The 288,358-nt window shown below is 42.1% G+C and overlaps 3 protein-coding genes across 11 annotated transcripts; 2 read left to right on the top strand and 1 right to left on the bottom strand.

Annotated features, from left to right (window-relative positions):
* Window positions 1-55,502: 55,502 nt before the first annotated feature.
* Window positions 55,503-181,562, top strand: LOC132871721 (myomegalin-like). Of its 7 annotated transcripts, XM_060906169.1 has the most exons (47): window positions 55,503-55,599; window positions 55,699-55,917; window positions 84,257-84,333; window positions 91,777-91,900; window positions 92,006-92,166; window positions 93,928-94,081; window positions 96,423-96,476; window positions 119,474-119,611; window positions 121,349-121,468; window positions 124,987-125,079; window positions 125,196-125,399; window positions 125,568-125,726; window positions 126,023-126,127; window positions 126,253-126,390; window positions 126,507-126,686; window positions 127,052-127,246; window positions 128,723-128,923; window positions 129,051-129,108; window positions 129,192-129,277; window positions 129,354-129,422; window positions 129,670-129,776; window positions 130,179-130,318; window positions 133,170-133,297; window positions 135,712-135,875; window positions 135,990-136,383; window positions 137,789-137,987; window positions 140,399-140,515; window positions 141,628-141,857; window positions 142,941-143,152; window positions 143,467-143,702; window positions 143,964-144,018; window positions 144,572-144,813; window positions 145,132-145,209; window positions 145,310-145,465; window positions 150,623-150,844; window positions 150,981-151,112; window positions 154,441-154,557; window positions 156,434-156,623; window positions 156,760-156,884; window positions 159,859-160,104; window positions 162,888-162,989; window positions 163,568-163,773; window positions 164,965-165,108; window positions 165,216-165,354; window positions 169,768-169,814; window positions 169,984-170,038; window positions 179,371-181,562. In XM_060906169.1, exons 2-47 carry the CDS (start codon window positions 55,777-55,779, stop codon window positions 179,490-179,492), a joined length of 6,762 nt encoding a protein of 2,253 aa, XP_060762152.1. In that variant the 5' UTR covers window positions 55,503-55,599; window positions 55,699-55,776; the 3' UTR covers window positions 179,493-181,562. The 7 variants fall into 7 exon arrangements, with proteins under 7 accessions (XP_060762152.1, XP_060762147.1, XP_060762146.1 ...); XM_060906164.1 differs by lacking the exons at window positions 55,503-55,599; window positions 55,699-55,917; window positions 84,257-84,333; ... (2 more) ...; window positions 93,928-94,081; window positions 96,423-96,476 and adding an exon at window positions 115,128-117,008 and having other exon boundaries at window positions 141,628-141,797; XM_060906163.1 differs by lacking the exons at window positions 55,503-55,599; window positions 55,699-55,917; window positions 84,257-84,333; ... (2 more) ...; window positions 93,928-94,081; window positions 96,423-96,476 and adding an exon at window positions 115,128-117,008.
* Window positions 181,563-183,657: 2,095 nt separating this feature from the next.
* Window positions 183,658-221,259, bottom strand: prkab2 (protein kinase, AMP-activated, beta 2 non-catalytic subunit). 3 transcript variants are annotated; one of them, XM_060906162.1, is made up of 9 exons: window positions 221,173-221,258; window positions 213,666-213,870; window positions 190,187-190,363; window positions 189,654-189,811; window positions 189,459-189,552; window positions 189,118-189,232; window positions 188,738-188,871; window positions 188,586-188,654; window positions 183,658-185,039 (listed from the first exon to the last, which is right to left on the bottom strand). In XM_060906162.1, the coding sequence occupies exons 3-9, from the start codon at window positions 190,337-190,339 to the stop codon at window positions 184,962-184,964; spliced, it is 801 nt and encodes a 266-aa protein (XP_060762145.1). In that variant the 5' UTR covers window positions 190,340-190,363; window positions 213,666-213,870; window positions 221,173-221,258; the 3' UTR covers window positions 183,658-184,961. The 3 variants fall into 3 exon arrangements, with proteins under 3 accessions (XP_060762145.1, XP_060762143.1, XP_060762144.1); XM_060906160.1 differs by lacking the exon at window positions 221,173-221,258 and adding an exon at window positions 215,049-215,137; XM_060906161.1 differs by lacking the exon at window positions 213,666-213,870 and having other exon boundaries at window positions 221,173-221,259.
* Window positions 221,260-230,880: 9,621 nt separating this feature from the next.
* On the top strand, window positions 230,881-266,312 carry cactin. The gene is made up of 10 exons (XM_060906158.1): window positions 230,881-231,177; window positions 242,349-242,964; window positions 246,424-246,519; window positions 246,632-246,777; window positions 255,725-255,887; window positions 257,760-257,874; window positions 264,278-264,470; window positions 264,563-264,685; window positions 264,794-265,170; window positions 265,587-266,312. Exons 1-10 carry the CDS (start codon window positions 230,906-230,908, stop codon window positions 266,075-266,077), a joined length of 2,592 nt encoding a protein of 863 aa, XP_060762141.1. The 5' UTR covers window positions 230,881-230,905; the 3' UTR covers window positions 266,078-266,312.
* Window positions 266,313-288,358: the final 22,046 nt, after the last annotated feature.

Genomic DNA, 288,358 nt, shown 5'->3' with positions numbered 1-288,358 from the left:
TGAACCAAAGGGCCAGATGCGGCCCACGAGCCGTAAAATGCCCAGGTCTGAACTAATCCATATATTCATCAGCCTGTTTTTAAACCCACTGATACGCCTAAGATAACGAGATGAACGTGACACAATTTATCACCAACAATGACTTTATGGGTGCATTTTACTTTTTATTATGTGTTTCCTTTTTTATTTAGTTTTAGATGTAACACAACATGCCACGGGCGGCACGGTGGTGTAGTGGTTAGCGCTGTCGTCTCACAGCAAGAAGGTCCGGGTTCGAGCCCTGTGGCTGGCGAGGGCCTTTCTGTGCGGAGTTTGCATGTTCTCCCCGTGTCCGCGTGGGTTTCCTCTGGGTGCTCCGGTTTCCCCCACAGTCCAACGACATGCAGGTTAGGTTAACTGGTGACTCTAAATTGACCGTAGGTGTGAATGTGAGTGTGAATGGTTGTCTGTGTCTATGTGTCAGCCCTGTGATAACCTGGCGACTTGTCCAGGGTGTACCCTGCCTTTCGCCCGTAGTCAGCTGGGATAGGCTCCAGCTTGCCTGCGACCCTGCAGAATAGGATAAAGCGGCTAGAGATAATGAGATGAAATGACAACATGCCACTGTGCCAAGCAATAGTGACACTCAACTGTATGTTTAAAAATAAGAATATTCATAATTTCACACAATGAACAGGCATGACATGGCATCATGCAAACTTCATAACACAAAATCACACTGTGTCAAGCAACGGTGACGCATAAAAAATAACTTCACACAATGGACAGGTGCAATTTTGTTAACCACCAACAGTGACTTTAGTGGGTGCGTTTTACTTTTTTCCGATTTAGTGATGCTCATAACAAAAATGACATGGCATCATGCAGTCTTCATAACACAAAATTACACTGTGTCAAGCAATGACACGTAAAAGAAAACTTCACACAATGACCAAGTGCAGTTTTGTCAACCTACATGCAATGGTGGTACTGCAGTAACATTTACAGATTAGTATAACAAATAGATTTATTGATATAACTCCTTCTTACATTGGTGCCACCACAATTTCTACCACTTCATAACTTTTATCCCCCTTTCCTTCACAATCCACCTGGAATAACATCCATCTCTCTCCTTTGCTTTCCTTTCTACTATTCCTTCCCCATACACTGATTTCCCATGTTACTTTCCAGAAAACAGGCAAAGACCAGGCAAAACAAGTTCTTCAAATCACAACAGGGAATCAATAAATATCATCAGAGCAGACTTGACCTCATTCTTGGCATTACAGTAAGGCAGGCCTACTGGGTTTGAATTAAATGATAGCTAACATGAAGCTAGCTGATACATCTACTAACATTGACTAATCAGCTAACTGCACTAACATTTCCATTGGGACAAAAAAAACCTGTCCTGTGGGGAAATTTTGACTTGCTTTCCGCTTCTTTGTAAAGAAGTTCCTTATGTCCATCGTGTCTGGGGAGGGAGCAAATACTGCAAACAATTCATCATCAACCAAGAATACCCCATTAGGCTAAGCTTATTTCATTGTTTAGTTGAACATTAATTTAACGTGGCCTAGGGTTAATTTTGAGGGCATATAACAAAAGAATAAGGTTTTAGCAAAAGCTAGACATTGTGAGGTGGCAATGGGGCTGACGTTACTTCCTCCACTTTCGAGCAGCCTGCACCTTGCACCAAAATTTCTCTGCTTGCACTGAGATTCACTTCACTTACGTGAGGTGAGTTGTTGTAGGTAACGCCCGGAAAACCCGGAGTGGATTTTCAGTGGTATGTGTATTCTCTTATCGATCAAGTGGAATGGATTCTTTCACGAAGCAATAGAAACGGCGCTGGGTGAACTAATATTTTATGTTAAATGTGGGGGGGTCAAACCAAGAATTGTGAAATGCGAAGGGGACACATCCCTTTCACATTCAATAGTGGCGATGCCCGTGGAGATTAGATAAAACTTTATTGATCCCTTTGGGAGGGTTCCCTCAGGGAAATTAAGATTCCAGCAGCATCATTACAGATAAACAGAGAAAAGAAATGGAGAAAAACTTCTAGATAAATTAAAATAAATTAAGTATTTACATATACAAATATAAAAGAATAAGATAAGGGGGAAGGGGGGAAAGGGTTAGGGTGTGTGTGTGTGTGTGTGTGTGTGTGTGTGTGCGTGCGCGGGGAAGCAGGAAAGATATTGCACTTTATATTGCACATTGTCCGGTATTGCTTATTGTTAGGCTAGGCTAAGCTACTGCTCCTTCCCGTCCTGTCCTCCTGTTACCCCTCCTCCCCCCCAGAGAGGAGTTATATAGTCTGATGGTGTGAGGGACAAAGGAGTTTTTGAGTCTGTTCATCCTGCACTTGGGAAGGAGCATTCGGTCACTGAACAGGCTCCTCTGGTTGCTGATGACGGTGTGCAGAGGGTGACTGGCATCGTTCATGATGTTCAATAGTTTGTCCATAGACCTATTCTCTGCCACCGTCACCAGAGAGTCCAGCTTCATGCCGACCACAGAGCCGGCCCGCCTGATCAGTTTGTCCAGCCTGGATGTGTCCTTCTTGGATGTGCTGCCCCCCCCAGCACACCACGGTGTAAAACAGGACACTGGCGACCACAGACTGATAGAACATCCACAGGAGTTTCCTGCAGATGTTAAAGAACCACAGCCTCCTAAGGAAGTACTGTATAGCCTGCTCTGTCCCTTCCTGTATAAGTGATTGGTGTTACAAGTCCAGTCCAGCTTGCTGTCCAGCCACAGCCCGAGGTACTTGTAGGAATCCACAGCCTCCACCTTGACTCCCTCGATCAGAACTGGTCGTGATCTTGGTCTGGACCTCCCAAAGTCAATGACCAGCTCCTTGGTCTTGGAGGTGTTGAGCTGCAGATGGTTCCTGTTGCAACACACAGCAGAGTCCCTCACCAGGCTCCTATACTCCTCCTCTCTGTCATCACTGATACACCCAACGATGGCTGTGTTATCGGCAAACTTCTGAATGTGATGCAGCTCCGAGTTGTAGCAGAAGTCCGCGGTGTACAGGGTGAAGAGAAGATGGGCCAGCACCGGTGCTGCTAATCACAGTGTCAGACGTGATGTCTTTCAGCCTGATGTACTGCAGCCTGTCAGTGAGGTAGCTGGAGATCCAGGTGACCAGGCAGGGGTCCACTCGCATCCTATTCAGTTTGTCCTGAAGCAGTAGGGGCTGGATGGTGTTGAAGGCACTCGAGAAGTCCAAGAAGAGGATCATCACTATGCCATTTCCCTTATCCAGATGCGAGTGGGCTCGGTGTAGCAGGTAGAGGATGGCGTCTTCCACACCAACACCTGCCCAGTACGCAAACTGCAGACAATCCTGGGCATGTTGTACCTGGGGTCTGAGGAGGCTGAGGAAGAGCCGCTCCAACGTCTTCATCAGATGTGAAGTGAGTGCCACCGGTCGGAAGTCGTTCAGCTTGCTGGGCCGATTTTTTTTTTTTTGGGAACTGGAACGATACGTGATGTCTTCCAGAGGGTTGGCACTCTCCCCAGCTGCAGGCTGAGGTTGAAGATGCGTTGGAGTGGTTCAGCCAGTTCAGCAGCGCAGGTCTTCAGTAGTCGTGGACACACCTTGTCTGGGCCTGCTGCTTTCCTGGGGTGAAGCTTCCTCAGTTGACCTCTGACCTGGTCTGCAGTAATGCATAGAGGAGTCTGTGTTGAGGTGGGGGAGGAGGGGGCTGCTGTGATGACTGGGGGGAGGTGTGTTGAGGGAAGAAGGAGAGATGGCTGCAGTGAGGGAGAGGGTTCGGGGGACGTGGGCTGGTTGAACCGATTGAAGAAGTCATTCAACTCGTTTGCCCTCTCCACTGTCCCCTCAACAACTCTGGTCTTTGTATTGTGGCCTGTGATGGTTTTCGCACCTTCCCAGACCTCCCTCATGCTGTTCTCCTTCAGCTTCTGCTCCACCTTTCTCCTGTAGCTGTCCTTAGCTTCCCACATGCAGCGTTTCACCTCCTGCTGTGCTGCTTTCATTGCCTCCCTATCCCTGCTTCTGAAGGCGGCCTTCTTCCTGTTGAGGACAGCTTTGACTTCCTGCGCTACCCATGGCTTGTTAGGGTAACACCGTACAGTCTTAGCGGGGGAGACCACGTCTACACAGAAGTTGAGGTAATCTGTCAGACAGTGTGTCAGCCCCTCTATGTCCTCACAGTGTGGGCTAAGCAACACATCCCAGTCCGTGATGTCATAGCAGTCTCTGAGGGCATCTTCCATTTCAGGGGACCACCTCCTGATGGAGCTAGTTGTTGCAGGCTGCCTTTGGACCAGGGGGGTGTACTTCGGCTGTAGACGAACCAGGTTGTGGTCAGACTTCCCTAGTGGGGGGAGGGGTGTGACTCTGTATGCATCCCTCACATTAGCATACAGCAAGTCAATTGTCCTGTTGTTCCTTGTTGGACAATCCACAGCCTGGTAAAAAGCAGCCAAAGTAGAGTCCAAAATAGCATGATTAAAGTCCCCAGAAATGATTATAAATGCCTCACGGTGCTGTGTCTGCAGCCTTGCTGTGACAGAGTGAATCCTCTCACATGCAGCGGCTGCATCTGCCTTCGGAGGGATGTAAACACAGATGGTGATCACGTGACTGAACTCCCTTGGCAGATAATATGGCCGCAGGCTAACGGCTAGCAGCTCCAAGTCCGGGCAACATAAAACTGTCTTTACGGAGATATGTCCCGGGTTACACCAGCAGTTGTTGACATAAATGATGAGTCCCCCACCTTTGCTTTTCCCGCATGTATTAGTGTCTCTGTCGGCTCTCACAGCAGTGAATCCCCGCAGGTCCACGTTAGCATCCGGTACAAGGTGTGTTAGCCATGTCTCTGTAAAGATAAATAAGGATAGATAGATCGATAAAACTTTATTGATCCCTTTGGGAGGGTTCCCTCAGGGAAATTAAGATTCCAGCAGCATCATTACAGAATAAACAGAGAATAGAAAATAGAGAAAACTTCTAGATAAATTAAGTATTAACATATACAAATAAGAGGTATCGCACATTAATGTAACTATGAGATTATTTTCTCATAATTATGAATTTCTATCTCATAATAATGATATGGTGGTGTAGTGGTTAGCCGACGAGGACCTTTCTGTGTGGAGTTTGCATGTTCTCCCCATGTCTGTATGGGTTTCCTCTGGGTGCTCTGGCTTCCCCCACAGTCCAAAGACATCCATCCATCCATCCATCCATCCATCCATTATCCTGTTCTACAGGGTCACAGGCAAGCTGGAGCCTATCCCAGCTGACTATGGGCGAGACAGGGCGGGGTACACCCTGGACAAGCCGCCAGGTTATCGCAGGGCTGGCACAGAGACAAACAACCATTCCCACTCACATTCACACCTACAGTGGTGCTTGAAAGTTTGTGAACCCTTTAGAATTTTCTATATTTCTGCATAAATATGACCTAAAACATCATCAGATTTTCACACAAGTCCTAAAAGTAGATAAAGAGAACCCAATTAAACAAAAGAGACAGAAATATTATACTTGGTCATTTATTTATTGAGGAAAATGATCCAATATTACATATCTGTGAGTGGCAAAAGTATGTGAACCTTTGCTTTCAGTATCTGGTGTGACCCCCTTGTGCAGCAATAACTGCAACTAAACGTTTCCAGTAACTGTTGATCAGTCCTGCACACCGGCTTGGAGGAGTTTTAGCCCATTCCTCCGTACAGAACAGCTTCAACTCTGGGATGTTGGTGGGTTTCCTCACATTAACTGCTCGCTTCAGGTCCTTCCACAACATTTTGATTGGATTAAGGTCAGGACTTTGACTTGGCCATTCCAAAACATTAACTTTATTATTCTTTAACCATTCTTTGGTAGAACCACTTGTGTGCTTAGGGTCGTTGTCTTGCTGCATGACCCACCTTCTCTTGAGATTCAGTTCACGGACAGATGTCCTGACATTTTCCTTTAGAATTCGCTGGTATAATTCCGAATTCATTGTTCCATCAATGATGGCAAGCTGTCCTGGCCCAGATGCAGCAAAACAGGCCCAACCCATGATACTACCACCACCATGTTTCACAGATGGGATAAGGTTCTTATGCTGAAATGCAGTGTTTTCCTTTCTCCAAACATAATGCTTCTTATTTAAACCAAAAAGTTCTATTTTGGTCTCATCCGTCCACAAAACATTTGTCCAATAGCCTTCTGGCTTGTCCACATGATCGTTAGCAAACTGCAGATGAGCAGCAATGTTCTTTTTGGAAAGCAGTGGCTTTCTCCTTGCAACCCTGCCATGCACACCATTGTTGTTCAGTGTTCTCCTGATGGTGGACTCATGAACATTAACATTAGCCAATGTGAGAGAGGCTTTCAGTTGCTTAGAAGTTACCCTGGGGTCCTTTGTGACCTCGCCGACTATTACACACCTTGCTCTTGGAGTGATCTTTGTTGGTCGACCACTCCTGGTGAGGGTAACAATGGTCTTGAATTTCCTCCATTTGTACACAATCTGTCTGACTGTGGATTGTCTGACTGTGGAGTCCAAACTCTTTAGAGATGGTTTTGTATCCTTTTCCAGCCTGATGAGCATCAACAATGCTTTTTCTGAGGTCCTCAGAAATCTCCCTTGTTCATGCCATGATACGCTTCCACAAACATGTGTTGTGAAGATCAGACTTTGATAGATCCCTGTTCTTTAAATAAAACAGGGTGCCCACTCACACCTGATTGTCATCCCATTGATTGAAAACACCTGACTCTAATTTCACCTTCAAATTAACTGCTAATCTTTGAGGTTCATATACTTTTGCCACTCACAGATATGTAACATTGGATCATTTTCATCAATAAATAAATGACCAAGTATAATATTTCTGTCTCATTTGTTTAACTGGGTTCTCTTTATCTACTTTCAGGACGTGTATGAAAATCTGATGATGTTTTAGGTCATATTTATGTAGAAATATAGAAAATTCGAAAGGGTTCACAAACTTTCAAGCACCACTGTACGGTCAATTTAGAGACACCAATTAACCTAACCTGCATGTCTTTGGACTGTTGGGGAAACCCACGCAGACACGGGGAGAACATGCAAACTCCACACAGAAAGGCCCTTGCTGGCCGCTGGGCTCAAAGCCAGGACCTTCTTGCTGTGAGGCGACGGTGCTAACCACTACACTACTGTGCTGCCCCCAAAGACACTTTAGGACTGCAGTTGTCATGAACAGTTTTGCACTCAATTTTCCATTAATGAAGAGTTATAACATCAATGAAACTGACTTCATGTTAAAACTGTTAACGTTATGTTGTCTGTTTGTTGCCCAAATGAGGATGGGTTCCCTTTTGAGTCTGGTTCCTCTCGAGGTTTCTTCCTCATGTCATCTGAGGGAGTTTTTCCTTGCCACCGTCGCCACAGGCTTGCTCATTGGGGATAGATTAGGGATAAAATTAGCTCATGTTTTAAGTTGTTCAAATTCTGTAAAGCTGCTTTGCGACAATGTTTATTGTTAAAAGCGCTATACAAATAAACTTGACTTGACATGTAGGTTAGGCTAATTGGTGGCTCTAAATTGACCATAGGTGTGAATGTGATTGTGAATGGTTGTTTGTCTCTATGTGTCAGCTGTGTGATGACCTGGTGACTTGTCCAGGGTGTACCCCGCCTCTTGCCCATAGTCAGCTGGAATAGGTTCCAGCTTGCCCACGACCCTACGCAGTTTAAGCAGTTACGGATAATGGATGGATAATAATGATATCCTCTTCCTATGAAATCGTATCTCATTTTGACTGTCTCATAAATATGACTCAGCTGAGTATTGGCACAAAGTGCCCCAATTTGATTCTGATTCACAAGCTAACAATTTGATTCAATCAGATATGATTTGATTTTGATTCAGTTCAATAGTAATGAGATATGAAATTGTCATCGTCATCACTGCTGAACCTGATCCAGGCTTGAAGCAAACTGTTTGGTTGACTTGGTCAGATTTGTAGCAGTAGGGTGGCCAGTTCCTTTCTGTGCACTCACATTCACACCTATGAGCAATATAGTCCTTTCCACGCCATGCCCTGTCCTTCCCAGGCAGTCTCCCGTCCCAGTACTAACCAGACCCTTAAGGCGCACTGGGTGACCCTGATCTCTGTTTCCGTTGCCTCTTGCCTATACAGCTAGGGTTACAGTGGGGGGGCTAGTCCTCTGGTAGCCGCGAGAATTTTACTCCCCACTCGCATCTGTATTGCAGGATGCCTTGCCTGATGGCAGTAGGTACCATTTTTATGATGTTCTTTGGTATGACCCAACCAGGAGTAAACCTCATGATCTCTTGATCGAGAAGTGGACACGCTAACCACTAGGCCAGCTCGTGGTATATGGGCAATTTAGAGTCGCCAGTTAACCTAACCGCATGTCTTTGGACTGTGGGGGAAACCGGCGCACCCAGAGGAAACCCACACAAACAAGGGGAGAACATACAAACTCCACACAGAAAGGCCCCTGTCAGCCACTGGGCTCAAGCCCAGAATCTTCTTGCTGTGAGGTGACCGTGCTAATCACTGCATCACTGTGCCACCCGAGATGTGAAATACTGTATTGCAGTATAGAGGGGACTAGTACTACTTTTAATAGTAGTCTGAGCTTGTCTGTTTATTTCTCTGGTTATGTTTAATCATGGTGGGAATGAACCTAGAAAATGGTCCCCCCCCCCCCCCACCCCCCAAAAAAAAGCATATTAGCCTGAAAGATCAATATCAAATTGGACAAAAAAAAAGATTAATCACAAAAATATTTATTATTTATGACGTAATACCTCATAATCATGGGATATTAAGTCATAAATTTGAGATACAATCTCATTATTATGACATACTATGTAACTTAATTTTGTTTTTGTTTTTTTAAAGTGGTGGAAACGGGCTTCCAAAAATAGCTTATTCACATGTGAGCTTTTTTTTTAAATACGTTTTTGATACATTTGTTAGAAATGTGTGCTATTTCACGTGTAGCTGGCAATAGTGTACACCTGCCACTGTTTTAACAACTGTCTGAGATGGACTCTGCTTACAGCTGTTTAAACATGACTGTATGGGTTCACACAGAAGCCCAGGTGAGTTCAGATATACTGGGACGGGATGGTTTTTAAAGTTGCATCTTGTCTAAGCGTTCTTTCCATGAATAAAATTCATACCTCAAGCACATTTCTGAAATCCTCAAGGTGTTCACTAAATACATGTCAGGGAAAATCAGAGTCAGATTTTTTTTTTTTTTTATTCACCAAGTACAGGGTGTAGAAGGAATTCATTTTGGTGCAGTGTCTCACAGACTACAGGACAGCGCATTGAAGAAAGAGTACAATATGTGGAGGATATCACATGGTTGCACGAAGATATGAAGTTTGTCTGCGAGTGGTGAATGAATGTATCAAGAGTGAGTGAAGCGAACAAGTGATATATTTTTCAGCATGAGAAGATAAACTTCATATCTTTGCGCCACCGTGTAATGTTCTTTATATTATACGGACACATCCACAAAAAATAAATATGCAAGCTAATGAAAATAATTTAAATTTTGAATAAGTTCGCTATTTTGACAATGCATGTCGAGTCAGTGGGAAAAAATATGGGAGTGACATCATCGGAGTGAAATATTGGAAAATATTTCACTCAGCTCCGTGATGTGATTCTTATGAAAAATGCGAGTTTTTCAACACGAGAAGATAAACTACATATCTTCAAGCCAACATGTGATTTTCTTTTTATTATATAGACACATTCACAAAGAAAAAGCACCCAAATTTATCAAAACAATTTATCGATTTCCTTACGGGCGACATATAGAGATTTGTCATGGTTTTGGTTCTCCATGTCCCGGATGTAGCTTGTATGAAAAATACTAGTGGTGTATTTCCTAGTAAAATACTCGTGTCTGTATAATATAATACAATACATACTGCGATACGCTACACTGCAATACAATACAATATGATACAACACAATACAGTGCAATGCAGTATGATACAAGACACTATTATATATTTCTCTTCAGGAAGACCGTACAAATGTTCATACTTGTAACGAGTCGGGGCCCATTGAAAAGGATCCCCAATTATTTTGCCTCATCTATTCTATTAGAATCTAATAATCTACTGTAAAGTGTAATTAATGGGATGCAACATCACTCCCCATTACAGATGGGAGTCCAGGAATTAAATAAATGCAATAAAAACAAACTTTTGTATTATAGGTATTGTACTTAAAACTGTATGGATGTGCCAGAAGCCAATATAAAACCATGCATGCAGGGTATTCTCAGTCAAAAGGGATTAATGATCCAAAAGTGGAGTCTGGTCCATTAACACAAGAACTTATTGCCATGTTTGTGTACAGAAAACAAGCACATTATTAAAACCAAGAAATACACTCAAAAAAAGTGAATATAGAACCCACTCAATGGGATTAGATCCTTGCATGCTAACAAAGAAAGATTTTTACTATGAGTTGGAAAATTATCCATCCGTTGAGTTCCCCGACATCTCAAACTACCTGGTGCTGCATACATCGTTCTACACAGACACACAGATGAAAACCTGGGACAGCATGAAGGAGAACAACTTTTTATATGTGGCTGGGTTAAAGATCTGGGGATCGGGACACTACGAGATAGACGGCGGTAGACGGATCTAAGTGCAGAAAGAGTGTTTATTAGCAAGTGTCATATTTACAAAACCGAAAGCAGAATCATAAAGCTGAATATTTAACCAGTATTATAAACATGGCTAGAAACAAACGTGATGATGATGATACTTCACAAAGCCTCTATGAAAACAGCATCCGTATCTGTGCATGCTGATTGCGCTCAAATCAGTATCAGGTGTTTCCCATAATGACTGGGTCCCAAGCGTGCGCACAACGTGCTCCGTGAGCGCACATGGCCATTTGAGCTGCGCCAGGCTCAAGTGCGCAAAGTTGTGACAGTTACGTGTTCACCTGCTGTATGACCACAATTTTTAGCTCACGTGTATATCATCATCAAAATGCCTCATTTTCACTGATAACCCATCGCAAACTGTAGTGTGACTATAGCTTAATGAGGCGGACATGATGTCAGATGCAGCCCAGCAATTGTACCCTATTACGAGTAAAAATTAGCTTCAACTTGGGGGGGGGGGATTTCTGACCCACTAGATGACGCTTGAGAAACTCCTGTTCTAAATAAGCATGGCTTACTTTTTTTGACTGAATCATCATCATCATCATCTTCTTTTGGCTGCTCCCGATTAGGGGTCGCCACAGCGGATCTTTCGTCTCCATTGCTCCCCGTCTTCCGCATCCTTCTCTACCACACCTGCCACTTTCATGTCCTCTCTCACCACATCCATGTATCTTCTCTTTGGCCTTCCTCGTTTTTGTTTGCCTGGTAGCTCCATCCTCAACATTCTCCTTCCCACATGCTCTGCATCTCTTCTCAGGATGTGCCCATACCATCTCAGTCTCGTCTCTCTTAGCTTAATTCCCAAGCTCTCCACATGTGCTGTCCCTCTGATGTGCTCATTCCTTATCCTGTCCAACCTCGTCACTCCCATCGCAAGCCTTAACATCCTCAACTCCGCCACCTCCAACTTTGCCTCCTGTCTTTTCGTTAAGGGTACAGTCTCCAATCCATACATCACAGCTGGTCTCACTACTGTCTTATACATCTTACCTTTCACTTTTGCTGGGACTTTCCTATCACAAATGACTCCCGAAATCCTTCTCCAACTGCTCCACCCTGCCTGCACTCTCTTCCTCACCTCACTATCGCAGCCCCCATTTTCCTGCACAGTTGACCCCAGGTACTTGAATTCACCAACTTTTTTTACGTCTACTCCTTGCATCTTCACTACACTCTCATCCCCATTCTCAGTGATGCACATGTATTCTGTTTTGCTACTGCTCACCTTCATTCCTCTTCGTTCCAATGCATACCTCCATCTCTCCAAACCCAAGTCAACCTCCTTTCTACTTTCACCACATATCACAATATCATCTGCAAACATCATGTTCCATGGTGACTCTTGCCTCACTTCGTCTGTCAAGCTATCCATCACTATGGCAAACAAAAAAGGACTCAAATCAGATCCTTGATGGAGTCCCACCTCCACCTTGAACCATTCAGTCATTCCAACTGCACACCTCACTGCTGTTTCACTGTTCTCATACATGTCTTGCACCACTCTAATATACTTCTCATTCACTCCACTCTTTCTCATACAGTACCATAACTCATCTCTTGGCACTCTATCGTATGCCTTCTCCAGGTCTACAAACACACAATGTAGCTTTCTCTGGCCTTCTCTGTACTTCTCCATCAGGGGCAATTTCTCAGAGACAACAAGGGAAGCCGAGCTTCCCCTAAAATTCTCTCCCCAAACTGCGGCGTCTACGATGTTGAATTCTCATTAAAACAATAACTTGCATAACATAATATATGCCCAAGATTGTATTTATGTTCATAACTATCCTGTAACTTATTTGAGTGATGTCTGACGAACTTGCAGTTCGCTACGAGAATCACCTTTGCTGCCAGGCTGTAACCTTTCTTATTTCAATGGGCTCTATGGACTGGGCGGTTTTAAGTGCATTTTGGCGGGTTTTGAACATATTTTGGGATGGAAAACGTCAGCAGTATCTGGCAACACTGACTGGCAGCCGGGTATCCGTTGCAGTCTACGAGACGGCTCTGAACAGCCAATTTCGGCTAGTTGTTATTGGTTAAAATCAACAAAATCGTCACTTCCAGGGAAGTCGGGCTTCTCTGGGACTAAATGAGACAGTGGGAGGGACAAGAAGCCGGGCTGATAAAGGATTATTGGAGGTAGTGTTTGAAAGACATGAGGAGGGCGGTACTTCGGCGAGGAACACGGAAGTATGATCAGTCAGTCCCTAGCGGATGTCGAGAAAGTGTAGTCGTGTACCAAAGTGCTGTCCGAATTTCTTTTCATATAAACGTTTCTTCTCATTGATGTCTCTGTACATTACTCTGTAAATAAATGTAAATATTACTCGTTGTGCTCTGTTAACTTTCATCCATTCTATCAGTTTGATCATTCGTGAATTCACTCGTTTATTTCATTTGTAGTTCAATCTGGTTGTAGGCTAGCTTGAGCCTTATTGGGATCTGCAGTGCTAGCTGCTAACAGAAATTGGTAAAGTCTCTGGAAAGCACAACCAGCTGGTATGACAGGGTCACAGACCATTTTCTGGAAAAGGAGCGGAGGGCAGAATTTGTGTATAAATAGTGTTCATGTTCATGAATCTGAAGTGTGTATATTGTTCAGTAATGTTAAGAGAATGGTGGGCTCTGTGTTATAGGTTATACCTGGGTATAATATTCAAGGTTCTGTGTGTTGCATAGCCTACCTGGTTATGAATTTCCAGACTGTGTTGCAGAAGATGTTCAAGGATGTGTTGCACAGCTGGGTGTTGTGTTAAAGACTCTGTGTTGCATATCAGGGTATGATGTTCAAGGCTCTTCGTTGAATAGCCAGTGATTTTTGGATGTTTGATATTTTTGATTAAGGATATGAGGCACTAGCCTGGCAAGCCAGACTATAACATGAAATGTACAAGCAAAAATACTTTCTGCCACTAGGTAGGGTTGTCTAGTTCACTATGCTAATGGGGCACACCTTTCTATGCTTTGATATCCAGCCTACAGGTTTTACGATGAATGCGTAAAATGGGCTTCCCCGTTTTAAAAACCAGCAGCCGCCACTGTTCTCCATTAACATTCTTAAAGCAAAAATTGCATCCGATGTGCTCTTCCTTGGCATAAACCCGTACTGCTGTTCACAGATTGCTACCTCTCTTCTCAATCTCTCCTCCAATACCCTTTCCCATAGCTTCATGGTGTGGCTCATCAATTTTATTCCTCTGTAATTACTGCAGCTCTGTACATCTCCCTTATTCTTGTATATTGGCACTAGCGCACTCTCCATTCATTTGGCGTTTTCTCATACTCTAGGATCTTATTAAACAATCTCGTTAGGAACTCTACAGCCGTCTCACCCAAACATCTCCAAGCCTCAATTGGGATACCATCTGGTCTGACTGCTTTCCCAGTCTTCATTCTTTTCATGGCTGCCCTCACCTCATCCTTACTAACCAACTCTGCTTCCTGATTTGCTGTCTCCAACGAATCTGACCTTTTCTCTCTTGGATTCTCCTCATTTAATAAATCCTCAAAGTACTCTTTCCACCTTCTTAATACACTCTTTGTCAGCACATTTCCATTTACATCTTTTATCACTCTTACTTGCTGTACATCCCTTGCTTCCCTGTTTCTCTGCCTAGCTAGTCTGTACAGGTCTTTCTCTCCTTCTTTGGTCTCCAGTCTTTCGTACAACTCCTGGTATGCATCTGCTTTTGCCTTTGCTACCGCTCTTTTTGCCTTCTGTCTCATCTCTCTGCCTGCTTTCCTCGTCTCTCTGATCGTCCCAATTCTTCTTTGCTAGCCTCTTCTCTTTTATAATTTCCTGCACTTCTTTGTTCCACCACCATGTCTCCTTGTCTTCCTTCCTCCTTCCCGATGACCACCCTAGCACCTTCCTTGCTGCCTCTCTTACTAGTACAGCAGTAGTATTCCAATCTTCTGGCAGACTTTCATGACCACTCAATGCTTGTCTCATTTCTTCCCTAAACTCCTTCTGTTGTTCAACCTCTTTTAGTTTCCACCACTTAATCTTCGGCTCCACTATTTCACGCTTCCTCTTTTTCACTTTCAAGCTCATCCTGCACACGACCACTTGATGTTGTCTAGCTACTGTACACTCTCCCCTGCCATCACTTTACAGTCTCCAATCTCCTTCAGGTTACCCTTTCTGCAGAGTATGTAGTCCACCTGTGTAGCTCTTCCTCCATTCTTAAACGTCACCCTGCGCTGCTCTTTCTTCTCGAAGTATGTATTGACTATTGCCAAATTCACCCTCTTTGAAAAATCAACCACCATTTGCCCTTCCACATTTCTCTCTCTTACACCATATCTGCCCATCACGTCCTCATCTCCTCTGCTTCCCTCGCCAACATGTCCGTTGAAATCTGCTCCTATCAGCACACGCTCCTCCCTCGGTATACTTTCTACTACTTCATCCATCTTTTCCCAGAAAGACTCTTCTCTTCATTCTCACATCCAACCTGTGGGGCGTACGCACACAACATTGATTACCACTCCTTGAATCTCCAACTTCATGCCTATCACTCTGACACCCTCTTCACATCAATCACACTGTTGACCAACTCTCCCCTCAAAACAATACCAACACCATTTCTCTTTCCATCGACTCCATAATAAAACAACTTGCATCCATCTCCAATGTTCTTGGCCTTGCTTCCTTTCCACCTCGTCTCCTGCACACACAAAATGTCCAACTTCCTTCTTTCCTTCATAGCTGCTAACTCTCTCGCTCTGCCAGTCAATGTTCCCACATTCAGTGTTCCTACCCTCAATTCTAAGCTCCTTCCCTTCCATCTTTCACGCTCTCTCCTAACATGCCTCTCCCATCTCTTTCTCCTTCTCCGTTTTGGCGCAACAGTAGCACACTTTCCACCGGCACCCTGTTGACCAACAGTACCAGAGGCAGTAGTTGTTAACCCGGGCCCTGACCAATCTGGTATGGCATTTCTCTTTTCATTCCGCATGTTAGATTTGGTGGCGGCACGGTGGTGTAGTGGTTAGTGCTGTCGCCTCACAGCAAGAAGGTCCTGGGTTCGAGCCCCGGGGCCGGCGAGGGCCTTTCTGTGTGGAGTTTGCATGTTCTCCCCGTGTCCGCGTGGGTTTCCTCCGGGTGCTCCGGTTTCCCCCACAGTCCAAAGACATGCAGGTTAGGTTAACTGGTGACTCTAAATTGACCGTAGGTGTGAATGTGAGTGTGAATGGTTGTCTGTGTCTATGTGTCAGCCCTGTGATGACCTGGCGACTTGTCCAGGGTGTACCCCGCCTTTCGCCCGTAGTCAGCTGGGATAGGCTCCAGCTTGCCTGCGACCCTGTAGAAGGATAAAGCGGCTAGAGATAATGAGATGAGATGAGATGTTAGATTTGGCACAGTTTTACGCCGGATGCCCTTCCTGACGCAACTCTCTCCAATTTATCCGGGCTTGGGACCAGCACCAAGAATACGCTTATGCACCCCCAGTGGCTGGATTACTTTTTTTGACTGAATGAAAACTTTTTTTTTTTTAATGTGTTTTGATAATATGAGAAGTGGGACACTTTTTTTTTATCAGTTGCAGGTTTTACTTTCATCCTCAGTGATGTTTAAAATGATATTTGTTTGTAGTCTACTTATTCGTGACTTCAGTAAATTGAATTATGGTGACAGGACTTGAAAAATTCTCCAAAATCACTATCATCGTATTCTAACATTGAACAATAGAAGAAGTAAAATGACTAAGGCTACGTTTACATTAGACCGTATCTGTCTCGTTTTCTTCGCGGATGCACTGTCCGTTTACATTAAACCGCCTGGAAACGCCGGGAAACGGGAATCCGCCAGCGTCCACGTATTCAATCCAGATCGTGTCAGCTCCGGTGCTGTGTAAACATTCAGAATACGCGGATACGCTGTGCTGAGCTCTAGCTGGCATCTCATTGGACAACGTCACTGTGACATCCACCTTCCTGATTCGCTGGCGTTGGTCATGTGACGCGACTGCTGAAAAACGGCGCGGACTTCCGCCTTGTATCACCTTTCATTAAAGAGTATAAAAGTATGAAAATACTGCAAATACTGATGCAAATACTGCCCATTGTGTAGTTATGATTGTCTTTAGGCTTGCCATCCTTCCACTTGCAAGTGGTAGCGCTGGGATCACACACACAGCGGCTCAGGCCCGAATCACAGCTTGTTCACTTCACTCGCGTGCTCTGTGAGCTGCGCAAGGCCGGAGTGCGCACCCTCCAGAGGGCACTCGCTGTTCAGGGCGGAGTGATTTGGAGCGCTGTTCAGGGCGGAGTGATTTGGATGCCTGCGGAGCTGAGCGTATCCGTGTATTGGTATTGCTGTGTGCACGCCAATCATGTATTGGTGTTGCTGTGTGCACACTAATCATTTTAAAAACGTTAATCTGATGATCCGCTGATACGGTCTAATGTAAACATGGGCTAAATACTAAGATATTGTTCTGAGTAATATTTTATAATTCATTTCTAACAGAAGAAGGAACAGTAACAGGGTTTAGGAAATCTTCAATGTTTACTGGAACACAGTCGACTAAGTAAAAAATCTCTGTATGTGAAGTAGTAGAGCTTAATAATGTTGTTGTATATTTTCCCAGGCGAACTTAATCCCCTGTTGATGAAGAGGAGACATAAAATCCACCCATGTATCATTTACTCACAGTTGTGAGGTGTTTCACGCATTCCTTATATGCACCTTGGGGCGGCATGGTGGTGTAGTGGTTAGCACAGTCGCCTCACAGCAAGAAGGTTCCGGGTTCGAACCCAGTGGCCGGCGAGGGCCTTTCTGTGTGGAGTTTGCATGTTCTCCCTGTGTCTGCGTGGGTTTCCTCTGGGTGCTCCGGTTTCCCCCGCAATCCAAAGACATGCAGTTAGGTTAACGTGGGGCAGCCTGGGGCTGAGGTGCCCTTGAGCAAGGTACCGAACCCCTGATTGCTCCCTGGGCGCTCTGGTGTGGCTGCCCACTGCTCTGAGTGTGTGTGCATGTGTTCACTGCTCCAGATGGGTTAAATGCAGAGGATGAATTTCACTGTAAAGTGACGAATAAAGGTTTCTTCTTATATCTCTTCACTCACTGTAGTATTTTAAGTCTGTCCCAGTGAACCTGAACCATGCTGTCCCAAATTATTAAACCATATTTTCTTGAAAATGATTAAACTGTTAGCATGATTTGACCTAATGTTATGCTTATTTTGTTACAGCAGTGCAGTGTGTGTACTCTGTGTTATAAATACATGGAATTAGTCACAACAGTTTTATAACCTTATGACAAAAAATTAGCCATACATCACACATCCTCAAGTTTTGTACCTCAAGTTTGAGGTCAAGTTCCTGTTTGATAATGACCCCTTCACTTAATTCATATGATGTCACAGTGGTGCTGGAAAGTTTGTGAACCCTTCTGAATTTTCGACACTTCTGCATAAACATGACCCAAAACAACATCAGATTTTCTCACAAGTCCTGAAAGTAGATAAAGAGAACCTAGTTAAACAAATGAGACAAAAATATTATACTTGGCCATTTATTTATTGAGGAAAACGATCCAATGTTACAGCAGCAAACGTATGTGAATCTCTAGGATTAGCAGGTAATTTGAAGGTGAAATTAGAGTCGTGTGTTTTTGATTAACAGGGTGACAATCAGGTGTGAGTGTGCGCCCTGTTTTATTTACAGAACAGGGATCTATCAAAGTCTGATCTTCACAACAGGTTTGTGGGAGTGTATTATTGTACAAACAAAGGAGAGTTCTGAGGACCTCAGAAAAAGAGTTGCTGAGCCTCATCAGGCTGGAAAAGGTTACAAAAGCAAACCATCTCGAAGGAGTTTGGACTCCAACAATCCACAGTCAGAGAGATGGAGGAAATTAAAGACCATGGAAATTCTAAAGTGTTCACAAACCTTCAAGCACCACTGTACAGGACTGTACAAAAGTCTTAGGCACATGTAAAGAAATGCTGTCGACCAAAAGTGGCTTAAAAATGAATGAAATAAAATGTTTCAACATTTAAAAAATACTGTAAACAGCATTAAGCCATAATAAATGAAACAGTCAATATTTGGTGTGAGACGACCCTTTACTTTAAAAAAAATAGTAGTCTGAGGTACAATGAGTGCAGTTTTATAAGGAAATGAGCTGTAGGGTTTACTGAGCATCTTACAGAACCAGCCACAGTTCTTTTGGACACTTTGACTGTCACACTCGCTTCTTCATTTTGCAACAAAACCCAGTAGACTTCATTATGCTTTCTTTTTTAATCTGAAAAGTGCTCTCTTATGTAATACACTGCTCAGATACAAACTTTTTTTTTCTGTAACATTTAATTTTGTGCTGGAAAACGAATGTTTGGACTCTAAAATTTTGTACTGACTCGATCATGTACTATAGAAGTCATCAAATAGAAATCTATAACAAAGTTTGTATGAAAAAAATAGGGTGCTTAAGACTTTTGTATCGGACTTGTATATAAAATACCTCTGTCCATCCATTATCTGTAACGGCTTATCTTGTGCAGGGTCGCAGGCAAGCTGGAGCCTATCCCAGCTGACTATGGGCGAGAGGCGGGGTACACCCTGGACAAGTCACCAGATCATCGCAGGGCTGATCTGAGACAAACAACCATTCACACTCGCATTCACACCTACGGTCGATTTAGGTGGGGTTTACATTAGACCGTATCAGCGGATCATCAGGTTAACGTTTTTAAAACGGTTAGCGTGCACACAGCAACACCAATACACGATTCGCGTGTACACAGCAACACCAATACACGGATACGCTCGGCTCCGCAGGCATCCTGCGCTCCAAATCACTCCGCCCTGAACAGCGAGTGCCCTCTGGAGGGTGCGCACTCCGGCCCTGCACAGCTCACAGAGCGCGCGAGTTTAGCGCACGAGCAGTGATTCGGGACTGAGCTGCTGTGTGTGTGATCCTAGTGCATATCACTTACCACTTGCAAGTGGAAGGATGGCAAGCCTAAAGACAATCATAACTACACAATGGGCAGTATTTGCATCAGTATTTGCAGTATTTTCATACTTTTATACTCTTTAATGAAAGGTGATACAAGGCGGAAGTCCGCGCCGTTTTTCAGCAGTCGCGTCACATGACCAACGCCAGCGAATCAGGAAGGTGGATGTCACAGTGACGTTGTCCAATGACGACGCCAGCTAGAGCTCAGCACAGCGGATCCGCGTATTCTCAATGTTTACACAGCACCGGACCAGACACGATCTGGATTGAATACGTGGACCCTGGCGGATTCCCGTTTCCCGGCGTTTCCAGGCGTTTTAATGTAAATGGACAGTGCATCCGCGAAGAAAACGAGACAGATACGGTCTAATGTAAACTTGGCCTTAGAGCCACCAATCAGCCTAACCTGCATGTCTTTGGACTGTGGGGGAAACCGGAGCACCCGGAGGAAACCCACGCAGACACGGGGAGAACATGCAAACTCCGCACAGAAAGGCCCTCGTCGGCTGCTGGGCTCGAACCCGGACCTTCTTGCTGTGAGGCGACAGCGCTAACCACTACACCACTGTGCTGCCTGTATATACAGGGTGTTTCAAAAAATTTGATAGAATTTCACAATCTAATAACTTTGCCAATTCTCGTTCAATTGACCTCAAATTTTAACAGCATGTGTGGAAACAGGCCGAAATTTTCTGTTTAATGTGTTTATCTTTTTAGGTATAGAAATGCCATTCACTGGAAAAGAAAAGTAATTTTGTGTGTTAGAGTACGCTCGAACACAGTTGAGCAAGACTTCGAATTATGAGAGAATTCTCTAAAAATGCACTGTTACCAGAAAAGACGGTTACCAAAGACACGCTGCAGTGTGTTTGGCAGGAACTGGACTACCGACTTGACGTGTGCCATGTCTCAGGTGGTGCACATGTTGAAAATTTGTGAAATCGTTCATGGAATCCACATACCTTTTGAATTTCTCATTCAAATTTTGAGGACTAAATCTTGTATTGCTCAACATTAAGCCTGTTCAGTTTCATTTGCCTAGACTATGCAGTTTCTGGGATATTTACATCTCAAATAATGTCACATTTTTTTGGAACACCCTGTGCGTGTGTGTGTATTAAAGTGGCATTATTGATGTAGCTTGTCTCCATTTTGAGATATAACTCCAACCATTCAGTCAGATAAAGATGCCTGTGGAAGAGGTTAACATTTCAAAGCACTAGGCTTTGTAACAAAATGCGGCACTTTGCGAGCTATGGATTGTTATCTTCACTTTTTTAGTTGTCAGAACAATTGAATTAACTGTTAATGTGGAGCCCAGCACCTCCCCCCCCACACACAAACTTTTCAGTAGCTTTTTTTTTATTCACACTAGTATGTGGGCAATCATTGCTTTTCTGTTAAACAGCATCCCACTGGTTTCACACTGCTATGTCACAATGCAGGTCTCAGACTGAGATAATCAGCTGAAATGTGATGCAGTGCAGTGCATCGGATGCCATTTACTTAAAATTCCGTTTCCTCTCATTTAATCCGTTTGTTTTGCAGCTTCTTTTAGATGGCTGTGTCAGTTTAAAACGTTATGACTAAAGCAGTCAATGATGCTTGAGTGTGTTTGCTAATCGTTGTGTCTGGATGCATTCTTGTATTTGGAGTGCGACATGGTAATGATATTAGAAGCCTCCCTCTATAATGCAGAGTCGAGCGCTTCCCCACGCTGACCTCATTCATCTACCCTACTTTTCTGTTCAAAGTCCCACATGCATTGTTATAAACCTAAAGAAAATCCATCAGACTCTTTCTTTCTTTCAATTCAATTTTTAGTACTTTTTTCACGAGACAGCCCATATGAACTATTGCCGCTTTTCCACTACCAACGCGGCTGAGTTGGGCTGAGCTGTGCCGAGCTGAGTGGGGCTGTTGGAGTTGCATTTCGACTACAACCGCGCTGAACCGTGCTGGCTGGAAGTGGGTGGACGCATTGGGTGGAGTTAGCGAAAGTGGGTGGACGTCACGTGATGTCGTTAGGCGGCGCAAACAGTGACATCAGTGACCTTTTAAGCGGTAGTCTCATGACTCGGATAGTAAACAATAAATATGGAGGACATGGAGTCGTTAGTGTTGCTGGTCTTGGTGCTGTGGCTTGTTGTCACCGACAACGCCAACAGATACTGGCAAGAGCGTATAGATGAGGCGAGGCACATAAGGCTTCAGAAATTCTCGTAATTCATAATTCTTCTTCTTCTGGGTTTACGGTGTTTACAGATCCCAGCGTGCTCGCGGGGCGTGTGTGGGCATGTGAGGACACTCCTCCTCACCAATCAGTGCACAGGGGAGTGTCTCCTCACGCCCCTAGCCCCACTCGGCTGGGTTTGGCTCGCTTCAGCCCTACTCCAAAACCGTGCGAGTTTTGGGTGCTGAGTAGGGCTGAAGCGAGCTGAGTCGTGCTGCTCTGAGGTAGTCGAAACGCGAGCCGTGTCGGGCTGAAGTGAGCTGAAGCGAGCTGAAAAAGGGTAGTGGAAAAGGGCCATATGATGTAAATTACTGTAAATCAGCCCCAGACGTCTCACACCTATGTACAGTCTGATGTGTATTGTACTCAAACATTATTGTCTTAGCCTCACACCCTGCTGATGTCTCTAGATTCTAGACCATACTGTTTTCAGGTTGTTGTAGACCGTTTGTATTTGTCGAACTACCATTTGCACAATTGCAAAAACAATGACCCATGACTGTTCAATTACAATGCCAGACAAGTGATCTCTTCTTGTAAAAGGAGGCGGTTCTTGGACATGTTATGGAACAAAAGCAGATTGTTTTGTGAGTTTATGACCCAGCATGCTTTGCATGATGTAATAAAACAGGTCTTTCTTAATTACTCGGGGATGTATGAGGTTTTGTTGGATAATTCTGTGATATTAAGGTATTCTGTATAACACATATTTAGCCAAAAATGCAGATAGAAGCTTATAAATGCAAGAATTTATATTGTTGTTGATGACCAAAACAATATTGTAGCGTTTCAATTGGTGTTGTAGTACTCGAGTCCAGTCTCAAGGCCGGCTTTTTGAAGGTTTTAGTCTCGTCTTGAAATCGACCGCGTTTTTACTCGGTTTTGTCTCAATCTCAGACATCAAGGACTCGGGATTTTATTTCAAGATCACAACTGTGGGGATTTTACTAAATTGCCTGTGAATTGTCGGATTTATTTGTTAACATCGTTACTGTGATTTAGATGTAAAATTTCCTGCTTCAAATGTGACCAATAGTGTGACTTGTTGCTAATTTGAATTGTTCTTCCTGTTAACAGCTGTCACTACTCCCTGCCCCCCCCTTCACACACACACTGGTCTGGTCCTGGTTTTGACTCGGTCTCGCTCTGCCTTGGTCTTGACTTGATCTCAACCCCTCAAAGTCTTGGTCTAGTCTCTGTCTCGATACACTTTGGTCTTGGTCATGACTTGGTCTCGGTTTAGTTGGTCTAGACCAGGGGTCACCAAACTTTTTTTTTCTCTGGGGGCCACATTGTCGTTCCTGACTGTGATGGGGGGCCGGGGTCGGGTCAGCTATATAACATAGAATTGTATGACCCAGACAAAAATGACCACCAGCAGGCCTCATTGTGTAGTAGAGATCACTAGCCTGGCACAGCCATCCCCACCACTATATCCCCACTACTATATCCCCACCGCTATATCCCCACCGCTATATCCCCACTGCTATATCCCCACTACTATATCCACACTTGATTCCTGGCACATATTTGTTTATCTTTACTAGTGGTTTGCAAAAGTAGTAATCGAGTCTTCACACTGTGTTTTAATTTGAAATACCACAGATATTCCATTTATTTATTTTCTAATAAAAATAACATCAAAGCTGTCAAGGTAAGAAACATCTGCCTAGTTGAGGTGATTGACACTGGCAAAGGTGAGTGGAAAATTATAAATTGTAGGTAGGCCTGTTATTAATAATATTAATAATTGTGTGTAGCACTTAATAAAGGTCAAATAAATGGGCATATAAAATAAATACATTAAGGGTGTATTCAGACCAGGATAGTTCGATAGTTCACTTGCTTTGGTCCGAACCAAATGTTTTTTTTATTTTTTCATTTTGGTGCGGTTCGCTTTCACACTGTACATTTTAGTAAGCTGACCAAAATCTGTCAACAAAGCCACGCGCCCTGAGGTCATTCAGCTATTGGTCAGAGACGACACGCGCACAAAGCGTTAAGTTCAAAAGTAGTCATGGAGGCTTTCCGTGCTGTTATTCTTTTTAATGTCATCAAAGCTATATGTTTTTTCCAGTTTTTACTGTTTTCACAATTGTGCGATTACTATGCTGTTGTACAAGTAATTTATCAACGACGACGACAAAGGGCAAGGCGGCTACGAAGGATAGCGCTGATGAGCGCACATCATGTTGTGACAGTTCTGGCTCTTCACGCAATAGATGAATTTCTTTTTTGCGTCACTAGTACTGCCACTTTTTGAAAGAATGTCCCTGATTTTAATGTAGGTCTGACGGAGTTTCTTCACTTTTAGCCGACATTGTTCTGGGGAGCGCGTGAACCCCTTCTCCTTCATTTTCTCACTGAATACAGCAAACACGTCAGCATTTTTGTGTGTTCTCTCCAAAAGCTCAGATATGTGGACATCTGCCCATATATCCACAAGGGTGCGCGTTTCTTCCTCGGCCCACGTTTGCCCCCTACTCATTTTTTGTACTCGCCTACCACTGGTGACTGAACGACCCTTGACACCCGAAACAGTGTTTGCACTTTGCGGTGGAGTGTCAAGACTCTGTTTCCCATAATGCTCGACAAATGACGGAAGCTCCCGAGGTACAAAAAAGCAAAACTGTCAGATTAGGTCCGGTCTGTTTTCACACCTCCAAAAGATCTGCACCAGGGTTCCTTTGGTCCGGACCGAGTCCGACCTTGCAGCTCGGTCTCAGTCCGCTTGTTTGGTCCGGACCAGAGTTCGGTGGTTTGTATTCAGACCAACTCAAAAGGTCCAGACCAAGGGAAGTTTGGTCGTTTGGTCCGGACCAAACAACGTAGGTGTGAATATGCCCTTAAAAAAACAGTGAAATTATAATACGAGCAATAGATCAATAGATCACAGCAGTTGTGCTGTGTCCTGCACGTCATTGCTCTCATCCATGGCCAAAGCAAAAAACTCGAATTCTGACGCTTTCTCATTCAGCTGGTCATACGCGTTGTCCCCCAAATCTTCGGTTCGCCTGGTCATAGTAGGTGCGGAGAGACTCACCGCGTTGAGCGCATCCTTCTTGTCGGGACACACCTCCTCGGCCACAGCAAGCATGCATACTTTAACAAAGTCCCCATCAGTAAACGGCTTTCTATGGGTAGCTAGTAGGTGAGCTACCTTATAGCTAGCTCGGACAGCAGCCTGGTTGATCTGGGTTTGGTGAAGGAATACGTTCTGTTGTGCAGCCAGTCCGCATTTCATCCTCCGAATCCTGTCTTCTCTTGTTTGCCATCGCAAACTAGCATACTCTTTGTGGCGGTTTTCGTAGTGACGACGCAGATTATATTCTTTGAAAACCGACACACTTTCTTTACATACAATACAAACTGCACGGTCCTTACACTGAACGAAAAAATAATCGGTGGTCCACTGTTCTTTAAAAACTCTGCACTCTCTGTCAACTTTTCGCTTACCACTAGCCATTTTGCTGTCCTGAACACTGACAGTTCTCTGCGCGTGCGCTGCCTGTCACTGCTTGATCGCGAGCATATGACGAAAATTCGGAAAATATGAATAGTTCGTTTTATAACTAAATATTAATTTTAATTGATAAAATCAACAAAATACAAGATGCAGACATGTTATTATTTGCCAAAAAGCAATTTAAAAAAATAGGCCATGACCACTTTTCGGGATTGCCTCATAGGGCCGTTTCAAGTGGTGAGGGGCTGGGGGGCCGGAGTCGGCCCGCGGGCCATAGTTTGATGACCCCTGGTCTAGACTACAGCATGAATTTCCATTCTTGTGTTCTAATCCTAACTTGATGTTTATAAACCGGTTATAACTAAATGAAAAAAAAAAGACTATGTAGGTGCAATATAAGAGTATGTTTGGAAAGCTATTAGACCTGGCAGCTGTGTTTGTATTGATGAGGACGTGTTCACATACACGTGTACACACATGCATGCATGCACACATGCATGCATGCACACGCTATGGAATTTGACAATTTGTGCTCTATAACTTAAATAATAAGTTATCAAAGGCTGTTATTATAAAAATAAGTCCAAATGCAATGTTCTACACTGTCAACAAATTTAGCAAATTTCCCAATTAAAATACAGACACATGCTAGCTGGTTAAAGACCATATCCTAATCTAGGTTAGTTAACTAATCTGTGTTTCTCTCATGGTCATGTCTACAATGCAAGAGCAAACAGGTTTTGTTAAGTGTTTAATCCACAGAGCTGTCGTCAAGACCACCTTTGTCGAGTCCAAGACCAGGACTAGTCAAGACGGAGTCCAAATGAGAGAGACAGATAAAAAAAGAGTCCTCTTCAAGACCACTTACTTGGACTTCTAATTAATTAAACCGATACCCATTTTCTGCTCACTTCATCAATAATGTAGTTTTGGTCAAAGTCCCTCCTACACCAGGACCTGATCTTCCCAGACAGTTTCCCATCCCAGTACTAACCAGGCCCTTAAAGGTGTCATTCCACGACAAACCGTTTAATACTTGCTCTTTTTGAAATACCATAGGTCACTCCGAGTTGCATATGCATGCTGCACGTGAAAATGTTCTTCCACCCCCATTCCCTGTATTAGCCTATGAAAGAAAATAGACAGAAAAACGAGCGAATCAGAAAAAGCCCTACGAACTTGCGTCACTTCGAAAATTAGTAGTCATGGCCTCGACCATAACCCACTGGAGGGATTGTCTCAGGCTACGTTTACATTACGTCGAATCAGCGGATCATCAGATTAACGTTCTTAAAACGATTCACGTTTACACTAAAACTGTTAGCCGTGCACACAGCAACGCCAATACGCGGATACGCTCGGCTCCGCAGGCATCCTGCGCTCCAAATCACTCCGCCCTGAACAGCGAGTGCCCTCTGGAGGGTGCGCACTCCGGCCCTGCGCAGCTCACACAGCGCGCGAGTGAAGTGCACAAGCCACGATTCGGGACTGAGCCGCTGTGTGTGTGATCCCAGCGCATATCACTTACTACTTGCAAGTGGAAGGATGGCAAGCCTAAAGACAATCATAACTACACAATGGGCAGTATTTGCATCAGTATTTGCAGTATTTTCATACTTTTATACTCTTTAATGAAAGGTGATACAAGGCAGAAGTCCGCGCCATTTTTCAGCAGTCGCGTCACATGACCAATGCCAGCGAATCAGGAAGGTGGATGTCACAGTGACGTTGTCCAATGAGACGCCAGCTAGAGCTCAGCACAGCGTATCCGCGTATTTTGAATGTTTACACAGCACCGGAGCTGACACGATCTGGATTGAATACGTGGACGCTGGCGGATTCCCGTTTCCAGGCGTTTCCAGGCAGTTTAATGTAAACGGACAGTGCATCCACGAAGAAAACGAGACAGATACAGTCTAGTGTAAACGTAGCCTCAGTGCTGTTAGCCAATCAGAAGTGCTATGTTTATGTCATGAATATTCATGAGTAAGAGCTGAAATCCTGTCGTTCTCTCTCCACCCACTCCTCCACCAAACTAGAATAGCCTGAAACAGGAGCACCACAGCGTTTTTTTCACCAAAACCGGCTCACAGGGCATTCATTCATACTAGAGACCACTGCACAATTAATGGAAAAACGATGCAATGACACCTTTAAGGCAGATTGGGCAGTGCCGATCTCCATTTCTATGGCCCTTGGCCTCTCGCCTATTACATAGCTAGGGTTACAGTGGGGGGCTGGTCCTCTGGTAACTGCAAGAGTTTGACTCCCTACTTGCATCTGTATTACAGCAGCTCGCCAGATGGCAGTAGGTACCATTTTGATAATGGGCTTTGGTATGACCCGACCGCAAGTAGAACTCGTGATCTCCCGGTTGAGAGGCGGACACACTAACCACTAGGCCAGCTCACAGTAATTTAGTTTTGAAGGAGGATTTAATTGAGAGATTTTTTTAAAGGCAGTTGGACTCTGTTGAGACCAACTAGAATATCTGGCGAGACCAATGGCCAAGATTAAGACAAGTTCGAGTACAAATACCAATGAGTCCAAGACAGTAGAAAAAAATGTCTTGAGTCCGGACTCCAGCCCTGCTAATGGATACAGTAGCATAATGAAGTTTTATGTTAAGAAAATGTTTACTGTAATTTCTATTTACCTTTTCTTTACTTCTTAACTAATGTAATGTAACAATATAGCCTGTGCTTCCAGTTATATATTGAACGAAAACATGCCAGACATGATCTCGATCCAAAAACATTTGGGAGTTGGAAGTTCAGTCATAAATAATAAGCTATTCAGCTAGCTGGAGTGGAATGAAAAAATAACATTATGAACTGGTAAAAAAGATTTCAGATTAATGATCCCACCCCCATTTTTCTCCCTAATTTTGCAATTTTCACCTACTCTATCATACGACAGATGCTAACCAGGGAGGGTTAAGGCTGACATGTGCTTCCTCCAAGACACGTGATGTCAGTCAAACTTCGGGCAGCAGAACACACTCGCAGGGAAGGCGTGACTAAATCCAATTAATCATCGTTTGTTTTTTACCAGTGCTTTTGGTCTGTTTCTGTTCTTCTGCTTTTTTCTTTTTTTCTTTTTCCATCCCAGATAGATATGATCACTTCATGATTGCTGCTTCTTTGTGATCTTGTGACGTTAGTTACATTAGTTGCCTAATAGTCATGTAAATTGCAGTTCCTGTTATTTTCACACTACAAAGGAACCCCCTGTGCCTGCACCTTTTCACCAAATGATACTAAATTGTGCTTTTTTTTTTTGCATGTCTATTTTAAAATCACAATGCCCTCAGATGGTCCTACTTATAGCAATAGATGGCTCTGCTCAGACAAAAGAGCTATCTGCCCTCTTCCACATACATGAGCTCACAGACACCCATGATTGTGTCATGTCACTGACGATAGGATGAACGCTTTTCTGTTGCACCAGATTAAAATTTTTGTTCAGTTAAGGACAGGCTTGTAGTACTTGAGTCCAGGAATCGGACTCGAGTCCGACTCATGTCCTAATTTTAAGGACTTGTGACTCGACTTGGACTTGAGCACTGATGACTTGGACTCGGGCTTGTGCACTAACTGCATTTGGACTCATAAATTGAAGACGAGGACTCTGATTTTTTTCTTTATTATTTGTAACATGCCATAATAATTTGGCATATTTATATCTACATTAATTTTTGTACTAATTTCGTGCAAGAGTGTCACACCTGCGCACCTTGGCGCATGCATCAGGTAGACTCTCAGGCGCACTCCGGACAGTGCGCATGCCAAGTGGACTCTCACGCACGCGTCGTAAATGACTCGCACCTGCACAGGATTAAGGTGCAATCAGTGCGTCTATATAAAAACTGTGAAAACACACTTACTTTGCGAAGTATTGAGTTGTGTTGCTGACATATTACCGAGCCTTAGTTCCTTGTTTGGTTTCCTCATCCCTGATTTCCTGTTTCTCGTCTTTGATTTTGCAGCAGTGGCGTCTGGTAGTCTTTCAAACAAGGGAGGCTGGTCGGTTACGATATTTCCAGATTTTAAAAGAAAAAACACATCAATTTTGCCCATACTCTTGCCTCTGATCTGGCTGATTGTTGGCAGGGTCACAAACTGTGAAATAACAGGTTCTTTTGGCCCATTAGCCTACTGTCCAATATACATGATGGTGGTGTTGGGGGGGGGTTATATTTTAACATTTTATATTTTAAAATTGTGGCATGTTGTTTAAAAATTGACCTCGGCTGTGTTTTTGTTTAAAAATGTTTTCCAAATTGTAGCTGTGTTTAATTCATATCCAGAAAAACATATATTCCAATATAATATACTCAGCATAAACATTTTAAATAGATTCTATATTTTTGGTCCATCCATGACATATTACTAAAGTAGCACATTTACTCTTGTTGATGTGGGTCACTTGCTGTTAGCCAATTCACTTTCTCGTACCAGGAGAGCTGAAAGGAACGAGTATTATTCCCTACCTTTTTCACCAAGTCAATTTGAGGCATCGGTCTACCCTGCTCTTTAATTTTAATTTTTTCCTCAAAAGGAAGACTGGCAAATGGCTTCGCCAAAATTAAATCAGCAATGCTTGGCATCCGTGTGCAGCTTTCTTGCTAGCTGACTAGCCCCCTCAAGTTCAAGTTCAGTCACTCAAATAAATGAAATTTCTGGAACTAAGATAGCAAACTTGACAACACTATATTTACACTTTATTTACAATGAAAATATATACAAACTAAAAAAGCTGGTAGAAACCGTATGTAATGAATGAAATCGAAATGTAAGCCGATCTCTTACAATACACCACAGCACTTGCGAATCTGCATGGGACTGAACTGATGTTGCCAGATAATGCTGACGTTATCCAGCCCAAAATATGTTCAAAACCCGCCAAAATGCACTTAAAACCGCCCAATTGGGCGGGAAACCACCCAATCTGGCAACACTGTCCGCTGCCTGTCTATAGTTGAAACGAGCTGTCAATCAAAGAAAATATCCGGCCGCTTTCACCAATCACCAGTCTCCTCGCGGAAACTGCCATGTCCCTCCCATGTGAGGCTGGGAGTCCGTAGGTGGGCATTTTCGCAGTATTTGTCCAATAACCATCTTGCATTTTGAGATTGAAAAGCGCATAGCTCCGAAATGCCGTTGAAGTCCATTGAGGCTGGGAGTCCGTGAGACTCCGTGGGCGGGCATTTTCGCACTATTTGTCCAATAATCGTCTTGCATTTTGAGATTGACAAGCACATAGCTCCCAATCCACTGAGGCTGGGCTGCATCGCGCTGTCACGAGGGGGGAAAACTCACGCACACATTAGGCGAACTGGGGAAAGTTATAAGGGAATGATTTCGCACTGTAGTGGGTTGAGCACATATATTTCTATGATTCTGGATCTGAAATAGCAATGTTATAAGGTCGGCTATAACATAAGCCTAGCGCAATTCATCCTACACGATGTTCGTCATTTTTAGAGGAGGCTGAGCCTCCCTCGTTGTCTTAGAGCAATCGCCCGTGTTTTGCAGAGTCTACGATAGCCTGTTTGTGCCTCACTGGACCTATTGCCCATTTCATCGCTTTATGACTTTGCCTGCCGTTCTGGATTGTTTACCTGTCTTCACTTGTATTAGTAAACACACCTTCTGCACTTACATCCGTCTCTCAACCATCTTTGACAGAATACTTCGCTCTCCCTGATAAAGAGAAGCACATTCACCTGTTCATACGTCATGTTCAGGAACAAACTAATGTTAATGGCGCTAAAACAGCCACCGTCAAATGGTGCGGTTGGAGTCTTGTTCTCAGACCCAACTCGGATCAATAGTGGACTTGACTCGGACTTGAACACTGGGGACTCGAGACTGGACTCGGACTCGAGGTTTAGTGACTCGACTACAACACTGGTTAAGGATGTATATGGCTTTGGTTGTGTTTTAGTTCCTCCAAAATACAGATTGAAGCTTTCTGAATGAGTATACTTCATGCTTGAATTGATTCCGAATTATTAGGTAGATATTTACTTTTGCTTATTTACCACCTCTTCTTAGTGATGTGGGAAATACCTGTTTTCTACAGTTGTGTGTGTGTATTGCTGATCTGCTGTTATATGTTTTCAGGGAATGCACTGTCGACCAACAGGGCAATGTGTGCAGGAATACGGGTCACGTGACTGGTAAGAAACATTCGAGTATCAAAGAAAATAATACGCAAGATTATTATGAGGGTTTTTTTTCCCTCCTTTTTGACTCAACCTCTCCATATCAGACATATTGTTTTGTACACTTTTTTGGCCGCAAGCTTCAGAATCTTGAAGGTCGCAGTTTGATTATTCACATTAATTATGCACCATTATCCAGAGGGAAAACAAATTTTTAATTGTTTTGGAGAAAGTTATAGCTGCAGGGTTGAGAAAAGTGCACAAAATCCAGTTTTAAGAATTTATCAGACAGATTCATTTGAAACAATTAGTGACAAGTGAAAACTCTCACCTCCTATTTGTTCCTGATGTGTGTATTTTTATTACCTGCCTGCTAATTTTTTTTTCTTTTTCAGATTATTTGAGCGATGACACGGAAAAAGCACCGCCACTTCAAGCTCACACGCTGAGAGAATTTGAACAGGTGAGCCTCCTAAAACTTTTAAGTGCTTTTTTTAAAATTAAGAAATATTAAAACTAAAATGAAACCCTGTTCCCTAAAGGCACGACTGTGGTAGTTTTTAGTCTGGATGTTTAAACACACTATGACGAGAGGCAACTTTTCTGAATATAGATTATTTAAAAAATAGCTAGATTGAAAAGGTGTACAGGAGAGTGCAAAAGTTTGCATCCCCCACCCACATCTTCTGGGGGAGTGAAAGGAAACCGTATCCCTATTTTACAGTTTATTAAAAAAATAAAAAACTAAGAATGAAACATTCTGTCGGAGAACAACAATACAAAAAAAAAAAACAGAAAAAGAACCAAAAGTGAAGAAATCAAGTGAAGCACGTTTTAACCATATATCTGACTAATTTTTTTCCTGGATCCATGAATCCTAGCACATTACGGTGCCCAAACTTTTGCACTGAATGTTGTCATTTGTTGAAGGAAACCAATGGAAATTTTGGGTTTGTTATTGGGTTTGTTTATTTTTTGAGAACGTTTTGGGTTGCTGCCACCCTGTGGACGTGTGTGAGAATGTATTTCACTTCAAGTCTGGTGCAAATGTACAGCAGAGTTGATTATCCTGCTTTTATTAGATCAAACAGGCTGAAATTGTACAGAGTGTATTATTTTACACGGTAAATGTCTCATATCTATATTCTTGTTTGGGGGGAAAAAATCTTTTGTATAATCAGCAGAATCACATGTTTGTAGGTAGATCTCTGAAGCAGTATGATCAGTCAGTTAAAAGTATAATCTTAAATATGAAATACTTAATTATGAATTACATCAGCTCGAATGATTTTCTGACTTTTTTTTTTACAGGCGGGAATCTTACGCTTTTATTCCACCTCGTGTTCTGTATAAAACATTCAAATGCAGAATGGGGGTTTGTGGTGTTCCGCCTCTGAGTTAGAACGATCGTTAGTAACGGAGCCGGAATTGACGTCTCTGTAAAAGGTACAGTGGGAATGGTGGGACAGGGGTGTGAAGATTTTGACCTTGACATTCTACTTTCCGAGACCAGTGCAAATTCAAATGTCTCCGTCTGTGGCGTTGAAGGTCTGTGCGCCTTTCTGCCTCAAATCGCTTCCTACATCTCTTCACTTACTCCTTAAAGGGGAACAGAGGGCAGTATATAGAGTAAATATAACAATAAAACACACATTAACGAACCTTATTCAAGACTTACAAAAGTTTTTTGTTCTAAGGTTGGAAAGTTATAGTATTTTGAAAGTAGCTCGAGCAAACTATTTCCGCAGTTTGAACAGCCCGCCATGATATTAATTTTATCCAATCAGAATGCACATTCACTTTCTCTGCGTAACACTCATGACGTATGTATGTGCCCAGTTGTGTTGGCTCATTGAGGTTGGGAATAGCACGTGTGAATCGGAAAGTAGGATGAATTGTAAGTGATCGGCTACACAATGCCACAGTGTGTTGCTTTCGGGTGTAATAACAGGACCGATGGAAAGCATAACGATCCTCCAGACGTGTCTTTTCACTCGTTTCCGCTGAAAAACACCAAGCGAGTTCGAGCTTTCTTCTCTTCTTTCGTCATCACCGGAGTCGAGAGTACCTCTCCTAGGTTCAAACTGGTACCCTTCTAAGCCATAGCCTGCTTGCAGTGTGTCTTGCGGGATCTCTTTGTATGATTCGACAGAGCTGTCGCTTTCACTTGATGCGCCCGACGCCATGATTACACGCTTCTCTCCTAGTGCAGTGGGTAGGGCTGACGTCACGGTCTTTTAAAAATGGCGACTCTTGTGCCGTTTAGCGTACCGACTATTATATTTACAATTACCAAGATATTTCGTTGTTTTCTAGTATATAAATTTGATAGAATACTTAAGAATATGTTACTTTGTCACATCAGCAACTGTATATACTATATTTGGTACCCCTTTAACATATTTCTGATCACACAAACATGTTGCTTGCATGAATCTCTCCACTCCTCTCTTCCTCCTTACCTCTCCTTCGTTTTTCCAGAAACTGGCTGGGTTTGTGCTCTAAAGGACACAAACCTGTTCTACAGTCCCCTCCAAAAGTATTGGAACGGCAAGGTTAATTCCTTTGGGGTTTTTTTTGTACACTGAAGACATTTGGGTTTCAGATCAAAAGATGAATATGAGACAAAAGTTCAGAATTCCAGCTTTTATTTCATGGTATTTACATCTAGATGTGTTAAACAACTCAGGACAGAGCACCTTTTCTTTGAACCCACCCACTTTTCAAGTGAGCAAAAGTATTGGAACAGACATTATTAAATTAAGTTAAAGTGAATAACATTTAATATTTGGTGGCATAACCCTTACTTGCAATAACTGCATTGAGCCTGTGACCCATTGACTTCACCAGGCTGTTGCATTCTTCATTTGAAATGCTGTTCCAGGCCTTTACTGCAGCCTCTTTCAGTTGTTGTTTGTTTCTGGGGGTTTCTCCCTTCAGTCTCCTCTTCAGGAGGTAAAATGCATGCTCTATTGGGTTAAGGTCCGGTGATTGACTTGGCCAGTCCCAGACCTTCCACTTTTTCCCCCGATGAAGTCCTTTGTTGTGTTGGCAGTGTGTTTTGGGTCATTGTCTTGTTGCATGATGAAGCTTCTCCCAATTAGTTTGGATGCATTTTTCTGTAAATTGCCAGACAAAATGGTTTTGTAGACTTCAGAATTCATTCTGCTGCTACCATCATGAGTTACATTATCAATAAAGACTAGTGAGCCCGTTCCAGAAGCAGCCATGCAAGCCGAAGCCATGACATTACCTCCACCATGCTTCACAGATGAGCTTGTATGTTTTGGATCATAAGCAGATCCTTTCTTTCTCCATACTTTGGTAGAGGTTAATCTTGATCTCATCAGTCCATAAAACTTTGTCTCAAAACTTTTGTGGCTGATCTCTGTACTTCTTTGCAAAATCCAATCTAGCCTTCTGATTCTTTTTGCTGATGAGTGGTTTGCATCTTGTGGTAAGGCCTCTATATTTCTTCTCTCAAAGTCTTCTTCGAACAGTGGATTGTGATACCTTCACCCCTGCCCTGTGGAGTTTGGCAGTGATGTCACTGACTGTTGTCTTTGGGTGTTTCTTCACAGCTCTCACAATGTTTCTGTCATCAACTGCTGTTGTTACCCTTGGCCGACCTGTTCGATGTTTGTTGCTCAGTACACCAGTACTTTCTTTCTTTTTCAGTACATTCCAAATTGTTGTACTAGCTATGCCCAATGTTTGTGCAATAGCTCTGATCGATTTTCCCTCTTCTCTCAGCTTCAAAATGGTTTGCTTTTCTCCCATTGACAGCTCTCTGGTCTTCATGTTTGCTTAGCAGCAAATACAGTTTTCACAGGTGAAACCCAAAGCCAAAAACAAGAACTATTTAAAGTTTCAGCAATCAATCTAAAAGGCAACACCTGAGCAACTAGAAACACCCATCAGTCACATGCTCCAATACTTTTGCTCACTTGAAAAGTGGGTGGGTTCAAAGAAAAGGTGCTCTGTCCTGAGTTGTTTAACACATCTAGATGTAAATACCATGAAATAAAAGCTGGAATTCTGAACTTTTGTCTCATATTCATCTTTTGATCTGAAACCCAAATGTCTTCAGTGTACAAAAAAAAACAAAGGACTTGACCTTGCCATTCCAATACTTTTGGAGGGGACTGTATATATTGAGGCTGTTACTTCCCTTAAACATGAATTATTTAACAGACGTGATTACATGTTGTATATGATGCTCAGCAACTTTGCTTGTGTTTGAAGTGTGCACCTCAATACTCCGTTAACCCACCGTTGTTTTGAAAGCAGCACTGGTATGCTTGGAGTATTCATATTTCCGACGTGTAGATGCATCACCTTCAACGCCGATGCTTTGCTTTGTTGTGACACGTCACGCCTCTGGTTACAAAACGTCAGCTTGCAACGTAAAAACACACACTGGTGCAGCTTTATGCCGCCTTTATTTGGTTCAGTGTAAACAACCAAAACTGGAATATTGAGCACGGGTTTTTCTGGAAAAATTTAGTATGAGAGCGCTCACCATGGCGGCAGGGGGGATGGTTCCGCCGTGCGAAGCCTTTGAAAAATTGAGGCTACAATGGGACATTCTGAGGCTATCTGAGAGGGAAATTGTAACAAATTGTTTATTTGTCAACATTGAAAAAGAAAACAAAACTTTGTCACAAACAACACTTAATTCAAATTCTAATACCTCATTCAAATTACACATAATACTAATTCCTCATGATTCAAATTGAAATTTATAATTCAAATGAATCAAACTTAAAGTATTAAACATTCACCAGAGAAATCTGTTGTTTTCTTATACTAGAATAAGGTAGAGTTAGTTGCTCAAAATGGAAAAAAAAATTCCAGAGAAAAATTACTTTCTTTAAAAGGAAACTAAAAAAGTAAACATTGTAAAGTTGGAATCCGACCCAAATCACAAAGTTTGAAACCATGCAAAAAATGTAAGCACGCTTAAAAACAAACAAACAAACAAAAAAACTTACTTGAACTTTTCCAAGAACTCGGCCTTTTTCTCATTTTGCTTTTCCACTGAACACTCGGTGCCTTCATCAGAGCAAGACATCTGGTCTTTGTTCATCATGGATTCCACGACACTGCTGTCACAGTGCTTGGTTGGCGCTTCCTTCAGTGAGGGCACGGAACGATCCCTCGATTGTCACGATCTTGCCATCGGAAACATCTTTATCCGCTTTTTGACAGAAAAAAGAAGTCATATTCTGTCCTGGACAGTCTTTGGCTTTCTTCTGTTTCGTGCCGCTGGATGACATCTTTAAATGCCCAAGTGTCAACAAAAACAACTCGCGAACAACTTCTGTCAAAAGCTCCCGTGCCGGTGGGTGAAAGGTCATTCAGTCTCGAGAAATCTCGCTCAACAAGCCAGCTGACCTTGTATGTAACCTATGTCAAATCTCACGAGAGCAGCTGCGACAGGTAAACAACTAAACAACATGGCGCCTAGGTCTGGCAAACACCAATTCGGATCGTTTTTGCACCGTCTGACGGTGCAAAAACCCACAAACAACCCCACCGCACTGCACCACCACGAATCCATAATACAGCACAGGTTCAGTAATAATTGTACATAATTAAAAAAAAAAAGGAAAGAAAACAAACAAAATCTCACACACACACACAAAGGAGGGGTTACAGCTACACATTTAAGATGTCTGAGGCATCTATCTTTTCAACATGATCTAAAACTGGTTGCCATATAGTATAGAAATTGAGGGCACAGCCTCTTGTGGCATAGCGGATTTTTTCTAAAGTCAGATGGTGCAGAAGGTCTCTGATCCACTGATTGAAGGTTGGAGGAGATTTCTCTTTCCATTTCAGCAATACGAGTCTTCTAGCCAGTAGCATAGCAAAGGCTATCATGTTTTTGCCATGTCGAGTGGGGCAGAAATCCTGCGGTACTACACCAAAAATTGCTGTTATGGCAAGAGGTTCCATGGGTATTCCTAGTAGGTCAGAAAAGAATTTGAATATAGATTGCCAGAACTCTGTTAATTTTGGGCAGATCCAGAACATGTGTGATAAAGTGGCTGTTGCTGCTCCACAGCGGTCACAGTTAGGGTCAATATTTGGTGTCAACTTTGCCAGTCTCACTTTAGACCAGTGTAACCTATGTACAATCTTGAACTGTATTACTTTATGTCTTAAGCAAGTTGAAGATGAATGTATCCCATGTAATGTGGAATCTCACATATCCTCAGTAATTTCTATGCCTAACTCTTCTTCCCATTGGTTTTTTTAAACGTGTCAAGGGTTCTAAGTCATAAGAAATGAGTGACGTGTAAATTTTTCCGATAAGCACTTTATGGTTGGAGCTAAGCTCTAAAAGAGAGAGCTGGGCGGCATAGATGGAAATTGAACCAATTCTGAGGAAACAAAGTTGCGAAGTTGCAGGTACTTGAAGAAGTGTGTGTTGGGAATTTCATATTTTAATCTCAATTGCTCAAATGATGCAAAATTCTTATCAGTATAGAAGTTTTTTAAAGTAGCTAATCCATTCCTGGTCCAGATATCAAAGGATCCTTCTGTGATGGAAGGTTTAAACATATTGTTTCTTGATATAGGGGCATTAATTAACAAGTTATTAAGTGAAAATGCTCGTCTGAACTGTGCCCATATCTTCAAGGAGTGCTTAACAACTGGATTTATAGAATATCTGGATATAGGTTCTGGTCGTGGGAGCTTAGAGCAAAGTAAAGCATGTAAAGAGGCAGGTTCACATGTCGACTTTCCCAGCCGCAACCACTTTGGGTCACTATCTTGTGATGGGTTAAGCCAATGTAGCATAGCGTGTATGTTAGCCGACCAGTAATAATATTGTAAGTCGGGTAAAGATAGTCCTCCATGTTCACAGTGCCGCTGTAAAATGTTCTTTTGTATTTGTGGAATTTTTTTATTCCAGATGAATGAGGATAACAGTTTATCAATAAGCAAAAAAAAGGATTTTGTCAAGAATATAGGAATACACTGGAACAGAGGTAGCACAATCATTTTAATAGTGTTAATTCTGCCTCCTAATGATAACGGTAATAGGTTCCAGCGATCAAGATCATTTTTCATAGATTCGACAAGTGGGGGGAAATTGGCTTTGTAGAGATGCTTAAAATTATGTGCAACCCAGATACCTAAATATTTAAATTTATCTTTACTTATTTTAAAGGGCAGTGAATTAAGCACAGTCTGTTCGGCAGCAAGATTTATAGGCATAAGCTCATTTTTTGGTGTTTATTTTGTAACCAGATATTTTCCCCAAATGTATCTAACAGGGCAAGTGTTAATGGTAGGCTGCTTAGTGGTTCAGATTAGAGCCCTGCACTCCCGCGGGACCCGATGCAAAGTAGTGCGGCGCGGGACAAATTTTGAAAGCTCATTGCGGGCGCGGGCGGGAGGGGGAGTGCGCAATGCAGGAGTGGGCGGGAGAGGTGATAAGCTGCAGTCCCGTTAACTAAAAACGTGTTTAAAATAAAATTTATAAATTATTCATTTATGTCTATCATATATAATTTGTGCTGGATATTTTATTTGGCATTAATAAAAACATTTTAAGATGCCTAAATTTGCGGATGTGGTCTAATCTCGCGTACGTTTCCGATTCCTTTCCGCTCTTCCGTGTTTGAGATCTCCGATCATGGCAGGAGAGCAGAGTTCCTCTAGTGAAGCTCACAGTGCTTCAGAAGTAAGTGCTGCTTTAAAAAGAGGTACATTTACCGTTAAAAAGTCAAGAGTCCTGAAATCAGACTGTGGCAGCGGGGGCATGGCCAAGCGCCGGTCTGTGACAGGAGGGCGGAGTCAGGGAAGGTAAGTGGCAGAATCACTACACCTGTTGTCAATTAACCTGTGTTTGTGTGTGTCTTCCCAGTGACCGCGCCCTATTTAAAGAGGGAGAGCAGAGAGCTCATCCCGGAACCAGACGCCGGTTGTGTGTTGGTGTGTGTCTGAGTTCGAATTTGTTCACTGAAAAGTGTGGCAATAAAAAAATCATATTCTCAAACCTGATCTCTGTCCTGCCGTCCTCTGTGCTCCACCCCTTCCGTTCTGACGAAGGGGTGGAGCACAGAGGACGGCAGGACAGAGATCAGGTTTGAGAATATGATTTTTTATTGCCACACTTTTCAGTGAACAAATTCAAACCCAGACACACGCCAACACACAACCGGCGTCTGGTTCCGGGATGAGCTCTCTGCTCTCCCTCTTTAAATAGGGCGCGGTCACTGGGAAGACACACACAAACACAGGTTAATTGACAACAGGTGTAGTGATTCTGCCACTTACCTTCCCTGACTCCGCCCTCCTGTCACAGACCGGCGCTTGGCCACGCCCCCGCTGCCACACAGACATTTGGAAGTCGTTCTCACTCGTGTACGATGCAGAGGGAAATCAGCTGCCCTTTGCTTATTGTGATAAGTGCCAAAAGGTTCTGACATACAACGGCCATAAATCAGGTACATCAGGCCTAAATCGCCATGTATGTACTGTCTTAAAAGGACAATAATTGTTGGAGTTCAGAGGGAACAACGCAAAAGTGACAGATGCGTTGAAGGCAAAGACTGTGGAGAAATGCATTGATTTTGTTGCTGCGGACCTCCGCCCGTATGACAGCATCGCTGGTCGGGGATTAGTTCAGTTAGCCCCACACTTAGTTGATACGGCAGCCACAATAGGCAAATTCGATGTGCGAGATATTCTGCCCCATCCAACAACTGTGCCACGTCATGTAGATGATAGGGCACTCAAATTTAGAAGAGCTGTTGTTGATGACATGAACAATGACAAGAACTTTCGTGAGAAATAACGCGAACGTCTGCATCATGCGGGATTTGCGGGCAGAAGCGGGACAAAATATGGCGGGAGCGGGACTGAAAATCATAATTCTTTGTGGGAGCGGGCGGGAGCGGGACTGCACAATGCGGGAGCGGGCAGGAGCGGGACTGAAAATTCTGTCCCGTGCAGACGTCTAGTTCAGATAAGTACAAAAGCATATCGTCCGCGTAAAGGGATACCTTATGTTCAGTGTTATTCCTCTGTATGCCTTTGATTAAGTTATTGTCACGTAGGGCAATCACTAGAGGTTCAATCGCCAGAGCGAATAGGAGTGGCGATAGAGGGCAGCCTTGCCTGGTCCCACGGCGCAATGGGAAGAACGAGGACAAGTTATTGTTTGTACGAATCGCTGCTAATGTGAGAGAGTAGAGAACATGAATCCAAGATACAAACTTTGCACTAAAGCCAAATTTTTTTAGAGTGTAAAAGAGGTAATCCCACTCCACCCGATCAAACGCTTTCTCAGCATCGAGTGATAAAAGCACCTCAGGAGTGTCTTGTGGAGTGGGATTATAAAGGATATTCATTAATCTGCGTATATTAAAAAATGACTGACGATTTTTAATAAAACCAGTCTGATCATCGGAAACCACAGAGGGTAGAACATTTTCTAAGCGGAGGGCTAACATTTTGGCTAACAATTTACTGTCAACGTTCAATAAAGAGATTGGTCGAAAAGAGCTGCATTCTAGTTTGTTTCTACCTTTTTTATGGATTAATGATATAACAGCTTGTCTCGTAGTTTCAGGTAGTGAGCCAGAGTCAAATGATTCTTCATAGACTAGAAATAGGATTGGAGCAAGTTCATTGGCAAATTTTTTAAAGAATTCGCTCGGATATCCATCCGGTCCAGGGGATTTCCCATTTTGCATGGACCTGGCTGCAGTAATAAATTCTTCCCTGAAAAATGGAGACTCTAAGTTGGTGGCAATTTCTTCGTCAATTTTGGGAATGTTAAGGTTGCTAAAAAAAAAAAAAGAGTCAAACAGAGATTCATCATTACTAGATTCTGTGGTATAGAGCCTTGAGTAATACCTATGGAAACATTGGTTAATCTCGAAAGGATCTGTAATTTTAGCTCCCACCTCGTTGTTTATCATAGTTATAGCTTGACTAGCATTTTCTTGACGTAGCTGATGAGCCAGAATCTTGCCGGTCTTTTCACCATATTCGTATGTCTTATGCTTTGATTTATTTATAAGATTTGTATGGAATCAATTTTGTGCCAAAATATTCATACAATACTTTTGAAATATCAAACAAAAACGACAAATCAAAATACAAAAAAAGAACAAAAAGTCAATTTTTTTAGACTGGCAAACAAATTATTCATGTAATCGTGCAAAATATCAGTCTATTACTCTTCAGAAACCTTTTATTTTTGTTCCGCGTCTTTCTCAGTTTTGTTTGACGTAATTTATTTTGGTTGCGATTCCAGCTTTCTCGTTTGCGCTCCCTGACTTTTTGCTTGCAGTTTTGGCACAAACTTCACGTGTGGGGGTGGGCTGTTCAGGAATGCATTCCCATTGGCTAACTTGTGTTTGACTGACAGCTACGCTCAGCCATTCCCTACTCGGATTCTGGCGGACTGTTTGACGAGTGACCGATCCATTGACGGTAAACAAGGATCGAGTGGACTTCAGTGGCGACTATGATATTGAATTTACTTCAGTATCATAGTCGCCACTGAAGTCCACTCGATCCTTGTTTACCGTCAATGGATCGGTCGCTCGTCAAACAGTCCACCAGAATCCGAGTAGGGAATGGCTGAGCGTAGCTGTCAGTCAAACACAAGTTAGCCAATGGGAATGCATTCCTGGACAGCCCACCCACACGTGAAGTTTGTGCCAAAACTGCAAGCAAAAAGTCAGGGAGCGCGAACGAGAAAGCTGCAATCGCAACCAAAATAAATGACGTCAAACAAAACTGAGAAAGACGCGGAACAAAAATAAAAGGTTTCTGAAGAGTAATAGACTGATATTTTGCACGATTACTTGAATAATTTGTTTGCCAGTTTAAAAAAATTGACTTTTTGTTCTTTTTTGTATTTTGATTTGTTGTTTTTGTTTGATATTTCAAAAGTATTGTATGAACATTTTGGCACAAAATTGCTTCCATAGATTTTCAGCATGCCTTGTAGACAAGAGATTAAATTCAGTTTGAAGGGTTAATCGTTGCTTAAACAAATCAGGTGATGGAGAGTGGGCCAATGCTTCATCAAGTTGGAGGATATCTTTGCTTAGTTTTTCAAGGCGTTGATTCAGGGTTTTTTTAATATGGGCACCATATGATATGATTTGTCCCCTAAGATATGCTTTCATCGATTCCCAAATGATAGAAGAGGGCATTCCTGGAGTTTGATTACGCGCTAGATATTCAGTTCTCATTTGAAACAAACTTGACAAATCTGGTATCAGAAAGAAGTAATGTATTTAAACGTCATGGGCGAAAACTGGCGTGTGTAGTTGGTATGCATAAAGTCATCAATAGTGGGGCATGATCTGATATTACTATGGCCTGATATTCACATTCTCTGACTAACGGAAGTAATTTACTGTCTAGAAAAAAATAATCTATGCGTGAATATGTTTTGTGTACTGGTGAGTAAAAAGAATAGCTTCTGCGTGTAGGGTTTCGGAAGCGCCAAGCGTCAGCCATGTTGCATGAGTCAAGAAATAGTTTAATTGCCTGTGCTGCTTTAGATGGAGTTGTAGTTCTAGGTAAGCTGCGATCTAGAGTGGATGATAACGCACAGTTCATATCTCCTCCTAATATGAGGTAATGTGTGTCTATATTAGGAAGACGGGAAAAAAAACTAGTAAAAAAAATGCTGTCGTCCCAATTTGGTGCATACAGATTTGCCAGTATGATGGGGTGCTATTTAATTTGCCTACCACTATTATATAGCGACCTGCAGAATCTGCCTCTACAATGGACATAACAAATGGGACGTTTTTATTAATGAGAGTGGCAGTTCCTCTAGATTTGGAATGAAAGTTTGAATGGTAAAGTTGACCCACCCACCCCCCTCTTGGTCTAAAATGATCAAAGGTGGTCAAGTGGGTTTCTTGGAGGAAGGCAATCCCTGCATTAAGCTGATTCAGATGTGAAATTACTTTTTTACGTTTTACTGGGGTGGCACGGTGGTGTAGTGGTTAGCGCTGTCGCCTCACAGCAAGAAGGTCCGGGTTCGAGCCCCGGGGCCGGCGAGGGCCTTTCTGTGCGGAGTTTGCATGTTCTCCCCGTGTCCGCGTGGGTTTCCTCCGGGTGCTCCGGTTTCCCCCACAGTCCAAATACATGCAGGTTAGGTTAACTGGTGACTCTAAATTGACCGTAGGTGTGAATGTGAGTGTGAATGGTTGTCTGTGTCTATGTGTCAGCCCTGTGATGACCTGGCGACTTGTCCAGGGTGTACCCCGCCTTTCGCCCGTAGTCAGCTGGGATAGGCTCCAGCTTGCCTGCGACCCTGTTGAAGGATAAAGCGGCTAGAGATAATGAGATGAGATGAGAAGTATCCGGCATTGTGGCACGGTAATTTTTGAATATTTCGGCAAAAAAAAAAAATGAAAGTCAGTGTCGGAAAGGCGGCGGAAATATGGCGCTTGACCGCCAAGATGGCGTTTGTCTACAATCTGGAGCGGATGTGACGTCACATGCAAGTGCTCCATAGACCCCTTCGCATGTTTGTAAACAAACCGACCATTGCCAGGATGCGCGCACACCCTGGACTCAGAAACAATGGTGCTGCCCATAGACCGGCATTATGAGCTGTCAGATTATGCAAAACAATTGTCGTTACACGATCGAGAATGCTACATAAATAAGTTAACTCTAACAAGTGGACATCGCCTACCGGATCCGTATTTAATTAAAGAGTGGACGGACGATGTTAGTAAGTTCCCTCCTCATTCTCCTCTGATACCTGAAGGCAGCCATACTATTTACAAAAAAATGTCAAACTAAAAAAAAAAAAAAAATCCTATTTACAAAAGTAGCCTGCCATCAACATTCTGGTTACAGCGAGACTACAACTTGATTAACAATGGGACATTCATATTCATTTTGTTTTAATCAAATTATGCCAGTGATGCGATGGCAATGTGGCTTTAGCTACAACAGCAAATACCAACACTAAACAGCAATTTGCAGGAGGTAATGGCATGAAAGGAATGATAGTGTAAAGAGTGCAGCTAAGAGAAATCAGAGCTGCGTAAAAAGCGAGAGGCGGAGAGCAGAAATGAAACTGAACGGGGCGGGAGCTAGGTTAGAGCAGTCAACGTAAGTTGGCATTTAGAGTGAGGGCACACAATTTTACCTTTCCATCCTTGCTTTAAAATTGTGATTTTCGGCATACACAAATAATGATGGCACAAAATCTGGACTGCTTGAGTCAAGCGAGACCTCTCCTACAAACAAAATTGCATGCAAAGCTAAGTTAACATGCTAACAATATTCATTACATTGTGTAACTATGACCCAGCTAATCAGACAAACGTTACCAAAGTATTTTGCTACATCAATAAACGAAGACTAGAAAGAATAAAAAAGAAAGATTTTAATAAATAGCCTGATCTTACCTGTGATGAAGTGGGCGCTGCAAACCCGTGCATTTTTGATGGTGCTTTCATCCCAGTCTACACGTTTGATGGCTTGTAGCCATAGACGTCGGCGATTTTTTTGGAATGGGTGAGATCCTGCTGGAATTCTGTACATTTTAACCCCATCACTGCTACGATTCTGACACCCGACAACACGACAACTAGGCATTTCTTCCAAATATTTCTTCTCGTCTCTACCGTCGCTGAGTCTTTTTTGGGTCCAGGCTGCGCGCGCAATTTACTCTTGCATATGAATGACGTTTACTGCGAAGGGGTCTATATAATTTCAACAAGTAATTTTAAGGTTGTGACATTTTTTAATAAAAAAAATAAAGGTGGCGCCTATTAAACAACAATCAAGCACCCCCTGGGATTTCTTAATCATTCTGTGTCCCTGAGTACAATTATATAACAAAAATGACTAATGATTCAAATGGTTAATTTGACAAATTATTGGCTGTGGTCATCAGCATCAGGTGGTGATTACACTCATCTCCCCAGATAGTCCAAATATTGTTTCCATGTCCATATATGCAATATATAATGACTAATCAAATGAGTCATGAAGACTAATAGAAAAATAAAAAATGGAAATAATAAAAATAATAAAGAGAGGGGAGGACCAGTTCACTAAACATATACGCGTAAAGCAAGTTTCAGGTCTTTACATAATTCACAGAAAACAGACCCTTATCCAGAAAATAAGAAAACATAGAAGAAAGAACAAAAATCCAACCTCTCTGGGCATTTCTTGGTCATTCTACATTCTTGAGGAAATAAAACGAAGGTGACCTATGATTTAAATGTTAGTGTTTTAGCTATGGTCATCAGCAATCAAAGCTGGTTCTGGTTATCCCCTCTGGATAGTCCATATCCTGTTGCTCCCACTTGGAGTAATTATAAGGTATTTGATGGTCAGACACATTGTCACGTGGTGTCGCTGGGATGTTTTCACGGAGAAAAGATCATTTTGAGAAAGATTGCATGTTGTGCAGTAGCATATAAGTGCATGGCCTAAGTGTGACTTGGGGTTCAATCGGCATTTCGGTAAGGGGGCGCACTCTGAGAGTAAGGGCGTATTCACACCTACGTTGTTTGGTCCGGACCAAACGACCAAACGAACCAAATTTCCCTTGGTCCGGACCTTTTGGGTTGGTCTGAATACAAACCACCGAACTCTGGTCCGGACCAAACAAGCGGACCGAGACCGAGCTGCAAGGTCGGACTCGGTCCGGACCAAAGGAACTCTTGTGCGGACCTTTTGGAGGTGTGAAAGCAGACCGGACCTAATCCGACAGTTTTGCTTTTTTGTACCTCGGGAGCTTCCGTAGTTTGTCGAGCATTATGGGAAACAGAGTCTTGACACTCCACCGCAAAGTGCAAACACTGTTTCGGTTGTCAAGGGAACCTTACAACAGTCGTTCAGTCATTCAGACCAGTGGTAGGCTAGACTACAGAGTACAAAAAATGAGTAGGGGGCAAACGTGGGCCTAGGAAGAAACGCGTACTCTTGTGGATATATGGGCAGATGTCCACATATCTGAGCTTTTGGAGAGAGAACACACAAAAATGCCGACGTGTTTGCTGTATTCAGTGAGAAAATGAAGGAGAAGGGGTTCACGCACTCCCCAGAACAGCGCTTTGTGCGCGTGTCGTCTCTGACCAATAGCTGAACGACCTCAGGGCGCGTGGCTTTGTTGACAGATTTTGGTCCGCTTACTAAAATGTACAGTGTGAAAGCGAACCGCACCAAAATGAAAAAATTTTTAAAAAATTTGGTTCGGACCAAAGCAAGTGAACTATCGAACTATCCTGGTCTGAATACACCCTAAGAGGGCGCAGCGCCCCTGTTCCCCGGTTTAGACGAAAGCATGTTAAGGTGTCTTCTTTACACCAATATCTATGTAGCAACATCTTATGACGGCTGGTTGGGACTCTTACATGCTCTTGGCAGCATAATTTCAAAGTCATGAGGCTGCTGGATAAGCTGATATGATTTTGGAATTTTGTCCTTTCTTGTAGAAAAATCCTCTTGCAAGCAACTTCTGGAAGAACGTTTTTAACACTGGTTGCATTACATCCTTCTCCAATGCACAGATTAATCTATATTGTGAGAAGTCAGTACACATTCAGAGAATTCAATGGCGCTTTAAAAAAAAACCTAACCAATAATGCACACTAAGTAGTATGCCTAAATAGTAATGACACCAGTAATAATCCTGACTGATTCTGAGGACAATTTCCTCAGTATTACAGAAACATTATGAGAGTACAAAACTTGTCGTGCATGTCAGCGTGACTTGTTCCTGTCCCAAGTGTCCCGAGTGAAAGGGCAAAACCTCTCGGGTGCCCTGTTCTAGCTCAGCACCATGCTTACTGTCTAGTTTGATATTGAAAACACAGCTTGGCGAATAAAATGATTACCTCTGGTTGCTTCTGATGTGTATTTTTATTACCTGATCTGTGTGTATTTTATTACCTATTCTGTGCATTTTATTCTTCAAACTTTTAAAAAGGATGACTAACTAGGTAGAGACTGTGACTAAAGTCACAGTAATTTGTGCTAGCTGACCTTTTGTCAGTTGAAGGTCATTTTGCTGAACGAAATAAAAAACATCGATTGAAAAATAATAATAAAAATCGATAGAGTTATAAGTGATTGAAAAAAACCCCCCGTTTTTCATGGATCATTCCAGTTTGGTGATCCAGATCAGCACCAAAAGTCATAACAATGTAATTCAGTCCAGAGGTATTCTTCATGTGAATACCACAGTCCAAAGACATGCAGGTTAGGCTAACTGGTGACTCTAAATTGACCGTAGGTGTGAATGGTTGTTTGTCTCTACGTGTCAGCTCTGCGATGACCTGGCGACTTGTCCAGGGTGTACCCTGCCTCTCGCCCATAGTCAGCTGGGATAGGCTCCAGCTTGTCTGCGACCCTGTCTGAATCATAAACAATGCAAAACAGTGTGCCTTTTTGTTTGTATGAACCTAAATAAATAAAAAATGTGCAGAACAGAGGTTAACTATCATAAAGAAAATGTGCTACAGATTCACCATATCTACCAAATAACTACATTTTTAAATTCTCATCCAATTTTGATCAAATAAACAAAGTGTCTGCTCTGGGACCTTGATCAGTTGAAAGATATTGAGCTCCATGGCAGAAAAAGAGCTCGAAAGTCAGCTAAAATTATGTTTTCATGGCCTCTGGTGTTGTTTGAAAGCTACTAAAGCTACTAAAGAACTCTTTTGATGTGTTATAATGTGGAAAGAACACAATTGTGCTGTCTATATATTTTAACTCGGTGGGTTACGCATATAGTTTGGGATCTCTGGCGTTTGAACAGTGCAACTGCGTTACGTGCATAATTAATAGAATGCTGATTTTGACAATGTGGACCGTGCATTTCCACAATCAATATCATCGCACATTTTTACATTATGATGCATGGTGTCACAGTATATTGTTACACCCCTAGTTCTTACAAGTGGATAATGATACAAATTCTACAATGAGGATGAATTGGGTAACTGTCTCATAGCTATAGCTTTTCACCAAAATATAGAACAAATAAATGACCTGCGTCTTCAACAAAAATGCTATCAGCCAATTTTCTTCTTATAGTATTATACTGTATTGACTCTGACTCCCATTCATTTACACTCTCACTCTCTGTCACGCTTTCTCTCCAATTGGCTTTGGCCCTTGTCTGACACCCTACGATCAGATTTCTTTTAAGCCGAAAGCTTAGGTTTGAAATATATTTGATGTATCTGAGCTGGCATATGACGTACAAATGTGCACAAACAAGATATGTACAACTTTCCTGCCAATTCCAACCCAACCCCCCTGACACAGCACTGTAAATTACTATTAGAGGATCAGGATTGTCATAGCATCTTATTCTAGAGTAGGTTTTTGTCACCATCTTAGTATAAACTAATCTCATCTCATCTTATTATCTCTAGCCGCTTTATCCTGTTCTGCAGGGTCGCAGGCAAGCTGGAGCCTATCCCAGCTGACTACGGGCGAGAGGCGGGGTACACCCTGGACAAGTCGCCAGGTCATCACAGGGCTGACACACAGACAACCATTCACACTCACATTCACACCTACGGTCAATTTAGAGTCACCAGTTAACCTAACCTGCATGTCTTTGGACTGTGGGGGAAACCGGAGCACCCAGAGGAAACCCACGCGGACACGGGGAGAACATGCAAACTCCGCACAGAAAGGCCCTCGCCGGCCACAGGGCTCGAACCCGGACCTTCTTGCTGTGAGGCGACAGCGCTAACCACTACACCACCGTGCCGCCAGTATAAACTAATATTATTTTCTTTTTAAAATTAAAGCTGGGGTAGAGGGTGAGTTAATGGATGGAGAACACATTGTTGTTTAACTGAGGTGTTCTAGATGTTCCCTCAAGCTAGACCAGATGAGGTCATTTTCTCCATGGTGGTAATAGTCTTAACCCAGCCCTGATCAATTATTTAGACCTTGGTACATGAGAACAGACTGGATGATGTCATGCTAAATGGCCCGTTTTTTTGCACAGCATTCTCTTAAAGCTTGTCTTAATTGTCCACATTTAAAAATTTGGACACCGTTAACAATGATGTATATCATCAAAGCATGGAGACTGTTTCTTGAAGCTATTGTTTAACAGGATTTATTGGTCAAATGTCACGTATGCTGTATATTTGTCTGGATCACTTTAATGCACCTTATAATGGGTAGTTCTTCAGTAATGGAATTACATTCACCACAAAATGTGGTAACTTTTTTTTAGTTGCAGTATTCAAGATAATTAAATAAAATAAATCCATCCATCCATTATCTGTAGCCGCTTATACTGTGCAGGGTCACAGGCAAGCTGGAGCCTATCCTAGCTGATTATGGGCGAGAGGTGGGGTACACTCTGGATAGTTTGCCAGATCATTGCAGGGCTGGCACACATACCCCTTTTCCACCAAATCAGTTCCAGGGCTGGTTCGGGGCCAGTGCTGGTGCTGGTTCACAACTCGTTCAACTTGCGAGCCAGCTGAGAACCAGTTTGCTTTTCCATCGCTCGCAGTGCTAAGAGAAGACACGTCATTACGTCGTTGTATACGTCATTACGTCGCTGTATACGTCAGTTATGTCGCTACGTTTGCATAAACCTTGGCGCGAATATCGAAGCAAAAACAACACGGAAGCAGCAGCAACAACAACAATAATAATAATGGATGACTTCGCGTTTGTACAGCTGCTGCTTCTCGTCGCTTAAAAATGGCGATCTTTCGCGGTCTTGTTATTGTTGTTGGTCTTAACAACTCCGCCCCCCCGCTGACGTAAGCGGTTCTTTCCTCTGGCCCAGCAGAGAGTTGGTGCTAGCCTCAAACCAGTTTTTCTGGCCCCAGAGCCAGTTCTTTGTCAGTGGAAACAGAAAACCCGGTTCCAAACTCAGCACTGGCCCCAAACCAGCCCTGGAACTGCTTTGGTGGAAAAGGGGCAATAGAGACAAACAACCATTCACATTCACACCTACGGTCAATTTGGAGCCACCAATTAGCTTTACCTGCATGTCTTTGGACTGTGGGGGAAACCGGAGTACCCCCACGCAGACATGGGGAGAACATGCAAACTCCACACAGAAAGGCCCTCGTCAGCCGCTGGGCTCGAATCCAGAACCTTCTTGCTGTGAGGCGACAGCGCTAACTACTACGCCACCATGCCGCCCCCTAAATAAAATAAATATTAAATAAAATATTTTTAAAAAGTATTAAAGGTGGACTGCCTTTCAGATTTTTCAAGTGTAGGTCATAAAAAGAATTTTCCCTGACACCCAATTATTTTTGTTTAGTGGACCGAAAGCTACTGAATTTGAATCACAGACTTCCAATTTTATTATTATTTTTTAAACAAATAGAACAATTAATGAATTTAGGGCCATGTGGCCCTAAATTCTCCGTTTTTTTTCCCCCCTGCTTCATCATGACCCAATTCAAGATACTACGCCATGCATCACGTGGTGGGCTTTCCCCGTTCACGCAAGGCATTGTGGGATACAAATTTGAAACCAGAGAAAAATGGAGGACGTGAGTGTGCGAATGAAATGTGAACGAATGACTACAGTGCAAGGAAATGCACGACCAAACTAATAAATATCGGCGGTGAGCGAGCACCTCAGTGTGATCAGCTGTTTGTTTAGCGACAGAATGATGTAACTGTCAGTGCACGGTCAAAGGTAAACCTATAGATGGCAGTAATGCAACACTGGATGCCAGCTGCCGTAAAACCCAAAAGAAGCAGGTAAACCTGCGCATGCGCACACGGACTTCCTCTGTCTGCTTGACTGTGCGAAGTGAGCGATTTCATGCACATTATTTGCTCGGGAATCCCCTCAAATTAAATAATTTCCCAGCCAAAGAACGGCCTATTTTTTAGATATTGCAGAAATAAACATATCACAATGACCAAATTTCAGAGGGAACTAAATTTCACAGATTTTCTGAAATCGAAAGGCCGTCCAGCTTTAAATAAAAATTTCACACTGTATGGGGTATCTTTTGACCCTCAAAAAAAGCACAGAAAAATTGGCTATGTTTGACTCTGAACGCAGAATCTTTTATGGGGGAAGAAGTCTCATCTCATCTCATCTCATTATCTCTAGCCGCTTTATCCTTCTACAGGGTCGCAGGCAAGCTGGAGCCTATCCCAGCTGACTATGGGCGAAAGGCGGGGTACACCCTGGACAAGTCGCCAGGTCATCACAGGGCTGACACATAGACACAGACAACCATTCACACTCACATTCACACCTACGGTCAATTTAGAGTCACCAGTTAACCTAACCTGCATGTCTTTGGACTGTGGGGGAAACCGGAGCACCCGGAGGAAACCCATGCCGACACGGGGAGAACATGCAAACTCCGCACAGAAAGGCCCTCGCCGGCCACGGGGCTCGAACCCAGGACCTTCTTACTGTGACGTGATGGCGCTAACCACTACACCACCGTGCCACCGGGGAAGAAGTCACTAAAGGAATTACATCAGGAAAAACTGAACTTTAATTTTTTAAAAAAATTCAAACCAAGATTTTTCTGAAGCGATATTGCTATAATTGGGGTGATTTTTAAATATAGTTTTCAGTACATTTTGCCTTGGATTCCATACTTTTGCAATATCACTGAGCTGACAAGGCAGTTTTAATAATTTCATAATTTTGGCCTGTCTGCTGAAGAGTTGCCCTGATACATAGTTATCTAAAACAAAAGTAGTACGCGGGTGGATGATACAAACTAGTGTAAATACAAATTTATGATATTTTCCAAAATTCAGACAATATTATTATAGTAGTTCACACAATATCCAATTATTTATGTTTCAATGATATGTTATATTTAAATTGTATATACCCCCATAAATTAACAATAATTGTGCAAGATGTTTTTCTGTTGCAATTTGCGCCTGATAGATTAGATTAGAGATCAGAGGTATTTTTAGTGGTATTCTAGCCTTATACAAGTATACAGCGGAATGGGGCGGCACGGTGGTGTAGTGGTTAGCACAGTCGCCTCACAGCAAGAAGGTTCCGGGTTCGAACCCAGCACCTGGCGAGGGCCTTTCTATGTGGAGTTTACATGTTCTCCCTGTGTCTGCGTGGGTTTCCTCCGGGTGCTCCGGTTTCCCCCACAATCCAAAGACATGTAGTTAGGTTAACGTGGGGCGGCCTTGGGCTGAGGTGCCCTTGAGCAAGGTACCTGATCCCTGACTGCTCCCTGGGTGCTCTGGTGTGGCTGCCCACTGCTGTGTGTATGCGCGCATATGTTCACTGCTTCAGATGGGTTAAATGCAAAGGATGAATTTCACTGTGCTTGAAGTATGCATGTGACAAATAAAAAGGTTTCTTCTTTTTTCTTCTTCTAAAATCGTGTTCTCCTAGCCTGGGCCCGCCCATCCTAAGCGTGACGCAACACGAGGGCCTGTTGCGAGCTTAGTCTGGCCAGGCAGGCTATCTCCAGCTCTTCCAAGCTCCGGAAAAATCGGGAACCAATCAACTTTGAGCATCTCCAACGGCCCTGGATAGAGGCGTGTTCAAGGCATGACGTAGTAGAACTGCGACCGGAAGCCATAGATTGTTTACAGAATCATGCTGTATTGAAAGCATTCAACGGGAAGGTCTCATTGAAAACGGAGCAAAGAGCAGCCCTGGAGGTATTTATTGAAAGGAAGGACGTTTTCGCCTTGCTCCCGACCGGCTTCGGTAAGAGTTTAATCTACCAGTTAGCCCCGCTAGTAGCCAAATCAATGGGGCTCAGCGAGAATCCTATCGTCGTGTCGCATACGTCAGAGGAAAGAGTGATGTGATTGGTTTAAGCTTCGTCACAGCCTTTTCTGGCTTCGACCAGTAGCAAACTGAGGCATTTCAGGGAGGCGGGTCAACCACGGGCTCTGGGAAACGGTTGGGCTTAATATCTTGGCCAGACCAATAGCTCGGAGAGCTTTGAAGTCGCATTAGCCAGACTAGTGTTCTCCAAGGTCTTCATGTTTGACACCAAGTAGTGCAAAATGTTTTTTTTCCCAGTAGAGGGCAGCAAAATGGTGAAATGGAAGCCCACCCATCTCCATTGCAAAGTTCCCTGTCAACTGTAAATTGTTGTGTAAATGTTTCAATTGTGTGTCATTATTTTTTTGAGTGTATATTAATTATTTGAGGTTAGAAGTTTATTTCTGTAGGCAGGATTGTTTGTGGTTTGCCATTTTTAGGGTTTTTAATAAAATCTACAGGACATTGTTACACCTGTATCCAACAAACTACTATTAGTTAAAAGGTTTTGTACACTTTTCTGGACACAAGCTTCAGAATCTTGCAATCTGATTTGGCTCTGGTTTCCGACAGGACAACAAATATTTAAAGCTCGGGAAAATATGGTTTATTTGAAAGAGATACTGGCAAGTAAATGCAAAAATCTTGTTTGCTGTTGTTTACCAGTGGGCTATGGGAAAAGGTCTGTAGCCGGTCATCTGCAGTTCCAGTCACATGACCTGTTTATGTGAAAGTAAGCAGGTCTTGACCATATTTACTGACAAAAGGTACCACGTTCCAGTTAGAGCTCGGATGTCTGGGTAGCAAGATCTCAATTTTATACCAGTGACTGGAATTAAAATTCAGACTGGAAAAGCGGACAAAATTAAACACTTATAGTCTACAGGATTCGAACAATATAATGTTTATCGACTTGTTTGCTGCAGGTTTGAGGTGCCAAAGCCTCATGTGTCAGTCGAGGCTTTTACCTCAGTCTGATGTGTTACGCTCAGGGAGTATCAGTCTACAGCGCTGATGCTGTCTACTGAAAATGGCTCCATTAGTCTCTCAATAAACGGTAGATAACGCAAAGACATGCTCCTCCAAGATCAATGATTGAGAGTCAGGGATTGATCAACCAGAATCTTCCAGCTGTGCCCACCATTCATAAGATGTAAGAAGAGAAGAAGCCCATTATGATTTCCATTCATTTATATGTTTGTCTGTAAGAAATGTCCTGTATCTAGATACCACTAGCTGTTTGCTGTAGTGAATCTTCTGTACGTGTTCATAAGAGTAACAAGAGGACGCGCCAGGAGATCTGTTGCACCTGCTCTGAAATAGCAGAGCAGCCGCTGGCTCTCTTGTGTGATTAGATTCAGACTCTCTGCTTCAGAGGGCCTGGTTACAATCATCATTACACACTCACCACCTGGCAGATGGGTTAAACGAGTGCCTCTTAATTTGGCTGACCTTCACCATGTTCTCTGTCTTTATGGTTATGTATTGCTTAATCCAGTATAGCACAGTGCTGGCATCACTGCCACTGCTGTCAAGTCAATACCATTTCAATGATATCAACTTTCTTGAAAAAAATCCCCTTGGAAAAATCCTCCTTGTTGAAATGTTCCACATGTTGGCTGCTATTAAGAGGGAACACTCTGGACTCTGTGTGTGACCTAGACTGTGTAAACAGGAGAAAAAAATTCAAAAGATTTGGACCACCAACAATCAACCATTCAAGACACAGAGTTCAATCATTTTGCCAGTCAATTTAGCAACCTCCATTTTCTTGCACTAGTTTTGACGCGTTTTCGACATGTTTTGTTTTGACGGAGTGTCAAAATAGCTAGCTTTAGCTACTTTCCAAAATAGATGAATAAAGCTGTATTCTGAAGTGGCAGTTATTGTAGGTATATAATTATAAAAAAAAATAGATTATCAGATCATGAAGGAAATAAAATGGGAAAGGAGAGTGTTTGATCTTTTGTGTTTGGTGTGATTTTAGCATGTTTCTTGAACTGCACCATCTGTCTTCCTTCCTTCTCTTTTACTGTGTACGTATCTCTCTCTCTCTCTCTCTCTCTCTCTCTCTCTCTCTCATGGTGATCAATTTACATATTGCTGGTGCCTGTGATCTCGTAGGCTAGTCCTTCAGCTAGGCACAGATTCCTGGGATACCTCCCCCTGAGTAAAAAAAGCCCCAATCCTCCCCTCCCTGCCCCAGAGCACATTATGACCGCACAATGGACACAGCTCTGAGACTTAGGGCCTTCTCTCTGGCCCTTTAGCAGCCGCCTTTTGTGTGCGTTTGGGTGCTTTTCTTACCAAATGTATGTGCGTATCGATTAAATATGGGGTTATAAATTCCAATCGTGCCATAGTTTTCTTTAATTCATACAGGGTGTCTTTTTTTTTTTTTTCATATTTAGTGCGTGTCGCGATGCTGTCGAGTTGAGAGTGACGGGGGGGGCACGCGATGCCCCCCAAGGTGAACACACACACCGGACATGTCTAACAGTTACCGCACTCTCTCACAGCATCTCAATGACCTGAAGAAGGAGAACTTCAGCCTCAAGCTACGCATTTACTTCCTGGAAGAGAGGATCCAGCAGAAGTATGAGAACAACAGTGATGATGTCTACCGAACGGTGAGTGGCCTAAAGTTGGATGTGGGAATTTATTTGTGGTTTTCTGTTAATTTGCGATAGTGACCCAGGTCTAGTTAACAGTGGTTTGTTTTTGGGTTTTTTCCCCGCATGTTTTTATATAATGATGCAAGAAGTATGGATAAATTCTGAGCTTATAGATGATGTCTACTGAGTCGGAGTCAGTCAGTGAAGCTCTCGCTCATTATATCAGGATGTCCTAGAAATCTAAAATGTGCTAACGTTCTTGACAGCTTGTCTTTTAAGAACATGTCTTTAGCTTTATCGCAGATCAACATTCACCCTTTTTCCATTGGCATGACATCAATAAATCAGCACAGATTTTACCAGCAGCTCATTATGCCATCCGGACATGATAGCAGCAGGATGGTGATTTTGTTTGGCTGTGATTTTTTTTTTTTTCTTATCCATACAATATGAATATCCAACATGACTAATCACATCAGATGTAAGCCATTAAGAGCCTTTAAGGATAGGTTCTTGTGTTCACTTCAGAACTAGAACAAAAACAGCATATCAGCTTGAATATTTGTGAAATATTTCCATATTGGAGTAATTAATCTACCTAAAATTTGTTGTAACAGGTTTATTTTTTCCCCCTTGAAAAAAGACCTAATGCAGGAATTGAACTGTTGTTCTTCATAGGTGCTTCAGAGAATTATTAATTAATTAGTAATCAAAATATAATATGATTGGATGGCATCCAGGTTCAGTGCATGTTAGTGTGGTGACATTCCTCAAACGAGCATGTGCTTTTCAGAGTAGCAGATATTATTCCAGGAATGCTCTTGGAATACCGTGATCAATTTACGGAATTTGATGTGTATTGTATGATGTGATTTGACTGGATGTTTAGGTTAAAAACATGCTTTGGTGCTTGATGCTAGGACATTATAAACCCAGTCAACTCTTGTGCAACGTTCTTAACCTTCAGCTGTCAGCGTGTGGCGTCCTAAGAAAACCTTTAATATGTTGAAATTTTCAGTTTTTATATAGTACTGGAAGGGTCTCCTTTGCCTGTATCTCAAACACAGGTCTGCTTAGCCGTCAATGCGAAAAGGAAGAAAATTGCATTTAAAGGCTGCAATGCAGGAGCATCACGGTCACACTGGCAGCTGGTATCTGATTACCAGAGGTGGACGGTAATGAAGTACATTTACTTGAGTACTGTATTTAAGTACACTTTTTGAGTATGTGTACTTTACTTGAGTATTATTTTTTTTTTTGGAAACTTATGACTTTAACTTCACTACATTTGAAAGACAAATATCGTACTTTTCACTCCACTACATTTCTATCAAGGTCCTTGTTACTATGAAGCAGCTTTGAAAGTGGATGTCTTTTCTTTTCTAAAACGTGATTGGTTTTTCGCAGGTGACAGTGGGACAGCCGATCAGTAATCACTAGGGTCACATAACGTCCATAAACTGTATAAAATCAAGTTCAGTGATTTCTCAACAGCATTATTAAACATGATCAGTTGATGGCAGAATGGAAGGAGGCGGTTCTTCTGGGGAATGCACACACCCATGGCCATACCTAGAACCCATGTTTCAGTTTTCTGAAAGGATTAAAGATTAATTTCGTTTTAAATGTTTGCTGAAAACGAACCACATCACAGCCTACAAAAACTCGCCATCCAACCTGCGGAAGCATATTGAGGTATATAAACATTTTATTCCAAGAGAAAGCTTGCAGCAAAGTTGTCTTTGCTTTTAGAGCTAGCGATAACGTTGCAATAGCCATGCAGTCTGGTTAGTCAAATGACTTTCTATGGATTTGCCCGCCGAGTTGCCGTAGCCTTGTCCACGGCTAACATTTACACATAGCTAGTTAACTTGGACACTGTTAGTTAGCATGTAAAAACGGAGTTATGCTAACATGAATAATGTTAACTTATCTGAAGTCCTTTCAGAAATGTTTGAGCATAATCTTGCCAAATAAACAGAATGTAGAAATCTTTCTTTTCTAGTAGTGTTAGCTACCCAATATGATTTCGAGTTTGAAAAGAGTTTGCTAGCATGTCAGGTGGAGTTTCACTGACTAGCTAGCTTAACATTAAACCACCATGATGGCACAGCATGCGTTCATTTTCTGAATTCACATTTCTGTCTTTGATAACGGTATTAGGTTTTGTAAGTGTTGTGGCAATAATACAACGATGCGTTGACAGAAAATGTAGTTTTAATACTTAAGGATTTTTAAAAGCAAGTACTTCAGTACGTTAAGTAAAACTTTGACTGTACAACTTTCACTTGTATCGGAGTAACATTTGACCAGTGGGATCTGTAGTTTGGCTAAAGTAATGAAGTTGGGTACTTTGTCAACCTCTGCTGATTACAAACTGAATTGATTAGGATTATGCCGTTTTCACTACAGCACATATCGATCCAAAGATTTGCTCACACATTCAGTGTGCGTGGAAATCACACTTGCATGTAGACAGGCCAAGTACTTTTTATCACCGTGTTTGTTAAACCGAGGCGTCGCAGACAAAGCAATGTTTTTTGACTGTTTAACAGAATTCAGCTGCAGAATTCACACAAGCCATGTGTTTTCCCAGACCATCACACACATGAACCTTACTTGTACATCAGATGGTACACAGAGTACACAGTAACTGAGCTTTTAAAGCTTAAAATGGGCTTTAGCTTTGCTGGTCTTAGATTGCATGAAGCCTAAGTTTATAGATTACATTTAAAGAGCATTTACGTACAGTATCTATGAATATGGTTGACGTGTGATATAACTACTGTTTGTGCTCATGTAAAGGCGTCTGAGCTGTTTTTAAACGTTCCTCTCGTGATGTGATATGATATCAGAGGCTATTTAATACCCAGTGCAGTGTTTAGGAACACCTTCTCCTATCCAGCGTCTCCTTTGCTTTTCCAAACTTTGGGTCGTAATGTTTTCTTTCTTTCTTTCTTTCTTTCTTTCTTTCTTTCTTTCTTTCTTTCTTTCTTTCTTTCTTTCTTTCTTTCTTTCTTTCTTTCAAAACTTGTAAATCTCCGTACGATGTATTGTATTATATCGTATCGTATGATGCCCTGAGTATCAAACAATACAGTCGACAGACTTCATAATAAAGTAGGTTTTTTTTTTTTACTGTAAAATATTACTTACAGTGGATATAAAATACATACATACCCCATTAAAATGGTAGGTTTTTCTGATGTAAAAAAAATGAGACCACGATAAATCACTTCAAAACTTTTCCCACCTTTAATGTGACCTATAACCTGGACAATTCAATTGAAAAACAAACGAATCTGTTCCGGGGGAAAAACACAAAAAATAAAAAACGTACAATAAGCTGGTTGCATAAGTGTGCACACCCTTAAACTAATACTTTTTTGAAGCACCTTTTGATTTCATTACAGCATTCACACCTGCCATCAATTAAAATGACACTGATTAACCCCAAATAAAGTTCAGACATTTACTCAGTTGCATCCTCCAGCAAAAGCCAGGGTTCACAGAGAGCTTACAAAGCATCAAAGGGATCTCATTGTTGAAAGGGATCAGTCAGGAGAAGGGTACAAAAACATTTCCATGGCATTAGATATACCATGGAGCACAGTGAGGACAGTTGTCAAGAAGTGGAGAAAATATGGGACAACAGTGACATTACCGAGAACTGGACGTCCCTCCAAAATTGAATAGACAAGACGAAAACTGGTCAGGGAGGCTGCCGAGAGGCCTACAGCAACACTGAAGGAGCTGCAGGAATTTCTGGCAAGTACTGGCTGTGCACTACATGTGACGACAATCTCCCGTATTCTCCATATGCCTGGACTATGAGGTAGGGTAAAAAAAAACCATCCAGGCCCGGCTAAATTTCGCAAAAAAATACATCAACTCTCCCAAAAGCATGTGGGAAAATGTTATGGTCTGATGAAACCAAGGTTGAACTTTTTGGCCACAATTCCAAAAGGCATGTTTAGCGCAAAAACAACACTGCGCATCACCAAAAGAACACCATACCCACGATGAAGCATGGTGGTGGCAGCATCATGTTTTGGGGTTGTTTTTCTTCAGCTGGAACAGTTTTAAATACCAGTCAATTTTGGCCCAAAACCTTCAGGTGTCTGCTAGAAAGCTGAAGAGGAATTTCATCTTTCAGCATGACAGTGACTACGTTTACATGCACATCCAAATCGAGCTGCTGTCGGTAATCGAGCTGAAGGTCCCAGCAGGGTGCCAGAGAAATCCAATCCTACATGCACACAATGAAATCGGGCTATTGTGTGAGGTGCATTGTGCACCCGAGCCACAGATGGCGCAACATGCCCCATCGTGTTGGTACACTTCCGGTTGTCGTCATGAGAAGAGCTATTCAAGAGTGTAAACAAAGTTATCAGTTCCGTGTTCTCCATTGCGCGTTTTTCTCCCGTCCATGAATTTTAATATATTCAACTCCTTAAGCTGAATGAGCATGAACTCTGTCTCCTCATTGCTCCAGAAGTGCACGTTTCTGCTTGCCTGTGGCAGTGGGGGCGTGGTCAAGCGCCGGTCTGTGACAGGAGGGCGGAGCCAGGGAAGGTGAGTGGCAGAATCACTTCACCTGACGGTAATTAACCTGTGTTTGTGTGTCTTCCCAGTAACCGCGCGCTATTTAAGGAGGCAGAGGGAGAGCAGAGAGGACAGCTCATCCCGGGACTAGAACACAGCGCGCGTGTGTGTGTGTGTGTGTGTGTCAAGAATAAAAGTAGGCTGTTAAACTGAAAAGTCTGACAATAAAAAGCCTATTAGTACCAGAAGCTTTGTCCTGCCGTCCTCTGTGCTCCACCCACACTTCAGAGAGCTCTACATCGCCATTTTCTCTTCTTCGTTTGTTCCTCCTGACCTCTTCTGCTGCTCGCTACTACTGTTGTCATGCCGACCGAGGCTGTTGTGTTTCCCGCTTGTGGTCTCGTCACTCGTCACTTCCGGAAGTAGCTCGACAACTAGCTCGATAGGGTATACATGCACAAAGTAGCTCGGCAGAAATCGCATAAACTAGGTCGTGTAGCTCGATTCCGAGAAATCAAGTTCGGTTCAATTTCAGCCGAATTAAGGTGTATACATGGCATTTTGAACTTCGATTTCAGTTGAGCAACGGCAGAAATTCGATTCTCTCTATGTGCATGTAAACGTAGTGAGTGACCCCAAAAAGGTTTTGGAACGGCCCAGCCAGAGCCCAGGCCTAAATCCAATTGAAAATCTGTGGGGTGACCTGAAGAGGGCTCTGCACAAGAGATTCCCTTGCAATCTGACATATTTGGAGCGCTTTTGCAAAGAAGAGTGGGCAAATATTGCGAAGTCTAGATGTGGTAGGCTGACAGACTCCTACCCAAAAAGACTGAATGCTGTAATTAAATCAAAAGGTGCTTCAACAAAGTTAGTTTAATGGTGTGCACACTTATGCAACCAGCTTATTGTACGTTTTTTTAATTTTTTTGTGTTTTTCCCCCCGAACAGATTTGTTTGTTTTTCAGTTGAATTGTACAGGTTATAGGTCACATTAAAGGTGGGAAAAGTTTTGAAATTATTTATCGTGGTCTCATTTTTTTTACATCAGAAAAACCTCTCATTTTAAAGGGGTGTGTACACTTTTTATATTCACTGTGCATTAGGTGAAGTGTAACAAAATCTTCAACTTAATCAAGCGTACACTTCATTCTTTGAACAAATACAAAATTTCCACATTGTCTTGAACCAGTACAGGCTACAGGGATACACACCAGGTACACACCAGAATTCATTATTGGCTCTCTGACATGTCACTAAAAGTCACGAGATTGTGTGATTGACGTCGCATGAGGTAATGTATAATTTGCACGTGTCATGTAGCAGAACGGCTTCCTGTTCTCCATGTTCTTGCAGGTCAATCATTACTTTTATAAACATGGGCAATGATGGGGAACGAGGAAAAACAAATGTTACGTCATTCATAAATCAGTGAAACGTGATTTTTGGTGTGGCTCAACAACGAGAATGGAGGTTGCCAAAGTTGTGAGAAGTCACCAAATTTGTTGCTAGTCGATGAGATTTTCAGTTGCTAGGGAAGGTCAAAAAGTTGCTAAATCGAGCCATTAAGTCACTAAATTGGCAGCACTGACAGCCAAACTGGAAGATTCTCCCAAATCCTTTAGGTCTGGAGAATGAAAGCACTTAGGTTAAAGAATTTCGGCTTAAGAAATGTTAGAGCAGAGATGCCAACATACACGAATTGGGCGTAGCAGCTACGGATTTGAAGCAAAATTACGGTGCTACGCTTAGACCTGAAAATATGTTTTTCAACCAGTTTTGCCTGTGTATTGATCTAATAATAGATATTTTCGGCATTCGGACTGTTCACGTGTCATTGTTAACACTGATTCAGGTAATTCCAGGAATTTCCGTATCCTTATGTTCGCTGTGTCGTTATTGGCTGAGAGGTGACCTGATTCATGTTGTCAGCCAATCACAGCGCGCATTAAATGTAGTGCTCAGAAATGCACAGTAGTGATGCGTAGTCGTCTTCCTGGAAGCAAACTGTCTTTGTCAGGTTGCGTTCCAGAACTGAAACTTTCAATTTCTCTCACAAACTAGTGCCATGTGTGAAGTAAAGACAGACCATGGACTGTGAATGATGGAGTCTCCGCCTAAAAAGAGGAGGCTATGTGAACAGCGATTTCTAGCTGAATACGCGGCTGTGCATTGTACAGTCGAAACTGGACAATCACTATGCCTACTGTACTCTGCATAGGTGTGATTTCAATGTGTGACATGGGGGGAGGAGCGATGTGTGCCACCACACGAAAACCACCAAACGCAATTCCTACAAATCAGTTGTCGAGACAAAACGTTAAGTCCAGACTGGTGCACAGTTCAGGAAGTAAATGCAGTATTAGTTTTGTTGGTATTGAAAGACCTATACATAAATCTTTTACTCTGGCTTTTGTTGTTTATCATGATGAACCTATCAGTACAAGCTCTGTTATCTGAACCCCTTTTATCTGAAGATCCTCTTATGCCCCTTTTCCACCAAAGCAGTTCCAGGGCTGGTTCGGGGCCAGTACTTAGTTTGGAACCGGGTTTTCTGTTTCCACTGACAAAGAACTGGCTCTGGGGCCAGAAAAACCGGTTCCAGGCTAGCACCAACTCTCTGCTGGGCCAGAGGAAAGAACCGCTTACATCAGCGGGGGGGCGGAGTTGTTAAGACCAACAACGATAACAAGACCATGAAAGATCGCCATTTTTAAGCGACGAGAAGCAGCAGCTGTACAAACGCGAAGTCATCCATTATTATTGTTGTTGCTGCTGCTGCTGCTTCTTCCGTGTTGTTTTTGCTTCGATATTCGCACCAAGGTTTATGCAAACGTAGCGACGTAACTGACGTATACAATGCCGTAACTGACGTATACAACGATGTAATGATGTGGCTTCCCTTAGCACCGCGAGCTATGGAAAAGCAAACTGGTTCTCAGCTGGCTCGCAAGTTGAACGAGTTGTGAACCAGCACCAGCACTGGCCCCGAACCAGCCCTGGAACTCATTTGGTGGAAAAGGGGTATTAGTGAGCCAAACTCTTCCCCAGAGAGTTTGGATAATTGAGCTTATACCATACAGTAATCCCTGCATTTATTTTCCTCAAAAAGAAGTTCAAAATGGCCTAGATTGCATCTCTGAGCTTCCCTGAAATTTGGTTTCTGGGGCCCTCTGCAGCCCCCAGACCCCCGACCTAATAGGAAGCCTCACTGCGCTCGGAGATGCTCCTCTTTTTCCATTTGTCAATGTTGGCATCTCTGTTAGTGTGTTAAATCTGCCATATCGAGAGTGTGCTAAATCTGCTGTATTGTATCGAGACACCACTGTATAGTATGGAATCAAAATTTGAATTTAGTGCATCATTGTACCCTGATAAATCTCAATGTATGCTGTTATTTTCCTATAATCACTTTCTACAAAATGATTAAAAAACATGTATGTACATCAGAGATGTCCAGAAACGCCAGCAACCGGTGTTTTTCTCCAGCTACAGAGACAGTCTGCTGCCGGCTACTCAATCCCAGGAAAAAAAAATTGCCTTTCAATGTTCACACCACTATTTTTTTTAATATTGTCTCTGTAGCCTATAATTTACTGCAAATCCAATTATTTCACCACCAAATTGTCTTCAATTCAGGTCATGACCGGAAGCGACGCCATATTTGTTGATTGATTCTCGTGTTCTGATTGGCTGAGCCGGACCACATGACACTGCCGTAGTGTATGTAGCTATGCTACAGAGTCAGGCAGCGTACTACAGAGGGTAACTGAGAAAGCCACGCACACATACATCTGGAGGGAAATTTCATGCATGTTTTGCAAGTATTTTACAGGGAAATGGTTAGTAATTTATCAGCTGAAAATGCACCAGAAGGCATGTAAATTTAAAAATGTTCTGGGGGAGCATGCCCCTGCACTCCCTTCGGATTAGCACATTAACATTAGCTGCCTGCTACTTTTTTTTAGCCGGCAACTTCAGATTTTTTGGAGAACCCTGGCACATGTACCTGTCATCTTGACAAGCATTGTAATCTGAATTTATAAAATAAGTAAATAGAGGATATTACACGGTTGCGCAAAGGTATGAAGTATATCTTCGAGTGGTGAATGGATACATCACGAGTGAGCAAAGCAAATGAGTGAAAAAATTTTCAACATGAGAAGATAAACTTCATATCTTCATGCCATCATGTAATGATCTTTATATTATATGGACCCCCACAAAAAAAATTACGCAATTTAATCAAAAGAATTTTTATTTTGAACTGGTTCGCCATTTTGACAATGCGCATCTAGTCACCGGAAAAACGCTGGGAGTGACGTCATTGGAGTGAAACATCAGGAATTATTATACATGTAGGACATTTTTTCCATGGAATAAAAACGTGTTCTATTCCCTTCTAGTGGGTTTCATTCATTTAGTTTGATAGCATGCAATATTGTTAGCATATTGCTTATCCTACATGTATTAAGTCACTCTACCCAATGGAGAATGAGCATCGGATATGGTTTACGATATTGCATGGTTGTCAAGACAACATGTCACACATCAGAGCTGATGGGAATATTCAGTGAGAGAGTTTTCTGCTGCGCATGCGGTGAAGCATTACTTTGTTCGCCAGCAGTGTCTACAGTAAACTGTCGCAGTGAAATGAAATTCATATACATATTACACGTAAGATACGTAAGATGTGTATTACACGTGAAATTTCCATGCTAGAGAGCGACTGTGACAATTTGTAAACAAACATGGCCACCAGGTTTGCTTTGTTAAATATGGAGGATTTTGAGAATTTTGAAAGAGAACGACGTGTGTATGCATAATAATAATAATAATAATAATGGCTTTTTTTTTACGTGGTGTAAAAGATGTATTCCATTCAGCTAGCATGATATTGAATTCGTCTTCGACTCGTTCAGTATCATGCTAGCTGAATGGAATATATCTGATATACCACTCAATGCCAGCCAATATTATTTAAATATTTCACTGAGATCCGCGATTTATTTCGTATGAAAAATGCAAGTTTTTCAGCACGAGAAGATAAACTGCAGATTTTCAAGCCAACGTGTGATTTTCTTTTTATTATATAGGCACATTCATTAACAAAAACTACCCAAACTTATCAAAATAATTCATCGATTTCCTCACGAGTGACATATAGAGATTTATGTCACAGTTCTCCATGTCCTGGATGTAGCTCATATGAAAAATACGAGTGGGGTATTTCCCAGTAAAACACTCGTGTCCATATAATATACTCTGTTCTGCGATATCTAGTGTGTAGAAATGTTTCCCAAAGCTGTTTCCTACCTAGGCTGCCTCCTTTCACATAGAACACAGGGCAGTGACAAAAGATTAAAAATTACACTGCGTTTTAGATCTTGTTATACACATGTCATATATTGGAGGATTAAGCTCAACCTGATTAGTCAGAGGGGCGGCACGGTGGTGTAGTGGTTAGCGCTGTCGCCTCACAGCAAGAAGGTCCGGGTTCGAGCCCCGTGGCCGGCGAGGGGCTCCGGTTTCCCCCACAGTCCAAAGACATGCAGGTTAGGTTAACTGGTGACTCTAAATTGACCGTAGGTGTGAATGGTTGTCTGTGTCTGTGTGTCAGCCCTGTGATAACCTGGCGACTTGTCCAGGGTGTACCCTGCCTTTCGCCCGTAGTCAGCTGGGATAGGCTCCAGCTTGCCTGTGACCCTGTAGAACAGGATAAAGCGGCTAGAGATAATGAGATGAGATGAGAATGATTAGTCAGAGTTTAACCCCTTAAACAAAAGCTGAAAAAAATCAGATCATAATCCTGTTGACTGGCACCATTACAGAATCTGCCGAGCAATACTTGGAGCAAGGTGACTCCAGTATGCAGCTGTTATCTGTGTGTGTTTGCCTACACACACTTCTCTCTTACATAACATACTGATAGATGAGCCAATTATCAGACAAAGCCAAACATGACAGAAATTGTCTCCACTCTTTTGACATCTGTATCATTTATGATTAAGCCTCACAAAATCCCGGTACATCTCCCGTAATCCCCGTAAACAGCATGTCCTGCTATTATCCATATAGACCCACATTCACCACTTCTTGTCCTTGTCAGCTGAATGGAAATGTTGATTCTATTGATGCACATAAGCACTATAACAAGGCTTTACGCCTGGGGCTTACAGTAATGATGCTTGATGTGGTATCATTCCAAATCCCTTGTCCAATTTATCCATTAATGTTAATTCTTACACCATAAATCAGCTGTTTAATCCGCAGATATACTGTATATATTTATGGCAGGATTGTAGAACGTACCATGCAGGACTTTTCTGTCATTTTATATGAGATTATCAGAATGTAAAAGATGAACACGATATGAGTGGTGTAATTTTGAGATGTAATATGATATCTTCCTTTACAATTGGCTCATGCTATGCTAATTTCATTCAATTTGGAAATTCGCTTGCTTTACATAGTATTACAAATATGATCATTTCTATCTCAGTAACTTTTAACAGGCTATCGTTTATTCAGTTCCACAGGCCTGCAATTTGAATCCTGTTTTGACCATATTCACAATATTTGGGTCCTTCAGTGAATTACCCATAATGTACTCCAGTATTGGTGCGCAAACTTTAAATATCAATGTTTATTCTATCCACATTCACTGCATATGTGCAATCGCTCGCTCGGATTGGCTACTCTACTACTAGGCTAACAGCTCATATACCATGAGTAGAGAAAAACAAAATGGCAGTGTGTGTTGCTGAACCAACTGAAGACGAAATAAAAACTCTACTCGAAAACAAAACCCCCAAAATTGTTCGAGTATTTAAAAGAAACAGAAATAGCTAAAACAATATATCCCCCCCCCCCCCCCCCCCCCCCAATATTTCCTGTACCACATTCCAGCCCAGTCGGTCGTGGTAATGCACCTTTAAATTGGTTTGCCAACCGCCAACAAACCCTAAAGAAGAAGAAGAAAACCCCCAAAATACTAAAAAAAAAAGGAACAAAATATGGAATAAAAGTATTTGATGGTAAGAACGTATGTTTTTTTCCCCCCAAGAATTATTATTATTACAGCATTTTTCACAAATTGCTCCTGTTATTTTGCCGGTTTGTTTATATTCTAAGCGGAAATGATTCTGTCAGACGTTTTGTATCAAGTTTTTATTTATTGAATTTGCAAAAAATAAAAATTCTCTGTTTCTCAAAATCCAGTGAATGTGGACAGAATAAAACTCAGCACTACGCACCTTGTCGGCTGTCAGCTCATGTATGAGTTGATTTCGTGGAATAACTGTTACTTAACACTCCTGCAATAAATTATGAGCTCTCCATTCATCCAGTTTAGTGTCTGGTCTAGCAACTAGCAACTTGTTCATTTAGAGCAGGGTTATTCTGTTCCAAAGATAGGTGTCTGATAAACTATATGAAATTAAATTATAACATTACAAGTGATCAAATGTAATAAACCCATTTGCAAAAAAAAAAAGATCTCTTAGAAAGTGAGATATTGAATAAAGGAAAAGTTATTAAATATTTATTACACAACAGTTAATTCCAGTCCACTAATTTGATTAGTTGAGCGGCGTTCCAAGAGTCTGGATATTTAGTATAACAGCACTGGGACATCTTACTGTTGCATCATTCCATTTGTCTGTGTTCGGCAGGTAAAATTCCACTTCCTAATTTCAAAATGGTTACTACGGTAATGTTGGCGACATCACCAGCGTAATGGACGAGTCCACCTCTGAGTCATCAGCCTCAGTCTCCTCAGTGGAAGACATGACGGTGGGATTGAGGAGATCCTCAAAGTATTCCTTCCACCGCCCGACAATGTCCCCAGTCGAGGTCAACAGCTCCCCACCCGCACTGTAAACAGTGTTGGCAGAGTACTGCTTCCCCCTCCTGAGGCGCCGGACGGTTTGCCAGAATTTCTTCGAGGCCGACCGATAGTCCTTCTCCATGGCCTCCCCGAACTCCTCCCAGTTCCGAGTTTTTGCCTCCGCAACTGCCCGAGCTGCAGCACGCCTGGCCTGCCGATACCCGTCAGCTGCCTCGGGAGTCCTGGAGGTTAACATGGCCCGATAGGACTCCTTCTTCAGCTTGACGGCATCCCTTACTTCCGGTGTCCACCACCGGGTTCGGGGATTGCCGCCACGACAGGCACCGGAGACCTTGCGGCCACAGCTCCGAACAGCTGCGTCCACAATGGAGGTAGAGAACATGGTCCACTCAGACTCAATGTCCCCCGCCTCCCTCGGAAGCTGGGAAAAGCTCTCCCGGAGGTGGGAGTTAAAGACCTCCCCGACAGAGTGCTCGGCCAGACGTTCCCAGCAGACCCTCACCATACGTTTGGGCCTGCCAGGTCTGTCCAGCTTCCTCCTCTGCCAGCGGATCCAACTCACCACCAGGTGGTGATCAGTTGACAGCTCAGCCCCTCTCTTCACCCGAGTGTCCAAGACATAGGGCCGGAGATCAGATGAAACGACTACAAAGTCTATCATTGACCTCCGACCTAAGGTGTCCTGGTGCCACGTGCACTTATGGACACCCCTATGCTCGAACATGGTGTTCGTTATGGACAAACCGTGACTAGCACAGAAGTCCAATAACAAACCACCACTCGGGTTCAGATCGGGGAGGCCGTTCCTCCCAACCACGCCCCTCCAGGTGTCACTGTCATCTCCCACGTGAGCATTGAAGTCCCCCAGTAACACAATGGAGTCCCCAGTCTGAGCACTCCTCAGTACCTCTCCCAGGGACTCCAAGAAGGCCGGATACTCTATACTGCTATTTGGGCCATAGGCACAAACAACAGCAAGAGCCCTCTCCCCAATCCGAAGGCGCAGCGAGGCGACCCTCTCGTTCACTGGGGTAAACTCCAACACATGGCGGCTGAGCTGGGGAGCTATAAGCAAGCCCACACCAGCCCGCCGCCGCTCACCACGGGCGACTCCAGAGAAGTGGAGAGTCCAGCCCCTCTCGAGGAGCTGGGTTCCAGAGCCCAAGCTGTGCGTGGAGGTGAGCCCGACTATCTCTAGCCGGTACCTCTCAACCTCCCGCACAAGCTCAGGCTCTTTCCCCCCCAGCGAAGTGACATTCCATGTCCCAACAGCCAGCCGCTGTGTCCGGGGATCAGGTCGTCGAGGCCCCTGCCTTCGACTGCCACCCAATCCACATTGCACCAGTCCCCTACTGCTACCTCTGTGGGTGGTGAACCCACAGGAGGTCGGGCCCACGTCACCTCTTCGGGCTGAGCCCGGCCGGGCCCCATGGGCAAAGGCCCGGCCACCAAGCGCTCGCATACGAGCCCCAACCCTGGGCCTGGCTCCAGGGTGGGGCCCCGGCTGCGTCATCCCGGGCGACGTCACGGTCCTCGGATTTTTCTCCATAGGGGTTTTGGTGAACTGCTCTTAGTCTGGCCTGTCACCTAGGACCTGTCTGCCTTGGGAAACCCTGACAGGGGCATAATGCCCCCGACAACATAGCTCCTAGGATCATTCAAGCACACAAACCCCTCCACCACAATAAGGTGGCAGTTCAAGGAGGGGTGGGTTAAGAGTATGCAATAAATTCTTGAATTAAGAGGATTTCTTTGTACAAGACCAGCATGGTATTTTACCAAGTAGGACCCTTTCGACTGTACATAAGCTGTCATCTAGTACAGTATGTTTGGTTTGTTTGTGTGAGTTGCCAAGACCAAAATGCCCTAGCTTTGTAGCATTGTAAAAAAAATAAAATAAAATAAAAAAATAAGGGTAACCTACATTTTCATGGCCAGCAAGTTAGTCTTGACCTTTTGTAAAATGCTTTTTATGCAGTTCATTTTTGTAACAGAACGGGTAAAACCATTTCTTGGTTAGGGTTAGATTTAGGAATTATGTCTAGAAAATATATATTGGTACATATACGGTAGGTACAGTAGTTGGATTCATAGAATATAGTGTGTGTGTGTGTAATGCATGTTGTTCACTGTGTGCGTGACAGTGTGTCTGAATGAGTGTACTGAATACATGCAGGGGCGTGTGCGTATGTGGCACTGCCAGAGTTCTCCTGAAGGTCAGCAGGAGTAAACACCATCAACCTCAGCCTTCGGCTCTTCTGCCCAAACGCATTCGCCTCTCATATTTTGCTCTGTGCCTGCAGCAAGGCCATCTACTGTAATGTCCTGAATTTCAGCTCTGCCTCAGTTCACCCACTATTGACACTTTTTTTTTTCCTCAACTGGTGTCACGTTTTTCTATGAATCCAGTTTAGGTCCAAATACAAACCTACACTAAGTACCAATAAAATAAAATACCATATTGTACACAGTCAGTGTAGTGGTGTGGTGTGCATCTGTTCCTATTACATATTTAGTATGTTTTTGCCTGGATGTGATGTGATGTGATTGCACTGTGTTTATGCAATTGCCTGCTCGATATATATATATATATATATATATATATATATATATATATATATATATATGTGTGTGTGTGTGTGTGTATTTGTGTGTTCTAAAACCAGGTAACTGGACAGCAGCTGCCGAGGTCCAGTTCTCAGTCAGTGCCAGTACCACATTTCTCTGTGCTAAATATATCCTCCGTGACAGCAGTGAAAGATGCCCCAGCTTTCCGTTAACTCCATTCTGCTTAATCACAAGCTTTAGTTGAGCAGATCACACACATTCATAGACACACACATACACACTCACAAATAGTACATATGCATATTATTAAAGTAAAATATATAAGCACAACCATATGCAGCTGTATTTCCATAAAATTACATATAGACTGATGTACTTGATTAACAAAAAAATTTATAAAATATTTTATATACAAAATGATATACACCCACAGAGCACTTTATTATAAACACCTGTACTGCTGTACTCATTCATGCAATCATCCAGTCAATCATGTGGCAGCAGTGCAGTACATAAAATCGTACAGATACAGACCAGCAGCTTTGGGTAATGTTAACGTCGACTATCAGAATGTGATCTCCATGATTTTGACCGTAGCATGATTGTTGAGTATTTCTATAACTGCTGATCACCTGGGATTTTCACATACAACAATCTCTAGAGTTTACTCAGAATGGTGCAATAAAGAAAAAACATCCAGTGAGCAGCAGTTCTGCAGACAGAAAATGAGAGAGGTCAGGCGAGAAAAGTCAGTGTTGGGTTTCCCAAAAGCCTCTTCACGCTAAGAGTGTCTTAACTAGGGGAGAGAGTGTTCATTGTGCTGCTTGCTTAACTATTTAACGATGATCTTTATGCTGCAATACTTTTGAGAAACTCGGCACAGACTGGTTTGAGCTGACAGAAAGGCTACAGTAACTCAGATAACCACACCGTACAGTTTTTTGTGAGGAGAAAAGCATATCAGAATGCACAACACATGGAACCTTGAGGTGGATAGGCTTCAACGGCAGAAGACCATATCAGGTTCCAGTTCTGTTAGCCGAGAACAGAAAGCTGAGATTGCAGTGGGCACAGGTTCATCAAAACTGGACAGTTGAAGACTGAAAAAAACATAGCCCGGTCAAATGAATCTTGATTTTTGCTGAGGCACGCAGATGGTAGAGTCAGAATTTGGCACCGACAGCATGACTCCATGGACCCAACAATCCAGGCTGGTAGAGGTGGTGTAATGGTGTGAGGAATATTTATTTGCACACTTTGGGCCTGTTAATACCAATCAATCATTTCTTGAATGCTACAGCCTATTTGACTATTGTTGCTGATCATGTGCATCCCTTCATGGCCACAGTTTACCATCTTCTAATGGCTAATTACAGCATGAAAATGCACCAATGCATAAAGTCAAATTTTTCTCAACCTGGTTTCATGAACGTTACAATGAGTTCAGCGTTCTTCAGTGGCCTTCCTAGTCACCAGATCTGAATCCAGTAGAACATCTTTGGGATGTGGTAGAATGGGAGGTTCATAGTCTGATAGTGCACCTGAAAGATTTGCAGGAATTGCATGATGCAGTCAGATTCAAAATGGACCAGAATCTCAAAAGAATGTTTCCAACATCTTGTTAAATCTATAATAAGAATTGATGCTGTTTCAAGAGCAAAGAGAGACCCTACCCAGTACTACTGTAGTGTACAACTAAACAAAAATAAGAAATATGGAGACATGAGGTGGAGGCAGATGAATGCAAGTATGAGCCATTTATTAATCTCATCTCATCTCATTATCTCTAGCCGCTTTATCCTGTTCTACAGGGTCGCAGGCAAGCTGGAGCCTATCCCAGCTGACCACGGGCGAAAGGCAGGGTACACCCTGGACAAGTCGCCAGGTCATCACAGGGCTGACACATAGACACAGACAACCATTCACACTCACATTCACACCTACGGTCAATTTAGAGTCACCAGTTAACCTAACCTGCATGTCTTTGGACTGTGGGGGAAACCGGAGCACCCGGAGGAAACCCACGCGGACACGGGGAGAACATGCAAACTCCGCACAGAAAGGCCCTCGCCGGCCACAGGGCTCGAACCCGGACCTTCTTGCTGTGAGGCGACAGCGCTAACCACTACACCACCTTGCCGCCCCCATTTATTAATAAAAAATTAAAATGAAACTAACAATATTAATAACAAATAGGAATAAGGAATAAAGAAGGAAAGGTGGGCTGTTGTAGGAAAATAATAAAAACAAATTGGGGTGTTGAGATGTGACCCAACACAAAGTGGAGTTACTGCTGTCATCCAGAAGTTGATTATTTTCCATAAACAAAGTGTACAGAAAGTGTTCGTTTTCCTCGTTTTGCTCCAATATTAACATTCATTATTTATTAAAGAACGACACATCATACATTTTGCAAGCAAACTACCAAGATTACTCAACACCTTCTGACCAATCAGAGTCAAGAACTCAACTGCACTGTGATGCAGTACACAATAATACATGCTTTAAAATATATATTTAAAATGTAATAAGAAATAACATCAAAAGAAAAACTGAAAAACTGTGATAACTTGGTGGTATAGAAGGTACAGAAAAGTTAACAGACAGTTGGCCATGCTCATATTTCCTGTTTCTTCAGTGCATGCATGCCTTCCCTCATGAAGATTCATTAAGGCAGAAAGTGTGTGCTCAGCATGGCTTCCTCTTTCTCATGTGGAGTGTGAAAATCCCACTCGGTTACATCCACAGACCAAAAGTCTTCTCACACTTTTCAAATCTCACTTTCCTTGCATCCCTGATTTCTCCTTGTTAATTCAGTTACATCACTTTTATTAAAAAAAAGGTAATTTGTTGTATTGTGTGCTATGTGTATGTAGAAACTGCCCAGATGTGGGTGGAGCACAGAAATACCGCAGGCTGCTATTTGCTTCAAGTTCACTTTATTTGGCTTTTCAGTGCAACTCTTTTCGTTTGGGGACATGTACACAGACACTCATATACACACACAGACACCATCGTGTTCTGGTCCCTGATCTCCCCTCCTCTATTCCTCTCACTCCTTTTATAGGGCGCAGTCACTGTAAGAGAGACACAAACACACGTTAATTGACAACAGGTGTAGCGATACGACCACTCACCTTCCACAACTCCGCCCTCCATTCACAGACTGACGCTCGGCCACGTCCCCACTGCCACATATCCCCACCGCCTGACTCAGGTCGGGGAGCCGTCCGACCTGCAGCGGACCCCCCCCCTTGACAGGACAGGAAGTCCGCCACCACCATCTACGCCCCCAGCCTGTGGACCACGTCGAATTTGAATGGCTGGAGGGCAAGATACCAACGGGTGATCCGTGCGTTGGCATCCTTCATGCGGTGGAGCCACTGGAGGGGCGCGTGGTCTGAACAGAGAGTGAAAGGTCGTCCCAGTAGGTAGTACCGGAGGGCGAGGACTGCCCACTCGATGGTTAGGCACTCTTTCTCTATCGTGCTGTACCGGTACCTGCCTTCCCGCATTGACAGCTTCTGACTAATGTACAGCACAGGACGTTCCTCCCCCTCCACCTTCTGGGACAGAACGGCCCCCAGCCCTCTGTCCGATGCGTCCGTCTGTAAAATAAAGGGGAGAGAAAAGTCAGGGGAGTGTAACAGTGGACCCCCACACAGTGTAGCCTTTACCCTAGAGAAAGCCTGTTGGCATTGCTCCGTCCACTGGACCGGATCTGGTGCTCCCTTTTTAGTGAGAGCAGTCAGCGGGCTGGTGATGTCAGAATAATTGGGTATGAACCTATGATAGTAGCCAACCAGCCCCGGGAACTGTCTCACCCCCTTTTTGGTCTTGGGCCTTGGGCAGGCCGCAGTCGCTGCAGTCTTGTTAATTTGGAGATGCACCTGCCCATGGCCCAAGTGGAAACCCAGATACCGTACTTCCACCTGGCCAATTGAACACTTTTTTGGGTTAGCTGTGAGACCCGCACGCCTCAGCGACTTTAGGACAACCCTAAGGTGTTCGAGGTGCCGCAGCCAGTCATTGCTATAGATGATAATATCATCAAGATACATAGCTGTGTAGGTGGTGTGGGGGCGGAGAACCCGGTCCATGTGCCGCTGGAACATTGTGGGAGCCCCAAATAACCCAAAAGGAAGGGTGACGAATTGGTGTAAGCCAAATGGTGTGGAAAAGGCCATTTTCTCTTGGCATAGAGCAGTGCTCCAGTCACTGTGGGACTCCTTGTTTATGCCCATTTCGAGCATGGCCTTGAATACATCCCGGACCACCTTTTTCTTGTGTTTGGGCAGGCGGGGAAGGGTGGCTGCGCACTATCAGCCCAGGGGCGTCTCAATGTGTTGTTCTATGAGGTGGGTGCGGCCGGGCAGGGGCGAAAACACGTCGGAAAATTCCTTCTGCAACTGGGCTATCTCCGTGAGTTGGGCTGGGGAGAGGTGGTCTCCACAAGGGACCGGAGTGGTTGGCGGTGTCAGTTTTCTTTTTTGAACCTCTGGCCCCAGCTCCGCCTTCTCCGGTATTACTGACACCAATGCCACGGGGACCTCCTCATTCCAGCATTTTAACAGATTGAGGTGGTAAATTTGTAATGCCCCACCCCTGTCCGTTCACCTCACCTCATAGTCGATGTCCCCGGCTCGCCGTGTGACCTCGAAGGGCCCTTGCCACACAATTTGGAGCTTGATGTGGGCAATAATATGAATACTTTTGTCTCCCGGTGTGAACTCTCTAAGGAGCGTGCCCCTGTCATACAGTCGGGTTTGACGTTCTTGCACCTGCCGCAAATTCTCTTGGGTTAAGTGCGCGAGTGTGTGGAGTTTGGCACGCAGGTCGAGAACGTATTGAATTTCGTTCTTACTAGATGAAGGTCCCTCCTCCCAATTTTCACGTAGCATGTCCAAAATGCGGGGCGGCACGGTGGTGTAGTGGTTAGCGCCGTCACCTCACAGCAAGAAGGTCCGGGTTCGAGCCCCATGGCCGGCGAGGGCCTTTCTGTGTGGAGTTTGCATGTTCTCCCCGTGTCCGCGTGGGTTTCCTCCGGGTGCTCCGGTTTCCCCCACAGTCCAAAGACATGCAGGTTAGGTTAACTGGTGACTCTAAATTGACCGTAGGTGTGAATGTGAGTGTGAATGGTTGTCTGTGTCAGCCCTGTGATGACCTGGTGACTTGTCCAGGGTGTACCCCGCCTTTCGCCCGTAGTCAGCTGGGATAGGCTCCAGCTTGCCTGCGACCCTGTAGAAGGATAAAGCGGCTACAGATAATGAGATGAGATGAGAGATGAGATGTCCAAAATGCCACACGGCTTACGCCCATATAATAATTCAAATGGTGAAAAACCTGTGGAGACTTGCGGGACTTCTCGTACTGCAAATAACAGGGGCTCGAGCCACTTATCCTAATTACGTGCGTCTTCACTTCCGAACTTCCGAATTATGTTTTAGAGAGTTCGATTGACCTATGGTCATGAGCTTTGGGTAATGACCGAAAGAACAAGATCGCGGATACAAGCGGCCGAAATGAGTTTCCTTCGCAGGGTGGCTGGGCGCTCCCTTAGAGATAGGGTGAGAAGCACAGTCACTCGGGAGGAGCTCGGAGTAGAGCCGCTGCTCCTCCACATCGAGAGGAATCGGCTGAGGTGGCTCGGGCATCTCTTTTGGATGCCTCCTGGATGCCTCCCTGGGGAGGTGTTCCAGGCATGTCCCCCCGGGAGGAGGCCCTGGGGAAGACCCAGGACACGCTGGAGGGACTATGTCTCTCGGCTGGCCTGGGAACGCCTCGGTGTTCTTCCCGAGGAGCTGGCCGAGGTGTCTGAGGAAAGGGAAGTTTGGGCTTCCATGCTCAGACTGCTGCCTCCGCGACCTGGCCCCGGATAAAGCGGATGAAGACGAGACGAGAGTTCGATTAAAACATTCCACTAAGCCATCAGTTTGTGGGTGATAGACACTGGTGTGGATAGGCTTAATCCCCAGTAACCCATACAGTTCGCGCAGTGTGCATAACATAAATGTAGTGCCTCGGTCTGTCAGGATTTCTTTCGGAATCCTGACCCGGGAGATAAAGCGGAAGAGCGCTTCTGCATTACTGCGTGCTGAGCTATTGCGGAAAGGCACTGCTTCCGGATATCGTGTTGCATAGTCTACCAGAACTAAAATAAAGCGATATCCCTGTGCTGACCAATCTAATGGCCCGACGAGATCCATCCCAATTCTTTCAAAAGGGGTCTTGATTAAAGGGAGAGGGCGCAAAGGCGCTTTTGGAGTGACTGCGGGATTTATTAATTGGCATTCGCGGCACGCCGCACACCACCGACAGACATCCCTGTGAATCCCTGGCCAATAGAACCTGGCCATTATTCGGGCTAGTGTTTTGTCCTGCCATAAGTGTCCGGCCATGGGATTAAAGTGAGCCGCCTGGAATATGAGTTCCCGATGGCTCTTTGGGATTAATAACTCTGTTATCTTTTCCCCAGTTTGAGTGTCCTGCGTCACTCGGTATAACCGATCCTTAGTAATAGAAAAGTAAGGGAAGGCCGGCATCGCGTTTGGCTGGAGAATTTGACCATCGATTACTTTCACTTGGTCAAATGCATGCCACAGAGTCCCGTCTCGCGACTGCTCTAACGGGAAATCCCCAAGGGAATCCCTGAAAGAGGGAGGAGGGGCGGGGTGTTCCTCACTCCGTGTATCACCCTGACGCGGTGCTGACATAGACGGCTCTGCGACAGCTTCTCCCGCCAATGCTAGTCCAGGGTCTTCCCTAGACAGATTACTGCAGGACCCACTCCTTACTATGTGTGTCATTAACTCCTTAAATCCTGGCCAATCAGGCCCCAAAATCAGCGAGTGGGTGAGATGAGGGTTAACTGCCACTTTTACACTATGCTTTTCTCCCCGAAATTAGAATGTGGACCGACACTAAAGGGTAGTTGTGAACATCCCCGTGCAAACACAACACCTTCACCACTTGTGCTCTCCCCAATGCCTCACCTTGCACCAGGCTTTGGTGGATTGAGGTCTGGTTACAGCCAGAATCCACCAAAGCCTGGTACATATCCCCTTGGACCCTTACCGGTATATGATGCACCCCAGCCCGATCGAGGGCGGTTTCTGACGCATCGGGGACCCAGACCACCGTGCCCATCTCCATTGCGGAGCACTGATTTTGGAGATGTCCCGGATCCCCGCAGCACCAGCACACCGGCCCAGGCTCTCCCTCTGCACTGGTATTACTGACATCACTCATCTGGGGCAGAGAAGACACAGACAAGGAAGGGGAAACAGGAGGACACCACGGGTGCGCTGGGCCGGCTGGGGGGAAGCCGGCCCCCGCCTCTGCGGTGGGGGAATGGGGCAAAGACGGGAAGCAGAGGGAGAGGGGGAGAGAGAGAGAGGCAAGAGGAGGAGGAGAAGCATGTCTTCATGCCGTTGGAACTGCTGCCATGTCGTCCTCTGCCAGCTTGATGGCTTGATCCAGTGATGCCGGGCGATGACACTGGACCCACTCTGCTGGTCCTTCCGGAAGTTGTGCGATGAACTGTTCCAGTGTCACCAGGTCGATAATTCCCTCAGCATCGTGGTCATCTGCCCTCAGCCGGCAGGCATCCTGGAGTTGTTGCCCGAACGCAAACGGTCTGCCGATCTTCTCCAAGCGCAGCGAGCGGAAGCACTGTCGCTGTTGCTCTGGGGAATGGCCGACATGCTGGAGGATGGCTCTTCTGAGGTCTGCATATATGAGCCAGCTGTCAGTGAAGAGCTACAGTGCAGCAAGCTGCGCCTCACCCATCAGCAGGGGGAAGAGGCGAGCTGTTCGACCGGCCAACCCCACACCTCCACTGCTTGCTCAAAGAGCGCGAGGAAGGCTTCTGGATCATCGTGTGGACCCATCTTTGTTAGGGTGAGGTGGGGAGGGTCCACTCCGGTGGCGGTTGTGGACCCCGCTGACGCGTGCAGGTGCCGGAACGCCTGGCAGTCTTCTTGTTGGGCCAGCATCAAGGCTTCGAACCATTGTTCCTGTTCCTTCCAGAGGGCGATCAGTGCTTGATGCTGGTTCTGCTGTGCTGTGGCAAGGGCATGGATGCGATCTTTAAACGGCGACAACTCCATGGGGCTGTTCCCTTCTGCACTCCTGGGTTTCAGCACCATTGTAGAAACTGCCCGGATGTGGGTGGAGCACAGAAGTACAGCAGGCTGTTACTTGCTTCAAGTTCACTTTATTTGGCTTTTCAGTGCAACTCTTTTCATTTGGGGACATATACAGACACTCATACACACACAGACACCATCGTGTTCTGGTCCCCGATCTCCCCTCCTCTATTCCTCTCACTCCTTTTATAGGGCGCCGTCACTGTAAGAGACACACAAACACACGTTAATTGACAACAGGTGTAGCGATACGACCACTCACCTTCCCCGACTCTGCCCTCCATTCACAGACTGACGCTCGGCAATGCCCCTGCTGCCACATTGTATATATTATCTTATTACCTGAGATTATGCTCAATCCAAGATTATATGTACAACCCCGATTCCAAAAAAGTTGGGACAAAGTACAAATTGTAAATAAAAACGGAATGCAATGATGTGGAAGTTTCAAAATTCCATATTTTATTCAGAATAGAACATAGAGATGACGTATCAAATGTTTAAACTGTGAAAATGTATCATTTAAAGAGAAAAATTAGGTGACTTTAAATTTCATGACAACAATACATCTCAAAAAAGTTGGGACAAGGCCATGTTTACGACTGTGAGACATCCCCTTTTCTCTTTACAACAGTCTGTAAACGTCTGGGGACTGAGGAGACAAGTTGCTCAAGTTTAGGGATAGGAATGTTAACCCATTCTTGTCTAATGTAGGATTCTAGTTGTTCAACTGTCTTAGGTCTTTTTTGTCATATCTTCCGTTTTATGATGCGCCAAATGTTTTCTATGGGTGAAAGATCTGGACTGCAGGCTGGCCAGTTCAGTACCCGGACCCTTCTTCTACCCAGCCATGATGCTGTAATTGATGCAGTATGTGGTTTGGCATTGTCATGTTGGAAAATGCAAGGTCTTCCGTGAAAGAGACGTTGTCTGGATGGGAACATATGTTGCTCTAGAACCTGGATATACCTTTCAGCATTGATGGTGTCTTTCCAGATGTGTAAGCTGCCCATGCCACACGCACTAATGCAACCCCATACCATCAGAGATGCAGGCTTCTGAACTGAGCGCTGATAACAACTTGGGTCGTCCTTCTCCTCTTTAGTCCGAATGACACGGCATCCCTGATTTCCATAAAGAACTTCAAATTTTGATTCGTCTGACCACAGAACAGTTTTCCACTTTGCCACAGTCCATTTTAAATGAGCCTTGGCCCAGAGAAGACGTCTGCGCTTCTGGATCATGTTTAGATACGGCTTCTTCTTTGAACTATAGAGTTTTAGCTGGCAACGGCGGATGGCACGGTGAATTGTGTTCACAGATAATGTTCTCTGGAAATATTCCTGAGCCCATTTTGTGATTTCCAATACAGAAGCATGCCTGTATGTGATGCAGTGCCATCTAAGGGCCCGAAGATCACAGGCACCCAGTATGGTTTTCTGGCCTTGACCCTTACGCAGAGAGATTCTTCCAGATTCTCTGAATCTTTTGATATTATGCACTGTAGATGATGATATGTTCAAACTCTTTGCAATTTTACACTGTCAAACTCCTTTCTGATATTGCTCCACTATTTGTCGGCGCAGAATTGGGGGGATTGGTGATCCTCTTCTCATCTTTACTTCTGAGAGCTGCTGCCACTCCAAGATGCTCTTTTTATACCCAGTCATGTTAATGACCTATTGCCAATTGACCTAATGAGTTGCAATTTGGTCCTCCAGCTGTTCCTTTTTTGTACCTTTAACTTTTCCAGCCTCTTATTGCCCCTGTCCCAACTTTTTTGAGATGTGTTGCTGTCATGAAATTTCAAATGAGCCAATATTTGGCATGAAATTTCAAAATGTCTCACTTTCGACATTTGATATGTTGTCTATGTTCTATTGTGAATACAATATCAGTTTTTGAGATTTGTAAATTATTGCATTCTGTTTTTATTTACAATTTGTACTTTGTCCCAACTTTTTTGGAATCGGGGTTGTACAGTGGTGTTTGAAAGTTTGTGAACCCTTTAGAATTTTCTATATTTCTGCATAAATATGACCTAAAACAACATCAGATTTTCACACAAGTCCTAAAAGTAGATAAAGAGAACCCAGTTAAACAAATGAGACAAAAATATTGTACTTGGTCATTTGTTTATTGAGGAAAATTATCCAATATTACATATCTGTGAGTGGCAAAAGTATGTGAACCTCTAGGATTAGCAGTTAATTTGAAGGTGAAATTAGAGTCAGGTGTTTTCAATCAATGGGATGACAATCAGGTGTGAGTGGGCACCCTGTTTTATTTAAAGAACAGGGATCTATCGAAGTCTGATCTTCACAACACATGTTTGTGGAAGTGTATCATGGAACGAACAAAAGAGATTTCTGAGGTCCTCAGAAAAAGCATTGTTGATGCTCATCAGACTGGAAAAGGTTACAAAACCATCTCTAAAGGGTTTGGACTCCACCAATTCACAGTCAGACAGATTGTGTACAAATGGAGGAAATTCAAGACCATTGTTACCCTCTCCAGGAGTGGTCAACCAACAAAGATCACTTCAAGAGCAAGGTGTGTAATAGTCAGCAATGTCACAATAGAGCCCAGGGTAACTTCTAAGCAACTGAAGGTCTCTCTCACATTGGCTAATGTTAATGTTCATGAGTTCACCATCAGGAGAACACTGAACAACAATGGTGTGCATGGCAGGGTTGCAAGGAGAAAGCCACTGCCCTCCAAAAAGAACATTACTGCTCGTCTGCAGTTTGCGAAAGATCACGTGGACAAGCCAGAAGGCTATTGGAAAAATGTTTTATGGACGGATGTGAACAAAATAGAACTCTTTTGGTTTAAAAGAGAAGCGTGATGTTTAGAGAAAGGAAAAAACTGCATTCCAGCATAAGAACCTTATCCCACCTGTAAAACATGGTGGTGGTGGTGGTAGTATCATGGTTTGGGCCTGTTTTGCTGCATCTGGGTCAGGACGGCTTTCCATCATTGATGGAACAATGAATTCTGAATTGTACCCGCAAATTCTAAAGGAAAATGTCAGGACATCTGTCCATGAACTGAATCTCGAGAAGGTGGGTCATGCAGCAAGATAGTGACCCTAAGCGCACAAGTCGTTCTACCAAAGAATGGTTAAAGAAGAATAAAGTTAATGTTTTGGAATGGCCAAGTCAAAGTCTTGACCTTAATCCAATCGAAATGTTATAGAAGGACCTGAAGCGAGCAGTTCATGTGAGGAAACCCACCAACATCCCAGAGTTGAAGCTGTTCTGTATGGAGGAATGGGCTAAAATTCCTCCAAGCCGGTGTGCAGGACTGATCAGCAGTTACCAGAAATGTTTAGTTGCGGTTATTGCTAGACAAGAGGGTCACACCACATACTGAAAGCAAAGGTTCACATACTTTTGCCACTCACAGATATGTAATATTGGATAATTTTCCTCAATAAATAAATGACCAAGTAGAATATTTTCCTCTCATTTGTTTAACTGGGTTCTCTTTATCTACTTTTAGGACTTGTGTGAAAATCTGATAATGTTTTAGGTCATATTTATGCAGAAAAATAGAAAATTCTAAAGGGTTCACAAACTTTCAAGCACCACTGTTCTTGGGGGGGAGGATGAAAAGAAAACAGAATCCAGCAAAACAGAAAGGCATGTGAAAATCCTGATTGTAGGTTAAAGTCAATTACTCTTTAAATAAATAAATAAATATTTGGACGGTGTGGCTCCATGCCCGTCTGTTCTATAGAAATTAAGCCAGAATTCCTCTACCATTTTGTCAAATTTGGAGTCAGAGTTTGTGCAATAGAGACGAGAGTCAAAGTCAGGTACACCTACTAATTTGGTAGACCAAATCACTTCATTCCCAGTTGTGCCCATGCCTTCTTATGATATAATAGAATACTGTTTTAAAAACTAATTTCTGGGGGGAAATAAAAATGTGCAGATATCACCATAGGGAAAACGAATTGTTCAAATTCAAAACTGTAACTGGAAGGACAGTTTAGACAAGATCAGTGACTATTTTGTAAAAGACTATTTTGTCATTGAAACACATGGGGATGGGCAGTGCTACATATTATACTGCAGCCAGCCAGCAGGGTTGCTAGACCTGTAGTTTCTTCACTTTTTAGAGATGTTGCACTGTCCATGATTTTTACAGTCATTGGTCTAAATGGTAAATGATTACTCATTGTTGTCTGTCATTTTTATGAGTTAAATGTGTAAACAAGGATTTCATCACCAAATCTATTGTGTATGATGTACAAACCTGATTCCAAAAAAGTTAGGACGCTGTGCAAAACGTACATAAAAACAGTCCATAGGTCCTTTTTGACTTATTCAATTGAATACAATACAAAGACAAGATATTTTAATGTTCCAACTGATAAATGTTTTTGTTTTTTGTAAATATATACTTATTCTGAATTTGACGTCTGTAACACATTCCAAAAAATTTGGGACAGAGGTATATTTACTAGGGCGGCACGGTGGTGTAGTGGTTAGCGCTGTTGCCTCACAGCAAGAAGGTCCGGGTTCGAGCCCTGTGGCCGGCGAGGGCCTTTCTGTGCGGAGTTAGGGTTAATTTGATGGTAAGAACATATATTTTTTATTTTCAAGAATTATTATTATTATAGCATTTTTTACAAATTGCTACTGTCATTTCGCCAGTTTGTTTACATTCTAAGCAGAAATGATTGTCAGATCTCATCTCATCTCATCATCTCTAGCCGCTTTATCCTGTTCTCCAGGGTCACGGGCAAGCTGGAGCCTATCCCAGCTGACTACGGGCGAAAGGCGGGGTACACCCTGGACAAGTCGCCAGGTCATCACAGGACTGGCACATAGACACAGACAACCATTCACACTCACATTCACACCTACGGTCAATTTAGAGTCACCAGTTAACCTAACCTGCATGTCTTTGGACTGTGGGGGAAACCGGAGCACCCGGAGGAAATCCACGCGGACACGGGGAGAACATGCAAACTCCGCACAGAAAGGCCCTCGCCGGCCACGGGGCTCGAACCCGGACCTTCTTGCTGTGAGGCGACAGCGCTAACCACTACACCACCGTGCCGCTTAGCTCAAAGCACATTTAATTATTATTATTATTATTATTATTATTATTATAAAACTTGTCACATATTTTCACTGGCATTTAAACATGTTCATGACATTCCTAATTAATTCAAAAGTTTTGATTATGAATTAAAGTTTAATTTCTGTGTATTTTTGATTTGTGTTGATTTCAGAACATTGAGCTGAAGGTAGAGGTGGAGAGCTTGAAGCAGGAGTTACAGGAGAAACAGCAGCTCCTTGACAAAGCTCTGTGAGTTTCTTTCTGTCTACCATCTGTCAGTCTGTGTGTCTGTTTATGTCTTTCTACTTATCTGTACAACTCGAGATCGTTACAAGTTTCACAGTACAAAAGGTTAAATAGTTTTGTAGGAAAAGGTTAAATGTGGCATTCAGCATCTGTTTGTTTCTTTTTACATAGTAGCTGTAGGCAGGAGAATTAATTTTAATGAGGCATGATAAATAATACCTCAATTTTAATACATCATTTAAATATATTTGTCCTCTTACATGCTATATAACAGCTTAATAAGTGGTGTATTCATCACCACTTCATTCCAGCTGCCCTTGGGGCACTTCTCTCTTTGTTAGATAGTGTTAAACCATTTAATCAATTCCAAGAAGTGTTTACATGTCCTTGTAGCTATAGAGTCTGATAAACAAGGAAGTAAAAAAAAAAATACTAATATGCATCAGTAATCCAGAAGTTCAAGACAGATGCAAGCTGTTTGTCTCCGTCTGCGAAACGTATTGTGGACTCATAGTTTGTTAATAGCACTTTTCCACTGGACAGTACAGTTCAGATAATAACATTTTGTCCCTATTTCCACTGCCAAGTGAGCTGTGCCATCCTTAAATACTCATGTTGAATTCAGTTATCCTTCTTGCAAGCTGAGCTGGGATATATGGGTAGGGATAAAAATAGTTCTGACCACTGACTGATCATACAAAGTTGTCAGAGAATCGTCCTGAAAAATGTCTCTGGCTGGAATTACTTTTCAGCAGTGAAAAACAGTTACCTATGTTAGATTAAATCCTAAATGGCTTTTTCTTGACTTCATTCGTGTCCTGCATAGGGTATAATATAATGCCGTTATACTTGGTGTAAATTAGAATGACATTAGAAGGAAATTAGAGATATTTTCTTGAATGGGAAATAGGAATTGAATACAAACACGTTTGTGTGTTTGATCATCCCCCCCAGTGTACACACTCCATTACAAGTAAGTATGAAGGCGGACACCAATGTGAGCTATGGGCAACCACACAAGATGCCTTGACCTGCTAGCAGATACGCAAGTGCAAAAGTATAAATCGGCCTGAAGTGAGAGGGCAGTTATCGTGATTCCATTTGCATAACCCATCACTAGTATTCTTTCATTATTAGCAGTGTCACTATCTCAGAGGACGTGAATGAAGTCTGTACAGATAAAAGCTAATGATATTCTGTGTGCTATATCCAGATGGCTATATAAATGGTCAGAAGACTCCTGTCTTTAATAGCACTCTTATTAAGTCTCAGGGGATGACCTTAGAAGAGCTGATGTCAGTTCTCAGAACAGCCTGTGTAAAGTGCATAAATGTATATTCATTGCTGAAAATCACTGTCATGACTTGCTGTGCTGTTTGTGTGTTGTTAAGACTATGTTTAATAATGTACTGACATACTGTATTGAGGTATTTCACCTGACGTCACAGGGTCACGTGACGCCCCGGTGTCCACCATTTTGGACGGCAAGCTAGCTAATGTCAACAACAGTAGCTGGTATGTTACTGTAGCAATATTTACGTTCAGTCATTTGGATGACTGTTAAAACCTTTCAGTCTCAAGTTTTTCCTTTACTGGATTTACTAGTTTACTGAGCTAGCGCGCGATGGCTCCCGGCTTGGCCGGCAAGCGCGCGATGGCTCCCGGCTTGGCCGGCGAGCGCGCGATGGCTCCCGGCTTGGCCGGCGAGCGTGCGATGGCTCCCGGCTTGGCCGGCGAGCGCGCGATGGCTCCCGGCTTGGCCGAGCGCGCTAGCTCAGTAAACTAGTAAATCCAGTAAAGGAAAAACTTGAGACTGAAAGGTTTTAACAGTCATCCAAATGACTGAACGTAAATATTGCTACAGTAACATACCAGCTACGATGTTGTTGACATTAGCTAGTGCTAACAGCTAGTTGCTAATACACTGCTACAACTACACCGACCCTAATAATACAGTTCTTAGTCATTGCCTGGTAACAGCAAATTTATAATGGGCCATGTCTCAACAGACTAAGAAGTTATTTCAATGACATTTAATAACATTTTGTTTATCCTGAGGACCGAAAGTAAATGAAAATGTGAACAAACCTTAGCTGTAATCAGATGGCGACCACCGGCTCCAGGGACGACCCACTGATGTAGGTATGTTACCCAGCCTGACACAAAATATTTGTAGGCATCCAAACTCGTATACGCTTTCAGATCAATACCTGTGTATGGCGATGGGTTTTTAACGACATAGGTATACAGATCATGTGGGCCGAAGTCAGGTAAAGACGAGGGCTTCGTGTACTTCCGTACGTCAGTGAACAATCCTGGTGGAAGCAGGTAAACGTCGTTCTCTAAGCCTGCTAACCTCAATTTTTGCAAATACCTCTCCCTCTGCTCGCCCTGTAAATGCCCTACATCACTGGATAGTGAAGGTGTTTTCTGCATCTCGCTCCTTTTTCTTTTATATTTTTCGTTTGTCGCCTTCCTCGCATTCAAACTGATTCGAGCCGTGCCGTCCAAAATGGCAGCATCACATGACTTGGTCACGTGAGTGAAATACCTCAATACTGACAATCTCTGAAATGCTAACAAAGCTAATTATAAACCCTTGAATAAGACTTACAAACAAGACTTTTAGACCCAAATTAGCATTATACAAAAGTTAAAGTAATTAATGTTCTAAAATGCAAGTACAATTTCAGTTTCTTTTCTCAGATTATTGCACAAATTGGATTAAAATTATGAACATAAACATAGTAGAATGCCAGTAAATGGCATTTGTATTTAAATTCTCATTTTGCTAGACAAAAAGAGCAATGTGTGGTTATATTAGCTAAAACTATGCTGAAAATTTCTAGCCTAGTCCCTCTCTGTATTAAAAAAAAAAAGCAAGCATGCTAACTAGCTCTGATAATACAAACTAGTTTGCCTGGTAATAACTAGTAGTCATGCGACAAATAGACTAGATAAAAAATAAAGTAAAAATAGTAGCTCAGTAAATGCCATTTGTAATTAAGTTCACATTTTGCTGGACAAGAAAAGCAATGTGTGGTTTTATTAACTAAAACGATGCTTAAAATCTTTAGCTAATCTCTCAAAAAATGGCAAGTATGCTAGCTATGACAATACAAACTAGCTTGCCTGGTAATAGCTAGCTGTTATGATGCAACAAATAGGCTAGATTAAAAAAGAAAAGAATAAAAATTGTAGCTCAGTAAATGACATTTTGTAATAAAATTCTCAATAGATTAAACAAAAAGAGCAATGTATAGTTGTATTATCTAAAACTATCCTTAAAATATCTAGCTAATCTCGCGTACAGTGGCAAGCATGCTTGCTCTGACAGTACAAACTAGCTTGCCTGGTAATAACTAGCTGTCATGCTGATACAAATAAGCTAGATCAAAATAAAATACAACTAATGACAAAGCGATATTTGTATCATTAGCTTTCAAATCAGTTTTTTTTTATTCAACGCAGTTTTCCAGTGTTTCAGTATTTCAAATGGGAATTTATTGGATGTCTCTTTTTAGAACCAAATTAGCACCTTTTTTAAGTCGTCCATAGGTTAAGTTTATGAATTTGTTTTAAAAGGTATGGAGTATAAAGTAGGGATAAATCTTTTTAAATGAGGTGAGTAAAAGTCTTAAATGAACGAGAAAAATTCAAAGTGAATTATAGATACTTGAAAATTGTACTTTAGTACAGTAGCAAAGTTATTGTACTGTGTTACTTCCCAACTGCTTACAGAAACTATCAGACTCAATTAGGATATTTATCAATAGAATATTTCATATATTTTACATACAGTAATTCTGGGCATATACAGTACAAAAATAATGACTGTCCCCAGTGTTCCAAAAATGGCTGCCAGAACACATGATGTAGCTCTTGGTCTCTGGGTTTAAATTAACCCATATATATATATACACACACACACACACACACACACACACACACTTCAGGGTGCCAGACCATGAGCTCACCACATACCCTAACACCATCACCCCATCTCATCGGTTTTGTTTGTTTGGGGGTTTTTTGTGAACAAAAAAGTTTGTAGGGAAAAATTCTGTTAGATAACAATATAGACAGCAACCTGTATTAAGTAGCTCATAATGTAATCCCAGTGTGTACATTGTGTCATAATGTGTTTATTTAATTAATTTCATTTCATTTAACTTAGTTTCATTTTAATTTCAGAAATGTTAAAATTATTAAAATGGTTGTTAATAAATAAAATTATACCATTTTTACACCATAATGGTACAGTTACAACTACAGTTTGTAAATTAATTCTTATGTATAATTGCTGGCTGTACAATAACAGTTGGAAAAACACTCATCCATGGTGGGTGTGAGCTGACAGTCGTTATCCCAGTTTAAAACCAGCACATTTATACACACAGTGACAGACACAGTGGCGTGGGCCATTCTGGGAGTCCCATCCCTGCAAAAATTAGTGCGTGTCTCCCCATGTATTAGCCATAGCTATTCTAAGACGTGATGACATGGAAAATTTTAAAGCTATCCTCTGCTTCAGGATGACTGAAGCCATCCTTGAGTCATGGGGCACATCATCTTGGTTACCTGTGACACTTGGGAGCCCCTGACTTACAGTGTCCTCCACAACTATTGGCACCCTTTGTAAAGATTAGTAAAAGGGATTAGAAAAATTCCGCCTTTTTGGTGAAGTAGCTTCATCTCATATTGAAAAAAAAACCTGAGAAAAATCCAAACTTTTAATATAAATACATCTATTCAGAAAAAAACAAATCCCTCATCAAAAGACGTAATTATTTTCAGCAAAAACACGTCACAATCATTGGCGCCCCCACATTTAATATTTTGTACAACCTCCCTTTGCCAGTAAAACAGCACTGAGTCTCTCCTATAACATTTTATAAGGTTGGAGATGCAGAGCAGGGCATCTGAGACCATTCCTCTTAATACAATCTTTTCAGATCATCCAGGGTCTTCGGCCCTCTCTTGTACACTCTCCTCTTCAGCTCAGCCCACAGGTTTTCAGCAAGGTTCAGGTCAGGGGACGGAGATGACCATGGCAGAAGCTTGATTCTGTGCTCAGCTAACCATTTTTGTGTTGATTTGGACATATACTTTGGATCATTGTCCTGCTGGAAGATCCAGTGATGGCCCAGTTTTAGTTTCCTGGCAGAGGCAGCCAGATTCTGATTTAAAATGTCCTGGTATTTCATGGAGTCCAACACTAACAAGGTTTCCAGGGCTTTGGAGGAAAAACAGCCCAAAAACATCACAGCACTTCCACCACATTTCACAATTGGGATCGGGTTCTTTTCATTATAGGCATCCTTCTTTTTACTCCAAACCCACCTTGAGTGTTTGTTGCCAGAAAGCTCTATGTTTGTTTCATCGGACCATAGAACACGGTTCCTGTCAAAGTTGTAGTAACGTTTCGTAAACTTCAGGTGTTTACATTTGTGGTTAACTGACAGAAAAGGCTTTTTTTTCTGACAGACCTTCCAAATAATCTGTTGGCATGGAGGTGGAGTCTGGTGGTTTTAGAGACTTGGAAACCCCAAGATTTTACTTTATTTTTTTCTTGTAATTCAACAACAGTGATCCTTGGGGGTTATTTTTTTGCCTCTCTTACCCTTCTCCTCACTTTACGTGGGGCAAAATAAACTTGGGTTCTCTTCCAGGCAAGTTTATAACAGTTCCAGTTGGTGTCCCCTCTTTTTTTTTTTTTTTAATTATTGCCCTAATTGTAGAAATTGACATTTTCATGCAAGCAGCTATTATTTTATATAACCATTCCCTGACTTAGGAAGATCAACACACTTCTCCCTCATTTGGTTTGTGTGTTCTCTTATCTTTCCCATGTTGATGGATGACTAAGGGGAATTTGGCCTCTGTGTCACTTCACATTTGTACCCCAGTTAATCAGAAAGTTATGGATTACAGCTTGAAAGTTCCTATGCACTCCAATCAACTCAAACATGTACAATTTAAATGGGAAACGTGCTTCAGTTACATTGTGTTTACTATAATTTCCAGGGTTGCCAATAATTGTGGCACATGTGTTTTTGTTGAAATTAATTATTTCTTGATGAGGGATTTGTTTTTTTCTGATTAAATGTATGTAAATTAAAGGTTGGATTTTTCTCATTTTTTTTTTCAGTGTGAGATGAAGTGACTTCACCAAAAGATGGATTTTTTTTCTCACCCTTTTTACTAATCTTTGCAAGGGGTGCCAATAATTGTGGAGGGCACTGTAATTCTAAAAGTCATAGTATCATGGTGTATTAAAAATTCTCAGCTCTGCACATGGAGATTTTGCCTCGTACAGTGTAGTTGTAACACATCTGTTCTGGCGAGTCAAGCTCTTCAGGAATGTCTGGTAAATTAGGGTCAGATTGGAACCCATCAGGCTTGGTCAGCCAACTGACTCCATCATCTGAACATATGCATGAGATTCCACACGTCTACACTTGCAGAGAACTTAAAAAAAAAGGCATCCAGAGCAAGACATTTGTTCTTAAAACAGCTGTAGCTTTATGTATACATAGTTGTGGGTGTTGGAATGACCAGTGATGGCTGGTATAAATGGGCTAGCAGGGCTAAGCCCCCCCTGTCTTTCAAAGATAAATAGACATCATCAAGATAGGGTTTCCTTTTTGGCTTCCGCATCAGATTATTTGCTGTTAACAAATGTCTTAAGGCCACCAATCCAGTGCCACCAATAGTCAGGAAGAAAATACACAGAATGGTATAAAGAAGCAAGGCTGAGGCTGATTTCTTTATCGCCCAGTCTGTAAACTCATGCAGTAATGTCAGGTGATTACATAGCGTGAAACACCACCTTAATTTAGTGCATTTGGCTTGATGTTTTTCAGCCCATGTCGCTGCCACGTCACACATAACGCATGATCAACACTGAGAAAGTGCATTTGAAATACAGTCACAGATGTAAGGAATATGAACAAGGCAGATTATTTACTCTGTCATCTGTTTTTCCCCAAAATGTCTTTGGAGGAGAACCTAAAAGTACACGGACTAAGCACACACTGTAATAATATAACAGAAGCACAGGTTTAGTGTTTTTGGTTTGAAGAAAAGGGTTACAAGGTTTATGTTTACTGTATTTGGCATTCAGAGGAAACACTTTCAAGGCAAAAGAGCATTGTGGACTTGATATACTATTAGAAATCACGAATACAGTTACAAAATAGGAATATCTTGCATACAAATTGTGTGTGCGCGCATGCGTGTGTGGTTCGTTCTCATTATATCGTCAGGATATTGCTCAGCCCTAATAGTTTCATTGTCGAAGTATTGATAGATTTTAGATTTTATAGCCCTTCCGTCTCACAGCATGACCAGCTGTTACTGGGACACGTTAAACATGTCGACATGTTTTAAAACAAAGCAAGATAGTGGCCTTCCAGCTGACCCGTCCCTGCTGTTTTCCAATAGGACCACAGCAGAGAGCCTGACCAATAACAATGAAGCAGAGCTGCAGCGTCGCTGTGAGGCAAGACAGCAGGAGATCGACCACATGCAACAGGTCCTACAGACCAAGATACAGCTCCTGCAGGAGGTAGAGGCACATCTTCACAAACGTACATGCACACGGTTGCACACGTGCTTTTGTTGATGATCATACTGAAGACCATAACTGTGATGATGATGCAATGTATGGCAGGAGGCTCAGTTAGCACGGAGCGAGGCTGAACGCATGGCCAGCCTCGCAGAGTCCTGCTCCCAGCATCCCCCTGTCACCATGGAGCCCATCACCAAGGAGATGTCTGTTGCGACGAGCTTACAACCTCCCAACCTGCTGCCTGACAACAGAGACAGCAAACGGTAAGAGAGTTATTCTTTCTGACCTCGAGTCTAGGGCAATTTGAAATAGTTCTCCCTCTAAAAATAACACAATATTCCCAATTTTACATTCCACCAAAACAATCCCCAGACTCCACCAAGCGTTCCACCAAAACAATCACTGTAGCCAGTAAAAACAGCTTCACTGCAGACAAAACAAGCATTCTTTCACACACATCACACCTGGACCATGATTATATTAACAACATATGCACAACTGTGCTTTCTCTCTCTCTCTGTCTCTCTCTCTGGGTGTATGTGTGTGTTCAGTGACTGGCAATATCCTGTATCCTGACCATATCCTCACATGCGCTAATCAAAGTGCACGGCCCTATTAAAACTATATTAAAAGCAGCATCTCTGAAGTGATGGTGTCAGAATTAATTTTTAGAAGAATTTGGTCACGTGTACACTCGAGCACAGTGAAATTCCTCCACTGCATTTAACCCATCTGAAGCGATGAACACACACATGCACACACAAGTGAGCAATGAGCGCGCACACACATACCCAGAGCAGTGGGCAGCTATGCTACAGCACCCAGGGAGCAGTTGGGGATTGGGTGCCTTGCTCAAGGGCACTTCAGCCATGATATAGAGAGAGAGGAAAGTGCTGTTCATTCATTCAATTCCCCTCACATTTTTCCTGCCAGTCCTGGGAATCAAACCGGTGACCCTTTGGGCCCTGAGGCTGCTTCTCTAACCTTCAGGCCATAGTTGCCCCCGGACATGTTTAGTACTCTGTTCAAGAGTACTAAATTATCTTGAGCTGGAGTTAATCCACAGATCACATTTAAGTGGAAAAAAAAAATTTCTAGCGCAACCTCCAGCAAAGATAGACGAATCTTAAATGGATTCCAGTGTAGAGTATCACCCAAATGAGGATGGGTTCCTTTTTGAGTCTGGTTCCTCTCGAGGTTTTTTCCTCATGTCGTCTGAGGGAGTTTTTCCTTGCCACCATCACCACAGGCTTGCTCACTGGGGATAGATTAGGGATAAAATTAGCTCATGTTTAAAGTCATTCAAATTCTGTAAAGCTGCTTTGCGACAAAGTCTATTGTTAAAAGCGCTATTTAAAAAATATATATTTTTAATGCCAGATACATGTGATGTCTGAACGCGTCACATTTGTACTAATTATCTAACTATAGGCACTCAAAGTTTTAAGCAAAGCAGTTTCAATGATACTAAGGACAATATTCAATTAAGAGTTTCATAAACTTGTTTAGATTATTGAATATTTTGAGAAATATCATGCATGTTATTAATTTTACAGTATGTAAATAATGTCCTGAGTATGTCCTGCTAACAAAACCTGACGTGACTGAATGATAACAATGCTTAAATGTTAATGATTAGTTTGTGGTTATAAATAAGACGGTCAAAGTGGTTATGATTTGGTAACTCGCAGCATGGACTAAAAGATAGACATAAGCTGCCTCCTGCTAAACAATTTAGCCAAATGCATATGATTAGATGAACCACAACAGAGGATCTGCGATAGAAGCAGGGTTTGTTCATGTTTGGAAAACTTGAGCTGCTACAGTGTCTTTGTTTTCATTATTTTTTTATCAATTCTGCTCCAGTATTGTTTGTTTTTTTTCCTGAGTACTGGCTTGAGTCTGCTGAAATACTGCCCACAGTCCACCGTGTCTGATTTGTAGTATAGAGTTTTCTGTTAATTTGATCATCTCTCACACCCACACAGTCATACAGGTTATTAATGTGTGTTGCTTATCTGCAGGATTGAGGAGCTCACTGCAGCAGTGCGCTGTAAGGAGATCCTTATACGGAAGTTAACGGAGGAGAGGAGCTCTCTGAGAGAGAGAGTCACAGAGATGGAGGAACAGCTCCAAGAGCTGTCTACCTCACTACTGCAGAAAGAGAGAGATGCAGAGGTGAGCAAGTGTGTGTGTGTGTGTGTGTGTGTTAGCACGACAGCAGGCAAAAGAGTAGACATGGGGCTCAAGGAACATCAGTTTTAAGACGTCTTTCTGAAATTTATTTTTAGAGTCCTCTAGTGCCTGCAAAGTGAATTGCAACTGCAACATGCATTAAAGGGACCAGTTCACCATTCCCAGAATGCAATTTGTTGTTTTTGTTTTCATACTGGCTACCGCGTTTTGAAAGCACATGACCGCTGCTCTGCTAGCTCTCTTCATGCACACTCACCTAGTTGAGTACCGAGCCTTTTCTATAAAAAGAAAAATTTTGCTACTGAAAAGCACACAATTTTGAACATGGCCGCCAACGAGATGGCAGAGACCAGTTCTGGTTCATTACAAAGGAATAACCAAACGAAAACAGAACAGATCAGTTGAAAGAATTTGAAATATAACTACTTTGACAAAATATCTTCAATTTCACCTTACAGTTTATGATCTATGCATGTCAGTTGCATTGTTGCAGATTGTTTTTTAAAATGTAACAGTGGAATATCGATGGCATCAAAAATGGCGACTCACTATTTGGCACAGAGGCTTCTGGGAAGGGTGAGCTGGCCTCTTTAATGAGCGGTGAAAAGCCCTTTCCTCACACGTCTTGACATCATGCATACCATGTGAATGTTGTGTGTGTGATGTATAAAGTTAGATTTTAAATTCTATAATTATTACAGAGTTAGAAGCTATTTTAAAGATTACACCTTTAAAGGTGGGGTATGAGATTTTGGAATAACGGTTCCCGCAAGCCATATTTTGAAAAGAAACACGCCCGCCCTCGCCATGCTCCCACCCCCCGCGTCTCCACCCCTCCTCCCCCTTATAAAGCCTGAGAAAATCAGCCTTTATAATGGGTGTCTATTGCGTTACACACCAGTGGAGCAGAGTGTAGAGAGCTTGGAAAAATAGCTCAAACTTTCTCATTTAAACTGTGTTTTCAGCCCCAATTTTCACTCCACACACACAATTTTCTCAAAAATAGTAGCCACACTTGTCCTGATTCACACAATGTGCCTACCTACACGATAGGATTTGCAGTTTTTGAATGAGAAGCCTGAAAGTGAGGAGAGGACAACCGCGCAGCCACATAGACTAACATTATAAACTTGGCAGAAAAGTCACTCGTTTTTAACTCGCTCTAGTGACCTCATTTTTTACACTACAGACAAAAAAATTACATCAGTGTGTTCAGGAGATCCTTGTGGCACTCACTGTGAAAGAATTTTGTGAATATCTCCTTCCGTTTTCGTGTAAATCCCCGTTGCTTGGAGGGAGCGCACTGAGAAAATCCTGCGCTCTGTGTGACACTCCGCTCGCTGTCTCACACACACACACACACACACACACACGCACACAGAAGGGCCGGGCTGCTCACAGGCTTCAGTCTGATTGACGTGTCAGTATCCAATCATTTTGAGGTGGTACCTCAATATGATTGGATGGCGTTTTTCCTTTATTTTACACTGTAGACTGGATTAAAATATTTCGTTTTTGGGTCAAACCTTCTATTGTACTGCTTGCAACATGGGTGTGAGGAGCTTTTCAAGCAATATGGTAAAAAATACTCCTGAAAAAAATCTCATACCCCACCTTTAAGTAAATTTGTCATACTGGGATGCAGTTTTGTTGTAATCTACATCACTATGAAACACCTCAACCTGCGTCATTATCTTAACACTGGTATGATTTTGGGGAAAAAAGAGACCAGATATAAAAAAAAAAGAGACCAGATAGTCTTTTTAATGATTTTGAAATTATGCTTATAAATTGATTGTGTTTTTCTTAGTGCTAGTGATATTGACACAGCAAAATGTCACAGAAATGTTGCTCCTTAAAAGTGTCCAGTGATGCACTGAACTGCAATGACCAAAAAAAAATTTCTGTATGGTCTGTTCATTTCTATACAATTTGACATATCTCACTGTTCATTAGGTCAGGTCTGTCACTTTCCATTGTATGATTCATGTTATATGAGATATCATGGGACTAGAACTCATGTTTCTGCTGACACATCAGCAGCTGGCGAGTTACTGACGAAGTGAATCAGCTTTCATGCTCTCGTTCTCAAGTTGTACCTCTTGGACTCGTGAACTGCAGAACTCATTCTGAATGTGAAGCTTTGCCTTTGGAAGAAAAATATATAACTCAAAATCATGAGAAAATTCTAAATAAAAATGACAAGTAATTGTGCTATCATTCACAGCACATAATAACATTTAAGAAGCTCCTAATTATTTTAATTACACATAAACTGTATGGCATTGTGTATGATAGTGATCACTGTTCTTCATTGCCACAGTTTTACCAGGAAGAGCTGGGGCGTGAGAGGCTGCGTGTCCAACAAGAGATGCAGGTAAGACTTGTTACCTGTAGTATTTGTGTCAGTAAACATATATTTGGATATAAAATCCCAAAGCAGTCTAATGGGAGAACTGTTCAGCTTCAAAAATGCAGAAATCATGTCAATGTTGTGTTTTTCTCATTAACCAGTTTGTAGCAGAACTACAGTGGTGGACAAATCACATTTATTAAGGAGGTTCCCAGATGAGTCAAAGCTCACATGTGCTGCCCAGGGCTGTGTTTTGGTTTCTGGGAAACTGAATTGACTAAAAAAAATCATAGCTACGATAATGTAATAAAGTATAACTAGCTATTTAGTGGGTTAATTGCATTAATTATTGACATAAATCCCTGCATAGGGGGCGGCCTGGCCCCATCCTTCTGTAGAAAATGTCTAATGCCCCTTTTCCACCAAAGCAGTTCCAGGGCTGGTTCGGGGCCAGTGCTTAGTTTGGAACCGGGTTTTCTGTTTCCACTGACAAAGAACTGGCTCTGGGGCCAGAAAAACCGGTTCCAGGCTAGCACCAACTCTCTGCTGGGCCAGAGGAAAGAACCGCTTATGTCAGCGGGGGGGCGGAGTTGTTAAGACCAACAACAATAAGACCGCGAAAGATCGCCATTTTTAAGTGACAAGAAGCAGCAGCTGTACAAACGCGAAGTCATCCATTATTATTATTGTTGTTGCTGCTGCTGCTGCTTCTTCCGTGTTGTTTTTGCTTCTATATTCGCGCCAAGGTTTATGCAAACGTAGCGACATAACTGACGTATACAGCAACGTAATGACGTGGCTTCCCTTAGCACCGCGAGCTATGGAAAAGCAAACTGGTTCTCAGCTGGCTCGCAAGTTGAACGAGTTGTGAACCAGCACCAGCACTGGCCCCAAACCAGCCCTGGAACTGATTTGGTGGAAAAGGGGTATCAGACAGCATATCGTCTTTGTGTCCTTGACTAAAAGTTAGCAAGTCACTGACTAACATTTGGGTATGAACTGTGAGGTGGTAGGGGTTTTTTTTTTCCCCCTTAAAATTGTGTGTAAAAAATATTATTTGAACCTGGCTAGTGGCTTTATTTTTTCCTCAGTATTTCGAACAGTGTGATGAGGCTTTACACTGCACTTTATTTTGCTCAGTTTCATCAGTATTTTCACTTTCAGTATCCGTGTGTTCCTGATTCTGAAAAGTTCATCTCTCATCTGTGCATGCTAATGTCTGGGATCAGGAATGAGTAGCATGCACTATAGCACCAGAGGCTCCAACTCTCCCGCCGTGGGCGGGAGATCTCCCACTTTAGGGAACACTTAGAAAATCCTCCCGACCTCCCGCTGACAACATAAAAATCTCCCACCCGCCCTTACTACACATGATTAGTTAAAAAATATATATAACTTGATACATTTATGTTGACAAAAATTAATAGTTGACTCTCCGCTTTTCATGTGTCTGACATTGTATGGGTGGACTCAAGTATGTACCCCACGGTATATGCCGATTCCCCGGTCGGTACACCGATCAGCGTAACGGGGGGATTGGAGTGAATGCCGGAGGCATGCGTGCGCAGATCAAGCACGCATATGAATCGAGCGAAATTCAGTATGCCGCAGGGTGTATGCTTGAGCCCATCCAATGTCTTAGCGGTTACCGATAAAGCATACAGATGACGCTATTAATGATATGCGTGAGAGAACGAGAAAACTCACGACACTCAACCATTTTGTTTGTTTTTTTTGCGTCTGCATTTCTTGCCTGCTCGTCTTTAACTTTATGTTCTCTTGAATGAGATAATGAAACGAAGTTCCGTTGGTGGAAACGGCGAAAGCCAAACTACGAAGAAAAAATATCAGAAAATCACCAAGATAAAGTTCGGATCGCCCGTCGTGATGGTCGCCAGGGACGAATAGCGGACTGTTTTGGACGGCAGCAAGACGACCCTATATCTGACAGGGTTAGATCACCAGACCAGACGTTAGATTCTAACGAACTTGTCTGACACTTTTTGTCTGACTTTTACTAACTTAGACTTCGAAATAGAATATTATTAGAAGAACATTATCATCAGAGGGTTTACCATTGGCAATTTACAATAGTCATTATTAACATTAACATCAAAGTTTGGTCTGTAGTCACTGGATTTATCTAGATCTGTTACTATTAAGATTTAATTGACATGAAATTGACACAAAATGTGGTGAATCATTTACACATATATACAGTGGGGCAAAAAAGTATTTAGTCAGCCACCAATTGTGCAAGTTCTCCCACTTAAAAAGATGAGAGAGGCCTGTAATTTTCATCATAGGTACACTTCAACTATGAGAGACAGAATGGGGGGAAAGAATCCAGGAAATCACATTGTAGGATTTTTAATGAATTAATTGGTAAATTCCTCTGTAAAATAAGTATTTGGTCACCTACAAACAAGCAAGATTTCTGGCTCTCACAGACCTGTAACAACTTCTTTAAGAGGCTCCTCTGTCCTCCACTTGTTACCTGTATTAATGACACCTGTTTGAACTCGTTATCGGTATAAAAGACACCTGTCCACAACCTCAAACAGTCACACTCCAAACTCCACTATGGCCAAGACCAAAGAGCTGTCAAAGGACACCAGAAACAAAATTGTAGACCTGCACCAGGCTGGGAAGACTGAATCTGCAATAGGTAAGCAGCTTGGTGTGAAGAAATCAACTGTGGGAGCAATTATTAGAAAATGGAAGACATACAAGACCACTGATAATCTCCCTCGATCTGGGGCTCCACGCAAGATCTCACCCCGTGGGGTCAAAATGATCACAAGAACGGTGAGCAAAAATCCCAGAACCACACGGGGGGACCTAGTGAATGACCTGCAGAGAGCTGGGACCAAAGTAACAAAGGCTACCATCAGTAACACACTACGCCGCCAGGGACTCAAATCCTGCAGTGCCAGACGTGTCCCCCTGCTTAAGCCAGTACATGTCCAGGCCCGTCTGAAGTTTGCTAGAGAGCATTTGGATAATCCAGAAGAGGATTGGGAGAATGCCATATGGTCAGATGAAACCAAAATAGAACTTTTTGGTAAAAACTCAACTTGTCGTGTTTGGAGGAGAAAGAGTGCTGAGTTGCATCCAAAGAACACCATGCCTACTGTGAAGCATGGGGGTGGAAACATCATGCTTTGGGGCTGTTTTTCTGCAAAGGGACCAGGACGACTGATCCGTGTAAAGGAAAGAATGAATGGGGCCATGTATCGTGAGATTTTGAGTGAAAACCTCCTTCCATCAGCAAGGGCATTGAAGATGAAACGTGGCTGGGTCTTTCAGCATGACAATGATCCCAAACACACCGCCCGGGCAACGAAGGAGTGGCTTCGTAAGAAGCATTTCAAGGTCCTGGAGTGGCCTAGCCAGTCTCCAGATCTCAACCCCATAGAAAATCTTTGGAGGGAGTTGAAAGTCCATGTTGCCCAGCGACAGCCCCAAAACATCACTGCTCTAGAGGAGATCTGCATGGAGGAATGGGCCAAAATACCAGCAACAGTGTGTGAAAACCTTGTGAAGACTTACAGAAAACGTTTGACCTCTGTCATTGCCAACAAAGGGTATATAACAAAGTATTGAGATGCACTTTTGTTATTGACCAAATACTTATTTTCCACCATAATTTGCAAATAAATTCTTTAAAAATGAGACAGACTATGTGATTTTCTGGATTTTTTTTTCTCATTTTGTCTCTCATAGTTGAGGTATACCTATGATGAAAATTACAGGCCTCTCTCATCTTTTTAAGTGGGAGAACTTGCACAATTGGTGACTGACTAAATACTTTTTTGCCCCACTGTGTGTGTGTGTGTGTGTGTGTGTGTGTGTATAAAACTCGCCTTTGCGCCTATGGCGCTCAAACTTGTCTCCCTCCGAGCTACTCGCAGAGAGGGAGAATCTCCGTCTTTGTAATTTCCCAAGTTGGAGCCTCTGTAGCACTGATGTGCATCGTACCACTGTGAAGCATGTACATACAATATAAAACCTTTATTTGGCGCAAATCAATAGTGTATAAGTTTGTCTGGTTGCTGAACGAGAAGGAAAAAAAAAACAACCTAGTGACCACTAAAAAACTTATCCGGCAGGTAAATCTCATTTAAAAATGAATACCCCAGGCACTTCATTTTCTTGCCCCAGACACCCAGGCTCGTGATTCATCCAGCCCTGAAAGATCACTTTTTAGTCTATCCACATTCACTGGATATGAGCAATCACATGCTCCGATTGGCTACTCTACTACTAGGATATCAGCTCATATACCGTGAGTAGAGAGAAACAGAATGGTGGAGTGCATCAAGTCAGATATATCACTTTATCAAGTATTTAAAAGAAACAAAAATCTTGAAAAGTTTTTTTTCCTCACCAATATCGCCTGTTCCACACTCCAGCCCAGTTGATGGCAGTAATGCACTTTTAAGTTGCTTTGCCAACCCCCCAAAAAACCCTAAAGAAGAAGAAGAAAAAACCCAAAAAATACAAAAAAAAAGCAACAAAATATGGAATAAAAGTATTTGATGGTAAGAACATATATTTTTTATTTTCAAGAATTATTATTATTATAGCATTTTTTTACAAATTGCTACTGTCATTTCGCCAGTTTGTTTACATTCTAAGCAGAAATGATTGTCAGATCTCATCTCATCTCATTATCTCTAGCCGCTTTATCCTGTTCTCCAGGGTCACGGGCAAGCTGGAGCCTATCCCAGCTGACTACGGGCGAAAGGCGGGGTACACCCTGGACAAGTCGCCAGGTCATCACCGGGCTGACACATAGACACAGACAACCATTCACACTCACATTCACACCTACGGTCAATTTAGAGTCACCAGTTAACCTAACCTGCATGTCTTTGGACTGTGGGGGAAACCGGAGCACCCGGAGGAAACCCACGTGGACACGGGGAGAACATGCAAACTCCGCACAGAAAGGCCCTCGCCAGCCACGGGGCTCGAACCCGGACCTTCTTGCTGTGAGGCGACAGCGCTAACCACTACACCACCGTGCCGCCCGTATAAAGTTTTTATTTATCGAATTTGCAAAAAATAAAAATGCTCTGTTTCTCAAAATTCAGTGAATGTGGATAGAATAAAACAGCTATTTTACTCAATCTCGTCGTACATGGCTTATAGCCAACTCCACGCTATGCGCCTCGTCGGCTATCAGCTCATGTACGACTTGATTTTGTGGAATCACTGTTAAATATGACTAATTTCAGTATGAATGTTAATTATTGATCTCCCTGGTGTCTTGATATCAAAGAGATACATGTGGAGAAATGTGTTAAGTAACTTGACAGTTTTAAGTAATAGCTCTAAGTAATGTAAGTTTTAAACATTTTAACTAAATTTGCTGGTACTCTCTTGATTAAGTTTTTCTGGGACGTGTACGAGTGTTGCTCCTTTCACACAGCCTGTTCAAGACGGGAATCTTACACCTTTATTCCACCTTGGGTTCTGTATAAAACATCCGGATGCCGAACAGGAGGTTTGTGTTGTTCTGTCTTTGAGCCAGAACGATTAATAGTAATAGACAGAATCAACGTCTGTGTAAAAGGCACAGCCGGAATAGTGGGACAGGGGTGTGACATTTTTGACTTTGATATTCTACTTTCCGAGACCAGCATGAATTCAGATGTCTCCATCTACGGCATCTAAGGTCTCCATGCCTTTCTGCCTCAAATCACTTCCTAGTTCACTTTCTCCTCAACATATTTCTGATCAGGGCGGCACGGTGGTGTAGTGGGTTACTGCTGTCGCCTCACAGCAAGAAGGTCCAGGTTCGAGCCCCGTGGCCGATGAGGACCTTTCTGTGCGGAGTTTGCATGTTCTCCCCGTGTCCGCGTGGGTTTCCTCCGGGTGCTTCGGTTTCCCCCACAGTCCAAAGACATGCAGGTTAGGTTAACTGGTGACTCTAAATTGACCGTAGGTGTGAATGTGAGTGTGAATGGTTGTCTGTGTCTATGTGTCAGCCCTGTGATGACCTGGTGACTTGTCCAGGGTGTACCCCGCCTTTCGCCCGTAGTCAGCTGGGATAGGCTCCAGCTTGCCTGAGACCCTGTAGAACAGGATAAAGCGGCTAGAGATGATGAGATGAGATGAGATATTTCTGATCACACAAACGTGTTGCTTGCATGAGTCTCTCCACTACTCTCTTCATCGTTACCTCTCACTCTGATTCATTCTTTCTCTCTCGTTTTCCAGTGCTGTTTTTTTTTCCCCCAAAAACCAGCTTGGTTTATGCTCTAAAGGACATAAACTTGTTAAGCACCTCAACACTCAGTTCACCCGCTGTTGTTTTTAAAGCAGCGCTGGTATGCTTGGGGTATTGATGTTTCCAACACGTAGATACGTCACCCTGGACGCCTACACTCCGTTGTAACACGTCACACCTCTGATTGCAGAACACCGGCTCGCAGTGTAAAAACGCACACTGTGCAGCTTAATTTGGTTCAGTGTAAACAATCAAAGCCGGAATATTTAAGTGCCTTCTTTACGCCAATGTTACGGAATATCTATGTAAAAAGGGCTTGTGTCTCGGTTCTGGCTCACCTCGTTCAGGATGTCTCATTTTATTGACTGATCTTCATGATCAAAGCTTGCCCTCTAGTGGAGGATAAAGAAAGGTCACGTTGAAAGAGATTTGAAAGTGACAGAGAAACAATAAATAAGTTCTGTCTTTCTTCAGAGATCTGATCCTTTTCAAGCAAAAGTAACATAGAGCAGATTATAGCTTATGTGATAAACTGAAGACAGACATTGTTCATGAGTTCCCTTTCTGTGAGTTAAGAAACCAAGAGATTGATATCACATATACTTTGTAACAATAGACACAAACACCAGTTGAGTTTGACTCTGGTACCAGTCATTTTACGTCACTTCTTGTTCGTTTATTTATGCAGGTTTTTTAAAGTGATTTCTTTAATTGTAAAATTGCTATTTTAGATTTTGTATGGGCGGCACGGTGGTGTAGTGGTTAGCGCTGTTGCCTCACAGCAAGAAGGTCTGGGTTTGAGCCCCGTGGTCGACGAGGACCTTTCTGTGTGGAGTTTGCATGTTCTCCCCGTGTCCGCGTGGGTTTCCTCCGGGTGCTCCGGTTTCCCCCACAGTCCAAAGACATGCAGGTTAGGTTAACTGGTGACTCTAAATTGACCGTAGGTGTGAATGTGAGTGTGAATGGTTGTCTGTGTCTATGTGTCAGCCCTGTGATGACCTGGCAACTTGTCCAGGGTGTACCCCGCCTTTCGCCCGTAGTCAGCTGGGATAGGCTCCAGCTTGCCTGCGACCCTGTAGAACAGGATAAAGCGGCTACAGATAATGAGATGAGAGATTTTGTATGATTTATTTAATAATACCAAGACTAATACCAAATGAGTTATAGAATACGGTATGTTGTTTTAAAAAAGACGAAGAAAACAAAAAGAACCATGGCATTAATTTTAGTAAGGAATTTATTTAACATGTATGGGCGGAGTCTCCAGAGTCACCACTTTGTGACCGAGATAAAGCTGTTCCTTTTAGTTTACCAGTACGGTAAAATCTAAGGATTGAAGGCACTGTAGTTTCTGTCATATTTAGGAAACGTAAGAGAAACTGTTTATAACTGCTATAGTAGGAACTTAACAGTGGTGCTTGAAAGTTTGTGAACCCTTTAGAATTTTTTATATTTCTGCATAAATATGACCTAAAACATCATCAGATTTTCACACAAGTCCTAAAAGTAGATAAAGAGAACCCAGTTAAACAAATGAGACAAAAATATTCTACCTGGTCATTTATTTATTGAGGAAAATGATCCAATATTACATATCTGTGAGTGGCAAAAGTATGTGAACCTTTGCTTTCAGTATCTGGTGTGACCCCCTTGTGCAGCAATAACTGCAACTAAACGTTTGCGGTAGCTGTTGATCAGTCCTGCACACCGGCTTGGAGGAAGTTTAGCTGATTCCTACGTACAGAACAACTTCAACTCTGGGATGTTGGTGGGTTTCCTCACATGAACTGCTCGCTTCAGGTCCTTCCACAACATTTCCATTGGATTAAGGTCAGGACTTTGACTTGGCCATTCCAAAACATTAACTTTATTCTTTAACCATTCTTTGGTAGAACGACTTGTGTGCTTAGGGTCGTTGTCTTGCTGCATGACCCACCTTCTCTTGAGATTCAGTTCATGGACAGATGTCCTGACATTTTCCTTTAGAATTCGCTGGTATAATTCAGAATTCATTGTTCCATCAATGATGGCAAGCCGTCCTGGCCCAGATGCAGCAAAACAAGCCCAAACCATGATACTACCACCACCATGTTTCACAGATGGGATAAGGTTCTTATGCTGGAATGCAGTGTTTTCCTTTCTCCAAACATAATGCTTCTCATTTAAACCAAAAAGTTCTATTTTGGTCTCATCCATCCACAAAACATTTTTTCCAGTAGCCTTCTGGCTTGTCCACGTGATCTTTAGCAAACTGCAGATGAGCAGCAATGTTCTTTTTGGAGAGCAGTGGCTTTCTCCTTGCAACCCTGCCATGCACACCATTGTTGTTCAGTGTTCTCTTGATGGTGGACTCATGAACATTAACATTAGCCAATGTGAGAGAGGCCTTCAGTTGCTTAGAAGTTACCCTGGGGTCCTTTGTGACCTCGCCGACTGTTACACACCTTGCTCTTGGAGTGATCTTTGTTGGTCGACCACTCCTGGGGCGGGTAACAATGGTCTTGAATTTCCTCCATTTGTACACAATCTGTCTGACTGTGGATTGGTGGAGTCCAAACTCTTTAGAGATGGTTTTGTAACCTTTTCCAGCCTGATGAGCATCAACAACGCTTTTTCTGAGGTCCTCAGAAATCTCCTTTGTTCGTGCCATGATACACTTCCACAAACATGTGTTGTGAAGATCAGACTTTGATAGATCCCTGTTCTTTAAATAAAACAGGGTGCCCACTCTCACCTGATTGTCATCCCATTGACTGAAAACACCTGACTCTAATTTCACCTTCAAATTAACTGCTAATCCTAGAGGTTCACATACTTTTGCCACTCACAGATATGTAATATTGGATCATTTTCCTCAATAAATAAATGACCAAGTATAATATTTTTGTCTCATTTGTTTAACTGGGTTCTCTTTATCTACTTTTAGGACTTGTGTGAAAATCTGATGATGTTTTAGGTCATGTTTATGCAGAAATATAGAAAATTCTAAAGGGTTCACAAACTTTCAAGCACCACTGTAAATTGTAAATGTAACTATAAATGGTTAAAACCTACAATGTGTTCTTTGACGAATTAAAAAAGTACTATCATTTCCCTGTGTGCTATTTCTCTACATCATCTTTCTTTTTGCTACCATGGCATGTGGTCAACTTCAAAGAAAATGAGACACAAGGCTTTGTAAGCTTTGCTTTGCTGCTAAATGCAGGTCAGTTTCAGTCTCACCCCTTGGTATCTATCAGCCAGGTGTCTGTGGTATTACATTGAGGGTGGAGTGCCGTGTGGATTATTGTGGAGCTTCATAAACACCACTACCCTGAGAGTAATAGTGGGTGTGTGGTCATTTCTAAGTTTCTATTTACTCGAGGAGGACATTGAGAACGAAATGTGTCGTCAGAATACATTCTTCTTCATATAATGTATAATGTGTTTTGCAAAACATGTTATTCTACAGTACTGTGCAAAAGTCTTAGGCACCCTATTTTTTTCATACAAACTTTGCTATAGATTTTTGTTTTATGACTTCGACATTGGGCGGCATGGTGGTGTAGTGGTTAGCGCTGTCGCCTCACAGCAAGAAGGTCCGGGTTCGAGCCCCGTGGTCAACGAGGGCCTTTCTGTGTGGAGTTTGCATGTTCTCCCCGTGTCCGCGTGGGTTTCCTCCGGGTGCTCCGGTTTCCCCCACAGTCCAAAGACATGCAGGTTAGGTTAACTGGTGACTCTAAATTGACCGTAGGTGTGAATGTGAGTGTGAATGGTTGTCTGTGTCTATGTGTCAGCCCTGTGATGACCTGGCGACTTGTCCAGGGTGTACCCCGCCTTTCGCCCGTAGTCAGCTGGGATAGGCTCCAGCTTGCCTGTTACCCTGTAGAACAGGATAAAGCGGCTAGAGATAATGAGATGAGATGAGACTTCGACATTATTGAGTCAGTACAAAAACATTAGAGTTCCAAATACTTGTTTTCCAGCATAAAATTAAATGTTACAGAAAAAAAAGGTTGTATCTGAGCAGGATATTACATCAGAGACCACTTTTCTTTTTTTTAAAGATATTTTTGGGCTTTTTTCACCTTTATTGGATAGGACAGTGTAGAGACAGGAAATGAGCGGGAGAGAGAGATGGGGAGGGATCGGGAAATGACCTCGGGTCGGATTTATGGTATGGCGCCTTGTCCACCTGAGCCACGATGCCCCGGAGAGACCACTTTTCAGATTAAAAAAGAAAATATAATGAAGGCTACTAGGTTTTGGTGCAAAATTAAGAAGCAAGTGTGACCTGGCGACTTGTCCAGGGTGTACCCCGCCTTTCGCCCGTAGTCAGCTGGGATAGGCTCCAGCTTGCCTGCGACCCTGTAGAACAGGATAAAGCGGCTACAGATAATGAGATGAGATGATTTATATTATTTTGAATATAGTTTAAATGCAGTCTTTGGCAGAAGCTCTTAACTAGAGCAATTTGAATCTGTAAGGATACGAAACACTGTAATTGGGTCAATCTGTCAGGATTCATGGCCTAAAAGACTAGACATGGATGCTTGTCTAGTCTAGTCTGCTTTGTATATAAAAAGGGAACAACTTAAAAGCTACATGAGGACATAACATGAACACATGAACGAATGCAAGCGTCAAGAAATACAAAAAACAGGATAAAGAAGTACGGTAGGTCTTTAGATTTTTGGATCAGAATTTGACACTTATTTCAATGTTTTAATGTCTTCTGGGCTAGACCTACTTAATCATGCTAGAAAAATCTTCTGGAGCACAATTTAGGAATAGTATGAAAAGTTAATATTAATAAATTAATACTCTAGCGCACTACTCTGTCTATGGTCTTTGCAAATCGATAATCTTCCATCTAGTGTAAAGAGTGAGTCTATCATTAGCCAGTTTTGTGAATCTGGGCTTTGCTTGATTTTACAGTCAAATCTGGCAACATGCAAAACTCAAAGTTGGGCCAAAGTGGAAATATATTAATGTCTGCAAGGATTAAAGAGTTAAAATAAGCGTAATGTATATACAGTACTACAACAACTGGTCTAATTAGTTTCCACCTAGCCCTTCTTGCTCAACCCAGGTCTTATGTATAGCATAAGACTTATGGCATTGCATTTTTGCATCTAATAGTTAAAGTGTGAAAGGCTGAATGAGTGAATGGGCATATATGAATACATGAACGATTGGATGTGGATATGAATGTCAGAGAGCCAGAGTGAGTGAATGTGAACATGAATGAGTGAGGCAGCTGTGTTGAAGTCGGACAGCAACCTGAGCCGAGTTATTCCTGCCATCTCCAGCGCTGGCATATTCCACTGTGCTCATTTACAAGTCAAACAGTGGCTGGAGGCCACGTGTACTCATGCCTTCTCAGAAACGCATCAAACACATACTGTACACTAGTCACCTTCCCGTGTTCAGTGGCCAAGTGGCAGCTGCACAGTCCTGGGTCACTTCCCAATAGGATCACATCTCAAGTCCTAATATCATACAGAGTGTTTTGCCACAAACACACATCTCTTCCTTTCCAACTTCAGAACACAGAAAAAAAAAAAAAACTCTTCCTTAAACTAATGGAGAAGTTCACACAGAAAATAGTATATAATATACAGTACTGTGCAGAAGTCTTCAGCACATGACCAAAAATGGCTTAAAAATAATGAAATGAAATGTTTCAACATTAAAAAAAAAAACATAAACAGTAAGCCGTAATAAATGAAACAAAGTCAATATTTGGAGTGAGACGACTCTTTGCTTTAAAAAAAATAGTAGTCTCAGGTACAATGAGTGCAGTTTTATAAGGAAACGAGCTGTAGGTTTTACTGAGCATCTTACAGAACCAGTCACAGTTCTTCTGGACAGTTTGTCACACTTGCTTCTTAATTTTGCACCAAAACCTAGTAGCCTTCATTATATTTTCTTTTTTAATCTGAAAAGTGGTCTCTCCGGGGCATCGTGGCTCAGGTGGACAAGGCGCCATACCATAAATCCGACCCGAGGTCATTTCCCGATCCCTCCCCATCTCTCTCTCCCGCTCATTTCCTGTCTCTACACTGTCCTATCCAATAAAGGTGAAAAAAGCCCAAAAATATCTTTAAAAAAAAAGAAAAGTGGTCTCTGATGTAATATCCTGCTCAGATACAACCTTTTTTTTCTGTAACATTTAATTTTATGCTGGAAAACAAGTATTTGGAACTCTAATGTTTTTGTACTGACTCAATAATGTCGAAGTCTCATCTCATCTCATTATCTCTAGCCGCTTTATCCTGTTCTACAGGGTAACAGGCAAGCTGGAGCCTATCCCAGCTGACTACGGGCGAAAGGCGGGGTACACCCTGGACAAGTCGCCAGGTCATCACAGGGCTGACACATAGACACAGACAACCATTCACACTCACATTCACACCTACGGTCAATTTAGAGTCACCAGTTAACCTAACCTGCATGTCTTTGGACTGTGGGGGAAACCGGAGCACCCGGAGGAAACCCACGCGGACACGGGGAGAACATGCAAACTCCACACAGAAAGGCCCTCACCGGCCACGGGGCTCGAACCCGGACCTTCTTGCTGTGAGGCGACAGCGCTAACCACGACACCACCGTGCCGCCCCTAATATAAATCATGTTAAAGAAAAACATGTCAAGACTAGATGAGTGGGTTACAGGTGTTAGTAGTCCATGAAACTCTGAGCGCATGCTGCTGAGTACTTGGGTGTTTACAGTTTATGAAAAGTGGCATACTTACTCATTCAAACCCTAGCACACCCTTTTTGCTTCAGATGTGGCTGCCCTGCAGTTAATTCAGCTATAGAGAACATACTCTATTGTTTAGCCCCACATGCTGGTCATTATTCTCAGTAAACATATGACCTTTCAGGAGATGAATGACTCTCCTGTGGCCACCACTATGAAGGACATAAGATTCAGACAGAGCGTGTGTGTGTGTGTGGGGGGGGGTCTAGCTGATGCACTGTGACCATCACCACCTTTCCATAACCTTGTTCATGTCACACCATATGTATGTCACCATGGCTCTCAAATGGTTGAATCCAAATTTATATTTAGTGTTGCCTAAGGCACACAGCACTGTTTTGTGTGTGTGTGTATGCCATGCTGTGTTGGTCTATTTTTTGAGCAAGAATGTTTGCATAAACCACAGCAACACAGAACATGGCAGCAAGAATACAGATCCAGCATTGTATTTTTAACAGAAATCAGTTCAAGTGAGGCTTTGAGGAAGACTGACCTCATTGCAAAGCATCTAACTGAGTACTGCCAAAATTGCACCTCTTCATGGTGCTCTATAAATATAAGCATTTATCTCATATAATTTAGCTTGAGATAATAATCTTTTAGGGGCAGGCATCTCTACTTAGATGATGACTGAGTATAAATTGGAAGCTTTAGAACCTGATCCATTTGAGCAGAGTGTACGGATGAGGAGGAGAGAGAACTGGACACTAAAGGACTAAAGCGCTGTTTAGGTAAAGGTGATTTTAAACAAAGGCCAAAATGCTCATCAGATAAGTCACATTACATTAATGGACTGCTCTTATCCAGAGCAGTATTTATCACATGTACACTCAAGCAAAGACTTAAGTACAGTAAGGCCCTGTCCACACGGCAACGGATTCAGGTGACTCCGATACAATTGCTTATCGTTTAGGCCTGGCGTCCACACGGCGCCGGCGTTTTGGGTGCCCAAAACGCAATCTTTTTGAGAACGGGTTCCAGAGTGGAAAGATCTGGCAACGTTGCCGTTGTGAAGTCGTCTGGATGAGTAGAACGGATTTGTTTACGATGACGTCACAACCACATGACTGTGAGTGCTTCACGCCGGGTAGAAGTGTAACGAATATCACCAGGAAAAAGCCTTACAGAGCACTAGTGAGAGTGAAACACGAGCTTGGATATTGTTATTATTATTATTATTATTATTATTATTATTATGTTCAGTGTTAGTTCACAGTAGTAATGCAAGAAGCAGAATAGTGACAGTAATAGTGAAGCAAAAACATGCAATTGTACAAACACTGCAGCTCTACAGCAAAATATTCATTTATGAAATGGTCTGATTCTTAACACCAGTAGTGCCAATGATCTTCTCATTGCGATGCGAGTTGTCAACAAATCCTATAACTTGGTTCATGAAACGCGCTTACAAAATATTTTCACTGTGAATATTTATTGTGTAATGGTGCAAAGTGAGAGAGAGAGAGAGAGAGGCTCTGCCCTTAGGGCAGAGTCAATCCCGCCAGCAAAAATAGGGAAAAAAAGGAGCGATCTCACCTCTTCAGATGTTGATTTAAGTCCGACAATACATTCCTCAAAAAGGGTGTAGAGGAGCAAATTAATCCAATTTATTCCGGACCATACGTCATCCTCGCCGCCATATTGGATAGGTCAAAGCGGAGAATAAAGATTCATGTGCTGCCTTTAACTGTACCAACAGGTTTACCGTCCAAACGAGATCACATGGGATTACCTTTCACAGGTGAGAAACAAATTAATCCATCAACGTGTAGTATTCAATTTATTCCGGACCATTAAAGACACCGCCTTCCGCGTAGAATCATACATCATCCTCGCCGCCATATTGGATAGGTCAAAGCGGAGAATAAAGATTAGCTGCGTTTAACTGTACCAACAGGTTTGCCGTCCAAACGAGATCACATGGGATTACCTTTCACAGGTGAGACTGGAAAAATACTTTTCATTGTATTTGGTCATTATAATGTAACTTTACAAACAGATTTTCCTGACTTTGTGGCTAATATGAAGTCTCGCGCATTATGCGCATGCGTCCTTACTTCTTCTATTGTTCTGGTGTCTCCGAAGGGACCGTCTTACAGCGCCCCTAGAGGTGTGGCATGTGTATTGCATCGTTTTCAGCAAGCGTTGCGTTGCCATATGGACCTGATATTTTACTGATTGTTGCCCATTTGGACGCGATATATTTTTAAATAACATCTCGTTGCCGTTGTCGTGTGGATGTAGCCTAAGTCACCTCTGCATTTAACCCATCTGAAGCAGTGAACACACATGCGAGCCACACATTTGCCTAGGGAGCAGTTGGGGGTTAGGTGCCATGCTCAAGGGCACTTCAGTAATTCCTGCTGGGCCAGGGAATCAAACCAGCAACCTTTTGGGCCCAAAGCAGCTTCTCTAACCATTAGGCCATGTTTGATCCCCGCTGTTATCAGGTAGTTTAATGCTATTTTAAATAATCAAGGAACTCATTAAACCAAAGTGAAAGTAGACCAAAGTTTTAAAATTTAGCTCAGAATGTCATTACGGAAGAATCTTTTGAAGCCGTCCAAGATCACATATTAGTTATAAAATAGCTATTAGTTATTAAATAGCTGGGGGCAGCACGGTAGTGTAGTGGTTAGCACTGTCGCTTCATAGCAAGAAGGTCCTGGGTTTGAACCTAGCAGCTGATGAGGGCCTTTCCGTGTGGAGTTTACATGTTCTCCCCGTGTCCGCATGGGTTTCCTCCGGGTGCTCCGGTTTCCTCCACAGTCCAAAGACATGCAGGTTAGGTTAACTGGTGACTCTAAATTGACTGTAGGTGTGAATGTGAGTGTGAATGGTTGTCTGTGTCTATGTGTCAGCCCTGTGATGACCTGGCGACTTGTCCAGGGTGTACCCCGCCTTTCGCCCGTAGTCAGTTGGGATAGGCTCCAGCTCGCCTGCGACCCTGTAGAACAGGATAAAGCAGCTACAGATAATGAGATGAGATGAGATTTGATTTTGGGGTTTTTTTTTTTGCCGCGGAGCTCTGCAACCACTTGACTGGATGGAGATGGGCATTGAGGGGTTGACAACAGACTGTCATTGCACTTTTCGGCCAAAGCATGTAGGGAGGCGCTGTTGTGCATTAGGGGGCCCCCTTGGAACTAGGGTATTTCAACAAGTGTCTGTGCAGTGGAGTGTCTATGCAGTGGATATCAACATCAGTTTCACTCGGGAGGACGCAAGTGGGAATAATCTAGCCTTCTTGGATTGTGATGTACACATTAGACAAGACAGAAGCCTTAGCATCGAGGTCTACCGGAAACCCACACACACGGACCAGTACCTACTCTTCGATTCTCACCACCCACTGGAACACAAATTGGGGGTCATTAGGACCTTGCAACACAGGGCTCAGAACATCCCTACAACGGTAGAGGGAAAAGAGAAGGAGCAGAATCACATCAGGAAAGCACTTCAGAACTGTGGGTATCCCAACTGGTCTTTCTTCAAGAGCAGGAAAAGGAACATAACGGACAAGGAGGATAACAGGAACAAATGCAAGAACATTGTCATTCCCTACATTTCTGGTCTATCTGAGAAACTCAGGAGGATCTTCTACAAACACAACATTCCGGTACGTTTCAGACCCAGTAACACCCTGAAGCAGAAATTGGTCCACCCTAAGGACAGAATACCCAGACACAAACAGGACAACGTGGTGTATGCAATTCAGTGCAGTGAGCAATGCACGGACTCGTATATTGGTGAAACCAAGCAACCGCTTCACAGGCGTATGGCTCAACACAGGAGAGCCAGTTCCTCAGGCCAGGACTCTGCTGTCTACCTTCATCTTAACAACAAAGGACACTCATTTCAGGATTCCAACGTACGCATTTTAGCCAGAGAGGATCGTTGGTATGAGCGAGGAGTTAAAGAAGCCATTTTTGTCAACCTGGAACGGCCATCACTGAACAGAGGTGGGGGTCTAAGACATAATTTATCAGCCACCTACAATGCAGTCCTTGGCACACTTCCCAGACAACTGAATGCACACCAAAACCCAGCTGTTTTCAGTGGCTCACAGGAGGACAGAGAGAATCAGCATTCCATTGATCACCTTAACGGGCAATCCATTGATCACCCTAACGACTCTCGAGGCCATTCACATTCAGCCCCCAGTGACCCACACCAACAGGATGACTCAACGACACCTTAGATGAGCTTTTCATCCATGAGAGGATAAATACCTGATACTCCCTACCAGTCAGACAGAACTGAAGAAGCCTTTCGGATGAGAGGTGAAACGTCTTCAAGAATCTTCAAGCAAGTCCAGTTGCTCTCTTTTACCACCCATAGTTCAACAAGTGTCATTAGACGCTGCGCTGCCGCGCTCAAAAAGTTGTCATTGCTATTGAATACATAACCAGTCGTTTGGCAGCGGGGGCCCTTCGAGGGCTGGGGCCCTAGGCAATTGCCAAGTCTGCCTACCAGTCAGACAGAACTGAAGAAGCCTTTCGGATGAGAGGTGAAACATCTTCAAGAATCTTCAAGCAAGTCCAGTTGCTCTCTTTTACCACCCACAGTTTGCCATGACCGGCACGGTGGTGTAGTGGTTAGCGCTGTCGCCTCACAGCAAGAAGGTCCTGGGTTCGAGCCCCGGGGCCGGCGAGGGCCTTTCTGTGCGGAGTTTGCATGTTCTCCCCGTGTCCGCGTGGGTTTCCTCCGGGTGCTCCGGTTTCCCCCACAGTCCAAAGACATGCAGGTTAGGTTAACTGGTGACTCTAAATTGACTGTAGGTGTGAATGTGAGTGTGAATGGTTGTCTGTGTCTATGTGTCAGCCCTGTGATGACCTGGCGACTTGTCCAGGGTGTACCCCGCCTTTCGCCCGTAGTCAGCTGGGATAGGCTCCAGCTTGCCTGCGACCCTGTAGAACAGGATAAAGCGGCTAGAGATGATGAGATGAGATGAGTTTGCCATGACCTGGATGACTGAGAATCTTCACAGACTTGTCAGTCAAACACAAGTTTCCCAATGGGAATGCATTCCTGGACAGCCCACCCACACGTGAAGTTTGTGCCAAAACTGCAAGCAAAAAGTCAGGGAGCGCAAACGAGAAAGCTGGAATCGCAACCAAAATAAATTGCGTCAAACAAAACCGAGAAAGACGCGGAACAAAAATAAAATCTTTCTGAAGAGTAATAGTTTGCACGATTACACGAATAATTTGTTTGCCAGTCTAAAAAAAAATGACTTTTTTTATTTTGATGTATCGTTTTTGTTTGATATTTCAAAAGTATTGTATGAACATTTTGGCACAAAATTGAATTTGAAGTACCGTTTTCTTTTTCCTGGTTGTAAACACGTGTCTTAGTATGACACTGTGGGGGGGAGGAGATTACGCACTGTCGAGCGCGCGACACTTCACTTCACCTGCTCGCTGAACCGAACACATTGCGGTGTGGGAAAGTCCAAGCCAGACTGCAGAGGGAGAGACAGCCTGTCTTTTGAGATACATATAATCCCAAACGTTGCTGAAACATATTTCAAAGCTTTTACTGATTTTTTTGTTGTTGTTGGAAATAATCTTAGTGCGAGAGATTTCAAATGTTGAGCGGGTACATGACAGTTAAAGCGCGTTGTGATGAATGGTACAACCCGTGTTTGGAGAAATGGTACGTTCTGTCGTCGCGAGCCTCGGCAACCAGTACAGCGCTGTATCATTGCTGTGTGTGGCGCTTTATTGAGAGCAGAGCGTCTGTTAAAGGATAGCGGATTGTGTGTGTGTGTGTGGAGGGGAAAAAAAAACCAACAAAAACGAAGACGAGGATAGAAAATGAAGCTATTAAGGACTGAAGCGCTGTTACCTGCGTTATCTAGCTGACAGGGCAGTGACGGAGGAGGATGTGGCGGTGAAGCAGATAGAGGAGAGATGAAGCAGCCTGAGTGCCTGAGAGGAAAAACCGGCGTCTTTACTCACAAAATGGCTCCTAAAACGGTTTCAGAGACATTGGGACTTATATAAGAGAGAAAGTCTGATGCTTTATCGAAAGCGAATATTACCATGCCTTCCTCTTCAGTACCATACCGGCACATCGACCTTCATTTCCCGGATATACGAGGCTGCAGCGTGGCCTGGTTTAGCAAGGATGGCTTTATTATACTGTAAGGTGAATCTCCTGTCACCTGCTCAGCCAACGCAATATTCATCCCCACATCCACATTCCCCATCCTTTTCATCTGCACGTCAACAAATCAGATTTTAAACATTTCACTGGATGTCAGACTTCAAGACTGAACACAAATGCATCAGCATAGATCATAACACTGATGGCATCATGCAAATTAATTATTGAACAGACTCTGGGAGTCTCATGGTGAAGTTCGTCGAAGCTCAGGTTTAATGCGAAAGACTTCGTAACCCACGATGAAGGAAGTGTGCCGGATTTGCGCCCGCGAGCTGTGCGGGAATCAGCGCCGCTGGATCTTCCACCCGGCAGCCAAGCTACAGGTGCTGCTGTCGTACGCACTGGGCTGCGAGCTGCGCCGGGACGGTCGTGGAGAGTTCGTGTGCAGCAAGTGTGCCTTTATGCTTGAGCGTATGTATCGCTTTGACACGGTGGTCGCGCGTGTGGAGGCACTCTCGATCGAGCGCCTGCACAAGCTCCTGCTGGAGAAAGACCGTCTGCGACAATGCATCAGTGGAATGTATCGCAAGTACAACGACGAGGCGACGTCTGGAGAGAAAGACTGCATGGTAGATATGTCGAGCCTTCAGGATGCCAAGTACTGCGCTCTGGTCGAAGAGGACCTGATGTATTCGGTTTACGAGTCGTGGGCAGAGGACGAGGAGCAGACACTGGAATGTAGCCATAATCCACCGTGCCATGGGTCGGACATGTCGTCGCTCTGGCAACGGTCAAGAAGATGCCGGGGCTGCAGTGCGCTCCGAGTGTCTGACTCAGACTACGAGGCTGTTTGCAAGGTACCCAGGAAATTGGCACGTAGCATTTCTTGTGGTCCTTCCACACGCTACTCTGAGACTACGACGACGACGGCATCAACTACCCTCGTTCCAGAGAGTGAGAAAACAGCAAGGACTTCTTCATCTGACAGTGACAAGACTTTGGGAGGGAGGGCAAGCTCCAGCAACTCGGCAGAGTCCCTAACCTCCACCCTGGGTGCAGCAGCCCCTGTTAGAGAGCTGGAGCGAGACGGGAGGGAAGAGCAGAACTGGGACACTGTCTCAGAGCAACACTTGGAACCCAATCTAGACAGCGCGAGTACAGCTAACAAACTGCAGCTAGCATTGTGCTTGGTTCAGAACTGCATATACAAACCTATCCGGGTCCCCCATGGAAGTAGGCTGCCTGTTTTGATCAAACCTGAGTGTGTGGATACGGGCATTAAGCTAAGCAACCCAGAACAAGCCTTGAGGACCCCCACCTTTCGTGTAGCCTCTGTGCTAGAGGTTCCAGGGCCACCAAGAATTCGGCTGGGCCTGGCGCTGGAGTTGGCTGAGCTGGAAGAGATGTGGGATGATTTGCACGTGGAGTACTTGCCTTTCTGCTTGAAGAAGGTTGAAAAGAAGGTGAAGTGACGACTTGGTAGAACCTGAAGAAATTTTGTATCTATGGATATCTAACTGGCCAACTGTACAGGATTAGATTGTCTGAAGGATATAATCTTGGTCAGGGTGCATACCAGTGGATAGTATACCAAAGGAATACTTGAGGCCTTTTTTTTTTTTTTTTTTAGCCGAGTCTAGTAGCGTTTGTGAAACTACCACAGATGAGAATTTCTGCATGGTTCCTCATTTACTCGAAATTCACATATAATGGAAGTCTAAGGGCCTCTGCATGCTCTTGTGACAAGGCTTTCGCAGATAGCTTTTCGCAGACAGTTGTAATTTATCGTTGAGTGGGGAGTAATAGGCGTGCACGATGTTATTCACCGCCACAACGCAAGGGGGCGCAAAGTCGCGAAATCGCTAGGAGTAGTTGGTGGGTGTGGTTAGTGGAGTGTTTATCCTCCGGTTACTTATAATGACTAGAACTGGAGTCGTATAGATGTACGTACTTCCTCGATCAACCGCTCTTCGTGCTGCTCCATCTTCGCTCGTGTTTTTAAAAATGGCGGTCGTGAAAACAAACCAAACCGGGAAAGTAGGGAAGCGGAAGTGCGTCTACAGCGGATGTAGAGTGGACCAATCGGAGCCCTCTTGTCTGCGAGGCTTCTGCGGTGGTCACAATTTTTGGGAGGTGCGCGCAGAGCGTCTGCGAAGGTGGGGGGGCTACGCAGACGCTATCTGCGACGCTATCTGCAAGGACTGGGTTGTCAGCATAAATTGGCCTTTAGGGTACTTGTTGTATTCTGATAGTGAATGCTCAAAAGCTCTGACGATATAACACCAGTTGAAAACTATTACCATTTTAACAATAAAAGTGTTACCAAAGCAGTTATGTTACTTGCCCAAATTTTACCAAGACTTGAGCAATACGGTGAAAAGTACCGTATTTACTACCCTTACACTTCTAATACAAGTGAGTTTCAGATAAAATTTTTTTTTTTTTATTACAGGGAAACGTTTTGAAATTTTTGGTCAAGGGAATCACATCTACACTCACTCATTATTAATAATTATACAACATATATCGAATAATGTCTCGTAGTACTTTTTCATAGCAGGTTAACTCAGTGAAAGCATTGTTTTATATAATTTAGCCTTTGAATGGGATTGTCAGAATAGTGCTCATCAGGTTTGTTATTTTATCTTCACCTCTGGATGCTTTATTCAAGTATAGGGAAGATTTACTGTTGTGTGAGGAGTGTTAAAGTCCATTTCGCTCTCATTAAGGACAGTGCATAGAGCTTGTGGCCCCCTGAGGATGTCCGTGTCAGTATGACTTCAGTAACTCTATTGGGTGTGTAGAGATACCCAACTATTACCAGCAGATTAGAGCTACTGCTTATTCTGTGGATAAAAAAACAAATGTAGAGGAAAGATGGGCTGTTGTCACAGTGGCTTCCAGCTTGGCTTTGTCCTGAAGGAGGTTAAATCGAAGATGGGTTGACTCTCTAATATTAGAACAAGGGATATGCAAAACATTGAGAGCTAGCAGATCCCCCCCCCCCAAGTTTAATAGATTATCAGATGCACCACACCGACAAGAGACGAAGTCCAATCGAGACGAGTGAATAATTGCTTGCGAGTGTGAATGTACAGCAGGTTTTGGCAACTGTAAAGAAAGATCAATATAAATGGACGGAAACCTATATTCCCCACTCCAGCACGTGTATCAATAGATTGCTGTATATCAGAAGAGAAACAACATTGAGTAATGTTCTGAGATGGGGAAAATGGGAATTAGCTTGTTTCTTTTTATTTCGTGCTCTGAATTCATTGAAAGCACACTGTCACTAGTGTAAATATATTTATAGTCACACTGTCATGGATGACAAGCATACTACGGAAGCAGGAAGTGACATCTCTTATTTGTAGATTTGCAGCTCAGGAAGCTCTCTGTGCTCAGCAGAATGTATTAGTGATGAACAGATCTAGCCCTCATCCCCTATTTGTCTCTGCTGAGGTGGTCTTTGCCCTTCCTAGTTTAGCCAAAGCCAGGGCACTTTCATTTAAGTAGGCTAATATGGCAGAAGTAGCATCACCACTGACCTAGTTGACTGACGGACTGCTGGAGGCAGAACACACACACACAGGCCAGCAAATGCAAAGTCTGACCTCGTACCTGTTACAGTACTATACAGGACCATGACTGTGTGTGCTGATGTTTTAACAGTGGCAGTATAGTGTGGCGTAGAAGAATAAATAAGAGTACCAGCCAGTTTTTAGAGAATTACTGAGGCTTTTATAGGAGTGAGGCATTTAGCTTTATGTACTAGAACTGGGTTTAAACCATACTATTATACAGAAGGGCGTATGTAAATACTGTGCGTATGTATTTAATGTGGGTTTGTGTCTTTTATAGAACAGCTGTCTTAGTAAAGGGTATAGGAGTGTGTGGTTTAATGGTTGTATGTTTCCCTTTGTTGCAGTCTCTGATTGAAGAGCAGCAGTCTCAGCTGAACCAGTATGAATCTGCAGCAGGCCAGTGCGTGAGTGAACTGCAGAAGGCTCAGCTACAGGTTCAGTCCCTCCAAAATAAGATCCAAGAGAGCGAAACCAGCAACACGGTACTGAGACCTCTTTTTAAATTAATTACTTGATTCACAATTAAATTCTACTGAAATATTAAAGGTGAAATTCCCCTTTTCCACAAGTTGACACAGTTCCCTGAGGTCTTGATGAAATGTCTGTGACATACTTTGGTCAAAATATCACAAAGGTAAAACACCATAGCTGCCTTTTCACCCTGTCTAAACAGCTGTGTTCAAAATGACTGGTTTGAGTGCCTGTTCCTTTAAATGATAATGAGCCGCTGCTCATCCCTCCCTCTCTTCCGCCGGTCAATCAGGTAGAACTTTCTTCATGAATATTCATTTGCAAAGGAAGTTCTTAAGCCATGAGTGGGGACACTTATGGCCCTTTTCCACTACCCTTTTTCAGCTCGCTTCAGCTCACTTCAGCCCGACACGGCTCGCGTTTCAACTACCTCAGAGCAGCACGACTCAGCTCGCTTCAGCCCTGCTCAGCACCCAAAACTCGCACGGTTTTAGAGTAGGGCTGAAGCGAGCCAAACCGAGCCGAGTGGGGCTAGGGGCGTGAGGAGACACTCCCCTGTGCACTGATTGGTCAGGAGGAGTGTCCTCACACACCTACACACGCCCGCGAGCACGCTGGGATCTGTAAACACCGTAAACCCGGAAGAAGAATTACGACTTTCTGAAGCCTTATGCGCCTCGCCTCATCTATACGCTCTTGCCAGTATCTGTTGGCGTTGTCAGTGACAACAAGCCACAGCACCAAGACCAGCAACACTAACGACTCCATGTCCTCCATGTTTATTGTTTACTATCCGGGTCGTGATACTACCGCTTAAAAGGCCACTGATGTCACTGTTTGCGCAGCCTAGCGATATCACGTGACGTCCACCCACTTTCGCTAACTCCACCCAATGTGTCCACCCACTTCCAGCCAGCACGGTTCAGCGCGGTTGTAGTCGAAATGCAACTCCAACAGCCCCACTCAGCTCGACTCAGCCCAACTCAGCACGGCACGGCTCAGCCCAACTCAGCCGCGTTGGTAGTGGAAAAGCGGCATTAGATGAGGGGGCAGCGTAATCCTGTTGTGCTCCCCTTATGACATAGAACGGGGAGCCAGATCTGAGCAGCTTGTTGAAGCACATGTTTTCTGAAATAGGAAGCCCAAAAGAAACTGACTGGGTGTCTTGTTTCAGAATTTGTGGGTTGGTAGTCACTCCAGATACCCAAACGTATGTGCGCAAGCCCTAAACAAGTGAGTTTCTTAATATGTCCACTTTAAAAGAAACCGCACAAGACAGTAGCACAGCTTCAGTGAACCTTAACACAGACACTACAAGTCTGTGGAACTGTACTGGAGGGATGAACACTATTCTTCCAAAAGAGATTTACTCAATGTCTAATACAACCCAAATCATGCAAGAAAAATAGACCCACATCATAACAAAACCACCAGATAACCTCAGTGGAGATCTTTCAGCCACAATTTGAAACCCTTTTTACTGTTGTCTTCTGCATTGAGATTTATCAATAAGAAATCTTAATCCAAAATCGAGATTAACTGGGCTGGGTTATCATTTTTATAAATACCTCGGAGCATGGTGGGATGTTTATTGCTTAATTGTGTCCTGCAGTACACTCTGCACAGTGTTTTTCAGGTCATTAATTTCAGGTTTTTCCTTTAATTTGTCACTTGTGTGGATATATGTTTCAGGAATAGGTTAAGAATTTACAGTAATAAAATGTTGACATTTGGATTTTGTTTTTCAGAAGCTGCAGGAAAAGCTGAGTGAAATGGAAACTGAGCTGCGTTCTATCAGACAGGCAGCTCAAAACCAGGAGAGGACCATCCAGAGCCTCACTGAGAGTCTTAAAACGAAGGAGACGGAGGTGCACACACGCGCTCTCTCTCTCTCTCTCTCTCTCTCACACACAGAGGCAGTTCAGAGATAGTATATACTATGTACATTTTATATCTATCATTTTTTTAAACAGTTATTCCACAAAACTGAGTCGTACATGAGCTGATAGCCAATGAGGCACGTAGCACCAAGTTGGCTGTAAGCCGTGTACGACAAGATTGTGTGGAATAACTGTTTTATTCTACCCACATTCACTGGATTTTGAGAAACAGTATTATTTTTTTGCAAATTTGATGAAAAACTTTGTACAAAACGTCCAACAAAATAATTTCTGCTTAGAATGTAAACAAACCGGCAGAATGACGGTAGCAATTTGTGAAAATCTATAATAATAATTCTTGAAAAATAAAAAAGATGCGTTCTTACCATCAAATACTTTCATTCCATTGTTGCTTTTTTATTTATTTAATTTGTGTGTGTGTGTGTATGTATATATATATATATATATATAAAATTTTTTCTCTTCATTTTTTGGGGTTTTATTTTTGAGTAGTTTTTCTTTTTTGGTTGGTTCAGTAACACAGTCTGCCATTTTCTTCTTCCTCTTTAGGGTTTTTTGCCAGTTGGCAAGCCAACTTAAAGGTGCATTACCACCACTGACTGGGCTGGAGTGTGGAACAGGAGCTATGGGGGGGCTATAATCTTTGTGCTATTTCTGTTTCTTTTAAGTACTTGATAACAACGTGATATATCTGACTTGATGCGCACTGCCATTTAGGTTTTCTCTACGCATGGTATACTAGCTGATATCCTAGTAGAGTAGCCGATCAGAGCACGTGATTGCTCATATCCAGTGAATGTGGATAGAAAAAAAATATAATTTTTTCCCCCGCCATGCAGTCAGTGCAATGCTAGAGTTATTGGCGCCCTTACTGAAAAGGCCAGTAATGAATAACATGTAATGAGTAATATTTTGAGCTTAAACATAAGCTTCTTAAGTTCTTATAATGCCTAAAGCCTCACTCACAACCTGCCGCGTGTGCTGCTACGGGCGGTCTACGGTAAAAAATTTGGCAAAACCGTGCTTGAGACTTGTGTGTGTTCAGCACCGTAGAAGGTCGCAGACTGCCCGTGGAGACTTTTGGTCCTGTGCATGCAAATTCTACGGGTCTTGCGACAAATCAAGAACGCAAACACTACGTACAGGACCCGTACTCCTTTTGTACACCTGAACCAAGTCAGCAGAGCGGCTAGTAGAGGCTTTTTGCGATGATGGTAAGACTCATGAGTGACGCACGGTCATTGTATGAGTGACGTGCCTCAGAAATACTACACAAGTATTCCACGCTTACTATTTGTGCGACGTGCAAGTCAGAAGTGCATCTCACTTTCTTACCCCTATGTGTGGTGCGCACGCGACCTGCACGCGACACAAGGGGCAAGACTCTGGGTATATATACTGGGGAGGAACCAAGGAACCGATCGTGTAGCATTGTAGAAGGGAAGAAGACCACCTCATTTGCTGTTTTTATTTGAGTATATGTTAATTTACCATGCAAACGTCAAATAATAAAACACGAGTGTAATGAATAACGCATTTTATTACATTGTAAAAAAATCCCAACTAAATACCCCAACAGTTTGAGCCCTGAAACACACTTTGACTCCGAGGTGCTGTCCTGCTCCTACTCCTGCTGAGTGGTGGGACAGGGTGTCAGGATGTCCTTGTCCTCATCACTGAGCATGGCACAATGGCCTGACAGCGATGATGGGATTGCAATGTCCTCACTTCTGGATGTTGTTAGCTGAAACATACATGAAAATTAGCATATAGATACTGAAATGAATGTTTAAAGCATGTGTATTTACCTGTGAAAATCCCTCTGGCGGGGTGCTGTGCCTTCTGCCGGCTTGAAGGCATATTTTTCCCTGTCCGTGCAGGGCTGCTACCATCATCAAATTCTTCCTCCTCCTCCCCCTCTGCTGTTTCAGGCTGGGTTACTTCACTTTTGCTCGCTTCTTCTTGGGTACCATTTTTTTAAACTTTAAACTGAAAATTTTTAAATTTTTCCCACAAAATATCCAGTGTTCTTCAGTCGAAAGACAGATGTAGAATGCTGCAGACATGCTGGTTTTATACCCACTCCTGGCTTGCGTCACACGCAAGTTATGAGTGATTGTAACGTGCTAATCACACGCGTCACACACGCTTCACAAGTGCAGCCCAAACTCATAGTGCAGGAAACTGGTAAAATGCAAGTCTCACACACTCCACACGCACTGAACATGCACTGATCACATGCGTCAGATATACGCTTTCCACGGGCTAACGGTGCAATTTTTCCCACGCCTCGAGGAAGTCAGGTGTGCAACCTGTACTTGACAAGTACTTTGCCTGTACTCCAACCCCAAACTTTCCCCCGGGTTCACCGCGACCCTGCGGCACGACTGCGAGCTACCAAACCCCGCGACCCGTGCGTGTCCAAAACTCTTACGGCGGGTTGTGAGTGAGGCTTAACAGGGTTGGACACATTTGAGGAGGGGCAGTGTTCCTCTCCTACATGTAGGACATTTTAAATATATTTTAGTTTCTTCAGTCTGAGCACGATGGTCTTGGGTCAGTTGTAGTTGAACCAAGTTAGGTTGAGAGAGCTATTAGATTTTTTTTTTTCCATTTGGTTTGAAAGAGATGAAAGTTTGTTCACCTCTTTCTGTTGCTGTATTTTTCCTTGCATGCCCCTCAGCTAACGTGTTTTTAGTTAATTTAATTGTGTGTATTGTGAAACTATACAATACAAACCTAATAGTAAACAAACCAACAATTTAAATTTCACTCTGATTTGGACTCCACAAATTAATTAATAGGTATGAAAGTGCCCTTGGCCATTTTAAAACACTGATTGTGTGCCCACAGCTATGTCTGTTTTAATTTGGATGTACACTCTATTACCAAAAGTATGTGGACACCTGATCATGGCAATCGTAAGTGGGCCTTCCCCAACCTGTTGCCACAAAGTTGGAAGAACACAATTGTCTAGAATGTCTTTGTATGCTGTAGCTTTAAGAATTTGCTTTACTGAAATTAAAGGGCCCCAAACCTGTTCCAGCATGACGGTGCACAAAGCGACATGGTTTGCCAAGGTTGGGGTGGAAAAGCTTGAATGGCCTCCACCAAGCTCTGACCTCAAACCCACTGAAAAAATCAGCCTTGGGATGAATCGGAAGATGGACCGTGCACCAGACCTTCTTGCCTGACAATGCCTGATCTCACTTGTGCACTTGTAATGAGCAAAAATCCCTCCAGCCGTGCTCCAAACTCCCAGAAGAATGGAGGCTTTTATATTACCTTTTTGTCCAGTTTCTTGAAGGGTGCCAATAACTCGGAAGATGACTGTACTAATGTACACAAGTTCATATTTGATTTAGCTGTATGAAGAAATGTTGCATTACAATGTACAAGTCAAACCAGTCTTGTTGGCACAAATATGATCGCCGTCGAAATGCAAAGCAGGATGGAAAACTCATATATTCCTTGTGTGTGTATAGACGCAGGAGTTATATCAGGTTATAGAAGGACAGAATGCCACCCTGTGCAAGCTCAGAGAAGTGGCCCATCGCAGTCAGCTCCAATATACACAAGTGAGTGTATTTTCTGATCTCTTTCTTTCTGTCTTTTTTACACGTTGCAGTCACTTGTCTTAGATCCTGGTACATGTATTTGTTTTCCCACCCCACCTTCTTCTCTCTGTCTCCAGGTTGTAGAAGGAGGTGACCTGCAGGGTGAAATGGTGGCACTACAAAGCTCTCTCTTCTGCTGCCAGCTGGAGCTGGAGGCCAGTCAGAGAGCACAGAGACAGAGCCAGAGGGTAACAGAAGACCTGGTACACTCCCGTGACCGCCTGCACAGTGATCTAGAAGCAGCGCTGCAGCACAGAGAGACCACCGAAAAGTACAACCAGGTCGGAACAAACAATAAAGACAGGGCTCTAAAGACAACAGGGAATTGTGGTCAGGACAGTTAAAGTGGTTAAGCCATGTATCATCTAACAGTGAGGCTAATACTGTGAACTCTGTCATATATTGAAAGTTGGGGAGCAGCATGGTAACGGTCTGTGTGTGTGTTGCAGGATTTGCGCAGCACAGTGCAGCAGCTGCGTTCAGAGCTACAGGTGAAGGAAGCCCAGCTGAAGGAGAGTGAGGCTGATAAAAACACTGAGATTTTAGCCCAAGACAAAACCATCTCAGAACTACAGATTTCACTAAGGGAGAAGGAGAAAATTGTGCAGGTTAGCACATAATTCACCTGTAATTCACCGAAGGTTCAACCAAGACCATGGTTTTAAGACTTTTCAGTTCCACAGAAATGTCATTAGGCAGCAGAAATAAGGCACTGAAGTATGGCTACACATTTAATTAAGAGAGTCCATGAGTATTTATCACCTCACCTGCATTTCTTACAAGACTGCAGTGAAACAACCCTAGTGGCCATTTTTACATTTTATGATTTCCCCCAAAACACTGATTTTAAATGTCCTCCTGTTTAAGACATATTGAGTATATGATGTGTGTGTGTGTGTGGCAGGAGTACTCAGAGCTGCTGGACCAGCCTGCTGAGACTGGTCGACCCCGAGACGCTCTGCTGGACAAGTTAAAGAGTCGCATTCGTGATCGGGACAAAGCTCTGGAGGTATTGAATTAGCAGCAAAGAGACCATACATAATATATGTCTCATCATATTATTCACTCAGTCACTATCTATGTGCATTGAGTGTGTAAGGCACAGATGGTGTGTGTTGTTGTGTGCCGCCTTAGCGTGCTATAGATGAGAAGTTCCGTTGCTTGGAGGAGAAGGAGACTGAGGTGCGCAAGCTGCAATTAGCGCTCCGGGAGAAAGAGAGAGACCTCGAGAGACTGCGCTGTATTTTGACCAACAATGAGGAGACAATCACGGTGTGTCTGTCGATGTGATGTTTTTTACGTTTGGCAATTTAGAAAATGACAGATCTTGCAGAACTAGGAATATTTCGTAGAGGTGGTAATGTGCGTGTGCATGTGTGTGAGAACAGAGTGTGGATGGTCTGATGCGCAGTAAGGAGCTGGAGTTGGAGCAGGCTCAGGAAGCGTGTCGGAAGCTGCAGTGGCTCAAACAGCAGTGTGATGAGAAACACACAGCTGCTCTGCGTGAGAGAGACAACATTATCACACAGCTGCACACTACGCTACACATTCGTAGCAAAGAGACCGAGGTAAACATAAATACACCTATTATATACTCCTGCTTGGCGGTTGTTGTTTTTTTTTTAAATATTAATTCTAATGATTTATCATAGTGAGTGTAGGACTTGTTTCAGTTACACCAGAAGAACCTGTTTTTCTTCCTGACTTTCCTTCACCAATCCGACCAGTACCAGATCATAAGCCTTGTGTGAAAGAACAACTGTGCTTACATGGGCGCAAAACTAAACCCTATTAACTGTAACTGTTGAGTCATATATGGAGTAATAGCTCAAATCATTTACAGACTATACCTTTTAAGTAAACTGAATTATATCAGTTATTTGGATCATGATACTCCGGTATAAAAGTTTGTGTGTATGATTTTATATTAAAGGACCTGACGGCAGCATTGTTGGCTAAGCTCTCCCCCAGCCCTAAAGAGGTGGTGGAGGAGCTGAAGTCACGTCTGGCACTGAAAGAGCGGCTCTTCCAGGAGGTGCTGTCTGAGCGCAGCAGGCAGACTCAGGAGCACCACACACTGATCCAGGACCTGCTCAATACAATCAGCTCCAGAGACCAGTACATCAAGGTAAAGCCAAACGATGAACAAACAACATACAAGTTTTTATCTCACCGTCTGAATTAAAAATGTGTTAACTTGGAGGAGGCCATGCCCCCTTTAATGGTACAGAGGATACGCCTCCATAGAAATGCTTGGACTGTAAGAGTATGAGTTGTGTGGAGCTGGAAATGGGTACAGACACACCTATAGACCCTTTTCACTCACGTGACCTTCGTAAGCGCGACCACCATTTTGGACATGAAGAAATAACGGTTTATGGCACAGACCCTTTCGGTTCTCGCTCATCTAGCTGCTACAATGACTGCTTAGACTGCAACAATAATACCTAACACACATTTAAGTATCCGTCGTAAAGACGTGAAACTCGTCGAATGACGAGTGTGTTCATTGATAAGCTAACACAATCTAAAAGTAGACATACCATCACACTGCCCTGGCGCTGTGTACAGTTTACCTTCTATGGTTTGTGCACTCACTATTTGCCATTACTTTCTCCAACCCAGTGTTCGAACTATGCCGATATTTTCGGGGGGTCCCTTTTTTTCCCTTGGGGTGATGCTTGCACTTGCGCTTGTCTCAGAGCGCGGATCTCCAAACACATGAGAAGCCTATCTTACGCACATATCACGCGGACTCCACACACGCATCGCGTCTGAAGTCATAACTCATCAGGGGAAATCGTGTCCGCATTGGCATGTTCAAAAAACAACCTCGCGTCAACAATGATACCACACGCAAGAAAAAAAAAAAAACAGTCAGGCTACTCAACACATTTGATCCACAGCAGCACCAAAGCATCACTGGAAATCATGTCAACAACCAATCTTCCATTTCAACACGCATCAACAAACAAATGGCACCACAAACATGAACGAATCGGTCAGGCTACCGATTCCAAACCCACAGCAGACGAATAATTAAATGCATCTTACCTTAAAGCAGAATCGACCACAAAGGAAGTCTGTTGGCGCACTTCCTTTCTACTAGTTTGTGTCCCCAACCTGGCAGCAGCAGTCGTTGTCATATCGGTTTATTTTATTTTTGATGTAACACAACACTTCGGATATGCAAATGCTTCCCGTTACACACGATTGCTATGTCAATAAACATCATTTTGCCAATATTTTAGAGACCATCCATCTTCTCCGTTGGTCAGCATCTGTCGGGATCCGATAAAATGATAAATCTTGCCTTGTGTGTTGATGGTTACTACATCCAGGTGCACAACAATAAAGGCATGATGGAAGTCTTGCTGAAAGTAAAAACTTTCTTCGATGGCTATATTCCTTTCGATGCTTCGCCGTCGTTCCTCGTTGTTGGCTGTGGTAGACTACTGGTAGTACATGTCCAAAATGGCGGCCGCGTTTGTCGTGACGTCATGTGAAAAGGGTCCATATGGATTCACTTGCAATTGCCTCTCAACCATTGCCCAGTTATGTTTTGACAGTATTCCAATGTATGAGTGATCCTTCAATCCTTTAGGAGAATGGTGAGAGGTTGAGGCAGGTGATAACAGAGAGGGCTGGGCAGCTACAGGAGATGCGCAGGCAGCTCTCATCACGTGAACAGGAGCTGAGTGAAGTGACACGAGAGAGAGACAGGGAGAGAGAAAGAGGAGCTCCAATGGCCATGGAAATGGAGAGACTTCAGAGTATACTGAGAGAGAAAGAAAGCCTTATACAGGTAAGAGGTGTGTGTGTGTGCGTGCGTGTGTGTTTTATTTATATAATAATATAAAAAATGTGTAATTATCACATTCCAACCACTGAGTTATTGTGAATGTGATAGTAAATGTGATGAACTTGTGCAGGATCTGACGCAGAGTCAGGAAGAGGCACAGGCAACCTCCAGACCATCAGCAACACTGAGTATGTTTACTTCAGTTGTGTTCGTGGAACTGTTGTTAGTAATACAGGTGAGTAGTGTGTGCGTTTGTGTTTGTTCTGAGCAGGATCAGGGGATAGCAGCTCAGAGCTGGAGATGCAGGCTGTTAAAGAGGAGCTTCATATTGCCCTGAGGAAATACAGGGAGACAGAGGTACACACGCCCTCTTAATTAAAAGTACTTGTTATTTTTGCCTTCTGTTTTACCGGCTTCTCCTCTGCATTCACAGCGGGAGCTTTTGGAGTTAAGATCTGCTCTGACCAAAAAGCCTGAAAATTGCATTCAGACTGACCCCAAGGTAGGCAGAAGGAATAATGTCCGAACTATAGTTTTACTGATTATTATGATTGTCTTTGAGTTGCTGGAGATAGAGATTAAGAATCATTCCAATCTTTTATTATTCTTTAATTATTAGTATGAATTATTACTAGCAGAAAATTGGATATTGTGTAGTAATAAATGGGTTTCACATGTTTTTCTTGAATATGAGGATGAAATGAGTATGTTGGTCCAGTATGTGATTTGGTGTGACTCTGTCTCTACAGAGTGCTCTGGAGCAGTTGGTGTCAGAGTACCAGCAGCTGAACCAGGCTCTGAGAGCCGAGAAGAAGCTCTACCAAAACCTGAACCACATGCAGTCCAGAGGAGACAGGTTAGGACCTGAGATGGCCAGATTAGACAATCGGCTTAGACCTGGGATTTAGATTTAGTACATAGTTTTTAGGACAGGTGCAGAACTAGGCGAGTTTTAAACGTTCCTAATTTAACATTTTAACATTCTTAATTTTTACATTAGATAATATCAATGAAAAATTCTTTTGTTCATTAAAACAGAAGTGATGAGAAGCTTTTTATCAGATCATGCATCAGTCACATTATTTGAATCATATTAGTCATTTAGCATGAAACTATATAACCAACAGGAAGTCATTTAAAATGCTAAAAATTTGGTGCTCTACTACCTAGACACTGCTTTAGAGTTTGAAAGGCATTTAGCATGCATTGTAATGAAAATTAAAATCATTCGAATGGTGGTGTTTCATTGCTTGAGCAGTGTGGAGAAGACTCGGGCGCTGCACATGGAGCTGGACACGGTTCAGGCGCTGCGCGGACAGTTGGAAGAGGTCCTGATCAGGACCCGAGACACAGCTCTGGCACTGGACAGGGCAGCTAAGGCCCATGCTGACTATGGAGGTGGGCCACAGCAGAGTTTGGGCTGTACATTACAAAAGGCCTCCGGGCCAGCAGGGGGCGCTGTTCCGAACACTGTCTAAAAGAGTGGGTCTGAAACAAGTGCGTTCAACAGAAAAGCACTTCAACTAACAGCAAAGTGTACTAACAGCGTGGTTTTTGTGGACGCACAAAGTGACAAGGCAAACAAATGTGACTTTTTACTGCATTTAATGCAACGTGTGTATGTTTTATACATGTTTCTCTAGGCGTGTTTGCATTTTAGGCTTTTTGGGTACTCTTGTCCGTTTTTCCATTGCTGTGTATTGTGATTCTTGTGTTCATGTTTCCCTGTAAAGTGCTGCTATCTACATAGTCTGCCTCATTCATTTTTTCAGTTTATCATTTATGCACATAAGCACAGATATGCCTAATATATTCCAGTCAAAGCCTTAATCTTGATTTGATAAATTATTCTTATTATTATTATTATTATTATCTGAGCCAAGGTCGTGAATTATAATTTGCTTTTTTTTTAGTTTGCTTAATTGTCCACTTTGATCCTTTTTAATAATAATAATATGCAAATGTCAAATGCAGTAACTGGTATTTGGTTAGCAGCATTGATTAGCTGATAGTTGTTGCATCCTGCATGCTTTTATATATTTAAAGTAGTCTTTGTCACCCTTGCTGTCTAAACATGGTGCCAAATGAGATTTTGACTTGTAGGTTTATTTACAGGAAAAAAAAAGTAGGTCATGTTTATGTACATCACAGTAAAGCAAATAAATTTAAACCAGCTTTCATGGTCAGAACTGTTTTTTTGTATTTCTTTTGACAACCATATCATTAGATTTGTAAATCATATAGTTGATATGTAAGGAATAAAACATGACACGGTGTGTTATAGGACAATAATCAACAACAGTTGATGATTTTCTAATAACTACACTCCACAAAGTGTTTTATTCCTCTTATACCACAGCAATTTGCCAAAAGCTAATCATTTTTATTTAGTGAAGAATGACAGATCATGATATTAATCTGTTTACAGTTACGGTTAGTGGTTTTTTTTTTTTTTTAACACCACCAACCTCTCCCTTTTTTTCTGTCTTAAGCTAATAAGACAAAAATGCAAGCGGTCATTTTACAGAGACACCACTCTCCACCCTGAAGATTCTCCTGTACATGTTCACCTCTGACTGTTACAAAGCACTGACACTAGAGACTCCTTCCAAAAAATGCTAAATAAACGTCTGCTCACAGAAAACTTAAGCATATCAGCAATGGCACGGTTTAAATCTGGTAAATACGTCAAGCATCTGCCATTCAGATTACTGTGAACTAGCTGTTAATATAGAGATGATAATATATTAGAAAGAGTGCATTAATATAACTTGAATTAAATTACAGTCAAGAGCTGCTGTTCTAGAAAAGTAATCATCATCATCTGACCAATCAGATTTCGAGAGTGCTGTGGTATAATTCATAATAAAGAACAAACACTTTTGGAGCACTAAACTAAGTTTCCACACAAGGTAAGTATACAAGAAATACTTTAATTTGGCAGTCAATTCTATATTGTCCTCAAGTGTTCCTGGACACATGCATGCTAACTGTGCATGCTAATGTTTGCATGCGTACGACATCACAGGCAGGGTTGATATAAAAAAAAAATTGCCATCAAGGAACGGGTCATTTATTTCTACATCAGCACACAGACAAAGTGAACAGCTGCATTTTCCTCTTTTTCTTCTTTAACCTTTCCACAGTGACATAAGCATATAATACATTTTGTACACACATACACATGATGGCTTCACTATAAAGCGTATCATGGTCTGAGGCCCTGTAAGAGGTTTCCTCAAAAATATTTACCCCCTTCCTTCATTTATATTAGCTATGTTTTATGTAGGGACAAATATATTTTTACACTGTATAAATATGACACTCTTAGCTACTGTTAACTATTAATTAACCCAATTGTAAAGGTCTACCATATTATAAAGACCTAGCAATTATCAAACATTATCCTGAGTCGATGAATATTCTCACTTTTGTAAAGAGCTTTCAGAAATTTCATACATACATACATACATACATAGCAGAATTGATGAGGGACCCAACTGTACCCCTCTGCTTTGTCTATAATGGTCAAATCTGATGTATTATAATCCATCCTAATGGCATCAGTAATTCCTCTTATACAACCTCTGATTTTACTGGTGTCACAGAAATAGTAGAACTGACCATAGATCAGTGTGAAAACATCACTCAGACTCCCTCTCGGCCTGTAAGCAAATAGCCATGCAACCAAAATCCATGAAGAGTCCATAAAATGGAGTGGTTTATAAAGCCTCACATGCTCTGCTCAAGCTTCAGGCCTAATATGGAACCTCAGCTTATATAACTTCTCTTGGATTTTCATACTTTTAGTGTGTGTGTGTGTGTCTCATAGCTTATGAAACCTATCAAGGAAGATTTACACTGGGCAACATTTTTTAAATATGTACTGACCAGCTTGTGTCCATTTGTTTGCCTTGTGTGTGCCTGAGAGAGGAAGAGAGAGGGAGGGAGAGGAAGACATGGGCAGGACTTAAGGATAGTTGGCTCAGAGTTTCCTGACAGACTTTTCCACTTTATCCTCTTTCTGAAAAAGAGCACGCGAAGGAGGCAAAGGAGAGAAGCTTCTGGAAAACACATTAAAATAAACACGATGTAGTCGTCATTTTGAGGCTTGAGGAACGAGGCATATAAAAAAAGGGAACGTGGAAATACATTTGGAAGGAAAGGATATATTTGGAAGGAAAGGCTTTTAGCAGGAAAAAAAAAACATTTTCCTTTCTTCAACTTCAGACTGTATTCTTCTCTCTAGAGTTCAGCACAGACGAGGATGAGGACGAGATCGATGATGATGAAGATGAAGGCAGTAGCAGTGAAGAATTCACCGACAGTATAGAAGATGATGTGAAACTGACTGCTGAGAGTCCGGCTAGCACAGAGGTAAAGGAAAGCACACCATTTGGGGGGGGGGGACACGGTAATGGCACCTAAATGCTATTTATGTGCTTAAAACCCTAACGTCTGATAAAATGGAATTTCAGTTTTACTTGCTAGTTTGTGGGAATTTGCCCGCAGCTTTTTATCCTAATTGAGTTGAGCTGGAATAACTGACACTTGCATATTTTACTGCATAAACTGAACATGTTTCAAACGGTGTACTTTTTTCCACTTTAGTGATTTCACACTCTTCATTTCGGCCAAATGTAACGTTTTCAAGGTCCAAGCATTCTCACACTCATAGCTACATTCCATTCCTTTTAATCCCACTCTAGTTACTGATTAAGTCATAGAAGTTACCAAACAATATGTAATAAGCTGAAACTTGGGATTTAGGGTCTAAAGAGTAACCAGTAAAAATATGCTAAGTAACTAATGAAACATGATCTGAAACATCATCGTCTTAATTTGATCATGTATGAGATTAGACCAAAATAATGTCTTCACTCCGTCTTCCAAAAAACTGAGAGTTGTTGTTAGACTTGAATCATGTGCCGTGACGTAGCCATGAACGAAGGGAGTGGCTTAGTTGATTGACATTACGCTTGTTTGTTCAACACACGCACTTGCATGTGCACAGATAACCAAAGCTTGTGAATTAAAGACAGCTTGAAGAAAACAACAATACAAATTCACAAATAACTAAACTACTGTATGTAGCTATTCTCAGGGCAACCCGGTTGATGATAAAAATGGGTTCACGGTTATTTAGTACAACAAGTCTTTTAGCACAAGCTCTAAAGTCTCTGAACGTTTATATTGCACTTTGGCCATTTGTTCTAGGATACTTTAGTGGAAGTTTCTTTCATTTGTTTACATATTGCTACTGTTGGTTACTAAGGAGACATGATTCTCATTTTTCTCATTGAAATTGGTCTTTTTTTCAGTTAAAGACTTTGTAGCTTTATTAGTCAAATACATATGAAAACAGTAATATGTGATGGATAAATAATTTGAGTAAGTTTTTTTTGGAATAGATTCCACTCTTAGTCGGCAAAACACGTTGTCAAGCAGGGCAAGAGACATAATCCCCCGGTTAATTCATTCGGCAAATGCATAATTATTGACAGTCAGTTGAATTTATGATATGATCAGAAGTGACCGAAGTTATCTGTGAAGGTGCTGACAGTTCAAGGTTTGTTATGGCTTAACTCCAAATATCTAAAGACACCAAAGAATCAGATTTTCAGTCCACTTTTCAGGGATCAACAACTGATCCTTAAAGCAATAGTTCGGGATTTTTGACATGAATCTGTATGGCATCCCCGTCAACAGTGTCGTGCAAACACACTGACTTGGCCCCGACAGCATCCTGTGAGTCCAGTTCTTGTCCAGTTTTGGTCCAGACGAAAGTAGTCCGGCAAGTTTGTTGGGGTCACGAAAGTAAAACGTTTTTCTTCTCAAAACAGTACGTGTTCAAAAGAGTGATATATTTGCATCACAAAACCGTTGCCAAATAAAAAGTCAGACCTCGAAATTATTTGGCGCTATATTTTGTCTCCCTCGGTATCACTGCGCGCTGTCATGTTGACATCTGCGCAGGAATCAACACCTTTCCCATTGTTTGGCAGTGATTAGGAGTTCAGATCAGCGGCGCTAACAAGCTGCGGCTCCAGCTTCACCTTCTTCCACTTCTCTGTCCACCCTTTCTCTCTCTGCCCGTTCTAACTCCATCTGGCGAATTTCTTCATCTGTATATTCGGGTTCATAAAGATATCCCTTTGGCTGTGAGATGAAGTCAATGTTTTCAACGTCGCTGTCGTAGTCAGACATGTTGTCGCTAACTTTGCTAGCAGTAAACAATGAATGAAACAGCCATGGCTGTCACCTGGCGGCAGCGCGCAGTGATGAGAAGGGAGAGAAAATAGTGCCAAGCGATTTTGAGGTCTGACTTTTTATTTGGCAATGGTTTTTTGATGCAAATATATCACTCTTTTGAACACATACTGTTTTGAGACGAAAAACGTTTTACTTTCGTGACCCCAACAACTTTGCCGGACTACTTTCGTCTGGACCAAAACTGGACAAGAACTGGACTCACAGGATGCTGTCAGGGGTAAGTCAGTGTGTTTGCACGACACTATTGATGGGGATGCCATACAGATTCATGTCAAAAATCCCGAACTATCCCTTTAACATGCTGGTTTCCAGTCCCTAAGCAATCATAATAAACCCCTTCCTATAATCAAGATGAGTACTTTTTTCAATTATTGTGACCATAATCCAGAGTTGTGCTAAAGAACATAGAGTTGTGCTAAGAGACTTTTGTGCTAAAAGACTTTGTGCTAAATAACCGGATACCGTAAAAATGTTCAGCTACTTCAAGTGGAGCCATGTTTTCTGTCTCCTTGTGACAGAATGTGGGGGTACGTGGAGGGCAAATGAGCAGGAGGATATCCCAGGAGGCCATAAGGGGAGGATGGCGGAATGAGGTGGAGCAGAAGAAGAGAGAAGAGAGAGAGACAGGAGAAAGGAAAAGCCAGTTCAGCCAGGCTGGCTCTGCCTCACTGTCTCAGGACAGGTAGTTCCACTTAAACACACACACTCAGAAGTAAATACATACATGAACACTGCTTTCACTGACAATGATCAATAGCAATGATCAATTCATTATCATGAAATGTTTGTCGTCCAGGTGTACTCTACCAAACCTGCAAGAGGAAAACCACAAGCTGGAACTGAGCGGCAGTGGATCCGGATCCGGACAAGATTCCGGATCCGGATGTGGAATGGGAACAGAAAGTAAAGAATCTGTGAAGTGCAGAAGGTGGGAGCAAAGTGAAACAGACAGGCTGAACCCCCAGAACGAGCAGCGAACCCACATGCTCATAGAGGAAGAGGAGGATGAATATGATGAAGAGGAAGAGGGGGAAGAAGAGGAGGAGGACATGCGGGCCTCTCGGGGGAAGCGTGGCCTGCCGAATGTGACTCTGAGAGAGGGAGCAGGGAAGAGGAGGTGTAACAGACCTCATTCTCTTGACCTCGGAGTGCTGCTGAGTCATAAAGCTACGGGTGAATCTAGAGCACAGGTAAAGAATTAAAGTCATGGCTTTTAGATTTAGTGCAATATTAAGAAATATTATACATACAGGACACTTTTTCCATGGAATAAAAACGTATTCTATTCCCTTCTAGCGGGTTTATTGATAGCATGTAATATTGTTAGCATATTGCTTATCCTCCATGTATTACACCATTCTACCCAATGGAGAATGAGCATGCAATATTGTTACAATATTGCACGTTGTCAAGACAACACAACGTCACACGTCGGAGATGTAAAACTTCCACATTAGCAAGCGACAGTGACAATTTGTAAACATCCATGGCCACCAGGTTTGCTTCGTTAAAAACGGACGATTTTGAGAGAATTTTGGCTGCCAGGTCGCTCCGTTGTGTGTAGCTGTCAATGTTGATTTTAAAAGTAACTAAGTAAATTACACAGGGAAAATAATAATAATATTTAGCTTGACTGCGCTAGCATTGGCCTTCGCTAATGCTACACCGGCTGGAAGGTGACTGGACTGCCACGCTAACAGCACCGAGTCACAGGTAAGCTAGCGTTGGCCTTCGCTAACGCTACTGCTACGCCGGCTGGAAGGTAACCGGACTGCCGCGCTAACAGCACCAAGTCACATGTAAGCTAGCGTTGGCTCATCTTCGACTCGTTCAGTATCATGCGAGCTGAATGGAAAATATCTGATCGACCACTCAAAGCCAGCCACTATTATTTAATTATCCTATCCACATTCACTGGATATGAGCAATCATGCGCTCTGATTGGCTAATCTACTACTAGGCTATCAGCTCGTATACCGTGAGTAGAGAGAAACAAAATGGCGGAGTGTGTTGCTAAACCAACCGAGGACGAAATAAAAACTCTACTTGAAAACAACCCCCCCCCCCAAAAAAAACCCAACAAAATATGGAATAAAAGTAATTGATGTTAAGAACGTATCATTATTTTTATTTTTCAAGAATTATTATTGCATTTTTCTAAATTGCTACTGTCATTTCGCTGGTTTGTTTACATTCTAAGCGGAAATGATTCTGTCGTACGTTTTGTATAAAGTTTTTATTTATTGAATTTGCAAAAATTAAAAAATAAAGAAAAATGCTCAGTTTCTCATAATCCAGTGAAAGAGGATAGAATAAAACAGTTATTCCACTCAATCTCATTGTACTGTACATAGCTTACAGCCAACTTGTCGCTACGCACCTCGTCAGCTCTCAGCTCATGTATGACTCGATTTCATGGAACAACTGTTACTTGTACCTCAGTAATAATTAAACAAGTTGTTACTATCGTGTTAAGATGAGCAATAGATTTCTGTTTAATGACTTGAGAAATATGACCGGTATCTAATTCTAAGTTATTTCACTGAACAGACATACGGCAAGACAATGAAAAGTGTGTGTGTTTGTGTGATGCAGGAGATAGAAGGAGAAAGTGGGGGTTCTGCAGGGTTTTGGCAACATGTCGAGACGGGACTACGTGAGCAGGCAGAGCGTCTCCGGAGTGACCTGGCCCTGAGCCGCCAGGAAAGCAGAGAGCTCCAGGAGCGACTGATGGTGTCTGAGGCTACTGTACACGCACAAGCTGACCAGCTCAAGGAATACAGAGAACTACTGAGTGCGTGTACACACACACACACACACACACACACACACACACACACACACACAGTAGTTTGTACTGTATCTATTTAATGCTGTGCCTACACCTAAACCTAACCTTAAAGGAACAGTCCACCGTACTTCCATAATGAAATATGCTCTTATCTGAATTGAGATGAGCTGCTCCGTACCTCTCCGAGCTTTGCGCGACCTCCCAGTCAGTCAGACGCAGTCAGACGCGCTGTCACTCCTGTTAGCAATGTAGCTAGGCTCAGCATGGCCAATGGTATTTTTTGGGGCTGTAGTTAGATGCGACCAAACTCTTCCGCGTTTTTCCTGTTTACATAGGTTTATATGACCAGTGATATGAAACAAGTTCAGTTACACAAATTGCAACGTAGCGATTTTCTATGCTATGGAAAGTCCGCACTATAACGACAGGCGTACTAACACCTTCTGCGCGCTTCGGCAGCGCATTGATATCTGAGCTCCGTATCAATGCGCTGCCGAAGCGCGCAGAAGGTGTTAGTACGCCTGTCATTATAGTGCGGACTTTCCATAGCATAGAAAATCGCTACGTTTCAATTTGTGTAACTGAACTTGTTTCATATCACTGGTCATATAAACCTATGTAAACAGGAAAAACGCGGAAGAGTTTGGTCGCATCTAACTACAGCCCCAAAAAATACCATTGGCCATGCTGAGCCTAGCTACATTGCTAACAGGAGTGACAGCGCGTCTGACTGCGTCTGACTGACTGGGAGGTCGCGCAAAGCTCGGAGAGGTACGGAGCAGCTCATCTCAATTCAGATAAGAGCATATTTCATTATGGAAGTACGGTGGACTGTTCCTTTAACCTAAGCAACCAAAAGAATAATTTTTTTGTCAAGACTCTTGACACTAATCTATCCTTATGAGGACATAAGGTTTCCTCACCAGGCTCAAAACAGCAACAGTGACGTGAAATATCAGTAATGGCTGTTTATCATCCTCAGCAAGCTCAAAATTTGTGTATGCTGAAAAACACACCACATTGGATCATGGCTCAGGGCACAGAACACTAGTCATGTGCTGTCCCTCAGGCTTTGACTCATGAGGACATGTTTTGCATCAGTAGCGGCTGTGTATCTCTCCCAAGATAAACTAGAGGCTCTGTTGCTTGGTTTAAAGGGAATTTGACCCTAACTCATTTGTAATATGAACCAGGGCTCACAACAGAATAAGTGCTCCTGCACTCCTGAGTTGGGCTCTGAAATTATGAAGTGCATTGAAATGATTCACCTTTTATGTGTTTATTTGTACTGGATTTCAAACAAATGTATTTGATTAAGTGGTAAAATTATAGGAAAGTAAATAAATAAAATCGTAAACATGTATGTATGTATGTATGTATGTATGTATGTGATCATTGTTCCCACTTGCAAATTGTACTTAAGCTTGTGTCCATTCCTAGATAGCAATTTATACAAAAAAAAAAAGTAGTCTTTAATTTCACCTAATACATTTCTTGGGGCGGCATGGTGGTGTAGTGGTTAACACTGTCACCTCACAGCAAGAAGGTTCTGGTTCGAGCCCAGCGGTCGACGAGGGCCTTTCTGTGTGGAGTTTGGATGTTCTCCCCGTGCCTGCATGAGTTTCCTCCAGGTGCTCCGGTTTCCCCCACAATCCAAAGACATGCAGTTTAGGCTAACTGGTGGCTCTAAATTGTCCATAGGTGAGAATGGTTGAGAGGAGAAAACCTCTATAATAATCCAGTAGAAGGCAACGGGAAACCACTACTGGAATGTTCCCTAGAGACTTTGATGGCTGAAGCCGTCAGAGCGGCCATGTCACTGTAGTGATATGCCAAAATGGATGGATGGAATACATTTCTTGTCGCTTTTAAATGCTGTATATACAGGGTGTCTCAAAAAAATGTACTCACACTTTGAATGACGAGAAAACCTTTATTTATGAACATAGAGTGAAATGGAATAGCTTCGAATACAGAAGACAAATGTAATTGAAGAATCATGTTCGCAAATGTTCAAATTGATGACCATTATTGTCCAGACAACGCTGATAACGCGCACCAAGGGATTCGCAAACGTCACGAAACAGGTCATTAGGAATATCGCGACATTGTCTTTCAATTTCCAATTTCAATGCATCAGTTGTTCTTGGTTTGGTGCGATAATTTCCTGCCATGCTGTGATTAATTAATTACACCTGCAACACAAAAAAGGCAGCATGTTAGGGACAGTTAAAGTGTGAGTAAATTTTTTTGAGACACCCTGTATTTCGGACCACCTCAAGTTTATATTGTTGCACTTGGGAACAATTCTGATTTGTTAGTTTTCTGTACAAGCAGAAAAGGAGAATAAAAATTGTGTATTAGCTTGCAAATTTAATCAAAGAAATCATGGTTCATCTCTTTGTCTTTCGTAGCGGAGAGTGCCGTGCAGCAGGACAGTAAGCAGGTGCAGGTGGACCTACAGGATCTGGGCTACGAGACCAGTGGCCGTAGTGAGAATGAGGCTGAGAGAGAAGACACCAGTAGCCCTGGTATGAGAAAACTACAGAGCTCAGATGACTAACACCACAAATAATCTAGCAAACTACACGTCTAATCAATCACACAAACTCAGCTGATAAATTATGCACTCCAAAAGACAGAGAAAACAACACACTGTGGCAGTGGGGGTGTGGTCAAGCGCCGGTCTGTGACCGGAGGGTGGAGTCAGGGAAGGTAAGTGGCAGAATCACTACACCTGATGTCAATTAACCTGTTTGTGTGTCTTCTCAGTGACCGCGCCCTATATAAAGAGAGAGAGCAGAGGAAGTGAGCTCTCTCCCCAGCCAGACGACTTGTGTGTGTGTGCGCGCGCGCACATGGCTGTGAGAGTATGTTTGCATCTGAAAAGAGCAAATAAATGAAGTTAAGGAACTTTATTCTGGCCTGCCATCTTTCTGTGCTCCTCCCCCTCCTATGAACTGCTACAGTGGTGCCGAAACCCAGGACGGAGCACAGGAAAAGAACAGCCCCATGGAGTCCTCTCCCTTCGCAGACCTGGTCCACGCCCTCGCCACGGCCCAGCAGAGCCAGCACCAGGTGCTAGTCACCCTCCAGAAGGAGCAAGAGCACCGGTTCGAGGCCCTAGTGCTGGCACAACAGAAAGACGGCAGGCCAGAATAAAGTTCCATAACTTCATTTATTTGCTTTTTTCAGATGCAAACGTACTCTCACAGCCATGCGCGTGCACGCACACACACACACACACACACACACACACACAAGTCGTCTGGCTGGGGAGAGAGCTCACTTCCTCTGCTCTCTCTCTCTCTCTTTATATAGGGCGCGGTCACTGGGAAGACACACAAACAGGTTAATTGACATCAGGTGTAGTGATTCTGCCACTTACCTTCCCTGACTCCACCCTCCGGTCACAGACCGGCACTTGACCACGCCCCCACTGCCACACACACACCTTTAAATACCAAACTGCTCAAACTAACTACCACACCACAGCTACAAAACTATATAATAACTATAAAGGTAATATCTATCATGTGGTTAAATCGTAATACCATGAATAAAAATGTGAGTAGACTTGTATAGTACTCGCTTTGTATTACTGAAGCTATTACAAACCTGTGTGTTTTTGTATTTTCTGCAGAGTTTGATGACGTGGAGCTGTGCAACTCTCTTGCCCGGACGTCGTATGGCAGTGTTGGTAATTCGTGGCATCAGCATGCTGACAGTTCCCAGCTGGACAACTTGTTGGTGCAGGACCTGCGTGCACAGCTCTCCCGCTGTCACAAAGTGATCCGTGGACTGCAGATCCGCGTACGTTCACTCTCCGCTACCTCTGACTACGCTTCCAGCCTTGAACGCACACCACGCAAGGTACAGTCCGTGTTTACTCACTATTCACTGGGACAACATCCTCTAAGACAAACTATACTCATACTTTATACATATTTCAGACGGTTATAATTATTGTCCAAACTAATAATTTGTTTTAAATCACAGAAAACACACTAAGTGCTAGGTTCAAAAGTAGAGTAAAAGAAATTAATGGGGAAAAAAACCCTCTAAACAAGTCTTGCCAGGCAAAACAAACCTTGCCAGGCAAAACAAACCTCGCCCGGCAGTACTTATTTTATACCTACATGTTGATAATGGTCATATTTCTCAATCATTAGGTTATAGTTATATGAAAATCCATGACCTTGATTTTGACATTTCACAGTCATTCAAGGTCAAAGGTCATGGCGGCAACTGAAAGCACATATGGGTCGGGACGACTTCTTATATGTTGATAATGGTAAACATCTGGCTATCATGAACCATTTTAAAGTTATAGCCCTTTGAAAACCCATGAACTTCGGTTTGACCTTCCAAGTTCACTCAAGGTCAAAGATCATGGTGCCAAATGAAAGCCTATATGGCACTTCCTATAAATTGATTATGGTAAATATCTGTCTACCATCAACCGTTTTTAAGTTACAGCCCTCTGAAAATCCGTGACCTTGAGTTTGACCTTTCAGGGTCCCTCAAGGTCAAAGATCATGGTGCCAAATGAAAGGCCATATGGGAGTTCCTTTACACTCATAATAGTAAACAGTTGTCTATCTGCAGCCGTTTTTGAGTCAGAATGGAAAACATGTCAACCTTTCAGTCAAAATAACCTTTCTGGTGACCTTCACCTTGACCCGATTACCCCAAAATTTAATCAGGTAATCTATAGACCATTGCCCACCTACCCTGAAAATTTGAAGTCAATTGGTGCAACCGTCTAGACGCTAGATTGTTAACAGACAGACGCACAAACAAACAAACCGCACTGATTACAATACCTCTCCCCGCTTACTCCGTTGCGGGCGAGGTAATGATCACACATCTGAGATCTCTATTTAAAAATCTAGCAGGGTATGGTGAAGGCTTCTGATTTTCTTTACTATACTTTGGCCTCCTTCTCTATGCCAGGTGAACTGGGCCTTCCAAGAGTCTCCTGCCCCCAGTGGTTTGGAGGACGATGAGGGCTGGCATTCAGATGGGCCAACCCTTGGACCACTAAAGTCCAACAGGGAGCTACAGGAGCTGGTGTCACGTGTGGCATCACTGGAGAACCAAATCCGCAGCAGCAAACTGGAAGAAAAAAGAGGGACAGAGGAGGGGAAGAGTGCTACATGGCCTGGGTGAGAAAGAATGTTTATAACAACAGTCAGATTGGATTGTTATTTTATTTTTCACATGATACTCATTTGCTCTTCCACTTCGAATACTGTATAATGTCGGCTCTTTTCTACTCAAATATGGACTGGTTATCTAATCATTCATATCAGTCCACAGGGTCATTGGATAGCCTTCCTTTTTATACTTTCACAAATCCACATGCATTCATCCACAAATGATCTTCTCATGATCGAGTCGCATTCTCATAATTTTATTGTTGTAATGTTTTTAGTGTAAAAATCTGTTTTCAGTTCTATATCTGACTCCTCCTACTCAGAAAATACAACACGCTGATCCAGGCTCAGGCTCGGGAGTTGTCGCACTTGCGACAGCGGATGCGTGAGGGACGAGGAATTTGCCACATCCTCACGCAGCATCTGGGAGACACTACCAAAGCATTCGAAGAGCTGCTCCGGGCCAACGATATCGATTACTACATGGGCCAGAGCTTCCGAGAACAGCTTTCCCAGAGTTCCTCACTCACACAGAGGATCAGCATTAAGCTCAGTGGACGTGAGTATACGTAGACACACGTTATAAGATGGACTCAGGCACATGCAGTAGATTTAGCTTTAGGTCAATTACAGCAACTCAAGAATCCTGAGTATTGGTGTCATTTTAAAAAAAATTGTTACACATTGCTACGAATGAATGAAAACGTTTCCATATGGCTTTAATTGACTTTATATCAATAAAATAAACGTGTGAGCATTGCCATGGTACAGTTGTTATTGTATTGCACTACATGACGCTTGTCTCTGATTTTATTCACAGGAGATCGGTCAGAAGTGCCGGATGACAAAATGGGCCACGAGCTATTAGCTTTAAGGTAATTCTATCCTAAAATGTGATGTATCTTATTATTACATAATTTAATGTTATTAAAGAATACCTTTTAGTGTTATTGCATCATGAAATATAACAGCCATATTTGTGAACTGGGGTTTTTTTTTTTTTTGGAGGGAGATAAAGGTTTTGGCACCTCTGTACCGTTTTTGACTTGTAACATTTTTGTGGAATTGCTCCATAAAGTGATGCATTACTGAATATAGAAAAGACTGTAAACAGCATTAAAAGCCACACTTTCAGGTGCTGTGCATTTTTAATATCATAATGACCTTTCGATGATTTTGGCAGAGGTAGTAGAACGGATAGTAGAGCAATCTGAGAACGGAAGAAACAGTAATGTAGAGATAATAATGTGGAATGATAGCAAACGTGTATTAGTTCTGTGGTTATATTACAGGATGTGACATATTGCCAACTTATTTTTCTCAGCGTGCTATGATTGACTGGAGCGTATTGCAGGCATTGAATCATTTGTATTGCCTTCGTTGTCATTAACAACACAACGAGTCATATTTCATCATGTCTGCACGCAGGTTGAGTAAGGAGTTGCAACAAAAAGACAAGATAATCGAGTCTCTCCACACAAAGTTGCAGCAACGCCCAGACACACCCTCCAGCAGCCACGCCCCCTCCGAGACAACAGACCAATCTGATCGCACTTCCTTTGTGTCAGATGAAAGGGCCTCGATAAATGAGGATCTGGAACTGTGTTCTGATGTGGATGCCGTCAGCGAATACGCCCAGGAGGAACCAGCTCCCAGATCAAATGATACAGGCATGTGAACACACACACTCATACACACTGGCACACGCAGTCGGCATGAATATACATACAATTATACAAACGTACAGACATGCAGTAGAATCATAGAATAAAAGCCATTCATTTTGTTAGCTTTTATGAAAAAGTTAAGTTTCATCACAATTCTCAAACATCATTCTTCACGAGAGTAAAAAAAAAAGACATTTGTTAGTTACTGGAAATAAATATATGTTGATGTCAACATTTGCATAAACACATACATAATGCACGCACTGACGGAGAATCATCGCATCTAAATCCATGTCTAAATCCCCCTGCACTCTCTTTCAGACTGCCCCACCTCCCTCCCTGTCCCTCCCTCTATTCAGTCTCCTATCACCCCCTACAGACCAAAGAAGAGTAAGACAGGTAGGCAGGGTCAATCCATAGAATCATGTCTGAGTGCTCATATTTAGCTGTGCCATTTTCTTTATCTGCATATATCTCACCCTCCTCCACCCATCTCTAGGTCTGTATTCTGCTCCCTTGTATGGTTCTTTGCCCTTGGCTCAGACCCACTCCTCATCCAACTCCTCAAATAACTTAACCTCTGAACCATTGCCCTTTTTTGGGCCACTGACACCAGAACAGCACCAGCAGGGTCTGTGCAGACCACCAGTCCGAAGTGAGCACACAGCTTGTGTGTGTAGGTGTGCGTGTCTGTGTGTGTGTGTTTTGCTGTACAATAGTTTAGGCTCCTTTTTTTTTAACTTGCATTTATAAATGCATTTACATTCACCACTTTTACCTTTCATATATACATAAAATTCTCTCACGTTCCCTGTGTCCGAAATCGCTCCCTACTACGATATAGTGGGCTATATAGTGAGGACACCATTTTGTAGTGATGTCCGAATATATAGTGAGAATTATTGCACCCTATATCGTGCACTCAAAGTATCCCACGATGCATCACGAAAAGCAGTGTACAACCAATGGTCACTAACCAAGCAATATATCCTGTCGCGTTGAAAGAAATCAAATCAAAAGCCTCAAATTTGATTTAATAAAAGGCAGCGACAAAGAAGAAAGTATTCAGCCTTGATTTAAAAGAACTGAAAGATGCAGCAGACGCAAAGTACTTTGTATTTATTAACGTGGTAAATACGCTCAGTATAATATGTATTTATCATAAAAATACATGCATGTATTTATTATTTTGAAAACCAACCAGCCGACTGATCTGGCACGTTTTAATTGTGTGACAGTAATAACGCAAATAACAGCACGACGGACTAGTGTCCGAAAGCGTTGTTTCATTTTATTACTGAGCTCACTATATAGTCTTCTATGTACAACGGTGCTTGAAAGTTTGTGAACCCTTTAGAATTTTCTATATTTCTGCATAAATATGACCTAAAACGTCATCAGATTTTCACACAAGTCCTAAGAGTAGATAAAGAGAACCCAGTTAAACAAATGAGACAAAAATTTTATACTTGGTCATTCATTTATTGAGGAAAATAATCCAATATTACATATCTGTGAGTGGCAAAAAGTATGTGAACCTTTGCTTTCAGTATCTGGTGTGACCCCCTGCAACTAAAAGTTTCCGGTAACTGTTGATCAGTCCTGAACACCGGAATGGAGGAATTTTAGCCCATTCCTCCGTACAGAACAGCTTCAACTCTGGGATGTTGGTGGGTTTCCTCACATGAACTGCTCGCTTCAGGTCCTTCCACAACATTTCGATTGGATTAAGGTCAGGACTTTGACTTGGCCATTCCAAAACATTAACTTTATTCTTCTTTAACCATTCTTTGGTAGAACGACTTGTGTGCTTAGGGTCGTTGTCTTGCTGCATGACCCACCTTCTCTTGAGATTCAGTTCATGGACAGATGTCCTGACATTTTCCTTTAGAATTCGCTGGTATAATTCAGAATTCATTGTTCCATCAATGATGGCAAGCCGTCCTGGCCCAGATGCAGCAAAACAGGCCCAAACCATGATACTACCACCACCATGTTTCACAGATGGGATAAGGTTCTTATGCTGGAATGCAGTGTTTTCCTTTCTCCAAACATAACGCTTCTTATTTAAACCAAAAAGTTCTATTTTGGTCTCATCCGTCCACAAAACATTTTTCCAATAGCCTTCTGGCTTGTCCATGTGATCTTTAGCAAACTGCAGATGAGCAGCAATGTTCTTTTTGGAGAGCAGTGGCTTTCTCCTTGCAACCCTGCCATGCACACCATTGTTGTTCAGTGTTCTCCTGATGGTGGACTCATGAACATTAACATTAGCCAATGTGAGAGAGGCCTTCAGTTTCTTAGAAGTTACCCTGGGGTCCTTTGTGACCTCGCCAACTATTACACGCCTTGCTCTTGGAGTGATCTTTGTTGGCCGACCACTCTTGGGGAGGGTAACAGTGGTCTTGGATTTCCTCCATTTGTACACAATCTGTCTGACTGTGGACTGCTAGAGTCCAAACTCTTTAAAGATGGTTTTGTAACCTTTTGCAGCCTGATGAGCATCAACAACGCTTTTTCTGAAGTCCTCAGAAATCGCCTTCGTTCATGCCATGATACACTTCCACAATCACGAGTTGTGAAGATCAGACTTTGATAGATCCCTGTTCTTTAAATAAAACAGGGTGCCCACTCACACCTGATTGTCATCCCATTAATTGAAAACACCTGACTCTAATTTCACCTTCACATGAACTGCTAATCCTAGAGGTTCACATACTTTTGCCACTCGCAGATATGTAATATTGGATCATTTTCCTCAATAAATAAATGACCAAGTATAATATTTTTGTCTCATTTGTTTAACTGAGTTCTCTTTATCTACTTTTAGGACTTGTATGAAAATCTGATGATGTTTTAGGTCATATTTATGCAGAAATATAGAAAATTCTAAAGGGTTCACAAACTTTCAAGCACCACTGTAGTAATTCCCTGGATAGTGAGTAGGGAGTAGTGAACGAGTGAGTGATTTCGGACACAGGGATAGACAGAGCTCACATTCACACAGTACTCTCACATGCAGTATGTTTACTTTTAAATATACTTAAAATGCCTTCACATACCAAAAAAAGCTCTTGAATTAACATAAAAGTCTTCCATTCAACACTTTTACCTCTCACATTATGGTATCACATACATGGAAAAAAAAAAACCTGACTCAGCACAGAATAAATTATCGCATTCACATCGTAGCTCTTACATTCACACTAAATGCACTCACTTTCACCACTTTTACCTCCTGTGAACACACAAAATGCTTTCACATTCACCAGTTATACCTCTCGCGTGAAGAGTGTCACGTACAAAAAATACACTGCCTGGCCAAAAATCTAATATTTCCTGGAACCACCTTTACCTTTGATTTGGGCATGCATTCGCTGTGGCATTGTTTTGGCAACCTTATGCAATGTCGCAGCATTTATTTCCATCCAGAGTTGTGTTAACTTTTCGCCAAGAGCTTCTGCTGCCAACAGGAGAGTCAAACCATGGGTGCATCGCTTCATGCGATTCTCTTCTTACCCTGACACGCCTATCACTCTGGTATTGCTGGGTTTCACGTGACGTCACATCTGCCTCATTAGTTATTCAAAACTTTAGCTGGTGGTCTACCAAAGCTCAGCTAACAAAGCATTTGTACGGAGAAGGTGCGTTGCTCACATGAAAAATACCTTATGCTTGCGTTGTTTTAGGTTGCTCTAATTGATCAAACTGTGAAACTGATCAAAGTTTCTTCAGGCTTCCCCATGAGCTAATAAAAAAGGGTGAACGAACACAGGATTTCACAAAAAAGATATCAAGAAAGGTGGCTTTTGAACCTCTCGCCGAAATCGAAGGGAGCCGAGTTGAAGCATGCTCGAGTTTGCAGTGATCACTTTGTGAAAGGTTTGTATATCCCTCTCGGCTATGTCCTTAGTGTTTTCCAAGTACTTTTCTTGCTATGTGTCGTTATTTTACGGTACTTTTTTTAGTCACGAAGCTCTAAAGTCCCCAGCTGTTTCTTTGTTTACTCCTCACTCCTCACAAAGTCCATATGCATGAAGGTCGTGACAAAATTCTTACCCAGACATTCAGTTACAATGCGCCGTGATCACTTCTCCATCTTGTTTAACTAAGATCCAGGTCTTTAAAGGGGTTTCTGATGATCTTTGTGAATGATTTAGCTGAGAGATAAGAGCCAACACAAGTGAGAATCAAGCCAACTGTTGTTTGCTTACACTTCAACTTGCAGCGCTTCGTTGTAAAGACACGAATGAAAAGCTTAAAAAAATACTTACACGGGCAAAAACAATCCAGGATTCATTCGGCAGCGCCTTGATACCGAGGTCCTTTACCCAGCCATGTACAAAAAAGTTGTAAGCCTCCGTACTCTTCCACGCTTTCATCTGTTTTGCGGTGTAGAAGGATGTCCGCAACACCAGATAGTTGGAGATGTCTGGGAACTCGACTGAAGGATAGTTTTCGAGATCATATGACAAATCCTTCTTTCCCAGACTGTAGGGGTCGATTCTATTGCACATAGCAATTATCTGAATATATCTAAAGCGAGCAGTGGCTTCTAGATTACGAGCATGCTCTGATAAGTTATCGCTAGTTGTTTGCACTACGGCAGCCGTTTAGACCACCAGCTATTTCACTTCTGGTAAAACCACTAAGAAAAGTCACATGACTGAAACCCAGCAATAGTGATGGTATAATCTGGACTCATCAGACCACATGACTGTTTGTTTTCCATTGTCCCAGAGTCCAATATTTATGCTCCATAGCAAGTTGAAGCCTTTTCTTCCGATTAACCTCACTAACAAGTTTTAACAATGTTTTCTTATGACCACGTAGCTGTTTAGTCCCAATCCTGTGAGTTCTCGTCACGCTGTGCGTGTGGAAATGCTCTTATTTTCACTATTAAATATAACCGTGAGTTCTACTATCAATTTTTTTAATGATTTGATTTCGCCAAGTGTTTAAGTGATCTCTGATCACAGTGAGTCAAGATTTTTTTCTGACCACATTTCTTCCATGAAGTTAACGGTTCACCACTATCCTTCCAGGTTTTAATAATGCATTGGGCAGTTCTTAACCCAGTTCCTGTAATTTCAGCAATCTTCTTACTTTTTTCTTTTTTGCTGCAGGCCAGTAGTTTGATCCTTCTGAAACACAATAACGTTTTACCCACGTCATCCGACATCCATGTTTTTTTTAAGAAATAAGAAGCTACTCACTGCATCAGTTAGGGTTAGAAGATCTGTTGCCAGTTGAAACATATCAGTCGCTGTAGTAATTATCCAGTCAAAAGTTCTTAAGTATTTGCTTATTTAAATCCAAACAGCAACTTTTTTTTTTTGGCCAGGCAGTGTGAGAGTAAGATGTCACACACACAAAATGCTTTCACATTCATATAAAGCTCTTACCTTTGCACAAAATCATTCAGTCATATAAAGCTTTTGCATTTTGCATATCTCAAATTGTCTACATTCACTTAGTTTATTCAACACTCTCAAATACACTAGTATTGCCTTTTGCATTCACTATATTTGGCCTTAACATTCACATCCAATGCCTGCACCTGGACTTATAGTGATGTGAAAGCTGTCTTTAATATTGTGTCTGGTATCTAACGGAAACCTCTTTGTTTGCTGGGACTAATGGTGAGAAGCCCAACAATCATAAATATCATGAAGCACTGCCTCCTATTGAGAAAATATTGCATGTTGACCTATCTGTATATTGATATTCCCCTTTTCCAGACCATTCAGGTGACCTGTGCTGTGAGTACAACTGAATCCTGAGCCTGTTTTTCTCTTTGTGTTGAAATCAGGTTTTAGCTTACCACATTCACTGAGCAGCTATCCACTGATGGGCTCTGCACTACCTGATCCCTCACATTACACCCAGCTATCTCACCATTCCCTTCACCAGCCTCAGAAATCAGATAGCAGCCTGGTAGGGAGCAGTGCACCATGGGACATGGACAGCGTGGTTCAGCCGATCATAGGCTTCACTGGAGCACCTGGTTACCAGTCAGGAAACAGCCATTCGGGTATGTCATTTCCGTTTAACTCTCCTGTGAAGTGACACACTTGTTCATACACAATAAAATGATGAATTCAGAATTACTAAGCCCGACGTACGAATTTTAAAATCTGTGGTCATGCCATGTTTGTTTGTGTTGTCAGGTGTGGACCTGATTGAGGAGCATCTGCGTGAAATTCGTACTCTGCGCCAACGTCTGGAAGACTCCATCAGGACCAACGAGAGGCTGAGACAGCAGCTGGAGACTCGTTTGGCCAATGCCACCAGAGACGGAGGTAAGAGAAATTGTATAAATCATGATGAGATTGTAAAAGATCAAGCCTAAATCCGTGATAAATGGTTTGATTTTTAAACAGTCATAAAAATGAAATGGCGTTCATCAAGAAATGGTGCCGTTTCTGTGACTATTTCTCTAAAACAATCTTCCTTGGTTTAATAACGCATTCTGTCTAGGTTATATTAATTATTAGAATCGCAATGTTATATCTGAGAATTCAGTGGGTTTTTTTAGATACTGAGCCAAACAGTTTTGACCATCAATAAGCAACATGTTGTAAAACTTCTCACATATACTCTTTGACTCCGTATATACAGTGGGGCAAAAGTATTTAGTCAGTCACCAATTGTGCAAGTTCTCCCACTTAAAAAGATGAGAGAGGCCTGTAATTTTCATCATAGGTACACTTCAACTATGAGAGACAAAATGAGAAAAAAAAATCCAGAAAATCACATTGTCTGATTTTTAAAGAATTTATTTGCAAATTATGGTGGAAAATAAGTATTTGGTCAATAACAAAAGTTCATCTCAATACTTTGTTATATACCCTTTGTTGGCAATGACAGAGGTCAAACGTTTTCTGTAAGTCTTCACAAGGTTTTCACACACTGTTGCTGGTATTTTGGCCCATTCCTCCATGCAGATCTCCTCTAGAGCAGTGATGTTTTGGGGCTGTCACTGGGCAACACGGACTTTCAACTCTCTCCAAAGATTTTCTATGGGGTTGAGATCTGGAGACTGGCTAGGCCACTCCAGGACCTTGAAATGCTTCTTAAGAAGCCACTCCTTCATTGCCCGGGCGGTGTGTTTGGGATCATTGTCATGCTGAAAGACCCAGCCACGTTTCATCTTCAATACCCTTGCTGATGGAAGGAGGTTTTCACTCAAAATCTCACGATACATGGCCCCATTCATTCTTTCCTTTACACGGATCAGTCGTCCTGGTCCCTTTGCAGAAAAACAGCCCCAAAGCATGATGTTTCCACCCCCATGCTTCACAGTAGGTATGGTGTTCTTTGGATGCAACTCAGCATTCTTTCTCCTCCAAACACGACAAGTTGAGTTTTTACCAAAAAGTTCTATTTTGGTTTCATCTGACCATATGACATTCTCCCAATCCTCTTCTGGATCATCCAAATGCTCTCTAGCAAACTTCAGACGGGCCTGGACATGTACTGGCTTAAGCAGGGGGACGCGTCTGGCACTGCAGGATTTGAGTCCCTGGCGGCGTAGTGTGTTACTGATGGTAGCCTTTGTTACTTTGGTCCCAGCTCTCTGCAGGTCATTCACTAGGTCCCCCGTGTGGTTCTGGGATTTTTGCTCACCGTTATTGTGATCATTTTGACCCCACGGGGTAAGATCTTGCGTGGAGCCCCAGATCGAGGGAGATTATCAGTGGTCTTGTATGTCTTCCATTTTCTAATAATTGCTCCCACAGTTGATTTCTTCACACCAAGCTGCTTACCTATTGCAGATTCAGTCTTCCCAGCCTGGTGCAGGTCTACAATTTTGTTTCTGGTGTCCTTTGACAGCTCTTTGGTCTTGGCCATAGTGGAGTTTGGAGTGTGACTGTTTGAGGTTGTGGACAGGTGTCTTTTATACTGATAACGAGTTCAAACAGGTGTCGAGTTCAAACGAGTGGAGGACAGAGGAGCCTCTTAAAGAAGTTGTTACAGGTCTGTGAGAGCCAGAAATCTTGCTTGTTTGTAGGTGACCAAATACTTATTTTACCGAGGAATTTACCAATTAATTCATTAAAAATCCTACAATGTGATTTCCTGGATTCTTTCCCCCCATTCTGTCTCTCATAGTTGAAGTGTACCTATGATGAAAATTACAGGCCTCTCTCATCTTTTTAAGTGGGAGAACTTGCACAATTGGTGGCTGACTAAATACTTTTTTGCCCCACTGTAACATACATACATTTATAAAATTAACTTGTTCTTTCCTCAGAAAGTCTTATAATGTCAAGGTCTTGATCGTCATACATAATAGCATTTTAACAAAGATTGTTAATATTTTTAACAAATTTGGGCTTCTTCAGTTAATTAAAAATAATCAACAGTGATATTAAAGGTAGACTGCCTTTTAGATTTTTCAAGTGTAGGTCATAAAAAGAATTTTCCCCGACACCCAGTTATTTTTGCTTAGTGGACCGAAAGCTACTGAATTCGAATCACAGACTTCCAATTTTATTAGGTTTTTTTTAAATAGAACAATTAATGAATTTAGGGCCATGTGGCCTTAAATTCTCTGCTATTTTTTCCTGCTTCACCATGACCCAATTCAAGATACTACGTATTCCATCACATGGTGGGCTTTCCCTGTTTGCCCAAGGCATTGTGAGATACAAATTTGAAACAGGAGAAAAAAATAAAGGACGTGAATGAAACGTGAAAGAGCGACTACAGTAATGGAAAGCGAGAAGAAAAGACATTATGTTGCAAAGGAAAGGAAACACAGGACCAAACTAATAAATATCGGCGCTCAGCGAGCACCTCGGTGTGATCAACTGTTGCTAAATGAACAGTTAATCTGTCAGTGCAAGGTCACGGTAAACCTGTAGATGGCAGTAATGCAACACTGGATGCCAGCTGCCGTAAAACCCAAAAGAAGAAGAAGGTAAACCTGTGCATGCACACACAGACTTCCTCCGTCTGCTTGACTGCGCAAAGCGAGCGATTTCATGCATTTTATTTGCTCGGGAATCCCCTCAAATTAAATAACTTCCCAGCCACAGAATGGCCTGATATTTAGTGAGATATTACAGAAAAAAACACATCACAATGACCACATTTCAGAGGGAACTAAATGTCACCGATTTTATGAAATCGAAAGGCCGTCTAGCTTTAATGAGTTTAGCTAAAGTTAACTGACTGTCTGAGTTGCTTATTGTCTTGGTTTGTTTATTCTTTATTTTGAGTGTAATTACATTTCTACTATGTATTTTAATTCATTTAACTGAGGATCAACTTCGTTGAATGAATATCAGCTTATAAAGAAGTTGCTCATTATAAGTATGAAGTGCAATCAACCTAACTTAATAATTCATAAATTTGCTGAATCTTTTTTATTCTTCTTCTTCTTATTATTATTATAATTGAGCAAGAATGTGAATATCACTTTATCTATTATGGTACAGTCCTAAATACTGTAGATTGTTAAATACTAATGCATTGAAAAGTAGGAAGCAATGAAATTCAATGTAATTTTTATTTTTTTGCTTCAGAAATAATAATAATAATTAATAATAATAATTTATTATTATAATAATAATAAAGCAACAGTTCTGTTCAAAGCATCTCCTTTCCTGTTATGTCCTACAGTAGCACCCACAAACATCTACATCCAAGGCCTGGACACTGTCACTCAGCTGTCCAATGAGATCCGAGTGCTGAAGGAGGAGAATCTGAGTCTCCAGTCCCGACTGCAGGCGAGCAGGGGTAAGTCCACTCACTTGGAGGTTTAATATTCAGAAGCGGATTGGTTACACACTTATCAAGGATTTTATCAGACGACTGAGGAATATGTGCAGCAGATATTCTGACTGTTTAGGTAGAGCAAATAGAAAATGGTCTCTTATGGTGTCTTATAAAAGTTCCTACCTGAGATTTACAACCCCGATTCCAAAAAAGTTGGGACAAAGTACAAATTGTAAATAAAAACGGAATGCAATGATGTGGAAGTTTCAAAATTCCATATTTTATTCAGAATAGAACATAGAGATGACATATCAAATGTTTAAACTGAGAAAATGTATCATTTAAAGAGAAAAATTAGGTGATTTTAAATTTCATGACAACAACACATCTCAAAAAAGTTGGGACAAGTCCATGTTTACCACTGTGAGACATCCCCTTTTCTCTTTACAACAGTCTGTAAACGTCTGGGGACTGAGGAGACAAGTTGCTCAAGTTTAGGGATAGGAATGTTAACCCATTCTTGTCTAATGTAGGATTCTAGTTGCTCAACTGTCTTAGGTCTTTTTTGTCATACCTTCCGTTTTATGATGCGCCAAATGTTTTCTATGGGTGAAAGATCTGGACTGCAGGCTGGCCAGTTCAGTACCTGGACCCTTCTTCTACGCAGCCATGATGCTGTAATTGATGCAGTATGTGGTTTGGCATTGTCATGTTGGAAAATGCAAGGTCTTCCCTGAAAGAGATGTTGTCTGGATGGGAGCATATGTTGCTCTAGAACCTGGATATACCTTTCAGCATTGATGGTGTCTTTCCAGACGTGTAAGCTGCCCATGCCACACGCACTAATGCAACCCCATACCATCAGAGATGCAGGCTTCTGAACTGAGCGCTGATAACAACTCGGGTCGTCCTTCTCCTCTTTAGTCCGAATGACACGGCGTCCCTGATTTCCATAAAGAACTTCAAATTTTGATTCGTCTGACCACAGAACAGTTTTCCACTTTGCCACAGTCCATTTTAAATGAGCCTTGGCCCAGAGAAGACGTCTGCGCTTCTGGATCATGTTTAGATACGGCTTCTTCTTTGAACTATAGAGTTTTAGCTGGCAACTGTGGATGGCACGGTGAATTGTGTTCACAGATAATGTTCTCTGGAAATATTCCTGAGCCCATTTTGTGATTTCCAATACAGAAGCATGCCTGTATGTGATGCAATGCCGTCTAAGGGCCCGAAGATCACGGGCACCCAGTATGGTTTTCCGGCCTTGACCCTTATGCACAGAGATTCTTCCAGATTCTCTGAATCTTTTGATGATGATATGCACCGTAGATGATATGTTCAAACTCTTTGCAATTTTACACTGTCGAACTCCTTTCTGATATTGCTCCACTATTTGTCGGTGCAGAATTAGGGGGATTGGTGATCCTCTTCCCATCTTTACTTCTGAGAGCCGCTGCCACTCCAAGATGCTCTTTTTATACCCAGTCATGTTAATGACCTATTGCCAATTGACCTAATGAGTTGCAATTTGGTCCTCCAGCTGTTCCTTTTTTGTACCTTTAACTTTTCCAGCCTCTTATTGCCCCTGTCCCAACTTTTTTGAGATGTGTTGCTGTCATGAAATTTCAAATGAGCCAATATTTGGCATGAAATTTCAAAATGTCTCACTTTCGACATTTGATATGTTGTCTATGTTCTATTGTGAATACAATATCGGTTTTTGAGATTTGTAAATTATTGCATTCCGTTTTTATTTACAATTTGTACTTTGTCCCAACTTTTTTGGAATCGGGGTTGTAATATATGGTATGTAGACTAAATATTGAACAAATATAGAGATTAAATTCACAGTTGATATGTATTTGTATTATTCATATTGGAATTATTTGTCCTGTAGACAACATTGAGGAGGTGAAGCAGTTGAAGGAGGCGGTGCTGTCTGGACGGGCACGGTTGAAACAGGCGGAGTTAGAGGCGGAGCAATGGAAGGAGGAGCTGAGGAGGCTTCAGTCACACAGCTGTGAACAGAGTCAGCAGATTCAGCAGCTACGGCAGGAGAGGCAGAGCAACCAGGAGCACAACAATAGGTAACACAAGAGGCCATTACTACACTTTTATTAACCTAGTAAGATTTACCGTTGTTGTGTCATAATCGATAATAATTTGTTGACTGTGGTAGTGTTTCTAGATGTGTATGTGACGTAGGTGTGTGTGCATGTGCAGGTTGCAGCATGAGGTGAGTCTGCTCCAGCAGCAGCTCTCTGAAAGCAGGGCGCTGCTCCACTCCCTGCAGTGTGAACTCCAGCTATACGACCGAGTGTGTGCAGGGAGCAAGGGCAGTCCCACAGGTGAGACATAACTCACTCCTATATGGTACACAGAGTGATCAATCATCTTTTCCCGGATATCTTCTTCCCAAAAGATTTTGCTTAGCTCTATAAACATGTTTAGCTTCAATTAAATTGAATAAGTCTGTTCAAAAATGTTCAGTCTGAACATATTGTGAATAAGAGCCCTGAGATTAGAACAGGACAGTCTTTATTATTCCAGCAGCAGTTCTTAGGTACCGGTATAGTATCTAGGTGAGATTATCCAATGAAACAACAGTAAAAATTGAGCATGAACTGTTTGGATAAATGCAGATCTTTAGTGTATCCATATAGGACCATGCACAGCAACAGAAGGTGCAGAAATCCTCAAGCCATAGAGGCCATGACCAAAGTTGACGGCACATAAGATCCCCAAATTAGTTAAAAATAGATCGTAACACAACAAGATGGAAGCTTAATGTGCTTTCTGAGTAAATGGGCTAGCTACTTAGCTTAAAGGACATACGCAGAACCTTTATTTTTAAATACATTTCTGAGTGGATAGTATCTCCATCCTTGACTCTTGTATGCTGCATAAATGGGAATAAAAATATATATATATATATTTTTTGAGAGTTAAACTCGACCGCAAAGTTGGCATTCGAGCTGCCCCGCTGAGCCAGCCAGCCCTGAGTGCGTGACGTCACAGCAGGAACCAGTTTTAAGGCCGAGGCCTTTGACAGCTATAGACCAAAGTCATATAAATAAAAATTTACGGTGAAAGTAAGAAATACCGTTACCGACTTGCTCAACTAAGACTGATTTGACTTCATTGATTGTGGGTTGACTCTCATTAAAACAGGATAGGTGTTATAACTTATGCAACATACATGTACATGCATGCATTTTCACTGATAAAATGTAAAAGGCTAATTAAATAATCAGATGAACTGAGACAATCACATTCTGAAGCAAATTAAGTAATCTTATACCGGTAACTTAAACACACAATACAAGTTACATGTCTCATCTCATCTCATTATCTGTAGCCGCTTTATCCTGTTCTACAGGGTCGCAGGCAAGCTGGAGCCTATCCCAGCTGACTACGGGCGAAAGGCGGGGTACACCCTGGACAAGTCACCAGGTCATCACAGGGCTGACACATAGACACAGACAACCATTCACACTCACATTCACACCTACGGTCAATTTAGAGTCACCAGTTAACCTAACCTGCATGTCGTTGGACTGTGGGGGAAACCGGAACACCCGGAGGAAACCCACACGGACACGGGGAGAACATGCAAACTCCGCACAGAAAGGCCCTCGCCGGCCACAGGGCTCGAACCCGGACCTTCTTGCTGTGAGGCGACAGCGCTAACCACTACACCACTGTGCTGCCCCAAGTTACATGTATTAATCTAAATGCAGGTAAACAACGAGTGGTGGTGTTTTTTGTTGTTTTGTATCCAAATGAGAGTCGCATCTTACCCGTCTGTGTTCTCGCTTCTTGAAGGCCGACCTTGTGGCCAATTGTTTTGAAACAATCTGACTTTCAGTTGTTCGTTTAGTTCTCCGTTCATTCGCTTCTTCCACATCAGGGCGTGATATTGCTGCTGAGGCAAGCATATCCAGCGGAGAAATCAGACAGCTTGGCCACTCATTCTCCATTTTCTCCATACTGAGTACTCCGCCATTACTGCTCGGCTCAGGCAATTACTAAAACACAGGACGAGACGTCACCGGTTTTAGCAAAAACCGCGGGGAGGTCACTGTCCAAGCAATATGTCCCATCCCGTTCTGTCCCGGGTTTTAGCAACAACCCTTGGCTCACACTCCAGGAGAACTGGTGCAACTGAATTTAGTTTCCTTTTCTTGTAGTTTTCTTTTCCTTTAATTGTTGGTACTGCACCTTCTTTCAATACGGGCTTATAGCCAACGCTCCTCAACAGATCAGAGGTCTTGTACAAGTCTTCAGTAAAATGTGCAGAGCAGAGGAGAGACCACTTCATAGGCGCCCAATGTGCCTGTGAAGTTCTCGCAAAACGCGTCCAAATCTTTGCAGTTTGAACATTCTTGGGCCATGAATGCAGCGTAAATCCACCTTCTGTCGTGTTGCTACACCTGCCATAAACACATCTACATGACATGGCGATAAATTAGCTCAAAATGGAAGCTTGAAGTTGCAGTCAGCTCTGTGTTTTAGTATAGCGGAAATGGCGATGAGACCAATATCCTTCCTGCGGTGACGTCACAGATGTCAAGGTCATTCACTCAGACCGTTACCTGCATGAATCATTTTAATTGTAAAATTTACAATATTAGATTTATTGTTAACGCTTAAAACTATTCCTATGCCATTCTTGAGGTCTCAAGGCATTTATAAACAAAAAGTGAGGCCATGGTTTTGTGTATCTCCCTTTAAGCTCTTCTTTCATAAGTGCAGTCTTGCCAATGTAGAGACTTTGTCACAACATCTAGTGACTTTTTAGACCATTATAGTGACTTTAATTAAAAAAAGAGCTTCGCAACAAATCTCACAGCTTTTTAGCACGCTGTCTTGAACTTGATACAGTCACTATCAGCATGTAATGCATGACTGTGTTTGCACTTGTAACAAATCACTGATCCTTATTAATCCCAATGACTAATCACTGATTACCCCTTTTCTTGATGACATTAAGAAATAGCAAAAGCAAGTAACCATTTCCTTCATGACTACTCCACTGTCACTGCTTCTTTTTGTCTGTATTATTGACAATATTTTGTAAATCCTTTTTAAAGAAGAAAAGAATCATCCCCTTATCCCTGCTACTACCAGGATCAAGATTTAATTCCTCCCTCTCATAAGTACATCCCATTCCTATTAGGTGTATTTGAGTAAATAATTCAAAGTAACAAAAAAAAATCCCACAAAATGAAAATCTGAATAATTAGTCTGGGCTTTAATGGGCTAAGTAGATTACTAAGAACTTTAATAACTTTTGTTCTCTCTCTCCCCACCTGTATGCAGGTTATCTCTCTGAGCTGCCGTACTCCTCTGCTCCAGCTGTGGGAGAACTTAACCAGTTGCTGGTGGAGGTCCGGGCTCTACGGGCCCAGCTAGAGCGCAGCGTCCAGGAGAACAGCGCTCTGAGAATACAGCTGCAGAAACAGCTGGAGCAACAGCTGTCCTCAGCCGGTCTGGAGCAGAGACCTTCATCCCTCATACCGGCCAGCCCACTGCGGGAAACCCTCTACAGGAGGCAGCTGCTGCACGGTGAGAGTGCTTTCGCATGCTGTGCTGTACAGTGACGCATGTTAAATTATGATAGTAGGAAATGATCCCTAACTCGTACAGCATGCAATTTGTGCTATATATCACTGACTATGTCTGTTTAAGAACAGTGATTGTAACATTTGTCAAATGTATTTAAAAACTCACAATATCTGTGCAAAAGTCTTAGGCACATGTTTCAACGTAAAAAAAAAATACTATAAACAGCAGTAAGCCTTAATAAATGGAACAGTCAATATTTGGTGTGAGACGACCCTTTGCTTTAAAAAATAATAATAGTCTGAGGTAAAATGAGTGCAGTTTTATGCGGAAATGAGCTGTAGGTTTTACTGAGCATCTTACAGAACCAGCCACAGTTCTTCTGGACACTTTGTCTGTCACACTTGCTTCTTAATTTTGCACCAAAACCCAGTAGCCTTCATTTAAATCTGAAAACTGGTCTCTTTATATAATATGCTTCTCAGATACACATTTTTTTTTCTGTAACATTTAATTTTGTGCTGGAAAACGAATGCTTGGAACTCTAAAATGTTTCTGTACTGACTCGATAATGTACTGTAGAAGTCATAAAATAGAAATCTATAAAAAAGTTTGTATGAAAAAAAAAGTGTGCGCCTAAGACTTTTGCACAATAATGTATATTTTCTTTGTCTCAGTTAACCATATAAACAGTATTTATGACAATAGACGCACAAGCTCTTTCACATGCTCAATGATCATCTGGAGGTCAGTTCAGTTGTCAGTCAACTTGTAAGGTCAGTCTTATACCACGGTCTTATACCACACTGTACATTGAGAGGAGTTAGTTTAAATCTAGCACAATGTAGAATTCCGGTTGGTAATGCAGACTCTAAGGCTACATCCACACGACAATGGCAACGAGATTTTTTTTTTAAAAATATTGCGTCCACATGGGCAACGGATCAGTAAAATTTCAGGTTCATATGGCAACGCAACGCTTGTTGAAAACGATGCAATACACATGCCACACCTCTACGTGCGCTGTAAGACGGTCCCATCGGAGACACCAGAACAATAGAAGAAGTAGACGCATGCGCATAAACCCCTTCTTCTGTAGCATCAGCCACAAAGTTTTGATTATTAATCAGTAGCGTAAAACGAAAGACGCGGAAAGAGGAATGAATGGGGGTAGATGGAAGCCGGTACGCCAACATTCTGATATCCTCCAGAATTCTTTAATGGTCCGGAATAAATTGAATGCTACACGTTGATGGATTGCTTTGTTGTTCTACGCCCTTTTTGAGGAATGTATTGTCGGACTTAAATCAACATCTGAAGAGGTGAGATCGCTCCTTTTTTTTTTTTCCTATGTTTGCTGGCGGGATTGTTTTTGTTTTTGGAAAGCGCACGGGCGGTGCGCGGTTTGGTACTGCTTCCGCAGTATTTGGACTAAAGACTCTGCCCTAAGGGCTATTCTCTCTCTCTCTCTCTCTCTCTCTCTCTCTCTCACTTTGCACCATTACACAATAAATATTCACAGTGAAAATATTTTGTAAGCATGTTTCATGAACCAAGTTATAGGATTTGTTGACAACTCGCATCGAGTTCGTTACACTTTTACCCGTCGTGAAGCACTGACAGTCATGTGGTTGTGACGTCATCGTAAACAAATCCGTTCTACTCATCCAGACGACTTCGCAACGGCGCCGTTGCCAGATTTTTTCACTCTGGAACCTGTTCTCAAAAGATTTCTTTTGGGGCACCCAAAACGCCGGTGCCGTGTGGACGCCAGGCCGAAACGATAAACAATTTTATCAGATTCACCTGAATCCATTGCCGTGTGGACAGGGCCTTAAGCTACGTCGTAATTAGTAGTGAATGCAAGTCGTGGATCCAGACTTTGTTGCACAGAGTGACACATTTCACCATCATCTAATCAGCCAACGTAAGCAAGAAACACTGCAACAGTGATGATGCAGTTAGTAATTTTAACCAAATCTATATCCATCCATTATCTGTAGCCTCTTATCCTGTACAAGGTCGCAAGCAAGCTGGAGCCTATCCCAGGTGACTGTGGGTGAGAAGCGGGGTACACCCTGGACAAGTCGCCAGATCATCACAAGGCTGACACAAAGACAAACAACCATTCACACTCACATTCACACCTACGGTCAATTTAGAGCCACCAGTTAACCTAACCTGCATGTCTTTGGACTGTGGGGGAAACCGGAGCACCCGGAGGAAACCCACACAGACACAGGGAGAACATGCAAACTCCGCACAGAAAGGCCCTCGCCGGCCACGGGGCTCGAACCCGGACCTACTTGCTGTGAGGCAACAGTGCTAACCACTACACCACCGTGCCGCCCCAAATCTATATCTGTACTTTAAAATGAACTCAAATAATCCGTCTCGTGTATTTGTACTTTAGGCACTTATACTGCTTGGGCTGTAATGCAATAGCATGTTGGTAGCGAACAATAGCAAGGAAAAACAACAAAGCAGCTACAGTCTTAATGATGCATTATAAAATATCAGTATAAAAAAAAAATTCAACATTTACAGTCAAACTAGGCAACAACAGAACTTGGATTCTGTTAGCTGTACTGTAAGTGTTTATTAGAAATATGTCTAATTTCACTGTTTTGTTTAATATGTATGGAAATAATTGTTAATGTTAGAATATTAATAATATATTTCTACATTTTTCAGTATAGTACAGGTTTTATATTACACACACCAGCCGATCTCTTCTACAGTGTTCGTGCATAGTGTGTTAACTCACTTGTGTGTGTGTTCTGCAGACCCGTCTCCCTCTCCTCCAGTGAGGGACGTTGGTCCGTTCCCTTCCGGTCCCCCATGTTCTCCTTATTCGGAGCTTGAGGAGAGCTCACTCACAGCTAACGGTGTGTGCATACTAACATTTAACAATATTATCATACTGACTAATACTAATAACGCTGAAGGAATGAACTGATTGGGCTCAAGTGAATATTTTTTACTCTGTACTGTAGAATGTATAAATTAAAACCCCTTACATTCAAGGTTTTCAGTATTTTTTTTTTACTTACGGTCATGTAACACATATGGAATTATGCAGTAACCAGAAAAACACCCAGCAAACCAGAAATCTTGAAGTGGCCTTGATGACAACTTCTCTTTACTCAGTAGCTTCATGCTGTGATGCTTTTCCAACAATTTTGAATAATTTCTTACATATGCTGCACACACACTCGAAGTACTTGTTCAAGGATCATTTACAAATACATTCACACAAGCGTTTTAGAAACAGGTTTTAAACACAACTTTTGCCTTGTTTTAAAATTAAAACGCCTCAAGAGCAAGCCAATATACATGGCTGAATATTTATTATTAAAGATTTGTCAGAAGGGCAACTTTCCCTGTGCAGATCCTGTAGAGAGGGATTCTTAATATTATATTCAATACTAATCTCTCCTTCTTTCCTTTACACTTTCTGCCTCAGACTCTCTGGAACCTCATGCAGACCTGGAGGGTGATGCCCCCGATGGTTCATTTGCTAACCGGAACGGGCGGCATGCCATCGGCCACGTGGATGACTTCAGTGCTCTGCAGCAGCAGGTTATGGAGGGCAGAGGGCTGGTGCAGAGGATGGAGGCCACATTGAATACCTGCCTTAACGCTGCACTAATGGAGGTCAATCCTGGAAAGGTCAGCGTGTAAATCATACAGCGTACAAGATTTACAGGACAGTCTGCAATTATCAGCAGTTTTTATTGCTCATACACTTGGAAAACATTTCAGAGGACCCTCTTACTACACTGTGGAATTTAAAATATTTATTCAGGAGCCTTGTGGGTTTTTTTATTATTGTGTGCATCATTTTAAATGAAGGCTTCACCTTGCTATTTTACCTAAAATCGAATAATATAATGTAAATTAGGCGGCACGGTGGTGTAGTGGTTAGCGCTGTCGCCTCACAGCAAGAAGGTCCGGGTTCGAGCCCCGTGGCCGGCGAGGGCCTTTCTGTGCAGAGTTTGCATGTTGTCCATGTGGGTTTCCTCCGGGTGCTCCAGTTTCCCCCACAGTCCAAAGACATGCAGGTTAGGTTAACTGGTGACTCTAAATTGACCGTAGGTGTGAATGTGAGTGTGAATGGTTGTCTGTGTCTATGTGTCAGCCCTGTGATGACCTGGCGACTTGTCCAGGGTGTACCCCGCCTTTCGCCCGTAGTCAGCTGGGATAGGCTCCAGCTTGCCTGCGACCCTGTAGAACAGGATAAAGCGGCTAGAGATAATGAGATGAGATAATGTAAATTAGTTTAATTAAACATGAGGGATGCAGCCAGCTAAAAATTTTCACCAAAAATGGAAAAAAAAACTTTGTTTCAACAAAAATGTTTGTTTCTAAAGGTATAAAAAATTCACATTATCAATAATAATAATAATAATAATAATACAGTATTATTGACAATTAAAATATTTTTAAATTAATATAAACTGCATTATTTTAATTCATTATTTGGTTTTTGGTTCAGTGTGTCCTGAAACTGAGTTCTGTTTTCAGCCAAGAATTTTCATTTCAGTGCACCACAAAGTCAGTACGTTTTGCTCTTTTTTTTTTTTTTGAAGTACTTATGTATTTGACTTTATTAAAGCTCCAATCCTTGATGATTTAAAAACTTAAAACATACATATGTTTTGTCTGGAGTATCAAAAAAAAAAAAAAAAAAGGATGCTACGCTTGCATTTATTAAGAGCTGGATTAGGAGGTTTAGAACTTGGCACTAGAATTAATGATATAGGTATGATGATATAGACCTACTGATTATTTCACATTTCTAATGCTGCTCTCTCATTACAAACTCTTCTGCCTCCTCTTCCTGACCCTCTCATTTCCTAGGCTCTGGATTATGCCAGTGTGAAGACTCTTTTAGCCAACACTAAGACTCTGAGGCAGATTCTGGAGGAGGCCATGTCCCTGCTCAAGATGTTCTGGAGAGCGGCGCTTCCCAGTAATGACGGCCCCGCCCAGTATCTCCAGAAAGTCAGTGCATCGCCTTCCCTCAATATGAGTTCACTTCTTAGTTCTGCTGTTCATATCATTAGTGGGCTACTACGATTGACAGTGTGCGTATTTGCGTGTATGTGCAGGAGCAGTTAATGAAAGAGGAGATCCAGTCTCTGCGTATGAGGATAGCGGAACAGGAAGAGGTTCTGCAGAACACTATACAGAGACTGAGGAGCACCAGCCGCACTAAAGAGAGCATGGAGACCTTCATCGTGAGCCAATGTCAGTCACAGCCACGCTACATGATGACAGTGCCACTAAAGCATTTGCTCTAGTCCCCCAGAATTTTAAGTTTATCTGGAAATGACATCGACTCTACACACACCAAGCCCTCAGAAATCACTGTAGAAAATATGCATGTTGGAACATGAGTGTCAGGTTTTATGATGCAGTAAAAATCTACCTGTCTCCTGTAATCAGTTCTAACTCTCAAACTGGGACGACCAAGAATGTAGCTATGGTTACAATGTGCATGTCACATGAGTTGCGATATATATATATATACACACTACCGTTCAAAAGTTTGGGGTCACCCAGACAATTTTGTGTTTTCCATGAAAAGTCACACTTTTATTTACCACCATAAGTTGTAAAATGAATAGAAAATATAGTCAAGACATTTTTCTGGCCATTTTGAGCATTTAATCGACCCCACAAATGTGATGCTCCAGAAACTCAATCTGCTCAAAAGAAGGTCAGTTTTATAGCTTCTCTAAAGCGCTAAACTGTTTTCAGCTGTGCTAACATGATTGTACAAGGGTTTTCTAATCATCCATTAGCCTTCTGAGGCAATGAGCAAACACATTGTACCATTAGAACACTGGAGTGAGAGTTGCTGGAAATGGGCCTCTATACACCTATGGAGATATTGCACCAAAAACCAGACATTTGCAGCTAGAATAGTCATTTACCACATTAGCAATGTATAGAGTGGATTTCTGATTAGTTTAAAGTGATCTTCATTGAAAAGAACAGTGCTTTTCTTTCAAAAATAAGGACATTTCAAAGTGACCCCAAACTTCTGAACGGTAGTGTATACACACACATACGCACAGGTAGTTGTCGACTTGCGACTGTGTTTGGTTATGACTGACCGGTCGTAAACTGATCTGGTCGTAAGTCGGCCTATGTTAAATGAACGTAAGTATATTGTGATGTGTAATGATACTGTAATCATCTTAAAGTCTTATTTTATCAACATTTTCTTATTTCATTACCTTGGCTCATTATTTGGTTTAAGTCAAACACTGCATACTACACTGCGTACAGTACAATTTGTTTAATATGTGCAAAACAAAAAAATACGAAATACAGGTGTGAAAAATAGAAAACATTTTAGTTTGAAACATACCAAAATACAAATGTGAAACATAGCAAAATACAAAATTTAGTGACCGCTGGCATCACTGGTGCTTGGCTGTGGGTCGTCTACCTCATCAGCTGTTGCAGCACTCGGGCTGGCAGGAGGATTTGCTCGTTTCATAAACCAGGAGCTGGGGCGGAAACTGTATGACGGAGTGTGCGAGAGAGACTGCGCATGTGCCTGGAGCTGGGGCGGAAACTGTATGACTGAGTGCGCGAGGGAGCGCGAGAGAGACTGCGCATGTGCCTGAAGCTGGGGCGGAAACTGTTGTACGCGGCGAGAGGCGCTGCCGGGAGCTGGGGCAGAAACTGTCATACGTTCAGCTGGGAAACACTTGCCAGTCATAACCAGATGGTCGTAAAGTCGATCGGTCGTAAGTCGCATAGGTCGTAAGTCGACAACTACCTGTATGTATGTGTATTGATTATACACAAGTGTTTACTGGGAAATACAGCACTCTTATTTTTCATACGAACTACATCCGAGACATTGAGTAACATATTTTCCAATATCTTATCCATCCATCCATCCATCCATCCATTATCCATAACAGCTTATCCTGTACTGGGTTGCAGGAAAGCTGGAGCCTATCCCAGTTGACTACGGGCGAAAGGCGGGGTACACCCTGGACAAGCCGCCAGATCATCACAGAGCTGACACATAGAGACAAACAACAATTCACACGCACATTCACACCTACGGTCAATTTAGAGCCACCAGTTAGCCTAACCTGCATGTCTTTGGACTGTGGGGGAAACCCACACAGACACGGGGAGAGCATACAAACTCCACACAGAAAGGCCCTTGTTGGCTGCTGGGCTCAAACCCAGACCCTTCTTGCTGTGAGGTGACAGTGCTAACCACTACACCATCGTGCCGCCACCTAAATAAAATAAATATTAAATTAAATTTTTATTTAAAAAAATATTTTAAAAAAGTATTAATGGTAGACTGCCTTTCAGATTTTTCAAGTTTAGGTCATAAAAATTTTTTTCCTTGACACCCAATTATTTTTGTTTAGTGGACTGAAAGCTACTGAATTTGAATCACAGACTTCCAATTTTATCAGTTTTTTTTTTAAATAGAACAATTAATGTATTTAGGGCCACGTGGCCCTAAATTCTCTGCTATTTTCTCCTGCTTCACCATGACCCAATTCAAGATACTATGTCATGCATCACGTGGTGGGCTTTCCCCGTTCACGCAAGGTATTGTGGGATACAAATTTGAAACAGGAGAGAAAAATGGAGGACGTGAAAGGCCCCCGTCGGCCGCTGGGCTAGCACTCAATACCTTCTTGCTGTGAGGCAATGGTGCTAACCACTACACCACTATGCCGCCCGCCAATATCTTGTGAGGAAATTGAGGAATTGTTGTGATTAGCTTGCATAGTTTTTGTTTGTGAATGTGTCTAAATAATAACAAGCTTACATGTTGGCTTGAAGATATGAAGTTTATCTTCTCGTGTTGAAAAACTCATATTTGTCATATGAAATACATCCCAGACCTGAGTGACACATTTTCCAATATCTTCACTTGTGAGGATATCTGTGACGTCACTCCCAGTGTCCGTGAAGGTTCTCAGTCATCCAGGTCATCGTAAAACAATAGGTGCTAAAGAAGGCAACTGGACTTGCTTGAATTTCTTAAAGACGTTTCACTTCTCATCCGAAAGGCTCCTTCAGTTCTGTCTGACTAGTGGGGAGTTATGATGGCAGAGAGAACCACCGACCCACAGATCATCCTAACGACCCTCTAGGCTGCTAACACCGTTCACACCTGGCCTCCAGTGACCCTAATACCTACAGGATGACTGAGGTTACATCCACACGGCAACGAGATGTTATTTAAAAAAATATCGCGTCCACATGGGCAACGATCAGTAAAATATCAGGTCCATATGGCAACGCAACGCTTGCTGAAAACGATGCAATACACATGCCAAACCTCTAGGGGCGCTGTAAGACGGTCCCTTCGGAGACACCGGAACAATAGAAGAAGTAAGGACGCATGCGCATAAACTATTATGCGCGAGACTTCATATTAGCCACAAAGTCAGAAAAATCTGTTCGTAAAATTACATTATAATGACCAAATACAATGAAAAGTATTTTTCCAGTCTCACCTGTGAAAGGTAATCCCATGTGATCTCGTTTGGACGGTAAACCTGTTGGTACAATTAAACGCAGCACATGAATGAGGCATCTTTATTCTCCGCTTTGACCCATCCAATATGGCGGCGAGGATGACGTATGATTCTACGCGGAAGGCAGCGTCTTTAATGGTCCGGAATAAATTGAATGCTACACGTTGATGGATTAATTTGTTCTTCTACGCCCTTTTTGAGGAATGTATTGTAGGACTTAAACCAACATCTGAAGAGGTGAGATCGCTCGTTTTTTTTCCCTATTTTTGCTGGCGGGATTGACTCTGCCCTATTTCTCTCTCTCTCTCTCTCTCTCACTTTGCACCATTACACAATAAATATTCACAGTGAAAATATTTTGTAAGCGTGTTTCATGAACCAAGTTATAGGATTTGTTGACAACTCGCATCGAGTTCGTTACACTTCTACCTGGCGTGAAGCACTCACAGTCATGTGGTTGTGACGTCATCGTAAAAAATCCGTTCTACTCATCCAGGCGACTTCGCAACGGCAACGTTGCCAGATCTTTCCACTCTGGAACCCGTTCTCAAAAGATTGCGTTTTGGGGCACCCAAAACGCTGGTGCCGTGTGGACGCCAGGCCGAAACGATAAACAATTGTATCGGATTCACCTGAATCCGTTGCCGTGTGGACAGGGCCTGAGAGTGTCAATGACCCATGTGATTTCAACGACTCCCTTTAGGTTTGCTTTTGGTCCACTAGAGGATAAATACCTGGAACTCCCTACTAGTCAGACAGAACTGAAGAAGCCCTTCAGATGAGAGGTGAAATGTCTTCAAGCAAGTCCAGTTGCCTTCTTTAGCACCTACTGTCGCTCCCAGTGTTTTCTTGCTGACTAGATGCATATTGTCAAAATGGCGAACCGGTTCAAAATTAAAATTCTTTTGATTAACTTTTTTTGTGTGTGTGTCTCTCCATATATTATAAAGAACATTAAACAGTGGCACGGAAATATGCATTTAATTTTCGTGTATTAAAAAATGTTTTATATGCACACATTATCAAAACAGTGCTACATGCAGTGGGCTAAAATGAAGTGACCGATGTATGAGATGAATGTGTGAGGTCCTGTCAACTAAATTATGCATTTCTTTTCTTCTTGCAGTGTCCAGGACTCGAGATGTCCTAAAAAAAGCCAGAGCCAATCTGGAGGTAAGGAAGGCGCTTCAGTCATTTTGAACTTGTCTATAGATCCCTACGTGCATGAGAGACACTCCAGTGCTTTGTCTGTGTCCTCATTTTGTGTCTCTTGCTCCTACTTTCTCTCTCTCTCTCTCTCTCTCTCTCTCTCTCTCTCTCTCTCTGTGCTGAGTGAATCCAGAAGAACGAGCTCAGGATTTCTTCCTTAAGCTCCTCTTCTTCCTCCCTTTACCATGGTAACAGTTCGGTCTGTGCTGTGTTGCGTGTTGCTCTGTGCCTGTGCTTGCGCTGCCTCTGACCTCACTGCTTCCCCATGACATCACTTCCTCATCCTCTCAGCTCTGTCTCAAAGCTCATTAGCTTCTTACTTTGGTGAGAGTAACAGGAGCTGTGACAGAGCTGGATGATCATAATGATAGCCATCATGTAGCCTGCTGCTGCACTGAGTGTGTTTACATGCACACTGATGATATCATTGATATAAGCATTATCTGATTTCAGCAGATTAAGTCACAGAATTTGTTTGCTGTGATAATTAGGTAGCATAATTATACCATTAATGTAATTTCTTCAATTTTTCACCCAAATACAGTCCTCCTGCCATCACAAATATTTCCCAAATATCTCAGACACTGTGATGAAAGATTTCCTCTAATAATTTGCATATCAGACATGGTAGGTTCAAGGCTGTAGTGCATATTTTGTGAGATCACAAATTGAACTCATACAAACTGTATCTCCCCAAAATAAGCATCTAACGATCTATCGTGTGATGATAAATTGCAATACAAATTTATGACTATTTGAATCAATGAAATAAAAAATGAATCGCAGTTATCAGGCTGCGTAATTTCTTAGTTTTTCCTCGCTGTAATTGCGTTGGTTAGACAGCAGAGGGTGTGAGGTGTGATAATGTACAATAGTGGGAATGTGTGTGACTTAACCCTAGGTGGAAGTCATACAGCTCTAATGTCATGAAAACACACAAGAAGCAGATCTAAAATGGGAAAGCACTGTTGCGTGATTCAGAGTTCTCTTTTTACAGACTAACGAAAGCTAAAGAAAAGAGATGCAAATGGAGGTAGAAAAATGTTCATAAAAGTTTATGAAGAAAAGGACTATTTATTAATTTTTCCATTTTTTAATCAAATGAACATTTTAGTTAATAGGCTATCATTTTACTCCAACCTTTACAAATGTGGGTAAATAATTATTGTTGGTTATTAAGAAAATGAAGCAGGGTTTTTTTGGGTTGTTTGTTTTACAAAAGGGATTTTTTAGTTAATAAAGAATAGGAAAGTAAAGATTTCATTTCTTTGGTGATTTTCTTCATTAATTTTTTCAAAGAAATATTGTGGGAAAATCAGATCGTGAACCCAATATCGTGAATCGAATTGTTAATTGAATGAATCATTACATGCCTACTTCGAAATAATGAGAAGGACATGGAAGAAATGTGAATTTAGATCTGTATTAAGAAATTTGACTTAAACATCTGTATAATATATTCTGTCGTAGCTATGCAAAAATAGTTAACCTATTGAATGGGTTTTGAGTTCTGGGGTATGTTATGAGCTCATAGAAATACAATGTAATGTAGAATTTTAAATCATAAAAAGTCAGTGAAGGAAATGACTTTCATATTAAAAAAAAACAGTAGGGAATGTCAACATTGGTGCATTTTATGACATTTATTTAGAAAGAAATCTGATTTTTGACTGACCCTTAGACACACATTATCCCATCATCAGGTAATGTAAGTGAATTAGATAAATTATTGCCAAAATCGTGTGGTTTTCCCCACTTTTCTGAATGTATGCATGTAAACATACTCATTGTGAAGGGACCTGTACAGGACCTCTTGATGAATTTTGTAAAAGCTGGAACAGGGTGCATTACTGTATTGTTAGTATGTAGGGCATTTCACCTTTCTGAAAATCTGACATAATGAATCAAAAGTGCTTCTTTAAAAATACACATTTATTAACAGATTGGTTTATTATGTCTGAATTAACCATCTGCGTTCATTGTTAACTCTGCATTTACTGTGTGTGCATCCATAAAACATGAAAGTGAATAATTTTTATGAACAGACTAACAAACTGATTTGGTCATAAGGCTGAACATATGATATGTACAGCATACTTCTAAAAATGAGATCCGATGTGTTGTAATTACAGAGTAGCCTGAGCAGCCACTTCTTTTGCGTACATGTGATATGAAAAGAAAATGCCAAGTTTCATAGCCCAATCATTGGCCAGCAACTTGCTTATTATGTATTAATGCACTTAACTAGCTAACTAACTAACTCGCCATATGTTGTTCTATTATGCTAGCTACCACTTTTTACACTGTCAGTAAGGTTTCTGGTTAACCAAAACCAGGAAGCACTTTGAAGTAGGGTTGGGCAATGTGACCAAAATATCATATCACGATACCAGAAGACATTTTTATGATCCACAACATATGTAATAATAATAAGTTCCATTTATATAGCACCTTTCACAAACCCAAGGATGCTTTACACAGGAGTTGCCAAAAAAAGGAAAAAAGAAGCCACACTAGGAAGAGTAGTGTGAGGTAAAAAGAAAAGTTTTCAAGTTAGCTTTGAAGGAAGAGAGAGTGGAATAGTCACGAAGTGATTGTGGTAACGAGTTCCAAAGTTTAGGAGCAGCAACACTGAATGATCTGCCACCCATAGATGCCAGTGTAGGACTTTGAGCGGGTGGGTGGAGCACAGAAGTACAGCAGGCCGGAACTGAGTTCCAAAAAGACTCTTTATTTTCAGCTTTTCAGCTTTAATAGTCTCCCAGTCACACAGACACGCGCGCACACACATCAGTCGTCTGGTTGGGGAGAGAGCTCCCTTCCTCTGCTTTCTCTCTCTCATTATATAGGGCGCGGTCACTGGGGAAGACACACAAACACAGGTTAACTCACATCAGGTGCAGTGATTCTGCCACTTACCTTCCCTGACTCCGCCCTCCGGTCACAGACCGGCGCTTGACCACGCCCCCACTGCCACAGCCAGTTTAAAACGTGAAACAGTCAGAAGTCCACAGACAGAAGATCTGAGGAAGCGGGAGGGACAGTACAAATGAATTAGCTCACAGAGATAGGAAGGGGCGAAACCATGAGCTTTATAGGTTAAAAGCAAGATTCTATATTTGATCCGAGAAATAACTGGCAACCAATGCAGTTGCTGTAAAACAGGAGTGATGTGAGCAGTGCGCTTGGTGAGTGTGAGGACTCTTGCTGCTGAGTTTTGGATGTACTGCAGGCGGTTGAGCAATGTGGCAGGGAGACCATAAAAGAGAGAATTGCAGTAGTCAAGACAAGAAAAAATAAACGCATTGACCAACATTTTGGCATCAGTTTCCAAGAGAAAAGGGCGGAGACGTGCAATATTGCGGAGGTGAAAGAAAGCATTCTTATGCTGCTTTTCCACTACCAACGCGGCTGAGTTGGGCTGAGCCATGCCGTGCTGAGTTGGGCTGAGTCGAGCTGAGTGGGGCTGTTGGAGTTGCATTTCGACTACAACCGTGCTGAACCGTGCTGGCTGGAAGTGGGTGGACACATTGGGTGGAGTTAGCGAAAGTGGGTGGACGTCACGTGATGTCGTTAGGCGGCGCAAACAGTGACATCAGTGATCTTTTAAGCGGTAGTCTCACGACCCGAATAGTAAACAATAAACATGGAGTCGTTAGTGTTGCTGGTCTTGGTGCTGTGGCTTGTTGTCACCAACAACGCCAACAGATACTGGCAAGAGCGTATAGATGAGGCGAGGCGCATAAGGCTCCAGAAATTCTCGTAATTCGTAATTCTTCTCCTTCCGGGTTTACGGTGTTTACAGATCCCAGCGTGCTCGCGGGGCGTGTGTGGGCATGTGAGGACACTCCTCCTCACCAATCAGTGCACGGGAGTGTCTCCTCACGCCCCTAGCCCCACTCGGCTCGGTTTGGCTCGCTTCAGCCCTACTCCAAAACCGTGTGAGTTTTGGGGGCTGAGCAGGGCTGAAGCAAGCTGAGTCGTGCTGCTCTAAGGTAGTCGAAACGCGAGCCGTGTCGAGCTGAAGTGAGCTGAAAAAGGGTAGTGGAAAAGGGCCATTAGTAATTAGTTTAAGATAGGGTTCAAACGTAAGGGTGGAGTCAAAGAGAACTCCAAGGTTTTTTATAACTTGGGAAGGACTAATAGACACACCATCAACATCAATAGTAAAACTGGAGAAGTTCAGAACCTGTCTTTTGGTACCTACTAATAGAACCTCCATTTTGCTAGCATTAAGTTTAAGGCAGTTCTTATACAACTATTGCTTAAGGTCAGTGATGCAAGTCCTTAGCAGCTGAACAGAGGCTATGGAAGGGGTGATAGTGATGTAGATTTGAATGTCATCAGCATAACAATGAAAGTTAAGGCCATGGTTTCGAATAATCTGGCCTATAGGAGAAACATATAGTATAAAAAGAAGGAGACCAAGGACAGAACCCTGAGGCACACCTTGAGCAACAGTAGCAGTGGATGATTTATGAACACCAATAGAGATAAACTGTTGCCTGTTTGCTAGATATGACTGAAACCAGGCTAAAGCTAAGCCAGTAATACCAAAAGAAGATAGTCTGGAAATGAGTATCTCATGATGTACAGTGTCAAAGGCAGCTATGAGGTCCAAGAGAACAAAGACATTGAGATGACCAGCATCAGTTGAGAGCAGGAGGTCATTAACAACTCTTAAGAGAGCAGATTCAGTGCTGTGCAGATTGCGAAAGCCTGACTGAAAGGGTTGAGAGAGATCATTACGAGCAAAGAAAGTATGAAGCTGAGAGGCTACAACTCGCTCCATTACTTTAGCTAGGAAAGGGAGATTTGAAATGGGTCTGTAATTGGACAGTGAAAAAGAATCTAGACCAGGTTTCTTTAGTATTGGTGTAACAGAAGCAATTTTGAGGGAGATGGGAACAGTGCCTAAAGCAAAACACTGATTAATCATATGAGCAATATAAGGGGAGATAGCAGATACAAAGGATTTAAGAAGTGCAGTGGGTGCAGGGTCCAACAGACATGAAGAGGACTTAGTCATAATTTCCGATACTTTAGAAGAATCAACAGGAGAGAAAGCAGAGAGACAGCAGTCAGCTTTATAAGAAAGAGCTACTTGCGAGACAGAAGAATGAATTTCAGAATGAAAGTGTTGGTAAATACTGTCAATTTTATCCTTGAAAAAATCCAAAAAAGCCTGACACTGAGCAGGGGAACTGGAAGTGGTTGAGGAAGGAGGCTGAAGAAGTTTATTTATTGTATTAAACAGAGTTTTGGGTCTATGATTGCCACTCTTAATGATGTTAGCATAGTAGGAGGATCGGGCAGCATTAAGAGCATCCTTATACTTTGCAATGTGTTCAGAGAAGAGTGAAAGATGAATAGTAAGGCCAGTTTTCTTATAAACAGGGGCGTGTTTAGCCTATTTTTGGGGGTGCTCAAGCACCCCCAAAAACGAGCTCAGCATCCCCTAGCTCAGCACCCTCAAAAACACCTGCTTTTGGACGTAATTTTCAGAAATAAGTGCCCTTGCGCACTGCGCAATGAATGTGTGCGCGGGCGTGTGTGTGTTCTTGAATTCACCTGTTACATGATAGTTCTATGAGCAGTAAAATCCCTCTCCTCCTTGCGTCCCCTCTGATTGGGTTGCCTGTCCGCGCGAGTGCTTGCTACGACATGGTGGTTTTTTTAACTGGATTCCACGCCGATGAGGAACTCGAAGTAGCACCTGAGTATTACTGGCATAGCGAGATGTGAAGGTACGGACTGGAGTTACAACTGTTAAACACAACACAATAATATGCATAATGCAATATTGATGTTCCCTGGTCTATGAACAGAATGATAAAAACTACATTTATCATCCATATCAAGATACTTTTGTGCAGAGCTGTACAAGTGCTACGGTGCTAGACCACCGTGTGTTAGTCAGTTTTATTTAATGTAACATAGCGTTTACGTTTGCTTATCATTCTTATCATGCTTATCAACAAAAAATGTAAACTAATGTAAAATCATAATAATACACACTATTATTACACAATACACAATAACACATTAATTAACAATTACCACTGTTCAAAATGAATAGCTCCAACATTACAAATGCAGTAGTAGGTCTTGTTTAGTTAAAAATATAACGTAAATATTTGTGTCGGTGGTTGTAAATGTGTAGATATCATAGTTTATTGGGTCAGCTTCTGTTAAAACATTGCATAAGTCTAGTCTTGTCTAGTCTAGTCTTCTTGTCTAGTTAAGTCTAGTCTAAATGCGGAATAAACGTGGAAACACTGTCGTTCAAGCCAGGTGCCTCTGTCAGCTCTGGGGGCTAAGCACCCCCAAAGATCAGATGCTAGAATCGCCCCTGCTTATAAAGGCGCTCTAGCCGCCTTCCCTTGGCCTTCATGGCCCTAAGCTCAGAGGTGAACCAAGGAGAGGCGCGATTTGCGGAGACCTGTCTAGTTTTAAGGGGAGCGAAAGTATCAAGTGTGTTTAGACATTGTATTATTGTAAATAGAAACTCTATCATCAGGAGAGGAAACCTCAGCAAATTTACAAAAAGAAGAGAGGAGAGAGGCAGAGAATGCACATCAATAGAAGAAAGATTACGGAAAGAGACAGTAGAACGCAGAGGAAGTTTAGAAGAAGGCACACTGAGACAACACTCAATCAACTTGTGGTCAGTAAAACCTACATCAGAACCCGATACAGATACAGCGTTTATACCAGTAGAGCAAAGCAAGTCAAGTATATGACCATGATTATGTGTGGGAAAAGTCAACATGCTGAGTTAAACCAAAACATTCAAAGACAGTCAAGAGCTCATCATTAAGGGAGCAACTAATATCAACATGAATATTCAAGCCACCCAGAAGAATGACAGCAGTACAGACAGATGAGGCTACAGTTAGCAGTTCAGACAGAAAAAGAGATGGCGATGGTTTGGGAGGTCAATAGTTGAGAGCAGGAGGTCGATAGATTAAGAGCAGCAACATCGGTGTGGGAGTGGAGGTTTTCAAAGCCAGATATTCACAGGATGTAACATCATGAAAAAATCTCTATGTTTCAAACCACATCGGAAAACTGCAGCTAGACCTCCACCTTTCTCTGTGAGACGGGGCTTTGATATATATGTGTATCCAGCTGGTGAAGACATATTTAAATGTAGATAGACCTCAGCCTGTTGCCATGTTTCCACCAGCAGAAGTATGTCCAGGGTCTTTTGGATAATTAGGTCATTAATGAGTGACGCTTTGTTGGTGATGGAGCGGGAGTTTAAAAGGCCAATCTTCGCAGGAAACACAGGTGACAATCCAGAGACAGCAGAACATTGCAGTTTCCCAAGTGAGCGAAGAACACCTTGATTAACTCCATGAGCGTTCTTGTTGACCTTGGCAATCCGATTGAGAGTCCATATGATGGGTATGGAAAACTCTGAAGCATAATGAGCAGTCGGAGAGCGCAGAGACCGGTGAATATACCGAGGGCGGCGCACGATTCCAATAGAGCGGCACAGATTAAATACCGCGGAATCCAAGCGGTGCCGTGCACTAAGGCTTTTTAATTCCTCCGGCGAGTAGGTGTAAAACATGGGTAAAAGCCCGGGCCACAAAACCAATACCCAGACCCACAGTCACTATCCAGAAACAGATGGATAGACGCAGTCCAATGGAAGGTGCAAAGCCACCTTAGCCTAACACCGCTCATAAACGTAGCCAAAACACCAGCGGTTCCACACCCAGAGTGCAGTGCAGGGAAGCAATTTGACTAACCAGCATATATATACATTATCACAATATGTATAGCTTTGCCAACAAACTGCAAGCAGCACATTAATACTGCATTTAAAAAAAAAAGTTAAAAACTGAGTTTAATGTTTACAGAAATAAATTAGTGCTGAAAAAGGACAAATTAAAACCTCAAAGTTCACAATTTTAAAGATTTCATGTAAACAGTGTAAAGCTTTAACATCAAACTAGCTGTTTCAATTAGAGTGCGTAATTGTAGTGAAAAAATGTTAGAAAAATATCTTCGAAAAGTATATCGCGACATAATTCATCATGATATCGATATTAATAGTCATATTGCCCAGCGGCAGATTCTACCATAACAGAGGCCAGTTAAGTCCCATCTCCTTAAATTGCTGAATTGATTATTTTGATCATTCTATTAAGTTTTTCTAGTAGCATTTGGGGTCTTGGACATTCACAGTAAATTTTAGGACAGTAGTCCTGGTAACTAATTAATAAAAGCCTGACATGACAGACATGCTAAATGACAATAGAAACACATCGGCTTCTATCATCAAAATCTGACAGACAAACTAACGTCTACCATCATATTCTGACAGACACTCTAGATGACAATAGCAACAAAACTGTTTCTTACATTATTAATCTGACAAATTTAGTAATAATATTAAATACCTCATCACTAGAACCAAATAATAAAATAAAATATTGAAATAAAAAAGATAAAATTTATTTTCAAAATTGAAATATCAACAATAATTGTCAGAACAGTGACGATAGACACGACTGTGTCACTTTCGCGGGGAAATAACACATTGAAACGGCCTGTCGGCTGAAGGGGTCGCAAGTGGCTCGGATTTATCGTAACTTACGATAGTTTTCCTCCAGAAAATTTTAAATATGAATGCACAAATATATTCTCAATGTTTCTATCGTCAAAAATTTCTATCGTCAGGATAGCTGACTGAAAATCTTACCTTGATTTATTTGATGAAATCTAGCTGTCAGAACTCCAAGTCTTGCCCGGAAGTAAATGTCTGCTGTCACAAAAATCACGCGCAGTAGAATTTCCTCTTTGCGTCAGTCAACATGTGCGTGGCGAGGGCTTGAATTTTGCTATCGTCAGGTGCATTAGACTGACAGACTGACGATAGCATTTTTTAAAAATAACCGTGGGCTTCTCTCGTGAACGAAATAGTTTTTTCGCTGTTAATCTATTTCAACTCTATCTGTTGACACCCAAAAATGATAAAGCCTGCTTCCACACGATAACTACCAAAGATCCATAATGGCTGAGTCTATCGTCAGGTCATCTGACAGAAATTCACTGACGACAGCAACAGGGATAATGAAAGTGATTTTTAAAACGGGAGTTATGTCTGTCAGATATGTCAAAGAAATAGAACTTTATTCTTTAAAAATCTTTTATTGATATACTCAGTGTATTTTTAAATGACGTGCTGTTTTAGAAGACCAAATACCATATTTTCAATCTTGAAAATATTACCTCACTGAAAAAAGGACAAGAAAAATTTCTTATTTTGTGGCCAAGTGATTAATGGATCCAGTTACGGTAGAATCTGCCCAGCCCTACTTTGAAGCTTTCACTTTCCTGCTGCACTAATTAATAAATGTATGATTTGTCCACTCCTGAATTAACTTCCACGCTAATTTAACAGTTTTCAGATCTTTTAACAGGGTGATGTTCTGTACCTGGCTAACCTCAAAACTTTAAATGTACTCTGTTTATATCTAATTGCTCTTTTTATTTTTGTTTGCAGGTAAAGTCCTCAAAGGTGCCTACCCAGGGTCTTCTGATAGGGATGGCGTGACCCCTGAGATCGCCATGGACACCTCCAGTACAAGACTTGCTAAGAAGCGCACCAGGGAGTGCCTTCACTAAGCAGCGTCCTAAACCAGCCAGGACAAGCTCTAACCTCTCCAACACCCTGCCTTATCCTCTTAGATCATCTATCCTCTTACTTACCTCTTATCCCTTCTTTACCTGTCCTTATCTTTGCCTTACCTTGACGAAAAAAGGACTACAGTTTGCCTTGTGAAACGGATATCGCGTGTCCTGGCTGCTATAGAATGTTTAAAAAGCGAGCTGCAGGCGTTCAGGAGTGTATTTGCATATTAGCTCAGAAACGTTAGCCTTTGTGACGAGAACTTTAAAAATACAAATGACGCATACGTACAAAGGGTTTGTTCTAAATCGTTCACTACAGGAGAACTTCGACTTTATATTGAGAAAGGAAGTGGATATTTATGATGCAGCTAAACGTACTGCCAGTAAATCCCGGTGAGAAACTCAGGGATTTGAGGCAAAGAAACACTAAAAGCCACATTTCATAGATGAGACAGATCCTCAGGATCATCATCGACTGAACTAACTGGTGCCTATAAATACGTTAAAGGCTCAAGCAGCCATCACTGAAAATGTGCCACATCTCCTCACAATAAGCTCAGAGTTCACTAACAAAGAGCACCGTGTGTGGAAACACTTTATTGGGTTTAGTGTGGGAGCGTTATTGTATGAAACTCGCCGTTGGAGCCGTCGCTGATTGCCGCTTTAATCAAGTTCAAACAAGCATGTGCAATGCAATTGTGCCAGCTTTCACTGACACTGGAACTATGTGTTTTATAACAATGAAAGACCGTCAGTGCAATATTATGACTTGTATTCTTACTCGTATTATCCTGTAACACTACTGAAATTGTTCTTGGACAGTATTTGCATGGGTGAGGTAGAGAAAAAGGAAAATATCACCTTTGTGTTTGTGTTGTGAGGTGAGGTTCACCAATACTTGCCAAAGTTTGGACTCTTTCGTATTACCTTGTCCATGTCATTAACCAAGACGTTTATCCAAATCTTTTTTTAGTGCCATTTTAACATCTTAAATGAAAGTGATATTTCGGACATGACTTGATTTAAGGAGAGTGATTAATATTGACAGATCACATTTGATTTTCTTTCAAAGCCGATTGGCAAGTATGTGAATTAGGACCAAATGAGTTTGTTTCTGCCATTCACAGCGAGGACACAATAAATGTTGGTAACATCTGTGAAATTGGGCATCATATAGAATAGAGTTTTTAAAAAAAAAAAAGTGTGCGTGAAATGCAGTAACAAACTTTGGCAAGGATCTGGTGGGTCCATAATTATGCTACTGATGCCACAAATACGTACAGTGTAAGTAGCCCATCACAGTTTGAGGTGTTCCTTAGCTGCTTGAATATGTTTGCTGTTTTTTGTTTTTCCCTCCAGTGCTGTACATAATTCGCTTTATACTGCTGTGTCATTGTGTGGTTCTCCAGCATTTTTTGCTCTATATGCAATGGTTCAGTATCTGGGTAGCTGTGCAATACTTTTAATCACAGTGTTAATCTTTCACTTGGAGCAGAATTTGCTACTTCTAGGCTTCGGAGTTGCCAGTAAAGCGCTAGTGTTAACAGTTATGCTAATTTACACAAAGCCACAGGTTTTAATGCCTGTTATTATAAACCTCAAGATGTTGTTTTATAGCCATTATAGTTTGCTCTCAGCTGCCAAAAAAAAAGAACTCTGAAGACTTTTAGCTACTGCTTGTTGTTAGTTGTAGATATTGAAATATTTGAAGCAACAAGCCTGGCTGTGTTTGCGCTCAAGAACCAAGAAGTAATCATTTCAAAAGTAGAGTAGGGTGGAATTTCCCCAGTTAGTCAGATCACTTAAGTCAGAAGTAAGGATTAGTCTATAAAATGTCTTTTGGCTTAGATGTTTTGAAGAATACCAAAGTGAAGCCATTTTCAAAAGTGAAATTGTGCGGAACTCTGCAAAGCGTAAAGCAAAGTCTGCATCTGAAGTGTTACGATGGACAGACGCTGTAACCAGCCATGAGAAATTGAAAACTGTATTGTGTGTATATAATGACTGTTGCCACGGAAACTGCTGTGTTTGTGTAATGCAATAAACGGTCACGGATGCATTGGAGTCCTTGTCTTGGCTCATTTCATTATATAGTCATAGAGCATTTTGGGTTGGATTGGAACAAATGCACATTTTGTGTTTGTTCATTCATTTTCTGTAACTGCCTTATCCCAGTTTGGATCGCAATGGATGAATTAATCCCGCCATGGAAAGACATTCCATTGCAGGGTACCATACATATACAGTTAGGTCCATATATATTTGGACACTGAAACAAAGTTATATAATGGACATGGACAAAGTCCAGACTTTCAGCTTTCATTTGAGGGTATCCACATTAAAATTGGATGAAGGGTTTAGGAGTTTCAGCTCCTTAACATGTGCCACCCTGTTTTTAAAGGGACCAAAACTAATTGGACAATTGACTCAAAGGCTATTTCATGGGCAGGTGTGGGCAATTCCTTCGTTACGTCATTCTCAATTAAGCAGATAAAAGGCCTGGAGTTGATTTGAGGTGTGGTGCTTGCATTTGGAGGATTTTGCTGTGAAGAAAACATGCGGTCAAAGGAGCTCTCCATGCAGGTGAAACAAGCCATCCTTAAGCTGTGAAAACAGAAAAAAAACATCCGAGAAATTGCTACAATATTAGGAGTGGCAAAATCTACAGTTTGGTACATCCTGAGAAAGAAAGAAAGCACTGGTGAACTCATCAATGCAAAAAGACCTGGACACTCACAGAAGACAACAGTAGTGGATGATCACAGAATAATTTCCATGGTGAAGAGAAACCCCTTCACAACAGCCAACCAAGTGAACAACACTCTCCAGGAGGTAGGCGTATCAGTATCCAAATTTACCATAAAGAGAAGACTGCATGAAAGTAAATACAGAGGGTTCACTGCACGGTGCAAGCCACTCATAAGCCTCAAGAATAAAAAGGCTAGATTGGACTTTGCTAAAAAAAAAAAAAAATCTAAAAAGCCAGCACAGTTCTGGAAGAACATTCTTTGGACAGATGAAACCAAGATCAACCTCTACCAGAATGATGGAAAGAAAAAAAAAAAGTATGGCGAAGGCATGGTACAGCTCATGATCCAAAGCATACCACATCATCCGTAAAACACGGCGGAGGCAGTGTGATGGCTTGGGCATGCATGGCTGCCAGTGGCACTGGGTCACTAGTGTTTATTGATGATGTGACACAGGACAGAAGCAGCTGGATGAATTCTGAGGTATTCAGAGACATACTGTGTGCTCAAATGCAGCCAAACTGATTGGTTGGCGTTTCATAACACAGATGGACAATGACCCAAAACATAAAGCCAAAGCAACCCAGGAGTTTATTAAAGCAAAGAAGTGGAATATTCTTGAATGGCCAAGTCAGTCACCTGATCTCAACCCAATTGAGCATGCATTTGACTTGTTAAAGACTAAACTTCAGACAGAAAGGCCCACAAACAAACAGCAACTGAAAACCGCTGCAGTAAAGGCCTGGCAGAGCATTCAAAAGGAGGAAACACAGCGTCTGGTGATGTCCATGCGTTCAAGACTTTGCCAACAAAGGGTTTTCAACCAAGTATTAGAAATGAACATTTTATTTACAATTATTTAATTTTTCCAATTACTTTTGAGCCCCTGAAATGAAGGGGTTGTGTTTAAAAAAATGATTTAGTTCCTCACATTTTTATGCAGTCATTTTGTTCAACCCACTGAATTAAAGCTGAAAGTCTGAACTTCAACTGCATCTGAATTGTTTTGTTCAAAATTCATTGTGGTAATGTACAGAACCAAAATTGGAGAAATGTCTCTGTCCAAATATTTATGGACCTAACTGTACATACACACGCTCATTCCAGGATCATCTGAACCACACCCGAATGCATCTTACAGCTGTGGTTAGAAAGTCGGTGCATTTCAGTGTTTCATGATTGCAACATGGTGATGAAATATAAATACAGTGAGATGCTGAATGACTGTTTCTTACAAACCAGTTCCCTTTTGTTTTGTTATTCACTGAAGAGATTAAGCAATGCGAGTTTTATGTGGAACATTTTCTACATGTCACTATTCTATTTAAATGAAGTACAGTTCGTATATTGCATTTCGCTCTGGCACTGGAGCAGAGCACGTTACTGAACAGAAACAAAAACCATCAGCATCATGCAGTATTGCTTTTTATTTACCAGAAACAGCATAGCTTAACAATATGCTGCACTACTTTACAAACAAAACATCCAGGCTAAATTCAAGTGTTTATATTCCATTTCAAAAACAGCACACCTCACAAACTATTGTAACTTCAACCTTCTTTTCATTTTGTAATACATTTGTCCATACAGACTACAGCATTCCACGACATTCCAATCTTTGGAGGGAATAAGCATCAAACAGCTTCATCTAATTTAAAACACTATGAATATCTCAATACACATCAAACTTCATATAAAAACCTGCAAAAAACCAAAACCGTGACCTCTACCGAAAGCCACATGGCTTTTACATTAAAGCCTTCAGCCTCAACAGCCACTAACACATCCGGATCATCTTGCTACAAATGCAATAAACCAACATCATAATACATACAATGGCAAAAATTACCAATACAATACACACTAATACATAACATTTTACTCAGCTATTGTATCGAAGAGCGTATTGTGCGTGTTCTGGATCCTACAGTACAAGATTTTCCAGATTTGTCAACTGCATAGCTTAGGAACTGAAAAAAAGCGTTCCATCTGAACCTGTCACAGTGAATATATGATTAAAGTGCGTACACAATTGCAGTGAAAGGCAACAAGCATGCATGTGGTCTCTCACACATACACCATCATTCCAAGCATCCTTAATAAAGTTCATATTGCATCAGTGACTGAATGTTTTTGATTTGACAGCATGACTAATGCAAACCACTGGGGGGGAGCCAATTCAAATCTTGAGTTTATTTTTTAAACTATATCTCCGCCTTGGGCCAGGCAGAAAATCCCTCAACCTGTTCAGTCTTGATCCTACGATTTAATCCAAGTACATCCTCAAAGCTTTTTTTTTTTTAATATCCTACAAGCAGATGCTTTATAAAGCCATGCGATTATCAGATAAATAAATAAAACAAAACACTGGAAACTCTAAAATAACACCTCATTCATAATTCAACACTTTAATGTGATGCTATTTTAAAACATGCCAAATGCGCTTCAGTGCTCTTTAAAAACACCAAAACTATTTTAGCCTTGGGGAGGGTTAAAAAGAAAAAAACCCCAACAACTCATGATTGCAATCACTAGGTGCGAAGTACAGTTCAGTAGTCCTGATCATACAGTGGTGAGGACGCGTGCACATACATATACACACACACCATTACTGTGAGCGTGAGAGACAGCGGCCATCAGAATCACTACAAGCTGGGTGTGTAGTACGATATCATCTAGCTGGAGCAGGAGTACAACAGAGAGACATCAGATTTCAGATGGGCTTATACAGCAGAGAGGTGACGTATTTCTTCTTATACCTATGAGTCGCACTGAGGACCATCACACCATCCTAGAGAGAGAGAGAGAGATGCAGAAAAAGACAAAAAAAAGTAGACTTTTTTTATTTGCTACTACCATTGTGGTCAGAAGTTTACATACACTCATCATGGACATGAAAGTCAAGGCAATAATTGGGCCTTCAATGATTTCTTTTTCTCTGGCAGAATGATGGTACAGCATACATCTTGTATAGGAAAAAAATAATTTGATGCACAAGTTTTAATTTATTTTGGGTTTTCTGACATCAACACAGGATCAATATTATATATAAAGGCACAAAAATTTACATACACACACTTGGATTATTAATTCAGAGTTGCTGAAAGTTCCACAATGTCTTAACTTGCCAAGGTCTCTTAACCCCCTGTTAGTGATCATGACTGACTATAGCTGGTAGCTTCTTGATGCCAACATAAAAAGGGTTTGTTGACAGCCCTGAGTGGATTGACCAACACTCAGTACAATGGAAAAGTCCAAGGAGCTCAGTGCAGACCTGAACAACAGGATCACAGATTTACGCAACTGAGGAATGTATCTTGGAGCCATTTTTAAACAACTGCAGATTCCAAAATCATCAGTTCAAAGAACAAGTTACTGGGAGGTTTAGTCACTTTGCCAAGCTGCTTTACTGGAAAACGACCCAAACGGTCACCTTCAGCTAAGAGGAAATTAGTTTGGATTGTCAGGAACTGGCTGTGGAGCTGGCTGTCAAGCTATCTAAGAAACAGGCAACAGTTTGTGCAGATAGGTGACCATAAATCTGATTTCATGAACATTACATGCGGGGTACCACAGGGGTCAATATTAGGTCCGAAATTATTCATAATATATATCAATGACATATGTACAATTTCGCAAGTACTGAAATTTGTTTTGTTTGCAGATGACACCAATATTTTTTGTTCCGGTGAGAATTTGCAGCAGACTTTAGAGATAATCACAACTGAAATAAATAAACTAAAACTATGGTTTGACAAAAATAAATTATCATTAAATCTAAGCAAAACAAAGATCATGTTGTTTGGGAGACACAAAATAGATTGTAATGTAGAATTGATAATAGACAATACTAAGATAGAAATGGTACAGGAAATTAAATTTTTTGGTGTGATTTTGGATCATAAAGTCTGCTGGAAACCTCATGTAGGATATGTATGAGCAAAACTGGCAAAGTGCTTGGCAATTCTGTGGAAAACAAAAGATATTCTTGATTGCAAATCTTTGCATACTCTATATTATTCATTATTTTTGCCATATCTGACTTATTGTGTCGAAGTCTGGGGAAACACCTACAAAACCACTCTGTAGCCGATATGTACAATACAGAAAAGAGCAATAAGGACAATAAACAAAACAGGATACAGAGATCACACAAACTCACTATTCATAAACTCACACATGTTGAAATTTATGGATCTGGTCAAATTCAGAACAGCACAAATAATGTACAAAGCAAGAAATAATCTATTGCCGAAAAATATACAAGGAATGTTTAGTGAGAGAGAGGGGGGATATAATCTAAGGGGAGACCTAAATTTTAAAAAACCAAAGGTTAGAACAAATATGAAAAACATGTGCGTATCGAGCTGTGGGGTGACTTTATGGAACAGTCTGGAGACAGAAATAAAACAAAGTGCAAATATAAATCTGTTTAAAAAAAGGTACAAAAAAAATTTTTAAACAAGTATATTGAAGAGGAAGTATGTTAATGGAGGATGATGAGGGATAAATGGAATAGGGTTGACTGTTATATTAGAACTAACTTAGTATATGGTATATATTTATTTATGGGGATAGATATCTTCATATTTACAGGGAGATATTTATTTTTGTAATTATATATTTATATAGATATTTATGAAGTGTATATATGGTATATAGTGTGTATATATATATATATATATTGTAATTATATATTTATATAGATATTTATGAAGTGTATATACGGAATGTAGTATATATTTAATTTTGTAATTAAATATTTATATGGATATTTATGAAGTGTATTTGTGTGTGTATATATATATATATATATATATATATATATATATATATATATTTTACACGTGTGTATATATATATATATATATATATATATATATATATATATATATATATGGTATGTAGTCTATATTTATTTTGTAATTATATATTTATATAGATATTCATGAAGTGGATATATGGTATATATTTTTATAGGTGTATTAATGTAGTTTGGATTTCGGGGTAGTTAAAAAGGGGTGGGAAATTAAAAAAAAGTATTGTACTTCTTCCCACTCCTTTTTCGAACAATGTGCGGTGTATTGTAATGTCTTAGCTCTTTATGTTATTTTATTTTTTGTCACTTTCTCGTTTTCTTTCTTTTGTATGTACAAATAGTTACATACATTTTTATACATGTTCGAAATAAATAAATTCATTCATTCATTCAGGAACCACCAAGGCACAGGCCGGCCATGAACTGGAAGCTGCTGGAACACCAGTGTCAATGTCTACAGCAGGTTTTACATTGCCATGGACTGAGAGGCTGCTGCCAAAGAAAGAAGGCTCCCTGCTACAAAATCGACACCTCAAAGCCATAAAACTTTCCTAAAGTTTGCAGCTAATCACATGGAAAAAGAATAAGCCTTCTGGATGAAAGTTTTATGGTCAGTTGAGACAAAGATTGAGTTGTTTGGCCACAATGACCAGATGTACAGACGAACACTGTACCAAATGTTAAGCATAGTGGTGGTATCATGCTCTGGGGCTGTTTTGCTGCCAGTGGAACTGGTGCACTGAAAGTAGATGAAATAATGAAGAACCTCAGAATTCAGCATAACCTCAAGCCATCAGCTAGACAGTTGAAATTTGGACACAATTGGGTGTTCCAACAGGACAATGACCCCAAGCACACATCCAAGTTTTTTTGTGGAATGGATAAAGCAGGTTAAATATTAAGCTTTTGGAACAACATTCCCAAAGTCCTGACCTCAACCCTATCAAAAATATATCGACTGTGCTTAAAAGTTGGGTCCATACCAGGAAACCAACAAATTTATCTGAACTCTACCAATTCTGTCAAGAAGAGTGGTCAAATATCTAACCAGAATTCTGGCAGAAGTTTGCTGATGACTACCAAAAGCATCTGGTCAAGGTGAAACTTGTTAAGGGACATTTCACCAAATATTATTAGGTGTGTTTTATGAACATTTTCGACCCTGTATATATAATTCTGACCCAGTGTTGATTTCAGAAAACACAAATTAAATTAAAACTTGGACACTAAACTATTGTTTTTTTCCGCCTAGTAATGATGTACAAATTCAACAGTTCAAAGAAATCATTGAAAGCCAAATATTGCCATGACATTCATATCCCTGATGAGGGAATCAGCCACTTAAGTTCAAAAGTTATGTCAATATTTATGCAGGAATGTTCCCTGTATTCAGAGTCGGGTAAAGTGTATACTTAGGCTTGTAATCTGGCTGCCCATTCAGGTTATGCAACTCACTTACATGTAGTTCATCCCTTTAAGAATGCCATCAGTAACTTGGGAAATGTCTGCAATCTATACCTTTATTGAGAGTGCATAAAGATGGTTGAGCATGACGTGGTTAGGTTCAGGCAGCAGAGCAGGATCACACTATCACACAGATTGAAGAAAGATCACTTCAATACGATGCACAGCACAAGAAATGATTAATATACGTTTTGCTGTAAACTCACTGAAACGTTTGTGTCTTTATTGAGGATGACTTGGAGGAGGTGAGGAGGAAGAATGGGCGGGGCTTTGAAGCGCTCCTCTGGTCGGAACATGTAGACTTCCTGTCCGTAAGGACCAGGAGGAGAGCTGGACAGATCTAAAGAAGAAATGACAACCTTTTTCAAGCTGCTTTATGGTGGAAGATGAACGAGAGCTAAGTGTATCACGGACTCCTGTTCGGGCCAATTGTAAATATGTGGTTGAAAAACAAATTCGGACCTTTAAAACGTCTGTGGTCATTTGACTTGTTAAACATGCTCTGAAGCATTAAACATTCAGATTTTGCAAATCTCAAACTAAATCAATTCAGTGTATGAGAAATCATGGCATTAACAGTTCTTACCAGAAGTGTCGGAGCACTCGAGCGAGTCCACCTGCAGCGCATCAAACACCTCAAAGTCAGATTTCTTCACCTCAATCAGATTGTTGATGGTTCCCATCTGACTGGTCACAACCGGCTATGGAGCAAAACACTTTTCACTTATTTATTTCATCAGGTACCCGACTGCTCTGTCCTGTTCGTTCCACAATTAAAACTTTTAACCGTTATGAATTTTGCATACATGTTTTTAGGAGGAAATCTGAAAGATATCTAATTAACTAATGTAGCCTTATATGCGAAAAGTATTCATCATGAGCCATTTCTGTATTATGATTTTAAGATCAGGTCTAAGTGTGAGTTACCTTCGAAGGGTCATGAAGCCACTGGCCATCAACAAAGAACTTGTACTGATGCTCTCCTTCAGGCAAGTCCAGAATCGCAACAAAGTCATTATGGCTTTTATGTGGAGAAAGAAGATCGATTATTATGTAATGATCACTGCTTTAACAATGTCATTCTGTACAGACTAAAATGCAAGAGGGTTAAAAAGGCATTACCTTTTATTAAGTGGGATTTTGGTGCTCCAGTTATCGAAGGAGCCAGAGATGTAGACGTCTTTCCCCCCTCCTGCCCAGCGGATCACAGTTGGACGGTCCTGTGGGCCCGTCTTCACAAAGTCATTTAAATCTGGAGGCAAATCCTTCTCTGCTGGAGCCTGGGGGAACAGATAAAACTCATTCGAGCTCTGCATGGACTTTACTGAAGACAGCACTCAACAACATGAGGCTTACATGACCTGTGGATAGATTTCAAACCTGCTTTAACATTAGATTAAGGCTTGCATGGTACCTGGACAAGAAGGGCAACCAAATTCAACATGGATGCTCAAGATTAGGGTTAATCTGAAAAGCCAAACCGCACTGCACCGATAGTAAAAGTACTGCAATAACACATTCATGGAGACACTCCATTCGTTAGAATTCAGTGAGAACACACCTGGCTTTAAAATTCAAATCCTGCTGAAGGGCTTGATTCACTCGATCATGTGGCCTGAAATTAAACTCTGCAGTACTCGTTTACATTACTATACCTTTACTTCAGGGCCATGTGTGTTAAAAATGTTCGGATCATCCGTGCTGTCCACCATCTTGCTGGGTTCATGGTCTTTATGGGCACCACCATCGGCCCGATGGGCTTTTGGTCCATGGCGATCTGCAGCTACACGGTCACTAGTATTGCCCATAGCTCAACACAGAGACACCTCCACCTGCACAGAATTAAAAAAATAATAATAATTCAAAGACCAGCACAAAGCATTCATGTTGTGTAATCGCATACTGCTGTTGACCAACTCAGGCTGTGTACTGTCCAGCCTGGTCATGATGACTCAGTGTTAACCGCTGGGGTTTTATTTTTCTCTATTTAGTTGTACTGTGTCATTTCATTTGTATGATTGGCTTGTTTTCCTTGGCTGTTTGCGAATCGTTGTTATTCGGTCACTTGTTCAGTTGGCATTAGAACTTTTTGTCTAGAAGTTCAGCACTTCTTGTACCTGACTTTTTCACTTGTTGTACAAGGATAAGCATGTCTGCTAAATGCTTGTAATGTTATCCAAACCCAGATTACAAGTGAACCAATTTTGGTTCTCCCCTGTATAAAACTTACCAAAGGAGAAAATGTGCATTAAGCAGCCAAATGGGACTTAAAGGAGATACACAGAACCTTTATTTTTAAATACATTTCTGAGTGGATAGTATCCAGGCCTAGAAATTCATATATTTTTTCACCAGCCAGCCAGACTAGTTACCTTCCAAAGTAACTAGCCAAACAGAAAATCAACTAGCTAAAATTTGTTCATGTATGAATTTTACTTCTGTCAAAAATAACACAAAAGAGAGTAGTTACCATTGTTCATGACGAATGTGCATTTATTTCAAGACCTGAGTATTTTGATACTGTTGTTAAATACATAAATGAGAACAACACAGAGCACCATAATATAATATCAACAAATAATAATATATTGGAAAACTTGGCGTATGAGTATTGAAAGCAAATATACTTACGATCATGACTATATATATATCCAACATGCTTTCTGTATTTAACCATTTATGAGAGAGAAAGCATTAGGAGCTTCATATTGACTAGGAATCAACTTGAAAAAAATTAATTATTCCATAAAAATCGTATCGCAGCCAAGGCCTACCCTGCTCCCACGTTTGCTTACAAGTCCTTTGTCGTTTCTCCTTCTCGTACACTTTATTGGCGGCCTTTTTCTCTTCTTCAGACCGAGGTCGCTTTGTCCCCGTCTCTGGCGGTTTCTGTACACCTTTCAGAAAATTCCATATCGCAACATAGCTTCGGCAGATGTAGATGTAAACAACAACAAGTGTTTAAATGGGTGATAATGTGGCCACATCTATTGAATTTGATAACGTGATTAACGCGATATTCAACGAGATGCGTTATATGCATGCGCAGTAGTGAAAAAACCGACAGCCTGACTCGTACACGATATGATTCGGAATTCTTCTGTATTTTCCGTCCTGCCGATAAACACATCGATTAACACAGACACGGCACACGCTTCGCTTAATATGTGGTGGCTTTAGTTGACGGTGTCTGAATCTTTGCTTCATATATATATATATATATATATATATATATATATATATATATATATATATATATATATATATTTTCCCCAACTAGCCAGCTGGGCTGGCTAGTGACAGGAATTACCCACCAAATGACAAATTAAGTCGCCTCGGGCGACCGGACCACCGCGAATTTCGAGCCGTGGTATCTCCCCATCCTTGACTCTTGTATGCTGCATAAATGGGAATAAAAAAATATATATAAAATTTTTTTTTTTGAGAGTTAAAATCGACTGCAAAGTTGGCATTCGAGCTGCCCCGCTGAGCCAGCCAGCCCCGAGTGTGTGACATCACAGCAGGAACCAGTTTTAAGGCCGAGGCCTTTGACAGCTATAGACCAAAGTCATATAAACAAAAGTTTATGGTGAAAGTAAGAAATACCGTTACCGACTTGCTCAACTAAGACTGATTTGACTTCATTGATTGTGGATTGACTCTCATTAAAACAGGATGGGTGTTATAACTTATGCAACATGCATGTACAGTGGTGCTTGAAAGTTTGTGAACCCTTTAGAATTTTCTATATTTCTGCATAAATATGACCTAAAACATCATCAGATTTTCACACAAGTCCTAAAAGTAGATAAAGAGAACCCAGTTAAACAAACGAGACAAAAATATTATACTTGGTCATTTATTTATTGAGGAAAATCATCCAGTGTTACATATCTGTGAGTGGCAAAAGTATGTGAACCTCTAGGATTAGCAGTTAATTTGAAGGTGAAATTAAAGTCAAGTGTTTTCAATCAATGGGATGACAATGAGGAGTGAGTGGGCACCCTGTTTTATTTAAAGAACAGGGATCTATCAAAGTCGGATCTTCACAACACATGTTTGTGGAAGTGTATTATGGCACGAACAAAGGAGATTTCTGAGGACCTCAGAAAAAAGTGTTGTTGATGCTCATCAGGCTGAAAAAGGTTATAAAAGCATCTCTAAAGAGTTTGGACTCCACCAATCCACAGTCAGAGAGACTGTGTACAAATGGAGGAAATTCAAGACCATTGTTACCCTCCCCAGGAGTGGTAGACCAACAAAGATCACTCCAAGAACAAGGCGTGTAATAGTCGGTGAGGTCACAAAGGACCCCAGGGTAACTTCTAAGCAACTGAAGGCCTCTCTCACATTGGCTAATGTTAATGTTCATGAGTCCACCATCAGGAGAACACTGAACAACAATGGTGTGCATGGCAGGGTTGCAAGGAGAAACCCACTGCTCCCCAAAAAGAACATTGCTGCTCGTCTGCAGTTTGCTAAAGATCACGTGGACAAGCCAGAAGGCTATTGGAAAAATGTTTTGTGGATGGATGAGACCAAAACAGAACTTTTTGGTTTAAATGAGAAGTGTTATGTTTGGAGAAAGGAAAAAACTGCATTCCAGCAGAAGAACCTTATCCCATCTGTGAAACATGGTGGTGGTAGTATCATGGTTTGGGCCTGTTTTGCTGCAGCTGAGCCAGGACGGCTTGCCATCATTGATAGAACAATGAATTCTGAATTATACCAGCGAATTCTAAAGGAAAATGTCAGGACATCTGTCCATGAACTGAATCTCAAGAGAAGGTGGGTCATGCAGCAAGACAACGACCCTAAGCACACAAGTCGTTCTACCAAAGAATGCTTAAAGAAGAATAAAGTTAATGTTTTGGAATGGCCAAGTCAAAGTCCTGACCTTAATCCAATGGAAATGTTGTGGAAGGACCTGAAGTGAGCAGTTCATGTGAGGAAACCCACCAACATCCCAGAGTTGAAGCCGTTCTGTACGGAGGAATGGGCTAAAATTCCTCCAAGCCGGTGTGCAGGACTGATCAACAGTTACCGGAAATGTTTAGTTGCAGTTATTGCTGCACAAGGGGGTCACACCAGATACTGAAAGCAAAGGTTCACATACTTTTGCCCCTCACAGATAAGTAATATTGGCTCATTTTCCTCAATAAATAAATGATGAAGTATAATATTTTTGTCTCATTTATTTAATTGGGTTATCTTTATCTACTTTTAGGACTTGTGTGAAAATCTGATGTTTTAGGTCATATTTATACAGAAATATAGAAAATTCTAAAGGGTTCACAAACTTTCAAGCACCACTGTACATGCAGGCATTTTCACTGATAAAATGCAAAAGGCTAATTAAATAATCAGATGAACTGAGACAATCACATTCTGAAGCAAATTAAGTAATCTTATACCGGTACCTTAAACACACAATACAAGTTACAGGTATTAATCTAAATGCAGGTAAACAACGAGTGTTGTTTTTGTTGTTTTGTATCCAAATGAGAGTCGGAGCTTACCTGTCTGTGTTCTCGCTTCTTGAAGGCCAATCTTGTGGCCGACTGTTTTGAAACAAACAATCTGACTTTCAGTTGTTCGTTCAGTTCTCTGTTCATTCACTTCTTCCACGCAGGGGCAAGATACTGCTACTGAGGCAAGCATATCCAGCGGAGAAATCAGATGGCTGGTCCACTCATTCTCCATTTTCTCCATACTGAGTACTCTGCCATTACTGCTCAGGTCAGGCAATTACTAAAACCCGGGACAGGACGTCACCGGTTTTAGCAACAACTGCAGGGAGGTCACTGCCCGAGCGATAATATTTCACGTTCCGTCCCATGCCGTTCCGGGTTTTAGCAACAACCCTCGGCTCACACTCTGGAAGAACTGGTGCAACTGAACTTACTTTCCTTTTCTTGTGGTTTTCTTTTCCTTTAATTGTTGGTACTGCACCTTCTTTCAATACGGGCTTATAGCCAACGCTCCAACAGATCAGAGGTCTCGTACGAGTCTTCAGTTAATCATAATCATCATCATGTTCCCCTTACTGAGGGCTTGGCTCCTTGGGGTGCACCCATGTCAATGAGGCGCATAAAGTTCTCCCTGTCCATCATTTGTCGCCTGATCTGCTGGGCATCCATGCCCAACAGTCTTTCGAACCTTGTCCATTTTGAGGACCGCTCGTCAAACAATATCTGCTTTCTGATGTCTGCATTGTCCATCCTGCAGATGTGTGCCAGGTATTTCAGTTGATGAGCAATACAGACGGACTTGATTGATTTAGTCCCAGTTATATGGTGCAAATCCGCGTTTGAATATTTGAACCTCTACTCCTGTCTCCCATCATTGCTCACATTACCCACATCCTCATCACTTTGTCGCCTATATTCACCTTTAACCATCTTCCTTAAGGAACCGTTCCAGACCACCTCGATCTTCGCTAATTCTTTTGCAGTCAACTCCCATGTCTGAACATTGTATAAGAGTTGGGATCTCATGCAGGCAGTGAGGAACTTTACTCTAATGGACAGGTGTATACGATGATCTGTTAACACGTTTGAGCTCGTTCCATTTCTCAAAAGCGGATCAGATTCTAGTGCCAAGATTCTGTGTATTGTCGCTCGAGTTCGAGATTGTGTAACCCAGGTATCGGAAACTTCTGACGTTCTTTAATTTGGTTCCCTCAACATCAACAAGACTCTCTTGGTTCTTGACGGCATCGCTGACATTGAAGGCCATAGTCTCTGTTTTCGTGTACAACATTTTCAGTCCAAATCGCATAAACGTGTTATAAATCTGGAGGATGGTTTGTAGTTCTTCTATTGATTCAGCGAAGATGGCTTGGTCATCTGCATATAGAAGCTCCGATATTCTTCTCTCCTCTCTCGCTCTAGCGTTTCCCCGGAGTTCCCTTGGTGATACCTCATTAGGAATACAGTATTTGATCTTGAAACCAGTATCTGAATATACCTTCTCCACTTCGTGCTTAGCAATTCCAACTACAAGGTCCATGTAAATATTAAAGAGAGTCAGAGACTCCAAAGCATCTTGTCTACATCCGACTTGGGTGTCAAACAGCCTGGTAGAACCTTTGATGTACGCACAGGTATTAGTATATAGAGCTCTGAGAACGGCCACAATGCGAGGACATTTGAGTCTGCTCTCAAGACATTTCATCAGGGCTTCACGCGGTATCCAGTCATATGCTGCTTTCAAATCAATGAAAGTGGCATAAAGCGGTGTCCCAGACTTTCTGGCTTTCTCAAGCATATGACGTATTATGAAGATGGCTTCATTAGTTGACCTATTAGTACCGAAACCAAATTGTGTTGGTAGTAGAATATATTCATAGGCCTCCTGAAATCTATGATTATCGCCGAGACGATCTTTGACAGAGTTGCAATAATACTAAGTCCCCTGTAGTTCTTGGCACAGGACTTCAGGCCACGCTTGTAAAGGCAAGTGGTACTTGCAATCAGCCATCGGGTTGGTACTTGGATGCAGGTTCATATCAGACTCACTAGAAGTACAAAACACTAACAGATGTTTTGAGGTCGAGTACTTCAAATGTTCAGAGTGTATTCTATCCGTACCCATGCATTTTCCATTTTTAAGTCTTTTCATTCTTGCTTCAATTTCCGAGCTGTCTGGAACCACCGTGTTGATATCCAGGAGATCGTCCGGCAGTAGCACATATGGATAGGCCTCTGGTTGTTCTAACTCCGGTTGGAGTTCATATGGTCGTGGACCAAAATGTTTAGCGAAGTGGTCTTCTAACTTAGGTACAGGCATCAGTAGTTTATTGGATCTTTCCAGCGATGTGTGTTGTTTCATTAGTCTAAATTCTTCCTCAACGTTAAGGTTTTCGCTTGCTACATTGATATCTGCCTTGGTCTTAAAGTAGGCATTTTTAAGTCATGTACGGAGTTTCTTTGTGTCATCTCCAAGGGCCCTTCTTTTATATGGGTCTTTCTCATGGCGTTGGTTTAACAGGAGCTCTTGGTATTCTTGATTTACCCAGGGTTTTTGGATTTGGCTCTTAACAAATGAGGGAACTGTCTCCTTGGAGGCTTGTCTGATCGTATCTACAATAAACTCCTCGACGTCATCTATTTTCTGTGAGTCCAGTTTTTGCTGCATGAGTTGATCAAGTCAAGCGCTGTATTTAGCCTGCACAGAGTGGTCATCTCTGAGGTACCGGACATCTTGACGATCTTCACATCTAGGTTTATTCGAAAATATTTGCTTTGCCTTCCTTTTTGTTGGAAAACTAGCCTGCATTACAACCACCCGGTGATCTGATTCGAAGGGCTGGCTCTGTGCGGGGAAAACCCTGCAGTTCTTAGTTGCTCGTTTCACATACCACTCAGCCATGATGTAATCTATCCTTCGTTTGTAACCCAGGTTTGATTCAAATGACCATCTGTGCTCATGGGATTTTGTGGCAAACATCGTGTTTAACACGAACAGGTTGTTGGTCTCTGCTGTTTCCATTAATCGTGCGCCATTATAGCTTGTGGAATTGGTGTCATGGAATGGACCAATACTCTGCCATTTGCTCGGATCACAGTCCGTCCCGATTGTCGCATTGAAATCGCCAGCAACGATAACCTTGAAATGATGGATGTTCTTTTTTTGGTCTGGCCTATCTCTTTATGTAGTGTTTGGTAGAATGCTTGTTTGGTGGTTTCAGCATATTCTTCAGTCGGACAGTAACCGGTAAAGACAGACAGCTTGATCCCATGTACTTTGACTCGTACCATGCTCATACGTCCCTCGATCGCATGATTTACATCTACTAGAGTGACATGAGGGGCGAGAGCAATAGCAACACCCGCTTTGGCTGTTTTCATGCCATTATAGATCACACGCCATCCTTTGAGTATAGGATCGTCAAAACAGATCTCACCATTTCCTGTCTGCCTTACCTCCTGCATGCAGGAGATATCATGGGACAGGTTCTTAAACTGCAGAACACAGTCAGCTAATTTACTTTCACATTTCCCCGTCCTCACATTAATAGTGCCAAGTTGAAAATTATGGTAATTTTTACCATGCCCTGGCATTATGCTAATAGTGATATTAACGTGATTCAATCTACTATTAATTACTTCAATCTAATCAATATTATCGGAAAAACAATAATAAGAGAACTTTCTCTTGCCTTTTGTAAGGTTGCTTTCCAGAACGAAAGAGGCTACTTCACAGACTGGTGCCAGTGCTCCGTTTGCTCACCCAGTCGCAAGACCGGGATCCCCAGGGTGTACCTGTCCTAATGACGGAGGTGGAGCTGGCTTGAGTGTGAGAGGCGAATTAGACTTACCGAGACTTATAAATGCCCTGTAAGCCTATCAGTAAACTGCAAGTTGCGCGTCACACAATTTACACCCTGGCGGGTGCAGAGCAGAGGAGAAACCACTTCGTAGGCACCCAATGTGCCTGTGAACTTCTCGCAAAACGCATCCAAATGACTGGAAACGACGCTATATTTGTTGATCAATTCTCGCATTCCGATTGGCTGAGCCGGACCAAACAAAGTTGACACAAATATTGCGTGCTTAGATCCAAAGACTGTAAAGTATCATCAGCAAGTTATTGTACAACAATTAAAATGTAAATAAAGTTGTGTGAATTCAATTTTGTTTTCTTCAATTTATTAGAAGGTATGAATGATAAGTAAACTTAAAGAAAATAATTAGAAGATTCATCATTCTCTAAGAATTGTTATTTTCATATCCAGAAGCTACCCGGAGTGCCTCAGTTCCCATAGAGAGGTTTGGTCCCTTAGCTAAGGCTTCATACTGTACTTATAAATTGCAAGTGCAAATAACTAACCATGTGTAAATATTTATGCTGAAATTAAAACGATACAATACAAAGTACCACATCAGAAGCACATCAACTACAATACACATGCACCTTATAAGCTCACCATGTAGTTATGTTACAGAGCCAGGCAGCGTACTACAGAGGCTAAGTGAAAAAGCCAAGCACACAAACATCTGGAGAGAAATTTCATACATATTTTGCAAGTATTTTACAGGGAAATGGTTCATAATGTATTAGCTGAGTGTGCACCAGAAGGCATGCAAATTTCAAAATTTTCAATCAAACCTATTTATTCACAAACACCATGTTCATCAAATGTGCCATGCAAATCCCCATCACATTGCTTGAAAGCGTGACTAGATTTCGTACGTTAATGCATTTCATTTTGAAACAGAAAGTCAGAGATACCGTGTTGAAGTGCTTAAATGGTTTACACTACACCCCTGCTGTACCTAAACAAACGTGACAGCAGCTTAGTGAACTAGCTAAATACAGAGAATTGTGAAGTTGTGTGTAGCGACACATTGCAGGATTTCACAGGGACAACTTCAACCACGCCTGCTGATTTTGTAGAGGACCATTATATATACAGTGGTGCTTGAAAGTTTGTGAACCCTTTAGAATTTTCTATATTTCTGCATAAATATGACCTAAAACATCATCAGATTTTCACACAAGTCCTAAAAGTAGATAAAGAGAACCCAGTTAAACAAATGAGACAAAAATATTATACTTGGTCATTTATTTATTGAGGAAAATGATCCAATATTACATATCTGTGAGTGGCAAAAGTATGTGAACCTTTGCTTTCAGTATCTGGTGTGACCCCCTTGTGCAGCAATAACTGCAACTAAACATTTGCGGTAACTGTTGATCAGCCCTGCACACCGGCTTGGAGGAATTTTAGCCCGTTCCTCCGTACAGAACGGCTTCAACTCTGGGATGTTGGTGGGTTTCCTCACATGAACTGCTCGCTTCAGGTCCTTCCACAACATTTCCATCGGATTAAGGTCAGGACTTTGACTTGGCCATTCCAAAACATTAACTTTATTCTTCTTTAACCATTCTTTAGGAGAGCGACTTGTGTGCTTAGGGTCGTTGTCTTGCTGCATGACCCACCTTCTCTTGAGATTCAGGTCATGGACAGATGTCCTGACATTTTCCTTTAGAATTCACTGGTATAATTCAGAATTCATTGTTCCATCAATGATGGCAAGCCGTCCTGACCCAGATGCAGCAAAACAGGCCCAAACCATGACACTACCACCACCATGTTTCACAGATGGCATAAGGTTCTTATGCTGGAATGCAGTGTTTTCCTTTCTCCAAACATAACGCTTCTCATTTCAACCAAAAAGTTCTATTTTGTTCTCATCCGTCCACAAAATTTTTCCAATAGCCTTCTGGCTTGTCCACGTGATCTTTAGCAAACTGCAGACGAGCAGCAATGTTCTTTTTGGAGAGCACTGGCTTTATCCTTGCAACCCTGCCATGCACACCATTGTTGTTCAGTGTTCTCCTGATGGTGGACTCACAAATATTAACATTAGCCAATGTGAGAGAGGCCTTCAGTTGCTTAGAAGTTACCCTGGGGTCCTTTGTGACCTCGCCGACTATTACATGCTTGCTCTTGGAGTGATCTTTGTTGGTCAACCACTCCTAGGGAGGGTAACAATGGTCTTGAATCTCCTCCATTTGTACACAATCGGTCTGACTGTGGATTGGTGGAGTCCAAACTCTTTAGAGATGGTTTTGTAACCTTTTCCAGCCTGATGAGCATCAACAACGCTTTTTCTGAGGTCCTCAGAAATCTCCTTTGTTCATGCCATGATACACTTCCACAAACAGGTGTTGTGAAGATCAGACTTTGATAGATCCCTGTTCTTTAAATAAAACAGGGTGCCCACTCACACCTGATTGCCATCCCATTGATGGAAAACACCTGACTCTAATTTCACCTTCAAATTAACTGCTAATCCTAGAGGTTCACATACTTTTGCCACTCACAGATATGTAATAGGGGCGGCACGGTGGTGTAGTGGTTAGCGCTGTCGCCTCACAGCAAGAAGGTCCTGGGTTCGAGCCCCGGGGCTGGCGAGGGCCTTTCTGTGTGGAGTTTGCATGTTCTCCCCGTGTCCGCGTGGGTTTCCTCCGGGTGCTCCGGTTTCCCCCACAGTCCAAAGACATGCAGGTTAGGTTAACTGGTGACTCTAAATTGACCGTAGGTGTGAATGTGAGTGTGAATGGTTGTCTGTGTCTATGTGTCAGCCCTGTGATGACCTGGCGACTTGTCCAGGGTGTACCCCGCCTTTCGCCCGTAGTCAGCTGGGATAGGCTCCAGCTTGCCTGCAACCCTGTAGAAGGATAAAGCGGCTAGAGATAATGAGATGAGATGAGATGAGATATGTAATATTGGATCATTTTCCTCAATAAATAAATGACCAAGTATAATATTTTTGTCTCATTTGTTTAACTGGGTTCTCTTTATCTACTTTTAGGACTTGTGTGAAAATCTGATGATGTTTTAGGTCATATTTATGCAGAAATATAGAAAATTCTAAAGGGTTCACAAACTTTCAAGCACCACTGTACACCCTGATGGTGTAAAAAGACAGAATCGCATTTGCAATCATTCTGAGGTAGAAACACATTCCAGCATTTAATTTCCCTACATTGCCCCAAGCTTGTGACATAAATGCCAACTCGCACAAATTCCACCCTCTTCAAAATTAACTAGAAGGGCACTAAGAGAATGCAGACCTTCACCAAGGGCAACAGTCAGCTCTTCAATGACACGCAAATCTGCAACTGCAACCATTTTCATTTGCATCCCAGAGAATTACTGGTACCCATGAATGTAGATTCATGCATTCATTATCATATTTCTACACTGGCTATGTTTTATCACTATTAAACTTTAGTGCCATTTACTGGATTTTAAGATGTATGGCTTTGTTGAGCGCAGACTTCCGCCAAGGTCAAATGCAATCCTGCTGAGTCACGTGGGATCGCGAAGCAGGATGGACGTGTGAGGGAGCTGCTCCCTCAAACCCCCAAAATAAATTGATTTTATGACACGATAGACTCCAGAATTTCGGGGAAAATATTGCATCAGAGGCAGGAGTACCACTACGAGTTTAGTAGGGGATAAGTTGGTGAAGTTATATTAGGCTATTATGAGTGCAACGTCGAAAACACGCACTGCTAAGCAAGGGGCTAGTCATGCTAGCACACAGAGCTCCGCCAAAAGCTCCGATCCCAGGTCGGCGTTGCCTTCAGAAATGGCCAAGGCACCGCCTGGATTTGCCGAACTGCAAGCAGCACTTCAGAAAGCAATGGAGGAGATGTCTCGATTCAGTGGTACTCTAACAACCCTACAAGCAGATGTGACAAGTGTCAAGAATAATCAAGGTAAAATGAAGACAGATGTGGAATCTATTGTCCAGCGATTGGGTGAGGCTGAGGGTCGGATCTCAGAATTGGAAGACGAGAGAGACAAATGGAAGAAGATGGCTAAAACGAGTGCCAAAGAGTGCGCTGAGCTATGTGAGAGGGTGAATGATATGGCCAATAGGGAAAGACGTCTTAATGTGTGAATCTTCGGGTTGAAAGAAAAGAAAGGAAGTCAGATAAAGCTGCGTGAACGTGTGAGGAACTTTTTTACTGATGCTTTGGGAGTGAATGTGGCCGAGTCGGAGCTTCAAATGGTGCATCGAGTGCTTTCTGAAACATCTGAGCCGAATAAGCCACCGCGCCCGGTCATTGTTCGCTTTCAGAGTTTTCTGAAGAAGGAACGTGTCATGACAGCGGTGAAAACAAAGGCTCGCGTAGGTGAAGGGATACATTGGGACAATTCCAACATTTCTGTCTTTCCTGACATGACCAAGGATGTGTCGGCCAAAAGAAAGCAGTTTACTGAAGTAAGGAGGAAATTACACGAGATGAATATTCGTTTCACACTGGCGTTCCCTGCAACCCTTCATTTTACATGGAAAGGGGAAAAGGTGAGCTTCACAGACCCACGTGAAGCACTGGAGCTGTTGAGTGACACACGAGCGCTGGCAACTGTGGACGACGCTGGACGGGGCTAGGAGATGCGGTGGCAAATGTCGCTTGTTTTCTTCTGGAGGCGGACTGCGCGGAGCCAAAGTTTGAGGATTACAATATATTTCTGTTTTTGTCCTGGGCTAATGAGCCTTGGATTTTAATTGGTGTTCATTCCTTGGACTTGGGCGGGCGCATAGGTTTGCTAAACCAGATGACTGTGAGTAGCCTATTTGATAGACCCACAGAGGTCTAAAGTGGTCCTTAGTTTTTCATTTGATTATATGTTCATGTAAACAGCTATAACCTAATGGCAGCGTGGTTTTGTAATAGCTGTCAAGAGAAAGGTTGAGGCTAATTTGGAGTTGTAGTAAGAAATGTTGTCGTGTTAATTATTGCTAACAAGTATTAAGAAAGGGGGTTTGGTGGAGTCTGGAGGTATCTGGCTGTTGCGCCTTACGGACCATGTATGGGTGGGGATATTTCTTTTTTGCAAAAAGAAGTATTGGGAGATGTGGGTGGGGGGTGTTAGGGTTGCTTTGTGTGGTTTTTTTTCTTTTTTCTGTTCTGTTTATTGTAGTCTGCACAGCTGGGATTGTGGGTGGGCATTCCTCTCTATGGGCACACCTTCAAATGTTCAATGTATTATTACCAAATGGCTAAAATGATTAAAATTATAACATGGAATATAAATGGTTCCCAGAATCCTATAAAAAGAAAGAAGTGGTTAAGCTATCTGAAGTCTCACCAAGCAGATATTGCTTTAATTCAAGAGACTCATATGGAGGGTAAAGAAGCAGAGAAGCTTAAACGTGATTGGGTGGGACAGGTATTTCACAGTTCGTACAGTAGTAAGAAGAATGGGGTGGCAATATTGGTGCACAAAAAATTAAACTTGGTAATGCTCAATCAGAAGAAAGATGAGGAGGGTAGGATGATTTGTATTCATGCTGCCATTGATGGAGTGAAGATGAATATTTGTAATTTGTATGCTCCAAACAAAGATGATAGCGACTTTTTTCATATGGCTAATAAGAGTGTTGGGGAACTTGAAGAGGCTCAGATAGTGATGGCTGGTGACTTTAAATCAAGTACAGGATGCCTATATAGATCGAACTACATATCATAAATTTGTGCCAAGAGATAGGTTAGCCATACAACTGATGATGAAAGACCATGGCCTGATAGATATCTGGAGGGTGGTCAATTCTAGAGAAAAAGAATATACTTTTTTCTCCCACGTGCATAAATCATACTCAAGGATAGACTATTTCTTGGTTTCAAGAAAAATGACTGAGGTTGTAGCTGAGTGCAAGCTTGGAGCAATAGCTTTGTCTGATCATGCTCCAGTAGAGTTGATATTAGAGCTGAAATCAAGTAAGCCAAGTGGAGGTCGGTGGAGACTAAATGTGTCATTTCTTCAGGATCCCACACTTAAGGCATTTATGGACACCCACCTTAAGAGCTTTTTTGAGCAAAATGTAGATTCAACAGAGAAGATCTCAAGTGTATGGGAAGCTTCAAAAGCGTTTATGAGGGGCCATTTCATGTCAAAGTCAAGTTATTTAAAAAGAATGTCTTATTTGAAGATTAAGGAATTAGAATCCCAGATCAAAAGTAAGGAAACCATGTTGTCACAATCTTATAGTGAACATCGATTTAAAGAAATATGTAACTTGAAATTTCAGCTAAATGAAATTTATAATAAGAAGGCAGAATATGCCCTTTTCAGATTGAAGAGAAGGCAAGTAAATTGTTGGCCTCACAACTGAAGAGGAAGGATGCTAGCCTCTTAATACCAGCTATTAATAATGATAGAGGGGAGGTGCTGACAGAGAATGCAGAAATTAATGGGATAATTAAGAATTTCTATGAAGATTTATACAGATCAGAAATCCCTGTTGATAAGGATAGGTATACAGATTTTTTTTTCAAATATAGAGATCCCTGTTGTGTCACCAACACAAGTGAATATGATGGATGCCCCTATAGACGAATTGGAGGTTAGAGCTGCCATTCTGTCAATGAAATCTGGAACGTCACCGGGTTTTGATGGTTTTACGGCTGAATACTACAAGGTCAACATTGACACATTGGCTCCCATTTTAACAATGGTTTTCACAGAAGCATTTGAGGAGGGAAAACTCCCTCCCACCTTTAATGACGGAGTAATAACTGTTCTACTGAAGAAAGATAAGGACCCATATGCACCAAGTAGCTATAGGCCAATTAGCTTGGAGAACGTAGATTGTAAAATTCTGTCTAAGGTATTGGCAATGAGACTGGAGAAAGTCTTACCAACAATCATTAATGGAGATCAGGTTGGTTTTGTTAAGGGTAGATCTTCTGCAGATAACCTTAGGCGCCTATTACATCTTATGTGGATAAATCGTGATGAGAATGTTCCTGTGGCTGCTTTTTCTCTGGATGCTATGAAGGCGTTTGATAGAGTAGAGTGGGGGTATTTGATACACACACTGCAGGCCTTTGGTTTTGGGAAGGGATTTATCAAATGGGTTAAGATTTTGTATTCAGCACCACGGGCAGCTGTTCTAACGAATGGCATCATGTCCCCTTTCTTTAATTTAGGAAGAGGCACAAGGCAGGGGGACCCATTATCCCCACTGTTATTTACCTTATTTGTGGAACCGTTGGCAATCGCTATAAGAGCTGATCCCAAAGTTAAGGGAGTGTTGGCAGGGGGGCAAATGCATAAAATGTTTCTATATGCTGATGACATCTTACTGATGTTGTCAGATCCAGCCTCCTCTATTCCAGGGGTTATGGATATTATTGAGAATTTCTCAAGAATTTCAGGCTATAAAATCAATTGGCAAAAATCTGAAGTAATGCCAGTGTCCAGTACTTGCTCAAAGGCAGATATTGGAGCGTTTGCATTCACTTGGATACCATCAGGAATGAAATATCTGGGCATAAGGTTGACCATGGATTTCCAAACATTGGTACAAATTAATGTGAATCCAATTCTTCAGAATATAAGACCAGCTTTGATAGGTGGAAAGTATTACATTTATCTTTGTGGGGTAAAATAAATACAGTTAAAATGATGGTCTCTTCAAAGGTCAACTATGTTTCCATGATGATTCCTCTGACTATTCCTGATTCGTTGATAAGGCAATATAATGATATGGTTAAAGAGTATTTGTGGGAGGGAAAGAAGCCTAGGATTAGTTTAAATAAATTATTTACTACTAGGAGAAAGGGTGGACTGGCTTTGCCAAATGTGGAGCTGTATAGTATCTCCTTTGAAGTGTTCAGACTGTGTGAGCACTGGACACAGAATGACTTAAAATTGGGATGGTTAGAAATTGAGAGGCCTCTGACCTTTCCATTTAGATACATAGATGCTTTGTCTCAAAAACTACTAGATGCCCAAAAAGTCAATCCCATATTTCAACATTCCAGGTATGTCTGGACAAAAGTCCATAAATTGCTTGGAGTGAGTCCTTACAAACAGGCTTACTCATCTATATGGGACAATCCTGCAATTAAAATAGGGAAGAGACCAGTGTTCTGGAAGACATGGCATGATAAGGGTATTACCACTATTGCTGATCTTTTTGAGGAGGGAGTGTTTGTTTCATTTCAAGGGCTCAAAGACAAATATAATGTAAATGACAAGGGGGATTTTTGGAAATATCTTCAGTTACGAAGTTCTGTATTGTCTATGGGTTATAATACAGGACAGGCTGAGAGTGTCCTGCAAAGTTTCTTTAAGTTTCCAAGGTTTGGGCAGTCATCTTCTGTTTTTTATAACATGGCTGCTAATGCTCTGTATGGTAAAAATGAAAATCTGAGGTTAATATGGCAAAAAGATTTAGGTCTTGAGTTGGAACAAGGTGTTTGGGATAATATTGTGCATAACATGGGTTGGTCAGTGAGAGATGTTAAGACAAGATTTGTACATTACAAAATAATTCATAAATACTACTGGACGCCTGTTAGGCTTAAGCGACTTGGTCTAATCAATAGCGATGAACGTTGGAAATGTAAGAATTCTAGGGGCACTTTTCTACACCTCATGTGGGATTGTCCACTTGTCTCTCCCTTATGGACTCAAGTGATTGGGACTATGGAAGAGTGGTTGGAGCAGCCCTTGCCGGGTTCACCTCGGCTCTGCTTGCTCGGCGATCAAACGGTGATAACGGCTGATCTTACAAAGGCACAGTTTGGATTAATTCTTGCAGGCTTCCTTACTACAGCCAAAGTTATTTTAAGGAAATGGAAAAGTACAAGTGCACCTTGCTATAAGGACTGGATCGAGCTCATGACAAGTACAGCCTCTTACGAACTAATGCTTGCCAAAGTGAAAGACTCTGTGTCAAAGTTTTCTGCTATGTGGGATAGTTTCCTTACATATATTAAAGGGGAGGATCAGTGAGAAATGAGGTACAATACTAATGCCGCTTTTCCACTACAAACGCGGCTGAGTCGGGCTGAGCCGTGCCGTGCTGAGTTGGGCTGAGTCGAGCTGAGTCGAGCTGAGCGGGGCTGTTGGAGTTGCATTTTGACTACAACCGCGCTGAACCGTGCTGGCTGGAAGTGGGTGGACACATTGGGTGGAGTTAGCGAAAGTGGGTGGACGTCACGTGATGTCGTTAAGCAGTGCAAAGAGTGACATCAGTGAGCTTTTAAGCGGTAGTCTCACGACCCGGATAGTAAACAATAAACATGGAGGACATGGAGTCGTTAGTGTTGCTGGTCTTGGTGCTGTGGCTTATTGTCACCGACAACGCCAACAGATACTGGCAAGAGCGTATAGATGAGGCGAGGCGCATAAGGCTTCAGAAATTCTCGTAATTCGTAATTATTCTTCTTCCGGGTTTACGGTGTTTACAGATCCCAGCGTGCTCGCGGGGCGTGTGTGGGCATGTGAGGACACTCCTCCTCACCAATCAGTGCACAGGGGAGTGTCTCCTCACGCCCCCAGCCTCACTCAGCTCGGTTTGGCTCGCTTCAGCCCCACTCCAAAACCGTGCGAGTTTTGGGTGCTAAGCAGGGCTGAAGCGAGCTGAGTCGTGCTGTTCTGAGGTAGTCGAAACGCGAACCGTGTCAGGCTGAAGTGAGCTGAAGCGAGCTGAAAAAGGGTAGTGGAAAAGGGCCATAACTGACCTAAGGTACTGTGCATTGTGATGTGTGCTGGGAGAGGGGAAGAAGGGGGGATCTGCTGTGCGGCTATGTTGTGTCTGGGTGTTGTAATTGTCCTTCAATGATTCTTGGGATTCTGGATAAAACAGGTTTTAATTTTGAAAATAAAAAGTTACTTAAATTACAAAATCTAAAGGTACATCATCATTATAGGACAAGGCCTTGGCTGTTCAGCAATGTACCGGTACAAGCTCCTCATTTTGTATTTTTTTCATAAAATAGGCATTTTTTCAGCTATTGCTTTGTTTTTGTCAACACCGTCAGACACAATAAAAAAGCAAATTATTTTGTATATATTTGGTCTAATATGTATTTAGAGTTTTTAAATAATTGTCTGGCATTCTTAGCACACATACACTGTTAAAAGTTGAATATTCACTTTTATTAAATTTTTTATACAGTTTCACGTGGACTCCTTTAAAGATCTAATATTATACAATATTTACTTTCAGCCTCAGGAGACAAAGTAATGTTTTTTTATTTAACAAACTTATTTTTGCATTAAAAGAGACTATTACTTTCATAACTCAACAGCACTGAAGAAACATGTAAGCATATTCATTTAAAGCAAATAAAACTCCCTGTGACGACGGTGACTTTAGAACTGACGGTGGTGACAGTGGCCTCATTACAACATATAATTCCAAATTTCAATTCCAAAGTCAATGGCTTTTTGCTTAACAACTTTATTTAACTATTTGGTCCAAAAAAATAACAATCCTGAGCAATGTAATAACATTTTTTTAAGGAATATAGGCCTAAGGTACAATTAAGCAATATCATTTTAAAAAGTACTCCATCCCCATATCATCAAATATCAAATCATCATAGTAAGAAATAATGTTATTACCAGTGGGAATAATGTACAAACATCTTAAACTGTCATCTAGTGCCCCCTACTCATAAAATAATACATTAGATTCTTCTGTAAACTGGACTGTAAACTGTATTGGATGTGAACAGATAACAAAACAACAAAAACAAGAACAAAAACTATATCTGTTATAAACTAAAAACTAAAAAAAAATAACTAAATTGTGAGCAAACATTCAATAAGAAATTCTGTGTAAATACCACAAAACACTGGGCTGTCTGGGGGAGTTTCTGGGTGATCTGAGACCTTTCTCTTACTGTACGTTCTCTTGATACTTGGTGCCTACGTTTCCAAGCCTTTCTCTGACTTCTCTTTTCCCTTTCATTCAAGTCATTGATATTTTTAATCTTCCCTTCCTCCACTCTCTTCTTCCATCTTTGCCTTTCCGTACTGAGGTATTCCTTCTTTAGCTCTGCATCACTGTTTATTTTCTCTCTGCGCTTTTTTTTGATATTCCCTGTTTCTTCTCCTTCTCTCCTCCACTGATAGCTGCTGCCTAGCCATAACTTCCTAAAATACATAAAGTCAAAGTTGAGTGTAATGACTATGAAATTGAGGGAGATGTTATGAATGTTGGATTTGGTTAAAGGTCATTCCATTTCCATTTGGCTTTAGTCACTGGAGAAGGGACACTGTATACTATGTGCTATATAGACCCCTTTCACATGACATCACCGCGCCGCGAGATTTTGTTAGGCGCCATATTGGAAGACCAAGTACATGCACTCACAATATAAAAGTACGAGCGAGAGTAAAGTGACACGATGGCTGATAATTCTGGTTATGTGAGTACATTACCAGTTGCAGAAAGGGCACGGTATGTGGAGAAACTGGCTGTGATTGATGGGTTTGACCCATATGATAAGACTCGGGGCAAGGGAGAATGGAAACATAAGGAGGACCGGACACCAATTCTGCCATCTGTTTGCTACCCAGACATTGTACACTATTTGTTGTTTACACCCAGTGCCTACACTCAGTGTTCGAACTATGCCGATATTTTCGGGGGGCCCCTTTTTTTCCCTTGGGGGTGTGTGTGTGCTTGCGCTTGTCTCGGAGCGCGGATCTCCAAACACATGAGAAGCCTATCTTACGCACATATCACGCGGACTCCACACACGCATCACGTCTGAAGTCATAACTCATCAGGGGAAATCGTGTCCGCATTGGCATGTTCAAAAAACAACCTCGCGTCAACAATGATACCAGACGGAAGGAAAAAAAAAAACAGTCAGGCTACTCAACAACCAACCTGGCAGCAGCGAGCAAGCCCCAAACCATCCTAAATTATTATTATTAAATTGTAGAAGTCTGGGAGGCTTGCTCCTCATACAGTTATCAACTTGGGGCCAATTTAGCATGTTTTAAATCTGAATTTCTTGCGTTTGCTTACCTCAAAGTGTCCACAGATCATGCACAGACTTATCCATTATATCCACAGTTTTTTGCCAAGTCTCACACAGGTTTCTTTCAAGTCTACTGTTGGGCCAATAAATCATAAATAAAACAGCTCAGATTTGTTTGTTTAAGTCGTTTGCCACTCCACTTTATTCTCGTGGGTTCACATACCGCTGCCGTTATTATCCCCTTATTGGTCTTCCAAAATGACGCAGGGTCTGTTTACTTCCGGTTTCGGGTGACGTCAGTGAAAGGGGTCTATAGGTAGGTAGTAGGTGCCCTATGTGCATCCCAAAAGACATAAGCCAAATAAACATGGCATAATAGTGAATTGAGAGAGAGAGAGGAAAGGCACTACATCCCCTAAGGGTTGGACAATAGGGAAGAAATATAGGAGGAATTACATAAATATAATTATAAAAGAGGTTCATGAAACATCACGTCATATTGGTATTTATTGTGATCAACAATTATGTTCTAGCCTCTGTTGAGGGCCATTTGGAGGTTTTTGTCACCACCGTCAGACAGAAAACCTGACGGTGGTGACGTCTGACGGTGGTGACAAAAACCTACTCTTTCACAGGATATGCAGGAGTTGTTCACATTAGCCATCTTGTTTTCCCTCTGTTGCTAGCTACTTCAGACCTCTTCTTAAAAAGTATACATTTATGTCATAATCTAATCTAATATTTTTTAGACAAAAGTGATGGTGTTGACTAGTGTTGCACCGATACCATTTTTTTGGCCCCGATACCGATACCTATACCTGGCTGTGCAGTACCAGCCGATACCGATACCATACCGATACCACTCCGTTTGAAATGTGTGTGTGTGTGTGTGTGTATATGTATGTATGTATGTATGTATGTATATATAAAGAGCTGCATACTTGGATGTAAAATCATTGCTATCATGGCTTTGTCAGGCTGCTGCTTACCTTTGTGAAACAGGAAAAAGACTAATACAAAGTGAATCCAGTAGAACTTTTTATTGCCTACCTGGTATGGATGACTGACAATAGTTCAATAAACTTTTAGCTCTCACAGGCCAAAATAGTGAGAAAGTAAAATTACATTAATAATTGAATAAACTCTTTTAAACCCTGAGTTTTGGCTCTCAAAGGCCAAAATAGTGCAACTTTCATGAAATTATAACATGTATAATACTAGTGCAGCAGTAAGAAAGTAAAATTATATTAAAATAAGAAATAATATACATATGAGGTATATTTGAGAGATAGCAGCATTAAGGAGTATCTGAGGCAAGAACAAATCAGATTAATCAGAATTGACATAAGAAATGATTTCTTCCTGTAAACTAGGTCTAGGCTGATGTGCACTACTCTAAGTGCAGCCAGAATTTGGTAAAATAAATAAAGGACTATTTTACCAGGGTTTGTTGCTGCGGTCCATCCCCCTTTCTCTTGCTAGCAGTTGCTGCAACCTCAAACTCTTTGTGTTCGTTCACATGTTTCGTCTTCAAATGTTTTATCAGGTTCGAGGTATTGAAACTGGCCGATTTAACTCCACCTCTCGAAACTTTCAGGCCGCAAATCTTGCATGTAGCCATTGTACTCGCCGGAGTTTCTATGCTGAAATATATCCAGACCGCCGACATTTTCTTCTCGTGGTTTGTTTTTCCTCCGCATGAAAAAGCTGCCCCTGTATTGGTTAAGAGCAGCTATTGGCCCACTCTCATTGGTCTGGAGCAGGTCAATAGCAATAGCTGCTTGGCAGGCATGCACAGTGATCACGTGTGATCACACAACACAGAGTGTAGTGAGTGTCGGGAGAGATAAGGCTGCGTTCAAGTGTCATACTAGCATCGGTAAATGGTATCGGCGCCCTATTTCTTGCTACTCGCCAATACCGATACCACCATTTTAGTGCCAGATCGGGGCCCCGCCCGATACTGGTATCGGTGCAACACTAGTGTTGACATGCTATGGTTGTGACTGTAGCAGTGTCCAAAAATATGAACAAGTTTAAGAGAAAATACCAAACTTACAGGAGCTTGAGTAATCTGGAAGCATGCAGTACAGCTGAAGGTTTGAAAAGAGGGTCCTCAGGAATATAGTTGACCTTGTAGTTGCCTGATTTTATTGCTTTTTGTAAATATCTGATGGTGGTGACGAATATGTGGGACACATTTTGAGCAACCACAAAATAATAGTAAGCATCGTTCAAAACTCACTGTTTGCAGTTTTAAATACATATAACAATGTATTCTTTCATGTAGTAAAGGTATTATTCAATTAAATGATTACTTTTTGTTTTTTTAATCAAGTTGAAATGATTAGCTCCTATCCGAGGACAACTGATTTTGTAGGCAGTGACCAGCATATAATCATTAAATTAATAAAAAATAAACACAATCCTATAAAAGAACTGTACATATGTGCAAAAGACCCCCTGATTATAACTTTAATTTTTTTTATTTATGAAAATGTTATTAATTTCCAACAGACTTAGCACTTTTCTTAGTGGGACATGTTTTTGCCAGAGTTTCAAGAATCAGTGCCTTATGTATATGTTTGAAAAAATAAAAAAATGTGAATTACAAAAAAAAAATGCAATCCTGCTAACAGACATACAAACAAACCACACCCACAACATAACCTCCTTGGCGGAGGTAATAAACTCCAACATGCATTCTCCAACAAAAGCGATGATTGGAAAGGAGAACAGTGTGCAAGAAGCACAAGCAAAACCACACAGAGGAGCCATTTTTGCTGCTTACAAGCAGCTACTGTAAGAACAAGACCTGGCTTCGGGGCAGGATATATACGTGTATACATTACATATACACTAAAGTGCCTTAATTGGATGATCACGATAACTTGTACAGGTATGAATCACCAAAGATTTGTCGGTTTCCCCAGAAATGACAAACTATAAAATTAAAATGAGTATCTTCAGGGTTCTCCAGAAAATCTGAAGTAGCCGGCTAAAATAAAGTAGTAAGCGGCTCTGGAATTTGCAAGGAAGGTGCGCTACTGCTAGGGGTGTCTGGGGACATACTCCCCCAGAAAATTTTTAAATTTACATGCCTTCTGGTGGGCGGCACGGTGGCGTAGTGGTTAGCGCTGTCACCTCACAGCAAGAAGGTCCGGGTTCGAGCCCCGTGGCCGGCGAGGGCCTTTCTGTGTGGAGTTTGCATGTTCTCCCCGTGTCCGCGTGGGTTTCCTCCGGGTGCTCCGGTTTCTCCCACAATCCAAAGACATGCAGGTTAGGTTAACTGGTGACTCTAAATTGAGCGTAGGTGTGAATGTGAGTGTGAATGGTTGTCTGTGTCTATGTCAGCCCTGTGATGACCTGGCGACTTGTCCAGGGTGTACCCCGCCTTTCGCCCGTAGTCAGCTGGGATAGGCTCCAGCTTGCCTGCGACCCTGTAGAACAGGATAAAGCGGCTACAGATAAGATGAGATGCCTTCTGGTGCACTCTCAGCTAATAAATTACTAACCATTTCCCTGTAAAATACTGACAAAATATGTATGAAATTTCCCTCCAGATGAATACGTGCTTGGCTTTCTCACTTAGCCTCTGTAGTACATTGCCTGGCTCTGTAACATAACTACAAGGTGAGCTTATTTGGTGCATGCGTATTGTAGTTGATGTGCTTCTGGTGTGGTACTGTGTATTGTATCGTTTTAATTTCAGCATAAATATTTGCACATAATTAGTTATTTGCACTTTATAAGTATGAAGCCTTAGCTAAGGGACCAAACATCTCCATGGGAACTGAGGCACTCTGGGTAGCTTCTGCATATGAAAATAATTCTTCGATATGAAAATATTAATTATGATTTATATGTACCAACCTGCAGAAAACAGACTTTATATTTGGTCCACGGAAAGTTTTCGTTTCTTCTTCTGTGGCATTTTATGAAAACCAAGTGAAAGTCTGCAACAACCACCAACTGCGTCTTTACTGCCTGCCACAGCGTGGTCACATGGTCCGGCTCAGCCAATCAGAGTGCGAGAATCAAATCAACAAATATGGCTTCACTTCCCATCATGCAAGACCTGAATCAAAGACAATTGTGTGGTGAAATAATTGGATTTGCAGCTAATTATGGGCAGCAGAGACAATATTTTTTTAAAAAAACCACCCGCTTGAACGTTGAAAGGCAAGTTTTTATTTTTTCTGCAATCGAGCAGCTGGTGCGGATCGTCTGTATAGGCAGAGAAAACTGCCGGTCACCGGCGCTTGTGGACATCTCTGATCCACAAAAAAGTTTATTGTATTTGTTTTTTTTTTTTTACTAGATAGTCAATCACAATGGTGTCTAACACTCAGTACGTTTACATGCACATCCAAATCGAGCTACTGTCGGTAATCGAGCAAAGGGTCCCAGCAGGGGTGCCAGAGAAATCCAATCCTACATGCACACAAGGAAATCGAGCTGTTGTGTGAGGTACATTGTGCACCCGAGCCACAGGTGGCGCTACACGCCCCATCGTGTTGGTACACTTCTGGTTGTCGTCATGAAGAAGAGCTATTCAAGAGTGTAAACAAAATTATCAGTTCCGTGTTCTCCATTGCGCGTTTTTCTCCCGTCCATGAATTTTAATATATTCAACTCCTTAAGCTGAATGAGCATGAACTCTGTCTCCTCATTGCTCCAGAAGTGCACGTTTCTGCTCGCCATTTTCTCTTCTTCGTTTGTTCCTCCTGACCTCTTCTGCTGCTCGCTACTACTGTTGTCATGCCGACCGAGGCTGTTGTGTTTCCCGCTTGTGGTCTCGTCACTCGTCACTTCCGGAAGGGGCAGTGCTGAAGTAAGTAGATCGAATATGTAGCTCGATAGGGTTTACATGCACTAAGTAGCTTGGCAAAAATCACATAATCTAGGTCGCGTAGCTCGATTACGAGAAATCAAGTTCGGTTCGATTTCAGCCGAGCTAAGGTGTTTCCATGGCATTTAGAACTTCGATTTCAGTTGAGCAACGGCAGAAATTCGATTTTCTCTATGTGCATGTAAACGCACTGACTAAAGGACAGGTACAAAAAGCTCTCAAACACAAGGGCAATTCAACCAACACTCGCTGAAAATCATTTGTGATGGAAAACCAACTCTATTTATACACACACACTTCCATTTGGCTGACACTTCTATGCCAGGATCAGACGACACGATATTTTTGTCTTTCGTGATGGTCACCATGTCAAATTAGGCAATCATAGTGCCAAAAATTCTCACCATGTTTTGATCCGGACACTGGCAGCACTACAAGTTTGATCCTCACCAATCATCATTTACATCTTTGCACGTTGTCAAGGAGGAGGGTCAAGAAATGGTCAATCATGGCCATCAGGGGGCGTCGTGGCTCAGGTGGTTAAGGCGCCATACCATGAATGCGGGCGACCCGGGTTCGATTCCGGCCCGAGGTCATTTCCCGATCCCTTCCCGTCTCTCTCTCTCCCGCTCATTTCCTGTCTCTGCACTGTCCTATCCAATAAACGTGCAAAAAGCCCAAAAAAATATCTTAAAAAAAAAAAAAAAAAAAAATCATGGCCATCAAAGAACATGTCAAAACTAGTTGAGAAATTACAAAAAAAATTTTTTTGACATGATGTTATGTTACATTACTGACATTTAGCAGATGCTCTTATCCAGAACTATGTATAACATACCCAGAGCAGCCTAGAAAGCAGTTAGGGGTTCGGTGCCTTGCTCAAGGGCATGTCAGCCATTCCTGCTGGTCCAGGGAATCGAATCGGTGATCTTTTGGTCCCAAAGCTGCTTCTTTAACCATTAGACGATGGCTTCCTCCAAATATTGTGGAGCATCTGAGGTGCCACTACACTGTTCATCGATTAAGTCATGCTATAAGGCATGTTTATCGCTCACGACATTCATATTCAAACCAGACGCTGGAAGTTTCTCGGCCACAACAAAACTGTCTGAATTCATGTAGTCTGATCCCAGTTTTAGCTAAAGCAACTTAGAACTGATATGCATGCATCTATACATAGAGTTAAGGGCTTTACTTATAGCCCAGCGGTGGCAGCTTAGAGATGCTGGGATTTGAAGTCACAACCTTGTGGTTAGTAGCCAATGCATACCCTTATAATAAAATAAGTTCACTTAGTAAAGCCTGTTAAAAGATCATGTTCTAAAATATAACCTTCAGTGCAACCACTGCTTCTCATGATGTTATTGTAGTTTGGAGATGTCAGTTTGAAACAGATCTTCTGTCAGTGTTCTACAGGTTTAGTGAAACATTTATGAGCTTCCTTACTGGAAGGTCAGGGAACAGTTACAGGTTTGTTTGTACAACCCTGATTCCAAAAAAGTTGGGACAAAGTACAAATTGTAAATAAAAACGGAATGCAATAATTTACAAATCCCAAAAACTGATATTGTATTCACAATAGAACATAGACAACATATCAAATGTCAAAAGTGAGACATTTTGAAATTTCATGCCAAATATTGGCTCATTTGAAATTTCATGACAGCAACACATCTCAAAAAAGTTGGGACAGGGGCAATAAGAGGCTGGAAAAGTTAAAGGTACAAAGAAGGAACAGCTGGAGGACCAAATTGCAACTCATTAGGTCAATTGGCAATAGGTCATTAACATGACTGGGTATAAAAAGAGCATCTTGGAGTGGCAGCGGCTCTCAGAAGTAAAGATGGGAAGAGGATCACCAACCCCCCTAATTCTGTGCCGACAAATAGTGGAGCAATATCAGAAAGGAGTTCAACAGTGTACAATTGCAAAGAGTTTGAACATATCATCATCATCTACAGTGCATAATATCATCAAAAGATTCAGAGAATCTGGAAGAATCTCTGTGCGTAAGGGTCAAGGCCGGAAAACCATACTGGGTGCCCGTGATCTTCGGGCCCTTAGACGGCACTGCATCACATACAGGCATGCTTCTGTACTGGAAATCACAAAATGGGCTCAGGAATATTTCCAGAGAACATTATCTGTGAACACAATTCACCGTGCCATCCACAGTTGCCAGCTAAAACTCTATAGTTCAAAGAAGAAGCCGTATCTAAACATGATCCAGAAGCGCAGACGTCTTCTCTGGGCCAAGGCTCATTGAAAATGGACTGTGGCAAAGTGGAAAACTGTTCTGTGGTCAGACGAATCAAAATTTGAAGTTCTTTATGGAAATCAGGGACGCCGTGTCATTCGGACTAAAGAGGAGAAGGGCGACCCAAGTTGTTATCAGCGCTCAGTTCAGAAGCCTGCATCTCTGATGGTATGGGGTTGCATTAGTGTGTGTGACATGGGCAGCTTACACATCTGGAAAGACATCATCAATGCTGAAACGTATATCCAGGTTCTAGAGCAACATATGCTCCCATCCAGACGACATCTCTTTCAGGGAAGACCTTGCATTTTCCAACATGACAATGCCAAACCACACACTGCATCAATTACAGCATCATGGCTGCGTAGAAGAAGGGTCCGGGTACTGAACTGGCCAGCCTGCAGTCCAGATCTTTCACCCATAGAAAACATTTGGCGCATCATAAAATGGAGGATACGACAAAAAAGACCTAAGACAGTTGAGCAACTAGAATCCTACATTAGACAAGAATGGGTTAACATTCCTATCCCTAAACTTGAGCAACTTGTCTCCTCAGTCCCCAGACGTTTACAGACTGTTGTAAAGAGAAAAGGGGATGTCTCACAGTGGTAAACATGGCCTTGTCCCAACTTTTTTGAGATGTGTTGTTGTCATGAAATTTAAAGTCGCCTAATTTTTCTCTTTAAATGATACATTTTCTCAGATTAAACATTTGATATGTCATCTATGTTCTATTCTGAATAAAATATGGAATTTTGAAACTTCCACATCATTGCATTCCGTTTTTATTTACAATTTGTACTTTGTCCCAACTTGACATGGAATGTCACTTCGCTGGGGGGGAAGGAGCCTGAGCTTGTGCGGGAGGTTGAGAGGTACCGGCTAGAGATAGTCGGGCTCACCTCCACGCACAGCTTGGGCTCTGGAACCCAGCTCCTCGAGAGGGGCTGGACTTTCCACTTCTCTGGAGTCGCCCGTGGTGAGCGGCGGCGGGCTGGTGTGGGCTTCCTTATAGCTCCCCAGCTCAGCCGCCATGTGTTGGAGTTTACCCCAGTGAACGAGAGGGTCGCCTCTCTGCGCCTTCGGATTGGGGAGAGGGCTCTTGCTGTTGTTTGTGCCTACGGGCCAAATAGCAGTATAGAGTATCCAGCCTTCTTGGAGTCCCTGGGAGAGGTACTGAGGGGTGCTCAGACTGGGGACTCCATTGTGCTACTGGGGGACTTCAATGCTCACGTGGGCGATGACAGTGACACCTGGAGGGGCGTGGTTGGGAGGAACGGCCTCCCCGATCTGAACCCAAGTGGTGTTTTGTTATTGGACTTCTGTGCTAGTCACAGTTTGTCCATAACGAACACCATGTTCGAGCATAGGGGTGTCCATAAGTGCACGTGGCACCAGGACACCTTAGGTCGGAGGTCGATGATCGACTTTGTAGTCGTGTCATCTGATCTCCGACCCTATGTCTTGGACACTCGGGTGAAGAGAGGGGCTGAGTTGTCAACTGATCACCACCTGGTGGTGAGTTGGATCTGCTGGCGGAGGAGGAAGCTGGACAGACCTGGCAGGCCCAAACGTATGGTGAGGGTCTGCTGGGAACGTCTGGCCGAGCACTCTGTTGGGGAGGTCTTTAACTCCCACCTCCGGGAGAGCTTTTCCCAGCTTCCGAGGGAGGCGGGGGACATTGAGTCTGAGTGGACCATGTTCTCTACCTCCATTGTGGATGCAGCTGTTCGGAGCTGTGGCCGCAAGGTCTCCGGTGCCTGTCGTGGCGGCAATCCCCGAACCCGGTGGTGGACACCGGAAGTAAGGGATGCCGTCAAGCTGAAGAAGGAGTCCTATCGGGCCATGTTGACCTCCGGGACTCCTGAGGCAGCCGACGGGTATCGGCAGGCCAGGCGTGCTGCAGCTCGGGCAGTTGCGGAGGCAAAAACTCGGAACTGGGAGGAGTTCGGGGAGGCCATGGAGAAGGACTATCGGTCGGCCTCGAAGAAATTCTGGCAAACCGTCCGGCGCCTCAGGAGGGGGAAGCAGTACTCTGCCAACACTGTTTACAGTGCGGGTGGGGAGCTGTTGACCTCGACTGGGGACATTGTCGGGCGGTGGAAGGAATACTTTGAGGATCTCCTCAATCCCACCGTCATGTCTTCCACTGAGGAGACTGAGGCTGATGACTCAGAGGTGGACTCGTCCATTACCCAAGCCGAAGTCACTGAGGTGGTTTGCAAGCTCCTCGGTGGCAAGGCACCGGGGGTGGATGAGATCCGCCCTGAGTATCTCAAGTCTCTGGATGTTGTGGGGCTGTCTTGGTTGACACGCCTCTGCAACATCGCGTGGCGGTCGGGGACAGTGCCTCTGGAGTGGCAGACTGGGGTGGTGGTCCCTCTTTTTAAGAAAGGGGACCGGAGAGTGTGCTCCAATTATAGGGGAATCACACTTCTCAGCCTCCCAGGGAAAGTTTACTCCAGGGTACTGGAGAGGAGAATTCGACCAATAGTCGAACCTCGGATCCAGGAGGAACAATGCGGTTTTCGTCCTGGTCGCGGAACACTGGACCAGCTCTATACCCTTCATAGGGTGCTCGAGGGTTCATGGGAGTTTGCCCAACAAGTCCACATGTGCTTTGTGGATCTGGAGAAGGCATTCGACCGTGTCCCCCGTGGTATTCTGTGGGGGGTGCTTCGGGAGTATGGGGTTCGGGGCTCTTTGCTAAGGGCTGTCCGGTCCCTGTACGAACGGAGCAGGAGTCTGGTTCGCATTGCCGGCAGTAAGTCAGACCTGTTCCCAGTGCATGTTGGACTCCGTCAGGGCTGCCCTTTGTCACCGGTTCTGTTCATAATTTTTATGGACAGAATTTCTAGGCGCAGCCAGGGGCCGGAAGGAATCCTGTTTGGGAACCACAGGATTTCATCTCTGCTTTTTGCGGATGATGTTGTCCTGTTGGCTTCTTCAAACCAGGACCTTCAGCATGCACTGGGGCGGTTTGCAGTCGAGTGTGAAGCGGCTGGGATGAGAATCAGCACCTCCAAGTCCGAGGCCATGGTTCTCGACCGGAAAAGGGTGGCTTGCCCTCTCCAGGTTGGTGGAGAAGTCCTGCCTCAAGTGGAGGAGTTTAAGTATCTCGGGATCTTGTTCACGAGTGAGGGAAGGATGGAGCGTGAGATCGACAGGCGGATCGGTGCAGCCTCCGCAGTGATGCGGTCGCTTTACCGGTCCGTCGTGGTGAAGAAGGAGCTGAGCCAAAAGGCGAAGCTCTCAATTTACCGGTCGATCTACGTTCCGACTCTCACCTATGGTCATGAGCTTTGGGTAATGACAGAAAGAACAAGATCGCGGATACAAGCGGCTGAAATGAGTTTCCTTCGCAGGGTGGCTGGGCGCTCCCTTAGAGATAGGGTGAGAAGCACAGTCACTCGGGAGGAGCTCGGAGTAGAGCCGCTGCTCCTCCACATCGAAAGGAACCAGCTGAGGTGGCTCGGGCATCTTTTTCGGATGCCTCCTGGACGCCTCCCTGGGGAGGTGTTCCAGGCATGTCCCCCCGGGAGGAGGCCCCGGGGAAGACCCAGGACACGCTGGAGGGACTATGTCTCTCGGCTGGCCTGGGAACGCCTCGGTGTTCTTCCCGAGGAGCTGGCCGAGGTGTCTGGGGAAAGGGAAGTTTGGGCTTCCATGCTTAGACTGCTGCCTCCGCGACCCGGTCCTGGATAAGCGGAAGAAGACGAGATGAGACTTTGTCCCAACTTTTTTGGAATCGGGGTTGTACCTGGGAGGTGAGGATGAGGATGGATTAAATCCCATTCCACCGTGTGTGTGTGTGTGTGTGTGTGTGTGTGTGTGTGTAATCTGAACTGTTCACGCTGTCTATAACACACACTGAAAGACTAGTGTTGCTGATGAGCAGAGAGGATAAACAACAGGACTCTACTGTACACATGCACTTTGCTAACCTACTTGCTAAAGCTAACCGCTATCAACAAGCCTCACAGCGAGACTCGAACCGAGCTGCAGTCGGTTTCGGACACAAATACAATACACCAAATATTTCATACAACACAAGCACAATATCTCCTCTAAGCAGCCAGGAGTTTAAACACCAAACACTGTCCGACTAGCAAAGAGTTTTAGCGAACAGCTAACAGATGATCAGAGTCCTCTTGTTCTCAACACTTTTGAAACGAGCCAAAAAGCGAAGGTAACAGGTTAATAACTCAATTAACACGCTGAACTTATTTGTTATGAACGCAATAAAACATATAAATGTTATAGAGCCTCACCTGTAACAGTCACAACGGGATTTATTTCTTTACTTTCTGCTCCAACTTCAGCAACATTCTTCACTTGGTCACTCGATAACTACGGCACGCCGGTTGTCCAAAATAGAAACCGTCCTGAAACGCGTTTTAATTTTGCACTCAGCAAATTCCATCATTTCAAGATGTTTCCAACAGTTTCTTCTTCTTTTATTTTATAATGTCAGCTGTATTGTGGAAGCTGAAATCATTAAATGTGACGTACATTAGGGAATCTGAGTTGAGAGAGAGAGAGAGTCCAAAGGCAGGCTTAACCTTAAGAAGAAGAAAATCTACCATGGTTTACTATGGTTTTACCATGTTTTTTATGTAGTAACCATGATTCTACCATGGTATCTCATGGTGATTCTAAGTACTATGAACCAACCATAGTATTACTATGGTTCATCCATGATAGTAACCATGGTTCTACTATGGTATTTCATGGTGATTCTAAGTACTATGAGCATTACTGTGGTTTATCCATAGTACTGCAGTAGCTGTGGTAGCATCATAGTTGTATGTGTAATAGGTCATAGTAACTACGAAATTAGTTTAAAAAGGGATAGTGTGGTTTTTAAAAGGATGCACTAACTGTAGTATTACCATGCTTTCGTCCAACAGTCAATGCTGTAGAGAAGGATCTCGATTAACAGCCCAGATACATTAACATTTACTTAGAACCTACAAATTTAAGTGAACATTGAGGTAAAATGCACCATGGTTTTCATGGTTACCCAAAAAACCATGAAAACCATGAATAACTATAAACCATGGTAAAACCATGGTTAGTTTTCATAGTAAAACCATGGTTAATTTTCGTAAGGGAACCTTTTATTTGTCACATGCACACTTCAAGCACAATGAAATTCATCCTCTGCATTTAACCCATCTGAAGCAGTGAATACGCACACACACACACACACACACACACACAGAGCAGTGGGCAGCCACACCAGAGGGCCCGGGGAGCAGTCAGGGGTCAGGTACCTTGCTCAAGGGCACTTCAGCCCAAGGCCGCCCCACGTTAACCTAACTGCATGTCTTTGCACTGCAAAAACCCGGCTTACAAAAACAAGGGAAAAAAAGTAATAAAATTAGGAATATTTTACTTAAAATAAGCAAAATTATCTGCCAACAGAACAAGAAAATTTGACTTGGCAAGATTTTTAAAAACAAGTAAATATATCTAGCTTTAGAACCCCCACAGATGTCTTAAAACTAGTGTATTTATACTAAAAACAAGTAAAGTTGTACTACTCATTTTAACATGCTAGATACTTTGTCCCCCAACCAACAGTTTGACTATTTCATCTGGGCATATTGGTGTGCTCTGTTTAAGTAAGTGTTTATACCAACTGAGACCGCCAAATAAATCAAAATCAAAACAACAAACCAATCCATTTTGTAGCCTATTTTTGTTGCCAGATGGACAATACAACAATTCATTTAATTTAGTTATCTGTTTTGTGTTAAGAGATTAAAAGAAAGGATAAGATGCTTGAAATAAAATATTCTGACTTTGACAAACTTGTCATGGTTAATATAACACCGATGAAATTATGGTAATTCTCATTTTAAGACAGAACTTACTCATAACCAGTAATAAAATCTCAATAACAAGTTATAATACCTTATTAAGATAATTGAGGGAAAAAATGCTTAAAGTAAGTGAAATACTCTTACAAAAAACCTGCCTGGAAAGGAGAATTATCTTGGCAGACAAATAACAAGCATATTTTGTCTTGATTTAAGATATTTAATCTTGGTTAGATTTTACTTTTTGCAGTGTGGACTGTGGGGAAACCCACGCAGACACGGAGGGCATGCAAACTCCACACAGAAAGGCCCTCGCCAGCCGCTGGGTTCGAACCCGGAACCTTCTTTCTGTGAGGCGACCGTGCTAACCACTACACCACCATGCCGCCCTGTCTGATGTCCATATTTCCTTGACAACAGGATATGCAGACTTTCCCAAAAAACATTTTCTAAATCTCCGCACCTTTTCATACCTGTAAAAATCAATCAATAATGTAAATAAATAAAATATTTTAAAAATCACAATTTTCAGGTGGTGCAGTGGTTGGCACTGTTCCATCACAGCAAGAAGGTTCTGGGTTTGAGCCCAGTAGCCGACAGGGGCCTCCCCATGTCTGTGTGGGTTTCCCCCACAGTCCAGACATACAGGTTAGGCTAATTATTTGTTTTATCTGTAACCACTTATCCTGTGCAGGGTCACATGGGGCAAGCTGGAGCCTATGGGCGAGAGGCAGGGTACACCCTGCACAAGTCCCCAGCTCATCGCAGGGCTGACACACACACAGACAACCATTCACACTAACTTTAGAGCCACCTAACCTGCATATGTTTGGACTGTGGAAGGAAACCCACGCAGACATGGGGAGAACATGCAAACTCCACACAGAAAGGCCCTCGTCGGCCGCTAGGTTTGAACCCAGAACTTTCTTGCTGTGAGGCAACAGTGCTAACCACTACACCACCATGGCACCTGGTTAGGGTGATTTGTTGATAATGGTTGTTTGTCTCTATGGGTCAGCCCTGTGATGACCTGCCGACTTGTCCAGGGTATACCCCGCCTCTTGCTCATAGTCAGCCTGGATAGGTTCCAGCTTGCCTGCAACCTTGCACAGGATAAGCAGTTACGGATAATGGATGGATGGGTTTGAGCCCAGTGGTCGACGGGGGCCTTTCCGTGTGGAGTTTGCATTTTCTCCCCGTGTCTGGATATTAGACAATTCTTCTCACGAAGCAGAGACAGGGGCAGGGAAACAGGGACAGATGAGGAGGAGGGTGAGAGAGGTAAGATTAAGGTTGTAGGCTATATGCTAGTCAGTCATAACTAACCAGCTAAGTTCGTGAATCGTGAGAGTTGAGGTGACACGTTTAGCATCAGCATGCATTAAAAGCCCAAATGCCAACAATAAATTTTTTGGGGACTGGGATGTGTTTTCCATCTCGTTGACCTATTCCTTGCATAACTTCATCCACGAGAGCGTGAGAATTATCCACTTTGCATAGGTTGGGGACAGGAACGTTAAGGTGCGTTGTGCGGGGGGGGGCAGTGCCCCAGTAAAGCTTAACCCTGGTCCACTGTCTCCTCTCTCACCCTGCTCTTTCTATTGTGGCAATAAAGATTAAAAAATATGTGGAAAGTAACATATTGAAATAGAATTAGGAATACAGTAATAATAATCAGCAAATTAATGTACTTTAAACTTTAACTACCACAAAATAAATTAAATCTTTACAAAAATAACAGTCAAAGGAACACAAATACATTTATATTCTTATTTTCTACCCAGAAGTGAGTAATCTTAGAGTAGCCAAAATAGTAATGTTACTCAAGGAAGAGTATTGTTACTTTAGAATAATATTACTCAAGTAAAAGTAAAACGTATTTTGCAACAAAACAACTCTTAAGAGTACAATTTATCCAAAAAGTTACTCAAGTAAATGTAACGGAGTAAATGTAACTAGTTACTACCGCCTCTAAGTTAGCTAGCTAGCTTAACTAACTAAATTGACATCTATTTGTCATCTTTTAGCTAAACATTATCTACATTCAACAGCATTACTCAACTTACACGGTATGTTTGGAAAAAACTGTCTAAAGTTTTTAGCCTCTTGGCTGGTTTGCTGAACATACAGAAGCGCTGCCCAGATCTGAATCACACCAAAGATACTCATACAATATTTTCTAAAGCGTCTTGTTTGTTTGCCGCCTGAGCTCTGCCTGCTCATGATGCGTTTAGAGGCGGCTCGGAAAAACGCGTTTCCATGTGTTAAAAATGAATTGAGTGGTTGTAATGGTGGAGGAATAAACCTCATTATTTAAACAAACAAGTTCTACGTAGCCCGTGTGATCAGGGAGGGTTAAATGCTCTAGACCAGGGGTCGGCAACCTTTTTGCCATGTAGTGCCAATTAGAAATTTTCTTGTTAGTTAGTGTGCCATTCAAATAGGTGTTGTTAAAGGTCCCATGGCATGAAATTTTCACTTTCTGAGGTTTTTTAACATTAAAATGAGTTCCTCTGACCTTCTTAAGTCACCCCAGTGGCTAGAAATTTCATAATGTGTAAACCAAACTATGCCCAACATTTGAGAATGGCGCGTCAAAACAGCGCGTTGATAAGCTCTTCCCTTTACTATGTCAGCAAGGGAGATGATCCCCACACCCCCCCTCTGGATTCCCACCCACTGTATGGATTGCCCCGCCCAGTTGTAGTGAGGAGACCATAGAGGACACAACAACATGGCATCACCTAAGCAAGCGAAACATGGAAATTGCGCTGTACATGGATGTGACAACACAGAAAAGAGTCTGTTTTTACTGCCGATGGGAGAGCCCCTGAAGACGCAGTGGCTTAATTTTATTTACTTCAATAATACGCCGTCGAGTCTACCTAAGACGGTGTATGTTTGTCGGAAGCATTTTCCTGAGGAATGTTTCCACAACTTGGGACAGTACAGGGCAGGTTTTGCACATCAACTGTCACTGAAGCCTGGGTCCGTACCAAGCATCCCTGCCGCATCAGCAACAAACACCCAACAAGTAAGTGTATAACTGGTCGCTTTGCCGTGTTTTAAAATCGGTGCGTTAGCCTAGCAATGGCTACATTAGCTGTGCAGCTAACCGCTTCCTGCAGTTAGCCAGGTAATCTGCGCTACAAAACTAAAGAGCATGCAGCATGCTCTGTTAAACTGAGTTTAGTCTGGAAATTGACTGTAACTTATGAGCTTATGTTTGACTATTGCTCCGCAATGCATGTCTTCTGTTGGATAAGCGATATGTTGCTGTAGTTGCTGCTTCTATCCTCTTTGGTTATGGAGTGCGTGTTCAAGCCTAGGGTATTATACGTTCGTAAACTACCACTCCGAACACTCTCACTCTCTGTTCTCTGTGTCACGTTGAGTTTACGAAAGGAGTCCGAGGGAGAACGGGGTTTTGTCTTAGCAGCGTGGCTACAGGCGCTGATAGCAGCGAGTATGTGTGTGCGCAGCTTGGTCAAGCCCCTCCCCCTCCCCCCATGGCCCGCCCCCCATGGCCCGCCCCCACCCTCTACCCTTCCCTGCCTCCTGCTTCTCATTAGCAAAATGACGCACTGGGAAAAGCGCTGAAATGGGGCTTTCTCCCAGGAGGCTATATTTACGTGCCGAGGGTTCATTTCGAGAAAGGCTGCGGATATAACATCCGGAAGCCTCCACGAGCCCATTTAAAGCATCAACAAACCACCATGCCATGGGACCTTTAACTATGTGTAATTAGACACCACACATTTTAGACGGATATGGATATTTAATGCATTGAGCAAATGTAAAACACCATTGCACTTGTTTTATGCCATTAACCTCACACACAAGGTTTAAGAACACCCCCCACACACACACACGCACATTGGATAACAACTTTGCAAGCAGCTTGTACAAATTCACAAAATAACATCCAAAATCTTTCAGTAGGTAACAGGCCCAAGTTATTCACAATAAAGACATAGCAGCCTAATGGAAATGGAACTGATGAATAATAAAACTACAGAAAAAAATTAAATAATGAGTGTCAGAGAACATTGACAAGTAGCCTACATAAAGTGGCTTAACAATAAACTGCAAATTTGAAGTAGCCTTGTTACAAAATAAATGTTTTGCCTATCAGTCAATGTGATCCCTGGCCCTGCTTCCCCTTACTTACCTCCGAGATGTGGGGATGGCAATTGGTCACTTTGAGTTGGACGCTTGCTTCCGAATGGCCCATTGTCAGACGACTTCGGGAGGGGCAAAGTACATTCTTCATGTGCGAAAATATCTGTTCACACAGATATGTTGATCCGAACACTGACAATAAAGCCAGTGCGATATTGCGAAGACAGTTGAACTTTTCGGGTAAAGATGCCCAGCAGGATTCATTGGCTTTAAACAGCAGAGCTCCTCTCTCACAGTCACACCACAATATCTTGCCATCACTGCCAAACGTGCCACATCATTCACATCTACGCTTTTGTCAAGCGCAATGCTAAATACCGCTGCATCTTTTATGCCAGTTGTTTGCTGCACACTTACGTTTTCTGCCATTTCACCAATAGAGTGCTTCGAGGTCAGCGCGAACCCAGCGGTGGCCATATTGGAAGTCAAAGGTCGCTATGTCAGTGCATTGTTGTTGTTCAGCGAAGCAAAAAGGGGTGACAATGCCAAATACGTGTGTCATTGTTGGCTGTAGCCGGGGGGAAAAGGGTGGCAAAAGCTTCTACAGACTCCCTAAAGTCGTGACTAACCAGGGAATTGCAGCACAGGAGAAAAGCGAGCGGAGGAGACGACAGTGGCTGGCTGCCATTAACCAATCAAATTTAGGACAACTGGACTGTATCCGGATTTGTTCTGATCACTTTGTGACAGGTAGGTTAAATTGTCTTGAATTTCATAGTTACTAAAATAAACGTGATACAAACTATTATCTTTTCTATGCACTTTCAGCAATGATTAATGGATATATTTGTCACATTAGGTAGCTTATGTCTACTGCAGTGCATTGTTGCATCAAATGGCATTTAAGATCTAGGCCTAGTAATGTTTATGTACACATGCTTTAGTTCACAAAATGGACTTGGGTGAAACACTAGATAGTTCACAAGATCGATGTATGTCACATGCGGCAACAAGCTGGGGTCAGCTTTCCATTCCTTCTCACTAACAGTGTATGGATCTACATTCCCAATGAAATGTACCTTCTCAGCATAACGCTCCCGTGCCTGCTTATCCAAACTTGCACAGTAGTGCTCCATCACTTCAGATGTCTAAATTCTTAAAAAATCCAAGCTTCTAAGCCCTCTAATGCGGAAACGAATCGGTGAATGTGTACTCTATGATGTGTACTCTATGAGCGCTCTGGAGCGAGTGACTTCCAAGATGGCCGCGCAGATCACAGTGTTACTATTTTTAGCATCATCTCGGAGCACTCTATTCGTCGCTTAACAGTTCTGGCTGATACAGGCATGTCTTTTATTCTTGATTTTATTGTCTCTTTATTTGGCAGCCCCTCAAAAAGACTATCCGAGCCGGAGAGAAAGGCCTCCTTAATGTATTCACCGTCTGTGAATGGCTTTCCATGTTTAGCTATGCAGTGAGGAATTATATAGCTAGCTTCAGTGGCATTGTTTTTAGCTGAGGTAAAGACTGTTAAAGTGTGGGCTTGCTTCCCATACACTGCGCGTGAGATTGATTCGTCCCTATCTGCCTGATCTTTGAAAGTCTTTTTGTGCTTTGCCTCGAAATGACGTTTAACACTGGATGCTCGACACACAACACTTTCAAAACACAACGTGCACACAGCACGGTCCCTCTGAGAAACAAACCCATATTCTTTGGTCCACGAGGAGAGGAAAGCCCGAACTGTCGGCTTCTTTGCCATCTTAGCGCAACTGCTGCATCAAGTGGGCCCATCTCGTGAGAAATATGGGGGGCGCTATATTGTTGTGTAGTCATGCTAAAAGAGCAGGCTCGCCATGCAACAGCCAATGACTGTTCAAGATGACGTTTTTAATGTGTTGAATAATTAGGTTTGTGTATCATCGTCAATGTGCCACTGGAAATTCCTCGGCGTGCCAGTTGTGGCACGCGTGCCTAGGGTTGCCGACCCCTGCTCTAGACTTTCATTCGTCCAATACAATTTTCAAAGTGAACTGGATTAAAGATTATATAAAAAACAAAAACAAGTTATGGTACCTTTTACCAAATCTTATTTTCCAGAAAGTCAGTGGCATAGAACTTTTGCTTCGTTGCAATTTTCAGGTTGATAAACTCCCTATTAAGTTATCTAACTTTCATAAACAGGCTTTCCTTTGTTGGCTTCTGACTTACAAACATAATTTTTCACCACACAAACATTTAATTTGGAATAATAAACTTATCACTTTTAAAAACAAATCTATGTACTTTAAAAAGTGGGTCTCCAATAACATTTTATTTATTTCTCAATTGATTAATAACGAAGGCCAATTTCTTACATATATTGAGTTCTTAAACAAATTTGCCATCCCAATACAACCTAGAGAATACAGTATTGTGTTTGCTGCACTTCCTGACGGTTTTCTTAGAATACTAGGCCCTCAAGCTCCCTGCGAGCAGTCTACTCTACAGACTGAGATATCGTCTATAATGGTGTTAGCATAAAAAATACAAAATGCAATAATAGATGGTTAAGACGAATAGTGCAGCTACCTGCTATTCGGAATCCATTGGGACAGGGTCTGGTGTTGTGTCAATGATTTTATATTAAATAACAGAGTAAAAGAAATCTCATCTCATTCTCATCTCTAGCCGCTTTCTCCTTCTACAGGGTCGCAGGCAAGCTGGAGCCTATCCCAGCTGACTATGGGCGAAGGGCGAGGTACACCCTGGACAAGTCGCCAGGTCATCACAGGGCTGACACATAGACACAGACAACCATTCACACTCACATTCACACCTACGGTCAATTTAGAGTCACCAGTTAACCTAACCTGCATGTCTTTGGACTGTGGGGGAAACCGGAGCACCCGGAGGAAACCCACGCAGACACGGGGAGAACATGCAAACTCCGCACAGAAAGGCCCTCGCCGGCCCCGGGGCTCGAACCCAGGACCTTCTTGCTGTGAGGCGACAGCGCTAACCACTACACCACCGTGCCACCCCAGTAAAAGAAATATACTATAAAATAATACACACGTTCTATCCTACCAACTCTTTGTTAAAAAAAATTTAGAGATACTTCAGACTCCTGTGTTTTCTGTGAGAATATGACTGAAGCTATTTCCCATTTATTTTACGAATGCATTTATACAAGGTACTTCTGGACTGAAGTAGAGAACATGTGTGGTGTGTTATGGTCCTGCAGTGTTAATCAAAAAGATGTTTTTTTTTTTTTTTTTGAGAAAGGAGCCTTTTGTAAAAATCACATTTTCACCATAAATCTTCTTATCCTGTTAGGAAAATTCCACATCCACAAATGTAAGTGGGGGGAGGGAAACCCTCAATCAATGCTTTTAAAAATGAAATCAAGTCCTATTTGAACACTTTAATGGGACTATACAGCCAGAAAGCAGACAGGACTCTCTGCGTGCTTGCAGATTTGCATTCCTCTTTGTGATTTATTTTTTGTATTTTTGTACCCCATGTATGTTGATGTATGTATTATGATTTTTGACTTGATCTAAAAAAAAAAAAAAGACTGGTTGTAATGGCTGTAAAAAAGTGCGCAGGACAGAAGATACAAAAACGGGAAGTGCGGCGTCCGCTACGCCCATGCGTAAATAACAGCGCGACGGAGTAGTGTCCCAAAGCGCTTTTCATTTTACCAATGAGCTCACTATATAGTCCTCTATATAGAATTAGCCTAGATAGTGAGTAGGGAGTAGTGAATGAGTGAGCGATTTCGGACACAGCTTTGAGTCCGAATGGACTACGTAAATAAAGCGCCATTATTCACTGAGCAAGAAGGCCCCCAAATCTGGTGCCCCAAACTTCGCCTGCTCAAATTCATTCAGAAATCAAATACGGAATACTAATTCTCTCACACAAATGTTTACAGTACAAAATATATTCCTACATTTTAAAAGCGCAAGTTTATCGTATATATTAATTTTTATTTTTTAATTTTTACAAAGTCTCTACCTACCTATTTACGCGACTCGGTACTGCCAGGACCCCAACGCAAAGACGAACAGAAATGGACACGAAGAATCATGAGCGATCCAGGTCTCGGTCCTATTCTAGGGAGAGAAATAAGAGCAGGGCAGTCAGATCACGATCTCCGGAGGATAGACAAGAAAGAAACAGATATGTAGAAAGTTCTCGAAGAAGAGCTCGGTCAGAGAGCAGCGGGTCGAGAAGCAGCAGCGCTTCCCGAGAGCGAAGACACAGAGCAGCTGGTCGCTCGAGTGATTCAGACAGCGACAACCGGGCGAGGAGACACCGCTCGCGTGGAGGATCGAGAGACAAGTACGTGATAACATTGAACATATTCATGAAATGGATGTGTTTAGCCGTTTCCCCCCGCACTGATTGAATCTAGAGCTGGGGCCCTGGTGCTTGCTAGCTTGGTGTTCTGATTAGCTGATCATTGTAAACACGCTAGAGTGGCGGCTACAATTATCGACACCTTAGCGATCTTTTGGCTGTTGCAAAAGTAGAAGAGATTTTCAATACGTAAATTGTGCCTGAATAATTACTCAAACTTCCACTGGAAAAAAAAAAAAGAGCTGATACTCGATTACTTAGCCTATCAGATCACGTGACACCATTCCACAATTCAAGTCAACTTTATTGTCAAATATGCTATACGTGCTCGACATGCAGCACAGATGAAATATCAGTCCTCTCTGACCCACGGTGCAAACAGGCAATGCAATAAATAAAAATAGAATAATTGAAAAAACAAACAAACAATATAAACAGTATAAACACTCTAGATAAGAACTAGACATAGACTAAACACTCAGACAAACAATATAAACAGTATAAATAAACAGTATAAACACTAGATAAGAACTAGACACAGACTAAACACTCAGACAATACAAACAGTGTAAACACTCTAGATAAGAACGAGACATAGAATAAACACTCAGACAAACAATATCTCATCTCATCTCATCTCATTATCTCTAGCCGCTTTATCCTGTTCTACAGGGTCGCAGGCAAGCTGGAGCCTATCCCAGCTGACTATGGGTGAAAGGCGGGGTACACCCTGGACAAGTCGCCAGGTCATCACAGGGCTGACACATAGACACAGACAACCATTCACACTCACATTCACACCTACGGTCAATTTAGAGTCACCAGTTAACCTAACCTGCATGTCTTTGGACTGTGGGGGAAACCGGAGCACCCGGAGGAAACCCACGCCGACACGGGGAGAACATGCAAACTCCGCACAGAAAGGCCCTCGCCGGCCACGGGGCTCGAACCCGGACCTTCTTGCTGTGAGGCGACAGCGCTAACCACTACACCACTGTGCCGCCCACAAACAGTATAAATAAACAGTATAAACACTAGATAAGAACTAGACACAGACTAAACTCTCAGACAATATAAACAGTGTAAACACTCGATAAGAACTAGTTTATTATTGACATCCAGATGATTTATTTATAAAAAAAAACCCGGTGTGTGGTATAAAGTTAACAAAACAGTTTTTGTTTAAAATTTGACATAGACTTATATTTAGTCCAAAATATCTTAAATATAATCGATGTCGGTGCTTACATAAATGAGGAAGTAATTCTAATGTTTGTAAACAAATGAACTGATATGGATTGCTCCATCGAGACTTACAGTGGCATGCAAAAGTTTGGGCACCCTTACTGAAAATGTCTGTTACTATGAATAGTTAAGTGAGCAGAGGATGAACTGATCACCAAAAGGCATAAAGGTAAAGACGACACATTTTCAGCGTTTTCTGCAAGATTTGTGTATTATTTTTCTTTTGTACAATTGGAGAGTGAAAAATGAAAAGGAACACCATGCGAAAGTTTGGGTGCCCCAATACATTTGAATTCTCAGGCAGCGGTCTCAAAAGTAGCCGGTCACCGGCGGCAAATCGCCGTCTGTGGCTTGTTATGCTGCCGGCTATTGTCAGTCGAGTCACAAAATTTAATATTAAATATTTCTGATGGCAAAAAAAGTTGTGAACATAAATTACATCCACTATGTCATGTATGTCCGTTGCCGTGTTTAGTTTACATCCTCGACATGAGTGCAGCCATTACTGCCTGTGTTGCCAGATTGGGCGGTTTTAAGTGCATTTTGGCGGGTTTTGAACATATTTTGGGCTGTAAAACGTCAGCAGTATCTGGCAACATATTTTTTTACTTAATACAAGAAATTAATGAATGCCAACATTTTTGCCAAAATGGTATTTTATATTCCATTGTTTAGGCAGCTTCAGCATCATACTGTGAGATTCTGTTCTAATTGTTTTTTTTCTTCTATGAAGCCTGAGCCATTTATTTTATTAGTTTATAATTATTGTTTAATTTAGTCTTCAGGAGAGACTGCCTGCACACAGCACTAGTATTAATATTTTTTTTTCTTACATGAAAGCTGAGGCATTTATATTATATTTTAAGGTAACTTCATGTTGTGCTGTGAGGTTCTCTGCACTTTAACTTTTGAACCAACAGGTGCATTTGGATAAGTAAAGCCTATTTTTCTGCATTTTTGTAGTCCTGGTAATCTTTTATATTGGTAAAGTTGTTTATAGGACCATTTCTCAGTGTCTGTTTTTTTAATCAATAGTTTTTCAGTAATAACTTAATATTTAACATATCACTCAATTTTAAACCCCCTCCCCAATGGGCTGCCCCCATAGTCTCCAAAATTTCTGTGGGAAACACTGGCGTGCGCAACAACGCTAATCAAGCTTAAAAGGATAGTTCGGGATTTTTGACATGAATCTGTATGGCATCCCCATCAATAGTGTCGTGCAAACACACTGACTTACCCCTGACAGCATCCTGTGAGTCCAGTTCTTGTCCAGTTTTGGTCCAGACGAAAGTAGTCCGGCAAGTTTGTTGGGGTCACGAAAGTAAAACGTTTTTCTTCTCAAAACAGTATGTGTTCAAAAGAGTGATATATTTGCATCACAAAACCGTTGCCAAATAAAAAGTCAGACCTCGAAATCGCTTGGCACTATTTTCTCTCCCTTCTTATCACTGCGCGCTGCCGCCAGGTGACAGCCACGGCTGTTTCATTCATTGTTTTAGTGATGGGAATTTCGGCTCTTTTGGCTCTTCTTACTATAAGGAGCCGGCTCTTTCGGCTCCCGAACGGCCCCTGAGATTTTATTTTTGATTTAATTGCTGCAATTAACTAGTTAATTAATTACATTATTATTTATATTTTATCAATAGGATGTTTTCCATTTTATTTTTTAGTTTTTGTAGCCATTGTAAAGCTTTGTAAAGTATAGCAGTGTAACAATTTTCTAGCTATAGAAATAAAACTTACTTACCAATTAATAAATTATTTTCTCACAAACATAATGCAAAACTGTGTTATATTACCAATATAAAATACACAGAAGACATCAACTGTTTATCCTTTATGGCTTTATTTCACACTCGACCTTGAACAAAATGCCACAAAATAAATTATGAAGTATAAATCAGGCCTAAGAAACCATGAAGAAAAGTTGGAAATTATTTTAACAAACACAGAACAATGTGCAACAAAATATGTGGCACCTTGAGCGCATGTAAAAAGAGAAAAAAGTGCCGCACTCTGCTCCACCAGTAATGAGAAGCCGCTGGAACAGCAAATATGCTCCTGTTATAATGACTGCTGTCTCGTTGTATACCGCAGATTAATCTGGCCATGCCAAGGCGGTTGCCGACCGAACCTGTCAATTTATGAGCGACAATTTATATCATGAGCTTTAGGAATTCACGGCAACAAAACAATGATCATGGTTGTCAAATAGACAATCATCCTTCAGCTGAGCTGAACTCTCTCTCTCTCTCTCTCTCTCTCTCTCTCTCTCTCTCTCTCTCTGAGGCACCTAAGGACAAAAAACTAATTCGGCTCCCCAACTCTGCTCCCACCGAAGAGCCGGCTCCCGTAGTTCACTTCAAAGAGCCGGCTCTTTGAACCGGATCGTTCGCGACCGACACATCACTACATTGTTTACTGCTAGCAAAGTTAGCGACAACATGTCTGACTACGACGGTGAAATGTGTGCGGAGATTCAGCCACATCTTTGTTGCTACAGCCTGGATAGTCGCAAGTGCGCACCATTTTCACAAATATATTATTGTATAGGTTATAGAAGGTGATAAATTTGTCGCTGTTCTTGCTCTCAAATTAGCTTGTTAGTGCCGCTGATCTGAACTCCTAATCACTGCCAAACAATGGGAAAGGTGTTGATTCCTGCGCAGATGTCAACATGACAGCGCGCAGTGATACCGAGGGAGAGAAAATAGTGCCAAGCGATTTCGAGGTCTGACTTTTTATTTGGCAACGGTTTTGTGATGCAAATATATCACTCTTTTGAACACATACTGTTTTGAGACGAAAAACGTTTTACTTTCGTGACCCCAACAAACTTGCCGGACTACTTTCGTCTGGACCAAAACTGGACAAGAACTGGACTCACAGGATGCTGTCAGGGGTAAGTCAGTGTGTTTGCACGACACTATTGATGGGGATGCCATACAGATTCATGTCAAAAATCCCAAACTATCCCTTTAAGCTAGACGACCCACCTCAAATACCTGTCCCGGGTCAATGTTATCCCAATTTTAGATGACCTGTTCCAAACTATCCCGCCCCATGAAAAATTCGTACTTGCATCTCTCTATCTCTCTTTTATATATATATATATATATATATATATATATATATATATATATATATATATATATAATATAATCCCTGCACGCTTTGCGTGGATTATGTCTGCCGCTGGCAGACATTTTACCATTTTGCACCCTGCTGTAAATTATTTGTACCCTGCTACTCTCCCAAACTTGGAAGCCCCTGCTGAGGTAACTTTTTTACAAAGGTTCCAGACCTTAATTAGCTTATTGAGCTGTGGCTTGTTCAAATTCTTCGTTAGGAAAGGTCAGATGATGCAGATTTCAAAGCTGTATAAATTCTCTGACTCCTCAGACTTGTCCCTAAAATCAACAGCCATGGGCTCCTCTAAGCAACTCCCTCGCATTCTGAATAATAAAATAATTGATGCTCACAAAGCAGGAGAAGGCTACAAGAACGTAGTAAAGTGTTTTCAGGTAGCCGTTTCCTCAGGTTGTAATGTTATTAAGAAATGGCAGTTAACAGAAACAGTGGAGATCAAGGTGAGGTCTGGAAGATGAAGAAAACTTTCTGAAAGAACTGCTCGTTGGATTGTCAAGTTTATTTGTATAGCACTTTTAACAATAAATATTGTCGCAAAGCAGCTTTACAGAATTTGAACGACTTAAAACATGAGCTAATTTTATCCCTAATCTGTCCCCAATGAGCAAGCCTGTGGCAACGGTGGCAAGGAAAAACTCCCTCAGACGACATGAGGAAGAAATCTCGAGAGGAACCAGACTCAAAAAGGAACTCATCCTCATTTGGGCAACAACAGACAACATGACTATAACATTAACAGTCCTAACATAAAGTCAGCTTCGTTGATGCTATAAACCCCCCACTGACGGAAACCCGAGCGCAAAACCGTTCACGACAACTGCAGTCCTAAAGTTTACTAGAAAGGCAAATAAAAACCCCTGGTTGACTGCAAAAGCCCTTCAGAAAGATTTAGCAGACCCTGGAGTGGTGGTGCACTGTTCTACTATGCAGTGACACCTAAACAAATATGACCTTCATGGATGAGTCATCAGAAGAAAACCTTTCCTGCGTCCTAGCCACAAAATTCAGCGTCTGAAGTTTGCAAATGAACATCTAAATAAGCCTGATGCATTTTGGAAACAAGTCCTGTGGACTGATGAAATCAAAATAGAACTTTTTGGCCACAATGTGCAAAGGTATGTTTGGAGAAAAAAGGGTGCCAAATTCCAGGAAAAGAACACCTCTCCAACTCTGAAGCATGGGTGTGGATCGATCATGTTTTGGGGTTGTGTTGCAGCCAGTGGCACAGGGCACATTTCATTGGTCGAGGGAAGCATGGATTCGACTAAATACCAGCAAATTCTGGAAGCAAACATCACACCATCTGTAAAAAAAAAAAGTTGAAGTTAAAAAGAAGATGGGTCCTACAGTAAGACGATGATCCAAAACACACCTCAAACTCTACAATGGAAAACCTCAAGAGGCACAAGCTGAAGGTTTTGCCCTGGCCCTCACAGTCCCCTGACCTAAACATCATTGAAAATCTGTGGATAGATCTCAAAAGAGCAGTGCATGCAAGACAGCCCAAGAAACTTGTAGAACTGGAAGCCTTTAGCAAGGATGAATGTGTGAAAATCCCCCAGGTAAGAACTGAAAGATTATTAGCTGGCTACAAGAAGTGTTTACAAGCTGTTATACTTGCCAAAGGGGGTGTTGCTAGGTACTAACCATGCAGGGTGCCCAAACTTTTGCTTTGGGCCCTTTTCCTTTTTTGTCATTTTGAAAATGTAAAAGATGAAAATAAAAAATGTTTTTGCTTAAAATATAAAGGGAATGAGTCATCTTTAACTTTATGCCTTTTGGAGATCATTTCATCTTCAACTTGCTGAACTGTTCACAGTAACAGCAATTTTGACCAGGGGTGCCCAAACTTTTGCATACCACTGTATAAGAAAGTGACACAGAACATTCCAATAGCCCTTATTCAATCAATAAAAAAATAATATTAAACATACCGACACAGATATTACGCAATATTAAAACTGATGATGTGTACCTGGTGAACAAAAAGTGCAACAATAAGTTTTTGAGGAAAATATTTAGTTAACGCTCTATTTTCAGGTATAACAAGGAGCACACTTGGTCTTCAAAATTATGATAAATCTAAAATTTCAACTATCAGAACAAGTTTCTTAATTTCCAATCCCCCCCAAATATAAAGAAATACATTTTAAAACAATTAGCGATATCCCGCCAATTAATTTATTAAAAAAAAAAGATTTCAGTTAGAAGTAGAAAATGACTATATTTGTACCACAAACATAGAAACGACAGAACACCTGTTTTATGCTTGCGAGGTAGTTCTGAACTTATGGAAATCCCTTCACAATTGGATATCTTCCAAATCCATAAGCATAGATTTCTTTTCCTTCCAAAATATTCAGATGGGTGTGATTCTGAAAAATAAGAACATTGAGTTTCTAGTGAATAATCTTATTATAGTTACAAAATATTATATACATGTCGATTTAGAAAGTGCTCTCCATTATGGTCTGTACTTATCTTTATTTCACAAATGTCTGAAGAAAATTAACAACGCCCAGGCTAAGAACTTATACTCACAGTATATTGTCAGATCAGTTGTACTAACCCCTTGTTATATTTGTTTTCTTTTGTTTTATTTATTTATTTATTTATTTATTTATTTATTTATTTTATTTGTCTTGCATATCTTTAATCCACTCATTAGAGGAGGTGGGATTTTGGTTTTTAATAGATTTGTTAAAATTATTGTAGAGAGTTTGTCGTTGTATGTATCCTTGTGTTTAAAAAAGTAAAAAAAAAAATCTACAGCCGCCATTTCACCTTCCTGTTCGAATAAACACTTTAAATCGGGAAAAAAAATTAACCGATAATGTTTAACCTGTGTCATATCTTTTTGTTCCATTTTCTAACTATTTTAAGTATTTTCGTAGATCACATTTTGTTAATCATTGGTTGTTTGTATTAATTTCTAGTTTTTTAGTATACCGATAATTGTCAACAGGCAATTGAGATTGTAACCACATGAAAATCCAGGTCAAAGTTCGAGGAACGGCATGCGACCCAAAACTTTTTTGTTTTTACATCTAAAAATATAAAATGCCTACTGATACTGTAATTATGTGGTAGATATCTACAACAAACTGCAAAAAATATTTTCTGAATGGAAAAGAAAAATCTGAATATTTCAAGCATGTATTTTAAAATTTTTTTTAAATATGCTAAGGATTTAATTCTGGTCTAATTCTATTTATTGCAATAGGATTCCAAATACTCTAAACATTCCATTCTGTTATGGATCAGAAAAAACACTATTATAAATCACAGCACTTTTTTTTATTTATTTTTTTTAAGTACTTCATCTACTTCAACAATATTGCACAAATATCGATCCATAACAGATGTAAATGTCACTTAATTCCACAGAGTGTCGATAATGGTGGACATCGGTGAAAGTGCTCACGATTATTGACACATCACGTGACTTCTCAAACGCGCGTTTAGATACAAAATGGCGACTGTCAAATGAAAGAGTAAGAAACCAAGTAGGTTTCGACAAGATCATGAAATATCAGTGAATTTGATCAGTAAAAACATGTCCATAATCTTTCTACCATGCTTACCTGTGATGATGACGTCTGGGGTTTCCTCAAATTGCTGATTGTGCTAAAAAAAAAAAATTCCATCTCAGGTAATGAGCTGTGTGATCAGACGACAAGATCAAAGGGCAAGGGGGATCTTCCGATTGATTGATTAACCAATAATAACTGTTGTAACTGAAACTCACCTTTGTAAAATAGTTTTTTTTGTTGGTAAATCTGAAAAGGTGTGGATAATTATGGATTGTCGATAATTAATTGTAGCCGCCGCTCTAGTTTTGACTGCTTTTTGTGTCATAAAAACCTGTAGAAATGCATATCTTCATCTGTATATTGTAAACTGTAGAAAGAGCAAAAAACTTGCAAAAAAAAAGTTTTGTTACATGAACATGAAGTCTGGCAAATTGTCAATCACAAAGCCAACTAAAAAAGTGCATTCTAGTGGAGAATGTGAAGGCTTGCGCTATGGCAGCTGTGTGTCTCTGTGTGTGATGGGTGAGTTGGCATGAGGCGCCATATGAAGTTTGGTGGATGTGTGGTGAAGTATTTCTGAGCAGATTCCATTTGTTTAAATCCAAAATATCATATCCAAAAATGAATGGAAGTCAATGGGGGAGGGAAGGGATGTGTGAAAACCAAGGAAAAGATGAGTGCAGGTGTCAGATGTGGGGATGGATATGTGGGGATGGACTTGGCCTGAGGCATCATGTGAAGTTTCATGAAGTTTGGCCACTCGGTTCAAAAAAAAAAAATTGAAGCGTGAAAGTTTTTCTTCCCAAAATGCCATTCATTTTCAGTGGGGCCAAAAATGAATAGAAGTGAATTGGGGGGAAAGGGATCAGTGAGAAGAAAGGAAATGAGTGTGGGTCATAACCAATTGCATGTATGTGTCAGGGGAATTGGCCTGAGGAGGTATCGCATGAAGTTTGAAGATGAACAACAACTTTATTCGTCATACGTTTGTGAAATTCCTCTCTGCATTTAACACATCTGAAGCAGTGAACACACACATGCGCGCACACATACCTAGAGCAGTGGGCAGCTATGCTAACAGCGCCCGTGGAGCAGTTGGGAGTTAGATGGCTCACTCAAGGACACCTCAGCCCAAGGCCTTCCCATATTAACTTAACCTCATGTCTTTGAACTGTGGGGGAAACCGGAGCACCCGGAGGAAATCCACGCAGACACGGAGAGAACATGCAAACCACACACAGAAAGGCCCCTGCCAGCCGCTGGGCTTGAACGCAGAACCTTCTTGCTGTGAGGCGACCTGTGCTAACCACTTGCACCACCATGCGTCTCTGATGACTCGTGTCTGAGCAGGACCATTCTATTCGTGAGCCCCATTCATTTTCTATTTAAAAAAAAAAAAGAAGAAAAATGAGAGAACGGGTACGTTGATCCAAAAGCTGAATACAAGCACATCATTCCCGATCAGACCAGTTGGTTTAAAGTTGGTTTGGGGTTTCTCTTGAAAACTGTGGGAGAAGAAATAGTCCAAAAATCTGGCAGAATAATAATAATAAAACTAAAGTGTTAATTGTATTGCACAATCCTCATCTCATCTCATTATCTCTAGCCGCTTTATCCTTCTACAGGGTCGCAGGCAAGCTGGAGCCTATCCCAGCTGACTATGGGCGAAAGGCGGGGTACACCCTGGACAAGTCGCCAGGTCATCACAGGGCTGTTGCACAATCCTAAGATGTAAAAAAATATATATATATTAGAAACACCATGGTTTTGGTGAGTCAGTTGGACATATGGTGTATCAGTTATACATTTTGGTGATATAATTTATCAAATAAAACACTATGCCTTTTTCAAGTAACTTAGCTATCCAGATGGAACCATTGTTGTTCAGATTATTTAGGAAAAAAAATATTTACAGTAGCAATAGTATAGGAGCTCGTTGATGTGGTTCAGGCATCTGTGAAGGATACCTCCCTCTTCAGGGATGTTCTACATGACCCTGGGGCAGAACTAGGACACATTGGGGTGATTTATATCTCTCAGTTGGCTTGGGAATACCTTGGGATCCCCTGGAAGTGCTGGAGGAGATGGTTGGGGAGAAAGAGAGGGAGGTCTGGGCAGCTCTGCTTTGACTGCTGCCCCATGACTTGGATCTGATAAATAGTGGATGGATAATGGATGGACGTTACAATATACCCCTGACCCTGTGATGGACTGTGATATTCCTGTCTCATGCACAGTGTTCCTGTGATGAGCTTCTTTCATTTTTTCATTGTTGGTACAACACTAATGTAGCCCACAAGAAATGAGATAATAATACTTGAAAACTGTTTCTCTCAATCAGCATGGAAGGAGTCTCCAATAACAGTCAGTACGTTTTCCACCTCGGCAGACTCTTCAACAGACTTTATGCTTTCTTGGTAGGATGACAAGCTGTGTTTGTTCTGAAAAGAATGAGAGAGAAGAGGCAAGTGAGGGAACAATTGTTTGTTATAAGCTAAGTGATAACAGGACCTACTTTTTCTTGCGGACATTCCACACCATTTTATCTAACAATAAAGAGAAAATGTATCACATGGCTTGGGGACATGCTGTTCACAGTAACTCCACTTCGTGTAGTGCCTCATCACATCGTCTCGTCATTGAATATTTTCCTACAATAGCACATCTCTTATCCTTTTATTTATATAACTGCGTATATTCTATAACTAAAAATATGGGATGCTGCACTGTTGTCTCTTTTGAATTTTAGCCAAAGCTGAAGTTTTGGTCTTCTGGCCTGGACATTATTAGGAATGTATAGTTTGAAAGTGAACGTCATGCAGTTTCACTTGCCTTTGTTTTGTTTGTTGAGAAAATCTGAAAAATCTTAATCTGTTTGCCTTTAATACCTAATCATGTGTAATGGGGGATGTAGAGCTCAAAAGTAGTGAGCAGTTTTATTTTCTGCCCCCTAGTGGCCACATTTGTGTGGCATAAAGGTATGTTCAAAGACACCTAAGGAACCACTTTGCAAGCACAGTCCTCATGTGTTCACCAATATCCAGAACAACAAGAAGTAGTATAAATTTCAGCAACATTAGGTTTATAGTTCTAGCGTGAGACTAAAGAAATAATGCCAGGAACAACGCATTTCATGGCCAACTGGTGAAAATAATTTAAGCTTCAGTTTTAGTCAATTTCATTATGGCTGTTAATTAGTATTACTCTTATCTGTCTGTTTAGCTCACCATTTGATGACCGAAGTAAAAAGCGACACAAGAAGAGTCAAAGGAAGGAGAAAGGAGAACACAAGCAGAGCAGAAGTTCATCTTGTTCCAGCACACGCTCTAGCATGGAGAGAGAGCGTGTGAGGGACAGGGACAGAAGTGATAGAGACAGGAGGAGGAGACGGAGGAGCGGCGAGCGCAGGAGCCCCATCAGAGAGCGACATTGGGAACGAGATGAAAACAGGAAGAGAAGCAGAGGAAGGGAAAGGAGGAGTGAGGACAGGGACTGGAACAGGAGGAGGAATGATTGTGATGATAGCAGGGAGAGACAGCAGAGGAGGAGGTCACGCTCGGGTTCGTCAGAGTCCTTCAGGTCTTCTGCTTCTGACCAGGGTGACAGAAAAGAAGGACAAGCTGCTCGGTCAGTCAAGGAGGAGCAGAAGAAGCAGAAGGAGCTGATGAAGGCTTTGGAGACTCCAGAAGAGAAGAGAGCTCGTCGGCTGGCTAAGAAGGAAGCCAAAGAGAGGAAGAAGCGTGAGAAAATGGGCTGGAGTGAAGAGTACATGGGCTACACTAATGCAGACAACCCATTCGGAGACAATAACCTGCTGGGCACTTTCAAATGGCAGAAGGTAAAAGGATCTCTTCAATGTCAGATAATGACAGGATATTAAACTATTATGATGAATGATAAATTATTCAGTGTTTTATTCTTCATGTTCTACAGCAGATTTTATTCATGATATATAATACAAGTAGTACTTTTTTTAAAAATCCATTTATAATAACAATTAATGTTGTGGAGCATCCTTGAAACAAGTTATTTACAGTGGTGCTTGAAACTTTGAGAACCCTTTAGAGTTTTCTATATTTCTGCATAAATATGACCTAAAACATGATCAGATGTTCACAAAAGTCCTAAAAGTAGATAAAGAGAACCCAGTTAAACAAACGAGACAACAAAGTATTATACTTGGTTATTTATTTATTGAGGAAAATAATTACAATAATATGGCCCTTTTCCACTACCCTTTTTCAGCTCACTTCAGCTCGCTTCAGCTCACTTCAGCCCGACACGGCTCGCGTTTCGACTACCAAAAACCAGCACGACTCAGCTCGTTTCAGCCCTGCTTAGCCCCTAAAACTCGCACCGTTTTGGAGTAGGGCTGAAGCGAGCCAAACCGTGCTGACTGAGGCTAGGGGCGTGAGCAGACACTCCCCTGTGCACTGATTGGTGAGGAGGCGTGTCCTCACATGCCCACACACGCCCCGCGAGCGCGCTGGGATCTGTAAACACCGCAAACCCGGAAGAAGAATAATTACGAATTACGAGAATTTCTGAAGCCTTATGCGCCTCGCCTCATCTATACGCTCTTGCCAGTATCTGTCCGCGTTGTCAAGCCACAGCACCAAGACCAGCAACACTAACGACTCCATGTCCTCCATGTTTATTGTTTACTATTCGGGTCGTGAGACTACCGCTTAAAAGCTCACTGAATCAGTGACATACAGAGCATCGTGCACGAGTTCGCGGAGCGCAAGGCTCGCCGTATGCCCTTCAAATAATGCGCGCAGTAGGCTATTGATGTTTTATTATGAGCCATGTACAGTATGTAGCCGAATGTTTTTTTGTTTCTGAGTTACATGCTCGTTTGAAGGACTTATGCACCCCGTAGTGTTGAAATTGGTAAACACAGTGCATTCAGTGAGGTTTGCACCGCCCTCCTTTTATTTCTGATTCTTCCTGTCACTGCTGCAACCTCTGAGCGCTCATTCGTATGCCCTTCAAATAATGTGCGCAGTATAGGCTATTGATGTTTTATTATGAGCCATGTACAGTATCCTAATGTTTTTTGTTTCTGAGTTACATGTTCGTTTGAAGGACTTGATGTACTAAATAACATAGTTGCACCCGGTAGTGTTGAAATTGGTAAACACCGCAGTTGCGGACATTTTGTAGCCTAAAATGATGTTATGATAAGCTTTAATAAAGGGTCCGGTCATTTGCCCCGCCCCCGGCCCGGCTCTGACTTGTTCCGCCACTGTCACTGATGTCACTGTTTGCGCTGCTTAACGGCATCACATGACGTCCACCCACTTTCGCTAACTCCACCCAATGTGTCCACCCACTTCCAGCCAGCACGGTTCAGCGCGGTTGTAGTCGAAATGCAACTCCAACAGCCCCGCTCAGCTCGACTCAGCTCGACTCGGCACGGCACGGCTCAGCCGCGTTTGTAGTGGAAAAGCGGCAATACATATCTGTGAGTGGCAAAAGTATGTGAACCTTTGCTTTCAGTATCTGGTGTGACCCCCTTGTGCAGCAATAATTGCACCTAAACGCTTCTGGTAACTGTTGATCAGTCCTGCATACTGGCTTGGAGGAATTTTAGTCCATTCCGCCATACAGAACAGCTTCAACTCTGGGATGTTGGTAGGTTTCCTGACATGAACTGCTCACTTCAGGTCCTTCCACAACATTTCGATTGGATTAAGGTCAGGACTTTGACTTGGCCATTCCAAAACATTTAACTTTATTCTTCTTTAACCATTCTTTGGTAGAATGACTGTGCTTAGGGTCGTTGTCTTGCTGCATGACCCACCTTCTCTTGAGATTCAGTTCATGGACAGATGTCCTGACATTTTCCTTTAGAATTCGCTGGTATAATTCAGAATTCATTGTTCCATCAATGATGGCAAGCCGTCCTGGCCCAGATGCAGCAAAACAGGCCCAAACCATGATACTACCACCACCATGTTTCACAGATGGGATAAGGTTCTTATGCTTGAATGCAGTGTTTTCCTTTCTCCAAACATAACGCTTCTCATTTAAACCAAAAAGTTCTATTTTGGTCTCATCCGTCCACAAAACATTTTTCCAGTAGCCTTCTGGCTTGTCCACATGATCTTTAGCAAACTGCAGATGAGCAGCAATGTTCTTTTTTGAGAGCAGTGGCTTTCTGCTTGCAACCTTGCCATGCACATGATTGTTGTTCAGTGTTCTCCTGATGGTGGACTCATGAACATTAGCCAATGTGAGAGAGGCCTTCAGTTGCTTAGGACTCTGGGGTCCTTTGTGACCTTGCCGACTATCACACGCCTTGCTCTTGGAGTGATCTTTGTTGGTTGACCACTCCCGGGGAGGGTAACAATGGTCTTGAATTTCCTCCATTTGTACACAATCTGTCTGACTGTGGATTGATGGAGTCCAAACTCTTTAGAGATGGTTTTGTAACCTTTTCCAGCCTGATGAGCATCAACAACGCTTTTTCTGAGGTCCTCAGAAATCTCCTTTGCTTGTGCCATGATACACTTCCATAAACATGTTGTGAAGATTAGACTTTGATAGATCCCTGTTCTTTAAATAAAACAGGGTGTCCACTCTCACCTGATTTCAATCAGTGGGATGACAAACACCTGACTTTAATTTCACATTCAAATTAACTGCTAATTCTAGAGGTTCACATACTTTTGCCACTCACCGATATGTAATATTGGATCATTTTCCTCAATAAATAAACGACCAAGTATAATATTTTTGTCTCATTTGTTTAACTGGATTCTCTTTATCCACTTTTAGGACTTGTGTGAAAATTTGATGATGTTTTAGGTCCTATTTATGGAGAAAATTCCAAAGGGTTCACAAACTTTCAAGCACCACTGTACCTCTGCCTGGTAAAAATCACTGACACTGGAAACTCTGGCCAAGAAAAAAAAATAAGCAAGTAAACAAAGACTTTAATATAAACAGAACACAGATTTTTTTTTTTTAAATATAATCTGTTAATTATGTGTTGTGTCCTCCGTGCAAGTTGTTACTATAGAAACCATCATGTATTCGAACAAGAATGCCTTCTGACTGATCAGAATCAAGCGTTCAGCAGCACTCTGAATGCTTATAAGTAAATCTAACTCGGAGTTCTGTAAAATAAACCATGAGAAAGAACAAGGGAGTAAATACTTTTTTTTTTTTTAATTGTTTGGCAAATAGAAATATAATTACAAGTCTGTGATTTTACAGAGTCAACATTGGCATTGTTTTTGACTACTTGTTGCAGTTTGAACCTGTTCATCGTGTGTGTTTTGTTCTATAGGCTCTTCAGTTGAAAGGAATAGGACACTTGAGTGAAAAGGAGCTGAAGGAGAGAAACAAACTTATCCAGGAGGAGAATCGCAGGGAGCTGCAGAAGGTAAATGCAAGAACGTGAATGTGTAGAGTCCGAGCTGTTGCATGCAAGGCTTTCATTTGTAGCTTTTAAGAAACTAAATGTTTATGATACGGGGTTGGGGATGTGTTTGTAGGTGAAGCAGTTACGTTTGGAGCGAGAACGGGAGAAGGCCATGCGAGAGCAGGAGTTGGAGATGCTGCAGCGAGAGAAGGAAGCTGAGCATTTTAAAACCTGGGCAGAGCAAGAGGACAACTTTCATCTGCATCAGGCCAAGCTCAGGTACTAGAGGCACGCAGTACATGAGCTCATTATAACCGACCTGGCCCAGGTGCTGCTGAACACCGGAGTTAACCGGATTAAAGCCGGAAGTGATCTTTATTACATACGCAGAATACACTGGCAGACCTGCCATCTGTCACGTGTTTTAACAAGTTAACATCTGAATACATTGAGTTTGCACTCAGTAATCTATAGTGTAGAGCACAATCTTGTTGTTGTGGGTTTTTTCCCCCTCCAGTAAAAACAACAGACGAACGAATCTTCAGTGACTGACAGGTTTTGAGCTCTCCAAGTGTCCTGAGTTTCTTATCAGAAGCAGCCTTGCTTTCTGTAATGGTAAATGATTCTAACTGTATTTGTACGAATTTCAGGCAACAAAATAAACATTTTGTTGGCTGAAATTCCTATAAATACATTTCTGGCTATTGTCTTGAAGTGTTGTTTCAGTATTTCTAGAGAGGTCAGCGACGCCTTTCATGGCTGCCACGGTGTGTTTTGTGTGCTTTGTTAAAGTCTGTGCTATTAATTGTTTTTTTTCTACTTTTACTATTATATGTGGTCACATATAATTTGAGGTTTTCTTCATGCTAGCCTTCTATATTTTGCCTCAACTTATCACCTCATGGCAGCATTTTTGGTGTCTTTTGTATGTGGATTCCTCTTGCCAACATGGCAACCATCTTCAGTGTTTCCCACAGAAATTTTGGAGACTATGGGGGCAGCCCATGGGGGGGCATGTCCGGTTGAATTGCAGGGGTGCGTGGGGGTTGTTTAAAATTGAGTGATATGTTAAATATTAAGTTATTACTGAAAAACTATTGATTAAAAAAACAGACACTGAGAAATGGTCCTATAAACAACTTTACCAATATAAAAGATTACCAGGACTACAAAAATGCAGAAAAATAGGCTTTACTTATCCAAATGCACCTGTTGGTTCAAAAGTTAAAGTGCAGAGAACCTCACAGCACAACATGAAGTTACCTTAAAATATAATATAAATGCCTCAGCTTTCATGTAAGAAAAAAAACTATTAATACTAGTACTGTGTGCAGGCAGTCTCTCCTGAAGACTAAATTAAACAATAATTATAAACTAATAAAATAAATGGCTCAGGCTTCATAGAAGGAAAAAAAAAACAATTTGAACAGAATCTCACAGTATGATGCTGAAGCTGCCTAAACAATGGAAAATAAAATACCATTTTGGCAAAAACGGCATCCATTAATTTCTTGTATTAAATAAAAAAATATGTTGCCAGATACTGCTGACGTTTTACAGCCCAAAATATGTTCAAAACCCGCCAAAATGCACTTAAAATCGCCCAATTGGGCAGGAAACCGCCCAATCTGGCAACACTGCGCACATGCTGCTTCTCTTGAACGGAGGAAGTAAGGTGGAAGGTAGTTTGTCGACGTCACCTTAAGACGACGCCAACGATTGGTCAAATTTGTGGGAAAGTTGCGGTGATTGGATATAATTGCAACACCGCCCTGAATTCTTGGAGATTGGTTGAATTTGCGTTGAAGTTGCAAATGGCAACATCACGAAATCCTGGAGGGTCTGATCAATGCGCTCTCCATACGCCTATAAAGCACAATAGCGTAGCCTAAATGTCACCTTCTCAATCGTGTCTACATAAGGCTACATAAAGTTGTATAAACTTACCAGACAGAATGTAGCTAATCAGAGTTGTCTCCTCACGCTGTCTCAGATAGGCAACGCACGCAATGTCAGACCAGGTGCGCCAGTGTCGCCATGCGTGCGTGTGGGCGGGCGGGCGCGGACTGAGACTATGGCGGCCCAAATTAGACTATGGCGGGCTGCCATAGTCTCGTCAATGTGTGGGAAACACTGATCTTGGATCTGCTACTTCACCTAATCCAACTTGGGTGAAATACTCGAGCTCTTATCTGTAATCAGTTGGGAACAATGAACTTGAATAACGTTTATCCCAGGGGTGATAGCGTTCCGGCGCCGCGCCGGATTTCCGGCGTACCGTGGCTGGGGGAAAAAAAAAAAAATCTAGTTCGCCCATTGTCCTGTGTCATTCTGAGATGCGCAGATAGACAGTAAAGGGAATTCCGAATTCCCTTTACTGTCTATCTGTGCATCTCAGAATGACACAGGACAATGGGCGAACTAGATTTTTTTTTTTTTTCCCCCAGCCACGGTACGCCGGAAATCCGGCGCGGCGCCGGAACGCTATCACCCCTGTTATCCGGAGGTCTACGGACAAAACTTGGAGATTTTGGTATTAGGAGGCCTTTCTGGTCTAAACGGGGTGGTCACTTGCTCTCATCAAATCGGGCTAAGCCAGTTAGCTACTAAGCCTTCGTTTCTGACTGGAATTTTTATGAAGAGTCAACCTTTTAAATTTAACTACCGTGGTAAGCAATGCCTGCTCCATACTACCTATGGTCTTTGTGTTGTAATTAGTAATATTAACCTCCTTTTGTGTGTTTGACTGAAACATGGCTCGACTCTGATGATGCCCGACTTAGCTGTTAAACTCGACAACTAATATATTAGCTTTCGCAAGGACAGAACTTCTTCCCGTGGTGGTGGAGCACAGACTTGTAGTACTCGAGTCCAGGACCTAATTTTAAGGACTTGTGACTTGACTTGGACTCATGCGTTAACTGTATTCGGACTCATAAATTGGAGATGAGGACTCTATTTTTTTTTTCTTTATTTTTTGTAATATGCCATAATAATTTGGCATAAAAGATTTATTTCTGCATTAATTTTTATACTAATTTCGTGCAAGAGAATGCACATTCACCTGTTCGTACATCATGTTCAGGAATAAACTAACGTTAATGGCACGAGAATGCCCCTAGGATTGTCCGCTTTGCTTCTATGGACTTCTTGTGCAGTGGGAAAAATGCACTGCTATGTGTTCCATATGTAGAAGAACTATCGAGGAGACGATAGGGACAACCTTGAACTTCAATCGTCATTTGGCAAGACTACACCCAGAGAAATAAGTGACATGCTACGTTCATTGCCCTGTTGATAGCGGGGCTTGCTTGCTGACTGATGAATTCTCTAGTGTTAACTAGGCCTGTCGTGATATTCGATATACCGACTTATCGTACGGTAAATGAACTCGGTAATTTTTTTTTTACCGTGATTTTGGCATTTACGCGCTGTACATCTACATAGGGAAGTCGCCAGAGTATTAGTTTGACCCACTGACTGAATAAAACCCCATGCTGTTTTCTGTCGTCTCACGCGGCTCTCTGTCAGAGGCGGGGCCTCCCAGCATGCAACAGTTATCCAGCCAGGGGATCCACTGAATGGGGAAGAGACAACAACACGGTGTTCCGCTGTACAGACCATAGGTGTAGAATTGGGTATGGACGTGTCCCTACCAATATTTCTGATTGAAGGGAAAAAAAATCCCACTCCGTGCACAGTAGACAAAGGGTTACTGTAGGTTTCCACTGGGCGAAACCATGCAAAATTCGCTCACGAATATTCATTCTGGGGAAGTGGTTGCGAAAACAGCAAGCAGGTTTGGCTACCATGTCAATTAGCAAGTGCAGTTGCAGTGCAGTGACTGGCTGCTAGCTAGCAAACTGTCCTTGAGGAATGTAGCATTAGATTAGCTCGTAAAATTAATCAGTTAACAACAGTTAGTAACCGTTAGTTCAGTGTGTAAAAACGACAACATACGAATATGACTGTTTTCTAAGTTTGTGTGGTATGTAAATAACAATCCGACTTGATACAACAACTGGTGTTCATTAAGGTCACAAAGACATTATTAAATCATATCATATTGTGCTAATGTTGGCTAACATTGCACCGAGTCTTGCTTGTGAAGCGCCTACAAACTTTAGCAGCCTGCTAAAGGCCAATTTATGCTGACAACCCAGTCCTCGCAGATGGCGTCTGCGAAGCCCCCCCCCTTCGCAGACTCTCTGCGCGCACCTCCCAAAAATTGTGACCACCTCAGACAGCGTCGCAGACAAGGGCTCTAATTGGTCCACTCTACATCTGCTGTACACGCACTTCTGCTTCCCTACTTTCCCGGTTTGTTTTGTTTTCATGACCGCCATTTTTAAAAACACGAGCGAAGATGGAGCAGCACGAAGAGCGATTGATCGAGGAAGTACGTACATCTATACGACTCCAGTTCTAGTCATTATAAGTAACCGGAGGATAAACTCTCCACTAACCACACCCACCAACTACTCCTAGCGATTTCGCGACTTCGCGCCCCCTTGCGTTGTGGTGGTGAATAACATCGCGCACGCCTATTACTCCCCGCTCAACGATAAATTACAACTGTCTGCGAAAAGCTATCGGCGAAAGCCTTGTTGCAAGAGCATGCAGAGCCCCTTACCCTTAATTTAAAGTGCTCCAGTTAAGACCTGCAGAGAGTCCTGACCGAGTTCGTGTAACATGACACATGTAAACAACAACCCGATGGTGATATGGACATTGTTCGTGGCCCAGACACCTTTTAATCAAAACATTTTCACGCAATAATCATAACAGCCTCCGCCTTCTTGATCAGAAATTTTTGGTTACTCCCGCCTCTCTTTTGAAAACGTCACATACCAAGTACATATATCTGCTGAACTGATTGGTTTTCGAGGGGCTTCATTTGAAAACTGTAGGCTAAAAACTTTTCTCTGTAGAACCCTGTCCCTCCCTCCCCTCTCCTTCTGCTCTGGGCTCAAGAAGACAACAAAAGGGCAATAATATAACCACCACCAATCAGAATTCAGATACATTCTCTTGCCAAGTAAAATTGTAACCTTTCAATGTGTCAGAGTTCTCGAGCCCTCGTCCTGTTTTACCGTTAGATCAATCACATATCAGCTTAAACTAGCATTCTAAAACTAGTTAAAAATCCCACAGAAGAGAGCCGACTCCCCCTGCCAGCCTCATGGAACGCAGTGTTTAAGGCTCCGTGTGTGTTTTACTTCCATTTATGAGGGAAAGGAACATACACCCTCCCGACAGTCAATGCGTTATTCGCTTGTAAAACACATTTGCAAACTGGTAGAATGAGTTAATCATCGCATGCAAGATTTGCAGTTAATCAAATGGATTGCGTATTATTATTATTATTATTATTATTATTATTATTCATGAATTACTACAGTCCTGAACTTCAAATTTTAAAGGTCTGGACTTTGGAGAGATGATGGATACTCTTTTGGTGGAACACAACAGAGCAAAATCAAGTCAAGTCAACTTTATTGTCAAATATGCTATACATGCTCGACATACAGCACAGATGAAATTTCAGTCCTCTCTGACCCACGGTGCAAACAGGCAATGCAATAAATAAAAAATAGAATAATTGAAATAAACAATATAAACACTCTAGATAAGAAATGGACATAGACTAAACAAGGACATAATAAACAGTCAAGGGCACTTGAGATATAGCTGGTAAACATGAAATAACCAGTATAAACAATAAACTAATAGCTGTTAAGGTGAGGTAGTGCGGAATAGTGCAAATGAGCGAGGTAAAGTGAAATGTGCAGTCCCTGAGTTCAGTGTGCGAATGAACGTTGAGAGTATGTGTGTTGGGGGAGGGGGGGGGGACTGTGAGGGTGACATGATGTCAGATGCTGAAGGGGGGACAAGGGGGTGTGCGGGCAGAATCTGTGGCAGAGGGGGGAGGAGGGGCAGAACAGGGAGAGAGTTGAGCCTCCTGACCGCCTGGTGAAAGAAACTGTTCTTGAGCCTGCTGGTTTTGGCCCGGAGACTCCGCAGTCTCCTCCCCGACGGCAGCAGGCTGAAGAGGCTGTGAGATGGGTGGGTGGGGTTACCTGCAATCCTGATGGCTTTGCGGGTGAGGCGGGAGTTATAGACATCCATAAGAGAAGGGAGAGAGACACCAATGATCCTCTCAGCTGCTCTCATGATGCGCTGCAGAGTCTTGCAGCAGGACACGGTGCAGGCGCCGTACCACACAGTGATGCAGCTGGTCAGGATGTTCTCGATGGTGCCTCTGTAGAATGTGTGCATGATGGGGGCCGGGGCTCTTGCTCTCCTCAGTTTGCGGAGGAAGCACAGACGCTGTTGGGCTTTTTTGGCCCAAAATCCAAAAAAATGCAAAGATATGCTTATTGACTTTTTACATTATAAGCCTTGTGAACCAGGCCCTTCAGTGATGGGCTCTGTGCCTTTGGAACTAGGTCAGAGTATCAGTTACTAGGTGTGTATATTTCTAATCATCTCACATGGAATGTTCATTGTAATGATATCGTTAAGAAAGCCAACAAAAGATTATTTGCTAGAGATTGCTTAAGAAGAGTGGTCTCCCTCCCTTGGACCTAGTTAAGGTCTATTGTGCAGTCATTAGGTCCATTCTTGAATGTCTCCCTGGTCTAAGCTACCTTACCTGATTTTTATCTTTCTGACCTAATTGAGTCAGTTCAAAAGAGAGTTTTATGTATTATTTTCCCAGGTTCAAGCTATAAAGAAGCCTTACAGCTTTCTAAATTACTTACTGTCAGTGATTGATGTGAAGAATTATGTATTAAGTTTATGAAGAAGTGCAGTGGGGTCCCTCTCAAAGTGCCTTATTTCCCCTTCTGAATTCTGTCAACCTTATCTTAGGTCAGGGAACTTTCGGGTGGTTGAAGTGGCGGCGAGAACTAAGCGCTTTAATGATTTTTGGTGGCAGATAGTAATAAAATGCTTGCTGGTTAGGGTACAAGTTGATAAGAAGATATAAAGTAGATTTAATATCACCTAACTTGAATTTCCTTATTTACTGTGCAAATCATTTCTGAAAAATATTGTCCACTTTTTTCCTTGAAAAATCAAGTCAAAGAAGTATTCTTCACTTTTTATTTTTTCTTCACTTCGTTTGTATTTTTTCTTAGTTACCGACATATCAAAGTGGACTTGATACAGGTTTATCCCAACCAAACTGGCACAATTCAAATATTTATACCAGTGGTGTTGTCGAGTCCAGTCTCGAGTCCCCAGTGTTCAAGTCAGTCATTTTCATTAAAGAAAATTGAGTCGAGTCCACTATTGATCCGAGTCGAGTCCGAGAACAAGACTCCAACCGCACCATTTGATGGTGGCTGTTGCTACCTTTGTGAAACCGTTTACAGTGCATGCACGAGAGTCCGCTTGGCACACGCGCTGTCCGGCGCATGCCTGAGAGTCTATCTGTTGCATGCGTGCAGGTTTGACACTCTTGCATGAAATTCATACAAAAATTAACATTTGATATAAATATCTTATGCCAAATTTTTATGGCATGTTATAAAAAAAATAAAGAAAAAAAATCTGAGTCCTCGTCTCCAATTTACAAGTCAGAATGCAGTTAATGTACGAGTCTGAGTTATCAGTGCTCAAGTAATGAGTCCTTAAAACTAGGGCATGAGTCTGACTCGAGACCAAGTCCTGGTCTTGAGTACTACAAGCCTGATTTGTACAGATACAGGCCTCTCCATTACATATAAAATTTCGGCTCCACTCCAGCCTCTAATGAGAGAGACTTGATTTTGGGCTCCCTGTGCACCATCAAGCTAAAATAAGCCTCTTTAGTTTGAGCGTAGTTAAGGTTATTTTAGCATGGAATTATTCTCATCTCATCTCTAGCTGCTTTATCCTGTTCTACAGGGTCGCAGGCAAGCTGGAGCCTATCCCAGCTGAGTATGGGTGAAAGGCGGGGTACACCCTGGACAAGTCACCAGGTCATCACAGGGCTGACACATAGACAACCATTCACATTCACACCTGCGGTCAATTTAGAGTCACCAGTTAACCTAACCTGCATGTCTTTGGACTGTGCGGGAAACTGGAGCACCCGGAGGAAACCCACACGGACACGGGGAGAACATGCAAACTCTGCACAGAAAGGCCCTCGCTGGCCACGGGGCTCGAACCCGGACCTTCTTGCTGTGAGGCGACAGCGCTAACCAGTACACCACCGTGCCGCCCATGGAATTATTCAAAAGAGATATTAGGACTCCCTTACCTTTTACTTCAACACACAACTTGATTTGCAATTGAACAGAGTCGAGAAGAGTCTTGGACCAACCAACAGGGAAGAAATCCAATTTTTCTGTCGATTTGCAAACCGAACACAGAATGACACCGCATTTTACATCATACGTTAGCCCAAAAAACATTGTCAGCTTAGACTGTGCCATTGTTTGATTCAAAAATGATTACGCCAGGCTGACTAAGACACATTGCGATTGGTCAAAAGCTTGGTGCTCATTTGGTCATTATGTGAAGTCGATTATTATTGGTCACAAGCATGTGCTCATTGTTTACACTCTAGCTTTTCTAGAAAGGGGTTTCTAGAAAATCTGACCGTATGATAAAGATGACAAATACATTTGTCACCATGATGACTGCTAGTAATTTTCTCTTCGTCACTTCTGGATTATGTTCGTCAATGACCAGTGCCAGTGGGGGAACCCTGTATTTATATGTAATAATTTATTGTTAGTGATTTATTGATGTGTTTTTGTATGTCGGATTGTTTGTCTTGCCGACGTTCCTTGTAATTCAGTTGTTGCTGCTAGAAGGAATAAATAAACTAATTAACTAATATTCCTTCTTCCTCATGGTGTCATCTGTTCTTTTTGAAGTTTACTAGTCCTTTTTCTAGCAAAACACTGCCACAAGACGTTGCTGCCGCCACCATGCTTCACAGTTGGGATGGTGTTCTTTAAATTAAAAGCCAAACCCTTTTTTGTCCATACATTGTGCTGATCATTATGGACAAGGAGTTACAGGTTTGTTTCATTTTAGCAGAGGCATCTGACCACCATAAGGGGGGAAAAAAATGGAGTAACTTTTTCAGTATCGTAGCTCTTTGTAGTGGCTTGTGACCGATACTGAGATCCTCACAGTAACCAAACCTGCTTAAAAAAACCCCTTCACATCCAGTCACCTGGTTTCAGGTAAGTTTTGATTGTAATTTGTTCTTTTGCACATGCAGGTCTAAGATCCGCATCCGAGATGGTCGAGCCAAGCCCATTGACCTGCTGGCCAAATACATCAGCGCTGAGGATGATGACCTGTCCGTAGAGATGCACGAACCATACACCTTCCTGAACGGACTCACTGTTACAGACATGGATGACCTGCTGGAGGACATCAAGGTGCGTGCTCTTCAGCTAGGGGACTTTGAAGAGGGACTAAATATTATAAGATGTTCCCTTCTTTCACCTTTTTTGTAATCATTAGCTTAATTTGTCATTTCTGTGTCATTGCTGTTACAACCCCAATTCCAAAAAAGTTGGGACAAAGTACAAATTGTCAATAAAAACGGAATGTGATACTTTACAAATCTCTCAAACTGATATTGTATTCACAATAGAACATATAGACAACATATCAAATGTCGAAAGTGAGACATTTTGAAATTTCATGCCAAATATTGGCTCATTTGAAATTTCATGACCGCAACACATCTCAAAAAAGTTGGGACAGGGGCAATAAGAGGCTGGAAAAGTTAAAGGTACAAAGAAGGAACAGCTGGAGGACCAAATTGCAACTCATTAGGTCAATTGGCAATAGGTCATTAACATGACTGGGTATAAAAAGAGCATCTTGGAGTGGCAGCGGCTCTCAGAAGTAAAGATGGGAAGAGGATCACCAATCCCCCTAATTCTGTGCCGACAAATAGTGGAGCAATATCAGAAAGGAGTTCGACAGTGTAAAATTGCAAAGAGTTTGAACATATCATCATCTACAGTGCATAATATCATCAAAAGATTCAGAGAATCTTGAAGAATCTCTGTGCGTAAGGGTCAAGGCCAGAAAACCATACTGGGTGCCCGTGATCTTCGGGCCCTTAGACGGCACTGCATCACATACAGGCATGCTTCTGTATTGGAAATCACAAAATGGGCTCAGGAATATTTCCAGAGAACATTATCTGTGAACACAATTCACCGTGCCATCCGCCGTTGCCAGCTAAAACTCTATAGTTCAAAGAAGAAGCCGTATCTAAACATGATCCAGAAGCGCAAACGTCTTCTCTGGGCCAAGGCTCATTTAAAATGGACTGTGGCAAAGTGGAAAACTGTTCTGTGGTCAGACGAATCAAAATTTGAAGTTCTTTATGGAAATCAGGGACGCCGTGTCATTCGGACTAAAGAGGAGAAGGACGACCCGAGTTATCATCAGCGCTCAGTTCAGAAGCCTGCATCTCTGATGGTATGGGGTTGCATTAGTGCGTGTGGCATGGGCAGCTTACACATCTGGAAAGACACCATCAATGCTGAAAGGTATATCCAGGTTCTAGAGCAACATGTGCTCCCATCCAGACGACGTCTCTTTCAGGGAAGACCTTGCATTTTCCAACATGACAATGCCAAACCACATACTGCATCAATTACAGCATCATGGCTGCGTAGAAGAAGGGTCCGGGTACTGAACTGGCCAGCCTGAAGTCCAGATCTTTCACCCATAGAAAACATTTGGTGCATCATAAAACGGAAGATATGACAAAAAAGACCTAAGACAGTTGAGCAACTAGAATCCTACATTAGACAAGAATGGGTTAACATTCCTATCCCTAAACTTGAGCAACTTGTCTCCTCAGTCCCCAGACGTTTACAGACTGTTGTAAAGAGAAAAGGGGATGTCTCACAGTGGTAAACATGGCCTTGTCCCAACTTTTTTGAGATGTGTTGTTGTCATGAAATTTAAAATCACCTAATTTTTCTTTTTAAATGATACATTTTCTCAGTTTAAACATTTGATATGTATGTTCTATTCTGAATAAAATATGGAATTTTGAAACTTCCACATCATTGCATTCCGTTTTTATTTACAATTTGTACTTTGTCCCAACTTTTTTGGAATCGGGGTTGTAGCATGAAATGGGGAAAAAAAAAACTTTTACTATGTTGTGTTATTGTGAAGTTATATTTTTATTATTATATTTCTAATGTGTGATGTAGGTTTACATAGAATGGAAATGGTGAGATCATATTTTTAAACTTCTTTATTCGTGTAAATCGTAGGTGTATATGGAGTTGGAGCAGGGGAAGAATGTGGATTTTTGGCGAGACATGACCACGATCACGGAGGACGAGATCAACAAACTGCGCAAACTGGAAGCTTCAGGGAGAGGGCCAGGTAAAGCACAACTTAATCACATTGAGTATTTGGCAAATTCAGCTTTTAGATCTTGTAAAGGAACAGTGAATGTGTTTTAAATAGGTAAAATTTCTCAAATTCAAATAAGCAACAGTAATCTACATGCTGTATAGTGGTGCTTGAAAGTTTGTGAACCCTTTAGAATTTTCTATATTTCTGCATAAATATGACCTAAAACAACATCAAATTTTCACACAAGTCTGAAAAGTAGATAAAGAGAACCCAGTTAAACAAATCAGACAAAAATATTATACTTGGTCATTCATTTATTGAGGAAAATGATCCAATATTACATATCTGTGAGTGGCAAAAGTATGTGAACCTTTGCTTTCAGTATCTGGTGTGACTCCCTTGTGCAGCAATAACTGCAACTAAACGTTTGCGGTAACTGTTGATCAGTCCTGCACACCGGCTTGGAGGAATTTTAGCCCATTCCTCCGTACAGAACAGCTTCAACTCTGGGTTGTTGGTGGGTTTCCTCACATGAACTGCTCGCTTCAGGTCCTTCCACAACATTTCAGTTGGATTAAGGTCAGGACTTTGACTTGGCTATTCCAAAACGTATTAACTTTTTATTCTTTTTTTTAACAATTCTTTGGTAGAACGGCTTGTGTGCTTAGGGTCGTTGTCTTGCTGCATGACCTACCTTCTCTTGAGATTCAGTTCATGGACAGATGTCCTGACATTTTCCTTTAGAATTCGCTGGTATAATTCAGAATTCATTGTTCCATCAATGATGGCAAGCCGTCCTGGTCCAGATGAAGCAAAACGGGCCCAAACCATGATACTACCACCACCATGTTTCACAGATGGGATAAGGTTCTTATGCTGGAATGCAGTGTTTTCCTTTCTCCAAACATAATGCTTCCCATTTAAACCAAAAAGTTCTATTTTGGTCTCATCCGTCCACAAAACATTTTTCCAATAGCCTTCTGGCTTGTCCATGTGATCTTTGGCAAACTGCAGACGAGCATCAATGTTCTTTTTGGAGAGCAGTGGCTTTCTCCTTGCAACCCTGCCATGCATACCACTGTTCAGTGTTCTCCTGATGGTGGACTCATGAACATTAACATTAGCCAATGTGAGAGAGGCCTTCAGTTGCTTAGAAGTTACCCTGGGGTCCTTTGTGACCTTGCTGACTATTACATGCCTTGCTCTTGGAGTGATCTTTGTTGGTCGACCACTCCTGCAGGGATGAGAATTTTCCGCGGAATTCCGAGTTTTTCCCACTGAAAATGTCATTTTTGTGAAACGTGTAAATCCGTTGAGAAAATTTCGGGGGGTAGGGGTTGGCGCGAGGCGAGGCTTGTGGTGGCACAAGCAGGCAGGACCGCCCGCCCACCAGCATCTTTCACAGGGATGAGAATTTTCCGCCAATTGGCGGATTTCCGACTTTTTCAGACCAAAATGATCGTTTTTGAGATCGATGTAAATCCGTTGAGAATTTTATTTTTTTTTTTTTTTAAAGATTTTTTGGGGCTTTTTGCACCTTTATTGGATAGGACAGTGTAGAGACAGGAAATGAGCAGGAGAGAGAGACGGGGAGGGATCGGGAAATGACCCCAGGCCGGAACCGAACCCGGGTCCCCGGACCCACGGCACGGCGCCCCATCCACCCGAGCCACGACGCCCCCATCCGTTGAGAAATTTTCAGGGTGTGTGTGTATGGTTAATGATCTGTGGTCACCTTATAACGCAGACATCCCGAGTCTCCCGGAAGTTCTGGGAGTCTCCCGCATATTGATAGTGGCTCCCTGATGCCCGCAAATTGGATAATATCTCCCAGAATCTAGAGCAAGAGCATGCACGCGAAACATTAATGTCTGCATCGCGCATCTTAGAATGTGCGCATATGACGGAGCGTGAGAGAGAAACTGCGTGTGTGCCTGTTCATGTAGCACATGCTAGACAAAGAGCATCCTGATTGGCTTATTTTGCTGAGTAACCCAATCAGCTTTCAGTGTGCGCGGGCTTTTATCCCTTTTCTTGAGGACCGAAGTTTCAGTTGAGTCAGTGCAGCCTACAGGATCGGCATGGCAGAGCGAGAGCACGCGCCCCAAAAAACGAAAATACAAAACCCACTTCACCTCAGATCACACAAAAGAATCTCCCTGTCTAATAAGGGTAAAAAATAATGACAGTTTCGCGCGATGTACTGTTTGCAACAGTGATTTCAGCATTGCCCATGGTGGCTTAAATGATTGTAAAAGACATGTTGAGGTGAGGAGTGTCATTTCATGTGCATCATATTTAGGTCTACAACAGGCTGCCATGAAAAGACCAAACTTATTGAAGATTTCCGTAAAGTAACAATGTATGACTATACATATATATATATATATATATAAAATATACACTGAGTGCAGAATTATTAGGCAAGTGAGTATTTTGACCACAACATCCTTTTAATGCATGTTGTCCCACTCCAAGCTGTTTAGGCTTGAAAGCCTACTACCAATTAAGTATATCAGGTGCTGTGCATCTGTGCAATGAGAGGGGGTGTGGTCTAATGACAACACCCTATATCAGGTGTGCATAATTATTAGGCAACCTCTTTTCCTCTGGCAAAATGAGTCAGAAGAGAGATCTGATAGACTTTGAAAAGTATAAAATTGTGAGATGTCTTGCAGACGGATGCAGCACTCTTGAAATTGCGAAGATGTTGAAACGTGATCACCGAACAATCAAGCGTTTCATTGCAAATAGTCAACAGGGTCGAAAGAAGCGTGCGGGGAAAAAAAAGGCGCAAAATAACTGCACATGATCTGCGGAAAATCAAGCGTGAAGCTAACAAGCAGCCATTAGCATCCAGTTCTGCCATATTCCAGAGTTGCAACATTCCTGGAGTGTCAAAGAGTACAAGGTGTGCAATACTGAGGGACATGGCCAAGGTAAGGAAGGCTGAAAAACGACCACCACTGAGTAAGGCACACGAGATAAAATGTCAAGACTGGGCCAAGAAATATCTTAAGACTGTTTTTCTAAGGTGCTGTGGTCTGATGAGATGAGAGTGACTCTTGATGGGCCAGATGAATGGGCCTGTGGCTGGATCAGTAATGGGCACAGAGCTCCACTCTGACTCAGACGCCAGCAAGGTGGAGGTGGAGTACTGCTATGGGCTGGTATCATCAAAGACGAGCTTGTTGGACCTTTTCGAGTTGAGGATGGACTCAAACTCAACTCCCAGACCTACTGCCAGTTCCTGGAAGAAACCTTCTTCAAGCAGTGGTATAGGAAAAAGTCAGCATCTTTCAAGAAGAACATGATTTTCATGCAGGATAACGCTCCATCTCATGCGTCCAAATACTCCACTGCGTGGCTAGCCAGTAAAGGTCTGAAAGGTGAAAAAAATAATGACATGGCCCCCTTGTTCACCTGACCTAAACCCCATAGAGAACCTGTGGTCCATTATAAAACGTGAGGTCTACAAAGAGGGAAAACAGTACACCTCTCTGAACAGCGTCTGGGAGGCCGTGGTTGCTGCTGCACACAATGTTGGTCGTGAACAGATAAAGAAATTGACAGAATCTATGGATGGAAGGCTTTTGAGTGTCCTCATGAAGAAGGGTGGCTATATTGGTCACTGATTTGTTTTGTGTTTGAATGTCAGATATGTTTATTTGCAAATCTGGAGTTGTCATATCAGTGTACCTGGTGAAAATAAATAAGTGAAATGGCTACATATTTGGTTTTTATTAAGTTGCCTAATAATTCTGCACAGTGAAAGTTACCTGAACACATACATATTCTCCTAAAATGGCCAAAACTAAAAACACCCCACTCTAACTTCCATACATATTCAGCTTTGATATTTATGAGTCTTTTTGTTTGATTGAGAACATAGTTGTTGTTCAATAATAAAACTAATCCTCAAAAATACAACTTGCCTAATAATTCTGCACTCCGTATATATATATATATATATATATATATATATATATATATATATATATATATATATAAAATACACGTCATATACAAGTGTGTATCTTTTATAATCTAATGTAGCATGTTGGGGAGAATCATAGTATCGTATCTATATTTCTGATAAAATTTTAGGTATGATACCGTGTATAACTCTCCTACTTATTGCATATGGTATATGTATTACATTATACAACATCCTGTCCAGATAAAACCTAGTTAGTACACACAACAGTTGAAAGGGAAGTGATAAGTGATGTTGAATGTTGCCTGCTTAATATGCAAGACCTCCTGCTACCACGATAACATCAGAAGAAAGCTTAAGAGAATTATATGATAGAACTTTTTTCTGGTTTGCACTTCATTTTAAAGGATTAGAGTATTCAAAGACATGAATAGCTAAAATGCAGAAATATAATACTGTAGAGCTCGTTTATATTAAAAGGTGCACTGATTTGATTTTTTTTTTTAAATCATCAAATGTGAATTGATTAAAAACAAGTCTCTTGTCCCATATTAATCATTTTCACCTGGTAGTCCACCAAGAAGGGGAATTTATTTCCAAATAAATTGCAACTTTTTGCTGATAAAATTAATGGTTTTGGGGTAAAAAAAAAAAAAGCCAAAAATCATTAGCTTCCACCCCCTGGGCCCCCACCAGGGCTCTGCCCCTGGGCCCTGCTGGGTGCTTGCGGCCCCCAAACCTCTGGCTTTTTTCAGACTTTTAAAATATTTTTCATTCTCATACCTGTTTCGGCAACGCTCATCGCAAAATTAGTTGCAGCTGTGATAACGGAAATTGTCATTGCTTTCTTCAATATTTATGCCAACGACGACTTCCGGCAACGTTTTGGCGCTAGTTTCATCTCACTTCTACAGTTCACGGAGAAACAAGCTATACATACACGGTTTTGATCACTTCTTAAGTTCTAGTTATTTTGGTTAGTTTTCAAAGTTACTTCGCCAATATGGCGAAAGTTTTGGACCGCAAAATTGAGGATCGTGCCAGGGAAATCGATAAATCGAACGGGATAAAGAACTGTTTCTGATGGGCATGGCTCGATAGTAGTGTTACCGTGCAGATAGGGACACAAACTGTGACGACGTGCCTGATGGAACCTATCCGAAAAGTGGACGTGCCGGGAAAGGTTCTGTGTATTCTGTGCTCAGATATGATCAATTATGGAAATGGAGGAGCTAGAAACATCCAGGAGCACATCAAAACAAAACAGCACAAAGGTACATTTTACTTAAATTGTCAAAGATAGTCAGGAGGAATCTAATATATCGTTACGGTTACCTCCATTATCGCTCACGATATATATTTGTTATCTTAAAGTTTATAAACGTTTTAAACCATCATTGAATTTGAAAACATTCATATATAAGGCGCACCCCCCCTTGAAATCCCCCCATGCACGCTTTGCGTGCGTTATGTCTGCCCTTAGCAGACATTTCAGAGTTTTTTGTTTTTTGTTTTAAATGTCCCATTCTCATCCCTGCTCCTGGGGAGGGTAACAGTGGTCTTGAATTTCCTCCATTTGTACACAATCTGTCTGACTGTGGATTGGTGGAGTCCAAACTCTTTAGAGATGGTTTTGTAACCTTTTCCAGCCTGATGAGCATCAACAACGCTTTTTCTGAGGTCCTTAGAAATCTCCTTTGTTCGTGGCACGATACACTTCCACAAACATGTGTTGTGAAGATCAGACTTTGATAGATCCCTGTTCTTTAAATAAAACAGGATGCCCACTCACACCTGATTGTCATCCCACTGATTGAAAACACCTGACTCTAATTTCACCTTCAAATTAACTGCTAATCCTAGAGGTTCACATACTTTTGCCACTCTCAAATATGTAATACTGGATCGTTTTCCTCAATAATTAAATGACCACGTATAATATTTTTGTCTCATTTGTTTAACTGGGTTCTCTTTATCTACTTTTAGGACTTGTGTGAAAATCTGACGATGTTTTAGATCATATTTATGTAGAAATATAAAAAATTCTAAAGGGTTCACAAACTTTCAAGCACCACTGTATAAAAACGAGCCATTTTATAAATAACCTTATCATTTACCATATAAACTCTCAAACAAGAAAGTATATTGTCTGGAATATGGTGAGTGGGTAAAACTTGGGGAGCAACCAAAATTTTGGTCATTGATCGCGTTATTTTGAAAGAATAAAAATGATTAATGTTTTGGCTGAAATAGTCGTTCTTTCTGAACCTGAATTTTTAATGCAGAATGAATTACTGCATGTTCTGCAGTATTACAAAGTTCAAAACTGTTTGGTTTTCAGTTCAAAGTGCCCTGAATTTTTGTTTATTGTAGTAAGATTCACTGAAGTAGATTTGATTACTGTTGTTCTTTCTAGAAAATACAGTAAAACTGAAGAATTGTGACGCATCGTACCAACTGTACAATGATCAAGCTGTCTCTCTTTATAAACAGGTGACCGCCGTGAGGGTATCAACACTTCAGTGAGTACAGATGTGCAGTCTGTGTTCAAAGGTAAAACGTACAGCCAGCTGCAGGCGCTGCACATGAACATAGAGAGTAAGATCCAGGCTGGTGGCTCAAACCTGGACATTGGCTACTGGGAGAGTCTGCTGCAGCAGGTCCGAGTCTACATGGCACGGGCAAGGTATTAGGCTTCTACTACTAAGTTACACGAGATGCTTCTGAAACAGGCCTCACCGATTTTTACACTGTGTGTGTTACTTCTGTGCTTTGCAGACTGAGGGAGAGGCATCAGGAAGTCCTCAGACAGAAACTCTATAAGCTGAAGCAGGAGCAGGGGGTGGAAAGTGAACCACTCTTCCCCATTATCAAAGAGGAACCTGAGGCTGAGAATGCAGTGTGAGTTAACAGTTCTGGTCTCTCCTGCTCGGTTAGCACTGATGATGATAAGCACTGGGTCTATTTTAAAATTATTTTAAATCATTTCATTCCCTTTTCTTATCATAGTACAAATGAGGAGGAGCCTTCTAGATCATCTCCCTCAGAGGCTGCTGCTGAGTTGCCAGAGCAGGTGGAGGAGAGAGAAGAGGAAGAGGATGAAGAGAGGCCTGGGCCAAGCTCCAGAGCACCCGAGGAGAAGGATGGAGGTGAGGGAGGAGGAGAAGAAGAAGAAGAAGGAGGTGAGGAGGGAGAGAAAAACGAAGGAGTGGAGGCTGTGCTGACCGAGGAGGATCTGATCCAGCAGAGCCAGGCTGAGTATGACTCAGGCCGTTACAGTCCCGTGCTCCTGCAGCCCTCTGAGCTTCCACTTGACACGCACGTCGTGGACGCAGAAGAAGACCTCCAACGCCTCCAGCTTGCCCGCAGACAGCTGCAAGTCACAGGTGTGTGCACGATATCTCTTCTCTGTGAACTGAAATTTAGTAATAAATAATGAGGAAGTGGTCATGATACATGAAGTATGTCATGTCACATATTCTGAACCATTACAAAGGTTTTGTGGTTTTAATGATTGGTTCCTTCAAAAGTAATTAAATTTAACATCAACCATGACGCATTTGGTGTCTGATGTTTGCTTCCTTAGTTGCTAAGACTCCAAGGTAATAAAAATCTGTCTTTTCTTTAAAAGACATCATTATGCTATAATGGGATGCAGATTAATTACTTTCAAATCTCAATTTGTAATCATTCTGGTTGTCCAGGATGGCTTCCTCAGTAATGTTGCAGCACTCGTCACACCACTTCAAGGTGGATTAAATTCCGACAACATTTTTAAAATTTATTTCTCTTTTGCCTTCAGGTGACGCCAGTGAGAGTGCAGAGGATGCGTTTGTGCGACGTGCTAAAGAGGGCATGGGGGGTGACGAGGCCCAGTTCAGTGTAGAGATGCCCTTGACTGGGAAAATGTACATGTGGGCTGACAAGTACCGACCACGCAAGCCTCGTTTCTTCAATCGTGTGCACACAGGTTTCGAGTGGAACAAGTACAATCAGACGCACTATGACTTTGACAACCCACCACCCAAAATTGTCCAGGGTTATAAGTTTAACATCTTCTATCCTGACCTGATCGACAAGCGCTCCACGCCACAGTACTTCCTTGAGCCAAGCCCTGACAACAAGGACTTTGGCATTCTGCGTTTTCATGCTGGGCCGCCTTATGAGGACATTGCGTTTAAGATCGTCAACCGCGAATGGGAGTACTCGCATCGACATGGCTTCCGGTGTCAGTTCGCCAACGGCATCTTCCAGCTATGGTTTCATTTCAAGCGCTATCGCTACAGGAGATGAGAAGCTGAGGCTCAAGTTTGAAGATGAACAGTTATATGACAAATCTTGTATTTAATTTTTTTTGTTGTTGTTCAAAGTGTTTTTTTTTCCTGGTTATACAAAATTAAATATGAAACAGTTTGATATATTTTAATAAATTTCCATCCCCCAAGTAACCCTACCCTATTGCACCATTACAAACTTATATGACATATTAAATATGATGTACAGTTTATAAAATACACAAGAAACATGAGTTTGTGTGTGTGGGTGTAGTTTTTGTGGCTACTGCCTCATATAGAGGCGGTAGCCACTATGTTATCGTGCTGTAAGAATGTAACAATTGTGCACTGCACATACGCATAAGGATTACAATAGTGCATGTGCATAAGCATTACAATCACCAGAACGGTGAATCGTGATCGTGCGCTATGAACAGTTGATCTCGTGTTATCATCGTGTTTTAAGAATTGGTGTAACAGTAGAGCACTCCCTATAAGGGTAGTATCTCACTGGGCTGCGACAGCCCACGACTAGTTGGAGACACAACAATTGCAATAAAATATGTGAATTAGCGACAATTTTCACTTGGAATCACACTGAATTGATGTTCGCATATTTTACTGCAATTGTTGTCTCCAACTAGTCACAGGCTGTCGCAGCCCGGCTTTCCCTCGGCAGGCAAGGAAGTAGAGGAAGCCTCACGGTAAGTGACTTGAGAAGGGTTCGCAACGGCTTTGCGACACCAGCAACACGTTTGCGGCTAGTTTGAAAGAATTTTTATTTATTTATTGGTTGCAAATATTCAGGTATACAAACATTTAGGCATACAAATATGTTGCATGAGTAAACAAAAATGTTCAAGGCACAAGGTAAAACAAAACACTCCCATTCACTCATACATTCATACAGTCGTATAATTACCACTATAGGTCTTCATCTCATCTCATTATCTCTAGCTGCTTTATCCTGTTCTACAGGGTCGCAGGCAAGCTGGAGCCTATCCCAGCTGACTACGGGTGAAAGGCGGGGTACACCCTGGACAAGTTGCCAGGTCATCACGGGGCTGACACAGACAACCATTCACATTCACACCTACAGTCAATTTAGAGTCACCAGTTAACCTAACCTGCATGTCTTTGGACTGTGGGGGAAACCGGAGCACCCGGAGGAAACCCACGCAGACACGGGGAGAACATGCAAACTCCACACAGAAAGGCCCTCGCCGGCCACGGGGCTTGAACCCGGACCTTCTTGCTGTGAGGCGACAGTGCCAACCACTACACCACCGTGCCGCCCCTAGAGGTCTTCAAATATTTTAAAATGATCAAATGCATTCAAGAGTGACATGGCTTTTTTGCATTTCATGCACTTTAAGGCAGTGAGAATTTTCTACAAGATGTTTTTTGAACACAGTGACAATAGGCTTTACTTTTTTTCTATTTTGAGCAGTGAATGAACTATTTCGAGAGCAATAGTAAATTATTTATAACATAGTCCGCTTGTGAATCCTTCAGATTCGTCCCAGATGTTATGTTGTCCAGGGTAAGTGTGTCCTGTAGCTGGATTTTAGAAGAAAGCCAGTCCAAAAAGTCCTCCCAAAATGTTTTTGTGTAAATACATTGAAAGGAAAGATGGTCTATAGTTTCAATATCTGATTCACAGAAAATACAGTTATCAATACTGTCAATATTGAACCTCACTCTCAGCATTTCACTGGATGGATAAATCTTATTCAAAGTCTTAAAATGCACTTCCTTCACCTTTGGACTTGCAGGAAATTTTAGATATTGGGTCCTCCATTTTTTAACCTCTACTTCAGAGAACTTCTGAAAGATGGAATTTCTATTTGAACGTATTGGGTATAGATTATTATTCAAATGATTACGTAGGATTTTGTTTGGTATCTTTTTGTTAAGAAAGTCTTGTTCCATGATGTAGAGTATTGGAAGGTTAGGAGGAGGCAAACTCTCAAGATCAATGTTTTGTACAAGTTGTTTGACTGGTTGAGGAATTGCTTTGCATATTTTATTAAATTCAGCTTTTCTGCAGGTAATATTATGAATGGAGCAGAAGTTTTCATATAACAGCCAGTTGCCCTGATTATCCATAAGGTGAGATATTAACCAAATACCTTTATCCATCCAGTGTTGCAAAAAGAGAGATTTTTCCATTACACAGAACATATCTATTATTCCAAATTGGTGTTTGGTGTGGTGTAAAGTTGTAGTTGTACATAAGTTTCCAGCATAACCGAACCTGCTTGTGAAAGGACGCCAACTTGACTGGTAGGTTTTCTATTTTAAAATCACATTTAAGGACAAACTCAATACCTCCCATTTTTTTCAAATAAGCCTTTGGAAAGACAAAACCAAATATTATTTCTATCTAGCAGAAAAGATTTTAACCATTTTATTTTTAAGACAGCATTTAGACATTCAAAGTCAATTGCTTGTATGCCACCTTCTTTATATTCTTTTATAATTTCAGATTTTTTGATATAGTGAGCTCGGTTTTTCCAAATGTAGTTAAAGTTTAGTTGATTAATTGTTTTGATGGTTTTATAGCCATAGCATAGGCGGGGTAAATACATCTTGCTGAGGATTCCATTTTAGTTAAGTACGTTCTTCCAAATATTGTTAGATCTCTTTCTCATCTCATCTCATTATCTGTAGCCGCTTTATCCTTCTACAGGGTCGCAGGCAAGCTGGAGCCTATCCCAGCTGACTACGGGCGAAAGGCGGGGTACACCCTGGACAAGTCGCCAGGTCATCACAGGGCTGACACATAGACACAGACAACCATTCACACTCACGGTCAATTTAGAGTCACCAGTTAACCTAACCTGCATGTCTTTGGACTGTGGGGGAAACCGGAGCACCCGGAGGAAACCCACGCGGACACGGGGAGAACATGCAAACTCCACACAGAAAGGCCCTCGCCGGCCCCGGGGCTCGAACCCAGGACCTTCTTGCTGTGAGGCGACAGCGCTAACCACTACACCACCGTGCCGCCCTTAGATCTCTTTGTAACCATGAATTTAATTTTGATTTACATTGAAGAATTTTATCATGAATATTTAATGTTTCACTCATGGCACTGTTTTTGGTTAGGTGAATTCCTAAACATTTTACACAAGACTTAAAAGTCCCATGGCATGAAATTTTCACTTTCTGAGGTTTTTTAACGTTAAAATGAGTTCCTCTGACCTTCTTAAGTCACCCCAGTGGCTAGAAATGTCATAATGCGTAAACCAAACTATGCCCGCCCTTTGTCAACATTTGAAAATGGCGCGTCAAAATGGCGCGTTGATAGGCTCTTCCCTTTACTACGTCAGCAAGGGAGATGATCCCCCCCCCCGGATTCCCACCCACTGTATGGATTGCCCGCCCAGCTCAAAAGTTGCCACCATAGATACGTCACTTCAATTTTGTAGTGAGGAGACCATAGAGGACACAACAACATGGCACCACCTAAGCGAGCGAAACATGGAAATTGCGCTGTACATGGATGTGACAACACAGAAAGGAGTCTGTTTTTACTGCCGACGGGAGAGCCCCTGAAGACGCAGTGGCTTAATTTTATTTACTCTAATAATACGCCGTCGAGTCTACCTAAGACGGTGTATGTTTGTCGGAAGCATTTTCCTGATGAATGTTTCCACAACTTGGGACAGTACAGGGCAGGTTTTGCACATCAACTGTCACTGAAGCCTGGGTCCGTACCAAGCATCCCTGCCGCATTAGCCACAAACACTGAACAAGTAAGTGTATAACTGTTAAGTCGTTTTGCCGTGGTTTAAAATCGGTGCCACGTTAGCCTTGCAATGGCTACATTAGCTGTGCAGCTAACTGCTTCCTGCAGTTAGCCAGGTACTCTGCGCATGCCCGCAGCTTGGTCAAGGCCCCCCCCCCATGGCCCGCCCTCTACCCTTCCCCGCCTCCATGCTTCTCATTAGCAAAATGACGCACTGGGAAAAGGGCTGAAATGGGGCTTTCTCCCAGGAGGCTATATCTACGTGCCGAGGGTTCATTTCAAGAAAGGCTGCGGATATAACATCCGGAAACCTCCACGAGCCCGTTTAAAGCATCAACAAACCACCATGCCATGGGTCCTTTAATGGGAATGTTATATGCTTCTAAAAGGTTGCAATCATGTATAGCCATGAGTTCACATTTACTACAATTGAGTGTGAGACCAGATGCTTCAGAGAAGAGATCAATACATTTAAACACTTCAGGGATATGTTCTAGGCTTTTTAGAAAAAATAGTGGTGTCATCAGCAAGCTGGCTTATCAACTGTTCACTGAAAATATTTATCTATTTCTGAGTTTTTCATAAGGATTGCTAACATTTCTGCTGCCATAATAAAGAGAAATGGAGATATATTGCACCCTTGTTTAACTCCTCGGTTTAAGGAGAAGCAAGGAGTAGTGCCTGTTGGGAGTGCTACCGTGCTGGTTGTACCATCATAAAAGGATTCTATAATGTTGCAGAATTTTGGACCAAACCCATATAAATGCAAGACTTTTAAAAGGAACTGATGCTCAAGTTTATCAAAAGCTTTGTGAAAATCAAGAAATAAAATAAAGCTCTTGTCCTCAATTAGGTGACTGTATTCTAAGATGTCTTGCACTAACCTTATGTTGTTATGTATTGATCTTTTATTTATAAACCCTGACTGTGTTTCACTCATGGGCGTCGCCACCATTGAATGTGAAAATGTCTCTAGACCGTCGCCATTGAAAATGTCTCTAGACATTTTGGTGCAAGATGCAGGCTGCTTGAAAGTGGAGGAGGTGACGTCAGCCCCGTTGCCACCTCACAATGTCTAGCTTTTGCTAAAACCTTATTCTTTTGTTATATGCCCTCAAAATTAACCCTAGGCCACATTAAATTAATGTTCAACTAAACAATGAAATAAGCTTAGCTTAATGGGGTATTCTTGGTTGATAATGAATTGTTTGCAATATTTGCTCCCTCCCCAGACACAGTGGACATAAGGAACTTTTTTACAAAGAAGCGGAAAGTAAGTCAAAATTTCCCCACAGGACAGGTTTTTTTTTTTTTGTCCCAATGGAAATGTTAGTGCAGTTAGCTGGCTAGTCAGTGTTAGAAGATGTAATAGCTAGGTTCATGTTAGCTATCATTTAATTCAAACCCAGTAGGCCTGCCTTATTGTAATGCCAAGAATGAGGTCAAGTCTGCTCGGATGATATTTATTGATTCCCTGTTGTGATTTGAAGAACTTTTGTCTGGTCTTTGCCAGTTTTCTGGAAAGTAACATGGGAAATCAGTGTATGGGGAAGGAATAGTAGAAAGGAAAGCAATGGAGAGAGATGGATGTTATTCCAGGTGGATTGTGAAGGAAAGGGGAATAAAAGTTATGAAGTGGTAGAAATTGTGGTGGCACCAATGTAAGAAGGAGTTATATCTATAAATCTATTTGTTATACTAATCTGTAAATGTTACTGGAGCACCACCATTGCATGTAGGTTGACAAAACTGCACTTGGTCATTGTGTGAAGTTCTCTTTTATGTGTCGTTGCTTGACACAGTGTGATTTTGTGTTATGAAGACTGCATGATGCCACGTCATTTTTGCTATGAGCATCACTAAATCGGAAAAAAGTAAAACGCACCCACTAAAGTCACTGTTGGTGGTGAACAAAATTGCACCTGTCCATTGTGTGAAGTTATTTTTTATGTGTCACTGTTGCTTGACACAGTGTGATTTTGTGTCATGAAGTTTGCATGATGCCATGTCATGCCTGGTCATTGTGTGAAATTATCTCATTATCTCTAGCCACTTTATCCTGTTCTACAAGCTGGAGGCAAGCTGGAGCCTATCCCAGCTGACTACGGGCGAAAGGCGGGGTACACCCTGGACAAGTCCCCAGGTCATCACAGGGCTGACACATAGACACAGACAACCATTCACACTCACATTCACACCTACGGTCAATTTAGAGCCACCAGTTAACCTAACCTGCATGTCTTTGGACTGTGGGGGAAACCGGAGCACCTGGAGGAAACCCACGCGGACACGGGGAGAACATGCAAACTCTGCACAGAAAGGCCCTCGCCGGCCACGGGGCTCGAACCCGGACCTTCTTGCTGTGAGGCGACAGCGCTAACCACTACACCACCGTGCCGCCCCTGTGTGAAATTATGAATATTCTTATTTTTAAACATACAGTTGAGTGTCACTATTGCTTGGCACAGTGGCATGTTGTGTTACCTCTAAAACTAAATAGAAAACACAAACTAAAAAGTAAAATGCACCCATAAAGTCATTGTTGGTAATAAATTGTCACATTCATCTCATTATCTTGGGTGGCACGGTGGTGTAGTGGTTAGCGCTGTCGCCTCACAGCAAGAAGGTCCGGGTTCGAGCCCCGTGGCTGGCGAGGGCCTTTCTGTGCGGAGTTTGCATGTTCTCTGTGTGGGTTTCCTCCGGGTGCTCCGGTTTCCCCCACAGTCCAAAGACATGCAGGTTAGGTTAACTGGTGACTCTAAATTGACCGTAGGTGTGAATGTGAGTGTGAATGGTTGTCTGTGTCAGCCCTGTGATGACCTGGCGACTTGCCCAGGGTGTACCCTGTCTTTCGCCCGTAGTCAGCTGGGATAGGCTCCAGCTTGCCTGCGGCCCTGTAGAACAGGATAAAGCGGCTACAGATAATGAGATGAGATCTCATTATCTTAGACATAGCAGTGGGTTTAAAAACAGGCTGATGAATATATGGACTAGTTGAATGAGGACTTATTGTTGAGTCTTTAAAATAGTCATTGAATTAAGTGACTTTTGTAGGTAAAATTAGATGTTTAACAACCTGTTAAAAATACACCAGAATGCAGGAAATGGCATCTAATTAATTAAAAATTTTCTGGAGGAGGACCCCCGCCAGTGTGCCCCCCCCCCACACACACACACTTTAAAAATGCCTCTGACGCCCCGGTTTCACTAATTATTTGACCAAGTCCTTTTTTTTTTAAAAATGTATTGGTATAGATGTCATGCGAGGAAATTGAGAAGCCCTGCAAATGTTTCAAGACACTTTTGAAACTCTCTCGTGAATGACGTTTGCTATTTGTCGCAGCCCAGTGAGATACTGGCTTAAGTATTACAATCATAGATTTACATAGAAGACTAGATGCCTTGTCCCTGTTGCCCAGGGCCGGCTCTAGGTCTTTGGCTGCCCTAGGCTAGATTGAGTTTTGGTGCCCCCCCCCTAGAAAAAAACCCCTCTAATAACATCTAAATAACACTTTAATCTAATCACTCTATTCTATTACTATTAAACAATGTACAGTGCATGGACAATAAACAAGAAGTCATTTTTATCTTTTTCATTATTGTTATTATTATCATTATTAACATAAAGTGTCACAAAGTAAAATGACCACACAAATTCAATACATATCTCCATATAATGGGCAAAAACTCTTCCGCACCCTGTTCAAAGTGTAGTGCATGGACAATAAACAAGAAATTATTTTTAGTTTCTTTTTTGCTATTAAAAGTTAAGTCATCTCTGAAGAATTAACAAATTAAATGAATAAAAAATTCTACAATTCTAAATTGTGCAAACTTAAGCACCCTGTTAGGACATCAATGGGCTGTATTTTCAAACAAAAGTGCTATTATGGGTACTTTGTTATTGAAGTCTATTGCTGTTTGCATCTAGTTAGCTAGGCAGACATTGATTCAGGCGTCTAAAATATTAATTTGCCACTATAATGGTTGATATGAGAGATTAGATCAGACTTACCTCTATACTTGGCTCTATTTGTTTCTTCCTGTAGCCTTCGTTTGCGCCCTTGCGCACCCGAGAGTTTGGATTTCTTCATTTAAGCACTTGTAGTCTGGGCTACTTTTTGCAGTGGATAGCCATTCTCATTCCCCGATGAACACCGCTCCCCCCGCCCCCCTTATAACCTATCATTGTGCATTTTTAGTAGGCATAAGGAAATCACCGACCACTACTGCGTAGGCTACACTTGTTTTTCAACCTTTTTGAGCCAGGGCGCACTTTTTTCAATGAAAAAATCTCAAGGCACATCACCAATAGAAAATGTTGACTGAAACTAAAACGCTGTTGCCAATATTTACAATATACAGTCATTCTATAATTTTACGGTACACTTGGTGATCTCTCACGGCACACTAGTGTTCCGCTGTACTAGAGTTCGGCAGCACAGTGGTTGAAAACACTGTACACCACTGATGCACTTGGTAACATCTCCATTCAATAACTCCATCCCTCCTTTTTGGTGGGGTTTTGGTCGCCCTTGGCGCCCTGAGCACACTTTGCACTCTAGGCAATTGGCCAAAACAGAGAATAGCCGCGGATGCGCACTTGCGCGCCCGAAGACACACTATAGACAGGGCGAACTACTGTTGAGCACTTATTGTTTCATGATAAACAACCACCACCCCACCCTACCTTTTTTGACAAATCGCACCCTGACTACATGCTTTGCTGTACAATTAAATTAGGCTAAGACATTATAATGCTGACTCGTTTTCAGAATAGTGGAAGTCATAATTTTTCTCCCCCCGTTTCTGCGCCCCTGGATGGACGCAGCGCCCTTAGCATTTGCCTATATTGCCTATGCCACGGGCCGACTCTCCTGTTGCCCGTCAACGAAGTCGAACGTCCACACATGGCGGCCATCTTACCTCAGACAGCTGGCTTACCCATTACATTGTGTTGGTAGCGATATGTACTTTTCAGATGACCGTAACTTCCTCAAATTTCAATCGATATTCAAACGGTTTGGTTTGTTATATAAAAAAAACCAAACAGAAGTATGTATTTATGATATTAATGATGAATAATCATTTTATGTTTTAAAAAAATACGCATAGCTTGGCAAAAATATTTCAGCATACTACAGACTGTAAGACAGGATGCATGCTGAAATTCCTATGCTGTGAGAAGCCCAACACTGCATACTTATGGATAACTGCGGCCTTAGGACAAATAACCATACAATTTATTTCCAATTTTTAGTGAAAATATTTTTACATGTGATAGGGCCGTAGGGGAAGCTAAAGTTAAATAAACAGCTTACTCACTTCTGAAACTTCAGAAATACTTCATCCACCTCAAAAACCTAATGCACTCACATCATAGGATAATAACAAATGTAAACTCACATCATAGCATAATAACAAATGCACTGCCCGAGTAAGTAATAGTATAAAACAGTGACAGCGACTCACGGTAGTTTGTGACAAAAAAAGCATTTAATTAATCACATGTGGTTATACTTCCAAGGATAAAAAGATATCTTTACATTTACAAAAATAACATTCAAAGCGGCGGCACGGTGGTGTAGTTAGCGCTGTCGCCTCACAGCAAGAAGGTCCGGGTTCGAGCCCCATGGCCGGCGAGGGCCTTTCTGTGTGGAGTTTGCATGTTCTCCCCGTGTCCGCGTGGGTTTCCTCCGGGTGCTCCGGTTTCCCCCACAGTCCAAAGACATGCAGGTTAGGTTAACTGGTGGCTCTAAATTGACCGTAGGTGTGAATGTGAGTGTGAATGGTTGTCTGTGTCTTTAGGGGTGTTCACACGGCAACTTTTACTCCGGTGTAGCACCGGGGCTGCCCCGGTAGAGCGTTCACACGGTACAAAGTTATAGCGGTGTAGCCCCTGAAAGCTGCTTAAACCGGTGCAAATCTAACCCTGCTCGGGAGGTGGTTTAAGAAATTTACTCCGGAGTAAATGCTAGTTTGCGGGGCAGCACCGATATAAAATGGGACGTCTGAACGCTACAGGGGTAGACTCGCTACGCGTGAGGAGAGTTGATTACATACGGGCATTGCATAATTTTGCATCCTGGTATTTTGCGCTTCCAAAATGGCGAATATCAACAACAACAGAACTGCGTGTCTTCCAGTGTTGCCAGATTGTCAGTTTAAAGTGCATTTTGGTGGATTTGAACATATTTTGGGATGGAAAAAGTCAGCAATATCTGGCAACACTGGTGTCTTCATCCACGTTGTTTTCCCGGCGCTTGATGATGCCATGACAACCGGGAAAAGGAAGTACATTTTCACGCATGCGCATATTTCATTTCCGCATTATTACTATCGGAAATGATAGTAATAATGATAGGAAATGATATCAAAACTTTATTACTATCAAAGGAAATGATAGTAATAAAGTTTTTGCTACTATAACACGGTCGCAGAAACTGCCGTGTGACCGCAAGTGCGGCTGCACCGGTGCTAACACGCTTCTCTCTAGTAAGCAGGGTTGTGACGTGTGAACGCTCCACAAAATTTACACCGGTGTAAGATATATCGCAACAAAATACATCGGTGCAGCATCGATGCAAATATGTGCCGTGTGAACAGGGCTTATGTGTCAGCCCTGTGATGACCTGGCGACTTGTCCAGGGTGTACCCCGCCTCTCGCCCGTAGTCAGCTGGGATAGGCTCCAGCTCGCCTGCGACCCTGTAGAACAGGATAAAGCGGCTACAGATAATGAGATGAGATGAGACATTCAAAGCTGATTATCATGTCAAAGTCAATATATGTTAGCACAGAAGATTGAAATTTCATTTGACCAGGCTCCAATGTGCAGTTAAAATAAAACTAAACATACTGATATAAACATCTACAATTAAAACAGAGGCCATCTGATCTGCTTTAATATCAACAGATCTTCATTTAAGGTACGTGAATCTTTTCATCATGGCACCCCTTCAGCCTGTTCAGTGTGCTGAGTGCAGGATGTTTAGTCATTCTTCCTCCGTCACTAGCGATAGCTCTATTAGCTTTACTTGTGATAAGTGCAGATTAGTTAGCTCTCTGACGGAGAAGATTTCAGTGCTAGAAGCGCGTGTCCAGGCTTTAGAGCAGGTTAGTGAGCGTGAGAACAGTGTAGTTTCTGTTAGGGAAAGTCTGGACGCCCTAGGTGGAGTTAGCAATCCCCCAACTCCGGCATTAGAGCCCTTACAGCGGGGCGAATGGGTGACGGCTCGGCGGCATAAGCGTAGAGCCAAAGCTACCGCTGAGGCTCGCCCACGGGAGCACCACTCCTCTCCGCGTCACGTGTCGAACAGGTTTGCTCTCCTTAGTGATGCACCCACTGAGAAACCTGAAAGAGCTCTGGTTATAGGGGACTCTATCATACGGCACGTGAAATTAGCTCAGCCTTTAGGGGCACCAGCAGCTTTAGTCAGGTGTATACCGGGAGCCAGGGCGCCGGACATAGCAGGTAATCTTAGGGTCCTAGGCAAGCACAGGTTCTCAAAGATAGTTATCCATGCAGGAGCTAATGATATACGCCTTCGTCAGTCTGAGGTTACTAAGAGTAACTTTGTAGAGGTGTTTAAATTAGCGAAGGCGATGTCCGATGCTGTAGTATGCTCTGGCCCCATCCCAATGCGGCGTGGCGATGTAGCTTACAGCAGGTTATGGTCGCTGAACTGCTGGCTGTCCAGGTGGTGCTCTGAAAACAGTGTGGGCTTTATAGATAATTGGGCTAATTTTGAGGGCACTGCTGGCCTGTTAGGGCGGGACGGTATCCATCCCACTCGGGAAGGTGCTGCTCTCATTTCCTGCAGCATAGGTCATAGTCTCAGAACAGGCCTAGTTAATTTCTGACAATCCAGAGCCAAGGCCAGGGAGCAGACGAACAGGCTAAACCGACTGTCTGCTAGCTGCACAGAGTCGTCACTCAGGGCCCACTACATCGAGACTGTGTCTGTTCCCCGAGCTCAACAAAAAGGTAGAAATTTTCAGAGAGTTTGTTCCAGTAACCTAATCAATATAAAATTAGATCAGACTGACTGTACAGCTGCTGCCAGCACCTTTGATCTAAAGGTGGGGCTATTAAATATTAGATCTCTTACATCTAAAGCGCTAATGGTTAATGAACTCATTACTGATCAGGAGTTTAATGTACTGTGTTTAACAGAAACATGGATTAAGCCAAATGAATATATAGCATTAAATGAAGCGAGTCCTCCTGGATACAGTTATATACACCAGCCTCGTCTAACTGGCAGAGGAGGAGGCGTCGCGGTTATTTATAACGATTATCTAGGTGTAACACACAAACCTGGTTATAAATTTAATACATTTGAAGTTCTTCATACTCATATAATGTATGTAGCCTCGAAAAATAAGTCTACCCAGTTAATTCCATTGCTTATTATTTACAGGCCCCCGGGGCCATATTCTGAGTTTCTTTCTGAATTTGCAGATTTTATCTCAGATCTGGTTATTTCCTTAGACAAAGCTTTAGTTGTCGGAGATTTTAATATTCACTTTGATAACCCAGAAGACCCTTTAAAAACAGCGTTTGTGTCCATCTTAGATTCAGTCGGGATTAAGCAGAATGTCATAGGACCGACCCATAATGGTGGTCACACCCTTGATCTAATACTAACATTCAGATTAAACGTAGACAATATAGTCATACTTCCACAGTCTGAAGTTATCTCAGATCATTGTCTCATCTCATTCAAAATATGTCTGAGTAATAATATATGCACCTCACCACGCTACTGTATTAAACGTACTTTCACGTCAACTACTGCACAGAGCTTTATAAATGATCTCCCAGAGCTGTCAACTTTGATTGGGTCACTGTCAGCCCCTGCAGAACTCGATCAGGCAACTGAATGCTTAGAGTCAACATTCCGCCATACTTTAGATAATGTAGCTCCTCTAAAAAGGAAAATGGTCAGAGACAAAAAATTAGCACCCTGGTATAATGATGACACTCGCACATTAAAACAGACCACTCGAAAATTGGAACGTAAATGGCGTCAAACAAAATTGGTAGTGTTCAAATTGGCGTGGAAGGAGAGCTTCCTGAAGTATAGAAAAGCTCTTAGTGCTGCGAGATCAACATATCTCTCCTCCCTAATAGAAGATAACAAAAATAATCCTAGATTCCTATTTAATACTGTAGCAAAATTAACCAGGAATAAGTCCACTATCAACACATGCACACCTGCAGTATGTAGTAGCAACGACTTCATGAATTTTTTTAATGACAAAATTGAGAATATCCGACAAAAAATTCAAACTACTAATTTAAGGTTAGACAATGAAAGTGACCTTGTAGTTAACAATATAACTGTATCAGATCATCAGTTAGAATGTTTTACTCCCCTAAAAGAAACTGAATTACTTTCATTAATCTCTACATCAAAAGCCTCAACTTGCGTACTAGATCCCTTACCGACACATCTATTCAAACAGATAATGCCTGGAGTAATTGAACCGCTTCTAAAAATAATAAATTCTTCTCTTATGATTGGCTATGTACCCAAATCCTTTAAACTAGCAGTTATCAAACCCCTGATTAAAAAACCTGACCTTGATCCCTGTCAGCTGTCCAATTATCGGCCAATATCAAACCTCCCCTTTATCTCCAAGATCCTTGAAAAAGCTGTGGCACAGCAGTTATGCTCATATTTACATAGGAATAACATCCATGAAATGTATCAGTCAGGATTTAGACCTCATCATAGCACAGAGACAGCACTGGTTAAAGTAGTAAACGACCTACTGTTGGCGTCTGATCAGGGCTGTGTCTCGCTACTTGTGTTGCTTGACCTTAGTGCAGCATTTGATACCATTGATCATTCCATTCTTCTGGATAGACTAGAAAATGTTGTGGGAGTTAAGGGAATGGCCCTCTCCTGGCTCAGGTCTTATCTAACTGATCGTTATCAGTATGTCGATATAAATGGTGATATTTCTAGACGTACCGAGGTAAAGTTTGGTGTTCCACAAGGTTCTGTCTTGGGTCCACTGCTTTTTTCTCTATATATGTTACCTCTGGGCGATATTATTCATAAACATTGTATTAGTTTCCACTGTTATGCTGATGACACACAGTTGTATGTCTCTGCAAAACCTGATGAGAGACACCAGCTTAATAAAATTGAGGAATGTGTTAAGGACATTAGACACTGGATGCTTATAAATTTCCTTCTGCTTAACTCTGACAAGACTGAAGTACTTGTGCTAGGACCACATACAGCTAGAAGTAAGTTTTCTGATTACACAGTAACTCTGGATGGCCTTTCTGTTTCTTCACGTGCAGCAGTAAAAGACCTCGGAGTGATTATTGACCCCAGTCTTTCATTCGAAACTCACATTGATAACATCACCCGGATAGCTTTCTTTCATCTCAGAAATATTGCAAAGATAAGAAATTTAATGTCATTGCATGATGCAGAAAAACTAGTCCATGCTTTCGTTACCTCCAGGTTGGATTATTGTAATGCCTTACTGTCTGGATGTTCCAATAAGTGCATAAACAAGCTCCAGTTAGTTCAAAATGCCGCAGCAAGAGTCCTTACTAGAACTAGAAAATATGACCACATCACGCCTGTCTTATCCACACTGCATTGGCTCCCAATCAAATTTCGTATTGATTATAAAATACTACTATTGACCTTTAAAGCACTAAATGGTCTCGCACCACAGTACCTGAGTGAACTTCTGCTCCTCTATGACCCGCCACGCCTACTTAGATCAAAAGGTGCAGGCTATCTGCTGGTACCTCGTATAGTGAAGGCTACATCAGGGGGCAGAGCCTTTTCTTACAAAGCCCCACTGTTATGGAACAGCCTTCCAAGTAATGTTCGGGAATCAGACACAGTCTCAGCATTTAAGTCTAGGCTGAAAACATATCTGTTTAGTCAAGCCTTTTGTTAATGGTGTTTATGAGGTAAAGGAGTAGATCTGGAGGGTCCTCAGACATAGAGTGTTTTGGTAAACTGGGATGTATGGATGCTGTCAGTCCCCACTCGCTTGCTCACTCGAGTTTGTTGACGGTGCAGTGGCTGGCTGCTTTATGTCCCGGGGCTCCCTCATGCCTGTGTTACCTTCTGGCTCTCTCCTTTTAGTTATGCTGTCATAGTTAGTTGCCGGAGTCCCTGCTTGTACTCGGTGCAATATGTATACTGTTCCTACTTATTCAGGTGACATTGGGCATACCTAACCACCTGTGTTTTCTTTCTCTTCCCCCCCCCCACCCCAAATCTGTCCCTCTGAGTTACATGGAGTCAACAGGAAATCTTTTGGTGGAGACGGTGGGGACCTCGACTGGCTATCGTAGCCTGCAGGGAATCGGCCGTCAGACATTCTGTCACATGTCCCAGACCCGGTGAAATGTAACTGAATTGTCTTGGCCAGGCCTAAGGGTCCCATCTGCATCTCATCATTGCTGAGGAGTGTGCTCCCATCACCCAATCAAGCATCCAGCCAGAGCAGGTCATGATATATTTTTTACCATATTAACATGCCATTGTGCGTCATGCCTGATGTCAAGACTCTCGTCTCTGCGAGCCTACCACACAGATTTAATACTTGTCATTTTTAGGGCATACCTAACAACGTGTTTTCTTTCCCCCCCCCCCCCCCCCCCCCATCTGTCCCTCTGAGTTACATGTTGATCCTGGGATTGAGATGCTGGCCTCTTCTGCCCCTCGGACCTGCTTGATCCATCCTGGTGCCCTGTGTCTGGTCGGAGTTTTATCGCCCCACTCCTGTGAAGGACGGCCCCATGAGGACAGTTGAGGGTTATACCTGTTAAAACTGTTAATATTATAGTCAGGCTGTCTGTTGTTGCCCAAATGAGGATGGGTTCCCTTTTGAGTCTGGTTCCTCTCGAGGTTTCTTCCTCATGTCGTCTGAGGGAGTTTTTCCTTGCCACCGTCGCCACAGGCTTGCTCATTGGGGATAGATTAGGGATAAAATTAGCTCATGTTTTAAGTCGTTCAAATTCTGTAAAGCTGCTTTGCGACAATGTTTATTGTTAAAAGCGCTGTACAAATAAACTTGATTTGATTTGATTTGATTTAAAACACACACAGACACACACCATCTTGTCATCAAAGTCAGTACTTTGATTTCCTGTAAATCATAATGTGAGTGCTGTGCTGTGCGTAAGTCTTCATACCCCTTGTCTGTGGTAAGATGGCCGCCCTGTGCGGACGTTCTGGAATAGATAGTTTTCACTGACGTCACGGCATTCTGGGTAACGCCCCCCAGCCGCCATCTTGGAGGGCAAACAAAACGGACCATCGCCACTACTGGCTACGTTATCTCGGACGAATTTATGAAGTTATATAGTCGGTTTTCTAAACTAAAGATCAATGTCGGCAAAATCAAGCAAACAGAAGTATATAGATACACATCTCACGGTATGCAGCCAAACTGGCCTTGATTGGGGGAAATTGACCCCTACGAAGTGGACAAAGATGCATTTTCAAGTGACTATGTAGGGCTGCCAAAGCCTGAAACTGCCAAAGCCTGCTCCAAAGCCTGAAACTGACTTGATCAAACTTTAAAGGCTGTCTGATATATACGACTTTATATATTCACAGCGCGCCTTTTGGCGGATGCCGCCTGAATCGCGCAGATCCGATTTTTTTTTTTAGGGGGGGCGTTGGAGTGTCTGATTATAATTTCAAAATAAATTCTGCATTAAAATTACTAAATAAGCAAATCCGTTACAGTCCATGAAACAGGAAGTATAAGGATGAGAAAAAAACAGTTTAAATCGGGAAGCTGCGCACATTTGCGCAGTCCTGCACACCGCTCGGGCTGCACAAATGTGCGCAGCTTCCCGATTTAAACTGTTTTTTTCTCATCCTTATACTTCCTGTTTCATGGACTGTATCGGATTTGCTTATTTAGTAATTTTAACACAGAATTTACTTTGAAATTATAATCAGACACTCCAACGCCCCGCCCCCCAAAAAAACGGATCTGCGCGAATCAGGCGGCATCCGCCAAAAGGCGCGCTGTTTGCATCCCAAACACAAATCAAAATCATACAGAATAGACCTAAAATGTTTTTCAAAAATGACCCTTGCGTGAGTGAAGTGACAAGTTTCAAATAGAAACGTGACAAACGAGCGATATTAAGTGTACATTACAATGTAAACGTACACTCAGCGGTTCCAGTTAGGCATTCTCCAGAGATTGTTCACATGATGTTTTGGTTTCCAAAAACAAACTTAAACACAATTGATTGTTTATTTAAACAACTTACCACTTATAAAATAATCGGAGCAGACTTTGCTGTGTTTGGAAGGCTGATAATCCTTGCGGTTGATTCTCGCAAGCCATAGATTTCTCCTTTGTATGCTGAGTTTGTTTGCTTGCCCTCGTACTCCTGTACAGTGGGAATTCCATAAAAGCTCCGCTTGACTTCATCATCTGACCTATTACGACAGCCGTGAATACAAGAAGTGTGCACCATTGCTAGCTTTAAATAGTAGTAATGTAACTATAAATGTAAATAATATATGAATGTAACTCGCGCGCTACAATGTGTGCTTTCACATGACGTCACAGAGTCGGGGATTCCCTGGTGGCGGCCATCTTGGAGGGCAAGCTTACCGTACGGGTCACTGAGCACACATTGTAGCGCGCGAGTTACATTCATATATTATTTACATTTATAGTTACATTACTACTATTTAAAGCTAGCAATGGTGCACACCTGTTGTATTCACGGCTGTCGTAATAGGTCAGATGATGACGTCAAGCGGAGCTTTTATGGAATTCCCACTGTACGGGAGTACGAGGGCAAGCAAACAAACTCAGCATACAAAGGAGAAATCTATGGCTTGCGAGAATCAACCGCAAGGATTATCAGCCTTCCAAACACAGCAAAGTCTGCTCCGATCATTTTATAAGTGGTAAGTTGTTTAAATAAACAATCAATTGTGTTTAAGTTTGTTTTTGGAAACCAAAACATCATGTGAACAATCTCTGGAGAATGCCTAACTGGAACCGCTGAGTGCACATTTACATTGTAATGTACACTTAATATCGCTCGTTTGTCACGTTTCTATTTGAAACTTGTCACTTCACTCACGCAAGGGTCATTTTTGAAAAACATTTTAGGTCTATTCTGTATGATTTTGATTTGTGTTTGGGATGCAAACAGCACGCCTTTTGGCGGATGCCGCCTGATTCGCGCAGATCCGTTTTTTTTGGGGGGGGGGGGCGTTGGAATTAAAACATGAAACAGGAAATATAAGGATGAGAAAAAAAAAACAGTTTAAATCGGGAAGCTGCGCACATTTGTGCAGCCTGAGCGGTGTGCAGGACTGCGCAAATGTGCGCAGCTTCCCGATTTAAACTGTTTTTTTTTTTTTTTCTGCGCGATTCAGGTGGCATCCGCCAAAAGGCGCGCTGTGAATATGTAAAGTTGTATATATCAGACAGCCTTTAAAGTTTGATGAAGTCAGTTTCAGGCTTTGGCAGCCCTGCATTGCATAGTCACTTGAAAATGCATCTTTGTCCACTTCGTAGGGGTCAATTCCCCCAATCAAGGCCAGTTTGGCTGCATACCGTTGTGGTGAGATGTCGTCTAATGTATCTATATACTTCTGTTTGCTTGATTTTGCCGACATTGATCTTTATTTTAGAAAACTGACTATATAACTTCATAAATTCGTCTGATAGTAACGTAGCCAGTAGTGGCGATGGTCCGTTTTGTTTGCCACCCATCATGGCGGCTGGGGGGCGTTCCCTGGAATGCCATGACATCAGTGAAAACTATCTATAATGTAAATCTATGATTACAATCACCAGAACAACAAATTGTGATCTCGCGATATGAACAGTTGATCTCGCGTTATCACTGTGTTGTAAGAATTAGTGTAACAGTGGCGCACTGCCCGTAAGTATTACAATCACCAGAACAGCAAATCGTGATCTCGCGATATGAACAGTTGATCTCGCGTTATCACTGTGTTGTAAGAATTAGTGTAACAATGATGCACTGCCCGTAAGTATTGCAATCATAGACATATAAACATAGACGCCGCCTTCCGCGTAGAATCATACATCATCCTCGCCGCCATATTGGATGTGGCAAAGCGGAGAATAAAGATGCCTCATTCATGTGCTGCGTTTAACTGTACCAACAGGTTTACTGTCCAAACGAGATCACATGGGATTACCTTTCACAGGTGAGACTGGAAAAATACTTTTCATTGTATTTGGTCATTATAACGTAATTTTACGAACAGATTTTTCTGACTTTGTGGCTAATATGAAGTCTTGCGCATAATAGCCGCTCGGTGAAACCTGTCTCCAAACAATTTATAATTTATAAATAAATTTATAATTTATTTCATAGCCCACCCAACCAATTTCACCACCAGCTGTCAGATGGTGATGGCACACTCAAAAATAGAAGAGATTGGAAGCATGTCAGACTGTGAAGCAATCACATGGAGCAATCCCATTGTAATATGGTTTAATTGAATTTTTTCCATATAGCACTGTATATTGCAAAAATTGTTTTTGGAGACATTTTATAGCCTATCTGCACGGCATTTAATGAAAGTGATGCGGAGACGGCACGGCACGGCTTCAGCAGCGTAAGCACAGCACATTATTATTGACGGGTATTTCGCACACTATTTATAACCATCACATTAAAAGTTATAAGTGTTGTTTTGATGCCTGTTCGTTTCCCAAATATATACGTGTGTGTCTTAATGGGTGAAAAAAAGGCATCGAGTTAAACATTATTGTAGAAAGGGGCTTTATGAAGTTCAGTCCATTTACTTGCATTGGTTTACGGGGAAGATTTGCCACATCCAATATGGCGGACACTCTGACGTATCCCAGCAACGGGCCACCAGGCTCAATGCGGCATCTATGTTTATATGTCTATGATTACAATCATCAGAACAACAAATCGTGATCTCGCGATATGAACAGTTGATCTCGCGTTATCACTGTGTTGTAAGAATTAGCGTAACAATGGCACACTGCCCGTAAGTATTACAATCACCAGAACAACAAATCGTGATCTCGCGATATGAACAGTTGATCTTGCGTTATCAAAGGTACACAAGAACGAGTCTAAGAACGTAAGAATGAGTGTAACAACTTCATAACCAATTAGCACTTATCCTGATCAAGTTCAATTACCCGTTCCAGTTCTTGATAAACTTCGGAACTAATCAGAACTAGAAATGAAATAAGAAAAACCTCGTTATAACTTCGTAGTATTGGAAAATAATTGGCAGATAAAAAGACAAATGAAATTCACCTCGTGGTTCTCCAAGGCTACTGATTCAATATCAAGTAAGTGGTGTTTATTTTAAGAAAATTTACCTTTTGATTATCACAGCTTTTGTTTGGCTCTTCTGAAAGGTAAAATGAAAGGTTTTGTAAGTTTTTGGGTTTTTTTTTTAGCAGATATTTAAGCTAAGAATTCCAGCCATTCAACAAAAGTTGTAATGAGTACTTAAGTTTTTCAGTGAATACACTTTTAAAAATGCATTTCTGATATATTCTTTGACAAATGTGAAAACTAAGAGTAAAAATTAAACGTACAATTGGTCAAACTTCTGCTATTCACTTTAATTTTTTAATTTTTTTAATTTTAGAGTCTATACTTGTGAAACAAAATGTGCTCATTAGTGCTTCTAAGACAATTAATGAACAGCTGTTTTCTTACTATTTTGAAAATATAGTTCACAGCACTGTATTTTGAATAAAACTCTGATGCTGTTCACAGCTTGGTGATGCTTGCAAGAGATGAGGCTAGTATAATTGATAACGTATACTATTGCATCTAAAAAAATTAGAATATTGTGAAAAAGTTCAATATTTTCCATCAGTTATTTAAGAAAGTGAAAATGTTATATATTATAGACTCATTACACATAAACTAAAATGTTTCAAGCATTTTTCTATTTTAATTTTAATCAGTATGGCATACAGTACAAAAACATAAAAAAACCCATCTCAAAATATTAGAATATTTCATTTCGAGTTTGAGTAAAACAGTATGAACACAGTGTATCTCTCGGTCTAGTTCAGTACACACAACCACAATCATGGGGAAGACTGCTGACTTGACTGTTGTCCAGAAGATGATCACTGATGCCCTCCACAAGGAGGGTAAGCCACAAAAGGTCATTGCTGAAAAGGGTGGCTGGAAAAGGTGCACAAGCAACAGGGATGGCCGCAGTCTTGAGAGGATTGTCAAGAAAAGTTGATTCAAGAACTTGGGAGAGCTTCACAAGGAGTGGACTGAGGCTGGTGTCAGTGTATCAAGACCCATCACAAACAGACATCTTCAAGAAAGGGGATACAACTTTCACATTCCTAATATCAAGCTACTCCTGAGCCAGAGACAATGTCAGAAGTGTCTTATCTGGGCTAAGGAGAGAAAGAAATGGACTGTTGCTCAGTGGTCCAAAGTCCTCTTTTCAGACGAAAGTACATTTTGCATTTAATTTGGAAATCATGGTTCTAGAGTCTGGAGGAAGAGTGGAGAGGCACAGAATGCAAGGTGTTTGAAGCCCAGTGTGAAGTTTCCACAGTCTGTGATGATTTGGGGTGCCATGTCATCTGCTGGTGTTGGTCCACTGTATTTTATCAAGTCCAAAGTCAACACAGCCATCTACCAGGAGATTTTAGAGCACTTCATGCTTCCATTTGCTGACGAGCTTTTTGGAGATGCTGATTTCCTTTTCCAGCAGGACTTAGCACCTACCCACAGTGCCAAAACTACTACCAAATGGTTTGCTGACCATGATATTACTGTGTTTGATTGGCCAGCCAACTTGCCTGACCTGAACCCCATAGAGAATCTATGGGGTATTGTCAAGAGGAAGATGAGAAACACCCGACCCAAAAATACAGATACGCTGAAGGCCACTATCAAAGCAACCTGGGCTTCAATAACACCTCAGCAGTGCCACAGACTGATCACCTCCATGCCACACTGCATTGATACAGTAATTCATGGTAAAGGAGCCCCAACCAAGTATTGAGTGTATAAATGAATATACTTTTCAGAAGTTGGACATTTCTGTATTGTAAATCCTTTTTTTGATTGATCTTAGGGAATATTCTAATAATTTGAGATACTGGATTTCTGATTTTCATGAGCTATAAGCCATAATCATCAAAATTAAAACAAAAAAGGCTTTAAATATTTCACTTTACATGTAATTAATATAGAATATATGAAAGTTTACCTTTTTGAATTAAATTATGAAAGAAAAGGAACTTTTTCATGGTATTCTAATTTTTTGAGATGCACTAGTATATGCTATATTTACTGTATGGACATTGTATCAGAAAACAATTTTATTTATAAGCAGTAGCCACATCTATTTGTTTAAAGGAGAGAAAAAACAAATACATTTCAAAAAATTAAGTGGGAGTTAAATCTAATACATTTACAATGTCTGAAGCCCCCATGTTTTCTATCTGGTCTAGAACTGGTTACCAGATGGTGTAAAAGTTAAGGGCACAACCTCTTGTAGCATAAT

The sequence above is a fragment of the Neoarius graeffei genome, chromosome 23 (genome assembly GCF_027579695.1).
Source record: "Neoarius graeffei isolate fNeoGra1 chromosome 23, fNeoGra1.pri, whole genome shotgun sequence".
Taxonomy (NCBI): domain Eukaryota; kingdom Metazoa; phylum Chordata; class Actinopteri; order Siluriformes; family Ariidae; genus Neoarius; species Neoarius graeffei.
The sequence above is the reverse complement of the archived record's forward strand: the minus strand, read 5'-3'. Positions and strand labels throughout refer to the sequence as shown.

Coding starts and splice junctions, on each gene's coding strand:
- LOC132871721 (XM_060906163.1), top strand. CDS start 115,845: ATGAAGGAAGTGTGCCGGATTTGCGCCCGCGAGCTGTGCGGGAATCAG. Junction 126,128..126,252: donor ATCGGGACAAAGCTCTGGAG/GTATTGAATTAG, acceptor GTGCCGCCTTAG/CGTGCTATAGATGAGAAGTT. Junction 150,845..150,980: donor GTCAGGAAACAGCCATTCGG/GTATGTCATTTC, acceptor TTGTGTTGTCAG/GTGTGGACCTGATTGAGGAG.
- prkab2 (XM_060906161.1), bottom strand. CDS start 190,339: ATGGGCAATACTAGTGACCGTGTAGCTGCAGATCGCCATGGACCAAAA. Junction 188,655..188,737: donor ATAAAGACACAAACGTTTCA/GTGAGTTTACAG, acceptor TCTGTGTGATAG/TGTGATCCTGCTCTGCTGCC. Junction 185,040..188,585: donor TTTATGCACTCTCAATAAAG/GTATAGATTGCA, acceptor CTCTCTCTCTAG/GATGGTGTGATGGTCCTCAG.
- cactin (XM_060906158.1), top strand. CDS start 230,906: ATGGACACGAAGAATCATGAGCGATCCAGGTCTCGGTCCTATTCTAGG. Junction 231,178..242,348: donor CGTGGAGGATCGAGAGACAA/GTACGTGATAAC, acceptor CTGTCTGTTTAG/CTCACCATTTGATGACCGAA. Junction 246,778..255,724: donor CTGCATCAGGCCAAGCTCAG/GTACTAGAGGCA, acceptor TTGCACATGCAG/GTCTAAGATCCGCATCCGAG.